Source organism: Lycium barbarum, chromosome 2 (genome assembly GCF_019175385.1).
Source record: "Lycium barbarum isolate Lr01 chromosome 2, ASM1917538v2, whole genome shotgun sequence".
Taxonomy (NCBI): domain Eukaryota; kingdom Viridiplantae; phylum Streptophyta; class Magnoliopsida; order Solanales; family Solanaceae; genus Lycium; species Lycium barbarum.
The window spans coordinates 140,853,140-141,064,134 of record NC_083338.1 but is presented as its reverse complement, the minus strand read 5'-3'; the positions used below and the strand labels follow the sequence as shown (position 1 = coordinate 141,064,134).

General features: G+C 36.5%; 14 protein-coding genes, 1 long non-coding RNA gene and 2 pseudogenes across 23 annotated transcripts; 9 read left to right on the top strand and 8 right to left on the bottom strand.

The window, feature by feature from the left end:
• The first annotated feature begins 2,492 nt into the window (after positions 1–2,492).
• LOC132623075 (transcription initiation factor IIA subunit 2-like) lies at positions 2,493–6,699 on the top strand. The gene is made up of 4 exons (XM_060337781.1): positions 2,493–2,612; positions 3,106–3,253; positions 3,563–3,613; positions 5,940–6,699. Exons 2-4 carry the CDS (start codon positions 3,125–3,127, stop codon positions 6,078–6,080), a joined length of 321 nt encoding a protein of 106 aa, XP_060193764.1. The 5' UTR covers positions 2,493–2,612; positions 3,106–3,124; the 3' UTR covers positions 6,081–6,699.
• A 4,465-nt stretch (positions 6,700–11,164) lies between these two features.
• On the top strand, positions 11,165–28,792 carry LOC132627653 (E3 ubiquitin-protein ligase UPL2-like). The gene is made up of 17 exons (XM_060343116.1): positions 11,165–11,395; positions 11,986–12,118; positions 15,624–15,719; positions 15,793–15,999; positions 16,106–22,640; positions 22,752–23,821; positions 24,000–24,284; positions 24,362–24,566; positions 24,694–24,965; positions 25,050–25,327; positions 25,817–26,936; positions 27,016–27,162; positions 27,244–27,324; positions 27,399–27,624; positions 27,742–27,881; positions 27,965–28,071; positions 28,508–28,792. The coding sequence occupies exons 2-17, from the start codon at positions 12,023–12,025 to the stop codon at positions 28,608–28,610; spliced, it is 10,968 nt and encodes a 3,655-aa protein (XP_060199099.1). The 5' UTR covers positions 11,165–11,395; positions 11,986–12,022; the 3' UTR covers positions 28,611–28,792.
• A 2,756-nt stretch (positions 28,793–31,548) lies between these two features.
• On the top strand, positions 31,549–35,617 carry LOC132627652 (uncharacterized). Its single transcript, XM_060343115.1, has 5 exons — positions 31,549–31,847; positions 32,229–32,276; positions 32,401–32,523; positions 33,753–33,996; positions 34,456–35,617. Exons 1-5 carry the CDS (start codon positions 31,798–31,800, stop codon positions 35,269–35,271), a joined length of 1,281 nt encoding a protein of 426 aa, XP_060199098.1. The 5' UTR covers positions 31,549–31,797; the 3' UTR covers positions 35,272–35,617.
• Positions 35,618–36,105: 488 nt separating this feature from the next.
• Positions 36,106–38,505, bottom strand: LOC132623067 (uncharacterized). The gene is made up of 3 exons (XR_009576088.1): positions 37,346–38,505; positions 36,966–37,129; positions 36,106–36,545 (listed from the first exon to the last, which is right to left on the bottom strand). It is a non-coding gene; the product is annotated as an uncharacterized LOC132623067 (long non-coding RNA).
• A 3,249-nt stretch (positions 38,506–41,754) lies between these two features.
• LOC132627651 (transcription initiation factor TFIID subunit 7) lies at positions 41,755–45,658 on the bottom strand. Its single transcript, XM_060343114.1, has 6 exons — positions 45,501–45,658; positions 45,165–45,278; positions 43,356–43,489; positions 43,129–43,248; positions 42,713–42,782; positions 41,755–42,304 (listed from the first exon to the last, which is right to left on the bottom strand). The coding sequence occupies exons 2-6, from the start codon at positions 45,274–45,276 to the stop codon at positions 42,144–42,146; spliced, it is 597 nt and encodes a 198-aa protein (XP_060199097.1). The 5' UTR covers positions 45,277–45,278; positions 45,501–45,658; the 3' UTR covers positions 41,755–42,143.
• Positions 45,659–48,548: 2,890 nt separating this feature from the next.
• Positions 48,549–57,654, top strand: LOC132627649 (protein CLT2, chloroplastic-like). 2 transcript variants are annotated; one of them, XM_060343111.1, is made up of 11 exons: positions 48,549–49,072; positions 51,132–51,277; positions 51,566–51,603; positions 53,321–53,436; positions 54,561–54,660; positions 54,736–54,771; positions 54,914–54,964; positions 55,711–55,834; positions 56,682–56,807; positions 56,925–56,975; positions 57,053–57,654. In XM_060343111.1, exons 1-11 carry the CDS (start codon positions 48,633–48,635, stop codon positions 57,100–57,102), a joined length of 1,278 nt encoding a protein of 425 aa, XP_060199094.1. In that variant the 5' UTR covers positions 48,549–48,632; the 3' UTR covers positions 57,103–57,654. The 2 variants fall into 2 exon arrangements, with proteins under 2 accessions (XP_060199094.1, XP_060199093.1); XM_060343110.1 differs by having other exon boundaries at positions 48,554–49,072; positions 56,925–57,654.
• An 851-nt stretch (positions 57,655–58,505) lies between these two features.
• Positions 58,506–63,212, bottom strand: LOC132627650 (uncharacterized). Its single transcript, XM_060343113.1, has 8 exons — positions 62,987–63,212; positions 62,801–62,888; positions 60,692–60,871; positions 60,413–60,586; positions 60,065–60,232; positions 59,827–59,981; positions 59,496–59,622; positions 58,506–59,012 (listed from the first exon to the last, which is right to left on the bottom strand). Exons 1-8 carry the CDS (start codon positions 63,031–63,033, stop codon positions 59,001–59,003), a joined length of 951 nt encoding a protein of 316 aa, XP_060199096.1. The 5' UTR covers positions 63,034–63,212; the 3' UTR covers positions 58,506–59,000.
• Positions 63,213–68,741: 5,529 nt separating this feature from the next.
• On the top strand, positions 68,742–108,524 carry LOC132627648 (protein SABRE). 2 transcript variants are annotated; one of them, XM_060343108.1, is made up of 23 exons: positions 68,742–69,130; positions 78,420–78,531; positions 79,280–79,540; positions 81,188–81,447; positions 83,418–83,622; positions 86,220–86,390; positions 86,506–86,583; positions 87,501–87,752; positions 88,504–90,594; positions 93,311–95,153; positions 95,709–95,809; positions 96,676–97,032; positions 97,216–97,334; positions 97,769–98,018; positions 100,163–100,387; positions 101,254–101,393; positions 105,532–105,604; positions 105,854–105,955; positions 106,062–106,244; positions 106,439–106,780; positions 106,861–107,028; positions 107,210–107,591; positions 107,905–108,524. In XM_060343108.1, exons 1-23 carry the CDS (start codon positions 69,060–69,062, stop codon positions 108,012–108,014), a joined length of 7,896 nt encoding a protein of 2,631 aa, XP_060199091.1. In that variant the 5' UTR covers positions 68,742–69,059; the 3' UTR covers positions 108,015–108,524. The 2 variants fall into 2 exon arrangements, with proteins under 2 accessions (XP_060199091.1, XP_060199092.1); XM_060343109.1 differs by lacking the exons at positions 68,742–69,130; positions 78,420–78,531; positions 79,280–79,540; positions 81,188–81,447 and having other exon boundaries at positions 83,464–83,622; positions 86,225–86,390.
• A 1,061-nt stretch (positions 108,525–109,585) lies between these two features.
• On the bottom strand, positions 109,586–112,461 carry LOC132623062 (F-box/kelch-repeat protein At3g23880-like; annotated as a pseudogene).
• A 1,966-nt stretch (positions 112,462–114,427) lies between these two features.
• LOC132627646 (GATA transcription factor 19-like) lies at positions 114,428–120,302 on the bottom strand. Of its 2 annotated transcripts, XM_060343105.1 has the most exons (10): positions 119,537–120,264; positions 117,785–117,865; positions 117,579–117,709; positions 116,699–116,812; positions 116,467–116,581; positions 116,104–116,163; positions 115,691–115,759; positions 115,046–115,126; positions 114,829–114,890; positions 114,428–114,752 (listed from the first exon to the last, which is right to left on the bottom strand). In XM_060343105.1, coding segments are annotated over exons 1-10 (930 nt in total). In that variant the 5' UTR covers positions 119,753–120,264; the 3' UTR covers positions 114,428–114,751. The 2 variants fall into 2 exon arrangements, 1 of the variants encoding a protein (XP_060199088.1); XR_009577933.1 differs by lacking the exon at positions 114,428–114,752 and having other exon boundaries at positions 115,691–115,949; positions 116,067–116,163; positions 119,537–120,302.
• A 16,340-nt stretch (positions 120,303–136,642) lies between these two features.
• Positions 136,643–140,861, bottom strand: LOC132627647 (GATA transcription factor 25-like). The gene is made up of 7 exons (XM_060343107.1): positions 140,503–140,861; positions 139,416–139,499; positions 139,206–139,339; positions 138,043–138,123; positions 137,645–137,750; positions 137,356–137,415; positions 136,643–137,256 (listed from the first exon to the last, which is right to left on the bottom strand). Exons 1-7 carry the CDS (start codon positions 140,731–140,733, stop codon positions 137,188–137,190), a joined length of 765 nt encoding a protein of 254 aa, XP_060199090.1. The 5' UTR covers positions 140,734–140,861; the 3' UTR covers positions 136,643–137,187.
• Positions 140,862–142,560: 1,699 nt separating this feature from the next.
• Positions 142,561–144,247, top strand: LOC132623039 (uncharacterized). Of its 3 annotated transcripts, none has more exons than XM_060337755.1 (2): positions 142,561–142,720; positions 143,285–144,247. In XM_060337755.1, exon 2 carries the CDS (start codon positions 143,333–143,335, stop codon positions 143,897–143,899), a length of 567 nt encoding a protein of 188 aa, XP_060193738.1. In that variant the 5' UTR covers positions 142,561–142,720; positions 143,285–143,332; the 3' UTR covers positions 143,900–144,247. The 3 variants fall into 3 exon arrangements, with proteins under 3 accessions (XP_060193738.1, XP_060193721.1, XP_060193729.1); XM_060337738.1 differs by having other exon boundaries at positions 143,259–144,247; XM_060337746.1 differs by having other exon boundaries at positions 142,562–142,720; positions 143,266–144,247.
• A 2,665-nt stretch (positions 144,248–146,912) lies between these two features.
• On the top strand, positions 146,913–148,560 carry LOC132627644 (uncharacterized; annotated as a pseudogene).
• A 211-nt stretch (positions 148,561–148,771) lies between these two features.
• Positions 148,772–150,952, top strand: LOC132627645 (uncharacterized). Its single transcript, XM_060343104.1, has one exon. The coding sequence runs from the start codon at positions 149,620–149,622 to the stop codon at positions 150,238–150,240; it is 621 nt and encodes a 206-aa protein (XP_060199087.1). The 5' UTR covers positions 148,772–149,619; the 3' UTR covers positions 150,241–150,952.
• A 6,054-nt stretch (positions 150,953–157,006) lies between these two features.
• Positions 157,007–159,629, top strand: LOC132627642 (F-box protein At5g39450-like). Of its 3 annotated transcripts, none has more exons than XM_060343103.1 (2): positions 157,007–158,880; positions 159,032–159,208. In XM_060343103.1, exons 1-2 carry the CDS (start codon positions 157,569–157,571, stop codon positions 159,064–159,066), a joined length of 1,347 nt encoding a protein of 448 aa, XP_060199086.1. In that variant the 5' UTR covers positions 157,007–157,568; the 3' UTR covers positions 159,067–159,208. The 3 variants fall into 3 exon arrangements, with proteins under 3 accessions (XP_060199086.1, XP_060199084.1, XP_060199085.1); XM_060343102.1 differs by having other exon boundaries at positions 157,013–157,280; positions 157,703–159,629; XM_060343101.1 differs by having other exon boundaries at positions 157,010–159,629.
• Positions 159,630–162,216: 2,587 nt separating this feature from the next.
• On the bottom strand, positions 162,217–198,357 carry LOC132627641 (BEACH domain-containing protein B). 2 transcript variants are annotated; one of them, XM_060343100.1, is made up of 41 exons: positions 198,338–198,357; positions 197,316–197,546; positions 195,749–195,812; positions 192,818–193,046; positions 192,428–192,568; positions 190,889–191,212; positions 189,222–189,444; positions 188,092–188,160; positions 187,410–187,865; positions 186,842–187,169; positions 183,905–184,357; positions 183,635–183,790; positions 183,380–183,529; positions 182,092–182,247; positions 181,882–181,923; positions 181,387–181,731; positions 181,072–181,248; positions 180,741–180,901; positions 180,318–180,633; positions 179,793–180,225; positions 179,345–179,681; positions 178,965–179,153; positions 176,080–176,341; positions 175,711–175,902; positions 175,392–175,610; positions 175,125–175,301; positions 174,338–174,453; positions 173,739–174,200; positions 173,415–173,628; positions 171,973–172,194; positions 171,403–171,876; positions 170,987–171,328; positions 170,456–170,905; positions 170,324–170,370; positions 170,143–170,236; positions 169,755–169,961; positions 167,641–167,766; positions 167,181–167,552; positions 166,874–167,105; positions 164,285–165,050; positions 162,217–162,690 (listed from the first exon to the last, which is right to left on the bottom strand). In XM_060343100.1, exons 2-40 carry the CDS (start codon positions 197,435–197,437, stop codon positions 164,353–164,355), a joined length of 9,777 nt encoding a protein of 3,258 aa, XP_060199083.1. In that variant the 5' UTR covers positions 197,438–197,546; positions 198,338–198,357; the 3' UTR covers positions 162,217–162,690; positions 164,285–164,352. The 2 variants fall into 2 exon arrangements, with proteins under 2 accessions (XP_060199083.1, XP_060199082.1); XM_060343099.1 differs by lacking the exon at positions 198,338–198,357 and adding an exon at positions 198,198–198,331.
• An 860-nt stretch (positions 198,358–199,217) lies between these two features.
• On the bottom strand, positions 199,218–200,962 carry LOC132629037 (uncharacterized). Its single transcript, XM_060344783.1, has 4 exons — positions 200,818–200,962; positions 200,425–200,475; positions 199,696–200,118; positions 199,218–199,597 (listed from the first exon to the last, which is right to left on the bottom strand). Exons 1-4 carry the CDS (start codon positions 200,960–200,962, stop codon positions 199,218–199,220), a joined length of 999 nt encoding a protein of 332 aa, XP_060200766.1.
• Between the last annotated feature and the right edge of the window lie 10,033 nt (positions 200,963–210,995).

The following is a 210,995-nucleotide window of genomic DNA, read 5'->3' as shown; positions in this document are numbered from 1 at the left end:
GTTAGCATTTTAATCTATTTGGCCAAAAATTGTATTTATATTTTTTTTTTTAAATTACTTAATTCTATAAAATAGAATCAAAAATACTTTTCTAAAATTCAAAATTAATCTATCTATATTATTTTAAAAGCATGAATACAATTGTTCGTTGACCGAAATATTCTTCAAATATTGAACGACTTTTATACCCTTTAAAGATAAATTGAGTCTTAATAAAATAATTCTATAATGAATAAAATTGTAAATTTAATAACTTCTCCTAATATGAGTTCGCATAAACTTCTAACCTTAATCAAACACTGCCTATAGGATCCTTCAAATTCTACTTCCAACGTGCATGATGGCTATAATCCTATTTGTTTATGGACATCAAAGACGATAGTAAACTGAAAATTTGATTTCCCGCTCTTTTTCAATTTGAACGGTGCTTTTTAATTTGATATGAGCCTATTATATGAATTGATTTAAAAAATGAAGGAGCCAAACAATTTTATTATTTTCTACAAATTTTCAAAGCTGGAAATTAAGGACTAATTACACTATTAAACACCAATGTAATATGACTCGGTTCCATATCCCCTGTATTCTAAAATTAAACACTTACACATTCTATATTGTGGAATTCCAATTACACCCCTATGATGTATATATTCAAAACTGGGTACTGCTACTGCTACTACTTCTACTTTGATTGAGTAAAACGAACAACAATGTTGGTTGATCTTTATACTCTTTATTAATTAAATTATCTTTATAACGTTAATGAACAAAAAAGTAAAAGTATTTCATTTATAGAGTCCAAGTTAGAATATAAAGATAGGGTCAGAGACCAACATGTTGAGAATGGGTAGCAAATAAAAATGCTAGAACCTAATAGGTAGGATAGTAATCCTATACTCATGTGACTACTATTAAAGACGACACAGTGTATTAAATAAGTGAAGAAATCGACTTTAGGAGAGTCTTTTCTTTCCTTTCTTTATTCTTTTCTGTCATGATTAAGAACTTTAATATATCTTATGTCCTAGATATTCCCAGGTTAAAAGAAAATGTAAGATTAGAAATATTTTGATTTAGTTTTTTATGGCAAATATTATCAGAATGTTTAACCCAGTGTTTTAAAAGGCGTTTTTGAGGCGAGCCTCGGGGCGAGCCCCGGGGCGGGGCGTACCAAAAATGCCTCGGGGCGATGGGTCGGGGCGCAAGTCCCCAAAGGCGTACGCCCAACAATTTGGGGCGTACGCCCAGGCGTTTGGGGCGAGTTTTTTTTTTGTTGGGGCGTAAGCCTAGGCGTTTGGGGCGAGTTTTTTTTTGTTGGGGCGTAAGTCCAGAAAACTTCTTCAAACTAAAACGAAATTTGTTAAATAAGTCCTTAGTATAATGCCCAAATTTTCAAAAGTCAACATGTAATTACTCAAATATTTTTAAAAGGAACTGAAACATTAAATTTAAAAGTCAAGACCTTTTTTTATTGCTAGAATGCCTAATATATGTTCTTTTCCAATTATTTATCTTGTTTTCTACTATCTCAAAAAAGTAACGAGCAGTTACTTATACTTGTAAGTACGTATAATAGATTGTTCTAATTAGTTTTTTTGTGGGGGTGGAGTATGTATATGTGTGTGTGTATATATATATATATATATATATCACTTATTTATTGTTTTCTTCAATTTTTTACGTTATTTAACCAATTTAAAAGTATTTATTATAATTATATCATTTTATAAAATACTAAAAATTAAAGTCCCATGAGGCTTACGCCTCGTGCCTCGGGGCTTACGCCTCGCTGAGGCAGACATAAAACGCCTCGCCTTACGCCCCCGCCTTTTAAAACACTGGTTTAACCTAAAATCTAGATTGAAGATTAAAAATTGAATTTATAAAATAAGGTCACAAACAAGCGAATTATCTAATTTTAATTAATCTCTAGGTTGTCACGTATCGGCTTTTTGGTTACTTAATCACTAAGATTGAATTATTTTAGTTGTAACATGTTTTCTATATGGGTAAAAAGAAGAAAAAAGTAAATACAGGTCACATCAATTTCAAAGAAGTATTAAGTAGATACAATCCTATGCTATAGTAATATTTTTGTAACTCATTAAATAAATATATATATAATTACAAAAAATATTATCTGATATCTTTTATTATGGTTGAGATTAACTCGAAATAACGTGTAACTGCACGCTTATAGAGACTAGTAAACTTAAAATTCTACATCTTTCAAAAGAAGGAATCCTAATTAACTCAGGACTTGCTTAATTCTCGCTTACATCGTAACTCTTCCATGTATAACTTTATTCCGTCTTAAAAGTCCAAGACATAAAATTTTCACAACCACGTGGAACGTGAAAATCCACATAAGAATTTAGACAAATTTCCATTCGAAAAAAGTAAAATGATTTAAAATAAATTGAAATAAACAATAGCAAACAAAGGGTAATACTGTTATACCACCGCCTCTGGCCTCCCTATATAATGGGTCCAATATGAATATTGAGGTATAAAAAGCCTCAATTCTTTTCCCCCTCTTCAAAGCCAAAGCTCTCTATATCTCCTCTCTGCTTCAACTCTAAACTGAATTTGTGCTCGATCAATCAATTCTTGTATGCTATTTAACTGCATGCATTAAATTTTAGATTAAAAACTTCAAAGTCTTGAATCGATCAATGAATATACATGAAGTTTATTTATTTGTTTTATAACCCTGGTAATCGATCAATGGACATACATGGAGTTTATGTATTTATTTTGTAACCCCTAGTATACATATCAGTTTGCGCCCATCTTGATTAATTCTGCTAGATACCTCGGCTATGGTAACGGCTAACTCTATCCACCAAGGTTAGAATCGATGGAAAAAAATGACCTAGTATTTTTATTTTAGCTGGAATTTGAACATGAGACTTTAGGTTCTCAAACCCATTTCATTGACCATTAGGCCACACCCTTAGTGCTTCCTTGGTGTGCGCGTTTGTGTGTTGGGGGGGGGGGGGGGGAGGTTGGATCTTTTAGTGTTTCAGGTAATCAGTATTTTTCGTTTTTAATCATTGCTTGAAAGTTTGTAACTTTTTGAGTTAAAAATAAATTTTATGGCAGGTCTTGAGGAGGTCGAAAAATGGTTACTTTTGAGCTTTACCGGATGTCAACTATCGGAATTTTCTTGATGGAAGCACTAGATCAGATGGTCGATGATGGTATGCTTCGGCCAAAGGATGCCATTCAAGTTCTTGCTCAGTTTGACAAGGTCAATTTACTTGTATTTAGCAGCAAAATATTACTCGTTCGTTTTGTTGTGAGCTTCTTTTCCAAATTTAATTTTTTTAACTAGTGCTCCTTTTGATACTTTTTTCAACTATAGTAGTATTAATATACAAGTCAAACTGATATTTTAGACCCACAATCAAATGGTAACCAATTAATTGAGATGACAGGAGTACATGTGTATGTGTTTACATTCTCATCAGTACATATAATTGGATTTTTTTATGTTAAAGTTCTTTATTTTTTTTGAGCTGTTACCTTCTACCTACTTTCTGATGTTGTCTCTTTGCAGTCAATGACTGAAGCTCTGGAGACTCCAGTAAAGAGCAAGGTTTCCATTAAGGTACTTTTTATTGCATCTGATATCTGCTTATACTTTTATGTGATCGCTTTCAGGACTCACGTTTACGGACTGTTATGATGATTTTTCCTGCTTTCTTGGCTCTTCTTTGTTTATTGAAAGATACCAAGTTTGCTTATGTTTTAAATTCTTTAATCTGCCAAATGACATGATTTGATTTACTAGATGTAATGGCTATGTCTCTTCGTCTAAGGGCTTTATGTAGAAGAACGAAAAAAATTATTATGTGACTCACACAATTGACACTAGTTGTGTGAGGCACCTTTTTGCCCCACAAAAAAAATGGACCCTAAAGTGTAAAATTTGGGTCTACTTTTTTGTGAGATAAAAGGTTGTCTCACACAACTAGTGTCAATTGTGTGAGGCGCATAATAAAGTTTTTCAACATTTTAGGACATTCTAAAATGGAAAAGAATGTCATATAAAATGGAATGGAGGGAGTAACATTGGACGAAGCTGGATCTCATATGTTTCGCATAAATGGCTTTGCGTTAAACCCTGAGGTCCTCCGCTTGAATCTTGCTTTCCAAATCCCTTTGACTGAAGCTTGTTATGTTCTTTTAAACAAAATCAGAAGAGAGAAGGAGGTGTTCCTCCTCGTCCCCTATGATATGACTGACATCTTAAACATTGGGGAGAAGGGCTAGCTGTATTATCTAGAGCAGCAGGAGTTTTTTTTTTTTTTTTTTTTGCCAAGTGGTAGCAGTCACGGTAAGGACAGTGTTTTTCATAACAGGTTTATTCTAAGAGGACTGCATTTAGGTGCATTATCTAGGTAATGGAGTCCAACTCAAAGAGGTCTTGACAGGTGTGTAAGCCCTGATTGAGGACATAAGTTTCTGTTGGTGACTTTGGAAGTAGTAAGTCTCAGTGTATTCTTTAGTACTTGCTACTGAGTTGTACTTAAGAATTAGAAGAAACACTAACTGTACCTGGGAGTGATTTAGAGGAGGAGGAAGAAGTTTTATATATAAAGAGGTGACTGAGGCAAGTCACCGATAGTTCAAATTTTTGTACTTCAAATGCAATAAAGTTTTCAAGAGGCGTAGTCTCCGTGATAACAAAGATGAAATGGCACAATCTGCAATTCTTGGTCAATATATATGGAAACTCAATGCCCAAATCTCAACAGCCTTCGCATTGATTTAACTAAAATTAAGCTAAAGGACATAACAATTGTTGATTTCTGCTGATATCACAAATAGTTAAGCATGCTAGATGCCCAAAACATAAGAAAGACTAAATAACCACAAATATTTTTAGTGATCCTAAATGGTAAACTGTGTCCAACTGGTTGCCCCAGGGGTAATTTGTGTTTTGCTCGTAGTCTTGATTCTTGTAGGTTTCCAATGTTTTGTCTTGTTTATCCTGTCATCCTTCTGAACTGGCATGCCTTTCAAATTCCATGGGGTCCTATATGCTAGCTTTTGATTACATATGTCACCCCTAACTCAAGGACTAGCAATCAGTCTAGGTTTTCTCTCAGACTCGGCTGACGTCTTGCATTTCTGCTCAGTAGCTCTTTTTGTTCTCTTCAGTTTATAATACTTAATTATTTAACGGCATTTCTTTACCAGTGCTACAGACATTGTTCTTCATGTACTATCTTCTTTGAATTAACTTCCACTCAATAAGTAATTTATCATACTACTTATTATGAGGAAAATGTGATAACACACTTTCTTTTGATTCCCTTAAATGCTAAAACATCTCAAATCAGCCAGATATCAAAGTCTTAGTTCATCAACATAGTTATTGGCTATATCAGCTTTTTGCTTGGCCCTTTGGCTCATTGACTGAAATGAGTGATGTTACTAAATGCTTAAAAAAAAATCTGGTGTCCGCCATCTGTTCTTTTTACCTCTTCTTGTTAGGTTTATCCTCTCTTTGTGCTATTCTAGGGATCCCACACTTCATGCTGGAGAGCAAAGCTACTTTCTTGTATTCTAGAAACAGTAGCTTCCTTTATCTTCCTGTCTAGACCCTGCCCTGCTGGTCCTCCGTTCCGATTTCCTGGTTCCTCAAGTTTTCAGTTTAAATTTTTGGCCCTATGACTATATTTTCTACGGAGTTTGGCCTCGTGACCTTGGTTGATGGACCCCATTTGAATTAGAGGTGGAGCTAGACTATCGGGTTCGACAGAACCCAATAGCTTTGGTCAAAATCATGTATTGAGTTATGAAATCCACGTAATATGTGCAAATGATTTATTCAGAATTCAATAAGTTGTCTTTTCTAGAATCTAGAATCCATAAACTCAAAATTTTGGTCCGCCGCCTCCGATTTGAATGTCATACTATCCTTGCAGGGACATCTTCACAACTACAGATTCTGTGATAATGTCTGGACTTTCATCTTGAAAGATGCTCTTATCAAGAGTGAGGATCGTCAGGAGACTGTTAGTATTGTTAAGATTGTCGCATGCGACTCAAAGCTGCTCAAACAATGAGCAGACTCAGATGGAGAAAAATTTCAGTAGTCATATGCATTTTTTTTCACTAATGTACAAATTTGATCCAAGAGAAGCAGTTACAACTTATAAGTGTATTTCCATTTTCCAGGCAGCAAATTAGCTCATCTTTTTGTATAAACACAGCTATATCAGTTGGATAGGTGTTCTCTGTGCTCTTGTACCATGATTTGCCTTTTTTTTATTTTTTATTTTTTTTATTTTAAGAACAGGCGTCAGCTATAATGTTTAAATTTAAGTTCTATGTACTTAACGGTATGAACTATTCAAACACACAGGTGGCTCAAGAGGAGGCTAGTATAGCCTCCGTCCCTTTGCTTTTGGCCATAAAGTTTTGAGGCTCCGAAAAAATTCAATAAAGGATTTTAAGATTTTATTTTTGCTTAGACAATATTGAAGTTTGTTGAAATAAAAATACAAAAATTTTATAAAAGAAGATTGCTTACTTTGTAACTGATGTTAAAAAAAAAAAGTAAGAACGAACATTCAGAGGGGAGAAAAAGAAAAAAGAAACCTCACTATGGTAACTCATATTTCATAAATTCAAAGAGTAGAGAAAAAGATACTCCACTAAAATTTCCTCCTATAAAAATAAATACCATTATGGAACAAAGGACATGACTAGAACATCACATCTTCTTAATAGATGATTCATCAATTTTGTGGAAAGTCGGTGTTAAGAAAAGTATGATAGTTGGGATTATTCTAAATAGCATTTAATATTAATAGCAAAGTCCAACTATATGACCATTGTCAAATTAGAATTTCAAATATACATTAATGAGACACAAGAAAAGTGAACATCCAGTACAAATATGCTATCGAATTAGACGAAACAGGTCGGGTAATAATGCTTAAACTCACCTTGAATATTTTGAATTTTTTTAGGCATATAAACTTGTACTTTTCGGCGAAGAGAATTACTTTTCCAAACGTTGATTATTTTGTTACATTTTCATATCTTTATAGTTTTAAATAATAATTGAAGGTTTTCCGACTTCTTTTCTCTAGTCATTTTATGCTCAAGAAATTACATGAATATATAAGATGATAGAATTACTAGATCCATTACAATCAATAAATAGGTCGGGTAATAATGGTTAAACTCACTTTGAATATTGTGAATTATTTTAGGCATATAAATTTGTACTTTTCGGCGAAGAAATTTACTTATCCAAACGTTGATTATTTTGTCACATTTTCATATCTTTATATTTTTAAATAATAATTGAAGGTTTTCCGACTTCTTATTTTTCTAGTGGTCTTATGCTCAAGAAATTACATGAATATACAAGATGATAGAATTACTAGATCCATTACAATCAATTAATGAAATAGAATATGATTTCAACGGATGAAGGATTTTTCAAAGAACATTCTTTTCAATTTGTGGTAAAGAGATAGGTTTTACTGTGGTCTATGGGCACTTAATTACCAAATACTATCATATCGATGAATGATACGAAAAAGTTGAACAATTAAACATTTTTACATCAATAACAATAAAAATTGTTAAACATTTGTTAAATCGTTAAAAAATAAAAATATGTAATGGTCAAATACTACATTCATTTTATGAGTACTGTGTATATTAAAACATGATATAATTAAGTAAATGTTTTTTTAATGTCATACATTTACCTAATTTCTCAATGATCGGAAACGATATGTGTGTGTATACGTACAAACACATATATAGTTGTCATGAAGATCCATCAACTTTACACGTGTATTAGTGTAAGTGCATATGCAAATTGAATAGCTTTATATTATTGTAGGTGATACAAAAATAAATCAGTTATTGTATGTTATTACAATTTATACAAATATAAAGTAGAAGAAACTTGTGATTTACATATTTTCCTTGTAAAAACGAAATTAACGTGATGTTGAGTGGAAACACTATAAATTCTCCTAAAATGGGAGGGGAAAAAAAAAAAAAAAAAAAAAAAAAAAAACGTGATGTTGAAATTACTATTTGAATTTTGTTATTTATCCGTAGCCCATTGAGAACCAAACGACGGTTCATACATGTATAAATTATTTAAATCAACAACATATAGGTCCTAATAATACATACTAGTGTAAAAGGTATTGGAAGGGTAGTTAGAGAAAATCAAATAAAAAGTATCATATAATTTATACGGAAGAGGGTTAAAAATGCCTTCAATATATTGCCATTGACTTAAATTTGCTCTCATTCTACCTATTGGATCCAAATTTTTCGTAATGTTAATTTTTGGGTTAAAATATCGCTTCTTCCATGTATTGAATCCCAGTTGGCCTTAACATTAATATTTGGGTTAAAAATGCTCTTCCTTTTAACGAAATTAAGAGATAACACATGTGGGTCTTTATTTAAATAGGTGACACCGATTATTGGTCCTCAAGCCCCAAGAATAAATAGTCCAACCCATCCGGGTTTACCACAAAAACAAGAAACCATTTGCTCGTGCCCGGTCCATTAGATGCTTCGTGTTTTGCGACTGAATGAATTCAAAAAACAGCAATGTCTTCTCATATGAAGATGCAATTTTTGTTCAAAACCGGTGCAAATAAGTCTCAGTCGATTCCATATCTAGGTTTAACTCAACTTACTTCATCCTTTAACAATGGTGGATTCTTAAAAATCCAACCCCACAATTACGTAACAAACAAATTCACTTGGGTCACGTTATTTTTTGGTTGGTCTAATATTCACATGAACAATGGATCAATACCACCTATTTAATCAGAAATGTCACATATGTCATTTCATAATTTAGTTAAAAGAATGAACATCTTTAACTCGTAAATGACAATGGGAGGGGTGGGGTTCAATAGGTAAAAGGAGGGATACTTTTAACCCAAAATTAATGTTAAGGTCAATAGGTGAAAAGAAGACAAACTTAAGTCATTGACCCCTTTTCATAATTTATATATATTTAATTGTTGAATTTGACACTAAGATATGTGGGACAAGTTCGACATAACTTATTAGTTTAAATCAAGACCTTATATTTGTCTTAAAAAATTATTTAATATATACAACTTATAAATTTAGTATCCAATCACTCCAAAGAATTAGAATTAGCGTGCTATTTTCAAATCGATTGATAGATAGCCTCTTGGTCTGTTCTGATAGATCGAAAGAGATAGAGAGGGAATCTCTCAAGAATAAGGGGAAATTTCCTAGTATAGGTCGGATGTTTGCGTGAGCAGTAAGCAGCAGATCTCCCCTTATTTTGGGAAAGCTGGTGGCCGCGTGTGAATTCTTTCAAGGCAAAGGACGGCCTAATTCGACATTGTTATTTACTCTGATCAGATCGAAATTCATAACCCATAAATTTCAAACCCAGAGTATGCATTACAATTATAGATGAAGAGCTTACCAAGTAAAAAAAATCGAATTCACACTCTTAATTAAGAAGGTAAGTAACGAGATCTCAAAATATTATTTGAATTTTGTTATTCACATCACAAGTGTCTGGTAAATATATGACCATACTGTTAGATTTTATTTTGCAATGAACATCTATAATCACTTGAGAACCTAATTGTTGTTATTACATAACTAAATTGTTTTTTTTATAAACAAATAATCTATGTAATAGGAATTATTTGTCATTCATCTTTTGGTGTTGCACTTATTTTATATTTAAACAAGTAACTTAAGCGAAAATTTGCGCAATGAACAACAATCAACACTTTGAAATTAAAAAATCATTATATAAATAATTTGTGAAATATATTTTAATTTATATATTTTCTTTATTGAGACGGAAATTCAATATTGTAAAATATTTGAGGTTTGAAAAAATCACATTATCTTCTAAGTACAAAAAGGATTAACACGACATTAAAAATATTATTTGAATTTTTTTATATTTACGTCTCAAGCAAATTGCTATAAGATCATCTTATATAGCTTCGTTTAACAAACATCCATGATCACCTGAAAACTCAGTTACATAACTAAATTATAACCACCAATTTAAAATAGATATAATACTTAAGAATTAATCATCATCGATTTTCTAGTTTTGCACTCACTTTATACTTAGACATGTAATGTGACAAAATACCGCATTGCGAACACCAACCTCTACTTTGGTAAAGAGAATAACTACGCCAAAGGAAATTTAGAAATATATTTTAATTCACATATTATCGTTATTAGAACAAAATTAACCAAAATTGGAAATAATAATTAAATTTTGTTATATAAGTCACCAGTCATTTAGCAAACATATAATTATTCTACTAATTTTATATCTTAGCGAAAATTCATAAAAACATAAAAAGTTCCTATAACTTATTTTTTTTCATCATCCTTACAGTATGTTTCTTTTGATAATCGTGGTGTCCGGAATCCTAGTTCAATAATTGTCAAACACTTAAAGTCAATATTCATATATTTAAGGGCTATATCAACTTTTATTACTGTTATGGTTACAAATTAATTTTTTCCTTCATGAATGTTTTAAATTTTAAATTAAACACAAATAACTCTTGATTTTTTTAGTTTCCATTTTTTCATGATTATGAAAATCTTATCTCTACATTTCTTCAATAAAAGAACAAAAAAATAATAAGGTAAGAACTAAGAAAAGGTGTTGTTACCAAAAAAAAAAAAAAACCTAAGTAGGCGTTTGGCCATAAAAATCAGATATTTTTAAATTTGTTTAGATTTTTTGAAGTTGGAGTTGAAAATGGAATTATGTTTGGTTATAGTTTTTTGTAAAGAAAATTTGATTGTTTAAGGTTTTATACACATATCTGAAATTTTCATAGCCAAACGCTGATTTCCAAATAAAGTGAATAATTAACCTCTGCATTATTAATACGTGCATAACTTTAACTAGAGCTCTTGTGTTTGAGCCTTGAATATAGAAAAACGTTGGCAGAGCGGCTTGAATCTGGATATAATCGGTCTCCAGCGTAAAAAAACAAACCAAACGAGCCCTAAAAAAGAAATGGGAAAAAGAAGAGGATGAAAAAGCAAACCGACTTAAGTAGAAGACCCGGCCTTAAGAGTCTCCAAATTGTGTATATATAAGCTTCTCTCCCCTGTCATCGTTCCCAGGGTTAAAGAGTATACTTCTACTTGTTATACCAATTCCAATTTCACACACAAAAGCCAAACACCAAAAGGAACTACCCCTACCCCCCTTTCACCCCCCCCTACCCATCATTCTATATATTTCTTCCCTTTGGGGTTTTCCTTAGTATAAACCCTATATTCTATTATCTGTACAGTCTCTCCACACAAAACTCTCTGGATGAGTCGCCCTAACGTGATTTTATTAATCCAGGTAACAAAAGTCACTGTCGATTCTTTTATTTGATCGATTTAATGTTCTATGCTTTTATTTTTCATGTATATGAATGATTTTGTTGTTTTATTTTGGATTTGACGGGATTTTCTTCGTGTTTATAGTTAAATCTAACAGACAGAGTTTGATAAATGTTTCAAGGAGACTAAATGTGTTATTTTTTGGCAAAACATAAAGGACCAAAACCCTTAAGGGGCTATTTTGACAAAGATAAGTGTTCTCGTGTGTTTATTTTTGTTTTTTTGATGTATATGAATTGTGTGAAAAGATTTTATTGTTTTATTTTGGATTTGATGGGACTTTCTTGGTGTTTATAGTTAACTTTGTTTCATAGTTACTGTGAAATCTAACTGAATAGTTGAAGGAGACATTTTTGGCAAACATAAAGGACCAAAACTGTTAAGTGCATACTTAAGGGACTATTTTTGAAACAGCCATCAAACATAAGTGTTCTATGTGTTTATTTTATGTATATGAATGTAGTGAATAGATTTTGTTGTTTGATTTTGGATTTTTTTTTTGGTTATTATGTGCTCTGATTTGTGTGTTGGTGATTTATGTTTGGTCAGTGAATATTACAAGGAGAGAAAGTAGAGGTTGTTGATTATGACGACCTTAAGATCGAGTTTGCCATCGAGGTTACGGCAACTTCTCTCCAGTGAAGGAGCCATTGGTCCATCTATTAAACTCGACTCTGAGCCTGTATGCACTCCTTTTACTCCTTCCTTTGTTCGTATTTTTATCTTACTTCTATTTTATATTTGGTTGCTGCTGTGTGTTGGTTAGGGTTTTGTTATCGTAATAGTTTTGTTTCGGAGAGGACTTCTTTTTTCCATAGGGTTTTTGGAATTATTTCACAATGTGTGTTGTTTCGTAGTATTGTTTTAGTCGAGACGTGGAATGTGTATTGTTAGGGTTTTTATCTTGCTGTGGAGTTTAGAACTAGTAGTTAATTATTGTAGTCCTTTTGTTAATTCAGGTACCAATTGACTCTGAGCCTGTATTTACTCGTTTTATTCATTCCTTTAAAGTATTTTGTTTTGCATTTGGTTGCTGGTGTGTGTTGTTTTAGGGTTTTGTATTGATAACAGCTTGTCTCGGGAAGGAACGGTTTCTTTTTCATAGGGTTTTTGGAATTATTTCACAATTTGTATTTTCTCATAGTGTTGTTTCATTCAAGACATGGAGTGTGTTTTAGGAACAGATTGTTTCAGGGAGGAACTCTTTTTTTTTTTCCATAGGATTTTTGTAATTATTTCACAGTGTGTATTTTTTCATAGTGTTGTTTTATTCGAGAGGTGGAATGTGCGTTGTTAGGGTTTTTATCTTGCTGTGGAGTTGAGAATTAGAAGTTAAGTATTGTATGTTCATTTGTTTCCTAGGGTTTATTTTTGATTGGAAATCGTATTTCACAGTGTACCTTTTCTCTATGTGGTTTATTGTTTTTAATTGTTTATGCAATCTATACTTTTTTTATGGGTCATCTCTGCTAGCTCTGTTTCTTCACACTTTCGGCTTTCTTATGATTGGCACGTGGAAATTTTATGTCACAAGTGTACTAATGCCGCTGGGTTTAGTTTTGCATTTGGTATTTGGTTACAAGATACTAAAAATATCTATTTGATTTTATAATGTTGTTTACTTCTGTTTGCCACTGGAATCACATGATGGTCCTTTGTGCTGCTAAATTTGTTGTTGGTTTACTTGTTCGCTTCTTTTTGTGGTCGCGAAGAACTGGAAATTTCAGCAATTTGCTTTTATGGTTTTATGATTCCTTTGGGTTCTTTGGTGAAATTTCTATTACAAATACTCAGTCGTGGTAATGGTTACCACAGTGGAATTCTAGCTATGTGTTACTGATATATACCTATTTCTTCTTTACCAAGCTGTAAACCTGTCCTTTCAACCAATCTTTACCTGTCAAAAGCGCAGCTTTGCGACCACATATTAGGGAGATGCTTAGCTCTAGATCCTAGGGTTTGAGATTGGTTCCTGTCAGGGTTGATGAGAGTTGAAGTTGCAAGCTAATGTAGAAGGGATTTTGTGGATTGGCTATAGTGTTGCATAAAGTAGCAACTACTTGTGTGATGAACGGATCTTTTTATTCTGATCACATCGGACTTTTATGTGTCAAGACTAATTCAATCAAGTATCTGCCACTGCTCAAAGAGATCCTTGGTTGTAGCTGGCATTATAAAAGATGAATTAAAAAAAAGAAAAAGAGAACAAGTTGGTACATTATCTAAATGAAGTGGAAAATATAAAAGATATTCAAAGCATAAATTTCAAGATTAATGAAGTTCCCTAACCACTGTTGCTGTAAGAAGAATGTTTTTCTGCTTCCATCGGGAGCTGAACCAACTTGTTTGGGACTAAGGTGTTGTATTTGTAGCATGAATGCCTTCCACCTATAAGCCTGCTAGTGTACATTTAAGGAAATTAAAATTGAAAATCTGATTTTACACTTTGGTTTTTGGCATAAAAAAGAAATAAATTATGGTAGACGGCGCCTCCCTTCCATGCAAAGCGAACCTTGATTTATTTGTAGTAACACATAGATGGTACTCAATGCTGTTGGAATCCTGAAGTAAAACTTTGTATCTGTTCTATTCATCAACAACAAAAAAAGCTTGGTGTCTTTTCTATGAATCAGGAGAAGGATAGCGTTTGAAAATGAGTTGTTTGTAGTATCTCCCAGTCATTTCTAGTCATGGGATCTAGAATTTAGACGCACTCTATGCGTATTCACTACTCTTTTTTGTGGAAGACATTATTTAGACATGTTGAATTTAGATTGTGAAAGATGTTAAGTGAGAAAATGTCTTTGAGAAATTACATTTATGCACATAAATTTAGGAGATTCCGAGGGTCTATCGGAAACAGCCACCTTACCCCACAAAGGTAGGGGTAAGGTCTGCGTACATCCTACCCTCCCCACCCTCCCCAGACCCCACTTGTGGGAATATACTGGGTATGCTGTTGTAATAGTGGGGATGATGCTTCAAACTATGGGAGTGAAATGTAGCGTAGCTACCAAGTTCTGTACTGCTATTCAAACTGGTAATAGGAACATTGGGGATAGTTAGGAGCTAGGACCCATGAAGTATGGGTTTAAGCAATTCTGTTTATACATGTGATAGAGGCGGATCCAAGATTTAAATTTTATGGTTTTGAGATTTTACCACAATTGTTTGATTTACTGGGTTCAAAATCTATTATTTTGTACTTATTTAGTGACTAGTATGAGTCAAATGTACTGGATTCAGGTGAGCCAGTACCATTAACACTACACTACATCCACCTCTGACCTGAAATGAGCAAAATAATATCAAAAACATCTTATGGAGGCCTCTGTCCTCGTTCTTTATCTTTTTTTATACCACATTACTTGCAATATGGTATCATCAAGCTTGCTGGTTGGATATTACTAAAATTGAGTCTTATTTTGTAATCATTAGCATGTGATCATTAAAACCTCATAGTGAAGTTAATGGCAATGAATACCTAACAAGAGGACTACATAGAATATGTGCAAACAATCACAGGCAAACTTCTCATTTGTCCTCTGTATATGCTTCTTGTACCATCTTGTTTTATGTGCACCTCTCTTCTCTTAAGTCCAATCTTGTATCAATGCACAGTTGCATTTCTACGACAATCATTGAATACTATAATGATTCTCTTCCTTATTACTTTTCAATGAGTGCTTTTTATGTAGCTGAAGATGCTGGTGTAGTTTAAGGATTGCAATTGTTTATCATGGTAGAAAATGTTGTGCTGTGGCTCTAATGTTTTCTCGGCATTTTATGTTTCTCGCACTACCATGTTCCTTAATATCAGACGACACCGTTCCTATGAAAAAAAAGCAAAAATAAAATAAAATCAGGCAATACCATAGTTATCACCTTTCTACATTTTATTTGGATGAACTGTGGTTATTGTCATAGGAGTAATTCTTAAGTGTGTGGAAGCCATCTCATCATCTTTTCATGTATCTAGTAATATACACTTATTTAATCACATGTAAGGAAGTAATGAAGCATTAAATCATCTGATTAGTGTCTTGACTTTTGCTGCTTGAAAGAATTGCATTGACTTCTTTTCACTACGGTTCTCTCTTGAAGTAGATGCCATTTCTATCTTTCGTGCTTGTATCTTTGTCTCTATTAACTGGTATGATCTTATTGTGCATTTATCTGCATGTCAGCCACCCAGAGTAAAGGCCTTCATTGACAAGGTCATCCAGTGTCCATTACAAGATATAGCAATACCTCTTTCCGGTTTCCGCTGGGAGTATGGCAAGGTGAATACATACTTACCTCTGATTATCCTGCCTATAGACTTAGACTTTTACTTACTTGGCCTTCTCTTTTCAGGGAAATTTTCATCACTGGAGGCCATTGTTTCTACATTTCGATACATATTTGAAGACATACTTATGTAGTAGGAAAGATCTTGTCTTGTCTGATAACATATTAGGAGATGATAGCCCTTTTCCCAAGCAAGCAGTTCTGCAGATCCTACGTGTGATGCAGGTCATACTAGAAAATTGCCATAACAAGGGTTCATTTAGTGGCTTGGAGGTAAGCTAAAGATGCTAAAACTTTTCTCTAGTTTCTGAATGAATGTCTGTAACAAGAATTCACTTGTGCTGATGATGTCTGTATTTATTTACTTTGGACCTGGCAGCATTTCAAGCTTTTGTTGGCTTCAACAGATCCTGAGATTCTCATTGCAACTTTAGAGACTCTTGCTGTACTAGTAAAAATAAATCCATCGAAGCTACATGCAAGTGGTAAATTGGTTGGCTGTGGTTCTATAAATAGCTGTCTCCTGTCACTAGCGCAGGGGTGGGGAAGCAAGGAAGAAGGTTTGGGCTTGTATTATTGTGTTACTGTAAACGAAAGAAGTCAGGATGAAGGCCTTTCTTTGTTTCCATCCAATGTGGAAAATGATGGTGACAAGTCACTTTATCACTTGGGCTCCACCCTTTATTTTGAGTTGCATAGTGCCAGTGCCCAAAGCAATGCTGAAGCTGGGGATGGTGCAGTATCAACGAGCACGAGTTTAATTCACATACCTGATCTCCATGTACGGAAAGAGGAAGATCTGTCGCTAATGAAGTTCTGCATTGAGCAGTACAATGTTCCTCCTGAGCAAAGGTTTGCGTTGCTGACGAGAATCAGATATGCACACGCGTTCCGTTCCCCCAGAGTGTGCAGGCTTTACAGCAAAATCTGTCTTCTTGCTTTCATTGTGCTTGTCCAGGCTAGTGATTCCCATGATGAACTTGCGTCCTTTTTTGCTAATGAACCTGAATACACAAATGAGTTGATCAGGATTGTCAGATCTGAAGAAACCATCTCTGGAAATGTTAGAACGCTAGCTATGAATGCCTTGGGTGCACAGTTAGCTGCTTATGCATCATCACATGAGCGTGCGAGGATTTTGAGTGGGTCAAGCATCAGTTTTGCTGGTGGTAATCGCATGATCCTCCTGAATGTTTTACAGAGAGCAATTTTGTCACTAAGCAGCTCAAATGACTTGTCATCAGTATCCTTTGTTGAAGCTGTTCTGCAGTTTTACCTGCTACATGTCATATCCTCTTCAAGCTCTGGGAGTGTTATTCGAGGATCTGGAATGGTGCCAACTTTCTTGCCTCTAGTAGAGGACGCTGATCCTGCACATATACATCTTGTTTGCCTCGCTGTGAAAACTCTGCAAAAGCTTCTGGATTATAGTAATGCAGCAGTAACCCTCTTTAAAGATCTGGGTGGAGTTGAGCTTTTGGCTAATAGGTTACAGATAGAAGTGCACAGAGTGATTGACATTGCTGGAGATGATGACAATTCTATGGTCATTGGTGAGCATTTTAAATCTAGCGAAGAACAAATATATTGTCAAAAGAGACTTATTAGGGTCTTATTGAAGGCACTTGGGTCTGCTACCTATGCTCCTGCAAATTCGGCAAGATCACAGAGTTCTAACGATGCATCTTTACCTGCCACCTTGTGTCTGATATTTAGTAATGTGGAAAAATTTGGAGGTGATATTTATTCCTCGGCCGTGACTGTTATGAGTGAAATAATTCACAAAGACCCGACATGTTTTCCTTCTCTGCATGAGTTGGGTCTTCCTAATGCTTTTTTATCCTCAGTGGCATCTGGGATACTACCGTCTCCAAAAGCTCTTACTTGTGTACCTAATGGTCTCGGTGCAATTTGCCTTAACGCGAAGGGACTGGAGTCTGTGAAAGAAACTTCAGCATTGCATTTCCTTGTTGACATATTTACCAACAAGAAGTACGTGGTTGCTATGAATGAAGGTATTGTCCCTTTGGCAAATGCTGTGGAAGAGCTGTTGCGCCATGTATCTTCGCTGAGAGGTACTGGAGTGGATTTAATAATTGAGATTGTTAACAGTATTGCTTCACGTGGTGATGGTGAACATGCTGAGTCATCAGGGAAATCAAGTGAGACTACTGAAATGGACACGGACACAGATAACAGAGAGAGTGTGGCATCCAGCTCATTGGTTGAATCAACTTGTACAAATGGGGAAAATATCAGTGATGAGCAGTTCATTCAGTTGGCTGTCTTTCATGTGATGGTACTTGTTCACCGTACAATGGAGAACTCTGAAACTTGTCGGCTATTTGTGGAGAAGTCAGGCATTGAAGCTTTGTTGAAACTACTCCTACGGCCGAGTGTTGCGCAGTCATCTGAAGGGATGTCCATAGCATTACATAGCACCATGGTCTTCAAGACTTTCACCCAACACCACTCGGCTGCGCTGGCTCGTGCTTTCTGTTCCTTTCTCAAGGATCATTTGAAAAAAGCTCTGTCTGGATTTGATGCTGTTTCTGGTTCTTTTATGTTGGATCCTAAAAATACTCCAGATAGGACATTTTCTTCACTTTTTCTAGTTGAGTTTCTGTTATTTCTGGCTGCCTCCAAAGACAATCGATGGGTAACTGCTCTGTTAACCGAGTTTGGAAATGGCAGCAATGATGTCTTGGAAGATATTGGTCGTATTCATCGTGAAATTCTTTGGCAGATCGCGTTGCTTGAAGAATCTAAGGTTGATGTGGAGGAAGGTGGTGCTGGGGCAACTGATGAGGCACAACAGTCAGAATTGGGTGCAACTGATACTGAAGAACAAAGATTAAATTCCTTCAGGCAGTTCCTTGACCCCTTACTCCGCAGGAGGATGTCAGGGTGGAGTTTTGAATCACAGTTTTTTGATCTGATCAATCTATATCGAGATCTGACTAGAGCTTCTAGTATTCAGCAACGTCAGACCACTGATGGTCCTTCAAACGTACGGATAGAAGCTAGTCATCAATCACAACAAGCAGGTTCTCTTGATGACGCTAGTGCCAGTAATCAGAAAGAGGACAGACAGAGGTCCTATTATCATTCTTGCCGTGATATGGTGAAATCCCTGTCAATCCATATCACCCATTTGTTTCAAGAGATGGGCAAGGTAATGCTACTTCCATCACGTAGGCGGGATGATACACTCAATGTGTCAGCTCCGTCAAAATCTGTTGCTTCAACTTTTGCTTCAATTGCCATTGATCACATGAATTTTGGAGGTCATGTAAGTACTTCTGGATCGGAGGCATCTGTGTCAACCAAATGTCGTTATTTTGGGAAGGTTATTGAATTTATTGATGGAATTCTACTGGACAAGCCTGATTCTTGCAATGCTGTTATATTAAATTGCCTTTATGGGCGTGGGGTCATTCAGTCAGTGTTAACCACATTTGAAGCTACTAGTCAGTTACTCTTTGCCGTCAATCGAGCTCCTACTTCTCCTATGGAGACTGATGAGACACATTCCAGGCAGGATGGAGTTGAGGATGTGGACCGTTCATGGATATATGGTCCCCTAGGTAGTTATGGTAAGCTGATGGATCATCTGGTGACTTCATCTTTAATTCTATCTCCTTTCACAAAGCATTTACTGACTCAACCTTTGATAAGTGGTGATATCCCATTTCCACGGGATGAGGAGACATTTGTAAAGGTTCTTCAATCCATGGTATTGAAGACTGTTCTTCCTGTTTGGACTCATCCACAATTCACAGAATGCAATTATGATTTCATTGCAGCTGTTCTCAACATCATTAGACACATCTACTCTGGAGTAGAAGTCAAGAACGCGAGCAGTACTGCTGCTCGTGTGTCTGGCCCTCCCCCAAATGAAACTACTATTTCTACCATTGTTGAAATGGGGTTCTCCAGGAATAGGGCGGAAGAGGCTTTGAGGCAGGTTGGTTCAAATAGTGTTGAGCTGGCAATGGAATGGTTGTTCTCGCATCCAGAGGAGGTACAAGAAGATGATGAACTTGCACGTGCCCTTGCCATGTCACTTGGGAACTCTGGATCGGAGGCAAAGGAAGATGTTCCCAAAGAAAGTAGCCTGACCATTGAAGAAGAAATGGTTCAGCCTCCTCCTATTGATGAGTTGTTGTCTACATGCCGAAAGCTTCTACAGATGAAAGACTCTCTTGCTTTTCCCGTCAGGGATCTTCTTGTGATGATATGCTCCCAAAATGATGGGGAACATCGGTCAGCTGTGGTTTCATTTATTGTTGAACAAGTGAAGCTTTCTAGTAATGTCTCTGAGGATGGAAACAGCAGCATTGTTTCTAATCTCTTTCATGTTCTTGCTCTGATTCTTAATGAAGATACTGATGCCAGAGAGATAGCTGCAAAGAATGGTTTGGTCAAAGTTTCATCTGATCTTCTTTCACAATGGATTTCCAGTACATTTGATAGGGAGAAAGTTCCCAAATGGGTGACAGCAGCTTTTGTTGCTATTGATCGGCTTGCTCAAGTGGATCAGAAATTGAATGCTGATATTGTGGAACAGCTGAAGGGAGATGATGCTACTCCGAAACCAGTTTCGATCAACGAGGATAAATATAGTAAGTTGCAGTCTTCTTTGTCCCCAAAATATCTGGATGTACAAGAGCAGAAGCAGCTTGTTGAAATAGCTTGTGGTTGTATGAGGAACCAGCTTCCCTCGGAAACAATGCATGCTGTGTTGCAGCTGTGTGCAACACTTACAAGAACTCACTCTGTTGCTGTTAACTTTCTGGATGCGGGTGGATTGCAGTTGCTGCTTTCCTTGCCAACGAGCAGCTTGTTTATTGGGTTTGACAATATCGCGGCTACTATAATACGACATATTCTTGAGGATCCCCAGACTCTACAGCAAGCCATGGAAGCAGAGATACGGCATAATGTTGTATCTGCTTCTAATAGACAGTCAAGTGGAAGGCTCACACCTCGTAATTTCCTCTTAAATATGACTTCTGTTATTCAACGGGATCCAGTGATTTTCATGCGGGCTGCTCGTTCTGTGTGCCAAGTGGAGATGGTTGGTGAACGACCTTATGTAGTCTTGTTGAGGGACCGTGAGAAGGACAAAAAGGACAAAGACAGGGAGAAAGAGAAACCAGAAGACAAAGATAAAGTGCAGAATGCAGATCAGAAGTCTGGTGTTGGTAATGTGAGCCATGGGATTCATGGCAAGAGTCTTGATGCGAGTTCCAAGAATGCCAAAGTTCATCGAAAGCCACCTCATAGCTTTGTAAACGTAATTGAGCTTCTTTTGGATCCAGTTGTCAAGTTTGTTCCTCCATTGAAAGATGAACCAGCAACAAAGGAGAGCTTTAGTTCAACGGATATGGATATTGATGTTTCTGCAAACAAGGGTAAAGGGAAAGCTGTCGCCTTTGCTTCTGAAGCAAGTGAAGCTGATAGCCATGAATTGTCTGCATCTATGGCTAAGATTGTATTCATTTTGAAGCTTCTGACTGAGATTCTTTTGATGTATACTGCTTCAGTTCATATTTTGCTTCGAAAAGATTCTGAAGTTAGCAGTTGCATTGCTGTTCCTCAACGGACAGGGCACCTTGCTGGTGGAATTTTCCATCATATTCTTCACAAGTTTTTACCGTATACCAAGAGTTCTAGGAAAGAGAGAAAAACTGATGTGGACTGGAGGCAAAAACTTTCGAGCAGAGCTAGCCAGTTTCTCGTGGCATCTTGTGTTCGTTCGACAGAGGCAAGGAAAAGAATCTTCACAGAGATTAACAATGTCTTTAGTGATTTTGTGGAGTTTGGAAGCGGTTTTAGGGCACCAGGAATCAAAATTCAAGCATTTATTGATCTTCTCAATGATGTACTGACTGCTCGCGCACCTACAGGTTCTTCCATCTCAGCAGAAGCTTCAGCTACTTTCATAGATGTCGGTTTGGTTCAATCTCTGACCCGAGGTCTTCATGTCTTGGACCTGGATCATGCTGATTCTTCCAAGGTTGTTACTGGTGTTGTAAAAGTTCTGGAGTTGGTAACAAAGGAGCATGTTCATGCGGCTGAGTCCAACGCTGGGAGGGGAGAACAGTCAACAAAAACTCAGGAAAATCAATCTGGAGCCACTAATGATGCCTTTGCAGTCCAGACTAATGAAACTGCGTCACAGCCTAATGTGAACTCAGTGCCAACAGATCTCATTGAGCCCTTTGGTGCATCTCAGAACTTTGGTGGGTCCGAAGCTGTCACTGATGATATGGAACATGACCAAGATATTGATGGAGGTTTTGGTCCATCTAATGAAGATGATTACATGCATGAAAGTAACGAGGACACCAGAAATCTGGAAAATGGCCTTGAGATAAGATTTGAAATCCAGCCTGATGTTCAACAGAATCTTGATGAAGATGAAGATGACGATGATGAGGATGATGATGATGAGATGTCAGGCGATGAAGGAGATGAGGTCGATGAAGATGAAGAGGGGGACGAAGAAGAACAGCATGATCTCGAGGAAGATGAAGCTCATCACTTACAACATCCTGATACTGATCAAGAGGACCAAGAAATAGATGAAGATGACTTTGATGAGGAGGTAATGGATGAAGAAGATGAAGACGATGAGGATGAGGAGGATGGTGTAATACTTCGGCTGGGTGATGGAATGAATGGAATAAATGTATTTGACCATATTGAAGTTTTTGGTCGAGAGCACAGTCTCTCCAGTGAAACTTTACATGTTATGCCTGTTGAAGTTTTTGGCTCTAGGCGCCAGGGGCGTACAACGTCCATCTACAATCTTTTGGGAAGAGGTGGTGACAGTGTTGCTCCTTCACAACATCCCCTTCTGGTGGAACCCTCTTCCTCGCTGCAATTGGGTCAACAACGGCAATCAGGTATCTGGCTACTTCTGGCTAATATTGTAATTTTTCTCTGATGTGAAATGTCATTGCTTTTGTTTATTGGTTTCAAAAGAAATCTCATTGCTCCCTTCCTTCTTGTCACAGAGAGTATTCGTGATGCTTATTCCGATAGGAGCTCAGAAGGAACGTCATCACGCCTGGATTCTGTTTTCCGTTCTCTCCGGAGCAGCAGCAGCAGCCGTCACGGCCAACGGTTCAATTTTTGGACCAATGATAACCAACAAAGTGGTGGATCAGCCTCTGCTCTTCCACAGGGTTTTGAGGATTTGCTTGTTTCCCATTTGAGGCGGCCAAGCTCTGAGAAATCAGCTGATCAAGATGCTATAGAGGGCTCTCAAAATAGAGGTGAGGCCACCCAGTTTGCTGGAGCAGGTGAAATGGCAGCTGAAAGTGCTTTGGAGAACACTAGCAACAATGAAGCCAGAGATGCCACTGTCCCCTCAACAGTTTTGGATGAATCTGGTGGTGCTAATGTGACACCTGTAGCAAATGTGTCTACTCAGGGAACAGATGCACCAAGTAGACAATCTCAACCTGTCGAAATGCAGTTTGAACAGAATGATGTTGCCATAAGGGACGTTGAGGCAGTTAGCCAAGAAAGTAGTGGAAGTGGTGCAACTCTGGGTGAAAGTCTTCGAAGTCTTGATGTTGAAATTGGAAGTGCAGATGGGCATGATGATGGGGGCGATAGGCAAGGTTCAGCAGATGCTCGAACTAGGAGGACAAATGTCTCTTTTGGAAATTCTACTCAGGTAAGCGTGAGGGATGTTGCCCTTCACAGTGTATCTGAAGCTTCAGAACATCCAAGTCAAGAAGCAGAACGAAGTGGTCCCACTGAGGAACAGCAACGTAATGTAGATGCTGATTCTGGATCAATTGATCCTGCATTTCTGGAGGCGCTTCCTGAGGAGTTGCGAGCCGAGGTTCTCTCAGCTCAACAGGGTCAAGCAACTCAACCACAAAATTCGGAGCCTCAAAATGGTGGAGATATTGATCCAGAATTTCTGGCTGCCCTCCCCGCTGACATCAGAGAGGAAGTGTTGGCACAACAAAGGGCACAACGGCTGCAGCAGTCACAAGAATTAGAAGGCCAACCTGTTGAGATGGACACCGTGTCAATCATTGCTACATTCCCTTCAGAACTACGGGAAGAGGTACTTCTTTTGATGAATAAGTGTAATCTAATTTTATGTGAGTTTTAATTTCATTTATTCTATAACCAGTAACGACCTTGTTTCCCTGTTTCTTTTTTATTTTTTCAAGTTGTGATTTAAATTTGGTTTTCATGAATCCTTTTATGGCAATCATTGTGTCTTATATTTCATCTCTCAGGTCCTTCTGACATCTTCTGATGCCATTCTTAATAATTTGACACCTGCTCTTGTGGCGGAAGCAAACATGTTGCGCGAGAGGTTCGCACGGAGGTATAACCGAACACTTTTTGGTATGTACCCTAGAAGTCGTAGAGGCGACTCTAGGCGGAGTGAACAATTGGACAGGGCTGGTGGAACCCTTTCACGTAGATCTGCTGGAAGTAAGCCTCTGGAGGCAGATGGGTCTCCATTAGTTGACACTGAGGGCTTAAGAGCGTTGGTGCGGTTGCTTCGCGTATTCCAGGTATAAACTTGGTGAGGTTGAATTATTGATTTCTTGCCTCTATGATTTGAATGTTGACACCTGTGGTTTTTTTGCAGCCAATTTACAAAGTCCCTCTACAGAGGCTGCTGTTGAATCTCAGTGCACATGCTGAAACAAGAGCTGCTTTAGTGAAAATATTTATGGACTTATTGATGCTTGATGTCGGACAGCCTGCTAATGATCTGAATACAGCTGAACCCCCATATCGACTATATGGTTGCCAAAATAACGTGATGTATTCGCGTCCTCAACATCTTGATGGTGAGGCCTTATGATCGTGCTTAACATTTGATCATGTATTACATATTTCTATTGTTACTACTACTACTGTTGTATTTCATGATGTTATTCGCCTGGACTGAAGTTGATTCATCTTATTGCCTTGTAGGAATTCCTCCATTACTATCTCGTCGTGTTCTTGAGACACTTACATACTTGGCAAAAAACCATTCTTTAGTCGCAAAGACTCTACTTGAATTCAGGCTCCCTCGACCAGTGCCAGAAGGGTCAGTAATTCCGGATCAGAGGCCTGGAAAAGCTGTTATGGTTGAGGCTGATGGACCAGATAGGTGGCAGCTTGAAGGACAAGTATCTCTTGCATTGCTTTTGGGCCTCTTGAATCATCCCCTTTATTTGAGAAGTGTTGCGCATCTAGAGCAGGTAGTTTGCACAAGTAGGACGTCTCTTTTTGTAGTCATTATCCGGTGTTTCTTGCTGTCTAACTATTTTCCTTTTTGTATCTAGCTGTTAAATCTACTAGATGTTGTAGTCCAGAACACCGAAAGCAAATCAAATGCACGTGAAGAACCTGGTACATCCTCTGCAGAGCAACCGACTGATCCTCCAGTTCAATCTGCTGCTGAAATGAATACTGAATCTCATGCAGCGGCTTCATCTGAGGCTGAGGACAAATCCGGAGCCTCATCATCTGTTGCAGGCACAGACCAAAGTACTGAAAGTATTCTACTTGGTCTACCGCAATTAGAACTTCGACTCCTGTGCTCATTGCTTGCCAGAGAAGGGTAAGCTAGTTCCTAATCCTGTAGTGTAATTACTCAAATCATTTACCTTTCATGGTTCTACATGCCAATTCCTCTGGCGTTAACAGGTTCTTTAATTTGTATTTTAAAATGTTACATACTATGGTTTGATGTGACAAGTTCTGTTGATATTACTTCTACGAGACACACTTAATTTGTAGACTTGTGTGGTGTCCAGCAAGGTGATATACTTTACTAATTTTGTGCTTGCTGTGTATTGGGATCCGTGAATTGACTGCTTAGTGTGACGGTCTTGTCAAAATTTATGTGCTTATGGCTTTTATTTCAGGCACTAAATTATCTGTTTGGTTGCACATGCACTTATTTGATATTGTAAAAAATTTGCTATCGTTTTGACATGACCAAGTACATTTGTGAACCTTCAGTGGGTTATTTTTACTCTGGGCCTTGCTGAATAATGTATTATTTTATTCGTTATTGAAGCTGTTTAATGTTTTCTTCTTTTATTAGTCTTTCAGACAATGCTTACTCATTGGTAGCTGAGGTTCTGAAAAAGTTGGTGGCCATAGCTCCTGCACTTTGTCATTTATTTATGACTGAGCTAGCTGGCTCTGTGCAAAGTCTGACCAGATCTGCAATGGATGAGTTAAACAAGTTCAGGGAAGTAGAAAAAGCACTGCTCAGTACCACTTCAACTGATGGCGCTGTGATACTCAGGGTTTTACAAGCATTAAGCACTCTTGTTGCTTCAATTGGTGACAAGAACAAGGATAATCAAATTATTTCTGAGAAGGAACATGGTGCTACTATCTCCCTGGTTTGGGACATTAACACAGCTTTAGAACCTCTATGGCAGGAGCTGAGCACTTGCATTAGCACAATAGAGAGTTTTTCTGAAACAGCACCCAACCTGTCACGCTCATCCATTGTTACCACATCTAAACCTTCTGGAGCAATGCCTCCACTTCCAGCAGGGACACAAAACATTTTACCGTACATAGAGTCCTTTTTTGTGATGTGTGAGAAGTTGCATCCTGGGCATTTGGGTGCTGGGCAGGAGTTTAGTATTGCTACAGTTCCTGATCCAGAAGAAGCTACTGCATCTGCTACGCTGCCGAAAACACCTACATCTGCAACGAAAGTTGATGAGAAGCACATTGCTTTTGTAAAATTTGCGGAGAGGCACAGGAAACTTCTTAATGCTTTTGTTCGGCAGAATCCTGGACTACTGGAGAAGTCTTTCTCCATCATGCTGAAGGTTCCTCGTTTTGTTGATTTTGACAATAAAAGGTCCCACTTTAGATCCAAGATAAAGCATCAACACGACCATCATCACAATCCTCTGAGAATTTCTGTGAGAAGAGCTTATATACTTGAAGATTCATATAATCAGCTGCGCATGAGGACAACTCTAGAATTGAAAGGGAGATTGACTGTACATTTCCAAGGGGAAGAAGGGATTGATGCTGGTGGACTTACTAGGGAATGGTATCAGTTACTGTCCAGAGTAATTTTTGATAAGGGAGCACTATTGTTTACAACAGTTGGCAATGAAGCAACATTTCAGCCAAATCCCAACTCTGTTTACCAAACTGAGCACCTCTCATACTTCAAGTTTGTTGGGCGAGTTGTGAGTATCATCCTTCTTGGTTCTGTTTGCTTGAGTGATTCAATTTAACAATCTCTAATGTGCTTTATAAATATCCCAGGTTGGGAAGGCGCTGTTTGATGGTCAACTTCTTGATGTTCATTTTACACGGTCCTTCTACAAGCATATACTTGGTGCTAAAGTGACATATCATGATATCGAAGCTATTGATCCTGACTACTTCAAAAATTTGAAATGGCTGCTTGAGGTGCGGTATTTTCTGTTTTCTTTGTGATTATGGAAATTATGGTTAAATATTTGCTCTGCTAACGTTTCTTGCTTTGTGTAGAATGACATAAGTGATATTTTAGACCTTACATTCAGCATCGATGCTGATGAAGAGAAGTTGATACTTTATGAACGCAATGAGGTATGAGTTCTTCATTGGCAATTGAAGTTTCAGCATTTTTGTCAGAGGTTCTGAGTGCAATTTGTGTAATGCAGGTGACTGACTATGAACTAATCCCGGGTGGACGAAATATCAGAGTCACTGAGGAAAATAAGCAACAGTATGTTGACTTGGTTGCTGAGCATCGCTTGACGACTGCTATCCGCCCTCAGATAAATGCATTTTTGGATGGATTCGGTGAATTGATTCCGCGGGAACTGATCTCTATTTTTCACGACAAGGAACTTGAGTTGTTAATTAGCGGCCTTCCAGACATCGACCGTATGTTTCACTATTTCCTTTATTTGTTAATTCATGTGACAATCCTGTTTTAGATAGTTATTTGTCCATATCAATAATGACCTCCCTCTTACGTTTAATTTGCCCCTTGCTTTGCAGTTGATGACTTGAGGGCAAATACAGAATATTCTGGATACAGCCCAGCATCACCTGTTATTCAGTGGTTTTGGGAAGTCGTTCAAGCTTTTAGCAAGGAAGACAAAGCCCGCCTTCTTCAATTTGTCACTGGGACCTCAAAGGTAGTTTCTTGCTTTCATTTTATTACAGTTGCATGTTATATATCACCTGCAATCATCTAACAAATCTTTGTCAACTTCTCCAGGTGCCATTGGAAGGGTTTAGTGCACTGCAAGGAATTTCAGGTTCCCAGAAGTTTCAGATCCACAAAGCTTATGGCAGTCCTGATCACTTGCCTTCAGCACATACATGGTAATTATTTAATCATCAGAAACTAAACTATGATTGCCCTCCTGATGCTGAAGATTTCTGCCAGTAAAAATATCTGTGTTGCTTCTCTCCGAGTTACTTAACCTTCTTTCATTTTTGTTACCATCGTAATTTACTTGTATTTGCTGAAGATACAGTAGTCCATTTTGCTTCCTTTGTCCAAATTCTCGCATTCCTATTTATGTTTATTCTAATTTACTGCGGATGAATTGGCAGCTTTTCTGTATGAGATTATCCAATGTTGACTAATATTATGTGATATTATCCTGATAATGTATTACATTTCAACTACTGATAGCAATTTGTTTACATGAAGTAAAAACTACTTTCTTTGAGATTGGATGGAGAGTTGTGAATTCGACTTCTATCTTCACTTATTTACTGCGAACACACACTAACTATTATTTGTTGGGTGCAGTTTCAACCAGTTGGATCTACCAGAGTATCCCTCTAAAGAGCATCTAGAGGAGAGACTGCTGCTTGCTATTCATGAAGCCAACGAAGGATTCGGATTTGGTTAAGACGCCAATGGTCTCTGAATTATATTCTGTAGATAATTTCCGTGTTAAGAAAGAGATTCTTTTCTTACAGGAGAACAGTCTTAAGGGCATATTGAGTCTGTGAGATACCTGTCTATAATGCTGTACAGTCTATTTGCTATATGCCAAATGATCGTGGCAGTTCTTTTTTTGCCATTCGTTTACTCTTCTTTCCCCTTAGCATATAAGTTCCTATTCTCTGCTTGCCCCTTTGTAACTGTTGTAGCATGTAGGAGAAGCATAGGGAGCTGCAAATTCGCTACTCCTTTACCCGGCTCATGCTTGCAATTCTGCGCGTGTTTTCTTAATTTTTTCATTATTGCCGCTCATCAAATATGTTAAAAGGCCAATTAGACACAGATCATGGCTTCTATTTGTATTTAATAATAATAATAATGGTCGATCCGTATTGTCAGGAGACGAAATTTGGTTCAATGTTAATGCTTTTACCACTAATGTTACACCATTAGAATTGCTTGCAAACTTGAGCGACTGTGCTTTAAAACTAGGTATGGAGTTGATGCTGTTGCTGTGATGATATTGCTACGTTTTTAAGTAAAAGAATAACAATTACATCCCAAATATAGTACTTGAAAAAGAATTTAATCTTCAGGAGGGAATGGGGAAAACATGAAGTTTCAGTACATGACCAAATCACCCCTCCCTTATACCACTTCTACTTAAATAAAAGTTAAAAACATATTCATTCTTGAGAAAATATTAGGAGTTCAATCAATATGGCAAATTTTACACTTAGCTATAGCATTTGGCCATAGATTCCCGGAGAAAAAATAATTGAAAAACTTGATTTGGGTGGAGTTTTTCAAGTTTTGAAAATGTGTTTGGCCATAGATTTTCAAAACATATTTCACTTTTTGTTTTGAAAAATATGAAATATTACTTATACACATAAGTTCTAAAACCCATCAAGAATACCCAACCATAAAAAACATACTATATACTTGCTAATATCAAATTATGCAGAACATTATATTTTAATAACAACTGATAACGCACTTACTAGCTAAAAAAGGTTAGCTGATAGGAGTGTTCACAAAGTCATTTTACCTTAAACCAAAGCCAAAAGCGACTGTTGTATCGAATATTTGGATGTACACCAATCATAGTTTTTGGATATACATGTGTTGGTCCCATCTGACAAACATGGTAGATAGAATTAGTTGGGTCATAAATAGATGAGGCTTTTTTTATAAAATACAAAGGTTTGGGGTAGTTTTAAAATTTTTTGTAAAGGCCAAAACATAAATTTTGGCCCAAAAACAAATTTGAGCCAGAATTTGAGATTTGAAGATTTGTTTTCAAAATCTGTCAAAATTTTTTGGTCAGACAAAGATTTGAGAATAATTCTTCAAAATATGCTCCCAAAATCTATGACCAAAGGGGAGCTGAATCTCCCGCTCTTGCTTCTTGTTCTTAAGACCTCTAGGTTTATAGTTGGACTCCACTAAAGCTTAACTTCATATTCAAAATTTTGAAGTTTGAATAGTCATAAATTCAAAACTTCTGGTGTGATGTTAGATTCTATCGATCTGAATTATCTAATGCGGAGCGACTATTAAGCAACACACATAGTTAGAGGGATGGTGTTTTAAATGAGTTGAGGTAATGAATGAAATCTTGTGAAGTATAAGATTTTTTTTTTTTTTTTTTTTTTTTAGAAAAAGTCCGTCATCGGTGGATATCGGGATTTAGGCATGATCCTAGACCTGTATATTAGCAAAAACAATGAGCGCACGGAGGACGACATATACCTTATTGTCCAGAATAATGTGAAGAGTGATGAAGATCACTTTAGTGTTCAAGAGTTGGGTTAGAGGCAGTTGGAAGTGCCTTTCATCACCAAGTAAGGAGAGTTGATAGGCTATACAAAAATATACGATTACTATACAGTTATCTAGAGTTAGAATCATTAAATACAAATATACAAATTGGTACAAATATGAACGTCTATTTGACTATTCAGACAATTATGAATGAAGGTCATCAATAATGTCTTCAATCTTAAATATTTCTAGTGACTACCACAATAGTTAGACAAAGTTAAATGACTTTTCGTAATAAAGAGTAATTTAATAATTTTTGATGCAATAAATTTAAAATTGAGTGACTATTGGTGAAATTATTAACCTTGGTACCAATGGAGATATTTCCTACAAAGGCAAGAAGCCTACAATAGATCCTTCTCTCTCCTCCTCTCCCCTATGTAATAGGAGTAGAAAAAAATGTAAGGAAACAACAAATATTTGGCAGAAAATTGACGTTGTGCCTTAACTTGATACACCTAACAAATGAGATAATTGCTACTCCCTCCGTTATGCGACAACGTTTGATTTGACATAAAATTTAAGAAAGAAAAGAAAATTATTTTCATTTATGAACTAAAATAAATTTTAAATATTTATATGACTATAAATTACTCCCTCCGTCCCATAATAAGTGTTACCTTAGCCAAAAACACGCATATTAAGAAGTCAATAATGCAATGTGAGGTTTACTAAATTACCCCTATATAATAAAAATTAATTACTTTTACCTTTTAATTAGAGTATGCACAAGAAGTAAACCTTTTGATATTGAGAATCCAACAATACCAAGTTACTATGTAGCTTTTCCAATCATCATTTAGATACTTTATTGTCTAAGGGTAAAATTGGAAAAAATTAGCTAATTTATATCTTGGTTTTCTAAGATGACACTTATTATAAGATAATTTTTTTTAGCTCAAGTAAGACTTATTATGGAACGGAGGGAGTATTTCATTAAGGCTAAAAGAGAAATTTTAAAATTATCAAAAAAGATAACATTTTCTATGAGACAACTAAATAAGAAAGTGTATGAAGGGGTATTGATTTTTACAGATTAACATTTTTTTTTTTTTTTTTATCTCAACTGTAGTGTCGGCTTGATATGAAGTTTTTTACTTCCTGTTTTTGGTTTTTTCCTTTTTTCTTATTGGTCAACTGACCAAACATTGACCCTTAGCCTGAAAGTCTCTTTGTTTTCCCACTGTGATGTACTGCCCTTTGCTTTCCCAAAAACCACCAATCAAATCTAAGACATGCATGAATTATTATAAAATAAAATAAAATAAAAAGTTCAAATTTTGTTTAATAAGTAAGCAAGAATTTGGAGACATCAATTAGTGACAATGGGTCTGATCAACATTCTTTTGGTTTCAGCCAAAATTTTGCTCTCTTGGTAAGTCTTCCTGTTTCTTGTTTTTGACCAAAAAAGACAAAATCTTGTTTTTTGTTTTGTTAAGATTTTCATCCTTAAAGACATCATGGGCTTAAATAATCATAGGATCATTGTTGAATGTTGAGTGTAGTGTAGTGGGTCAGATATTACAGGATTTTAGAGTTAGTTAGTAATTGTGGCACATTGTGCTCTTGTGGGTTGTTAAATATTCCTCCTATTTTTCAGTATAACTTGTTAAGCCCTTTCTATATACACACATGTAGAAAGAGGGAAAAAAAAAATTACTCCTGCTCCTGTTAATTTTGTCTTTGTTCAGCTGCTCCTGTTTTCCATAAAGTTTGATTTTTTTTTTTAATTATTATTATTGTTTTTTTGCTACAGTTCTTTCTGGATATTTTGCAGACCATCAGTAACATTGCTGTGTCCTTTGTAAGTTACCAAAAGAATTAATTTTCTATTTTTTTTTTTTTTTTTTTTTTTTTTTGAGTTTTTGCTGGATATGTGAACTGGGATATTTAAGCTTTTCAGTTTTGTGACATTCTTGATAAAACAGATATGCATCAATTCGGGCGATAGAGAGTGATAAAACATCCAGCTACCAAAATTGTCTTCAATATTGGGTAATATTTGGATTAACCACTGTCTTGGAATTGACTCTTGCAAAGCCTTTGACAGGGTAATTTTTCATTTGCTTTCATTCACATACATGTCTTTAGACTTCTTATATTGGTGGTTAAGTGGTTAAACTTTAGGAACATCTCAAATGCTTGGTCTTATGAATGCAAGTCAGGTTGTGGATTACTATAACAGATGGAATTGCAGTCTTTGTTAATCTAGTGAGGCATTATTTGAAAAAAAACTATGGTGCTTTATACTAAGAATCTTAATTCTACTATATTGTAGCAAGTTTTGTAGCAGCTTATGTTGGACTAATATATATTTTCTCGAGTTGTGCAAGCCAACAGTAATTGATGGTTGAAACTAAGGATGTGTTTGTTATGAAGGAAAATGTTTTCGAAAAATAAGTGGTTTTCTTTTTTATTTTCTATGTATGGTATGTCCCAAAAGCATTTATACATAATCTAGGCAAACAATAGGGGCTGGGGTAGGGGTGTGGGGGTGGTGGAGGTGGGGGCTATAGGGGTTGGGGTTTCGGGTATGTTGGAAGATGAGAGGAGTAGAATGCTATTTATGGAACTTGTTTTCCCGACTTCCACCAAGGAGGTCATTTTTAAGGAACTTGTTTTCGTGGAGAAGCTGTTGTTCAAAACTTTTAACCAACCAAACATGGAAAAATTGGAAAACATTTTCCTCTATACCAAACACACCCTAAATGGATGGTCATAGATGTATACTATATGGGCATAAGAACTACTAAAGTGCAGCCAAGGCTCATTTCAGGACTGCCATTTCATTCGTTCCCCTGATGAATGAGAGAAAATTTTCAGCGTCTGCAATTGCAGCTTAATATTCACCCTCCACATCAGTTAATCTGTAAGTGATATGAAGAGCTTAAATGCATCATCTTTGTATTAGTTGATCTATGCATTACCTGTTGGGTGGGGCCGCTAACAACAGCCCTCCTTGAGGCACTAAGGTATATTTAAGCTTCCTTAGAAAGTAAAAAAATCGATGATTATTGTGCATGAAAATGAAAGATAGATTGTTCTAGCTAGAGCTTCGCGAAATCTTAAAGCAAAATGGACATACAATAAATCTTTTATGCTATAGGAAAATGTATGGAGTGAGCTTTCTTCAGATTCAGAACCTCTATAGCAAGCTGTAGTTGAGCTTTTGTCTGTTCTTATCGTTCTCAGTTCATGAGTCTCAACAATCAGTTTCTGTAACCCGAAGAACATATCTCAACAATAATTGTGTCCGACCTATATGTGCTGATTTCTTCAGGTTCTCGTTTTGGCATTATGCAAAAGGACTAGCATCCCTCTTGCTCGTACTGCCTCAGTTTGGTGCTGCTTCTTATGTGTATAAGAACTTTGTTAAGCCATGTCTTTCCCCAAATCCACCCATAGAAAAGATCACAGAAAAGGACGAGTGCATGGCCATGGAGTGCAGCAATTATATTGATGCAGCACCCGGACATGTTGAACAGGATGAAAAGGACAACCTGCAAAGTTTCGTCGTTTATGAGGTAATCCTAGTTTTCCCCTACAAAAGCCTCTCCTATTCTCTAGACACATGTTCCTGAACCTCTTTTTTATAAGGGCTTTTTTCAGTTTTGGCCCAGAGGCTGAAATTAATTACATGCGCTAGTCAAAATATACAAAACACATACATTGGCTGGCTATTGCTCCCTCGGTCCCAATTTATGTTACACTCTTTCCTTTTCAGTCAGTCCCAACAAAATGATACCTTTCTATATTTAGTAACAATTTAACTCAAACTTTCCATTTCACCCTTAATGAGATGATTTATAGCCACACAACTCTCTATGACTTATTTTAGACCACAAGTTTCTAAAGTCTTTCGTTCATTCTTAAACTTCGTGCATAATTAAACACCTTCACATAAATTGAGATTTGGGACGGAGGGATTAGTTTTTAGAGTAGTCCAAAAATGTAATTATCCCTTTTTTATAATTCTGTTTCAGGCTGCATCTTCTCTTACTTGTGCTCGGACAATTTATCCTAAGAAAGTTCAAATGGACTGGAGCTGCGCTCTCTGTCTGGTGTGCACTTCCAGTGAAAAATGTCTAAAGCAACACATTCAAGGCAGGAGGCACCAATTGAAGGAAGAAGAAGAAGAAAGGAAACATGAAATGATGGCAAGTAAAGTATCTAGATTTGCCTCAACATTAGAGGGAAATTATTTCACAGATTTATTTGAGAGTTTGAACCGGTTAAAGCCTGTGAAGTTTGTGGAATTAAGAGGCTTTAATTTGCCAATCAGAAAACCAGTTAGGTGCTGCACGTGGAAAAAGCCCCAGATTGGATGGATAAAACTAAATACGGATGGATCTAAAAACCGAAAAAGAGCTAGTCTTGGTGGTTTGCTTCGTGACGATGAAGGTGTTCCTATATGTGCTTGCATCTCTAAGGTTTCATGTGATGATATTTACTTGGTAGAATTACTGGCTATATGGAGAGGTCTTAAACTTGCTCTCAATTTCGGGATCAAAATGATATGGGTAGAATCTGACTCGATGAGTGCTGTGAAAGCTATTAACAAAGAGCAGCCATATAATCAGAAGGCTAGTAGCTGCCTCCAACACATTTGGAAAATGTTGAGGAAGTTTCAGAAGTACCAAGTCACTCATTCATGGCGTGAAACGAACCGAGCTGCTGATTATTTATCAAAGATGGATATATCAGGAAGTGACATCGTTATGTGGCCTACAGATTTTCATAATTCCCTTTGCAAAATTATTACAGAAGATGCTCAAGGAAGCTGTTACTTTAGACGTTAATCGATAAGCCCATCAAACGTGGCTGGGGAAAACCATATTTAAGACGGGATTTAGAATTACAACGTACAAGAGGTATATATGCCTGGAAAGTTGCAGGCTTGCTGTACATTATAAGGTAAGTAATTTTTGTTTCCAAAACATCGGTGGTGCCTAGGCCAACTTGTACACACGCGGACTAATACACTGGGTACCTGCTACCTTCTACTAGTACCAGGTAAAGTAGATATGTTTTATCTCTGAAGGAGGACTCGAAGGTCCCAGTTGCAAATATGTTCACTAATGCATCTTAATCTTATGATGTGCTTCTTGTTAATAAGTTTCTAATCAAATTTTTCATTGATAGCCTTGGATATGTACATTTAAAACTCATAATTTAGATTGCAGCCAGGCTTAGGAGTCATAGTGGCAGAAAAAGAAAACACAACGTAACCAAGCATCTCAAACACTGACAAATGAACAGACTATATTTCATATAACCAAAATAGGCCAAGTCTCAGGCATGAAGATATACTATTTGTGATAAAAGTCTAATGATTGCCACCGCCGTTATTGTTATATATCCTTGAACTGATACAAAACTTATACAAAACTTAAGCAAGTGTAAATAAAGCTTAGAATATCTTGTAGGTGTTGCACCCTGTAGCTAGTTTTCACCCTGCTATTTAAGCAATGTCCAATTTTTTAAAATTATTTAGCTTGTAACAAGTATTGACAAACTTTAGACATGAGGTATATAACCTAAAAACTCGAAAATTAAAACGGTGTATAATCTTTTTTGCAATAAGGATCTACATTGAGATGTACATACCGAATGCACTACATCATGAACTTGAACCCTGTCACTAACACGAAGATTAGTACTTAAATGTGGGTGAAGTAACAGTGTAGGTTCATGCTCTTGATTGAGTTTAGAACCTGAGGGTCAATTGTGATTGAAGTTATTGGAGGATGCATAAAGATTCTGAGGTGTACTCAAGTAGCAGCAGGAGTAAGAGCAATTTCATAAATTTATTGCGGTGCCAACCATAAATAAGAATCATCAAAACCCTTCACAAGTGAACAGCTAGTAGATTCTTACAGAATTAAATGGCAGTAACAACTACCAACCATAAATGAACCTAGTGATAACTAAAGAAAGAGGCCCTCATCCAACAAAACTAGTCGTCATCATAACATTAAGCAATCAAGCCAGTGGCAAAACTTCTGCGACATTCACAGAGCATGTCCATGTAAAACTGGCACTTGCTTAGGTCACTACCATTGACGTTGAGACACTGCAAAACCAAACACCTTATTAATACTTTTTAGGCAATGTGTAAAACCATTCGTAGACAAAATCAATGTTGCACAGAGGCGGATCTAGGAGTTAAATTCTAGGGGTTCAATCTTAAGATTTTTAGTATTGAATCCACTATATATTTAAAGTTATGGGTTCATACCTACTACTGTTTATTACAGTTTTAATAATTTTTTACACATAAATTTATGCTCTGCGTCAAAAGTTAAGGATTGAATTGGTATGCTAGATACCCCACTAATGCTACACCGGCACCAATGTTACTCAGCATTTCAAAGGAGCATAATAAATGATACATTTAATAATCTCAAGCAAACATAACAGAGGTAGTGCTGGTTTAATTCATATTCATATCATACACAAGCAAATGCAACAGAGAAGTAATAAGGAAACATACCTCTTGGAAAGCATTCATTTGGCCAGCACATGAAGTAGGATTAACAGTTGTTGAACCAGCTGAGGGGGCAGGATCAGCTACCGCAACCTCATGTCTAACCCGCGGGCCTAACACGGCATCCACTGTCCTATGGCCGACCGCATTTCCACCACCAAAGGCCATTCCTGTTGTTTACCATCATAATTTATGAGCCTCATATTGAGCATATACAGATAAAAGCTAAACATAGATTCAAAGTTGATTTCTTTTTTATTCCAATTTCCTTCAACAAAGAGACTTTCTGAGATGATAACTATTAGCTGAATGACCATATGAGAAATCAATCCCATAGATTCATATTTTCAAAATCTGCCTATGGTCTATTTGAAGCAACCACTAACCATCAGCAAACGAAGAGCCAAGACCTCCTGCTGCAGGTTGACTCTGTACGGGGGCTGGAGGAGGAGCAGGAGAAGCTGCAACGTATAGGAATCACATTCTAAGTCATAAAATAGTAATTTGTGGCGCAGCCAAAATTGTACAAGGAATTAATGAGACGATCACTTGCCAGGCTTCGGTGGGTTCTTCAGTGGCTTGTCCTTGGCAGCAGGACGAGAAGATGAGCTAGATGTCGAACGAGATGACGAATCATGGTAACCAACTTCCTGCAAAAGAAGCTGTGTCACCTTTCGTATGAAAGTTGTTTGACAGAACTGCAAAGTCTGCCGTAGTGCCAATATTACATCGAAATATGGAACAAGATACCAAATCTTTTCAACTTCAAACAATCTCTCTCAAATCAAGTCTTCCCTACGTGGCAATTTGTGACTAATCCTTAGCTAATTACACTTGAATGAATCATCCATAATTACAGGCTACACATACTCTCTAGTGCAATTCCTTAGTTAAATTACACTAGGAAAATAGTTGTAACACCTTCGAATTGTCCCTGGCGCTAAGTATTCTACATCAAGAATGTGTATCAAGTATAATGTATACAATGTTCTCCACTACAATTAGTTTAATTAGACGATTTTCTAGCGTAAATATGATAATCCACAAGGTGCATGAGCATGAGCATATACGAGATTAACATTTTAACAATATATTTTTAAGTATTAAAGAAGGCTAAAAGAAGCAAGTGTACAGAAACTAATCTTATAACAAAAGGTTCAAAGAGATCAACCTCACTAATAACCTCCCGCTTAAACTCATTCTAGCTAAAGGATTCATCCCATCAACATCCAAACAAATGAAAGATGATACATGGTAAAAGTGATATTTTCCCTTAGCCAAAAAAAAAAAAAAAAGCAAAGCAACACTACAGAAGACTCTGTACGACATACACAAAAAGACGCCATTTTACAGTACATGGCATCCATACACAATGACACAACTAGCCCTACAACATGGCATTTCAATCTTTTTGCATCTCGTGAAATAGAAAACATAGATGTACACATGAAAACGTATGGAATTCATGAGACAGATAGCACATCCGCTTGTTTGGATGGTTTTTACTTATGGTACATAGGTCTATCAGCTTAATTCGGTTTTTCCATTTACCAAACCAAACCAACTATGTCGGTTTTTTGAAATCTATAAACCAAATCAAACCATTTTTCAATCTCGTTTTTTTTTTTTCCGGTTTGGTTTGGTTTGGTTTTTTTGAGGTTTTTTCCCTGTAAAATTTCTGCAACACAAAACATGTAACTAATGCTTCCAAATATTTCTTTTATCCTAGTAAGATACAATAATTATATGATGCCTTTGAAGAAAATAAAAAAATGTTAAATAAGTCATGTCATTATGCTAAAATATGGTGACAACAATAAACATAATGACAATCCATAAAATAATACTATCTATAATATATAATGAAAATGAACCTGGTTTGATTTGTGCTTTATTTGAGTTACCAGATGGTTATGGGCTATAATTCTATAAAGGGACTTATTGTACCATTAAATATTATCAATTCAAACTTGAAATAATATGTTAAAAAACATGAATTATGAAAAAGTGTAATAAATACTTACAAATTACATTTACTAATAAATATTGTAAAGTATAAAATATTATAAAATTTGTATAAATATAATGTTGACTTGATTTTGTTTCAGTTTGACCTTTTTTAGTTAAAATCAAACTAAATCAATTATGATTTTTTTCAGACACCAAACCAAGTCAAACTAAACTACTAGTTATTTTTTTTCTCGGTTTGATTGGTATATCGGTCTTGGTGCGATTTGTCCGTACTTTGAAGTTTGAACACCATACCATTGTTGTTACCAATTGCATTGTATGTATTGTGAGTTCAACTACAATATATGTTTTGACAGTTACTTAAATTTTATAATATTATAATATCGAAAAGTATCACTTTGGAGTTCACTCAAAAAATAAAGAATATACACATACATTTCTCCATATAGTAACAAATAAGAAAAGCAAAAATATGAACCAAGAAAAAGATAGGAAAATTTAATAATTACAGATCTCCACCACCAGATCTCAGACCACCACCACTTCGTCGACCCATTGTTTTCAGAACGACAAAAGCTGACAAAAAAGAAATTAATTGCAGTGAAAATAATAGCAGTGAAAGTGTTATATAAGGGAGTGGGGCAGCTTGGGGAACAAGTTGGCTTTTGATTGGCCTACACATGGAAATGTTTTCTTTTACAACACTCTATCGAACAACTCATTATTTTCTTTGAAAAAATATTAGTGGTATTTTTTGACTCGTTCAAAATTTGGTTTCATTCTATTTCTTGTTACTCAGTCCCAATCAAATGGGAGTTACGTGAATCACTATTTCTTCATTTAAGCTCATATTATATCATCAAACAAAAAATGTGTGGTAGGCTGACAACCAACATAAAACTTGTCAATTCATGATGAATTCTCGTAATACATAATTGAATTTCTAATTATTATTATTATTTTTAAAACAAAAACCCTAAAAAGGGCCAAATTTAGAGTGTATATAATTTGATGGATTGATTCTATTTATTGTCTTTTAATACCAATTGAATAGATATAGAGATCCGTATATTAATTATCAATTGCGAGAATATTAGACTTTTTGATTTGTCAATTTATTGTATCATATCATCAAAACTATGCAGAGTGATCCCCGCCTATGTTTCCAGTACAGGTAGGTTAAAAAAAAAGTTACTAGAACCATAAGGAAATTTTTTCTTTGCTCCTTTTGAGTAAAAAATAGAAAAGTGCGTCAGGAGAGCGAGGATTAATTAATCTCGAAACATATATAAGAGGAGTCTCCAAACTTGAGAATTCCGCTATGTTTCTCACTTTGATTTATATTACCTGGAGTTAATTCCTTGTATGGTCACCCAAGTTTAGAAAATTTCCCACAAAGTCACTTTTGTTTCATTTAAGACAATAAGACCATTCAAGTATCACTATTTTCCTCAAAAAGTACATAAACACCTCAAAAACTTCTTTCTCTCCTAGTTAGCATGTCATGTCATTAAAGTCCCATTTTTTTATTTTAATAATAGACATGTTTAACTCATCAAACTCATTTAATCAAATTCATATTTTATATCTAATCAAATATGACCCGGTTAAAAAGCGGCAAAGGAGTCAAACCATACTTTTTATTAAGCCACTTTTTCAAATCTAAATTCTTTTTAATCTCGATTCAAATATATTATCTTTCAATTTAAATTAAAGTTCAAGTAATTTAATCTTTCTATTCAAATAAAAGTTTTATTAAATAGCATATTTTTTTCCACATTAAACAACGTATTCTTTCCACATTAAAATATAATTACACAGATAACACAAAAATTATATTTGTATTGGTTTAACTTTTAAAAAATCTAATAAAATCGTATATTTAAAAAATAAAGTTAGTGCAAATTTTTTCTCTTTATTTTTAGTTATCCATTCTTATATATGTAGTGTGAAATTTTTGGCATTTCCATTTTCATACCATCGAGGTCTTTTTATTTCTCATGCAAAAGGTATAGAATTTTCATTACTATAATACTTATTTTAAAATATTATATTATAACTCTTATTTTTTTATTTTGAAATATTATATTATTAGTCTTATATGAAATATAATATATTCTTAATTTATTTCATGTTATGATATAGATATTCCAACTTGTCGTGTTAATCATGTTAATACCTAGCAATATATTAAACTAAAGGTCTAAACATTTTTTTTATATTTTAATTTTAAATTTTAATACTATAGAATTAAAAAAAAAATCTCTTATAATTCTAATTCATTAGATTACGTGCTAGTTTGTTCCTTTGCCGCTTTTTAACCGGGTCATATTTGATTAGATATAAAATATGAATTTGATTAAATGAGTTTGATGAGTTAAATAAGTCTATTATTAAAAAAATATGAGGCTCTAATGTCGTGGCATGCCAAGTAGGAGCGAATGAGGCTTTTGAGGTGTGTAGTATTTTTTGCAGAAAATAATAGTACTTGAATGACTTTATTGTCCTTAATGAAACAAAAGTGACTTTTGTAAAAAATACTCTAAACTTGAGTGATCATCCAAGGAATTAACTCTATTACCTGAAGTCAAAGAAGTTCTAATGGGAAAAAATAGGGAGCAAAGTGAGAAATTTTGCGAAACAATCTAAACCTAGACCATTATCAAGCGGATCCAAAATTTTAAGCTTATAGCTTCCTACAACGACTTCAAGTTAACATACAATAATAATTGGGTTCATAGTTAAATATTTAATGAATTTTTAGTACATATACAGATTCTGAGCAAAAATTACTGGATTCACGTGAACCAAAATCACATTCTAGATCCACCCCTGATCCGTATTGATAATTCAAATTGATTGCCTTGTAAGTAATCTACTGTTGAAAAAATAACAACTCTGTCAACACAGCTCAAATTCTAACAGAAGTTGGGTCATCACTACTAGGCATACGCATTTTTACCTACCGCATTCGACTCAAAATGTAACTGTCTCACGTCTCTGAAGTAGACAATGCAAACTCTTATATTACAGTGATTGTCAAGCTTAGAATCGATAAGCAAACTGTATTGAAATGCAGGAGCTAAAATTTCTATCAAGTTCCAAAGGCCGTTAACCATGAAGTGGACTACACCAAAGGCAGAGACTTGGTAACCACTTGCCAACCGACAGCTTTTGTAGCTAATAATCTTTGTTTGCTGGAAATGTCCTCGGCTATATTGAATCATCAGAATCCTCAGATTCAGTTCTATCAGGATCCTCACCAGCTGTCCCAGGCTCGGTAATGTCAGGCTTTGTTGCAGGTTGCGCCACTTTCTTATTCACATGGCGTGCACTTGCTTCACCTCCTTCCTCTTGCTCAGCAACTTCTATATGTAATCAATTAGTTAAGGAGTAATAGAAATGAGAAAGATGAAGCTTAGAAAGTCCTCTGCAACGGTAATGAAGTTCTAATATATGCTTTCAGCACGCAAACTCAGAAAATTTTCTGAAAGCTCAAAGCACTAAAGTGTCCCTAACATTACCCAAACCTCTTCTTGGTAAATGGTCAGACAGAAATTTTCACAAGTTTTTTCACTGGCAATAGTTGTCCAACTGATTGTGGTCTACAAGTCAATTTACCAACAGCATATCTTGGATTTGTTAGAACTCGGGGTTCTACTTTTTCGGAATATAGCCTATTTAAACCTTAAATAAGTTTATTTAGCGACTTTCATTTGCGTATAATGACCAAGTGTCATTCTTTTTAAAGCTAGTGGATAAAACCAAATATGAAAGGATATCAATATTCTCAGCTGTTCCACCAGCCATTATGTTCTGCAAGTCTTTCTCAACGCGCCGAACAAGCTCAGGCTGCCAAAAATATAACAGGCACATTGTAAGTACAATGATTCTACCAGGAAAAAAAGGGTGATATATAGAACTAGAAAAGGGCAGATCAAGGGACAGGGAGAGCTCCACTATATTTACTAACAGATTTTATTCCAATTCTACTTCTCAGCAGAGAAGCAGATAAACTGAGAAGCTTCAGGGAGAATAAGCCCCATATTTGCTTTCACACAGACATATCCCCAACCATTCCATAAAAAGACCCCCATTCCACATGGTAGAAACAACCCACCCCTGACATTCTCTCTGCCGGGACAAATCAGAAAGTAAATAAATGAGGGGTCTTTTCAGAAAAGTAGGATATAGTTACATTAAGATCTGGTTCTCTTCGAAATCTTCGCCTTCGAGCATCTCTCATTGGAGGTGTGAGGCCATGTCTATATTCCACCACATCCGGAGCAGCATCACCTTCTTCTCTCACCATAATCATCTGTCAGAACAACAAAGTTTACATTTTAGGAAAGGGATGACGATTGGAAAACCACATTCATATATAACTGAAGGAAAAAAAAAAAGAAAAATCAACCCCAACCCTACTTGACCAACGTCTGCTGTTTTAATGAGCACGTTGTCATCATAAGTTTTGTATGACTCCACTATGCAAGGAAGATTCAAAAGTGATGCAGGAAAGTGCTCGTCGCCTATGACAAAAGTGCCAGTCTTTCCATCCTCTGAAAAGCACAAGACTTTTTTAAAAAAGCACTTGCATGAACTATAATAAGATGCTTAAAAGAGCTTAGAAAATATATACAGATTACAGCCTTCATAAAAGAATGGTGAAGTTGCAAACGTATAAGAATCCAAGCCTCTTTTTTTTTTTTAATGGATAAGGTAAGGCATAAGAAACCAAGCAATCTAGGTATAATTCTAGGACAATGGCAAGAAGATATCATGAAAAGTTTAGTGCGGCTTCAATCTCATAAACTTGAGTTCATTGATGCTTATACTAACATTTATGCATATTTTGTCCCGGTCAAACATAACGACAGTGATTAATCTCTACTACATCAATAATGCATTAGTATTGCTTGCTTCAAGCATATGAAGGTGAAACCTCTGACATTCAAGGGCAGGTAAAAAGTAATCCTACCCCAATATCCATCAAACAATTTCTCATGTACTGAGTATATTAACTTCGCAGGGAAACCAAGCAAAGAAGTTGGTCGATCCTTGTTTATATTAATAAACTTTTGTTAATAAAGGAAGGGATATACATGAATGTGCATCTTGATCGAAATGAAATAAAAGTATGCTTCTCTATGATTTAATTGAATGAATACCACTGCACAGTGATCAAAATATTGTTAGTGCTTTTTGAATAATTAGATGATATATCCTTATACATCAGCAAGAGTATATCTTAGTATAATCTGTTACTGCAGAGAAAATGAATAAAAGAGCTCAGCTAGCATGAAATGCTGCTGTTGTTAAAGTACCCAAGTCTTACACTCACTAACACAATCACACAAATACTTACACGACCAGCATTTGCTATAGATTAAAACAAAATTAATCAGACGGTACAAGATACACACAAACACACACACACAGAGAAACCGTTTGTGCTTAATATCAATGACTCGGTCACTCGAACACAATGTTTGCACTTATCAGCATGTGAAGAAAGGGAACAAAATCCATGCATTAGAAATCAGATTATGCTATGTAACTTGTGGACACCAAAGGCTCTGAACTTACAAATCAATCAAAACGAAAGTACAGTAAATTCTGCTCTATTGACAGCTTCACACCCCCAATCTGGAACTTCATTATAGGTATCCCCGATAACCCCAGATAATAAAAGTTGTTCTAAAAACCATCACCTTTTTGAGACAGATCACAGATTCTCTAAAACTTAAAGGTCCCCTAAATCCAAAGCAGTATAAGGAAACAAAAGGATTTGGGGGGAAACACATTGGGTGTGGCCTAATGGTCAATGAAGTGAGTTGAGAACCATGAGAGTCGAAAAATTAGGTAATGTCTTCTCATTTTCCCAAGCCTTGGTTGAAGGCAGCAGGTAACCAGTGGAATTATTCGAGATGCGTGCCCCGGACACTACGGTTATAAAAAGTAAAAATAAAAAGGTTAAAAAAATGACCAATCCGAACCCATAGAAAGTGAAAATATGGAAAGACTATAATTTTATAGGTGATGTAAGAGTATTATAGAAGTGCAACAACAGAAAGGGAATACTGGTGAGAGGTAGGACTAATATAAATGTGAAAGAGTAAATGCCCACATGTCAAATTCATGGCAAGGTTCTAAAACTATCACCGAGGCACAAATAATTGTAACAAAAATTATAAGGGAAATAATACTTAGGAACTCCAAAAGAGAAAAATTTACCAGAAAAAGATAAGTCTAATTTGTCTTCTGAAGAAGAAGAATTTTCACTTAAAAGGCGGTCAATTCGCTCAGCAACAGAGGGTGGAACCCTCAAAATAAATTGTTCTTCCATGGCTGCAAAAAAAAAAAAATAGAAACATTTGTCAAACAAATTAACTTCAGAGGCAGCCTTCGATTTCGAGCTCAAATTAATAGTTCTATTTTGGATAAAGAATCAAAATTTAGAGAAATAGGTCAAATCAATTCTTTTAGAAAAGGCGAGTCTCTCTTCTTTAGTAAATCAAAATACCACCAATTATGTTCGTTGTGAAACAGTTAATTGAATTAGGAACGTACCTGGTACTTCGTTGTAACAGAGTAAAAGAGAATTCTCACCCCAAAATAATGCCAAGGAGAATGTGATTATTTTTTATGGAAATAGGTGGGGGTTTCCAGAAAAGTGAGGGAATGAAGAGAGCTTTTAACCGAAAATACTTTGCATAGGCGTTTGGCGATGAAAATTAAATATTTTTCCCTTTATTTGAAATTTTGAAGTTGGAGGTGAGGATAGAGTTGTGTTTGGTTATAGCCACAATGAATATTTGATTGTTTGAATATATTGAAAGTGAAAATAAGATTTTAGATGTTTTTTAAATTTCAATACAACTTCAAATTGTAATTTGAAATTTTTATGATCAAATATTAATTTTCAAATAAAGTGAAATAATTTTTCGAAATAAAATGAACAATTCTCGTGGACAAACGGGTCCTTAGATTAAAGAATCCAACCCTTCTGGCTTTACTTTTCTCTTTTTTAAATGTGATATATACTCAGTAGCATTTTATGCAAATTGAGTTACTTTTCTAAAAATATTGTTGTATTTGGTCTGTAAGTGAGAAATATTTTTATCAAATAACATAATTAAAAGATTAAAAATAACATTAATTTTTTATTTCTTCATCCGGTGTTCAAGCTCCCTGACAAAAGCGACTCTATACTCATGGAGCCAACTCGAGATCTCTAACTTTAAAAAAAAAAAAAAAAGTATTTACAGTTTAACCACTTATAACATTTGATATAACTTTAATCTAAATGTTAGTTGAAATAGTGACACAAAATTAAGAATTGAGATAGTTGAGAATGAAAATAACTTCTATCACAAGCGAGTGAAATCATTTTTCTCCATTTGTCTCTGTTCTTTATGAAATGTTTTTTGTCAACCAAATGCTATAGACATAAGCGGATTTACAATTTGAACTCTATGAGTTTAATCTTAAAGTTATGGGTTCATATCTACTATTTATTATAATATTAGTAATTGTTTACACATATATTTATGTTTCGCGTCGAAAGTTAGGGATTGAACCCCTTCCAACAAGGCTAGATATGCCAAAGGCTATCGATGACTTATTTTTTGCAAGTCATACCACCCAAGGCCTTATTTGTTTCCACTTAATAAAGGTCTTAATTTTAATCATTCAGATATTAGTCATTAAACTTGTTTGCTTTTTAGTTTTGAATCTTAATCATCAAATTCGTTTGGTTTTTAAATATATATATATATATAAGGATGATCAAATAAAGTCTTATGAAGATATCTATTCAAGGATTTCTTCAAAGATGTAGTCCATCACTACTCCATCTACTTTCACCGGTAATCGTTATGAGTACCATTATCGACTATCATCCCTTACCATCCACAGGCGCCATCCTCGGTTACAACTACCACCATCGTCAATCACCACGATTAGTCGTCACCACATTAGCCATCATTTACAATCGTCACCACCAACTACTGTTACGACCATCAATCACTATACGAACAATCGCCACCAGTATATATCAAGAACCACAGGCATCATTAGCTATCACTATCGCCCATCACAATTATTAGCTGCCACCACCAACTACCATAATCAACCACAAGAGTTAATTACTAATGTTTGTCACCATCATAACTAACTACAACCCACAGCCATAATCATCACTCAACATAATCCCAATCGGCACCCACAATCACCATTGCTAGCCTAATCCATCACTTATTGTCATAAAATATTTGATTGATATAATATTTAATTAATATAGTATTTATATTTTATATTTTTAAATAAAGATAAATTTTATATATTCAGATATTGAGAAAACAATTCTAATTATTTAGTATATTGGATCTTAATTAATATTCAGATATGTCTTTAGATTTAGACTTCTAAATCTTAATAAATAATTTAATTTTCGAATATGCATTTAGATTCATACATCTTAATTTTAATAAATACAAATAAGATCTAAGAAAGTACTCATTAAAACCACGCAGAATATCAAATACATTTGACTACTATTATGCTGGAACCTAAAAGGGATAATCAAAGACAAAAAGTAATCAAATCTGCACCAAGAATAACCCTCGAGTTCCATATTGAGGTACTATGAAAATATCTGGATATATACAATGCTATTGTTATTTGGAAAAAAAAAAAAAACGAATACGACAATTTTTAATTAGAATTTCACAAAATTTTTATGTTTTTTGGTTGACTTGAAAAATAAACAAACATTACAAGCCACATAAGAATAAGAAGAAGAAGAAGAAAAAAAGAGGGGTAGAAGATGACTTGAGGAAGAAAAATGAAATACGCGTGCACATTTTTCATATGTTTCTAAATTTACTTGATCCATTTGTATTTTTTTGTGCTCTTCTTCATGTGGTCCTTGGTCAACTGAGATTTTTGTTTATTATTAGATTAGATGAGGGGAAAATAGGTAGCAGCTTATTTTTCCCCAAAATAGTGTTAGTGGTCATTAGCCTATGTTTGGTAGCTATAAAATATATATTTTTTCATCAAAAATGAAAAAAAAAAATATATTGACTTCTTTTACTTTTAGACAGAAGTCATTTTGAAAAAGTTATCTCACTTCTTAATTTTTATGTCTTTATTTTCGTAACAAATACTTAAACATCAGTATTACTTCTAATACTCAAAAATTTCAGTATAATATCATTTTGTTTGCTAATATGATTATTAACCAAAGGATTTTGTGCAACAGATGCTGATGCTCCTCCCTAACTAGTGGTGTCAGGTTTAAGTCTTAGGTAGAGAGCGCTTCCCCCTGAATGGCTCTACGCGACACGAATTCGAATTTAGTCGGATTCCAATGTAGGTATGTAGGTACCGACAATTAAAAAACCAAAAAATATTATTTAACTATTTAAGAAATATCTTCTAAAAAAAACTACTACAGAATCAAATACCAAAAGATAATTTTAAGAGAAATATTTTGGCAAAATAGTTATTACTCCATAAGATTTTATTTTTTTTAAAAAAAGTAGTACTAACTTTTATCACACCTAACACACAATTCCGTCAAAACAAATGGGAGCCAACAGTTTACAGGTTTGAATTTTTTTATATTATAGTAGCTCATGTAAGGGTGAGTTTTCGTCAATACTCACCTAACCAAAGAAGCAAAGCAAAGCAATATTCATGGAGTCTCTTTATTCCCAAACCATTCGCGCCAAATTCCCAAACAATTCCCAGACGCAACAATCTCTTCTTCTTCGTCCCATCATAAATGTACCACTAAACCCTAATAAATCTCTCTTCCCTTTTTCTCCTACAATGCCTCTTCTCACGTCTTCTTCAAGGCAACCACTCCAAATCATCCACCGTAGAAATAATAATAATAATAATAATAATAATAATAATTCCTGGTTTTCTCGGGATTCGAGCTCGAAATTCAGGGCACGCGCTTTAGGAAATGATTCTTCTGGGAGACGATCAGATGTGAGAGTGAATAGAGAGCTAATTGTGTTGAATTCTGCTTTGACTTTGGTGCTCGGTGTTGCCAATCGTGTGCTTTATAAACTTGCTCTTGTTCCTATGAAGGAGTATCCCTTTTTTCTAGCTCAGCTTACTACCTTTGGGTGAGTTTTCGTTTTTTCTCTGAAAATTATACTAGTATGATCATTTTACTTTTTTTTTTTGTTTGGCACGCTCCTGATAATTTGACTAAATTAACCTTATTTATTGTTTGATCACAATTTATTACTCTCTCGGTCCATTTTTACTTATCCTGTATTGACCTGGCATAAATAGAATGACAATTTTACTATATAGCCCATTATTGTTAGTAAGTCAATCAATCATATATGCTTTAAAAGTTATGCAGCTACTAATATTTCCTCGTAGTTTTCAACCCAATAATTAATAATAAGGGTAAAATAGGTATGAAATGGTTAATTATCTCGTGGTTCTCTAATCTGGACAAGTAAAAATGGACAACTGCTTTTAGTATACGGGACAAGTAAAAATGGACGGAAGGAGTAATACTTTTCATTCACCATATTAATCTCTAGAGTAAGTGTAAAGCGGAAAACTAATTAGTTTTATCTTGATATCTTAAAGACAAATATTTTGAATCAGTTATTTTTAGTAACCATGACAAGGAAAATGGACTGGAGGGAGTACTTTCTCCATTTCAAAAAGAGTGGCGCGTACTATTTGAAGAGTATGATTGTTTCTGTTTTCCTTCGACTATGATTTTTTTCATGCACTTTTAAATATATTTGATGACAAAAACTCATGACATATAGTAGTACTTTTTTTATTTTCTGAACTTGTAATGATAAAAACTCATGACTCTCCGTACTTTGTACCTGATTCTTTTAGAGTATGTCATAGAGTCACATAGAGATAATTGTTAGCCCAGACTTCAATGTGGCGGCGAGTATTGTGAAGAAAATGCAGGAAATTTTAGTTGTATATGTCTCCTGGTCTGCCTGTTGTGAGTATAGACTTCCATATAATACAGTAACTTGTTTGAACTGTTTCAAAGTTATATGCTAGTTACCTTAGGCTAAATGGAATTGCAGTTACATGGTAGATAAAAATCTTTTGAATGTAGAAAGCTCATAATAACTGTAGCATAGTTGGCTATGGTAGCAAGTCAGAAATATAACCGGTAAATTTGCAATTACTACACATGTTGTCCCTTAATGACCTTGCAGGGATCTGCATAATTAGCTCCCTCAACAATGAAAACAACATCTTTAGGGTGTTCCTTAAGGATAGTAGAAAATACTCCGTTTGTCACTATTTGTAGGAAGATATTTGAATGGATGCGGAGTTTAAGATGTTAATTTGATTTGTGTATATCATATTAGTGATAGCAGAAGAAAAAACATTATATTTGAAAGATAGGTTTATAAAGTCAGCATCACATCAAAATTTAAAATTTGATTGGATCAAAGAACTTTCGAGACAATTGCATAGAAGTGGAATCGCGACAAACATTTTGGAAGTTTATAAATTGAGAAGAGTATCATATAAATTTGAAATAAGGGAGTAACACTAACATCTTTAGTCGTGAAGTTTCACTTTAAATCTGTTTATGACCAAAGGAGGAGGAGGGGAGACATGCAATAAGTTTGTTACCTTCTATATGTAAAATCCTGGTCCAATCTTAGGTTGTGAGTAGCGACACTATATTCTTGACCTATTCGATTTAGCAATTGATCACCTTTTGTATTTATGAAGCCCAAAGTGACAATTGGTCCTAGTAAATTTCTTTTGCATTGAAGATGCTGGACGTGGAATATAGAATAACTACTTTAATAGTTTTATCACTCTAGATCATTGATTGCTTGTCAAAATATAAATCATCTACTATTATTACTTACTCAAGAATGCAAATTTCAACAGATTTGCCTATCTTAGATGGGTAGGAAAATGAGTGACGAATGAATTTTTGAGTCTTAGGGGGCAACATTTGCCTACACTAAGTCAATGACAAGCTGAGAGCCTGAGATGATGATCTAAATCAAAAAATCAAATATGTTGGTTAAAGCAGGTTGTGGAAAAACATGTCCATAACTTTGATTTTAGTAGGAAATGCCATTATCTAATAAGGTTTTTGATCCTAGTTTATTAATATTTGTTTTACTATGTAGTGGCTGATATTTAACATGGTTCAATCAACTTCAGGTACTTGGCTATTTACTTATCTATATTGTATGCGAGATATCGTGCTGGTATTGTAACTAAGGAGATGGTAGCCTATCCAAAATCACGCTTTTTTCTCATTGGTTTCCTCGAAGCCCTTGGGGTCCTATGTGGAATGTATGCTGGAGGTATTACCTTGTACTTAGGAAAGATCTAGGATAGTAAATTGAATGTTTCCTCTCCCTCTCTAGATATATATTTCTGTCTGCGTTGGGAAAAAAACATTTAGTTCAGATCCTTTATGCTCTACTTTCTTACTCTTCACTCTTGCCTTCCAACAAATATAAGGCTTTTCTCAGCCATTTGCTGCTTTATCTAAACCTGAAAAACAATAGTCAGCTCCACAGAGAAATGAATATGAATGATTCTTTGAGTTATAAAGTAATTTCTGATCGCTTTCTTTTGGTATTTTACAGCCATGCTTCCTGGACCTGCCATACCAATACTTAGTCAGGTAATGTTAACAACATTAAGTAGTTTCCCTTTATCGCCAAAAGAAAAACATGAATAGTCCCAATTTATCTTTGCCTTTGTAATAGATTTCCATGAGCATAGACAGTGGGACACCCTTTTCTGGTGGAATAACACATTTAATGCGTCCTTGCTTTTCCTTTAGTATCCACAAAGTGCTACTCCCTCCGTCCCAATTTAAGGGTCTTAATTTCCTTTTTGGTCTGTCCCAAAAAGAGCATCTTTTTCTATATTTAGTAAGTTGACAATTCAAACATTCTACATGGCAAGTTTAAAACCACAAGATTCAAATGTCATTTTAGTACATTACATACATCTTTAATTTAGGACCACAAGATTCAAAAGTCTCTTTTTATTCCTTAAACTTCCTTAAACTTTGTGCCCAGTCAAACTAAGACACTTAAATTTGGACGGAGGGAGTATTGTAATTCCATACTCCATGTCAGTAGTTGTTGATGAATTAAATGTATTCTTGGTGACTCGAATTAAATATATAGATAGGTGATAATTAGCATTTGACTTGAATATAGCATTCTTATGTTGTTTTGAATATATATTAGTCTCCTCACTTCAAGAGCTTATATTGAAAAATACCAGAATTCTTGATGGAATATGAGTCAATATATATATTTTTTTTTATGAAAAGGGAACCCGCAACCGCTACCGTTTGGGTGCGCACAGGGTGAACCCCGCTCCTGTGTAATAGCCCGCAACTACACAAGAGAGATAACCCGCACTAGGCAAGCCCTGTGCGACGAGCTCGACCCAAAAGGCAAATCCCCCTGCTGTCGTAGGCTGGGGGTTTCGAACCTGAGACCTCCATTATGGAAGCCCCATGCTCAACCAACTGAACCACCCTTGCGGGTTATGAGTCAATATTTCATATGCACTGTATCAATTAATCAATTAACTACAGTACAACTCAATGCCAAACAAAGTTGCGGTATACCTTAAAACAAAATTTCCCAAAGAAAAAGGAGAAGTTGTAACTCATATAAACATAACGGTCTATCTTTATGGGTCATTATTCGGGAGCATTCTTTTAGAGGTAAGAAACTGTTTATGCGTGAAAATTTTCAGACGAGTTACGAGTCATTTATCAGCATTCATTGTTCAATGGAGCAAGCTATTGTCTTGGTAAACTGAGGATGTTGTATTACCCAAAAGATGACCCAGTACTTTGAAATCTTTTTCTTTGTTTCCCTGTAACTTGCATCCATATATGCACTTTAAAATCCCGCCAACCCTCCCAAAAGAAATAAAAAAAATAAAAAAGGAAAAGAAACGGGAGGGAGAGAGTAAATAGGATTTCTTATGTTTTAGGGAAACAGGGTATGTGTGAAAGTATATACTTTATCAGTCCATGAAACTGGATATCTGGAGGGATCAACAAAATTTTAAATAAATTGATGTTGGGTTGTGACTTTGGAGTCCTAGGATTTGGCGGCACAGTGTCAGTAGTAGTTTACTCATTTGTTAAGTTGCATTTTTTGTAGCCTTACTGGAAGCACTTTCTTTTTAAATCTTGATAATTGAATCATGAATTGGGAATAGGCTCTATAATTTGCTGAAAATTCATGTCCTAACCAACTTCAAAGAAGACGAGTTATAATTGTATCCTTGAGATTGCTTAAGAAAGATCTCGCTCGTCTATAGAAGAAGCAAAACAAAATTGCTTAGCAAAGACCTTTTTATTGCAGACCTTCTTGGTGTGGCAGTTGACTCTCTCTGTTTTCATTCTTGGACGAGCATACACTTTGAATCAAATTGCCGGATGCTTACTGGTAGCTGCTGGAGTGGTACTAGCCGTAACAAGGTCCAACACTCTTCTCCTTTAGGGTTCTCAGAATTGTTTCTCTTATTAGGTAGCAAGTCAAATTAGAATTTAGTTGAAAACCTAAAATAAATAATGAATTTGTCCATTCTCACAAGTTAATCTTTACGATGAGGTGGTCATATAAACAACAACATACCCAGTGTAGTCTCATTATTACCTATCAACAAAATATTTTCACGTGCTTGACCCAAAGAAAAAAGAATCAGGTCTGCACAGGAGGAGGCTTGTTGAAGACTTGAAACATCCTTTGTTTAACAATTCAAGCTTTTAAATGAGGTGGTCACATATTTTGATATGGAGTCAAAGCAGAGAGATATCCTGAGTTTTGTTGACATTGATGGGAAGACCCCACACACTACGTATATTATAAAAAAGAGCATCTCAAGCAAAAAATGTCAGTTTCTACAAAGATGTAACCAATAATCTATACTAATCAAAATCTCATACTAGTTCCAAAAATTTGCAAAAATACAAATAAAACAAAATTCCTCTAGTATGTGCTGGAGTGATTTCAACCCCTTTAAATGGTGTGCGGTTTCTTTCCTGCCATGTTGTCCATATGAGTGCCAGAGGAACACCTCCCTTACTCTACTTTTTGTTTACAATAAGACTTGATCTACTTCTTTTTAATTACATTATGTCAGTGCTTAGTTGCCTATGTTCCTATTGATTGTATAATATCCTAAATTCCACACTACTAGCCTTGGTATGAGCCACACTGGTACTTCAGGTGTGTAACTGAGGCTTTGCCAATTCGCTAGCTGCCAGAATCCTCTCCAACTTTTCACCCTTCCAAGATCAATAACTGAATTACAGTTCTTAGGTCTATTGAACTCCAATCTCCCATTCTTATTCATAAAGCTACAAGGAAACCTACAATATTTTACTTCTATTGACAAAGTAGTTTAGGAACAGGCAGAGCTTGTAATATATTTCTTTTTCTTTTTTTCCCTTTACTTAGCTACTTCCTATGGCTGGACCTTTTGGCAGATAAACTGTTATAGATAGGGCTAGGAAGTTGCTTCTGCGTGATCAAGCAGCTCATAGTTTCTGTCTGTTATTCTGCTTTTATTTACCTTGGCTCTTGTGATTGTGGAATGCAGTGGATCAGACTCCAATCAGATGCTGGCAGGAATTGCATTTGTTTGGCCAGTGTTGATGGTAGCTTCGAGCGCATTCCAAGCCGCTGCTTCTGTTATTAAGGTATTCAATAAATCAAGGTATACCAATAGCAGCCTGGATGCTTAAATAATCATTTTAAGGACTTTGAATGTGTAGGAGTTCGTTTTTATTGATGCTGCTAGCCGACTCAAGGTACATATCTCTTTTACAGAGCTTTTACTATGCCTTCACTTAGCTTTGAGTATGGAGTGCATTAAAGATACTCTACCGATATCTTCTCAATTCTGTTGGTAATGTGTTATGCATAATCCTGATAAATCTTCAATTTATACAGGGGAAGGCGCTTGATATTTTTGTCGTCAATTCTTTTGGATCTGGATTCCAGGTATATGGAATGAGCAAGAGAAATTTTGATACACTTACTTTTGGTTCCTAAAACTCTGTTCTTCAGGGTTATTCAGAGTTGAATGCTTACATAGTACTGATTTAATTAGCCTGAGTCAAATGCTAATTACTGACTCTTCTGTTGACGTAGTAGTATTCATATCCGGCACCATTTATTCAATTCCATTAGTCGAGTGGAATTAAATACCAACTGCTGGCTTTTGTATGGACTTAATTGTAATCACGCTCAGCACCATTTCTTCTATTCCAGCCGTCAAGTGGAAGATAAAAAATACTTTTTGCCGTGAAATCTCGTTCTCTCGCTGAAGTTTCATTTGCAGCTATTCAGAGCTCACGCCCAATGGTTTTACTGATAGAGAGAAGAAATGTTCAAAAGATTGCAGTACAGTATGCAAAATCTCTTTCTAATTTTGATTGGTCCTGAGATGTTTTTCATGGATTTGCAAGCCACTCTAACCCTTTATGCTCTTCTATTTGCAATTTATGCTATTGCTGAAGTGTAATTGCAGAATCAATAGTAGTTGTTAGAATGACCTTGCACTCTATTGACTATGGATACTTTGGTAGAGAATTGGTTTTTATATACATGTATGTTACACACACAAATATATATATATATATATATATTATATATATATATATATTCAGAGAGTGAGTTGATCTGTTGACTGTTCAGCAATGCTGTATTCTGAATGTTGCTTTTTGTAATATCTGTTTTATTTGTAGGCTCTTTTTGTTCTCCTTTTTCTGCCTTTTCTTTCAAACCTGAAAGGCATACCATTTTCTGAGCTCCCTTCATTTCTTAAGAGCGGTGCTGGTTGCTTCTTCAACATAGGGAACAATATTTCAGGTGCAATCTCTATTCTCTTGACTTCTGTGTGGCTTGCAGAAACGAAAAATATGCATCATTTCAGCTTTTACAAAGTGAGCTGGTGAAGGTCTTGATCTTCTATAGTTAACATATTTTCGTGGCGTCTGCAATCCATCTGAGGACCTTAATTTTAATTTTTAAGGGAGCTGGCGGGGGGGGGGGGGAGAAAAAGATTCGAACATAGAATATTTTGGCAGTAAAGTGTTGCTTACAAGTTAAAATAGGCACCGCTTTCCTTAGTTAATCACATAGAGGTTTCAAGGGTATATATGCACCCATCAGAAAAAAGGGTGGAAATTTTTTGGATAGCATGAATTTATGTACTTGTTAGTTGTTACTATATTGCTCTTTCATTGTTAAAATATCTGTAGAACTGGGAGGTACCGGAATAATAAAAACCAAGCACAGAAGCTGGTTTTAAAAATTTACTGTTGGTTGCGACTCAAAAATCTTGTTCATTAGGTAATCTGGAAATATAAGCTAGTAGCGTGCGTAGTTGTCTGCCATATTAGTACATGTCTCTTAAGAATGAACAGAAATCTCAACAAGAATGACAGCACAATTTTCTGGCAATTTGATCTAATTGGCCATTTACTGCTGTCATATGTTCATGTCACGAGTATATATTAGTTTCAGCAGTTAAGATGCAATCATCGCAGAAGCTAGTAGCTGAACAAAATTTTAATGTCTTTTCTTATAATAGATGTGAAGACATGTTTTTTTTTCCTCTCAATAAATGAATTATCAAGTTAGAAGCATTTTTTTTGCCTAAGTTATGGATTGATGAGTTTTACTAACTGTCCTTTTGGCACCTTCTATTTGTCAGGTTGTGAAGGAGCGCCGTTGCTACCCCTTCTTTACATATTTACAAATATTGCTTTCAACATATCAATACTCAATCTTGTGAAGATTTCAACTGCTGTGGTTTCATCCCTTCTTGTGATATCATCAGGTTCGCTCTTCCCTCTCTCAGAGACAGTCTCAACACTATACTTAGAGGTGTTGGTTACATTTGAATTTTATGCAGTCCTATGACCAACCAGATTCTTTTTCCTTTTTTCTTATGTAGTGCCTTTATCGATGTATCTTCTCTCCATGCCACTGCCATATCTCCCGGAAGGTTCAAGTCTGAGCCCTTTTTTCCTTCTCGGCAGTGCTGTCCTTCTCATTGGTCTTATCATGTATAACATTCCACAGACTCAGAAGCGGGACACAGAACTGTGACTCATTTAAATCATTGCAACTGATGTTCTTCTACGGAGATTCTGGATATAATAGTCATCATCTTGGAAAGGCATTGGTCCAGAAGAGTCTATAATCTCCATTTACCAAGATACACTCTTCCCTGATCATACGGTGTAGCCTACCGCGAAATGGCTTTGACAATATCACGGTGACTTTGACTAATCCTTCCACTGGTTGTCATCATAGGCTAAGATATTGTTAATCACCACAAGCACGTATTCTGGAGTGTACTTGTAATGTTAAGACTGTCTTGGCATTACTAGTGGATTACAATACCAAAGGGGTCTTACTATGACATGCCTTAGGTGGGTTAAAGAAATTAAATTGGTGGATATGTTACTGAGGTTTGCATGCAGAAGAACAGTTGTTCGTTCTTTTTTGGGTAGGCAGAATATTCAAAAATATAACTTCTGCATAGTCATTTGTGAAAAAGCCTTTAGGTAGGCTTATCAAGTGGCGAAATAAGTTGTGTAATTCCAGTTCTCCTATTCTGTTCTTTCAGTGAATGCTTCACTGGACTGAAACAAGTTATACAAGGCAAACATCTCTAATTCTATTTTTCTGCCGAATGGCAAGAATGTCGATCTGTCATAATCTTAAATTCAAGCATGATAAATATCGAACAGTTTACTAAGCAGGAACTTTGATAGAGGTTTCTAGCTATTCTGTTGGAGAGTTACACTTGAAAGACAGTAATTACTCACGCCCAACGTTTATAGCAAGCCAATGAATGCTACATAATTTATTACGCAAAAAAGGAACCTAAATTCTCCTCAATTCATGCTATCGAATTATTCAAACTCACTTTTGTCATATGTTCCAAAGAAGCTCCTTTCTCAACGGAAAAGTAAAATATAGATATGTCACAAGGATAGAAGAGTAGATCTAACGTCTTGATAATCATCCTTAACCTGTAGATTTTGGTTGTTTTATGAAAAAGAGCAAGTATTTTACAGCTTTCCGTTGAAAACTTCATATACTAACAAGATTCATGACTTTGATCAAAGATATAGAACCTCAATAGGTTGATTCTGAACATCCATCTGGAGATATTGAGATTAGTTCATGCTCTTGTATTGGCATTTGTAGCTTTCCATCTCCAAGCACTTTTAAAAACCATACAAAATTTGCTGATTATTACAAAAAAAAAAAAAAAACACTGGTTCTTGAATTTAAGCAGTACTAGTCTTTCTATCCTTTTGAAATGTTTTCAGTAACCAAAACACTTGTTGCAATCATATGAGCACAGAAAACACTGACATCTCCAAATTACTTCTGAAAATAATCGCAGGAAGATAAAGGTTCAGACCTCGACAATGCACAGAACTTCGGCCTTGAATCTCATTGTAATGGAGTTAAATACTCATTCTCGTGTAAAAGAAAGAAATTCATGACATGACCTCTATCAATAAACTTAGTTTTTCACTTAGATGAAACGTGCATCATTAACAGCTTACACCGCAAATGAAGCCCAAAATTGGTTTGCACCCTGAATATAATATGCTATGACCGTCCAAAAAGAGTTGGTTCCCCTACCGGTGAGAATTGCTTAGAAAGAGGTACAATTTCCTTTTGATTTCGTGAAGATGATTATACAACTAACCATAAGAGGCTTCATTGTATTTGTACCTATCAACTGCCCCATACTTTTCAAAAGATAAGATACTTGTGAACCAAATTCAGCCTTGCAGCAAGAAACTTTCAAATGATGCATCTCGGCTTCAATCATCACTGCTGACTACAAAAACAAATATGGTCCAAGATTTTGGAGCGATAAAAGACACAAAAATTCAACATCATGACAAAGTTGTACATCTTCCATGAGCCCATGGAACCTCTAACCATTCCTACTTTAAAGTCTCTATATTGATGGGTAAAATGTACTCACGCCAGCAGTCATTCAATTCCTCCTCTGCAATACAAACATATATTAGAAGTTATTTCCAGCAAGTTTCCCCACACAAAATAAAACGCATGTCCATGTACAAAAGATATAGATCAAAATATGAACCACTACTACAAATAAGCTCAATTTTAACTGCGACTAAAATTGTGTTGTTCATTATACACACTATACTCGGGAGGAGCAGAGGTTGTGAAGCCTTGAAAATAACCAGAGAACTCACAAGCCAACAATTTCCTTCCAATTAAATCATTGAGCTGAGTAACAAACAAGATAATAAGTGCCCATACCAGAATATCAACATTTCATGCATTCCCTAGACTAGATTGCTCATCAACTACACGGGAATGCACAAGCTTTATATATGTTTAAGGCAATCACTACATCATAGCAGAGGCAAGAGTTCATATATAATTCTCTGAAGCAGACCTGAACATCAGATTTTGAAAGAAAAACAAACTGAAGATACATGCGATCTCCCTAAGCAATTACCTTACGCTTCTTCTGTTGTTTGATTCCGGCGGTGCCGTTCTCAAAGTTCACTGATTGTTCAGGAACAGATTCGCCTAAAGGCAAACTTTTTATCTCATCATAGAAACTATCTGTTAGACCAAGCAACCTAGAACGGCCAAAGAAAGGAGATCAGCATCCAGTTAGTCCATTTTATAAAAATAAAAATAAAAAATCAGAGCTCCAGCTAATCTGCCGGTACTTTCCAAACTACTCATAAATTAAGTTCCTATGTGAAATGATCAAAAGACTGACCATAAGTTGCCTTTTTAGAAATTAGTAAGACCGACCTCACAGTTTCTAATGAACTTACCCATTTCTTGACTTCTTCAGATGTTTCATTTTCTTTTTCTCCAATTTTGTAAGCGGGGCACGAGTAAACTCATCCTCTTCTATTCGTGCACGTTCTTCCATTTGACCCATGTACCTTGTGAGTTCTCTACTTTCAGTTCCAACAGCTTCTCTTACCTGTATTTTTCACCGTAAGCAATAGTCAAATACAGGAGAGCTCATTGAAATATGTTAGTATTAATAGTCAGATAGTGAATTACCTCTTCGGGTTTTCCTTCAAGATCATTCAACAAATCTCTCATATAGGGGCTTTGTTCAGCATTTCGCATTTTCTCTTTCTCCCTCCTCAAAGAATTTCTCTCCTGCTTCGACATCTTTTCCTCGGCGATAATAGCAGGTGCAAATTTGGGGGGTCTATATACATTATCCTGTAGCTCAAGACGAAAACATTTTCAACCATCTCTTTACTTTAGGAAATCATATGGGAGATTGAGCGAGTTAAATCATAACTTCAACTTTTTAAATTGCTAAAGATCGAGCCAACTCTTTAAACAGGAAGAGAAAGGAACTAAAGTGGTCATTTTCATTGTCAAGTACCAATCACCCACCTCTGCGGGGGGCCTTTTACCAACAAGCATATCAGGTTTTGGACGATACTTCAATAGGTCCTCCTTCTGAGTATCTGTTCCCTTCTCACTTATAACTGACTTCTCAGAAGCAGTGTCAGTATCTCTTGTGAGCTTCTGAATTTGATACTGTAGTTTCTTGTCAATGGGACGAATCTGCACAGAGCATGATGGTAAGGACACTGCAACTAAGGGAAGAAAAGTACCCAAGAGGGGCTGGAGAGACAGGATTACCCAAGTGCACTAAGAGCTTCAACATACCTTCTCCAAAAACAATCTTATCTCCACCAGACTCCGAACAACTGGATGCCCTTCAATTGAGAGTCCTTTTGCCTTGCGGAGCAAATAATAGACAAGTGATTGGCAATAATTCAGAAGTAGGAGATGCTTCGTTTCGAGGTAACTTATTCCATCTGCTGTTGGAAAGTGATCTGCTTTCACCTGCAGAGAAATTACATGGGGATTTGATAGAAGAAACAGGCATATCAAGTCGATGTAGTTTCATTTTTATTCTTTCCTACACACAGAACATGTAATAAATCCAGGGCACAAGCTACTGAAATGGATCCAGCAATTCACAATTATCTGTGGCCTAGTTACAGGAGTGTGTTTGCAATATAGCATAGACTTGGACTTACTGATACTGGCAGCTTGGGATGATTAGACATCAACAAAAAGTAACATAAAGCCAACATGGACACTAGCTGGGAAGATCATGTATTAGTGGTGCTAACATCTATCATGTGGCAAACACATATAGTTAAAACATCCAACAAATACAGTTCAAATATAATTGCTTAAACGGGAGAAGATTGGATAACAGGCATCCAAAAGACAATTGTTTCGAAAATGTATTACCAAATGAAATCATTTACTAAATGTTTCTCAATGTTTGATTGCACATAAGGTAAAGTTTAACCTCCTACATTTCTTAAAAAGAGAAAAATTGAGGTGATGGGCCGGTGGCATTGGAGTGGTGATCTGGGGTGATTATAGCCAGGAAACATAAGTTATGGTTTCTCTTCTTTCTTTTATAAGTTGGACAAAAAGTTAAAGATATTGATAGAAGAAAGTGATCAATCAATTGTCATAAAAAAAAAAAAAAAAGTGATCAATCAATCAACTGTGCCTTGATCCTAAACTAGTTATAGTCGACTCAATGAATCCTCTGCATCCATTCCATGATTTAGAAGTACATTTGAATCAAATAATAAGGTAAACTAACAAGAAGTTCTCTAAAATTTCACACTTTTCCTAACGATATATAAGTCTTTATAGCAAGAATAAGAAGAATCTAGATAAACACTAACCCAAATGTAAATGTATCAGCTGATTTTGAAGATAATACTAAGAAGGTGTTTTGAAGACGACGGATTTTTAAGATAAAAGTTGATTGTCTACTACAGATTATTTTTTGGTGTAATTTAGAGCTAGTAAATGATGTTGAAACCTTGGTAGACTTTATTGGTTTCTTTGCACAATTAGAAGGGAGCTACGTTTTGGTTTCTTCCTTTTTGGATGTAATCTTACAGAACCGATTTCGTGCTGGTTTCATCAATAAAACTTACCATCTGCTAAACGAATGCAAACGTAGTGGCAATAACTAATTAAACATGACTATTTGGTAACCCATATAGATTAATTTTTTTTTGCTAATGATGGTGTCGGGCCAACTTGCTAGCACCTCCTGTGCCAATCACTTCCATTTCTCTCGCTAGAGTGTCTTTGGCACTCATAGCTACCGCCCTAACTCGATTATTTCCTAATAATTGTTGTTACCTCACAAGCCACATTAATTGGTTGAGCAACACTATCTCGACCTTGAACTATGATGATTCAATCGGACAAAATAAGCATGAGCGGCTTGGTATCTTCTACCTCCCACCAACACATGTATTGGATAACTCCGTTAGCCGACACTTAAATTAATGGGAAAGAATCAACATTTTTTTTTTTTTAATTTCACATGGTTTCACCACATCCCAAAAACAAGCCTGTATCCTTACTTCTTCTTCTTTTTTAACTCTATAAATTGTTATTTTCCGCTGAATTATCGAGTATCAATATTTAATCAACTATATCCATGAACAATCATAGACTTTTTTTCAAAAAAAGAAAAAAAAAACTGAACTTTGCAGTTAATGCTTGCAATTTTAAACTCACTGTATCCAAAAACACAGCCTTTAATCCTTACATGCTTTTTTTGAACTCTATAAATTGTTATTTATAGCTGAATTATCGACTATCAACATTTAATCAACTATATCCATAAACAATCAACATATCCAGTGAAATCCCACAAAGTGGGGTCTCTAAATATATCCATAAACAATCATAGAATTCAAAAAAAAAAAAAAAAAAAAGACAGACCTTTGCAGTTAAAGCTTGGATTTTTGAACTAACAGTATCCAATCCTTGTTTCATCTCCTTTAATACAGTAACTAACTGAGGAGCTTGCCTGTATATTCATTCACATTCAAAAAAGAAAAAAAAATCAACATTATGTGCTCCATGATAATAATTAGAACCCTAAAAATACCAAAAAAGAGAATTTACCTGCTTATTCTTTCACTGGTTGCTAATGATGTATTAGGCTCTGCCATATTTCAATCTCACTGTATGAATAGTGGTTCTTAATGCCTTATGTGAAGAGTATTGAGTGTTGTTGGTTACTTTTTGAGGGTTTAACGCTGGTTTGCTTCAAGAAAGCACAAGGAAAAGACAAAAAAAACAACGATTGGGTTTGGGGTTAGGGATTGTTTTCTTTTTATTAGGTTTTGTTACTACACCTATTATTTAGTGCTTGCACAATTTAATGATAAATAAATAAATTTACTGCACGATTTAAACGTTTATGAGATAAAAAAAAAAATTGTACTTGCTCAAAAAAAGAAATTGTTGTGGAATGAGTAGCACTTCGATTCTTAATTAAAGGTCTCGAATTCGAGCTGTGGATATAGATAAAAATTTAAAAAGATAGAGGTCTTCCTCCTTAACGGGCCTTATCAAACGTGAATCTGAGTTAGTCGGGCCCTAATACACATATTGAATAGGAAAATCTACATGGTATAGAGAACATTAAGACTTATTTATATTTAATAGTTATACTTTGCTTAATTTACATCTCATAGCAAAATCATGTATGTCAATTACACAAGATAACTAGTACACTAATATTATGTTGTATTAAATATTAAAAACTATTTTCTCTCAATTCTCCCACAATCTCCTCTCATTTTCCTCCATTTTCTCTCACCCCTCTCGCCTTTCTCTCCCGTTTTCCTACAATGCGGCTTTGAACCTACAAAACAATGGGCACATCCTCCATGAATTCCGTGTATTAGTAATAGAACATGTGATGTTCCTTTGCCTTATCTTCTCAGCATTATCAATTTCCCTGACTTGCGTCTTCTTCGCTGCTTCGGCGAGAAGCTTCTAGCTCTGGTGAACCGGAGCAATCACCACAAAAATAGAGTGCATCTCAGATTTGAGCGAATTAAGTATATCTCAGATCTGAACCGGAGCAGTCACCACAAAATAGAGTGTATCTCAGAATTACACTTATAAATACACTCTCCTCCACCGCTGTCGTCTTCTATGGTCGGAATTCATGGCCAATCGACCGAATTTTTCTTAGATCTGAGTGTATTTTATTTGTTGTATCTCAAATCTTAGTGTCTATGAGTGCATTCGTTATTTTTTTAGTGTAAAATAGAGTGTTTCTTTATGTATTTTTCGCTTGTATATTGAACGAGATTTTTTTTTTGTATACAGTGAATTTTGAATACAACTGAATATTCGTGTATTTTTTTGCATTTATGTTGTTTGATAATAGTTACGAATGAATACAGACGAATTGAATACATCGAAATATAGTCGAATTTAAATACAACTGAATTTTACTCGCAACGCACCATAGTGAATACAATAAGAAACAAGCACTAAGTTTAGCTATATGTTTGCTACAAGATGTAAATAGGTAAAATGTAGCTACGCAACAAAAATAACCCTTAAAAGTTAGTCATTTATGAAATTTTCCCTATTGAATAACGAGAGAGAAATAAAAAGGCCAAACCCATCAACAAACACCTGTGGTCGTCTATTTCTTTCACTTGAGCACCTAAAGTGGCCTTTGTTCCATTTAGACACTTCAGGTGGGTCATTCCTATTCCACTTAGACACTTTTTGCACCGTTATCGGAGCAAAACCAACACCAGTAGTCTCCTACGTGGATTCAGTAGTCAATTAAATTGTGCCAGCTCATTTAAATTGTGCCAACTCAATTAGATTGTGCCAACTCATTTTAATTGTAAATTCGTGGAGTTTTGACCATTAAAAACTCGGGCTTTTGGGCTTGTTGGATGTGCAATGAGGTGGCGCCCCCTTTGGTGTTGGTTTTGCTCCGATAACAGTGCAAAAAGTGTCTAAGTGGAATGGGAATGACCCACCTGAAGTGTCTAAATGGAACAAGGGTCACTTTAGGTGCGCAAGTAAAAGAAGTGGACGACCACAGGTGTCTGTCGATGAGTTTGGCCAAATAAATAATAATTGTCACTTACTCATTGATACGCTCAAATTACACCTATTAATGGCGTAAAGCGGACGTTGTCAAATATAGTAACCCAAACAAGGTTGGGGTCGAATCCCACAGGGAATATGGAGAGAAAAAAGTACTAATTATTTATGTAATTAATCTCTAGAAACTTTAATTTTATTCTGAATAGTATAGAGGAGAGATTTGGTTTGTATTCACTATTTTGAAGTATTTGGAATTTGTTTGGATTGGGAGAACCAAAGTTGTGTCCCCGCGGTGATTAGATGTTATGCTATGGGTATCAATATGATATATTTCTAATGGGTCGGGGTTTTGTATGCACTTAATCTCTAATGCACTTTCTAATATTTTCCAATAGTTAGAAAGTATTTTTTTTTCATGATTTTCCCAAATGTAGAAAAGTTGTAAGTAAGATCGATTAAATCTGTCAAGTAGAACTCATCTTATCCCTAAGTGAGTTCATTAAACGAGGGTTAGCGCCCGAGTCTTTGTTATATTATTTCAAATCACACCTTAGTTCATCTTTCCAAATAAACTAGGGTTTGTGCATAAGCAAGTGTTTGCAACCACTAACTAACAATGAATGTGAGAAATAATAAAACACATCACAACCCATTATATATATATACAATGTTAGACACCCATTACATAACACCCATCATTTGGGTCTACAACTTTGATTAAAAAAACTACTCACACATGATGGTCTCAAAAGTAGTAAGCAATATATGAGACATAAAGCTTACAAAGTGTGATAAAGATGATGGAAAATGGAATCTTATTGTCTTCACTAAGCTCCAAAAGTGGAGTAATCAATGCTCACCCACCAATGGAACTTTGTTCACGTGCATAAAAATGAAAACTGGCCCCTAAAAATAACCTAAAATGTTCTTTAAATAGGCTCTAAAAACGCACAGCAGCGACTGACAAAATTGTCCCTGATAGCAAGATCGACAGACCGTCGATCGTTCGACGATCCATCGATTCCTCCGTCCTTTGTATCTTCAGCGATGTGATCCATTCGACGGTGCCGTCGACCAGTTCGACGCTCCGTCGAGTATTCCGTCTTTCTCTCTTCTTGTTGACAGATCTTGATTGACGACACAAACGACGAAGCGTCGATCAGTTCGAATATGTGATCATTATCAGCACACCATTTAATGCCAAATAACATTAATTCTACTTTTGCCATGTTATTTGTTCCTGGTCCTGTGGGTATGGAGTAGGCAAAAATAACTTTTCCTTAAATATTTCTAATAATTTCTCCATCTCCACATATACCAAGAAGACAAGTTCCATCACTGTTAGTCTTAACTGTTTGGGGAGTTGGTTCGATCCATTTGCCAATTCTTGAGGTTATGTGTTCAATAACTGCTTCACAAGCTCTGCAAATTGGAGCTCTAGTCTTTTCCTAGATTAGCTCTTCCAAATTTGCTTTGTAGAATCTGTAAAATAATACAAAAAATATAAGTTTTGGTTCTATAAAATGATATTCTCAAGTTTTCAAACTTATTCCTACATCTCGACTTCCATATCTCCCAGACTATGATAAGAGGGAGTATTTTGGTCATAAATATGGCAATGCTGTTTTGAGCTTTGTAGTTCCACCAACTGAACATCATTATCTTGAAGTTCTTGGCGGTGTGATCTATTCCTAGAAGCCCTGCAAAAAACCTCCAAATCCTTCTAGCATGATCTCCCTGGCAGAATCAATGATTTGTGTCTTCAATGACATTAGTCAAACTGCTATTATTACAACAGTGACAAATGGGATCAACTTCAAATCCAAATCTGAAAACTTTTTCTTCGGTAGAGAGCTTATCTCCAGTGGCCCGCCAATTGAGAAAAGATATCTTCAATGAAACATCTTTATGCCAAATGTTGTTGATGATACTATTAGTGCTCCTTCTCTATCTAAAAGTGTCTCAAGAGGAACTAACTGTGAATTGTCCAGTAGTGTTAGGGATACAAATGGCCTCATCCCTCTTGTTATTATCCAATTTGATACTGAGTTCTTTGATCCTCTTCTTAGTGTCCTCCTCTGGTTGAGTTTGAAGTTTTTTCTAGTCCCAAATTCCATAAATGTAGACCTCTTTAATCTTGATTTATTGTTGTAAGGTTATTTCAAGTTGTATCAGATATAAGGGGCCAAATTTGATTTGTTGTCATACAAAAAATCCACATACCTTAACTAATATTTCACCTTTTACGTTGTTATCCACATATTCTTTTATTGAGCAAAAAGTTTTTTTAGTTTTGAGACTGCCCAGTACTCCATCGAGCCATAAAATGATGAATGTAGTTAAAGAACTTGGCTTCCATTACCTTTTTCCATATGTAATTGGTAGTTCTTATGACCCACCATTGTTTAGTTTGAAAGGCATGGCAAGTATCTGAGAGACTTCTGAAATTAGACCACATTCAGTGTAAGGATACCATAGGTTATTCCAAATTCAATTAAATATGGGATAGTTTTTTTTTCCGTATTTTATCATGAGACTGACATTTGTAATCCACAAACTAAATGACCCTCAATGGCCTATTTGGTTGTCTTGTAAGAAAAAATCATGGTATCGAATTTACAAATTGTTCATAGAAAAAACTACGGAGGGTAAGGGTAAGTGCTCAAACTGCATGTACTATGGGAGAGATGGGGGGAGTCGATGTTGTTTCTATTAAAAAAATGGGTATTAGAAACAGGACTAGCTACACTACTACTAATTCTTACAAGTCAAAGATAGAAGCTCGCGGAGTGTCTATCGCCATAACTGCTGCTAAAAAAGGCGGTGTAACGTCAAAAATCAAAACATGCAAGTGATCTGTCGCCAAAGTCTTTCCAAATGTTGCTTAGGTATTTGCAACCGTGTTTTTCCCCCCTGAGCGTGTAAGCTAGTAGCCGCTCATATATCTATCTGCTCGAGCAGGTAAAATAAGAAGGTGACAAAATTTAGCATAATTTTAAATATTGTGTTGTTTTGATTTTCCCTCGCAAAATAAACATGAATAAGTTGTATGGAAATTAAATATTATTTTATACGAGATAAAAATAAAATAAAATGATACCGCTATTAGCACTACACTCATTAAAACAAATAAATGATAAAACACCCTCATGCATGTTTCCAAATACTTTTGTTTTACAATGATCAACACTTATATTAAAGAGTATATATAAACAATCACAACTTACATTTCTTTTTAATAGTACATTTCTTTCAACCTCATAATATTTAAAATTAATTTCTTCAATACAACAAACTTAATATTTAATAAGAAATAATCTCTCACCATAATTCCTGTAAATTCTTATCTAACCTTTTTGGAAATGCCTTTTCTTGAACCAAAGGAATAGTGGAAACAACCTCCCTATCTTATGAGATGGGGGTAAGGTATGATTACACTCTACTCTTCCCAAACCCCATTTTGTGAGAATATACTCCGTATGTTGTTGTTGTATAATCCATGCCTTACTGATCTACAAAACTTAATTTGAACAAAAAACAACCCCTAAGGTTTAGTCAATTATTGAATTAATTAAGGAGCTCAAATCCCAAAACGGACAAGTTAGTCAATTAACATACTCCTATAACAAAGACATTTGATGCACGTCCATCAAAGAAACCAATTAAATAAAAAAAAAAGAAAAAAAGAAAATCAGAATAGTTCCCCGTACATCCAACCGCACCAGATCCTCTCCAACTCAATAGTCTCCTCCATTTCTCAAAGTAAAACAACACTTTCTCCCCAATTTCTTCTTTAAAATCCTTACACCATAAATATCTTATTATTCCTAGATCCAACTCTTTTTATTTTATTTTTTCTCTATAAATATATAATAGTAACTTATTTTATTAATCACTTCGTTTCCACTTCCCCCATTCCCTTTTCTAAATCTTCTCTTCCAAAATTGACCCATTTGATCTTCGTTTGCACACCATATACAACATGTAAAACTCAAATTCCCTAATTTTCTCTTCAGTTTAATTCAGTTATTATTTATTCACTCAAAAATGAAGGCAATGATCTAACAGTGTTTAAGAGGCGATATTTGTTAAGAGGATCGGACGGTCCACAATGGATGCTTCACCGGCGAAGTTTCTATTTGGATTCCTATTTGCTTCAATAATACTATGGACTATTTTCGTGTAAGTCAAATTTAAGTCAAACTACTACTCATTTATCAATTTGACTTTATTGATTGATCTGATATGTGTGCTCGTATGTTGTTTGTTGAATTGTATAACAGAAATTAGTTGGCATAATTTGTCTTAATAGCACTATATATGTCCCCGATTGAACTACTCCCTCGAGATTCAAACAACATGTACTTCAACCAACATTTTAAGATGTATTTTTTTCACCAGATTGATATGAGAAAAGTTTCAACTTGTAGTACTTTTCTATGTAGTTTTTCAAATATATAAATTTTAATCTTAGAAGATTGACTTGATCTAATCCAATTTAGCTTCAAAAGTTCTAAGTCAATTTGACACTCGAAAACCGAAAAGTGTAACATAATTTGGGACGGAGGGAGTAGCATTTTGTGGTTTTAATAGATTAGTATCAGTACCTACCTCACAAGGTAGGGGTAAGGTCTGCGTACAATCTACCCTTCCCAGACCCCACATATGGGACTACACTGGGTATGTTGTTGATGTTGTTACAGATTAGTATTAGCAATTTCCCCTTTTTTTTTTTTTTTGGTAGGAGGGGTTTGGCGGTGGGATTTGAACCAAGTAGAAGAACATCTCTGTCACTCTCTGCATAAGGAAAAATAAAGAATATTTCATGTGAAAGCATGATAATTGTAGTTGGACAATTATCTCTTTGCTTCTCTAGCTTAACTCTATTTTCTTTGTATTTGTCCGGTAAGATATCTTCTGTAGGGAACTTATTGATATGCTATGTGCCATGTTGCAAAAGTATAGCTTTAATTTTGCATAGCTTCAGCAATAAGTGGATAAGCACGGCTGGGGATAGCTCCACCGAATGTCTTCTGAATTGGTCTCGCAAAACTAAGGTTTAAGGCCTAGGATGACAAGGTGCACTTGCTGCGCTGCAGCATCTTAATCATGATGCATTCCGTGTTATGTTGTCTGAATAATCCTTTAAAGCATCATTACTAGATAAGTTATTTATGTGAACGAATTTGAGCATCTAGAGCACGTTTGGATTGGCTGAATAAAAACAGCTTTTGAGCGTCAAGTATTGAAAAGCACTTTTAAGCGTTGGAGCTGGTTTTTTGAACAAGCAGTTACGTGTTTGGATAAAGGTGCTGAAGGTGAAAAGAAGCAGTGATGTGTTTGGCAAAAAAGTGCTTATAAACACATTGTGCTATAAAATTACTGAAATGTCCTTAAATTTGCTAACATTGAATATGTTGTTTTTGGAGAATTTTCTAGAAATTGTAGAAAAAATTATCTTTGTTTAGATAATTGTTTTTTAGTTACTATATTTAGTGCTAAATATTAGTTTGAATTTTCAAAATATTTGGTGTTTGTTTTTTCGTGGGACAAACAGGTTTGTTGCTTATTTAATAAACGAAGATGAGACTCTAAAAATAAAAAGATAGATTACAAAGAAAAATAAAAAGAAAACTATTGTGAACATAAATAAAGGAGGACTGAAGTTAAAAATAAAAGTATTAAATTCTGTAGCTAACAATCTTGAATCCTTGAGGGCTGTAGGAAGGCAACAAGTGATATGTACCGATCATCCGAAATGGAGAGAAGGAAGGAAGATAGCAATGGAGAAGAAACGCCGAAAATGGAGGCATCAATTGAGGACCTACAAGAAATAAGAAATGAAAATAATAGGCTAAGCTTTTGTTTTTGGGTATTGTTGGAATTAGAATTAGAAAAACTTATAAAGGATAAAATGGTAAAATTATTGGTCAACCCAAAATAACTTTTAAGCCAAAAAACCATGAGTTGGGTTGCCCAACTTATGATTTGACTTGTTTTAAGCACATTTTAGTAACTTATTTAAACACTTTTCAAAATTGCCAAACACTGCAAAAATCTAAAAAGAGCTTAAAAGATGGTTTGACCAGCTTAAAATCTAGATACCGTCATAATGCAAAACCTTAAGGCCATAGGTGCAGTAGCTTTAGGACAATTTGAACTTCTTTGGAGATCCTATACAATTGTTGGGGGAGAAATGTAGCATTCTTTGACACCCTCCGCACATGTGACCTTGGTCTAGGGTTTACACGTTGATTTGATTTTTTTTTTTTGTTTTTCTGAAGTCGATAGAATGCTCAACGAAATTTTGGGCGTTGAGAAGAGGGAGACAAAGTAGGCCCAACAAGCTAATGAGTGGGTCTAGAGCAATGTTAGTGGCTCGATTGGGCTGAATTTAGAGCTACAGAGAAGCCCAGAGCAACTCCATGCGCTTAGTTGAGAGGGAAACCTAGAGTAGTAGAATAGGAAGAGAAAACAATTATGCAAATAGCTGGAACTTCACTTTTAGACGCAATATAAATGACTGGGAGTTTGATAGTGTGTCTTAATTTCTACACCTTACTGGTTGTATCATAATTCTAATATAAGAAAACTAACAACAAATATGAGTGTTTGAATCCTCATTGGAGAAGCACAAGATAAAAGATTTGCAACTTCAGTCGAGTTCCAAAGTGATCATGAATCAAAGAAATTTGTTGTTTCAAGGTCTGAAATTCGGTGGATAGTCGGTCTAATCCTCCACCCTTGAAGTACAAAACTTGGTTCACACAAAATTCAAACTCGTGACACACGTCTACATCCTACGCGTAATAGCTCAACTGAAGAACCAAAATTCTGGGGGCACCGAATGCTGTAATATGGAACCAACATCATCAAATCCAAATGACGTTGTTGCCTTGTTGGAGTAAAGGGAGTTCAACAATAAATATACGAGTTGGAATTATCCTTAAGAAATAGACGAGATAAACTAATCAGATACATTTTATCCCAAGAGACTGTAGAAAAGCCGTTAGAAAACGGCTGAAAAATACTGTTGTTCGGAAAAATGGTATAAAGAAAATAGCCCTTGATCGCCCAAGAAATGCAGCAACAATATTTTTTTTTCTTCTGGACTTCATTAGTGGCTGAACAACATTTATTTTTTTCACCAATTCTCTGTTATCTTGTGAGGAAAAAGAAACACAAGAACACCACAAACTTGGTTCATTTTATAGGCGCATTGTACAAAGTGCATGTCCGTACATTTTCAGTATGGGGCACTTAAACTAAGGGGTCATTTGGTTTAGGTTTTCAACAAAGCGATGTTAGGGAAGTGGTTAGGGAGGTTTGGAGTGAAGGTGAATACGCTTTGGACGGGTGTGGTAGCGGGAAGTATGACATTACGGAAGGTGGATGGAGGAATAAAAACATCACAACACCGTTTGGTTGTGGGTTATGGAGGAACATTATGAAGGGGTGGGAAGATTTTAGTAGACATACTTCTTACAGGGTTGAACTCCGCCTGTGTGAGCTCGCTCACATTGCCGGTCCCAAGCCCGGATAAAGGAGGAGGGTTGCCGAGGGTCAATCGGAAACAGCCTCCCTACCCAGGTAGGGGTAAGGCTGCGTACATCTTACCCTCCCCAGACCCCACTATTGTGGGATTACACTGGGTAGTGACCATGACCACTTCTTACAGGGTTGGGGGTGGTAGTAGGGTGAGTTTCTGGGCGCATAAGTGGTGTGGGTAGAATGAGCTGAGGGAAGTTTTTCCTATCATTTATAGAATGTCATATTTCATGTCGATTATGCAGGCTCCAGGTAAGGGGACAGAAAAGTTGGAGTGACTTCAACGAAATTTTCTATGGGGTACAACGGAAGGAATTAAAAGGTTTCACTTAGTGAATTGGAGAGTTCACATCTCAGAAGGAGTGAGGAGGACTCGACGTGAAAGATCTTTGTTTTTCAACAAAGCCTTGTTACGGAAGTGGTTATGGAGGTCTCGGGTGGAGGTGAATGCGCCTTGGCGAGGTGTGGTAGTGGAAAAGTATGGCATAACGGAAGGTGGATGGAGGGTTAAAAACATCACAACACTGTTTGGTTGTGGATTATGGAGGAACAGTATCAAGGGGGAAGATTTTAGTAGACATACTTCCTTCAGGGTTAGGGATGGTAGCAGGGTGAGTTTCTGACGCATAAGTGGTGTGGGGAGAATGAGCTAAGGAAGTTTTTCCTAACATTTATAGAGTGTCTTGCCAAAAGGAGATGACAGTCCAATGCATCTTTATAGGTCTCATGAGGGGTGGTACATTGGGATTTGAGGTTCAGGAGGAATCTACAGGATTGGGAGTTGGAAAAATTTCATAATTTGGTTGAGTTACTGTATGGGCAGGATATACTGATAGATAGATCAGATGTTTGGACATGGCGGGAGAGTAGAATTGGATGGGGAGAATGAGCTAAGGAAGTTTTTCCTAACATTTATAGAGTGTCTTGCTAAAAGGAGATGACAGTCCAATGCATCTTTATAGGTCTCATGAGGGGTGGTACATTGGGATTTGAGGTTCAGGAGGAATCTACAGGATTGGGAGTTGGAAAAATTTCATAATTTGGTTGAGTTACTGTATGGGCAGGATATACTGATAGATAAATCAGATGTTTGGACATGGCGGGAGAGTACAACAACAACAACAACCCAGTGAAATCCCACAACGTGAGGTCTGGGGAGGGTAGAGTGTACGCAGACCTTACTCCTACCAAGGTAGGATGGCTGTTTCCGAGAGACCCTCGACTCAATAAAAACATAAAAAGAGGTCAGATACGGCTAAGAGATTCAAAGCAATATGGAAATGAAGTAACGCAAGCGACACAGATAACATAGAATAATCAAAGCACAGGAAATAACAGATAATAGCATAATAGCATAAATTAGAGCACAAGAAATTATACTACGATAATGCGACTATTAATAAGGCAGGGTAATGAGACTATCTACTAGCCTTCTACCCTAATATGGGTCCTCCAAACCCTCCTATCTAAGGTCATGTCCTCGGTAAGCTGTAACTGCGCCATGTCGTGTCTAATTACCTCTCCCCAATACTTCTTTGGCCTACCCCTACCTCGTCTGAAACCATCCATGGCCAACCTCTCACACCTCCGCACTGGGGCATCCGTGTCTCTCCTCTTCACATGCCCAAACCATCTCAATCTCGCTTCTCGCATCTTGTCTTCCACCGAGGCCACTCCCACCTTGTCCCGAATATCCTCATTCCTAATCCTGTCACTCCTGGTGTGGCCACACATCCATCTCAACATTCTCATCTCAGCAACTTTCATCTTTTGAACGTGAGAAACCTTAACTGGCCAACACTCCGCCCCATACAACATAGTCGGTCTAACCACCACTTTGTAGAACTTTCCCTTAAGTTGTGGTGGCACCTTCTTGTCACATAGCACTCCGGAAGCAAGCCTCCATTTCATCCACCCTGCCCCAATACGATGTGTGACATCATCGTCAATCTCCCCGCTGCCTTGCATAATAGACCCAAGATACTTGAAACTACTTTTCTTCTGGATGACTTGGGTACCAAGCCTCACTTCCAAGCCGGCCTCCTGAGGTGCTTCACTAAACTTACACTCTAAGTACTCTGTCTTGGTCCTACTCAGCTTAAACCCTTTAGACTCCAGAGTTTGTCTCCAATCCTCCAGCTTAGCGTTAACTCCGCTACGAGTCTCATCGATCAGGACTATGTCATCCGCGAAAAGCATACACCATGGCACCTCACCTTGAATTTGCCGCGTCAATCCATCCATCACCAAGGCAAATAAGAACGGACTAAGAGCTGATCCTTGATGCAACCCCATCCCAACTGGAAAGTGCTCTGAGTCTCCTCCTACTGTCCTTACCCTGGTTTTGGCTCCCTCATACATGTCCTTGATCACCCTAATGTACGCCACAGGTACACCTTTAGCCTCCAAGCATCTCCATAGGATTTCTCTTGGGACTTTGTCGTAAGCCTTTTCTAGGTCAATGAATACCATGTGTAAGTCCCTTTTCCTCTCCCTATACTGCTCCACCAGTCTCCTCACAAGATGGATGGCTTCTGTAGTTGAGCGTCCCGGCATGAATCCGAACTGATTCTCTGAAATAGACACGCCTTTCCTCACCCTCATCTCCACCACCCTTTCCCACACTTTCATAGTATGGCTTAGTAGCTTGATACCTCTATAGTTGTTGCAACTCTGGATATCTCCCTTGTTCTTGTATAGAGGGACCATTACACTCGACCTCCATTCTTCAGGCATCATTGCCGTCTTAAAGATGACATTAAACAACCTAGTCAGCCACTCCAAACCTGTCGGGCCCGCACTCTTCCAAAATTCCCCAGGAATCTTGTCAGGTCCGGTCGCTCTTCCCCTGCGCATCCTACGAACAGCACCCTTAACCTCCTCAACCTTAATACTCCTGCAATACCCAAAATCTTGACGCCTTCCAGTATGTTCTAGATCTCCCAACACAATGTCTCTGTCCCCTTCTTCATTTAAGAGTTTGGAGAAGTATGACTGCCATCTCCGTCTAATGAGAGTCTCCTCTACCAATACTTTGCCATGCTCGTCCTTGATGCACTTCACTTGAACCACATCACGTGCCTTTCTCTCCCTCGCCTTGGCTAGCTTGAACAATTTTTGATCCCCTCCTTTCTCTTCTAGTTCAGCATAAAGGCGTTCAAAAGCTGCCGTTTTTGCCGTCGAAACCGCCAACTTCGCCTCCTTCCTCGCCATCTTATAAAGTTCCCTATTCGTCCACTGCTCCACCTCATCCTTGCTTTCTATCAACTTCGCATACGCCACCTTCTTTGCTTCCACCTTCCCTTGAACTTCTCCATTCCACCACCAGTCCCCTCGATGCTGGCCACGACTACCTGTCGAGACCCCCAACACTTCCCTTGCTACCGCCCTAATGCAACTAGCCGTCCTATCCCACATACTTGTCGCATCCCCACTGCTATCCCAGGCGCCCATAACCTTCAATTTCTCTCCCATCTCCACGGCACTAGTCGTGGTCAAACTCCCCCATCTGATCCTAGGTCGGTCATCCACGACCCTCTTCTTCCTCGGCATCTTGATCCCTAGATCCATCACCAAGAGCTTATGTCGGGTTGTAAGATAGTCGCTCGGAATGACCTTACAGTCTTTGCACAGACCTTTATCGTCCTTCCTAAGGAGTAAAAAGTCAATTTGGGTCTTAGCCACTGAACTACGGAAGGTTACCAAGTGCTCCTCCTTCTTTGGGAAACTCGAATTGGCTATCACCAACCCGAAAGCTCTTGCAAAATCCAAAAGTGAGACTCCTCCTCCATTCCTGTCCCCGAAGCCAAAGCCTCCATGCACATCATCATAACCTCCCGAAATAGGCCCGATGTGCCCATTGAAATCACCTCCCACGAATAACTTCTCAGTAGGCGGTATGCCTCCCACTAATTCGTCCAAATCCTCCCAAAAGCGCCTCTTCTCCTCCTCGCCTAAGCCCGCTTGCGGCGCATAAGCACTAATAATGTTCAAAGTGAGTCCTTCAACGACCACTTTAATCGACATCATCCTATCAGTGGCTCTCCTAACCTCTACCACCTGGTCTCTTAAATCACTATCTACTAAAATGCCCACCCCATTTCTATACTTCGACCTACCAGAGAACCACAGCTTATACCCGTCTACCTCTTTAGCTTTAGGACCTACCCATTTAGTCTCTTGGACACAAGCTATATTAATCTTCCTCTTCTTAAGAATCTTAACTAGCTCTATGGACTTTCCCGTTAACGTCCCAATGTTCCAAGACCCTACTCTCAACCTAGAGACTCCTTTAACCCACTTACCCCTCCTAACCCTCGCCCCCGTCCCCTCCTAACATGGCGGGAGAGTAGAATTGGATTATTCTCTGTTAAGTCTTTTTACGAGAAGTTCAATTTAAAAAAAAAAAAAAGGTCTTTTTACGAGAAGTTATTAAGCAGAGATGTATGTGTTTTCCCTCATTGTGCTATTTGGGTACCCTGGGCTCCGAGGAAAGTATGTTTCTTTGTGTGGTTGGCTGCGAGGGGGGGTGATATTGGCAGTGGAAAATCTGAGAAAGAAGAAGATCACTTATGTTAGTTGGTGTTTCATGTGCAAAAGTTCGGTTGAAGATGTAGATCATCTCCTACGACATTGTCAAGTGGCTAACCGGTTGTGGAGGATGATTCTTAATTGGTTTGGGGTGATGGGTGATGCCAGTACAGTGAAAGAGGCATTGCATAGCTAGGGTGTCAGGAGGGGGAATAAAAGTCCTAGGGCATGGAATGTTGCACCTTTAGCAATTATGTGGGTTATTTGGAGAGAGAGGAATAGGAGAGCATTTGAAAAGGTTGAACAAGATGTTGTTAAGTTGCAAAATAGTCTTTTATTTCTATTTTCCTTTTGGTGTTCCCATGAGACCCCAACTTGTATAGAAGATCGGGCATCTTCTTTAGAGAGTCTTATTTTGATGTAGGTTCTCTATTCTGGTATACGGCTTGTGTACGGGGTTGTTCCCCTAATTGTCAATAAATATTTTTACCTTATCAAAAAAAATAAACATAAAAATGAAATGAGCAAGTTATGTAGGGATAATGCATGAATTATAGTGCATAGATTGAAATGTAGGGATTGTAATGTAGGTAATATAATATATAGATTGTGTTTAGAATTATTCTATAGTGTATTTTAAAGTATGTTTTTTTTTTTAAACAAATTATTGGTTACTGCATGTAGGGTTATGTTTGTCATGTTGTAACTTTAATTCTTGTATTGCTAATTCCTGCATTCTTATTCCACACACTCTCTCCAGCATAAAGTTATACATAAATTCCTATATAAGTTATGCGGAAATTGTCTTTTAGGACAATAAAAGTAGTAACCAAAGAATGCATAACTAATTCAAAGTTTATGGGGACAACAAAAAAGAGTGACCAAACAATGTATAGCTAATACATAGTTTATACTGTATTATACTATCTTATGCTGCAAACCAAATGGGCCCAAGTATAACTTCATATACTTAGTTATTTACTTTTACCTAATGTATGTGATATGCTTTTTTCACTCCACCAGGATAATTGAGGAGAGAAGCATCTTTATTGTACTGATACCTGTTGTACTAACAACGAAGGTAGTAATAAATATCAAGGACTTCAAACTTACAAGTGAAGCTTATAAAAAGGGACCTAATAAATAATGGAACCTATAAGATTTTTGCAAAGGTGTTTTTTCAGCATAATATTGCATCTTTTGAAGTCTAGTTCTATAATTCTATTAAGCTTGCTAAGATAAAAAAAATTGTCTAGTTCTATATAATAGAGTTGGTACTTAAAGTTGAGAATTTACATATAATCTCAATTTCATGATGTTGAATGATTACTTTACTTTTTTTTTTCTTGTCAAATTTACTGAACTTTCACGGTCTGCCGCTTTCCTGTCTCAGGTTTGCTTCCAGCATGTTGGCTTGGATTCTAAGCCGAGTCATGGGAGCATCTGTTTCATTCCGTGTTGGAGGATGGAAATGTATGAGAGATGTGAGCGTGAAGTTCAACAAGGTCGTTCTTTCTTATTCACTTTGAGCTAAATTTAGATGTGGGTTTATCTGTTTTATGCTGTGTGGTTTGAGGGTTTTGTTCAATGGTCCATCATATTTACTTTTCTCTTTTCTTTTTATTGTATATTATCTTCTGGTCAACTGTGCCGAGGGTCTACTGGAAACAGCCTCTCTACCTCCCAAGGTAGGGGTAAGGTCTGCGTACTCTTTACCCTCCCCAGACCCCACGGGATTTCACTGGGTGTGTTGTCTGGGTGGCCATTTTCAGAGTTTAATGCCATTCTTCGAGTGATATCATCTCTTCTGGTTTCCTTAATGTGAACTGACCTGAAAAGGAGTCCCTGTTTCGAGAGATTCTGCAAAATAATGGCAGCAAGCTTTTTTCTTTTAGAAATTTTTTGTGGTCCGAGATTTCAAAGATTCGTTTTGGCATCTTGTCTTCGGGCTCCAGCATAGAAGTTTTCGTGCATGTGGATCATTCTATTTTTTTTCCTCTCTTCTTTTGCGTCTTTTCAAAAGAAAAGCTGCCACTGTAATTACATCAAGCACAGGAGTGCACAGTGACTTGGGAGGTCCCCATTTAGTGAATTCACTGAAGGGAGTGACTTAGCTGCTTTCAGTTTATCTTTGATTCAACTTTTGACTACTGACTTTTAAGGCGACAATTTTAGATGCAAGATTTTCTCTTTGTTCTGGTTCATTAATTATTTTAATCTTTGTTCTCATGTCACTATGAAAAAAATTTACAGGGTGCAGTTGAAATTGTATCCATTGGCGAAATTAGACTCAGTATTCGGCAATCCTTGGTCAAGCTGGGGGTTGGTTTTTTATCCAGGGATCCAAAACTACAGGTGTTAATATGTGATTTAGAAGTTGTAATGAGGGCTTCCAGTAAAATCTCAAAAAAGGCGAGTTCTCGTAAATCTCGCAAGTCAGGTAGAGGAAAGTGGATGGTTGTAGCTAATATGGCCAGATTTTTGTCGGTTTCAGTGACTGAGTTGGTTGTCAAGGTAACCATTGTTCTAATCAATAAACTTAGTCTTAGGAGTGCTCATGATTGGTTGAATTCCTCGCATCCACTTTACTCATGTACCCGGAAACACTTCTGTCAATCGTTTCAGCTCTTTAGTTTATTACATTTTGACTGTTTGGATGCTGAAGATTTTGCTTACTAGTGTAGCTTTAAATCATCTTTGATTCGTGGACATAATATTTCTTCGCATGCAAGTTCATATGATGAATCATGGAATTGCATTGCTTTTGCTTGTGGTTGGCAGCGGTCTAAGTTTATTTTAACTCATACATGTCAGAATTGCAGTGGAGGTTGATGTTATAAGATATCCGTCAAAGTATGCATTGACTTGTGGTAAAATATGCATATCCATGTTAACTGATAATGACTAAATATGCCAAACTAGTGATCTACTCTATACTAATGCTAATAATGTAATCTGCAACTTACAGACAAGATCTAAATAGCTGTAAGATTCAGATTCTCAGATATTAGTGTGTTCTTGTTTGTTATTTCTCTCTTTCTCTTAAATAATTTCATATGGATAAAAATGCAAGGAGACTCTTTTACACTTCCCTTATAGTGTTTTGACTTTTGGGCATTGAATATTAGGAAGAACCAACAACTGGATATTTGGGAGATACTTCTGACTGGCGGTGTTGGCAAAAATGGTCATCAATGCTTATTGTGTTGGGTGCATGTATATTATTAGACATTGACTGGATGAATGCTTTATCAAGTTAGGTGTCACGGACTTGATGGAGGAATTAATGTCCTGCAATTACTTGTTGTTTTTGTGTAGCATCTCACTGTAATGATGGGCTAAGAGCCTGTTTGGCCTAGCTGGTAAAAAATGCTTGTTTTGAGAAGTGCTTTTTTTTTAAAGTGCTTTCCAAAAAAATACTTTTGGTGAGAAGCAGTTTGTGTTTGGCTAATTCATTTGAAAAGTGCTTTTGACTGCTTTTAATAAGCAGATTGTGTTATTATTTTACAGAGAGAGATTATTTTAAATATCTATTATGAAAGATTTTAATTAAGTTTTTACTTTTATTTAATTAAAATTTTAAAGTACATATTAAAATTTTCAATAAATATAATACATATATAAATTAAAAAAAATAATAATTAAATATTGATATAATATCAACACGATGATTTAAATATACAAAAAATCTACAACCAAAATAAAATTCAAAATCATTCCACAAATTATAAAAGTCTATTACAAACGTGAAATCTAACTTTATACTACGTAAAATTTTAAAAAGAATTATTAATTAAAAATTAATGGATTAATGAGGGATATACTTGGTAATATCTATTTATGGTAGGGATATTTTTGTCTTGAAAAAAATAATTTTCTGCTTCTGCTTCTCCCCAACCGCAGAAAAACTGCCTCTACTTCTACTTAAAAACAATTTTACTAATTGGCCAAACACTTGAAATATCCCCAAAAAGTGCGTTTTCTCCAAAAAAAAAAGCGCTTTTCGCCTCAAACCCGCTAGGCCAAACAGGCTCTGAATGAAGTTGTTCTTTAGTGGACATTATGTTACAGTCCTATTGCTTTCTGGTGCATTTGTTTAACTTGTTTAGTTGTCTCTCATGGATTTCACATACATGCTGATTGTATGTATAAACTATGTAGACACCAAAAGCTACTGTTGAGGTCAAAGAGTTGACGCTTGATTTATCTAAAGATGGTGGATCCAAGCCAGAATTGTTTGTCAAGTTGCTACTTGCTCCTATTGTTGTTCACTTTGGTGAATCACGAGTCAGTTCTGATCAATCATCAAAGCATGCTGGATCTTTTCCCTCCAGCGATAGATTACTAGCCATGACAGAAAAGGTCTCTGCTCCTTTCAGCTGTGAAGAATTTTCGCTCATGTGTGAATTTGGCCATGATAGGTATACCCTCTTTCAACTGTTCATTTTTGTTTCAGCTTTTATGTAATTGGATCAACTGCTTCGGTAATTGACAATTCACGGGAGCTCTGTAGCTTTTTAAATTTGACTTCTGCTTAGTCTATATACGGTGTTTCTGTTGGTATGTATTTGCTGGTCGAATATGTCCCTTGATTCTAGCTTTTGAAATACATGTACATATTCCACGTCCAAACATTAACAGCATGAATCTCATTAGCATTTTGATGTTCTAAAACATCAGCGCTTTTACATTATGGAATGATCAGATGGAACATCTCTGCATCTACATGTTCTTTTCACCATAGCTTACCTTTAAAGACTACAATATTATATGCACATCTGAACATTCAGCACTAGGTTTGGTTATGCGCTATTACAGAATCTGTTCCTACTCATGTATCTGATTTTGTAATGGAAGTAGTATGAATTTTGTTTTCAGTATCTTGATCAAGATTCTGAAGTAAATATAGTACAAAAAGAAAGAAGAAGCTTATGTGCAAAGACCAGTAACGAGCTAATAAATATATGTCCTCAAATCATCAGCAGTTATTTAACGCAAATCTATATCAGCCTTTAGGAATGCTTAAACAACCACTCTATCCCATATGCTGCAACTAATAGCGTGGTTATGAACTTATAACAATGCTTGCATACTTATTGTTGTTGTTGTTGTTGTTGTTGATTATTCTTATTATTATTCTCTTTTCCACATGCACTAAGCTATAGCTAATAATGTATAAACAAGTAGAATCTCCTTTATTAAAGTTTTCATAGCCCCAAAAAATTTAAAGGGAAATTCCAATAGCATCCTTTATCTCAAAAAATTGCCTAAGAGGGGTAATGGGCAGGTGCCTTAATGCACGTAAGATGAGTCTTGACACTGACATACTGTGAATGAATGACAAAAACCTCTTAAAATCTTTTTCCACCTCATGTAAAACACATCATTTTTGGTCAATCGTAAGAAAGAATCTCGTAAAATTCCTTATTTGTAAAAGAGCAGCAGTTGGACTCACAATGTCCATTGGAGTACTGGGTTTCCAGCTTCCTGTCCATATTAAAATGGGATAGAAAGTGAAAGACCATCTGAAGCTTAAGAAGACAGAGTGAGTGAGGAAATAATTTCCTAAACCTTACCTTATCAAAAAAAAAAAAAAGTGAGTCAGGAAATAATTTCCCGTTTATCATGTCAAGGTTTAGTTTCTAGGAAATATTGAGAGAACCTTAGAAGTGTCTTGACTTTAGCAATCCTGAAAGTTCTTTGGGAAAACATTAAAGTTAGTGGCAAGCTTCATCGATGATCAGAAGGTCTTTATAAGAAGGAAGATGGACTCGATAGATTTATTTAGGAAAAGGATGCTCTAAACATCCCAATGTTTAGCAACTAACATTTAGTCTTGTCAATAAAGAAATTACTTGTAAGGAAGGAATGGCTTCAATTGGACATTGCACATGGATGTGACTTAGCCATCCATTGTGGTTCTTTTGGCTTAAGTCCTCCAGTATCAATGGAATGGGCATTTGTTTGTCTTTGCTGGACAAAGAGCAGGTTATGGTTATAACAACCATATTATTTCCTTTTAAGCTTTATAGGAAAAAAATCTTTAATCCATCGAAAATATAGCCTCCATTGTACAAACTATCACAAACAACCTCTCTACCCGACAAAGGTAGGGGTAAAGCTGCGTACATCGTACCTTCTCAGACCCCACTTGTGGGATTACACTGGGTATATTGTTGTTGCTTGTGCTATGTACAGTTAGTATGTGCCTGTTGCAGATCTTTTGTTCTAAACTAGAATTGTCGCTTGCTTAGTTCTCCCAATAATGGAAAAGAGAACTAGTTCTTTGCAATTGTGACATTCACATGAAAAAAGCAGATTTTGATATTTTATCTGATCTTGGCTGTGTGCATTGTTACTAGTCTGCTGTGTTGTATTCCTTTTTATTTAGGGAAGCAGGAGTGGTTGTTAGGAATGTGGATATTGCCACCGGTGACGTTTTCATTGATCTGAATGAGGAGCTGTTACTTAAAAGGAAAGGTGAAGATGCCTCTTCTTCTACAGATGTAGCTGTAAAGTCAGTCAATGAATCTGGTACTGCTGAAAAGCCAGCTAATTTGGCTCTTATGAAATATGCGTCAATGTTCCCTGAAAAGGTTAGTTATTTCTCTATCCCCACCCTCTGCAACAAGCTTGACAATATATTTTGTCGTTTATTGCTACCTTATCAAAATTTTTTTTTTTGGTCCTCTATTGCTTTGTGCTTGTCAAATTCACAGTTGACTTGTCTATTATTAAATGTTTATTTGTTATAGGATATAGGTTTATAATAATTGCATTTTAAGCTTTTCTCTAGAATGATCAAGGAGAAAGAAGCTGGAAGTACAAGGATATGAAAGGAAGGAGGATCTTAGATTATATAAAGGGTCTAACAATAAACAAAAAAGATTATAGAAATGGTCTCCCTTTTTCGGGAATAATTAATGAAATGCAGTGAAATAGTGCATAATGAAGGAGAGAGGAAATAGCCATTGTAGCTGGCTCTGTTATATAATGCATAGATGGTTTTTCCTTCTAATAAATTTAAGTTTACCAAACCAACATTGGTTCCATGTCTTTGAGTTATGTAATAGATTGTTCTTTATTAAATTCCTTGAGCTTATTGCTTGTTTCAGAGGAACTAGGATTTTTTTTGATCAAGTAAAAGTATTTTCATTCATAAACATGGCCAAAAAATAGCCATATACAAGGGATATACCAAAAGGTAAAGAACCTACAAAATATGATTCTCTACAAACTCTACCCTATCCTCTATACAACAAGGAACTTTCTCTTTACACCAAAAGAAAATAAGGGAGCGGAGATTCGTTCTCAACTGAGAAAAACTCAGACTCCATCAATGCAAGCGGAACCACGTCCCAAGCCCTTCGTCTTCTCCTCCTCCTCCCACTTTTCAACTGACCATCAACGCTTTCACAGTTCTTGGCATAGCCCAAGGAGTGCGGAACCACCTAAACATATCGCACCACAATCTTACCGGAAGAAGATGGTCCACGTCCTCCCCCACCTCCTTGCACATGTAACACCACCTGACACAGACAACCTTCCGTTTTCTAAGATTTTCTGCCATCAAAATCACCCTCTTGTGGCTAGCCAAGTGAAAAAACACACTTTCCTCGGCACACTTGGAACCCATATTGTATTACATGGAAATCACCCTCCTTCTAACCAAAGTTTCTCATAAAAATACTTCACACAGATCACTCGCTTATTTCCCAGGCCCCACCACCACACATCGGGATTATCCACCGGATTGACTTGCCTATGAAGCAAATCTATCAAACTTTGAAACTCGTTCACTTCCCAATCTTGAAAATTCCTTCTAAATCTTGAATCCCAAAAAGTCTCTCCACCTTCAGGGGAACTAGGAATACACTTCAACTTTTACAATTTTCCAAAAAGATAATGGCTAAACCATGTGTTCAAATACTGTTTAAAGTCGTGATATACTAGTATTCTCGATGCTTTGATTTGTTTTTGTAATCTGGATGTGAAGAAATTGACCTTGGGCCTAACTCAACCCCAAAAACTAGCTCAAGACCATATAAGAAGACAACAATCCATCTCTCCACCAATGTGGGACACATCACAACATTCGCATGACCATACCTGCCAATTGGAGCGTCGACGATATACAATTTCTTTTGATACGGTAAACAGTTTTATAAATAATAGGGAAACCCCGTATACAGTATACCAAAACCTTCACTGTACTGTTGGCATCACCCATTGTATTCCAAACCAATTTAGGACCTTCGACAACAGGCGGTGCCCGCCTATTGGCAATGCAACAAAAGATGATCTACATCTTTTCCTGAACATCTACCATGAAGCACCAATTAACATAGGCGATCCTCCACTTCCTTAGGTTCTTCGCTGTTAGTATCACTCCACTCGCTGCTAATGGTACGAATGCTCAAGGAATCCAAAATAGAGCTACCCTTTAGGTTATAATAATTCACTATTTTCCTTTTTTTGTTTTTGTTTTTGTTTTGGATCATTCCTTTCTACCTTAACTATAAGTTAAGATATTAAAAGATTTGGATTCAAATGCTATTCACTTATAAATATTTGTCCATCTAGTAATGTCTCCCTAGTTGGTGCGTGTTTGTGTATATAAACATGTATATAAGTATTAGTTACTGTACTGGAAGTAAGTAGTCACCTTTATGGCGAACAGAATAAACCAAGAAAAAAAAAGTTCATAAAGAAAGAATAAGCAAAAACACTGATAAACAGAAAACATGGATTTGTTAATTTAGTATCCAAGTGCCGAGAGTGGGAAACAAACAAGAGAAAAATAGTTTAGAGTATTGGGGCCGTCAACGCTAGGCAAACCAACTCCCTCTTTCTCGTTGATGAAACACAGGGTTGTTATGCTACTTCACGGGTTGATTAGCTGACCTGTTCAGCAGCCCAAGTTGACCCATTCAAAAGATCGGTCAGCTTGTGGTACAGGCCAAATTGACCCGGTAAGAAATATTATGACCCAACCTGTTAAATTCTGGGAGATTTACACATCTATGGATCAAATTTGACATCTCTATCTATATCTAATTTGTTTATCTTCTCCAGTTTTGTTTGCGCTTATTGCATAACTTAGTGATTGGAAGTTAGTTTTTTTTTTTTTCCACAAGAATGCTGGGAAGATATGTAGAGTCTGATCGACATAATTATTGTATTTGTTTGATAGCTTAGCTTTGTGCTACCCAAACTGGATATGAAGTTTGTGCACGGTGAAGTGGGCCTTATGGTTGAGAATAACATTATGGGCATCCAACTGAGAGGCACAAAATCCCGATCCTTTGAAGATATTGGAGAAAGTACGCGGGTTGATATTCAGATGGAGTTCAGTGAGATTCATGTATGTTTGTATTCATCAGTGGTTTCCAACTTTTTATGTTAAAATTTCTATTTTCTCCTAGCCTTAAAGTGGTGCTCGATTCTAAGAAATAAAAGTGGCTCTTTTTATACTGCAGCTACTGAAAGATGGTGGCATATCAGTTTTGGAGATATTAAAACTTGATGTTGTCTCTTCTGTATATATTCCACTTCAGGTATGTGATAATAATCTTTGGCAGCATCATTTTCCAATCTCTCTCTCTTACTTGTGCTCTTTTCTAGTAACTGCTGCACAGAACAAAATACAAAGTGGTACATTTGCTTCATTCACTGTTTTAGAAGGCAAATTTGGATAGACTCTAGTCATCTGAACCAATATTCTTGACTTTTAGATACTACAATTACCATGATTGGAGAATTAGACCCCTCCCCCAACTTAATAGATGATACCTACGGTTGGGTCGTGGTCGTTTGTATGTGCCTTTTCCTACAATAAGCATTATTTGACTTTCTCCATTTATATATTATGTCTTCCTGTGCTTTAACATATATTTTTTATTTAAATTAGATAAAAATAAAAAAACTTATTATAAATGTTTAAACTACTTCTCTTTTTAGTTAATATAATTGTGAGACAAATCTTGAGATTCTTTATTCGGAAACCTTGATTCTGTCTTTTTTCGTAATTTTACACTCAAAAGTGTGTTTTGAAAAGATTGGCTAAACACAATCTGTTTATCAAATTCTTCAAAAACCACCTACTCTCCAGAAGTACTACTCTGAAAAGCCATTCTGGAAAAAAATGCTTCTCATAATAACTAGTTCTTTGGAAATTCGGCCATACAGGGTTTTAGCCATTATAAAAGAAAATTGCTTATTATAAAAGAAAATATCTCACGAACAATAATAAATAAAAGAATGTACAAGTTAGGACATCTAAGTATATCTAATTACACATGACTAAATCTATTAGGTTTGCAGACTGCTATTTGAACTGGTCTCTTTCATGACATGTTCTCATTTGATTCTGTATCATTTTTGATGCTTTCCCCACGGCGTTAATGTTTTTTCAAGTCTTATGTTTTACTTTCTCCATTATCTATTTAATTGCTTCAGATGCTTTACTTTACAGCCTGCTTCACCCATTAGATCAGAAGTTGATGTCAAGCTTGGAGGTACTCAGTGCAACCTGGTGATAACTAGATTACATCCGTGGATGCGCCTTCATGCTTTGAGAAAAAAGAAAATGGTTCTTCAAGGAGAAAGAACTACTACTGAAAAATCACACTCATCTGATCATAAAGCATTCATGTGGACCTCCACTATTTCAGCCCCAGAAATGACTATAGTGCTCTATGATTTGAATGGCTCACCACTCTATCATGTAAGACCCTTTGACATCATATCCACACCTTTTACCCATGTTAAAGGCATTAGTTTTTTGGTTCCCCACTTAAAAGACTTCTCTTTTCTTTTCAAAAACCATCTGTATCTTAGCGTACACAGGAGGAAAGTTTTCTGGCTCTGATTTAACTTTTTTGCATGCTATCTATGTTTCATACTTGTTTCCTTAAGCCCGAGAGCAATGCTGGGTATCTGAATAGTACATTATGCCGAATGGGTGGGGTGAGTTTGTTTTTTGTTTCTGTGTTGTCTAAAGCTATCTTCTTTTGTGTCCGAGCTCAGCTAAAGAAAGAAAAAGCTTTTCATGAGCTTTCTAATTGGCTATTTGGATAGTTAACTTGAGAGCAGTGTAGGATATCTGAAACAGTATATTACCTCTGAATATGTGTGGGGTATCGTGTTTTTGACTTCACCATTGTGTGAAACTGGTTGTCTTTTAACTCTTTTTAACAACTTATGTCCTCAACTTACAAGTGAGCTGCTGGCCTTTGCTTGAGTTGATTCTTTTTGGGCCTTTTCTATGTAATTGAGGGCATGTTAATCTTAAATTTCATTCTATCCTTTTAACGATGAATTTCTATTTCCATGCAAACTGGTAAAAGTTAGACAGCAGAATAAGCACAGATAGTTAACTGTTCGGCTTGTGTCTGTAAAATCCTTGTCTATCAGAACCATGTCACTTCATCTTTTTGTTTTAAATAGTGATATCATGTTCCTTTTGTACATTGCAGGGTTGTTCACAGTCATCACATGTCTTTGCCAATAATATATCAAGTACAGGCACAGGGGTTCACATGGAACTTGGTGAATTTAATCTGAATATGTCAGATGAGTATCGGGAATGCTTAAAGGAGAGCCTCTTTGGGGTTGAAACGAACATGGGTTCACTTATTTATATTGCAAAAATCAGTGCTGACTGGGGCAAGAAAGATATGGATTCACCTGAAGATGGCCTCAAGTATAAAACAGTTCTCTCTGTTGATGTTACTGGGATGGGTGTTCACTTAACCTTCAGGCGCATTGGGTCTCTGATGTCTACAGCTTTGTCTTTCAAGCGTTTACTGAAGAGTCTTTCTGGTTCTGGGAAGAAACCACACAACCGGGTGACAAAATCATCCAAGCCATCAGGGAAAGGGATTCAACTCATCAAATTCAATCTAGAAAGATGTTCTTTAAATGTTTGTGGAGAAGTGGGTTTGGAAAATTCTGTTGTTCCTGATCCCAAACGTGCCAACTATGGATCTCAGGGAGGTCGAATTGTAATTAGTGTTTCAGCTGATGGTACACCCCGCACTGCAACTATAACACCTACAGCTCCAGTTGAACTTAAAAAACTCAAGTATTCTCTGTCCCTTGATATTTTCCACCTAAATCTATCCATTAACAAGGAGAAACAATCTACACAAATGGAGCTTGAAAGAGCGAGATCAATCTATCAAGAACATTTGGAAGACAGTAACCTCCCTGGAGCAAGAGTTACATTGCTTGACATGCAGAACGCAAAAATTGTGAGGCGATCTGGTGGTCTTAAGGAGATTGCGGTGTGCTCACTCTTTAGTGCCACTGATATATCAGTCAGATGGGAGCCTGACGTACATATAGCTTTGGTTGAACTCGGGCTGCACTTGAAATTACTTCTGCACAATCAGAAGCTTCAGGAGCTTACTAAAGGCGACCTTAGAGATAATGGGCAGGGCAATGAGACTTCAATGGAGTCAGTACCACTGGATAAACGCAAGAAAAGAGAATCCATCTTTGCTATTGATGTGGAAATGCTTAATATATCTGCTGAAGTTGGAGATGGTGTTGAGACAACTGTCCAGGTGCAGTCAATCTTTTCTGAAAATGCTCGGATTGGTGTGCTTCTTGAAGGGTTAATGCTCAGCTTTAATAATGCAAGAATATTTAGAAGCAGCAGATTGCAAGTCTCTCGCATTCCAAATGCTTCTAGAAGTGCATCAACTGCAAAACACGAGATAGGCACAACATGGGATTGGGTTATTCAAGCACATGATGTCCACATATGCATGCCATACAAGTTGGAATTACGGGCCATCGATGATTCTGTTGAGGAAATGCTTCGAGCTTTAAAGCTTGTTACTGCTGCAAAAACTAAACTTTTGTTTCCAAATAAGGAAGTGAAATCAAAAGCTAAAGAGACTAGTTCATCAAAAATTGGACGAGTTAGATTTTGCATAAAGAAGCTCACTGCTGATATAGAAGAACAACCAATGCAGGGATGGCTTGATGAACATTATCAGCTGTTGAAGAAGGAGGCTTGTGAATTAGCTGTCAGATTAAACTTTATTGATGAGCTCATTTCTAAAGGTGGCAAATCTCTTGGCGTTGCAGAAAAAAGGGATTCTCTTGAAGATGGTAAGATCCATTTCAATGGGGAAGAGATTGACGTGGATGACACTTTAGCCATTAAGAAATTGCAAGAGGAGATTTATAAGCAGTCATTTAGGTCGTATTACCAGGCATGCCAAAATCTTGTGCAATCGCAAGGATCTGGAGCCTGTAGGGAAGGGTTTCAAAGGGGTTTCAAGCCTAGCACAGCCAGGAGTTCTCTCTTTTCAGTTTCTGCTACAGAATTGGATGTAACCTTGACAAGAATTGAAGGAGGTGATGCTGGGATGATAGAGATTCTGCAAAAGCTTGATCCAGTATGTCGTGCGCATAGCATCCCATTTTCACGATTATATGGTAGTAATATCAATCTGCATACGGGTTCCCTGGTTGTTCGGATAAGAAATTACACGTGCCCGCTGTTTGCTGCAACTTCTGGCAGATGTGAAGGACGTGTTATACTGGCTCAGCAGGTCTAATCATTGTTCTTCCTATTTTCTTCATCTCCAAACTGTTAAAAAAATGTTTTGGTGAAAATATGTTAACAAGAACTACTTGCGTTTCACTTTAACCTATACAAATGATTTCTCTCTGAAGGATGTGACAACCCAATTGGCGCTCATTATGAAAAAAGCAGGCAAACCATCCAATATGTTTTAATAGGACCTATTGAATCACCATTGCTAAGATGTGGATCAATTCAAACAGTTGCGTTTTAATGTTTAATTTTACTCCTAACTTTAAAAGCTAGTTACATATTTTGGACTTGTGTAAATTTTCTTTGCTCCTTCGCATATTTGAACTTTCAGACTTCTGGAAACTCCAAAGCATACTTGTAATATTTTCTTTTGTATATTTAGCACCATCTTCTAATATGATTTAATAAGACTCACTGAATCTATTACCATTGTTAAGATTTGGATAAATTCAAACAGTTCTTTTTTTTTTTTTTTATTTTAATCCAAACCTTAAAGCTAATTACATATTGTAGGGCTTGTGTAGATTTTCTTTGCTATTTCGCATATTTGAACTGCCAGAATTTTGGGAAGTCTGTAGCATACTTGTAATATTTTCTTTTATATATTCAGCACCATATTGGCGGACTTGGTAAAATTTAGCGTTATTACTTTCTTTTGCAGAGAATAGTATGGGTCTTCTTGTTTGTTTATTCCTTGAAATGATTACTGCGATAGATGAGTAATGTTTTCAGGAAAATTCTTGCAATTCAATTACCTTTTTCAATTTAATGCTGTGAAAATATAATATCTGAAATAGACTGATCTTGCGGTCTTAGCTGCACTTTCTTGATTGTTGATGCACTCATATTAATGTCACTTTGTATGATATTTTTATACCATGACAAATATCTCTGCATCTTCTCAAACCGTGTTACTCTTTATTTTATTTTTTTAATTTTTTTTTGTTTTTTTTGCGTTTTTATACCTGGTGTTCTCAATGTTGGGCCTGGCCCCCATATTACTTTGTCCACGCTCTAGGTATTTAGTCCTGGATGTGCGGGGGAGTGTTAAGTGTCCCATATTGGTGGAGGAAATGGGCTGTTGTCCCCTTGTGAGCTAGTTTTGGGGCTTGAGTTCGGCCTAAATTCCAAGTTTTATTAGATATATATATATATATTTTTTTGGTAAAGTAATCGAACCATTTTAGAAAAGCATCAAGAAGATGCAAGGTTACAAGAGAGCAAAAGAGCTGCTTCAAACAAAACATGAAGCAAACATAGGCTAAAATCTGTGAAACAGCCAATAGGATTCCCTGAATATTCTACTAAGCTAGAGACAGGGACCTAACAAAATCCAGAAAGTTATCCACAATGTTTCTGGGGAAAGAAAGTGCCAACTGAATAAACATTCTAAATATCTATCCTTGAGGATGCTAGTAGGAGTTGAGATTCCAAAATGTCGATTGTTACGTGTCAGATTCTTTAAAAGTAGTGTTTTTCTTGAGAATCCGACACAGGTGAGGCATCGAAAGTAAAGAGTCCGTGCAACTGCCTTTTTTTGCCGGGATGTCGCACTGCATTTGCTCTAACTCGGGATACACTTTGCTAATCTGGCTTCTAACGCTATTTTTAGGCGCATTCTCGACCTTTCCACTGATGTTCTAATATAACCATCCAATTCAATGGCTCTCCCTAGCTACGAGGCCTCACATGGGTAGAGTTCGATATTCCTTTATCGATGGCTGACCCAACTCTTTCCTTTTTTTTGATGAAGTAATGTGTATCATTAACAAAACGAATCATGAAAATGCGACTTACATTAATTGTTTGTTAAAAGAATAAGTACTAATAACTCTTTCCTTTCACCGGTCGGTAAGTGCATCCTATTTCTAGGTTCATGCTAAATCTTAGAGGCCTTTGAACCGTATACATGTCTCACACTCTTGACATGAATATACCAACTTGAGTGTGTTATGTCCCACATCGGTGTCTTATATAGCACTGGGCTCTTCCAAGTTAATAGCTAGCTTTCGGGGTGTGGTTCTCCCTGGGTTATTACAATTGGTATTAGAGCCAACCCCTTTGTGCTGTCGTGCCTTGGATGGTGACACCTGTATGGCAGTGTTCGTCCGGGGCTAGTAATGTCTAGCGCACAGCCGTCGAGGATGATACATACGGAGGGTGGTGGTCTGTTATATTCACATCGGTGGCTTATGTAACCTTGGGCTCTCACACCTTAATAGCTAGCTTTTGGGGTGTGGTTCTCCCTGGGTTATAATAGATTGAAAGCCCTGGGATTAGTTTGAGTTGATTTATACTGATTAGGTATGGTTTGATCGTTCGATTTGACTGTTGTAATTTTGTACATTTTTTTTCTAGAATCAATAGCTTACAAAATTGTAACATATAAAATCATTATAAATTCCTATCCAAACTCCATACTTGGGTGAACGATCAAGCTTTTCCATATGTAATCACTGAAATGCTACCTTGTGAAAGTTAGCGTTGGAAATTTGTCTATGCGGTAAGCCTTCATTTGAGATGGCATTACCAATTTGAATATCTATGTTTAACTTTGCTTCTTTGTGTTGGAGTTAAAGTGCAAGATATATTATATTCCTCATTTTACTGTATTTGACTCTTGAGAAGCAATCTTAGTTTGCTTTAGAATGTTCTGAATTTTGACAACAGTCTCGTTGACACAAACTCAGCCTTTTTTTTATTGGGTGTAGGCAACTTGCTTTCAGCCCCAAATCCACCAAAATGTGTACATTGGGAGATGGAGGAAGGTCCGTTTGCTCCGTTCTGCTAGTGGGACAACACCACCAATGAAAACATACTCCGATTTGCCTTTACATTTCCAGAAAGCAGAAATTTCCTATGGAGTGGGTTTTGAACCAGCTCTTGCTGATATTAGCTATGCTTTTACAGTGGCCCTGCGCAGGGCAAATTTGAGCATCAGGAATCCAAGTCCAGATCCTCCACTGCTGAAAAAAGAAAAGAGCTTGCCTTGGTGGGATGAAATGAGGAACTACATTCATGGAAACACCTCCTTATATTTTTCTGAGTCCCAATGGAATATTCTTGCCAGTACTGATCCTTATGAGAAGTCTGACAAGCTTCAGATAAGATCTGGGCGTATGGAACTCCAGCAGTCAGATGGTCGTGTTTATTGTTCTGCGAAGAACTTCAAGATTCTACTGAGCAGCTTGTTGAAGAACTCCAACTTAAAGTTTCCACCTGGTTTCATAGAGGCCCCAGCCTTTAGCCTTGAAGTAATAATGGAGTGGGAATGTGATTCTGGGAACCCTCTAAACCATTATTTATTTGCATTTCCTAGTGAAGGAGTGCCTCGTGAAAAAGTTTATGACCCGTTTAGATCAACTTCTCTGTCACTAAGGTGGAATCTGTTGCTTAGGCCATCTCTTCCTACTCATGATAATCAGTCAAGCTTTTGTTCCATGGGTGATCAACGTGTCCTGGGTGCAGCTGGCAGTGGTGCAACAAAGCCTGATAGCTTGTCAGTTTTTCCAACACTAAAACTTGGTCCTCATGATTTGGCATGGATACTGAAATTCTGGAGCTTAAATTATAATCCGCCTCACAAATTGCGGTCTTTCTCTAGGTGGCCGCGTTTTGGAATTCCGAGAGTTCCTAGATCTGGCAATCTGTCATTAGACAAGGTGATGACGGAATTTATGTTCAGAGTTGATGCGACACCAGCATGCATAAAGCATATGCCTTTAGACGATGATGACCCAGCTAAGGGGCTGACATTTTCTATGAACAAGTTAAAGTATGAACTTTATTATGGCCGGGGGAAGCAAAAATACACATTTGAGACCAAACGTGACACTCTTGATCTTGTGTACCAGGGTCTTGACCTGCACATGCCTAAGGCATTTATAAATAGAGATGATAATAGCAGTGTTGCAAAGGTTGTTAAAATGACTAGGAAAACATCACAATCTGCATCAACAGAAAGGTCTTCTAATGATAAAACTAGCAGTATGAGCAGCAGCATGGAGAGACAGCATGATGATGGTTTTCTTTTATCATCTGATTACTTTACAATCAGAAGGCAAGCCCCAAAAGCTGAACCAGATAGGTTGTTGGCGTGGCAAGAAGCTGGTAGGAGAAATGTCGAGATGACATATGTGAGATCTGAGTTTGAAAATGGGAGTGAAAGTGATGACCATACAAGATCTGACCCTAGTGATGATGATGGATATAATGTAGTGATCGCTGATAATTGTCAGCGTATCTTTGTCTATGGTCTTAAGCTTTTGTGGACACTTGAGAATAGGGATGCAGTTTGGTCTTGGGTTGGTGGAATATCTAAAGCTTTTGAAACTCCAAAACCTTCTCCTTCTAGGCAGTATGCCCAAAGAAAGATGCTGCAGGATAGTGAGGCAATTGATAGAACTGAATTACCTCAAGATGATAACCAGAAGTCTCCAGTCAGTCATGGTGCAAGTTCCTCTTCTCCACAGCGCGTGAGGCCATCAAAAGCACAAGCAGAATCACCTCCATCAAGTGAAGTTAAAGTAGAAACTCTTCCATCTAGTTCCTTTGGTAAGCTCTAACTCGACCTTGACTCTCTATCTTGACTTTAGAGCATTAGAGGTGTGCATTCTTCTTTGAGAATTAGTGAAACTTAACACGGTTCTAAAATGCTTGCAGTCTGTTGTATAGTTGGTAGTTATTATACATCAGGAGTTTTAGTTTCTGATCTAATATTATACTGCCTAATCTGTACAACAACAACAACAACAACAACATACCCAGTGTAATCCCACAAGCGGGGTTTGGGGAGGGTGGTGTGTATGCAGACCTTGCCGTTACCGCTACCTTGTAAAGGTAGAGAGGCTGTTTCTGATAGACAGCATGATGATGTCACATATTTCGAGTTCAGATGTTTGGCACATCCAATCTCCCTTCTACATTAGCTCTTTTTTTGTCAATTGATTAATTATAGCAGCTTGACATAGCTGCATTTGCATGATACAAAAGCTTATATAATATTTGAGATATCAGTCATAATCTTTTGTTCTCCTTCTCACTGTTTGAACTCCTCGCTGCAAAATGTTTATTGTTGCATACTATCCATTTTCTTTTTTCTATTACCAGCACAGTTTGCCAACATTGAAGACACCGAGGGGGAGGGCACTCGCCATTTCATGGTCAATGTAATTGAACCACAGTTCAATCTTCACTCAGAAGATGCAAATGTAAGTTAGTCATCTGTTAATTTTTTAGAGCAGTATTAAATAATTGGATTGGTTCTGGAACATAGCTTCCTAGTTTACTGTATATAATTCACTGTCATGTCATTGGTGATTTGCTGCTGCAAAATTGCCGTAAGCAATTTAGTTTCAATAATAGTAGAGTAGTTGTAGGTGTTACTTGTAGTCATTTCCATTTGAATCCACCTCAACGCCCAAGGTCAAAATTTTAACGTTTCATTATTTTTGACTTAATGTTCATACAATATAATATACATTTTATACAATATAATTTATTCCGTTCGGTTCGGTTCAGTTTTTTGTCGGTTTCTTTTATAAAATTTAAAACCTGCCCTAACTATTCGGTACTGTTATAGATTTATATCAAAACCTGCGATTTTATTTAAAAAACTTAATAATCAATTCGGTAAGGTTGGTTTGGTTGGTTTTGAAAGAACCATTCATATAGGCCGAGTTCAACTTGCTTTGGATTGAGGCATAGTAGTATTTGATATATTCAGCTGTTTACTATCAGATTAGAAGTCATCTCCCTTTATTGCATTGTAATTTGTTTTGTTTAGGCATCCTCATTCGCTACTCTGTTTATTTTTTGGAGTAATAATTTCCTCGTTCTCTACTCTTCTATTGAACAATCTGGACCAGTCTTGATCCATTTACTTATTTCTGCAATGTGAGATTCTAAGGATTTTGGCTTTACTATCTTAGCCATGTTCAATCGAAAGTTGTAAGCAAAATCATGACTATCAGTAATCCTAAATACAAAAGAAAGGGGAAACTAATATCTAAACTTTATCGCAATGCTCTAATTTTTCATTGATGCTAATGCTATTGGAACCTTTTTGTTTTGACAGGGTAGATTTCTGTTAGCTGCTGTGAGTGGTCGTGTTTTGGCTCGTTCTTTCCACTCAGTTCTTTCCATTGGCTATGATGTGATTAAACAAGCTCTAGGTGGAGGAAATGTTCAAATTCGTGAATCTCAACCTGAAATGACATGGAATCGCATGGAGTATTCTGTGATGTTAGAACATGTGCAGGCACATGTTGCTCCAACTGATGTAGATCCAGGGGCTGGACTGCAGTGGCTTCCTAAAATTCGAAGAAGCTCTCCGAAAGTGAAGCGCACTGGAGCTTTACTGGAGAGGGTCTTTATGCCTTGTGATATGTATTTCCGCTATACTAGGCATAAAGGTGGAACCGCAGACTTGAAGGTATCCGTGCTTCCAAATTCTGTGATAACCTAATCATGTTGGTTTATGTTGTGAGAATTCTATCCGACTTATCGACCAATTCTTTGTTACATCATATGTTTTCATCCCTTTATTTTTATTTTTTTATTTTGATAACGATGTTATCATCATTCGATTTTCAATCATGATTATGTATTATCATAGGTGAAGCCTTTGAAGGAGCTTTCATTCAATTCAGATAATATAACAGCAACAATGACATCCCGCCAGTTCCAAGTTATGCTAGATGTGTTGACCAATCTTCTATTTGCCCGGCTTCCAAAGTAAGGACAGTTATTTAGATCTCTAATTATTACTCCCTCCGTCCCAATTTATGTGACACTCTTTCCTTTTTAGTCAATCCCAAAAAGAATGGCACCATTCTATGTTTAGTAACACTTTAACTTTAAACTTCCCATTTTACCTCTACTGAAATGATTTATAGCCACACAAATATCTATGACTTGTTTTAGACACAAGTTTCAAAAGTCTTCTTATCATTGTTAAACTCCGTGCCCAGTCAAACACCTTCACATAAATTGGGATGGATGGAGTAACATTACTAAACCTATTATTGTGTTTAACGTGCTTTTGGAGAGCTGCAATCTAACCCTCATTTTGTTCCTTAGAAGCCTCTATTATACTTGGATGTGATGAGTTGCATCTCCATATATATATCCTAAATCTTTGAGAGAATTAATTGAAAATCCTAAAACAGGCCTCGAAAAGTTAGTCTGTCATATCCGGCAGGTGACGATGAAGATGTTGAAGAGGAGGCTGATGAAGTTGTTCCTGATGGTGTTGAAGAGGTAGAACTGGCAAGAGTGAACCTTGAACAGAAAGAGAGAGTGCAGAAGTTGATCCAGGATGATATTAGGAAATTATCTCTTTATAATGATGCACCTGCCGACAGGAACCCGGTAAAAGAAGGTGATCATTGGATTATTACTGGTGGAAGGTCCATATTGGTAAGACAAGAACTTTCTGAAGCACTTTAATATTGTTTAGATGTGAAATATGACAGAATTCATTTCCTGTTTAACAAGTTGATTCTGAAATGATTGCATAAGTCTAAGCCTATCATACGCACTCTTTACTCGTTGTTTCTAAGAGGCACAGTTGCCACTATGGCCTAGAATATCATTCAAGGCCGTCACCTGGTAAAATGGCATTGGACTTCTGTACGAAAAGCTAAGTTTTTGAATTTGGGAAGATTTTGAGATCCATGCCAACGGTTTAGTCAAAAATGAAAACCTGAGGTCCTTTGACATGGAATATATTGGTTATTATGGCCCATAAAGGGCTTAGTAATTGTCCTCCTTTACATATCTTGGTTCTCACATCATGTCCTTTTTGTTGGGCCTGGACACTTGTCAATCGGATGATCCCGAAGGAGAGTTCAGATTCCCAATTTCCAATGTTCTTCCAGTTGAATTAAGAGTTTCTGCATTTTGCTCTTTTCCCAAGCACTATCATTTTTCACACACTTAAATAAGTAAAATGGGGGGCGACTAATGAGCACAATCATGACCCAGTCCAACCACATGCCTTGACTGGTCCAACTTCCTATAAAATACAGACGGCCAATCTGTGCATATAGGCTACCTTGAGTTGGATATCAATAGTGATGGGTCGTGACAACCTGCCAAAAAGTGAAAGAAGCAAAAAAGGGCTTTTCAATTTTCATGGTCCTCTGCTTGACTTACTTTTCTTATCCATAGTTTCTCCACATATCATGAGCAATTCAACTTCAATTTACTAATTTTTGTGAATAGTATGCCATGAGATGAGCTTGCTGCACCTCTCTCTTTCAAGTTTCAGGTTGCTTTGAGATTCTCTTCTCCCAGTGGAGGTTTTTAAGGCAATCTGTTCCAGTGCACTATAGTGATGCAAATGTGGTTTCAAGGCTTTTCTTCTCTTGATTTTAGTTTTACTGTTACAATCGTTGAAAGTTATAGCTGTGTTTTTTTTTTTTTTTGGATGACAAGGGAACCCGCAGCCCCTACCCTTTAGGTGCGCATAGGGTAAACCCTGCTTCTGTGCAATAGCTCGCAAACCACACAGAAGAGATTTACGTGCCTATTATTTTCTTTTTTTATTTCTTGATAATTCTCGTGGATTATTTCCAGGTGAAAAGTGACTGGATGTAGCCTTTTGTTTGCTTTGGATGGCTGTCATTCTCATACTCTTATGTTTTAAATTACAGACAATGAGTGTGTCAAGTAATTTCTTGAAATGGTGTATAGAAAGCCTCTATTATAGATATTTGCCCTTATTTTCCTTTTGTTTTTCGAGAGTGCAGTTACAGTGTAATTTAAACAGAAAGTAATTATGAAAGTATGGTAAATAATTTTGACAGTTTAACTGACTATTTTTGGTGAAATAGAAGTCTTGGTGGCAAAGGTAAGATATTCTTCAAAATGATTCAATGCTTATTTTATTTATACCCACTTGAACCTAACCTGTTTAAGCCGGAATAAAAGTGGGTATGTCTGCTTAGACTCCGTGTTCTTAAACACCTATATGCCCCAATATGCAGTGTTCACTTATTTTGACGAACATACCCTGCTTCTTATAGTTTGCATGTGGTAACTTGTGTCCTTTGGTAGTGAAGACTATGAAGTTCACAGATTTCTAGGAATTTTGCTTGAAATGAGGCTATGGTGGGATAAGCTTGGATGGTTTTGGCACTCCATGGGTAATGCCAAAAACTGTGAAAGATTTGACGTTTAGTTGGAAGAGCGGGAGAAGAAGGAGAAGACAAGTGCTTTTAACTTGGTTCCACTTGCTTTAATGTGGGTAGTTTGGAGAGAGAGAAACAAGAGAGCTTTTGAAGGTGTAGAGTCAAGTTTCTCTCAAAGTAGATTCCATTCCCTTATTTTCTTTTGGTGTGAACAGAGAGTTCCTTGTTGTATAGATGATTGAACGGAGTTTGTAGAGAATCATATCCTTTTGTCGATTCTTTACCTTTTGTATACCCCTTGTATACGGCCACTTTGGACACGTTTATGAATGAAACTATATTTACTTGATAAAAAAAATGTATATTCATTATATTAATAGGAAGAAAAGGTGTATTAGATGAAGGCTTATAAAAATCAACTTTTTGTAGGTGCAAAGACTGAAGAAAGAACTAGTACATGCTCAAAAATCTAGAAAAGCGGCATCTGCTTCTCTCAGGATGGCTCTACAGAAAGCTGCACAACTCCGATTGATGGAAAAAGAAAAGAACAAAAGTCCTTCTTGTGCTATGCGCATCTCTTTGCAAATAAAGAAAGTGGTTTGGAGCATGCTCGTGGATGGTAAATCATTTGCCGAAGCAGAGATCAATGACATGGTGAGTCTCTACATGGCTTCAGTGTTTTGGGTTTTATCCGTGCTTGGCTAAATTCCTGTAGAGAGTTCTTGATCAGGGTAAATACCAGTTGAAAGGTCTGGCAGAGTTTATTGTTTTATGTTTTTTTGTCTAACCTGTCCCGTTCTGATCTCATATTGGTTCTAATACCACCTAATTTGCTCCAACAAAAAGAAAGAGAGATGAAAAAGAAAAACAAGAATCTGAATTCTTAGCACTTAAAGGTCTACGTAATTACACAATTATACTGGAATAAACTGCAGCTGAAGTTTCATTTATTTAGAGGGGTTAAAAGTTGAGAACAATAAGGTGATAATTCCTTGAATTGGAGAACTTTTGTTGCAAGGTAAACTAAGTCGGTGTCATCATTCAAAGCGTTTTATTTAGTGTCAGATACTTAGGGTTTGATCAGATAATGCATTCTGGTCCTAGTCATTTTAGATGGAAATAGATTCCAATGAACAGTGTTTCAACTTTATTCTACAGTTTTATCTAGACAATTACATAATAAAACTGAAGTGTTTGTAAAATCCAATACAGGACACTGTCACTTGAACTTTAAAGTACTGCATTCTTTTATGCGATCCCTGGGGTGTTTAAACAGCTCTCTTGCAACCAGAAACTGTTTCATTGTTTAGGAACTGTAAAGTATCATGTCTTTGTTCATGCTATCCCGGAGGTGTTTAATAATTTATCTAATGACCAGAAAAAAACTGTTTCATTGTTTAAGAACTTCCACTATCCTCCTTAATGCTCTTGCAGTCTTTTTTTTTTTTTTTTTGTCCCTTTAAAATCGGAAGCGCTTGAATCAGAAGGAAAGGAATATAATCTGCTATTTCTCTATACAGATATATGATTTTCACCGTGACTACAAAGATGTCGGGGTTGCTAAATTCACGACGAAGTACTTTGTTGTGAGAAACTGCTTACCAAATGCCAAGTCTGATATGCTTCTGTCAGCATGGAATGCTCCTGGTGAATGGGGAAAGTATGCATCAATTTCAGTTATTTCTGCTCTGTATGTTGCTCTTTGTTGCACGATACTGTAGTGTTTATGCTTCTATTTTCTATGGGTTGGTGGGGTGGAGTCCTACTTTTTTTTTTCCCCTTTGTATCCATGTTTGTGTTTTAATCTTTTGTATTAGGATTTTCTCTTAACTGGCGATAGTGATGATTATTACCCTACATGTCTTGGACAGCCACATGTATTGAGACAACCTCTAATTTACATTTACGAAGTACCATAGATGATTGTGATTGTGTTTGAGGCAACCTCACATCTACGACCATTTTTGAGTACCTTGACACAGCTTGCTATCGCTGACTCTCTTTCTCTCATCCACTTAGCTAGCTCTGTTCCTAATTATCACGTGATCTCGTCAAGTACTTAATACTGCATATTTAGGCTTTGGTTGAAGTATACACATAATAATAATGTATCTCTGTTGATAATTGCCTAGTCATGCTACATACTTGAGTATTAGAACTTCCCTTCGAATAGTTCTGTACAAGGAACCCAACTGAAACTTCCAACCTGAGTAAAACATAGTAGCTGGTATTCCTAATCCAGTGAGTTAGGGTATGGGAGAGGTAATAAGAGAATGATAGAACCAGATCCTTGGAGTCTTACTCACGATTAGATCTTGGAGATCTGTGGCTGAATTAATGACTCTTGGGGGAGGAAATGATGAGAATTGAGGAGGACTAAACTAGAACTGGTAAACTATCAGTGGTGGCTAGAATCAATACAAGGTTGGAAGAGTTTATGTTGGAAATCCAGATAACTACTGCAAAAGCAAGACTTAGTCACTGCTTCCATAGTTTAAGTACTGTTATGACAAATACTTTTCTGTTACCTACCCAAATCACATAAAACAGGCAGCTGTGATTTAAGATTTATTCTTTCTCATTTACCAAACAAGTGGTCCATAGTGTTTGGCTCTGCTGTTATTCCATAGAGCACACTGATAAAGCCAGAGCTGAAATCTATTGTTCTGTAAGAGAAGTGCGTCCAAAAAACTGATAGAATATATTTGTTTGGAGAATTTTAGCTTTAGCGAATATCAAACTGGGTGTAAGAAGTAAGTTTCTCTTTGGTAAAGGGACAGTGTTGAAGTCATCAATGTCAAAATAGATAAAGTTGTAAATACATTTTCACCCTCGTCCTCAAATTTATCACCTAGAATGCTTCCCATGCAGGAGGGCAGACTTTGTTTGGGCTCTGATTTCTGTATCCACTTTGAGGGCTATCTTGCCTCTGAAGGGTCAATTGTATTAGCTGAAATATAATTTAACAGTGATCTGCTCAATTCTAATTAGTCTCTAGGCTATCCTACATCAGCTCTGAATTTAGAACACGTAGAAAGGAGTGACTACTCCTGCACCTCCTCATCTTGGGAAGACCGTTAGCTTTCCCCAGCAATGTTTAATTTGCCCATATCATATGTTATGGAGACGCCTGTATGCAGAACTAGAGGACAAAGGCGGGGATAAGAAGTTGTACAGACTAGCCAAGGCGAGGGAGAGGAGGGCGCGTGACTCGGATCAGGTGAAGTGCATCAAGGACGAGGATGGCAGGGTACTAGTGGAGGACGCTCTTATTAGACGGAGATGGCAGTCATACTTCCACAAACTCTTGAACGATGGTGGGGACAGAAATATTGTGTTGGGAGATTTGGAGTACTATGAGAGGTGTCGTGATTTTGGATATTGTAGGAGTATAAAGGTTGAGGAAGTTAAGGGTGCTGTCCGTAGGATGAGTAGGGGTCGAGCGACCGGGCCCGATGAGATTCCTAGGGAATTTTGGAAGACTGCAGGCAGGGCAGGTTTAGAGTGGTTGACCCGACTCTTTAATGTCATCTTTAAGACGGCTAAGATGCCCGAAGAATGGCGATGCAGTACAATGATTCCATTGTACAAGAACAAGGGCGACATTTAAAGTTGCAACAACTACAGAGGGATCAAGCTGCTAAGCCACACTATGAAAGTGTGGGAAAGGGTGGTGGAGATGAGGGTGAGGAGAGGCGTGTCTATCTCAGAGAACCAGTTCGGATTCTTGCCGGGGCGCTCAACTACAGAAGCTATTCATCTTGTACGGAGACTGGTGGAGCAGTATAGGGAGAGGAAGAGGGACCTACACATGGTATTCATCGACCTAGAAAAGGCATACGACAAAGTGCCGAGAGAGGTTCTATGGAGATGCTTGGAGGCTAGAGGTGTACCTGTGGCGTACATTAGGGCGATCAAGGACATGTATGATGGGGCCAAGACCAGGGTAAGGACTATGGGAGGAGACTCAGAGCACTTCCCAGTGATGATGGGGTTACACCAGGGATCAGCTCTTAGCCCATTTTTATTCTCCTTGGTGATGGATGGATTGACGCGGCAAATTCAAGGTGAGGTGTCATGGTGTATGTTATTTGCGGATGACATAGTCCTGATTGACGAGTCTCGCAGCGGGGTTAACGCTAAGCTGGAGGTTTGGAGACAAACTCTGAAGTCTAAAGGGTTCAAGTTGAGTAGGACCAAGACAGAGTACTTGGAGTGCAAGTTCAGTGAGATAGTGCATGAGGCTGATGTGGAAGTGAAGCTTGGCACCCAGGTCATACAGAAGAAAGATAGTTTCAAGTATCTTGGGTCTATTATACAAGGAAATGGGGAGATTGATGATGACGTCACACACCGTATTGGTACAGGGTGGATGAAATGGAGGCTTGCCTCTGGAGTGTTATGTGACAAGAAGGTGTCACCGAAACTTAAAGGCAAGTTCTACAAAGTAGTGGTTAGACCGACTATGTTGTATGGGGCGGAGTGTTGGCCAGTCAAGAAATCTCATGTTCAGAAGATGAAAGTGGCGGAGATGAGAATGCTGCGATGGATGTGTGGGCACACTAGGAGCGATAGGATTAGGAATGAAGTCATCCGAGACAAGGTTGGGGTAGCCTCAGTGGAAGACAAGTTGCGGGAAGCGAGGCTGAGATAGTTTGGGCATGTGATGCGGAGAGATGCAAATGCCCCAGTGCGGAGGTGCGAGAGGTTGGCCAGTGACGGTTTCAGAAGAAGTAGAGGTAGGCCGAAGAAATATTGGAGGGAAGTGATTAGACAGGACATGGCGCATTTTCTGCTTATCGAAGACATGACCTTAGATAGGAGGGTATGAAGGACTCATATTAGGGTAGAAGGCTAGTAAGTAGTCGCGTTTATCCTTTCTTAGGAGTAGCTACGTTGCTCTATAGTTTCTTGTCTCTTCATTTTTGCGAGTATCTGTTGGTTTATAATGGCTTATTTACTTTCATTGTTTTCATTTACATAACTGCTTTGATTTGTTTGCCCGTATCTGACCTTTCTTATGCTTCTTTCTCTTGAGCCGAGGGTCTTCCGGAAACAGCCTCCCTACCTAAGGTGGGGGTAAGGTCAGCGTACACTCTACCCTCCCCAGACCCCACGTTGTGGGATTCACTGGGTATGTTGTTGTATCATATGTTATGGAGAAGAAAGCTGAGATGCTGAAAGATCTTTCCTAGCGTGGCATATCATTTATAAAAAACATAGTTCAACATAAGCCTTTATTCAATACAAGGAAATCAATTTTTCAGGGAAGACCCATAAGAAGGTGGCTCATGGTTCCTAGGGCTTTGGTCTTGTGGATTAGGCGCACATCACAGGTTGGAACCTTGTCGCAGACAAAAGCATGGTATTTAAGCGGATAAGGGTAGATGGGCAAGCTCATTATCCACCCAGTTTCAAACTGTGCCTCACCCTTAGAGATTTCTCGATTTTTAAAAAACAAATAGGTAGCAACTCATGGGACTAATACATCATGTAGTCAGGGGATTGAAAATGTTCTACAGTGTAGCATTTCGCCTCTACCTCCAAGATTACCTACTTAGCATGATCATTGAATATTTGGAATTGTCAGTTTGCTATTCACTTCTTAAACCACTTCAGTGGCTAGTTGTTAGTAATATTTGGTGCCGTATCTTACAATATGTGCCTCATACGGAGTATATGTTCTTAGGAATGCTAATCTATGGCCTTCAGGTTTTGCAACTACTCTTGAAACCATAATTTGCGTGATTTTGCACTGTTGAATCCTGACCATATAGTTTCACTTTTCATGTTTACAGAAAAGTGATGCTTCGAGTAGATGCTAAGCAGGGGGCTCCAAAAGATGGAAACTATCCTCTTGAACTATTCCAGGTAGTAATGTTTCTTTTGATAAGGATTTTGAACCTTAGTTTTTTTTGATAAGTTGATAAGGAATATCAACTTGATGACAGAGTCTGGAACTTTACACTTCTGAGCACTGTGTTGGTCATTACATTATTCACACTGAATAACTTGCCAAGCTTATTTCCTGAGTTGACTCGAAGATTAACCCTTTCTCAGATTTTGGCTTCTTTAATGTGAGAATACTTTATAACCTGTTTAGATTCCTCCGTTGCGCAGGTGGAGATTTACCCCTTAAAGATACATTTGACTGAGATGATGTACAGAATGATGTGGGAGTACTTTTTCCCAGAAGAAGAACAAGACTCACAGCGCAGGCAGGTGTGTCTAATGTCCATGTATCAGAAATACGTGCTAATAAGTTTTTCCTCAGATGAAGATTAACCAACTGACAAGATGTCGTTGCTAAATGTTTTGGTGCTTACAGGAAGTTTGGAAGTTTTCCACTACTGCTGGTTCCAAGCGTGCAAGGAAAGGCTCATCAATGCAGGAAGCACCAATGTCAATTAGCCATATAGCAAAAGATCCCCAGGTCTTAGCTAAGTCAAGCAACTCTGCTTTACCAGTTATCTCAACCAGTCAGGTTTCCTCTTCTGCTGATTCCTCCCAAGTGAGTCCCTGAGCCTTTGTTGATTGTTGGTTGTGTCTTAGCTAGATAGGTGAAGAGTGGCTTTAAATCCCTTTGGTGGACAGTTATCTCAGCAATTTCTTCATCATTCAAGCTTAATCTGATTTTTCTATATCAATATTTTCACATATATCTTTTTTTAATAAGCATGAATTTCACGTTCCTGAATATTGCAGGTGTCAAAGTTGCAGAACTTAAAAGCTAATATCGTTTGTGGTTCAATCCCTGAACTAAGACGAACATCATCCTTTGATAGAACTTGGGAAGAAAATGTTGCTGAATCTGTTACTGATGAACTTATGCTGCAAATGAACTCCTCAAGTGTTACTTCTTCAACAAGTGGGCCCTTTGGCGCTATTGAGCAGCCAGATGAAGGTAACAGAAACAAATCCAAAGAACCAAAACTAATCAAATCTGGCCGCTCCTCTCATGAAGAAAAAAAGGTGGGCAAGGCACAGGATGAGAAAAAATCTAGGCCTCGTAGATTGAGAGAGTTCCACAATATCAAGATTAGTCAGGTCAGTCTATTATCTGTGCTAATAACTTTCGTCAGTTTTGTGTTTCGGAATTAATACATGTTTAATATGCATGGGGCTAGGTTGAGTTACTTGTTACATATGAAGGATCAAGATTTGCTGTGAGTGATTTAAGATTGCTGATGGATACATTCCATCGTGTTGAATTTACTGGAACCTGGCGGAGGCTATTCTCTAGAGTTAAGAAGCACATCATCTGGGGAGTCCTAAAATCAGTAACGGGAATGCAGGTTAGCTCCTTTGAAATTATCTTTATCTGAGGTTCATGATCTGTAATTTATTCAATATTTCACCACGTTAAAACCTTTTTTCCATTGCTTATGATAATCAGTAGTATGTATCTGCAGATTCATAGTTTACATTTAACAGAATCTGATACTTCAATGATCATGTCCGTATATACTAATGCAGGGCAAGAAGTTTAAAGATAAAGCACATAATCAAAAGGAAGCTTGTGCCGCTGGTGTCCCCGATATTGATCTTAATCTCAGTGATAGTGATGGTGGTTCAGCTGGAAAATCTGAGCAGAACCCTTTATCCTGGCCTAAGCGTCCCGCTGACGGTGCAGGTGATGGTTTTGTCACCTCTATAAAAGGCCTTTTCAATTCACAGCGTCGGAAGGCCAAGGCCTTCGTGCTTCGGACAATGAGGGGTGAAGCAGAAAATGAGATACCTGGTGACTGGAGTGAAAGTGAGGCAGAGTTCTCTCCCTTTGCCAGACAACTAACCATAACAAAAGCCAAGAAGCTTATTAGACGGCATACAAAGAAGTTCCGTTCAAGAGGACCAAAAGGTTGGTGGAGCTTTTTCCATGTGGAAACTGGACAGTATCTTGTTCTCTCTTTTAGGCTCCTATCGTTTTCCTCTTAAGAAGAACTAATTTAAGATGCTGTCTGCCCTCTCTGCTGTGCTAAAGCTAGCAGAAGCCTGCATTAATGCTTTGTTTAATAAGACCAGCACTTTATGATGTCTGGGTTGCTTAGTCACAGTTGATATTACAGTCTTGGTTTTGGGTCCATTCGGGCTGACAGTTTAGTCTATTACTTTTTAAGCTATGCTATGAAGTATCAGTACATATTGTTACTGACACAAGTCTTTCTTTCCAGGTTTATCTTCTCAACAAAGAGAATCACTTCCTTCGTCCCCAAGAGAGACCACCCCATTTGAAAGTGATTCATCAAGTGAATCTTCGCCTTATGAGGATTTCCACGAGTAAATGAGCTTGAAGACATTGAAAGGGCATGTGCTATGGGAGCCAAAGTGGACTGGAACAAACCTTGGTTATATATAGCAGTCCGCTATGCTAGCAATTCCAATTGATTAAGATTTGTGGCATCCTTGTTTCCTGCATAGACGGTGTGAGATGCTCACATGTTCCAAAATAAGGACAGGCGAGAATTGTGAGAACATGCGGAAAGAAGTCTATAATTAATAACATTTCATTGCCTTCTTATAGCAAAGGTGAGTCCCTTTTGTTGCAGCCATTCTTTTCTTCTTTAACCTTGTATTTATTGTAACACCCAACACAAACGACATTAGGAATTGTAAGAAGAGTCCATAATTTTTGTAATCACATACCTATCTTTAGCGAGAGACCAAAGGTTTATAGTTGCTACTACATGTACAGTAGGCACACAATAGAGTTAGAATATGTTCCCTGAGGAAAGTTTTCTGCATTGTAACAGTGGAGATTAAATGGAAATGAAATTTCAACTCTTCAGTCTCATCAGCAAAGCAAAGAAATAGTGCATGATTTCTACTCTGGCTGCTTTGCTTCTATTAGTAAAAGACTTCTGATGTTCTGTTTCAAGTTCTTTGTACGAAAGGTTTCCCTTGCATGAGTAATGTTAACACAAGCTGTCAATTATTATTAGACAAAAATTATGCTAAACACCACTTTGATGTTAGAGAGAATTAGATCGAACCTTGTTGTTACAGCTTCTACGATACATTACCTCAACAACAACAATAATAATAATAATTTGGTCGGTGCAAAATCGTGTGATAAAGGTACATTCTTGATGTGAACTTCCCATGTTTCCCCAATTTGATTACGATGTTACTATCTTCAAATAGGAGCTTATCAATTGTGATTTTTCACTGTCAAGTGAAATAAAAAAATGAAGTTCCCGTTACGCCCTTACAACCTGCTTCTGTTTTGTTTGTTAAACAAATTCTGGCTCTATGCTGTATGTTTATAATCATTTCTTTATCTGTGTTAGATACTTTCTTTATGTTATATATTACAGTTACGATAAAACAAATATTTGGTTGCTTTGCAATTGTGCGGGCTGATATTCTTCTTTTTTAAGTTTCTATCAGTTTGCCCTGGCATGAATAATCCAGTGATCAAAAGGTCGCAGTTCTAACTGGTGTCGCTAGTTGTGTTCTTTGTTCTGTGGGATTTTATAGTTACTTGTTTCCCAACGAGTGGTGATGTTTGCCTTTTCAAATCATAAGCCCATTATAGCTGCCTATTTCGTGTTACTTGTTGATTATGGCTGGTTAAAAATTGGCCGTTCAATTGGAATTTTAGCGTTTCTTTGAGCTGTTACAATATCTAGAACAAGCTAATTCTTGCGACAGATGCAAAAAATTACCTAGTCTATTCTATGGGATAATAGTGTGGCATATGGTAGACAAATGGTTGTCTACTTAAATTCATTCGTAAGGGATACACAAGTTAGATCTACATGGTAAAAGTTTGTCCTCGTCTGAGAAGGTTTCTATAATTTATCATTAATTTCTTATGTCTCTCGTTTGGGTACACAAGGGTAAGATGCCACTGCAATATTTTGGTAATATATGATTCTGTGAAATATAAAGTTGAAGGTACATTGACTGAGAAAAATGGTGTACAAAGTAAACTTGTAACGCAAAGAATGACCCATAAATCACCTCCTGTCAAAGTTATCCATCTTCATCTTCTGGAATGATACATTCAAATGTATTGCAATCTTTAAAAAATTCTTGAATGAGATCCAAGATATCGGCGTGCCCGTGACACACACTTTTGCTTTTGGTGACTCCATGCTGAACTTAAGGTTCTAAAAAGCCAATTTTGTTGGTGTCACCAACTTTTGTAAACGATGAAATCTTGAAAGAACCAACTTCCCCCATAAGTGCTATACTAACATCCATAGGAAATCTTTTCCCTGTTTCTTCTTTTTGCTAAATCCAGAATCATCGAGTAAGCATTCTGTTAGTTTATCATTATGCACAAGACCGCATAAGGAAGACCATATAGCACAAATTTCCATAATTCACTCATTGATCCATAGCTAATCAAACTTCCTCCACAAAATGTGGCGAAACAAGACTTTCAATGTACAGACTAAAATCATGAATGCCATGATGGATCTGATTCGTCTGAATCTTAGGATAATTGCAAGTGTTATTTGTTGAATTATACAACAATAAACGTGAGCGAAGTTCCATTAAAATTTCATCATTCTGGGAGATAAAAATTGGTGAAATCGAATGCTTATTAGATAGGGGCAGAATTGCCCTTCTTTTTTGGGGTGGTCTTTAAATTTTGCCCCTCATATTTGCGGTCTTTAAATTTTGCCCCTCATATTTGTGGCCTTTAAGTTTTGCTCTTAGCTTGGATACCTGAGGTTCTGGGTTCGAACCCCCGCACAGGCAAAAAATAAAAAAATAATTTCGCAAGGCAGGGCTGGAGGGAGTGTATGCTGGATCCGGCATAAAGTCCTTAAGGAAAAACTAAAGTTATGCCGGAGGGGGCATAACTTTTCCTCAAGGCATAGTTTAGTTATGCCTTATGGGGCAAAACTTTTCCTTAAGGAACTATGCCTTATGGGGTAGACTTTTAATTAAGGCATAACCAAAAGTATGTCTAAGTTATGCCTTAAGGAAAAGTTCCGCCTTATGAGACATACTTTTAGTTATATTTTATGGGGCACACTTTTAGTTAAGGCATAACTAAAAGTATGCTTCATGAGACGGAACTTTTCCTTAAGGCATAATTAAAAGTTTGCCTTGAAAAGTAAAAAAAAAATATATATATATGTCTCAAGGCAAAGTCTGCCCCCTCCAGCATAACTTTAGTTTTTCCTTAAGGATTGTATGCCGGATCCAGCATAAAGTCCTTAAGGAAAAACTAAAGTTATGCCGGAGGGGGCATAACTTTTCCTCAAGGCATAGTTTAGTTATGCCTTATGGGGCAAAACTTTTCCTTAAGGAACTATGCCTTATGGGGCAGACTTTTAATTAAGGCATAACCAAAAGTATGTCCCATAAGGCGGAATTTTTCCTTTAAGGCATAACTAAAAAAGGCAAACTTTTAGTTATGTCTTGAGGAAAAATTTCGCCTTATGGGACATACTTTTAGTTATATTTTATGGGGCACACTTTTAGTTAAGGCATTCCTAAAAGTATGCCCCATAAGGCGGAATTTTTCTTTAAGGCATAATTAAAAGTTTGCCTTGAAAAGCAAAAAAATATATATATATATGTCTCAAGGCAAAGTCTTCCCCCTCCGGCATAACTTTAGTTTTTCCTCAAGGATTGTATGCCGGATCCAGCATACACTCCCCCCAGCCCTGCCTTGCGAAATTATTTTTTTATTTTATGCCTAAGCGAGGGTTCGAATCCAGAACCTCAGGTATTCAAGCGAAGGGCAAAACTTAAAGAACATAAATCTGAGGGGCAAAATTTAAAGACCACACCAAAAGAAGGGCAATCCGTGCAAAAAAATGTTTTAGATATAATATAAGGGATCGAAGCCACCTTAGTCCATGACTCCACAAGTCCATACATCGTCATTACCCACACATCCATCTGGATATAACGGTCGCAAAATACACACAGGTTACCACCTAATACCCTATCAAAATTACGAACGACGACATCAGGCAATGCTATATTTTCGTATGTCTCGTCTACGAGGTTTAATGAAGAAACAAACCATGATTTATGCTCATCAATAAGACAAGCCATCCAATGAAGTCTTCCATTTACAAATTTAGGAAGACCTTCGCAAGCTATATCAGTTCGGTACTCTTGAATCCTTTTCCAAGAGTTAGTTCTTAGACTATAAACCCTAAACTCATTCTGAAACCCATGGTTACTGTATGGACTTTCCATAACTAGTTCTACAACTTTGTAGTCATCTTGACACTCATTGTAACCAAAACCATAAGTATAACTAGAATTCTATTACTTCCTGAAAATGGCAGTTTTTTCAACTTTCTTATAGACGGATTCCATAAAAATAGATGGCCAAAACCACGAGAAATACAGATCAACCCATCACACGTACCCACAATATTATAGGCAATAAATGGCTCTTTGCAAGGAAAATCAAGCTCATCAGGTATATGGGGAGATTCTTGATACATAATTGCATTAAGAGAGCAAGTGAAAAAATTCAGGGTATATTCATTAGAGGTACTACTAAAAAGTAGATTTTGCTTGGTGGTTGAAAATTTTAGATGTGTTTTGACGAATTGGGGACTTGACATGAGAGAAAGCCAAGATTTAGAAACACACCTCATCCTCAACACGGATTTTACGGGTAGTCTTAGCAGTATTTCAAATATTATTTCTGGGGGAAGAACTGGCCATGATTCTGGTTCATTGGTCATTGAGACTTATGGCAGTAAGAAAGAAAGGGTTTTGGCTGAGCCTGAGCTTAAACAGACCCTTTACAACAACAACAACAACAACAACCCAGTGAAATCCCACATCGTAGGGTCTGGGGAGGGTAGAGTGTACGCAGACCTGACTCCTACCAAGGTAGGACGGCTGTTTCCGAAAGACCCCCGGCTCAATAAACAGACCCTTTAGAGAATGTAAAATTTGGTCACAGACTCACAAGGTGACAAGGATAAGGAAAAGAGTTAATACTGCGGAAAACTCTCTTAAGTTATCCACGGTGCCAAATTATGGAATATAATTGTTACCTTTTTGAACTATGATACTACCTATCTAAAATCTCTTGTAGTAACCATATAATTGTTACCTTTTTGAACTCTAATACTTCCTATCTAAAACCTCTTGTAGTAACAGGTGCATACCACGTTATTCCCAATCAATCATCACGAAAGATATTAGGTAATTTAATTGTTTCGTTTGTGTCATATTTTTTTAAAAATAATAAAATAATCACACAAACTAAGATGTATTTTAAATAAAATTGAGTCCTCTAATTTAATGTTCCTCACTTCACGGTCGTCTGTTTTCACAATGAAGATTGTATACGTGCTAGAAATAATTTCAACTATATAATTTATGAACGCTGAGTTCAGCTATATTGCTTCAGACGAAATTAGTAACTTATACGAGTAAATTCTCAGATGATCTCAAAATATTAAACTACAACTTTATCCAACATAGAATTATATGTATACAAGAATGCTTATTTTTGCAAGTTCTGTGAATAAAAGTTTTAGTCGGAAAGGTTTTGTTTATTTTCCCTCCATGTCAGTTGAAACTGTCAGCAGCCTGGGAAAAAAAGAAGAAAACAGATTAGGGTACTATTAATCAATTACAAATATGTTAATGCCTTCATACTGGGGCAAAGTGTTCCTAGCCAAAAATTGTGGCAATAGTACTATACATAGCGTCCACGTAAACATTGTATTCTCGTAGGACATTGTATGTATTCTCGTTGAATAATATAAAGAGTTGGTATTAGAATTACATACAATTTCTTTGTCCGGTGTTCTTGTCCAAGAGAAGTTAATATCACATAGTAACTAATATTACAATTTTATTTAATAGGAATTTAAGTCCCTTGTTGAAAAGAGGGGCTTGCTCAGATGGTAAGCGCCCTCCCCTTTCAACCCGAAGGTTGCGAGTTTGAGTCACCAAGGGAGCAAAGGGGAAAAAAAGTCCCCTGTTAAACTCGTTAAGACGCGAGGAGAAGTTGTATGAGACACTAGGATAAGTGACCTTAATATTAAATTAATTACATTAGGTGAGAATTTTATCTAAACAATGAGCTACCCATTAATAACCTTTCTATCATAGGGCTTGTCTGGGTTTTATGACTTAGGTATGATAATTGATAATACATGCATAAAATTCGACATTAGTAATTCAGTGTTTAGTTAACTAATAGTTCTACAAAATTCAGCATTAATTGTAAGTAGTTTGTTAGCCATTTTCTACCCTTACGCAAATAAGTAGACCCATTTTCTTCTCGGGTGGACGAAACAGGTAAACCTGGGTTAAATTGGTCTCTTACCTGGGATTTTAGTATGGCGTGGCAATGCCAAATGGATGTCTTTTATTTTCTGAACCAGGGGCAATAGCTGAGTTACTTTACAGAAGACAGAGATCAAAGAGTTGTAGAGAAAAAAGTCTTCTATTTTCAAAGTATGTGTTCCCGTAGGAGCTAAAAACGTTCAATGAAAAATAGAGCGAGGCCAACTTCATTTTATTTTCATGTACACCTTATTTTCCTTTTTATCGGGAAGAGAGTAGGGGGAAGTATACTCTAGTGGTATGTAGAAAGAATGTAAAGATTTGTTGGATAATCAAGTCTGGATGATATAAAAAGAAATTCTCAGCTCCAGCATTACTTGTCACTGAATCCTTTTAGTTTCATAGTAAAGCCATAAGCAAACAAAATGGATTTTGAGAGGAACATGATTATTTACACAATTGGAAAATCAAAGACACCTTATCAGTATTAGCCAGCTGTTAAAATATACACATAAGTCAAATTAAACTATCTATTTACAACCAAAAAGTGTAAAATTATGACTAGCTTATGATGTACAGGAAGCAATTATCACACTTTGTACGGATCGATTAGGCAGCCAATAACCTTTACTCATTTACAGGCATCAAAGCTTACACTAGCATCAACATCAACCATTCTGTTCTGAATTTAATAGGGGTCAATTCGAAATAGTAATGTCTCTCCACAAAAGGAGATGTTCACTTCAATTGGATATGTTACGACGACGATTTACAGGCAGTCAACCTGCGCAGGGTTTAAATTATTAGCAAGCCAGAGGTACTCGATTCAGCTAATAGCGTCTTTAAGAATCAAAACTTACTAATCAAAGTTTGCAGGAATGACAAGCTCAGTTTTGGAATCATTTCCAAAATCAAGAGTTTCCTGCAGATCGACAACATCAGTGACAAAATGCATTATACAGATGTACAGACATCTTTTGGACTAAACAGATTCAAATAGTCTATCATGAATAATATTAAGGAGAATAAAGATAATAAAGCTGTGTAATAGTGAAAAAACACACGAACTACTCTTACCTGCTCAACAAGATTACTAGAAGAACTAATGATACCCACAGGTATCTCATTTGCAAGATTGCTTCCGGAGCTGAATAGATTCTGAACCAAAACAGTAAAAGTTTCCGTAAGGTAAAAGCTTTAAGAATAAATTTCCTATTGCAATTCAAAGTATTCATTCTGGGATCTGCATCCAGTGTCAAGATAGAATACTCCCATGTGACACTGAGACGGGGAGCATCATCACAACAAGACGATTAAATAGACAAAGAGATTTAAAAAGAGCATTTGGTTAAATAGAGATTTAAACCAAATGATGATTAACTTCAAATTAGTTGGACAAATTGGTGAAAACAGATTATAACAATGAAAATACACTGCTACAGTGTCCTGTTTTTATTGCATTTGGCTCAATGGAATTAGGACTAAACAAACTTGTTAAGTGCTTGTTACTGCAACTCTGAAGTGAGTTTGTTATTCTTTCTCGTTCACACTGTCTTTTAATCATTATATTTTGGTGTTTTTTTCAATTTGAATTTAGTGTGTACTGCAATATAACCTATGAGGAAGCACTTCAATCATTGCTATCAAAAAGTACATGATACAATATAACATATGAGGAAATATTTGTTCATCGAATACATAGCCTTACAAAATCAAGCATACCTTTTCCCCTTCAGCACAATGGTCAAGAGATCCTTCAGCAAATGCCTTCACGGGATTGTCAGGAGTTCCCTGCATGCAGCATAAGATGCCTGAGAGATGATTAAGCTCATATTGGGTGGAGTATTTTGTACAAAGTTGTTCCATATATGTTCATCCTGGCAACTGGAGAAGTTTCCACCTTCAAAATTGGACGTGTGACATCCATGGATGTCTCCCCCATGAAAATGCAAGACTTTAATCTTCCCATGTATCAAGAACACTAAGGTGGACGGGTAAGTTAAAAAATTTCAGGTGATTCCGAGTGAAGGAGAAATAGCATGTATGCAGACAAATAACAGGATACTATATAAAGCATAGAGGAATCAGTTCTTCAGACCAATAAAATATTTCTCATTCTTGCTGATGAAACATACAAGTTCAGTCGGTTCAACAGAAATTTTCCTCCCTCCCTTGCTTAGATCTCTCAACGTTCCCTATACATCCAACAAGACAGGGTCATTAAAAGCTTGAAAGAATTTTAAATCCAAGAAAATAGAATGTACAAATATTGATTAAAAGAAATAGAATGTACAAATCAGCTGACATGATTAGGCGACTTCGTGCAATTTTAAAGAGCAGACCCAGAATATAGGTTATTGCAGGTTTATCAAGAAGAGGTGGGGGATGGGGGGAAAAAGATGAACAGAGTGCAGAATGCTGTGTCACGTGAAGAACCAAAAGCTCAGGAAACTTCATGCCCATTAACACACAGAAAGAGAAAAGGATGTCTTGCATACCTTGTTTGCCCACTTTAGTCCACATGCATTGCAGAGTGTCCTTGGTCCATCTGGCCCACGACGCATCGCTGGCGTACAATTTTCACTCACGCCACAATGGTGACACTTTCCAGGACTAATAATCCAAAAAGAAATCAAGCAGGAAAAAGCATTGGTCTTCAGCAGTAATAGCGGAGGCAATTGCAGTTACTAGAGGCTGAAGAATCAAACGTGAGAAAAGACGTAAACTCACACAGTTTCAGAATGTTGTGTGCCGTCTCCTTCAAGGCTACTCTTGGTTGAGTCGCAGCTAGAAGATCCAGAAGTTGATTTCAAAGATGCAAACTGACCATTCTTCCTATGCATCCTAATATACATCGTCAAGTAAGTTCATTACTCAAAACCTCGATATCTGTACCAGAATTGCTTCTTGTTAAATTTAGAAAATAAGTTGCTCTAAATTTTGCCAGAAGCTTTTTTCTTTCTTTTTTGATGAGAAAAACAGGCGTCGTGTTTCAGTCCTTCAGAACATGATGAAACAGAAATCAGACTCTGGTTTTCACATAGACAGACACTTCAACGGATAAATTCTTTAAATTCTACTTTTACGAAACAAATCGACCAAGTCCATATTTCTTATTTCATAAAAGACTAACTACCAGTTCCGATCAAAATTATTGTCCTTTTCATTTTCAGTTTGGATGAATACTACACCATCTAATATATGCAAAATCTTTGCATGAGAAACCAATGACACAGGCAGGATCCTTATCAAAAACGTAACAGAAGAGACGAGCATAGCTGATGGCATGACACCATAAGGACCGATCTTGCAAATACACTATTAGATGAGTTCTATCAAAGAAGTAGTCTAAAAAAATCAAAGATGAAGCAAAATTGAGGACAAACAAACATCATGTTCAAATTGGTCAGTAAATGACATTGATACCAACACTTGTACAGGAAGAGTGTGTTAAATAAAATATCAAAAGTAAAAGCAATTTATATTACCAATGTCATCTTTTATTTATTTGTTTATATAAGTGACAATTTCACATTATCAAACATCATTGCCAAGTTAAAATCTCAAGGTCAAGAAAAACCAAAAACGGAAACAAGGCATATCATTTTACCTTTGAGCAACCTCTTTCCTGACACTATATCTAATTTTCTTGTCAAAACATCTCTCCTTTCGCTTCTCTCGGAACCTAACCAAGGAGGCAAATCTTCTCGAATGATTAGCTTGCTTTGGCAAATCTTCAACCTAAAAATTTATACTGGTCATCCAAGAGTTTCGTCAACTATGAAGTGCAGGTTATAGTATTAGCATAGAAAATACCTTGTTGTCGAATGGAAGTTCAACAGTGGGAACAGCAGTAGGAATGTCACATCCCCCCAATAGTAAGAGCACTGCTTGCACCTGTTTTCACCAAAGCTAAGTCAGAGTCAATTTCCAGAGCTTTGCCAGTCATAATGCAACATCAACACATGATTAACAACAACAGTATCAGCTCTGTCCAAATACAGAAAAAGAACCATCATTTACATGGACAACTGAAGCAAAACACCATATCATGTAAGATGGAGACACCGTCATATTTCACTAAACATGCCTCCCCGATAAGAAGCACCATTTATGAAAAATAAAACCCCAAGATTTCTCGGCTATTTATGATTCTTTCTACAGCATCTGAGAATCTGAGTATAGGCGTATCACAGTTAAGCAGCTGTTTATAACTTTATATAGCAGGAAAGAAGGTGCAATGACACAGAAATCTCCCTACTATATTCTCAAGGAATATTTTTGGAGTAATATAGAGTAAATGGGTGCACTAGAAGGACATCCAAATTTATTCTAGGATGTAGTGTAGAGTTACCTAGACACCATTTCCTTAATTGGACTGGCAAGGGCCAATGGACTACAAGGAGGATGGAGAACTTAGAGAATCACACAATTCCATCAGAAATATGATCTGAATACCTTAAAGAAAAATAACCTACAGCTTACAAGATAAAAATGACTTCTTCCGCTAGCAAGCCGCTTTTAAGAGACGGTTCGAACAAAAAAGACTCTTGCGGCAGAGAATCAGAACTGAAAGAGCGAAAAATGACCAAGTAACAATTAACTTAGATGCCTCATCAAGAAGCCCTTCTCTTTGGATGCTTTGCATGTGCCAAAATTTTTTACAAGACTAAAGTAGAGATTAAAGACAAATAATGTTCTTGACAGAAAACAAGTTATAAAGATGTCCTGAAGGGGTGGCTGAGGTTGAGGCATGCAAGATCCAAGGTTTGAATCCAGCTACAACAAGTGAGCCCACCCCCACCAATCTGCTCTATACTTTGTGAGTCCACAAGCAAAAGTTGTGCTCGCGGGCTGTGGTAGGTTGTTCCGTGGGTTAGTCGGAGGTATGTGCAAGCTAGTCAGATTCAGACACCACAATCATCCAAAAATAATAAATAAGACATGATAAAGATAAAAATTATGTCCCAAAACATTCTTTAATCCGCGTTCCAAATTAGTTGTCATGCTTCGCTTGTTGAGAGTCGAACTATGTGAACTTTGACCAGCATTTTATAATTTTTATTTTAATCAAATTGACATAATAAAAGTTTCAACTTGTACTACTTTCTGTATAGTTTTTGCATATCTAAATTTCAATTGTAAAATAGAGTTTGATCTAATTACTGCTATACTTTTTGTATCTGCTTCAAAGTACTTTTGTGTTCCTTTCACTTTCTTTTCTCTTCTTTCCTTTCTTTGAGTCGAGAGTCTATCGGAAACAACCCCTCTGCCCTACAAAGGCAGAGGTAAGATTTGCGAACGCTTTACCCTCCCAGGACCCCACCTGGGATCACACTGGGTATATTGTTGTTGTATCTTATTTAAGTAGCTTGAAGATTAGTCAAATTGACTTTCGCGAAGCAAAACATGATAGCTAATTTGGGACGGAGGGAGTACTTACCACGAATATTGATGCATTAATAATAGCACTGAATCTATGACTTGACAGAAAATTCCAAAAATAGAAAATAAAAATTAAAAAAAGCAATAAAACATCTGTTCTAAAAATAGAAAGTAGAGTAGTACCTTATCTGGAGTGACTGCAGGAAAAACATAAACTTCTCCTTCAAAAGCAAGAGTAAGCTCACTACTTCTACATACTTCCACTACTCCTCCATTCAAAACCTCCGTCATGCTTACGTCATCACCCATAGTCTCTTCATCATCCTCCTCCTCCATCAGCGGCGCGTGATCCTCGTACGGACGACGCGCCTGCAGTGGCCCTGGATTCGCCCCCATCATGATGATACTCTATCTATATATATATATATATACACCAAGAAATCGAAAACCTAGCTAATCCTTCAATTATCACGCTAATTTTTTTTATTATACAAAAGAGATAAATTTGAACTTTTTAAGTTGATTAGTGATAAATTTTTCGTTCGAATTTCATGATCAAATTCAGGTACAGTTTTTTTTTTTTTTTAAATGTATTGGAGAGAGAAAAGATTTTGGTGACAACAACGGTGAGGAAGAAAGTGTGAAGGAGACAAAGGTTCCCTGTTTAACAAAAAGCACCCTGAAAGTGGTAAAATTTGCAGCTTCTGCCATTGGTGTTTCCTCGAAAACACTCTATTTGGCAATTTCCAATGAGGATTGTTTAAAAAAGGTGTGATCCCATACAGCAAGGTGTAGGATAAGTTCAATCTTCACTTCATTTTTAGCTGTCCGTTTATTTGACTAAATTTTAGGAGGACTTGCTCTAGGGGAGTGTGTAGTTGTTGATCAATGTTGTAGTGGATAAGTATATTAATTAATAGGATTATTATATCCGGAGAAAATCTTGGATTAGATTTGGAAGCATATGTTGCTATTTGATTAAATTTAGTACATACGGGGAAAGTGGTCTTGTCTCATGATTTTTCTGGAAATTATGAAGTAATATTCTATGTTATCCAAGCCTATGCTAAACTATAATATCTCTTCTAAAGGCAAGGGGTGAGGACTCCATTGCGGCATTAAGTAAGGAGTTGGAGGAAATCGCTCTCGCCCTCCTTTCATCCGCGAAGCTGAGGCGGGAGAAAAAGCGTAATTATAATTTAAGGTCGTATATGTTTTTCTGTGTGGATAAACACGTAAACAATTTTTATTTTTATTTTTGGAAAAAAAATAATAAAAAATCAAACATATTAGTGATCTTTGGTGGAATTTGAACTCAACAAGCTCTATTATATATAAGAAAAAAAGATATGTTCATATTCGATCTTTATATTAAAGTAATAAAATTACTGACGATAGTCACGAATTGCGATCTTTCACTTAACTGATATATGATAAGTATATGCAATGGTAATCATAAGCTATGTTTTCTAATCCTTACTTGTGAGTTGTGATGAATTCGAGTACATTTGATAAAGGGCAAAAAAAACGTATATATACATAATAAGCACCAAATATTACGAAACGTAACGACAGTTTTCAGTTTTCAAAACATAACAGTAGAAATCTTACAAAACATATACAAGGCATAGAAAATTAAAAAGGCAGATTTTTAGCCCTAATAAGATTGCACTAATCACGCAATCAGCGTGATATTCGTCCCCGATTCTCTCCTCCTTCACAAAGTATCTGATTTTCTTTCCTTATCTTTTCCATGTTCTGTTCACATATTCAGTGGCAGTGCCAATTCATCCATGTTTTTCTCCATTCCCAACTAAGAAAATCCAAATTTTCTTGCCCATTTTCCCTTTTTTTTTTTTTTTTTTTTTTTTTTCCGCATCCAATCTCATCAAGATGTTGTCTCATCGTCGTTGTCGTCGCCGGAGAACAAAGGATAATATGGTTGAGATTCATAAGAAAAAAGAGAGGAGAACTTGCAAGAGAGACTGCATCTTTTCTCTCTTCTTCTTCTTCGGGGAATTCACTAAGGAGTTTCATTGAAGCTTTGTTTGGAAATTCGGGATTTCTAAAACTATTACTTTTTTTACTTGGGTATTGTTGCAAACAATTAAGAATATCTTTAGGAGCTTATATCTCATTTTGAGGGTGTTTGGTGAAGATTAGAGTTGATTTTGCTGAATTTTCATATTAGAAGACTATATTTTTGAAATTATAATAATGTTGTATGAAAATTCTATTTTAATTGTGCTATATTCAAGCAGTTCATATTTTTATCCTAAATGCTTGATAAATTTTTTTAAAAAAGGAACGTGATGCTTCTCCTGCTTTCTACTAAACTTTTATGTCTACAGAAAGGATGCCCAACTCGCTTAAAATGTAAGAAAATGAAAATTCATGTCACCTATCCTGAATAGGGGTGACTCTCCTATTCAAACCTGCAAACCAGCATAGAAGCATAAGGTCTTGGCAATCTTTTAGTTTCAAGTTACTAATGAGAAAGTTAGCGTAAGATTGGTTCCGTTGTTTGGATAAAAGTTGTGATTGGATCTTGACCTCCTATATTAAGATTAGACCGTTATATTCTCAAATATGTTGTTGTAGTTGTGAACTTTATGGTGTAAATTCAATGTTGAAATGTAAATCTCTGTCAGTTTGAATGTTTCTTTCCTGGTTTGGATAGTTTCAATACGAAATACAGTTTGAATATGATTTTGATACAATATTTAACTCGACATATTATATCGATATGAGAATTGTATAAAGTCGGTATAAAATGTGTATATAACTTTATAAATTTTATATAAAGCCTCATGTTAGGTTTCTGGGAAAAAACAAATTTCATGTATAAAAATTGTGTAAAATCGGTATGAAATATGTATATGATTGCATAAATTTTGTATAAAGCTCATGTTAGCTTTCTAGAAAAAATCAAATTTCGTGTATAAAAATTGTATAAAATCGGTATGAAATATTTATATGGATGAATAAATTTTGTATAAAGTTCATGTTAGGTTTCTAGAAAAATCATGTTTCGAATCTCGCTCACAATTTCGTGTACAGCATCTGTATAAATTATGTATGAAATATGTTAAATTTTGTATAATGATCATGTTGATTTCTGGAAAGTTAATACAACTGCAACAACATTGTATACAACTTTCATACAATATTCATACAACTTTAATACAACTACAACGACATACAAAGTTAAAATACAATTTTCATACAATTATAATACAGCTTTGATAGAATATTTACCTCAATCCACCTTTATATTATACACATTATATACATATTACATATAAATATAATATATTTGGTGAGTTCTTTTACCAGTATTGTTACGCCAGTAAACAGTTGATTTGAATACATAAGGAATACACTTATAATACAGTGTTATGGAATCTGAATGAAAGTAGTATATTGCTATGGCGTAAATATGTGATCTTGAATATCCATGTCTTCTTCAGCAGCTTTTTGAGTGATCTTGGCAATCTCTTCTTCTCCTTTATCTTCTTGATTATATAGCCAGTAAACAGTTGATTTGAATACATAAGGAATACACTTATAATACAGTGTTATGGAATCTGAATGAAAGTAGTATATTGCTGTGGCGTAAACATGTGATCTTGAATATCCATGTCTTCTTCAGCAGCTTTTTGAGTGATCTTGGCAATCTCTTCTTCTCCTTTATCTTCTTGATTATATAATCCAAATCTTCAAAATTTGTCACAAGTAAATCTCCATATCCTAATTCTAGTATCATTATAACCAACAATCAAATATCAGATTTTGGTCTATTGGTATCGTTATCGCTCTCAAATACCTACAATCAACAATATTATACACAGAACAATGCATGTGGATGAGTAATTCATAAATTATACACAGTAACATATAATATATATACATATAACATACAATTTTCATACATTTGACAGAAAGGGGGAGGAAGTGTATAGACAGACATCTTATACTCATACACAATACATACAATTTATATATATTTGACAGATATTATACAAATTCACATGTTATAAAAATTCACATGTTATAAAAATATTATACATTCAGGTTAAAACTTTAAAAATAAGGCACAATTTCTTGTTAAAGATTTTAGGTGACCTGTATATATGATATATACACAATATCCATACATATTTCATGCACATTTAAAATTAACTAAACAATTATCACAATTTACTACACAAGAACTAGGACTGAAAATCAGTCAAAACTAGTTCAAATCTTACCCAACTAGCCCCAAAATTTAGATTCAAACTCTCCTTGACGTTCCAGTTCTTTTGAGATATTACTCACTCAAAACGAAGTTCATTTGCGGAAAATCAATTTTTCAAATTTGAGCTTCGATCTCCTTTAATGCCTGATAATGAAGTTTTTTTTTAACTTGATTCTTCTATTTTCAACTTATTCAAAAAAGCTCAAAATAAGAAATGAATGAAATCATGGGTGAAGTTGAGAGAGAATTTTTTTAGTCATTTTTTTGCACAATAAATGAAACCCATAACACAAATAAACTAGACCATTGTTGAAAGTTGACTCTTACTAAACTGAAAACGGGAGATACCCTTAACAATAGGAATTTCGTGGGTTGATGAAGATGAATTCGTCATTGAAGTTGAGTGAAGGATAAAAATTTGAATGAAATTGCACCTTGAAACAGTGGTGTAGAGAGAGAAACTTTTGAAATTAAAAAGGAATTTTGATGAAGAAGGAAACTGAAATCAGGTTCCAAAAATCGTGGGCCTCAAATCAGATTTTCTCTTTCTTAAACTAAGCCCAAAATCGTGGGTATCTTGAAAGCTCAAATTCGTTATGTTTTGTAAATTTGTTGATAAATTTTGTAAATAAGGAAACGTATTCTTATGTTTTGTAATAAAGGATCTTAACTAGTATTAGTAGGTCATTTTCACTTTGATAAAATACTAGTTTGGCTATAGTCACTGAAATTAGGACTGTCAAATGGGTAGATTGGCCTGAAATTGACCCAATCGAAATGAGCTGTGATAATAAATGAGTTGGGCTAACATGGACCCAAAGTAACTTGAGTTGAAATCATTTTTTTTCGCAGATTGTCCTTCTTTTGGGGTGGTCTTTAAGTTTTGTCCCTCAAATTGGTGGTCTTTAATATTTGTCATTCGCTTAACTCCCAGAGGCCATGGGTTCGAACCCAAGCTCAATAAAAAAAAAAAAAAAAATCGCAAGCCATAAGTTGAGATTCGTAGGGCAGAAGTTGAGATTCACAAGGCATAAGCTTCTGCCTTAAGACAGAAGTGGGACTTAAGACAAACTTTTATCCAAAATTAGACCTTAAAACAGAGGTTTGCAAAATTCTAGCAATTTTTTTTTTTTTGACCTTAGGGCAGAGTTTGAAACCCAACTTATGTCTTAAGGCATAAATTGGGGGTCCAACTTATGCCCTGCGAATCCCAACTGATGCCTTGCGAATTTTCTTTTAATTTTTAACTGAGAAGGGATTCGAATCTGGAACCAAAAGGATCGTAGTGAAGGACAAAAATTAAAAACCACCCCAGCGAAGGATAATTTTGCAAATTGCCCGCCGAAATGGGCTAAAAATGGATTGGGCTATAACCCCCTCAACTTTGACCCAATTTTTTATGGGCAATTCGCGTGAATGCCCTTCAAATGCGTTGGTCTTTAATTTTTGCCCCCGTAATGCGTGGTCTTTAATATTTGCCCTTCTAAGCTAAAAAATACTAAGAAAAGAAGTTACTACCCCTACCCATCACATATAAAAACCTGAAAGTCTGTAACGAACCCCAAACATCCAATTAAACCTATCCATCATTCCAACAACAAACCTTTCAATCGTTCCATCGTTCCAACATTTCACCAGAGAAATCTCCATTGATTTTGCTGCTACAACATCGGAAAAGATAAATACATAATATATAGCATTTCAATTGAACGTAATTCAACTCAATTTGATGTTTTATTAAGTTTAGATTTGTTAATATTTGAAAATAACAACAAATCATCTTCTATGAACTAAACAACTGATTTTCAGTTGAGATTCAACATTGCGAATCATAATTTTACTCAACAACATAGAATTGATCAAATTTATTGCTTTGTTCTGATTTTGATTAGTTTATACGTTCCATTTGATTAGTATACAATGCTCAATGACTTAGACTTGAAATTATAGTAACTTCAGTTGACAAAAAATAATCAGGCAAAGTTCTGAACAAGTATGCCGGAGGAGGCAGAAGTTCACCTTGCAAAAGAACAAAGTATGCGGCTAGAGTCAAACTTTCATTTTCATAAGCAAAACATCAAGTATACAAGTGTTAAGAACTAGAAAAGTATGCTGGAGGAGGCATAAGTTTACTTTACAAAAGAACAAAGTATGCTGTTAGAGGCAACTTTTATTTTCATGAGCAAAACAAAAATTTACGCAAGTGTTAAGAACTAGAAAAGTATGCCGGAGGAGGCAGAAGTTTACTTTACAAAAGAACAAAGTATGCTGTTAGAGGCAACTTTCATTTTCATAAGCAAAATAAAAAAGTACACAAGTGTTAAGAATTAGACAAGTCTGCCGGAGGAGGCAGAAGTTCACTTTACAAAAGAACAAATTATGCTGTTAGAGGCAACTTTCATTTTCATAAGCAAAACATCAAGTATACAAGTGTTAAGAACTAGAAAAGTATGCCGGATGAGGCAGAAGTTTACTTTACAAAAGAACAAAGTATGCTGTTAGAGGCAACTTTCATTTTCATAAGCAAAATAAAAAAGTACACAAGTGTTAAGAATTAGACAAGTCTGCCGGAGGGGGCAGAAGTTCACGTTACAAAAGAACAAAGTATGCTGTTAGTGACAAACTTTTATTTTCATGGCAAAACAAAAATTTACGCAAGTGTTAAGAACTAGAAAAGTATGACGGAGGAGGCAGAAGTTCACTTTACAAAAGAATAAAGTATGCCATTAGAGGCAACTTTCATTTTCATAAGCAAAACAAAAACATTATTTACAAAACAACACCAAAAACACATAAGATTGCATAAAAATCAAAATTATTAACAAGACAACACCAAAAAACTAAGCACACATAAATTAACTTAATTCATGAAGTTATGCCGGAACAAGCATAACTTTATGCCGGAACTGGCATAACTTCAGTTTCAAAACCAAGAACTCTGCCGGACCTGACATATGTTGCCTCAGACAAACACATTCTTCACAAAAACCAGATTATTAAATAAAAACAGCAGCAACAACATAAAACAGTTGTTCACAGGCAAAACTTCAACGATTCAACAAAGAGAAAACCAAAACGCATATCAAAATCAACTAAAACATATTACGACATTCAAAAAACCAAAATATATACATGGGGAATGAAACTAAAGTTCAAAAAATCATACAGACACTATAACAAAACACTATAATTTTAAATAAAAAAAGATCAATTAAATATAAAAAACGATGAAGACAAGGATATCAATTCAACAAATAACAATTTAACATAAAAACAAATATTGAAACGAGCAAAAGATCCAAATTCGTACCTAAGTTTTAGAAGAGATGAGACAAACACAAAACAGAGGAGGAAAGAAGAAGCAAAAAAAGAAAAGAAAAGGGCAAATGACGAAATAAAAAGAATTTTAATGGGGTAAGGGTAATTTTGTCAAAAAACTTTCATTAAACAGGCGGCAAGGGCAAAATTTAAAGAAGACATAAATGAGGGGCAAAATATAAAGACCAGCCCAAAAGAAGGGCACTCCGCGCAAAAAAAATGATTTTTTATGCTGATTCCTTTCTTCTAAAATTAATCAGTTTCAATTGTTTTTTTTTTTTTTAAATTTGAAAAACAGCACTCTGCAGCAATAAAAATTCTTTATCAAAATCATAAAACAATATTCTTTATTTCATAAGAACTCCTACAGAGAAGCAGAAACACAGAGAGGAAAGCAACAGAGAAAGACAAAGCACAGTTAAACAAAGTTTAAATTTTGTTTGTTTGTTTGTATAGTCTTTATTTTGTTTTATGTACATGAATCAACATAAAAAAAGAAACTTTGACACAGAAAATAAAGGAGAAGAGTAATAAGTTTTCTAATTTACTTCACCTCTTGTTACGATTTTGGTAAAAATATCCTCACCTAATTGAGAAATTAAGCTCAGAAAACGGAAGACAAAATGAATGAGTAACAGGTTCGACAACTTAGTGAAGAGAGAGAGAGAGAGAGAGAGCGTGGAACGGTCCCCATGCAAAATGATTTGGGGATTCCAGGGGTTAGAATTGAGCCATTTTTTGGCGTCATTTGCACGATTGTGCATCAAAGGTACTGGTCTTTAATTTTTGGCCCTCAAATTGTTAGTCTTTAATTTCTGTCCTTCCCCTAATACCTTGAGGTTCTGGGTTCGAATCTCGGCTCAGTAAAAAAAATATTCGCAACACAGAGGTTTGTAGCAAAATTAGGCCTATTCGGGTAGAGATTTGCCTTAACACAAACTTTTACCCAAAATTAGGCCTTAAGGCAAACCTCTACGTGAATAGGCCTAACTTAGAGGTTTGCCTTAAGGCCTAATTTTGGGTAAAAGTTTGTGTTAAGGCAAACCTTTGCCCGAATAGGCCTAATTTTGCTACAAACATCTGCCTTCTGATTTTTTTTTAATATTTAACTAAGCGGGAGTTCGAACATGAAATCCATGAATTTTTAGGCGAAGGACAAAATTAGAGATTTCAAATTTGAGGGCCAAAAATTAAAGACCAGTGTCTTTTATAAAAATACTCTAGAAATGGGTTCTGTATGATGCGCTAAAAGTTAGTCCATTGTTAAGTATCTTGAGCCCAACCCATAATTTTTTGGGCGTGATGGTCGGGCCATCACTTGTTGGGCCACACTTGACGCCCTTCTTTTGGGGTGATCTTTAAATTTTGCTCCTCATATTTGCGGTCTTTAAATTTTGCCCCTCATATTTGTGGTCTTTAAGTTTTGCCCTTAGCTTGGATACTTGAGGTTTTGGGTTCGAACCCCCGCTCAGGCATAAAATAAAAAAATAATTTCGCAAGGCAGGGCTGGAGGGAGTGTATGCCGGATCCGGCATAAAGTCCTTAAGGAAAAACTAAAATTATGCCGGAGGGGGCATAACTTTTCCAAAAGGCATAGTTTTAGTTATGCCTTATGGGGCAAAACTTTTCCATAATGAACTATGCCTTATGAGGCAGACTTTTAATTAAGGCATAACCAAAAGTATGCCTCATAAGGTAGAATTTTTCCTTAAGGCAAACTTTTAGTGCTGCCTTAATGAAAAGTTTCGCCTTATGGGGCATACTTTTAGTTATATTTTATGGGGCACACTTTTAATTAAGGCATAACTAAAAGTATGCCCCATAAGGCGGAACTTTTCCTTAAGGCATAATTAAAAGTTTGCCTTGAAAAGTAAAAAAAATAAAATATATGTCTCAAAGCAAAGTCTGCCCCCTCCGGCATAACTTTAGTTTTTCCTTAAGGATTGTATGCCGGATCCGGCATACACTCCCCCCTAGCCCTGCCTTGCGAAATTATTTTTTTATTTTATGCCTGAGCGGGGGTTCGAACCCAGAACCTCAGGTATCCAAGCGAAGGGCAAAACTTAAAGAACACAAATATGAGGGGCAAAATTTAAAGACCACCCCAAAAGAAGGGCAATCCGTGCAAAAAAATGAAATTTATGCATCATCTCTGGCAATTCGCAGAATTGCCCTTTTTTTGGGGTGGTATTTAAATTTTGCCCCTCATATTTGTGGTCTTTAAATTTTGCCCTTCGGCTAAAACCCATAGGTTCCGGGTTCAAACCCCCGCTAAGTAAAAAAATTTTAAAAAAAATTGCAAAGCAGAGTTTAAATTTCGCTATGCCCCCTCCGACAGACTTTTAGTCATGTTTAACTAAAAGTCTGCCGGAGGGGGCAGACTTTGCCTTGAAGCATATATGCGTATTTTTTTTTTAACTTTTCAAGGTAAACTTTTAGTAATGTCTTAACTAAAAGTGTGCCCCATAAAACATAACTAAAAGTATGCCCCATAAGCGTAAGTTTTCCTTAAGGCATAACTAAAAGTTTGTCTTATAAGACAAAGTTTAAATTTTGCTATGCCCCCTCCGGCAGACTTTTAGTTGTGTTTAACTAGAAGTCTGCCGGAGGGAGCAGACTTTTAGTTGTGTTTAACTAGAAGTCTGTCGGAGGGGGCAGACTTTTTGTTGTGTTTAACTAGAAGTCTGCCGAAGGGGGCAGACTTTTAGTTGTGTTTAACTAGAAGTCTGCCGGAGGGGGCAGACTTTTCGTTGTGTTTAACTAAAAGTCTGCCGGAGGGGGCAGACTTTTAGTTGTGTTTAACTAAAAGTCTGCCCCTCCGGCAGACTTTGCCTTGAAGCATATATATATATATATATATATTTTTATTTTTTTTTACTTTTCAAGGTAAACTTTTAGTTATGCCTTAACTAAAAAGTGTGCCCCAAAGACATAACTAAAAGTATGCCCATAAGGCGGAACTTTTCCTTAAGGCATAACTTAAACTTTGCCTTATAAGGCAAAGTCTATGCCTTAAGAAAAGTTCTTGCCTTATGGAGCATAATTTTGTTATGCCTTAACTAAAATTCTGCCCCATAAGGCATAACTAAACTATGTCTTAGGAAAAATTCTGTCTTATGGGGCAGACTTTTAGTTATGTCGGATCCGGCATAACTTTAGCTTTTCCTTAAAGATTGTATGCTGGATCCGGCATACACTCCCCAGTCCTGCCTTGCGAAATTATTTTTTTATTTTATGCCTGAGCGGGGGTTCGAACCCAGAACTTCATGTATTCGCCCATCTTTCCAAGCAAAGGGCAAAACTTAAAGACCACAAATATGAGGGGCAAAATTTAAAGACCACAAATTTGAAGGGCAAAATTTAAAGACCACCCCAAAAGAAGGGCAATCCGCTCAAAAAAATGAAGTGAAATGCTTAATAACTTGTTTGAACATTATTCAAGTTGTTATAAATATCCCAAGTAATGGATATCCATTAAGTTATAAATATCCCAAAATATCCCAAAATATCTCAAAATATCCCATGTCCTGTTGCTCCTATAAATAGGATGCACAGATGCAATGTTGAAAGAGCAGAAGTAAAATAATCTGATATCTCTCTACATATTCTCTCTACATATTTCTTCTGTGTATTTACTTCATAGTTTTATTTTATAATACGTTATCAGCACGAGCCTCAGCCATCTTGAGCAAATACTTTGAAAGCCTCGAAGGTGCAATTCTTGGAATTACACTGAGTACAAGTTGTTGCCTCCCGGAGATAAAGTAAAGGACTTGCAGTACTTATTTAGTCTAAACAGTTCAGGTAACATGTTCCAAGTATTTTTCTATCTTTGTTTTGATGGTTGATTGTTGTTGACTTTAACAACTATGAAAATTTTTAACTGATTTTTGAGAGAAGCTCACCATCAACGTAGTAAGAAACATGGCCTTTCTTTTTTTAAATATTAATATGGAATATAGCACTTCGGCCTCTTTTTGCCAAAATATCTTGAAACCAAAGTTGCTGAAGGCCTTATGCCAATATTCTACTGGAAGGTTAGTTCGCAAATATGAATTGATTAAATGAGTTTATATCCGTGAACACCAGAAGTGGTAATATTTTTACGGGCTTATTGTGTTTATGATTGAAGATGTGTTAAAGAAAAATTCTCCACATTATATGTATGCCTCGATTTGCTCCTGAAGTAGCGATATCTTAAAAGAGGCTATAAGCTATCACGATTTGATATGCTTAAGGCGCGTTCAGATAATTATGTTTTATTCATGAAGAATTAAAACTTTTGATAAATGTTATAAATATAGATCCATTCCCTGAAGTGAATGTGATAATATGTAGTAAAGCCTATAAATATAAACATGCATTTGATTGTGAAAATATCATGATCCATCTCCAGAAGAGGTAGAATAATTGAGAAGAAATATTCTGAATATTATATGCTTTTCTCCCGAAGTACTAAACTCATAATTTTGCTCCACGAGTAGCAAGCTTTGAATTCTACTCTAGAAGTAGTAAGCCTATGTATTTTACTCCTGAAGTAGTAAGGTTTTTAATTCTACTCCTGAAACAACCCTGAAATCTACTCCCGAAGTAGTAGAATTCAGAAATTTACTCCTGAATTAGTCAACCTTTAAACTTTACTCCCGAAGAGGTAAAACTTGAAACTTTACTCCCGAAGCAGTAAAACACTGAAACTTTACTCCTGAAGCAGAAAGAATTACCAAAATATCTGAGAAATACTTTGAAGCAATATTTTCTTGTGTTTGAGCAAAATAACGAGCTATTGATGAGCATCGTATTTCAAGCACATTTAAATAATCAGGTTTCATTCCCCGAAGTGAATGAATAAATACCACAACTTATCTCCTGGAGGGATAAAATACAAGGAATGTAGATGTTATATTCTGGTGGTATGAAATTCAGACATTGCTACATGTACCTATCGTACGTCGAAACATATTTCTAAGGCAAAAGGAAGAAGAGTAGAATGCTTTCTCCTATAACCACATTAATACATTATGGTTAGTTGTTATTGATTTCCTTGAAGGAAATAACAATTAATGTATTTCTTTATGAAGGATTTGATTATTATGTGTTTGAGCTTAGATACAAAATTCTCAGTTAATGATGAATCTCCCTGAAGGAGATGTTTGAAATATTGAAGTTTAGAATTCAATGTTTATTTCGTGACACCAGTAGTGTCGAAATTTGCTTTAATGGTACCAGAAGTATTTAAGAAATATTTGGTAATAGAAATTAATGATCAAAGGCTCCAGAAGAGCTAATTATTTATTTACAAGTATCATGACACTAGCAGTGTCCAAATAATATATGATTATGGTGAACAAATTGATGTCTCTCGAAGAGCTTATATATGATAGTACCATTCATCTCAGATCATAATTATTTCGATCGGAAAATAAATTATAGTAAACCTGAAGTTTACTAGCGAGAAAAATGGTCATCATATTGAGACTACAGATGATTGGAAGATTGAATATCTCCAACTTATTACGGGTAGGGTCACGTGTGTAAAGCGTTACCCGAGCATGATGAGATCGCATGTCACAATAAACCAGAAGTTTTGACATAAAATTTCATGCAATAGTAAACCAGAAGTTTAGTAAAAGAAATAGCACTCGTCATAGTAAACTTGAAGTTTACGGGTACATATAATTTTATCAGTTGACAAGACCATTTTGATCGTCCTGATTTAAATCTGATGTGCTAATTGAGTATTAAAAACATATTGAAGAACTAGAAGATTCTTCAAGAATTTGTTTGTGTTGCTTGTTCTCATGATAAGTTGATTACACCAGCTAATGTTGGGACTGAATCCCCAAAATTCTGAAAAATATAAAAGGTGAATGTGGGCCCCTTCACCTGCAATGTGATGTCTTAAATAGATGCATCTATTTAAGACAGTCACATGTATGTTTATTGTCAACTGGCAGTTTGACATTTACAAAGTTGCTTGCTCAAAATAATTGAGTTGGAAGCACAATTTTCAGAATATGTAATCAAGACAATCATCTTGATAATGCTGATTTATATCTAAGTTGGTTTGGCATTGGATGCCTCCATAATACAACTAAACCATTGCTTATGAGAACAGAGTTTCAGATGTTGGTCTGAGATATGATATATTACATACAACAGCACTTGTATGCTTCAGATCAATAAATTTTGATAAATTCTCCCCTCATATTTGGTTCAGGGTCAGGAACTAGATATTTCCATCTTTTAGCATTTGATGTGCGGTACATGATTAATGGATATACCATGATGCACACAGATGGATTTTCCCAAAGAAAATGGGGACATATGTCACTAAAATAAGGGGGAGAGGATAAGCAGCTAAGAAATATGTTGTGAATTATCATCAGTATGATCCTCAGATAATTCAAGTCAAATGCTGGAAGCATTTGCTGACCCAACTATTTCATATTTCATCTGCAAAATGCTCTTAATGTCCCTGAAGGACAAAGTCTACAGCGTGCATGGAGCATGGTAGACCAATCGGTTCCAAATATAATAATCCTTGAAAAAAGGAGAAGCAAATGATCATAATAAGGAGGCAATGTGCTCTTGAAGAGCTACGACATAACACTTCATAAACCTTATAGGAGGTTCAGGTTCCTGAAAATAATGAAGTGATGAGATCTCAGTAAGTTATGTCGAATTGCAACATGATATCTTATCGACAATATACAATATAGCGCGCAATATTGTATAAGGTTGTGAGGATTTGATTTCTACGTCTCTTAAAGCATGTTGACGTAGAATAATTACCAAGTAAAATGATCCATCTTGGTAAACGTAATGTTTATTGGACCAGCAGTCCAAACAACAGAAGATGTCACATTATTTATACTAATGGATGCTGTCACGGCCTATGTGGCTTACTTGATGAAATTTATATGAAAATTCTGAAGGATATAAAATGCCTGAAGCATTTGGTTTAAAGTCTCGGGAAATGTATTCAATCAGATTACAAAGATCATTAAATGGTTTAAAACAATTAGGGCGTATGTGGTATAATCGCCTAAGTGAGTACTTGATAAATGAAGGATATATAAATGATGCCATTTGTCCATGTGTTTTTATTAAGAAAACAAAATCAGGGTTCATTATACTTGCTGTTTATGTTGATGACATAAACCTCATTGGAACTCCAGAAGAGCTCCAAAAGGCGATTGAATATTTGAAGAAAGAATTTGAGATGAAAGATCTCGGAAAGACAAAACTCTGTCTTGGTCTGCAAATTGAACATTTCGCAAAAGGGATCTTTATACATCAATCTGCCTATACTGAGAAAGTTTTAAATCGGTTTTACATGGACAATGCGCATCCTTTAAGTACTCCTATGGTTGTTCGCTCACTTGAAGTGAGCAAAGATCCGTTCCGACCTTAGGAAGAGAACGAAGAGCTACTTGGTCCTGAAGTACCATATCTTAGTGCAATAGGTGCACTTATGTATCTTGTTAATGCTACAAGACCTGACATAGCATTTTCTGTTAATTTGCTAGCAAGATATAGCTCTTCTCCTACACGGAGGCATTGGAACGGGATTAAGCATATATTGCGATATCTGAAGGGAACTAGCGATATGGGTCTGTTTTATACTAACAAAGGTAGTACAAATCTTGTTGGTTATGCAGATGCAGATTATTTATCTGATCCACATAAAGCTCGATCTCAAACGGGCTATCTGTTTACATGCGGAGGTACTGCTATATCATGGCGATCGACCAAGCAGTCCATTGTTGCTACTTCTTCAAATCATGCTGAGATAATCGCTATTCATGAAGCAAGTAGAGAATGTGTGTGGTTGAGATCAGTGATACATTTCATCAGAGAAAGATGTGGCTTGAAGTGTGATACAAAAATACCCACAGTATTATATGAAGATAATGCTGCATGCATAACTCAATTAAAAGGAGGTTTCATAAAAGGAGATAGAACAAAGCACATTTCACCAAAGTTATTTTTCACACATGATCTCCAGAAGAATGGTGATATTGATGTGCAACAAATCCGTTCAAGTGACAATCCTGCAGATTTGTTCACTAAATCTTTGCCAACTTCAACTCTTGAGAAGATGATATTCAAGATTGGAATGCGAAGACTCCGACATCTGAATCTTGGTCTTCGTCAGGGGGAGTGAAATACGCGTTGTACTCTTTTTTCCTTAACCAAGTTTTGTCCCATTGGGTTTTCTTGGTAAGGTTTTTAATGAGACAGCTCTCAAAGCGTATTTCTAGATATGTACACTCTTTTTCCTTCATTAGGACTTTTTCCCACAGGTTTTTTTTTTAATAAGGTTTTAAGGAGGTACATCATCTATTAATGGATATCCAAGGGGGAGTGTTATAAATATCCCAAGTAGTGGATATCCATTAAGTTATAAATATCCCAAAATATCTCAAAATATCCCATGTCCTGTTGCTCCTATAAATAGGATGCACAGATGCAATGTTGAAAGAGCAGAAGTAAAATAATCTGATATCTCTCTACATATTCTCTCTACATATTTCTTCTGTGTATTTACTTCATAGTTTTATTTTATAATACAAGTGAATTAATTGATTTTCATTTACAAGTCTCGAACTTAATAGTATTTCTTTTAGAGGAAATTCATGTCTAAAAACACAACTTGATTTCCAGAAAAATTCAACTTCACCATATATATATATATATTTTCAATTTCAACCAAATATTAGCCAAACACCTCCTAAAATTGTAACGAACCAACACCACATAAGGTTCTTCCAATTAGAGATAGTTACTGCAAATATATGTAATTGTTTGACTTGAACATTTGGTCTTTATTTGGGCAGATTATGCAGCCGCTTGTATATGGTTCAATATTATGAAATTTGAGGACCTACACTATGGTAAATACTTATTCGCATCGGGTGTTTACACTAAACTAATGATATATGTCATGTGTATGATTATACAAAACAATCACTTAACCATAGTTAAATAATGTATATATTCACTTCATTAAATCACTTAACTATAGTAAGTTGCATTGATTTAGTCTAAACACTCGGTGTGGGTAAATTTTTACCCCTACACTAAATCCAATTATAATATTGTTTTTAACTAGCTTTCATCGAGCAAATAAAATATGCATGCGTTCATCCAATGGTGTGTCAGTTTCAGCGGACTCGACATTACTCCCTCTGGATCAAAAAAAGAGTCTACTTAGCCATTTGCACACCCCTTAAGAAAATATTAACTCCTAGATAAAAATAGGTAATTTGACTAAATTACCCCAAATTAAATAGGCATTGGAATTTGATCATATAACACTTAATAGGGGCAAATATGGAAAAACAAGGTTAATTCTTTCTTGATTTGTTAAGTGGACTCTTTTTTTGATCTAAGAAAAAAAGGCTAAGTGAACTCTTTTTTTTTATCCGGAGGGAGTATAAGGTAAGGTTGACTTACATTTATAAGACAAAAAATTAGTACTAATACACAAGTCAAATAAATATAATAAATCAGTGTCAAGTGAAACTGAAAAAAATTGGTCATACTTGTCTAGGCATCATGATATCTGAAGATGATAATATTCCTTAAAAATCTGACTAAAGGTCCTCACCATCCTTTTCATCATTCTCACTTTACCAGCCCAAAAATAAATATGAAAAGGAAATAAACAAGCAAAGTTATCTGATGAAGAGATACAGTTGAAAATAAAAATAGACAGATTGTTTCATTTCCAAAGTACAGATAATACGATCATTACATATAATATGATCATTCTTAACTAGTTAGCAACTACATAATAAGTTATGATTATCCAAAGAGGCAAAGTTCGACATACTAAAGGTTAAAACAGATTTTGGTAAAAGCTAATAAGAAGCTTAATCTGGATGCTGCATATGTAACAAGATCTAATCTAAGATGAAAAGTCTGCTTAATACTGCTTAATATAGCAGGTCTTGATGCGAGAACTGCAAGTCAGTATTGAACTTCAAGTAACACTAGTAATTACAAGTGCATGAGAGATGATTTGCTTTCACCAACGAATTCTAGCTAAGCTGTTAATCTGTCAATATAAACTTCAAAGAAAAAAACAAAATCTGTGAAAGTTCTCAACTGTATTACCAAGCTGTTTAGGAAGTTTTAATTTAGTGATGAAATGTACCTGTAATAAGTATATGAAATCTTTCAGTGGGATAAGCAGAAGACATGTTGATATGCTATGACTCTCTTTCTAAAGCATCAGAGTCTCAGTCGAGCTGCCAGAACTTCTGAGGAATCACTGGCAGGCTGACGAAGAAACTACATAAGCAGGAGCTCCATTGTCGGAGTTTTTATGTTCTTCATCCTATATGAATTAACAAGTAGGCAATGCAAAACAGCTTTAAAAGATTCAATTCTTAAACCAACATAAGACCGCTTTTCAGCAACAAAACAAACAAATTACCTCTAGTTCTGTGAGCAGAGAATTGTCATAGGATGCCCTGTAGAGATTCCTCATTATCCCCTGCAGAGTGATATAGTAAGAAGTAAGGAACCAATGGTTGCAACAATATTCTGCTTAACAAGAAAATTGTTCCGAAGAATGCTAGAGGAACCGTGTATCAAAGACATGAAAGGCTGGTGAAAGCAAACTCAAACAGGACATATGCATGCATTGCAGTATCTGATAAATTAGACTTTCAGACTTGGTGTTTGGAAGACAAGTCACTTTGTAGTTCCTAGTCCATGCCAACCTTATTTGCCCAAGTGAGGCCACATGCATTGCAAAGAGTTCTCGGGCCAGCAGGACCACGCCTCATCATAGGGGTGTTCTTTGAACTAGTTCCGCAATGGATGCACCTAAGAAATGAGAGAGAGGGACGATTAGCATTTGCAGAGACAATGTCAAAATTAAGAAGAGAAGAGTAGTGCAAGAAAAGTGAAAGTTAAAGGATAAATAGAAGCCAGAACATCGCTTAAGAGCAGACTTATGACTTGCAAAATAATGCACCCAACACCAGCCAATTATTTCTTGCATACAGAAGTGGTTAAACACTAACCAAACCATACACATAAATTATTTTTTTAGAGGAGATTATTCTTCAAGGAAAAAAAGAAGAAGCAGAACTCTTGTTCATATTCAAAAACATACCAAGTTTCTTCTGGCGGTTTGTCGTCCTGTTTTGGTCCAGTCGAACCTTTTAGAGCAAATCGTCCATTCTTGCGCTTCATCCTGTTTATTTATAAATGTGAATAATAAGCAGAAGAAAATAAAAAACTTAAACGGTAGAACAGCTGTTAAACCTTCCATGCATTTTGTTGACATTCCAGAACCAGCTAAAACAAAGACAAGAAACTGCAGAAGATGGTAGATATGTGTGCGTGTGCAAGAGCTATTGTCACTTAGGAAATGCTTTACCTCGTAAGCATTTCACTTCTTAGGAAAATGAAATTCTTGCACATCGTTTTATACTAAAAACACATGTAATGAATGAAATGTCATAATCATCAGGAGTGTTATTTGTCAGAATCAACTTTCTAAAGCAATTTTTCTTTGATGAATCCAGTCTTGCTGCAGAATGCCATATGACTGTTATTGACAATAGTACATCTACACAATCAATACACTCTGTTTACCTACAGAAGCAAACCAGTTGCATTTTTTCCAGCCTACTAAATGGCCAGTTCAAATAGTTTTGGCTCGAGATGGACATCCCCACTCAATTGAATCAGACAAAACTATCTTCATTGTTTTATTTTCCTAATTCAAAATCAAAAGAGAAATATTCTGGAATGAAGAAGTTTCCAAGCATCAGATTTTGGCAATAATCAAATAGTTGTGTGATACAGGAAACTGAATGAAAAGTACATTACTAATTATTTCTCAGTCCATATTGGAGCAAAAGACATAATCATGGTTTCCCATAAGAAATTATGAGAAATAAGGAAGATAGCCGCAAATTCATATCTAAACACAAGGAAAAGGGAGACGGATTTAGTAATAATGGTTTCATCAAGTCATGGAGGTGAACAGAACAAACTTATCCAGTTCAAGCCAGGTAAAATTCATATGCAAAGCTTTGAATTGTAAATGTGATTGCAATACATTTTAAATTTGACCTCACTTATCATCATTCATCAGTGGTAAAAACTTTTGGTTTTGCTGATAAAATTTGACCAGTCCAGATAGGGCTTGATGTCATAGAGCAAGCTTGTGCATAAGTTCATTGGACTATAAAAATTTCTGCTCTAGTGAAACGAAAAAAAAAAAAAGGAGACATAAATTCCATTTAGGCAGTAAATCAGTCTATTTACCTGAACGCAACTTCTTGGCGAACATCATATCTGATTTTCTTTCCATAGCACCTCTTTTCCCTCTTTTCAAAAAATCGAATGAGGGATTCACGTCTTTTTGGATCTGCACAGCGCACTGGATAGTCCACAGAGTCCTAAAGCAAAAGGCAGCCAAATATTACAAGCATGCAGATGCAAACAAAAAGAAGAAACTTGCATAGAAAAGGATACCTGCTGGTTGGCACTCAATGAACCTACAGCTTGCGTGCCCGGAGAATACTCATATCCACCCAAAAGTTGAAAAACCGATTGGACCTATGACAATGAACCATTGTTAGCAAAATACTTCACGGTCAAATTAAATAAATATCCAGCCAAATGCAACAAGTGAGTTTTCCAATTTCCATTAGAGGGTAAATCCAAGAAACAATCCCATAGAGAAACAATTAGCTATAGGTATGACTGTTGCAGGCTCATCAAGAAGTTTATTGTTCATCCAATACCCCCCCCCCCCCCTCTCCGCCCTGTCCAACACAGAGGCGGAACGATGATTTAAAGCTTATGGGTTCCTATAATGACCTCGAATTATATACAATAATAACTAGGTTCACAGTCAAATATTTACACACATATAGTGGAATTTTTAACACATGCAATGCAAAGTTTGGGCAAAAGCTATTGAGTTTCTGTGAATCCGTAAGTTTCACTTTGGATCCGCCAGTGGTCCGACAACAACTACTAATACTACTTAATCCAACAAAACTACTAATAGTACTACAGCTTAATCCAAACTAATTGAAGTTGTCTATATGATCCTCAATGTCACTCGCTAAACCCCTAAAAATATTCCCTTTATTGCATCAAAGAATATCAAAGCCCTGAGACAATCATGCTACAACTTTAAGGATAATCTGTAAACACTGATTAGCTCAACATCTATGGAAAAAAAGAAGAATAGAAAAGATCCCCAAACAATTACGGAGAAAATAAAACTAATAAAATCAATCACTATCAATCTAACTGCACCTCAATTACAAATTAGTTGGTGTCATATATAGACACTCAGTTCATGTAAACCTGGTACTTTCGATACAGAGCATAAATTTATGTGTAAAGATATAGTACTAAACTTGCAACAAATAGTAGGTCTGAACCCATATTTTAAAAATGCAAAGAGTTCAACGCTAAGAACCATAAAGGCTAAACTCGTAAAACTGAAATCTTGAATTGGTCTCTGCCCTCCACTTATACATACACTTCAAAAATTACATGTAGAAGAGAGTAATTAAAGGACAGTAAAATAATTAATATTCCTCACCTTCTGATTAGTAACACCATCAAAAACATAAATTTTGCCACGAAATGATAAAGTAAGCTGGTCAAGATTAGCCTCTCCATTTTGCAGAGTAACATCAGAAGCACTATAAACTGTATAATGAGGCATTGTGACATTAACATTAACACCATTCACCCCACCATCATACCCAACCGGTAAATTATCAAAAGCCAAGTTGTTCCCCACATTCATTTCTTGCATTTCAGAGTTCATTTTTTTTGCACTTTAGAGTAACCCAATAATATTAAATTTTGGAAGCAAAAAAAAAAAAAAACAAGAATAACAAAACCCTTTATTATATAGAAATTTTAGAAATCGTACAGACATTTTATTGCTCTGTGTTTTTGTGTCTCGGTTGATGTATGGGAAACAGAGGAATGGAAGAAGAGATGGGTGTGAGGAGCGAGAGAAGACAAATTGACCCTCTAGTTTGGAGATAATTACGTGATTGACAGGCTATTAAGAGCGGGAAAGTGGGGGTATTTTTGGAAATTCACAGAGAATACGTGAATGGAAAATTCTCGTCCGTACTGCAAAGAGCAGTGTGCCTTTTCGCGCTTCTCGTTTTCAATTCAATAGAATGCTTTTTAGAGTATTAATTATTGTAATTTTTTAAAAGTTTCTTTTTACAACATTTTGTTTGAGAAGTTAATTAACTGAAACTTGGGCAAAACTTTAGTTTATATCAAGTCAGAAGATGTATGACACGCAACATATATTTGTTCATAAAATTTAACACTTAATCATAATTAATTAACATACATTTTTACTTCATTAGATCATTTAACGATGATAAATTTATATGATTTGTGTAAATACCAAGTACGAGTAAATATCTACCTAAAACAAAATATGCACCAAAGCCGAAGGGGTCGTTAACTTATAAATTGATAATTGCACTAAGTAAAAGTATATTAGTGATATAGTTAAGTAATGTTAGTGATTGATTAGCCTATATTTTGATAATTATACCAAATTGAAGTTTATTAGTGGTGTCTTTAAAAAATATTATTGATTGATTAGCCTATACGTCAGTAATTACAGTAAGTAGAAGTGTGTTCGTAATAATAATCACGCTAAATGAAGTGTATTAGTGGCATTCTTAGGAAATATTATCGACTGACGTTATAAATTGATAATTACACTAAGTAAAGTGTATTTAGTAGCACTCTTAAGAAATATTATCGACCGGCTAACTTATAAATTAATAATTACACAAAGTAAAAACGTATTAGTGATATCTTTAAGTAAAAATGGTCGTTTGGTAGCTGGTTTTGAGGTGAGTTATGTAGGTACGAAATTCCGTATAAGTAATATTACGTTTGATAGTTGGTTAGGAGGTGAGTTATTCATATATAAAATTATTGTTCGGTTTGCAACTTAGAACCCGCGTAAGCATTATTTTATGCAGGATGGAAGGTGAAATAACTATGAATAACTAATCTTTTTATAAAATAATGTAAAGATTTCTTCATAACTAATCTCTCTATTACTAATACCTGCATAACTCTAACCTGCTACCAAACAACCACTTAATTATTGATCACTAGTTAAGGTTATACAATTATGCAGCAGATTCTGATTTAATTGTTACTTCATCCGTCTCAAATATCTATCTTTTTTTTTTTTTGTTTTACACGCCTCTTAAGAAATATTAATTAAGAGGAATAAAAATTTACTACTCCTTTCGTCTCAAATTATCTTTCTGAATATTAAACATAGTTGTCACAAATTATTTATTGTTTTAAAAGTTCAAGACACAATTAATGATTTCTCCCAATTTTATCCATAATAGAATTTTGTCATTAATCAAAATGAAATATAAATAGAATAAAGATTTAATAGAAAGAGATTATAACTTCGACATAAATAAGGATAAAATTAATCAAATATTCCTCTTAATTAATATTTTTTAAGAGGCGTGTAAAATAAAAATAAAAAGGATAGATATTTGAGACGAATGAAGTAACAATTAAATCAGAATCTGCCACATAATTGTATAACCTTAACTAGTGATCAATAATTAAGTGGTAATTTGGTAATAATTATGGAGGTATTAGTAATACATGATTAGTTACGAAGAACTCCATATATTTTACTATAGAATTTATTATAGACTATACTCTTGCAGCCTTCCACCACAGGTATTCCAGCCATCTCCCTACCGTGATTCCACTTTGCGATTGACAGCCTTTTCAAGGTATTTTTTTCCCCCCAATTTAGGGTTTGTGCAATTTGTTTCCCTCAATTCGTACATGACCTTTGTTCATAATGCTGCACAATATTTACAGCTTCAATTTAGGTTTTTTTTTTCTTTTTCTGGTGTTGCTTGTCTGTTTGCAATTTGATTTCTAAGTGTTGCTATTTTTGCCATTGATCTCCTTGTTCAGGTACCTAACTCTGAAACTTAAATTCGATTTTCGTCCCAAAAAAATTGTCATAGTTACTGTAAAAGGCTTTGATCATAATTATTTCAAATATTTTGAATTGTCAACTACTGTGACTTATACTGAAGTATTTTTGTGTAGTTTCTAAATATGTAATTTATATTTCAAAAAAATTAAAGATTCTATGTCCGAATTCACACGGAACATTATTCAGTTTAACCCTCGTAGTCCAAAACAAGACAATCTTTTTGGAATAGATGGAGAAAGAGTTTAAAAAAAAGCGGCTTTAAGTGAAGTCTATAAATAGAGTATGTTCAGTTCCCCCACTTATTATTATTATTACATACAAAGTTTACAGGCCTGCCACTGCTCTCCAGAAACTAGGGTTCTTCAACAACTCGTCGAATTGCTCGTTGGTGTAGAAAATGGATATTGAAGTTGATCATTATGCTGTGTTGGATTTGCCCTCTAGTGAGGAAGGGGCCAAGCTTTCTGAGAAAGACATATGTAAAGCCTATAAAAAGAAAGCATTAGAGTTGCATCCAGACAAGAGGCGCGGTGATCCAAATGCTGACTTGAACTTTCAAAAGCTGAAGACTTCATACGAGATTCTCAAGGACGAGAATGCGAGGAAGTTATTTGATGGTCTACTTCGCGTGAAGCGTGAGAAGATACAACGCCAATCACAACAAGATTCAAAACGCAGAAAGATGATGTCAAATCTCGAGGCAAGAGAGCGTGCTGCCTCTCAAGAAGAGGAGGAACGAATTGCTAGAAAACTTAAAGAAGAAATTGCTCGAATTCGTGCAATGCATTCAAGGAAAGTGTCTACTTCACAGAAAGAGGCACAGACAAGGGCTAAGGAGATTTTGACTACCGTAGACAAGGAAAAGGTGGTTAAAGTATGGGACAAAAATTTTGAAGACTCAGTATTAGAAAAAATGAGAAAGACTGCTCAAAGGAAAAAAAAAAACAATGCGGAAGCTCCTTAAGGATTTCTACTCTTGAAAATAACACAAATTACCTGCTACAACAGGTAGAGTACAAAATTTCTTACATCGGCGGTACATATAACTTAAACTCTTCTTGAAATACAGCTTGATACAATCCAAATTCGTAGAAACTCATACAGAACAGGGACATATTGCTATTTGGAAAAACCATGAACAAGTGATGGGTTCATCATTTTATGTTTATGCATATTTTACTACTGAAATTTCCTTTCTGTTATTCTTTTTTCATTTTTTTTTTTGCCACAATTCTCTTCTAGCTGTTCTGTTTTTCCTCTGCATCAATGTTTCTTCCTTTTCCCCTTTAATGTCCAATATTTATTGCTACTACATTTTATCTTGATAATTATTAGGTGTAATTATTTATAATGTTCTGTGATACTATTCAGATTCCTTACTGTCTTCTCTAATTAGTCTGTTCATTTCATATTCCTATTTGGATCACAGGAATGAGTTTAAATTTACGTCTCGCGTGATAAAATTGTAAGTTTGGCACCAACGAAATAAAAAGGGGGGCTTCAGCAAGTATGATACCTATAGAATGCCCCTGCAAGTTCTGGAATCTAACACGTGTACTGATTAAATGGACTACTTCGTATTTAACCTGGATTTTTTTCTCACAATTCTTTTTATATACTACAAGATATTAAAAGAACCATAAAAAAGGTGGTAGAATCGTGAAAAGATTCTTGTTTGATTTGTAAAGATTAATTCTCTTTTATGAAACGTGACACAAAATTCAACTATTTTGATCCTTCTTATGAATGCGCCAAGAACAGGCAAGTACACTAGTGAAAGTAGGACTAGCAAGTAGCGACATAACCAAGAAGTTGCACGTAAACAGGGAAACCTTTGTACTTGGTGTCCTGGTGAGTGTTCATCCTGGTAATTCCATTAGAACTCATGCTAATATTTTTTTTCAATTAGAACTTGCAATTCGTCCTCCTTTTAAGGAGCAATATATACTTGCAACTTTCTCTAGTCTACCCCTAGTTTCTTGAACCAGTCAGATGATCGCGACTTTTTAAATTATTCTTATGTTAAATTTTTGTGTTGTGTTTACTTACTATATTAATTCTGTGCTATGCGCACTTACTAACAGGAACCATAATCATGCTAAATGTGTTAATTTTCAAGGTGATGCATTCTTTTGAGCGCAGAGTTATTCTAGTGAAACCAATAATTGAGGTATGAGGAAGTCGTTTTGACTTCAGATAATTTTTGAACCAGTTCCAGGTTTGGATTTCACTGAAATCTTGAAGATATTGTCATACACGCAGCAAATATCTTTTAATTATTTGACATATGTTGTGGATCTGGATACTATGGATGCTGAATTGCAAAGGTCGTCCATTGAATATCAAATTACCAACTTAGACCAAACATCAATACAACCTCTGATTCCAATTGCTCATCCTCCATGATTGGCTCCTCTATGATAGTATAGCTTACGGGTTTGGCTGAACCTAGTAGCTTTGGTCCAAACTCTCTATTCATCTTAACAAATTCATTGAATATGTACAAAATATTAAATTAGAACCTGCAACTTAAAAAAACTAGAATCTCGAACCATAAGCTTCAAATTCTGGCTCTGCCTGAGACACTAATTGCTTATGCACAAGTAGTTCTCGATCAACTACTCTGTATGATAATGTGATGACATCCTTTTTTCGGGATTGGGTCCGATATCCTTCCTCTTCGGGAAATTGGGAGTCCTCTAGCTGAAAATATTTAAGTTGGAGCACAACTGCTGAAGATATTGAACTTTGGAACATTATCAACATTGATCTGATTTTTTTTTTTCAACACAATCTGTGGCCTGCGAAAATAGTCTTCAGGTTATATCGCTAACTGACGACAGAATGGTACAGAGCGTTAGACAACATAGAGATGTTAGCTGCATTGCGGGTAATTTTCATGACTGAAAGATGTGGCAGTTTATGGTTGAAGCTTTTCACCAACAAATTAGAATGCTTTAGTAATCTTATTGAAAAATGAACCAAGGCTGAGCCTATACGAGAGCTAGAAGCACTAAAATACTAATGACTTTTGTGACGGTAAATTGTATGGAATGAACATCCTTAAAATCTTGTACTTAACATCTTCTCTGAACCAGCTATTAGTTCAGACTTTCCTGGCATTGCATAACTTGTCCATTTACAACACATTTGGTTGCCATGGTGACACCGTATGAGATGCTTCACCAAGGTAACCCTATTGAGAGAGAATAGGGTTAATTTGGGTTATGGGTTTGGATCGGGTCGGGTCGTAGTTTATTGTCATGTTGACTGAGAAAAAAAGAAAAGAAAAAGTCCATGTGGACTAAATAAAATGTCATGTCATATTTTGTTGGCCAAATATTTATAGGGTGAATTTTGAAGTGATACCGGTAGGGGTGGGCATTCGTTATTCGGTTTTGGTATTTATGAAGTTCAGGTTTGGTAATTCGGTAATTGGTAGTTGCAAGTAGATACCAGACACCAAACCCTAAGAGTTCAGTTCGGTAATTCGGTAATCGGTAAATAAAACGTCGGTTCGGTATGGTATTCGGTAATACCGTATTGAAGTTGGAATCGATTATATTATAAATTCAATACCGTTCCATCAATTATTTTTGTTTATTCGATGTGGAGGCCCGATATAATGTAAGATCAACAACTAAGAAGACATCAAGATTAGCTAATTGAGACAACCAAAAGACATCTAGGAATTTAAATCAGAAACGGCTAGAAGATAATCCAAATGCTGCTACTAAATGGATTATCCAAGAACTGCAGATAGCAGTAGCACTAGTTACATGCCCCTATTTTGCTACTCTGTTTTGAGTCACTTAGATACTCAGAGTCAGATACGATCGGTTGTAGCTCATATGGATTAAGGATTCTTTCAGCTGATTATTAATGGTCATGTTAGATATATGCGTTATAAGTAGGAGTAAACCTTTATTCAATAGATAATTCGGTATTCGGTAAATACCAAATACCGCGTGGTATTAATGTCTCATGTCAAACCCGAACCCGAATGCCCAGCCCTAGATATAGGCAAAATTAGGTGACCATGTTGTTAAAATAAAAATAAAAATAAAAACACGACTTTGGTAGATAATTACCACCTTCTAAGTTACTCATCTCTGAAATCAAGACGCGGTTTCCCTTGCATCTGTTCATTCCGAAACCTAACTGCTTTAGGATTCTAAATATAGTTCGACTTCAACTCTGGAACTAATACGAGTCCTTGTAGGACTAAAAAATAAATAAAAAATAAGCCGCCTTAGTGAAGTCTATTTATATAGAGTATGTTCGGTTCCCCCATATATAAAAACTACTGCTGTTTGTCTAACTTATCACTATCACATACAAAGTTTACACGCCTGCCACTCCTCTCCAGAAACTAGGGTTCTTATGGATATTGAAGTTGACCATTATGCTGTGTTGGGTTTACCCTCGGGTGAGGAAGGGGCCAAACTTTCTGAGAAAGACATATCTAAAGCCTATAAAAAGAAAGCATTAGAGTTGCATCCAGACAAGAGGCCCCATGATCCAAATTCTCACTTGAACTTTCAAAAGCTGAAGACTTCGCACGACATTCTCAAGGATAAGAAAGACAGGAAAATATTTGATGATCTACTTCGCGTGAGGCGTGAAGAGATCCAACGCCAGTCACAACAAGATTCAAACCGCAGAAAGATGAAGTCAGATCTCGATGCTGCAAGAGAGCGTGCTGCCTCTCGAGAAGAGAGGAAGGAATTGCTAAAAAACTTAAAGAAGAAATTGCTCGTGCAAAGAAACAGACAAGGGCTAAGGAGATTTTGAGTAGTGTAGACAAGCATCTTGGAAGGAGATGGGTGAAGGTTATACTTCCCAAAGATTGAGAGAGATCTTTAGCAAGTTTGGTGTGGTTGAACATGTAATCATCAAGAGTTCGAACAAAGGCTCCGCTCTTGTTGTCATGTCATCTTATAAGGGCGCAGCTAAAGCCTCTTGTGGAAATGTCTTGGGCGATCTATCAAATATTCTCTTAGTTGTGCCTCTTCAGCCATTCCAACATCCAATGCCAGCGCCATCTCCATTTTTCAAACCTAAGGGGAAGTTTGAAGACTCGGTATTAGGAAAAATGAGAAAGGCTGCTCAAAAGAAGGGGCTTTTTACAATCATTAGTTAGTCTTGGTGACACCGTATAAGATGCTTCACCAAGGCAACCTAATAATTTTCATATCAACTCAAAATCCCTTGAGCAAAAGTGTGGAATTTGGATTTGTTTCATGAAACAAATTTACGACATGTTTATTCATTAAGAAGACTTCAACAATTGCGCGTTGAATCTTGAAGGGTTCTTTAATTGGGAAAGATGAATTGCACTTTACTTGATGAGAACTTTCTTAGTTTCCTGCAGCTACTTGTTGTAAGTATAGATAGTTGCTAATTCTATCCTGAGATTTTGGTTTACCAAGAAAAAATAGATTCTGTTCTCTAAGATTTTGACCATGTTAGTTTTACCATGACTATTAGCAGAGGTGTAGGTCAAGTTTGTTTGGCTTACAAAAAAGATTTGTTTACTAGATTTTAACTGAAGCAAACATGAAAAGTAAGCAGTAACTGGCTCATGTAATTACTTCCTACTACTAATTCTATCCCCTCAAATGCACAGCAACTACAATTACTATTACTACGTCTTTGTCCCAAACAAGTTGGAGTCAGCTACATGAATTCTCAATAGAAGTACCATATGAAGACATTTATTAAACTATTTTACCTGAATTGAACAGTTTGGTCATTTATTTCCAATTTACCTGCGACTGCAAGGGCTCGGATTGTATAGTTACTAGTATCTGAACACGCATGTCTATTACGAATAGTACAAATGGTATAAATCATAATAAAATTGCAGTATGAGTAACAGAAAATTTGAAGTGGAAAAGTACAAAGTGAAAGATGAATAGTTAGCGGATGACTTGATTGTTTAACTGCAAGCGTTTGTAAATTGAATAACTAAATTTACATCTGAAAGTTGTAGATAAATCTTGCTACTCCCTCCATTCCAATTTATGTGACACTTTTTAGATTTTGAGAGTCAAATGAGTTTTTCTTTGATTACGATATTTTCATATGTTCTTAAAATATTTTAAATTATCAATTATTATGATCTATAGTACTTTTTTACGCTGTGTCTAATATGTAAATTTTATTTAAAGATTTCCTGCTCGAATTCAACGACTTTCGAAATCCGAACGGCACCACATAAATTGGGACAGAAGGAGTATATTTCAAAGGAATTATAGAGAAATCAAGACATGGTTTGATTCCCTTGCATGTGTTCACTCTGAAATTATAGGAGTATATTTGCAGGAGTCTAATTCGACTTCAACTCTGGAAATTTTAATTCGAGTTCTTATAGGAGTAAAACCAATTAAGCCGCCAAAAAATTAGTGAAGTTTATAAATAGAGTATATTCAGTTCCCCCCATATACAAATAGAGAAATCAAGATGGTTTCCCTTGTATCTTATTCACTCCGAAACCTAACTGCTTTAGGATTCTAATTTGACAGAAACTAATATTAAACATGACCTACTTCTAAGCCTTGTAGGAGTAGAAAAAAACAAAATATGCCGCCTTCGTGAGGTCTTATAAATAGAGTATGTTCAGTTAATTCCACATACAAAGTTTTACACGCCTGCCACTACTCTCCAGAAACTAGAGTTCTTATGGATATTGGAGCTGATCATTATGCTGTTTTGAGTTTACCCTCGGGTGAAGAAGGGGCCAGGCTTTCTCAGAAAGATATAGCTAAGGCCTATCGAAAGAAAGCATTAGAGTTGCATCCAGACAAGAGGCCCCATGATCCAAATGCTCACTTCAACTTTCAAAAGCTGACAACTTCATACGAAATTCTCAAGGATGAGAAACATAGAAATTTATTTGATGATCTACTGCGCGTGAAGCGTGAGAACATCCAACGCCAATCACAACAAGATTCAAAACGTAGAAAGATGATGGCAGATCACGAGGCAAGAGAGCGTGCTGCCTCTCGAGAAGAGGAGGAACGAATTGCTAGAAAAAATCGTCAATCACAACGAGATTCAAAGCGTAGAAAGATGATGTCAAATCTCAATGCAAGAGAGCGCGCTTTTGCTCGAGAAGAGGGGGAACGAATTGCTAGAAAACTTAAAAAGGAATTTGCTAGAATTCGTGCCACACATTCAAATAAAGTGTCTACTTCACAGAAAGAGGAACAGACGCCAAGGGTTGATGAAATTTTGAGTAGTGTAGACAAGGAAAAGGTGCTTAAGGTATCTTGGGACAACTTTACTCATTTTTTCTATTAAAACTTGCAATTTGTCCTGCTTTAAGGAGCAACACAAACTTGTAACTTTCTCTAGTGCTCTTCCCCTTGTTTTTTAAACCAGTCAGATGATCAAGACTTTTTAAATTATTCTTCATCTTAATTTTGTGTTGTGTTTACTTACTAACACAAACCATATTCATGGTAAATGTGTTATTTTTCAAGGTGAGGCATTCTTTTGAGCGCGGAATTATTCTAGAAACCAGCAGTTGCAGGTTTTGGATTTCACTGAAATTTTGAAGACAGTCATACAGGCAGCAAATATCCTTGTACTCTTTGACATATGAAGGTGTAGCCGATCGAACTCCGATTCCAATGTCTCATCCTCTATGATGTGCTCCTGGTTCAATTAACCTAAAGTCAACACGGGCGGAGCTACAAGCCTGTCTACGGGTTAGGCAGAACTCAGCAGGACTCTATATATTTGCATTTAAAAATCTCAGAACTCAATAAGCTAGCTTTTGTAGAATCCATAACCCATAAACTCAAAATCCTAACTCCGTCTTCATGCACGAGCTCCATCAACTATTCTGTATGTTAGGCCATGAACTTGGTCCATTAGGCCTTGAAGACGGGTCAATGTTGTCGTCGCCTGTATTTGAAGTTGTTTCTGATTTCGAGGGCTCTGCTGCATTTTTCCTTCATGGTAGGGAGAGCGGCACTGACTATGGGCCATATGATCGTGGCATTCTCTTTTTTTCCGGGAAATTGATCCAGCAACTCAGCTGAAATTCAAGCTCTGCTTATTGGATCTTTTTTTTATTAAAATAAAGCTACGCGTTTTGGTGGCGCGATCCTTCCATTCAACCAAAAATCAATTACAGCAAAAGGGAGATGGACTGAACATCCTTGTCTCCAGTTTAAACGATCGGACACACCCAATCAAACTAACATAAAGAACTTTACTAATGTACAAAAAAGACCAAAATTGATTTACACAAAAAAAGATTTGCTTCTTGTCAAGCAGAAGAATTCTTTTGTGTTTATGCCTGAGGTTAGCCATCTGTATGAAGTTTAACCTGTAAGGTCCTTTAGCCTCTTGAGAGATGTTCTTGTCATTGAGGAAGACATGTTCAACATTTTCAGTTCTCCATTTTGCCAAAACATTTGCAACTTGATGGCTCTCTGAAGGAATGTTGAATTCTACAATTGGCCATATTGATGTATTTTTTGTCTTCACAATGGTGTCTATCAGATGCCAATGAGGTTTATTATTACCACTTAGGATGTTAACGATTAGAAGAGTCTCGTTATTGGATTGAGATGGTGTTCGAATAATGGCTTTCCCTAGGATCATTGTGGAATCAGACTCAGCGTTTAATCCTTCAAATGATTAAGAGGGAGATCAACACCACCTCTTGGAATCTCGTCTCAAGGTCATCTGCAGTTTCTTCATACTTTCAGGGAATTCAATATTCGTGCAGATCTTCTCGCTAATTCGTACCAAAAGGACCATATTCTTCAAACCTTCTCAGATTATACCCATCTGAAGAGTGATGAACTTCGTAGACCAAATTTCAATTAGGATTAATAAAGGCAATTTTGTTTTCGATCCTGGTTGATTAGTCCCTTTGGATAAGCTAAGTTGTCCTTGTTACTTAGCTTCTTTCGAGAGCTCAACTGTATAGGAGAGCTCCTTAATTCTTATTTAGTATTCTTTTTTGGCTTGTTAGGATGTTCTTTCCTTACCAAAATTGTACTGAAGTCCCCTCTATGTACTATTGACTCTATGTCCATTTTCTACGTTCTTGTAGAAAATGGATATTGAAGTTGATTATTATGCTGTTTTGGATTTACCCTCTGGTGAGGAAGGGGACAGAAAGACATATCTAAAGCCTATAAAAAGAAAGCATCAGAGTTGCATCCAGACAAGAGGCCAGGTGATCCAAATGCTCACTTCAACTTTCAAAAGCTGACGACTTCATACGATATTCTCAAGGATGAGAAACACATGGAGTTATTTGATGATGATCTACTTCGCGTGAAGCTTGAGAAGATCCAATGAGATTCAAAGCGTAGAAAGATGATGTCAGATATCGATGCAAGAGGGCGTGGTGCTGATGCCAGTCTTCTAGCTCGAGAAGAGGAGGAACAAATTGCTGAATCGAGCAATGCATTAGAAGAAAGTGTCTACTGGTACAGATCCTTCACAGAAAGAGGCATAGACAAGGGCTATTCAAAACCGTACCGTAATTGCTAACCGAACCACAAAATTGACTTATTGGCTCCTTTGGTATTGGGTTATCGGCAGAGGCGGACCCAGGATTTTGAGTTCGGGGGTGCTGGACCCAGGAATTTTGAGTTCGGGGGTGCTCTATTAACTATTTATATTTGTTTCCTTTATATTTTCTATACAATTATACACTCCGTGATTAAGTTTAATGGGTGCCGGAGCACCCAAACTTTACACATGGGTCCGCCCCTGGTTATCGGAATAACGGATGAACGGGTTAAAATTTTATAGTTAAAAGCTTATCGGTGTGGGGGTGAATTGCTCAATTTCCTTACCGGATAAGCCATTAACCCCTTACGAATTATCAAATTTACGGTTTTACCCTAAGTATATAAAGTATCTATTGTAAACGCTAAAGCTAAAGGCCTATTCAGATTCTATATCCTATTCACTTCTTAGGAATTGTGGCATTTACCAAATTGCAAGACACACATTGGACAGGAAGAGTTTTTAATTAATAGAATAGGGTCAAAATAATACCTCATGATGATTTGCTCTTTAAGCATTGAGTTTTATCTAACATGCGGAACCATCTATTAGTCCCGAGTAAGGGATGGATCATTTTCTATCTTATCGTTCATGGCATGAAATATACAATTAAACACAGAGAGCTAATATATGTGTATATTATATTGAACCGGCCCCTATCTTATCGGTTGGTTAGCGGATTAGTACATTTAAAAATTAATAATCGATAAGCCAAACCGTTAAGCGTAACTATCCGTCTGATCCACCCAATGAGCTGAGGAGAGCAGTGTACACAAGAAAGGTGCTTAGGTATCTTGGGGGAAGATCGGAGGAAGATTATACTTCCCAAAGACCAGAGAGAGTTATTTAGCAAGTTTGGTAAGGTTGAACATGCATGTTATACCCCGTACATTTATACGACAAATTACCCGCAAGCAAATCGACTCAAGTTAAAGACGGGATCATTTTCGGGCACGAAGTAGAAATCTTTAATTTCCGATTTCTATTAGAACATGAATTGCTTATAAATTTTACTTAGTGTATAAATATTAATGGATATTAGGGATTAATTAACAATGATTAGATTATTAAGTGGGGATTAAAAATTAATTATTCACTAATTAGGCACTAGTGGTCGTGTGGGCCCCACCAAGACATGTGGCCAAATTTGATGGGCTCAAGCCATGAGTGGGACATGTGTCCAACTAGTAGGCATGATATTTAAGTCAAATTGATGACTAAGGAACTCATTTATCATCTTTCAAACTTGAGAAAACTTAGAGTTAGAGAGAGGGGCTCTCAAGCTTAGAGAGAGAGAGAAGTTCCCGGAGCCACTATTCACGGCGGCGCCACTATTCATGGTGGGGCACTGTTCACGCGCACTGTTCATGCAGCCACTGTTCACGGCCAAGAGGAGAAAAATCCAACCCCATTTCTAGCCTTCCCAAAAATAATTCCTTGGTGTTAACCCACTATTTGGAGGTCCCTAAGTAGCGTGGAAGCATTATTGGAGCGATCAAACCATCCATTTTTGTAAATCGCAAACCCTAACTTGCTTGTGTAGTAAAGAACAAAGGTAAGAATTTCTATTGTTTTATGGGCTATAAATGTTTTATGCATATTGTGGTATGTTAATATGGATGAAATTGGTGAAATATTGTATGTTGGAAGTGGGTTGTGTGCTTGGGGAGCTAGCCGTGTAAATGGGTGTGTGATTGGGTTAATGAATAAAAATTTTGGAGCATGTTTGATTGTTGTAGAGTGGAGAAGAGAATAAAAATCATCAATATATGTGTATGTGTGTAGTGTGGCCGTGTATAGCCCCAATGTTTGGCAAAGGATGAACCAATATCGCTTAGTGTTTTAGTTGTCGTCGTTATGAATTATAGTTTGGAAATGAGAGTTTAATGTCCCAAATTAATATGGTGAATGTTGCGGACTGATTTGGAGAATTTTGTGAAATTAATGCAATCTTTATATTTATGATAATTATATCGTTATAGTGTGGATTGTTGATACAAATCATGACTTAAAAATGAGGAATGTGGTAAAGAGGCTGCTCTCGGTTTTTGGGGCTGTTTTCGGCCCAATTTGGAGAAATTGTTGGATCGTTGGAAATATTATGTGAATTGCTTAGAATGTTCTTGAATGTTGTTAGTATGGGTTTGGGTTAGTATTTGAATGTATAGGCGTTGATGTTGGCTTGAAGGTAAGCCGTTGAATTGAATATTTGGAAAGTTGTCGAATGATGAAAAAGAGAGTATTAATGTAATATTGTCTTTCGGATTGGTTATTGGAGTTGCTAGGTTGGTTATTGTGGTTGTTGTTGTTGATTTTGAGCGAGTTAAATTCTCGGATTGGCCTATTTACAGGGGAAATGCTGCCGAATTTTCTGTAGAATTTAATGTTAGTTTGGAATGAATGGCTTAAGTGCCTATGTTTAATATTGGATATTCGTTGGCATATTTGTAGACCTTGGGGAGCCCGAGGCGTAGATTGGGATTTACTTTAGATTGGCTATCTTGGAGTGCGTACGAGGTATGTAAAGCGCAACCCTTCTTTCTTTTGGCATGCCTTAGTTTTCAAAAGGCTAGATTATAAGCCTTGAGGAAAATTCTAAGATTCGAAATCCGAGCATGTTATGACCCTTATGTATCCCTTGGCACTCTTATGTATGATTTGATGAAATATGAACCATTATGTCTTTGAAATAATCGTTTTCCGAACTTTGCATAAAAAGATTCACTTTAAGGAATTTCGAAATTTTTTTGAACGCCATATCTTTCACAGAAAGGCTCGGATTGCTTTGATATGTTCGTAGAAGTTTGTATGGCGTATGATAAGTATGTTTTCCATAGGCGGGCCCGGCTCGGGTCAATACCCGTCTGTGGGTCCCGTGACTTTCCTTTATGTAATTCGGACGACTTTTGAAAGAATTTGGTATGATTATCATTTCGAATTTCAAGTATGGTCATTTACTTATATTTGAGTCTATGATAATGATTTTATGCATATGGTTACTCATGACTCTGCTCGTGCGTTCTGTTATATCTTTCGCCGGTTCCCGGGCCGGTTCTGTTATCGTGCGCACTTTGATATACTCCGGAGTTATGCTGTGTTTATGGTTCACCGAGCTACTCGCAAAAGAGGGTCGGGTTCCACCTATATTTGGTGTTATGCTGTGTATGGCGTTATGTTGTGATATGTGACGGGGATACGGAGATTTGAAACATTCTGGTGTTATGGCGCCATCGACGGGCGGGCGACCATATTCTTCTGTACCCTACGCATGACTTACATATTTTTGAAAGTAAACAAATTTTGATATGTTGGATTTATACTTATGTTCTGTACTACTATTTCGTTTATGCCTCAGATTTGTTTCTGTATTTTCTGCTTTGCATACTCAGTACATATTTCGTACTGACCCCCTTTCTTCGGGGGGGGGGGGGGGGGGCTGCGTTTCATGCCCGTAGGTACAGACGCACAGTTTGGTGATCTACCCATTTAGGACACCCTCTTCTGCTGTTTGGAGTGCTCTTCTCATTTCAGAGCACACATTTTGGTATATATATTCGTTCGCTATGTATATATGTATTTGTTCAGGGGCACGGCGGGGCCCTGTCCCGCCATATGATTCGGTTTGTCTGTTTAGAGGTCTGTAGACGTATTTGTGGGTGTGTGTGCCTACTTCTGTACGGATGTGTTTGCATGACTCTATTCGTTATGGCAGCCTTGTCGGCTCGCACATGTATATGTTGTTCTGTTGGCCCTGTGTGGCCTTTGTTGGTATTTGCTGTGTATAGGGTTATTTTGGATAGTCCGAAAAACAAAGGAAACTCTGCCGAAATTTTCTTTGAAAATCTCATAAATATGAAACACCGCCTTGTCGGCTTCTGTTATATGCCTGGATGGGTTTGATATAATCTGAGGCAGTGTTTGATATTTGTGTCGGTATAAGTTATCTGTTTGCCACTCGGATTTGTGATTGTGTTCGGGTGCCCAATTCGGGCACTAGTCACGGCCCACGGGGTTGGGTCGTGACAATGCAATCAAGAGTTCTAAGAAGAAAGGCTCCGCTCTAATTTGCTTCCCTCGCGTGAGTGGCTGGTTAAATCTAACTGATTTTCTTAATTGCATCCTTACTTTTAAGATTTAGGACTAAAATGATCAGTTACATGGTATATATGAAAGACTAAAGTGATCATTTTTTCATACATTAAGGACTATATTGGTTACGTGGTATATATTGAAGAACTCAAATAATCACTTTATCATACATTAAGGACTATTTCGATTACGTGGTAAATATGAAGGACTATTAAAGACTATTTCAATTACGTGGTAAATATGAAGTACTGAAATGATTATTCTTTTCATACCTTAAGGACTATTTGGATTACGTAGTATATATGAAGTACTAAAATGACCACTATTTTCATACATTAAGGACCATTTTGACTACGTTGTATATTTAAAAGATTAAAATAATCCAATCCCATACATTAAGGACCATTTTGATCATTTTGGCCGTCAATTTGTTAATGGAAAGAGAACCCCAAAGATACTTTCATTTGTCTCTTTCAAGAAACCTCACATTTCTTCTCTTCTTCATCATCATTTATGTTCTTTTCGAAAGAGAACAAAAAAAAAAAAGACCAGTTATTCTTTCAGTTTTGGATGGTGATGACTTACTGATAAATGGATGACTTGTAAAAAATCTCAAAACCAGTTCAAGATTCACATCAATCTAAATAGTTCTATGACTAGTAAAGTCAATTGAGTCTTTGCCAATCTTGCATCTGATTAAAATCCTCTACAAAGTAAGATTTTTTCTGTTTCAGTTTTGAGTTTCAATGGGTTGTTAGATCTTGCTTTGCTTTATAGCCCTTTTCTTGTGTTTTTAGCCAATTTCTATATATCTTTAAATTGATTAAGTTGTTGCTGCAAAATCTTGAATCCCAATTTAAGAAAGTTGGGTTCTTTGTGAATGATTACCCTTCTTGAGTAATTGACTTTTGATGGGCTGTTGTTGGTCGTTGGGAAAGATCATTCTGTAGTTTGTTTTTTGTGTTCTTTTTATAAATTTGGAATCTTGAATCCCAATTGAGATGGACGAAAGTGGTACTATGTTGACCGACTTTTGTGGATCTAGATTGCTTTTAACACTTCCTGATGATGTGTTGGCTTTAGTAAGTAAATCACTTTCACCAAGGGATCTATGTAATCTTGGTTTATGCTGTAGAAATTTGCATGATTCAGCTGCATGTGACAAGGTTTGGCTTTCACAATGTGATACGCTCAGGGTTGTTCCTTATAAGGACCTTATCGAATGGCGAAAAGGAGTTTGTTCCTACAAGGCGCTTTGTCGCTTCCTTGTGGGGATAAAGCCTTTGCTTGGTATTTGGGTTCACCAAAATCCTGAACTCGGCAACGTTGTTTATGTTATGCCTGGTTTTATCTCCGCGGTTGCTTGTCGGATAATTCCACAAGAACTCGGCCCATTAGGCATCGAAGACGGGCCGATTTTGTGGTCCCCTGTGTTTGAAGTTGTTTCTGATTTCGAGGGCTCTGCGAAATTTTTCCTTCATGGTGGGGAGAGTGGAAATGACTATGTTTATCCCGGTTTGCTCAAGAAAGTAGACCGGACTTGCAATGTGCTTCTGTTAGAGGTTGAGCCTCAACAACACACAAGTGGTGCCCACAGCATAGTGCCCTTTGGTCGGCTTGCATTTGTTGATAGGAGAAAGTTGCTCGACACAGTTACTAACCAAGTTCGTCAAATGCTGCCAGATGCTAAAGATGACATATTATTTCCTCGTACGAGAGGAGAGGAGGCTGATTTACGAGAGGATATGGAACTCTTATATGAAAGGAGATTGCTACTTCTGAAACTGTACGATGATGATGGTGGTTTTACTGTCTGGAAGGGGGCTGGTTCCGAGTTTCCTTTGAGTGAGTTCACACAGAATCTTGATCTGATAAGTGCTGATAATGAGAGTCGGAGTCGGAAGACACTTGCTGAATATGTTAGATACAGTCTTAAATACATACTCAAGAAGTCAAACTCTAAGCGTGATCTTCTTAGAAAGAATTCGTCTGGCCACGGAAGTAAGCATGCACAGCTTAATGAGTTCCTTCAACCAGGTGATTCGATAGGGCTGACATTACATGCTTCGACTATGAAGTTATCTTCTTATCGTGCTTGGCCAAATATGCACGACAGTAAATTTGCCCTGTACAAGTTGCCTATGCGGGCCCCAGAAGTGGATGAAGAATATGCTGGTGTATGGGGAGGGACTTTTGGTTGGCCCCCGGGGAAGCTTTCTGATGATAAGCCTGGAAAGGCGTTGTTCCTTCTTTTGCTCTCTTATGAGGAGTCCCAAGGGCAGAAGCTACTTATCGCGACCAAGATATTAGAAGGTACACATTATGTTTTGCATCCTAATGGCTCAGCTATGTTTATAGTGAATATTGAAGAGCCTTCAAATGATCTGTTCCCTTGGTGCACTGATGAACACGACTCTAAGCATGCTTTTACGGGTGAAGGTATTGCTAACGGGTATGGTTTCAGGTATCCTGGTTCGAAACCTGGTTCGCTCTTTGTAATCGACGATAAAATGCTTGCTTTTATATGGAAGGAGTCCAAGGCTGTGTTGACCTTACAGAGGCTTGATTTGCAAGAGGTTTTGAGCAAGGGGGAAAGAATTCATGCTCTATCTCCGGTGTCCAATTTCGCATACCTTACTAGGTCCTATTCAAATGTGTTTGCCAATGGTCTAACAAAGGCATAACAAATCTTTTGCTAGAAATGGCGGAACACCACAAAATAGGTGGAAAACCCGGCGCTTGGTTGTACTTTTAAGTTCGTCTCAATTCACACTTGCAGGGTGATTTGAGGTGCGTGCTTCGCAAGTTTCTTTTAGTTTCTTCACAAACAAAACAAAGGCATGATAGTATTGTACTCAACTGCTCGTGCCGTATGGCTAGATTCTTCTACATTCTATTCTGTAGTATTATAATGAGGTACCATTTTCATATTTCTTGAACAATCTTTGTGCTGTTGGTAATTATGAAAAGTCACAGTTCTCTTGAAGCAGGAATGAGGCTGCACCTTCTCTTGATATTATTTGTTGTAAACTTATCTTCTATGAAAAATTTGATTGAGTTAATATTTTCCATTAGGAATTAAGATGTGCAAATGTATAGGTTGATAAGATTACCTTTTTAAAATAATTTGGCATAATGCATTTTTTTAAAAAGAGCACTCATGAATCATGCTTATCTTTATGAAGTTAATTTCTTTGTAAATCAGTTGGAAAAGAATTTGAAAGCTGCTAGTCGTAAGCTTTAGTAAAATCCTGGCTCCGCCACTGTATATAATGTACTAAAGCTTCCAACTTTGTTTTTCCTTATCAAAAAAGTTGGAAGCTTTAGTACATTATAATTTATATATACGTATATATATATCGATTTTTATTACTCCCTCCAACCTAATTGTTTGAAAGTATTTGACAAGGAGATTAGAAAAAAAGAGAATTTTTGACAAATACATAAGCAAAAGTTTTGCTGCAAAAGTCATGAATTACGTACAAAATATCGTTGGTACCAAAATCTAAAATTTTCAAGCCAATGAGGCATTCAGTATTTAATATAAGAACTTAAAGCTTAATATATGAAGGTATTAATCTTTTCTTCAGGACGAAAAAAAGAACAAAGTACTAAACAAATTGTGATGGAGTTCGGAGTAATATATTAGTAAATTATTATGGGTGGATATGGTACCAATTATGGATGACATTATATTAGGATTCTTTAATTGTTAAATGGCAAAGCTATGTTGCTTTGGTGGGATAATAATAGTAAATAATTGGAGCTATTTTGTTAAGCTTAAATGTTGATGAGCGATGAAGTTTAACGTGGGGGTTCTTTTATGTTAAGAAAAAGAAAAAATCTGTTCGAAAGTGACCTGATCACGTAAATATATATTTTTTACACCGTGTATATATAGAACTTAATATTATGGAAAAGAGCCGGTCGAATTTGCTTCCCCTAAAATTGAGAAAACAAAGAAGGCAAAAACTATTATAGTAGTCAGTTAAAAACTTTGGTGGGGGGGGGGGGGGGGGGGGGGGGGTGGTTGAAGACACAAACAATATTTTTCACAGTCCAACTTGTTCACATCAAACAGATGAGCCCTCCTTCCGTGTATATAGCAAAGAAAATGCAAACGGTATTTCTATTAGAAAAAAAATGGTTCAGCTAAACACATTTGAGTTAGTTTGAACATGAAGAATGTGTGATTTATACAAGAAAAAAAAAAGGGACTGAATTACCTCTATATATATCAGTTTTCCTGTAAATCTCAATGAATATTCCTTCCCTCACCCTTGTACACTATTTTTTTGGCACACGTTATTTACACACACACAAAACACTCACTCACAAAATTAATTGGACCAAAATTTGACTTCAAATTCTCCGGATCAACATTCATCAGGGACCAAAAAATTTCAGATACCAAAATCTGTACTGTCAAACATGACAACCTTGTTATTTATGGAGATGTTGCATGTGCATAATTAACAAGGTTGTCATCTTCGACTGTACGATTTCGGAATCTGAGATTCTTTCCCTTCCAAGGCAAATGCAAGTACGGTTGATTTGATCATGTGACATGTCGTCTCATCTAAAAACTTGACAAGGTGTTTGGACAAACATGAGTATATCGAGTCAAGATACACATGGGCTGTAACACTAAATTAATTATCTGCCCTTATAACTTTTTAATACATTATTAGTATAGATATTCAGGGTTTCAAAACTTTGGTTGTTGGATATTACCTTGTAGTGATCACCTTTATATACTTTTAATACAAACATGTCTTTCGCCTTTATTCTCTTTGCTTCCGTTCAGGGGCGGAACTACAGGTGTGCAAGGAGAGTCAACTGAACCCACCATTAGTTGAAAAATTACATTGTATATATAAGGTCAATGTGTTTATTTATCATAAATATCGACCCCTGAAAACATTCTTTTTACCTTTTTAAATCTCATTGTCAAATGTCCTAGCTACGCCCCTGCGTTCATTCATGCCCTCAATTACACCATGCATTCAATACATACCCATGCCTTTTATGAAAACGACTATTTCAATTTTAATTAGGAGTCATGCATTAAACGTAACTCTAATTTCTTCCGTCGAAAAATTACATTGTATATATAAGGTCAACTGAACCCATCTTTCGTTGGAAAATTAATTGTATATATAAGGTCAATGTGTTTATTTATCATAACTATAGAGTCCTGGAAACATTCTTTATACTACCTTTTTAAATCCCATTGTCAAACGTCCTGGCTCCGCCCCAGCGTTCATTCATGCCCTCAATTACACCATGCATCCAATATATACCCATGCCTTGTACGACTGTTTCAATTTTAATTAGGAGTAGCATGCATATAACGTAACTCTAATTTGTTTCAAAGTACTTGACAGTGAGATTTAAAAAGTGCTGGAATCATGGGAGTTACTAACTGGGTCTCAGTTCACAAATTCTTACATCATTTCACCGTTCAAAAGTACGATTGTAAACATTTCACGAATAATGAGGTAAGCTTTCACTAATAGTAACGTAAGTTTTTTCCCTCTTTCCCCGTAAGAGAAATTTAAGCATCCAAAAAGGATGAAAAGGAAATACAGGCAAAAAATCACGATCACAAATGAATGAAAAAGCTTAACCAAAATGGAAAGAACAGGGAAATCGCAATGAAATTTTCATTTAATAGTATATGGTTTTCCTTATAAGGGTGTGAAGCCCATCTATACAAAAAACACTTCGGGGCTACACACCCAATGATCACAACCACAAGGTGCTAATGTCAACGCCATTTACTTTCTGTTATTGTTTAATACAACATGTGAGGCCAATCATATAAAGAAAAATGTGCACGAAATGCTGTACACTAGGTGGTGGCAACTGCTTCCACAAGTAGCTGAATATCAAAAGCACATCATGTTTAGATGGTGCTATATTCTGCCATTCTTAATCTTTCTACAGGTTGATGCTCAATGAATCCTTCCGCGGATGCAGCAATTTGAGGGCGCTGCTACAATAGCTATTGAAGAAAGATCCAATATACATTTTTTTCCTCTTGAAAAATGAAACACCAGTCACGTACTCCGATAATATAGATCGTGTCTTTCTCGATGACATAATAAGCTTCAATTCAGCCTGAACGGCAATACAAATGAACCAAGAAGGTAATTAAAAGAGAACAAAACCAAAAATCTGCAAAAATAATGTCTAGGAAAACAAAAACCTACCATCTTAGATTAGCCAACAAGAGTAAAATAACAAACAGTGCTCAGTAGTCAGTACCAAATTTAAGAAGTGGGATACAAAAAGGGAAGGTACTTCACTTGGCATAACTCAGGATCTTGGGTACAAAAGCAACAATTGCTTAACGAGTGGAAATAATCCGACTCTTTCCATGCCCTTATCTCAGGTAACTGCACCTAGACTGGGATTCATCAGTTTGATTATTTGGTCTGGTCCACAATAAGATGCACTGTGCCCTAGTTTGGCTCTAGAATAAGATGTGACTGCACGAGATCCATATGAGATTCACACTCAAAACCTCCTACAAAAAATGCCTTGTCCTTGCTATATATGATCTTGCTGTATATTTCTGCCATTCATGTCCCTGACTTGCAGCAACACTGCTTCTCTTTGCTAAGCACACTAACACACTAATAATGAGAACTTACACTATGTACAAAAAATTGGAACGATGACATCCAGCATGTAATCTAGCACCTCTATGTTACCAGTCCCAGTACAACTAAGAGTACAGCAATTATTTTGCTATTCACAGATTAAAAAAAATGATGGCAATAAAAAGGGACATGTCCATTTTCTATCCAACAAACTGACATCTTAAACCTGTTCCACCATACTTCCTTCCATTAGGACTGTTTAGGCACTGATTAACATCCCAACACCATCAAATCAAAAAGTAGCAAAACATAGCAGGAAGTAACACATGAGACCAGCTAAATGCTGAAAATTGAACTCTACTACTAGTGTTTACTTTTCCTGTCAGCTTCAGTTGAAATCTACTAAACAATTTTTTTTGTAAACCAAACAGACTGAACTCTACTACTAGTGTTTACTTTTCCTGTCAGCTTCAGTTGAAATCTACTAAACAATTTTTTTTGTAAACCAAACAGACTGGATAGACCCCTTTGCTAACATTTGTGCTAAAAGTCAAAAACTAACATGGTCAAAATCTTGGAACAGAACCTATTTTTCTTGGTGAACCAAAATTTTAGTTCAGAATTAGAAACTATCAATAATTACAATTAGAAACAGTAGGAAACAACGTAGTTCTCATCAGAAATGGTGTAATTCTTCTTTCCCAATTAAAGAACCCTTCTAGATTCAACGCATTTTGAAGTCTTCTCGAGGAATTAATAATCTAACATGTCGTTAAGTTGTTCGCGAAACAATTTCAAATTCACAATGTTATGTTCATCGATAGAGGTATTTGGGTTGATACATAAATCATTAGGTTCCATAGGTGCATCATCCTATATGGCTTCTTGGTTGAGATATTTGCTCAAGCTTGCATCTAGTGCAGCTTCTTGAGGGCAGAGCATGGAACATAAAGATCAGTACAGGTAAATATCCTTAGTAGTGCAGCAGCAATAAAAAGGAAAGAATCAGGTATGTATTCATACTTCACAGTTCACTGCCAGGAAGCTAAGACTGTAATGACACATCAAACCATATGAACTTTTTCTTCATGAAAGACCTAGAAGCATACCTCAATTCGGCATCACTTTCAGTGATGATATTTTTAACGTTACACAGCAGTCCTGAACTGCAAATTCACTACGTCATAGAAGCTTTGGATTTTGAATTCCTCGGAAAGCTAGTTTTACGAAGTTGAGGATTTTCGATTGAATAAACAAGAAGCCTTCCATCCTTGGACCCAGCTATAAAGCATTCTTCCGGTGTCACAGTTAGTGAAGTTACCATTTTCCCTATTCCATTGTACTTCCCCACAATCTCAAGAGAGTTCATAGAACGTACAATGATCAGCCCTTGATCTCCAGCACAAACCAAGAACTCTCCGCAGCTACTGAGTTCAAGACAGTTCAGGCGGCCATTGGATTCCGAAGACGAGATGTGTTTCCCATTTATAGAGTAGAGGTGCAAACTAAGATCATCATCAGAATAAAAAACAATCCTTCCATGACGTGATGCAACAAGCTTTGACAGTGGACTCCCAGATGGATGTCGTAGGGATCTAACATATCTCCCATCCCGCAGCGTATGGAAAACACAAGTTCCATCTTTTGATCCACTTATAACTATATCAAGCTCAATACTTGCATACAAGCACGTAATAATGTCATCATGACCACACAAAATATGGAAAGGGGTTTCAGCAATGATACAATCCTTTCGAGGAACCTCTGCTTGGGTATGCTTTACTCGCTTTTCAGGGGTTCTAATGCGAACAATCTCCCAGATCATTACTGTTGTGTCGTAACTTCCAGTAGCCAGGATGCTTCCATCGGATGTAACTGAAACAATTAAAAATGGCTTGAAATTTAGCGTTACTGAAAAATATAGAATAACTAAGAAATATGTATTTGCACTGATGTAACTGGACTGTATATTTTTCATAAAGTAAATAATTTTATTGATGGTAGGGGAAGAAAACTCTTGTATATAAGAAGTATACCAAAAACTTAGAGAACCCATACCAAAATGTGGCTCTCTACAAAAGACAAGCTATTTAAAGAAGAAAAGAAAGAAACAAAACAAAAGAGGATTGCTTATTGAGAAGTTTCCTTTTCTTTATGAAGTAAATCGCATTAGTTAAGGCATCCAGAAGATGCAGAATTACACAAGGGTCCAAGAGGCTAGCTCCAGTACAATTCCTACAAGGAGCTAAAAGTCAAAAAAACAACAGCAAAAGGCTAGCTCAAAAACAATATATACACTAACAAAATCCAAAAAATTATCAACACTGTTTTCCCTTTTTCTTTTTAGATGGGTAGGATGCTTATTGAAAATCTGAAGACTTGCATCAAGTACCGCAGCTAGTACATGGTTATTCTCCGATGGTATTCATCCTAGGCAGTCGGTAAAGATCTAAAAGTAAACAAAGAGAGAACTTTTTTTTATTAAGATAAAAACAAAGAGATACCAAGTTGACATTCAGAAGGTTTCTTGGTATAGGAAGTCAAGGAAAGACCAAAAACAAAAAAAAGTTTCAGAATTGTGCCCAATCCGATCACAGTAATGAATATTGTCCCTCATCTGAGACTGTTCTACTGCCTCTTAAGAGGGAATAAACATTTACAGATAAATACACTGCCTTCAATTGTTAAGGAGCTCTACTCCACATTGATTGTCCCTCCTTGCCAAGGTTGAACCACAAGCGTGCAATGTCAAAAAAATTTCAACTAACTGTACTGACATGATAGGAAACACACCCCTCAAATTTGGCATGATAACTTGGCCTGTTCTCATATAAATGCTCAATTTCCATGTATTTAATGTTACTATCCAGTTAGACAAATTCTTAATTCTCAGTCCCTAACTGATTCACTGCACTATTAGCATATAAGGATTGTAGTATCTGTTATCAGGTGTGATGAAAGATTTGCCTTCTTAATTTAAAGTCCTAGTTCCCTAAATATTAAATTTCACTTTTTAGAAAGCTCATGAGTCTACTCCTTTTTCTGTGGATCAATATAATTTATTAAGTGCAGGGGTGGGCTAACATTAGATGGTTTGTTGCATTGTGAAACAAAAGATTAAGTGGGGCATAGATGACAAATGTGATGATAAAACTTCGGAAACAGCTTTCAGTTGTTTCGTGCAGTTTCCCCAGAATTCAAAATAATTTTCAACTATTGAATGAGAAGCCCCTACTTTCTGTTTTTGCTTCTTTTCTATGAAACAAAAAATAGAAAAAACTAAGCAAGATTATCAAGAATCAGGACTACTAAGCAAATTACTTGCCGTGTCATAATTTATTTATTTACCATTTTTTGACATGTTGCGTTGCACCAATATTCAACAGAAAGATACTACAAGCACCCAATTAGACAAGTCAGAGGTCTGGTGTTTGCAAACAATTTTAAATGGACAAGTAATCTAATGCCAGGAAGGTCTGGCTATTAGTTTGTACTTTACATCCTTGAACAACGAAGGATTCTCTGAAGTGCACAAGTCAGTTTGATGTCAATGCTTTCAGTTCCATTAATTTCATTACTATCCCATCACGAGAATCATCAAGATTCAGCCTTCATTTTTCCAGACAATAAAGTGTGTACATTTGTTAGCTAGAAGCTCCAAACAAAAGCTGCCACATCTTTCAGTCAATGAAAATTACCTGAAATGCAGCTCACGACATCTCTATGTTGTCTAACGCTCTGTACCATTCTGCCATCAGTTAGCGATATAACCTGAAAGCTGTTTTCGCAGGTACCACATGTTATCAAAAAGTTTTCAGCTGGTGTTGATAATGTTCCAAAGCATTGTGCTCCAAGCTCAATATTTTCAGCCAGAGGACTCCCAATTTTCCGAGGAGGAAGGATATCGGAACCAATCCCGAAAAACGGATCCTGCAAGAAAGTTAAAAATGACTTCACCGACTAGCTAATCATAATACCTGACCTTATTATTGCTCTAAAACTAACCTGTGAGCCAGAGAAGGTGAAGTTTCCACCGGATTGCAACTGGGTGGTCACCCATGTCTTTACGGACATGGTGAGGCCCTGGTTCACAAGGACAATGGTTGAATCCAGCACATTAACATACAGAGTAGTTGAAGGGCAACTGCTTGAACATGAAGCCATTGATGTTAGGTTAATAGAACCAGGGGCAAATCGTAGAGGATGAGCAATTGGAATCGGAGGTCCTCTTCTAGGATGTTTCTTTCGGAAAAGTTGAATCGGTGTTTGACCAAAGTTGGCAATTTGATCTTCTATGGCCGACCTTTGCAATTCATCATCCATGGTATCCAGATCCACAGCACCTTCATATGTCAAATAATAGAAAATATTTGCTGCCTGTATGACAACATCTTCAAAATTCAGCGAAATTCAAATCCTGCAACTGGTTCAAGAATTATCTGAAGTCAAAGCTATTTCCCTATACCTCAACTGCTGGTTTTCCCCGCTGCTTGTAACCAAATACCAGATCAATCCAGTGGTGGAGATTTGAGCTCACATATTCGCTTTCAAGGGCCTCTCTGTTCTTACTAATAAATTCCTCAGGACAACCCTGTACATGCATTTGAAAATTAGCTCTCTAAAAATTGTCTACATTAAACAGTAAAGAAATAAACAGAACTTCAGCACAAAGGTTAGCTCCACAAAAACAGCACTAAGAGGGTGCCCACTTATATACAGGTGAAAAACGAGCCAATCAATTTGTGGCACAAGGGAACGGGAAATTCCAAGTAACATGTCTATCCAAGTGCTGTGAGCATTTGCATTATGCACTGGAACAGCCTTTCAAGACATCAACAATTCTTTTCTTCCCATACTCACAGAATGCATGCCAATAGTAACAACAACAACATCCCCAGTATATTCCCACAAAGTGGGGTCTGGGGAGGGTAGAGTGTACGCAGACCTTACCCCTACCTTGGGAGGTAGAGAGGCTGTTTCCGATAGACCCTCGGCTCAAGAAAAGACATTTCAAAAAAGGTTAGATTAACAGAACTAAAGAAATCAATGCAAAATAAAGAACGCATGCTAATAGAGTGTTCCAATAAAAGTCTATTGCTTATCTATCTTACTATCAGTGTTATTTTATAATTGCTCCGTCGCTTCAGGTGATGAAGCGATGCAATGCGAGGGACTATTGCCTCATAGGAGAAGCCATGCACTTCAGAGAAATAAAACACAACCATTGTAGATTCTTTCTAACAGAGACTTTTCATTCCTCATTGCCCAATCAACAACAGATTCAATCCCACCAGTCCCACAATTGAATCTCCCATCAAAGCAGGTATCTAAGAGACAGTATTGGCCATCTATTTTACTGCTCAAAGGAATCTTGAAAAAGATGGCTATGTTTTTATTTTTTTTAATGAAGTAATGTGTTTCATTGAAGGGCATCAAGAAGATGCAAAGCTACAGCAGGCAAATTACAAAAGAGCAAAAGTGTAGGAAAACATTGTTTGCCCCAAAACAATGTCTCAATCAAGAACTAAAGTGCTAATAAAATCCAAAAACTGTACTGGACTAATTACTGGGGGCAACATTGTCAAACAAAAGTGATGCACTAAACCATTTAGCTTTAAGAGAATAACTTGGCGTTGTGATGCCATCAAAACACCTTCTGTTTCTCTCATTCCACAACAAACAGCAGCAGGGGTCATCAACCAGGTCTTTTTGATGCTCGTATCAACTTCCCAGAGGCTCCAACTCACAAATGCCTCTCTCGGATTCTGAGGCATCACCCAACTTAATCCAAAAATATTGAAAACCATGGTCCAAAGATTAAAAGCTACTGGACAGTGAAGAAATAAATGGTTGACTGTTTCCAGCTGACACTTGCAAAAAAAGATGGGTATTTAATTGGTGATCTTCATTGTTCATGGATTCTAGAGAGAAGGAGGACTTTCTCTCTCCGGTTGGCAACTGAAAATCCTTCGGAAGAAGTGGTGGAAGGTTGTTCCAGCTTGCATATGGCAGACTGTATTGAATGAAAGCAATGCTAGGTGCTTTTAACTTTGAAGACAACTCATGCTCTATAGAGAAAATCAAGATGAAGTGTTTTTTTGTCCTCTCTTCTGGTGTAAAGAATAATTATGTAGAGGATACAGATAGTATCTTTGAATTTTTTGAATCCTTGTGAGAAAACAAGGCCTTTCGTAATTGAAAATATTGGATACCAGTATCACCTTGATGCTGATTTTTTTTTTTTTGGGGGGGGGGGGGGGGGGGGGGGGGGACATACACCATGCCACTCATTGCTTTAAGATTTTATTCTTCAAATAAAGTTGTCTTAAGTTATTCCCATCCCTTCATATATGGAGAGCTTGTTGTATATGATAGCCCACACAAACATGCTACAGAAATCATCTGTTTAGGCTGGATTCCATTTATAGGTAAAAAGAACCTCTAATAATTTGCTTCTGGTTCCCTTTCTTAGGCCTTTTTCATATTTTTCCCACTCAACTGGGATGCAAATACACATCATATGGCGATGAAGGAAAACTTAAACCACATTTTCAGTTGAAATAAGCAGTGAGACCATACCTTGGCCCATGGAGGTAGGCAAATATCACCTATTGGTTCTCCATCTTGTTTGACACCAAAATAATATGAGTTTGAATTGATCAGAAATTCTGGCAAGTAAAAGAATTCAGGAATCAACTCTTTCACATCACTTGTATTAGAAAGGCAATTCCGATATGTTCCTCCAATGCTATGAAAAAGCCGGTCAGCATGATCAAATTTTCCACCCTAAGAAAACAAAGAAGACAATATTTTATAAGTTGTTAAAAACTTTGGTCTAGGTAGAAGACAAAAAATCACACACAATCAATCTCGACCCTGCGAGCTAGATGAATCAGTACAGAATTAGATGACTTCAGCTATAAACTAGTGAAACCAGTGGACAATAATATGAGCAATCTCCAAGTACCTGAAGATTACGGTGGAGGCCTGTAAAAGGTTCCAACCTCAGGAGGTAAAATAGCACAATTCCCATGCTCGAGTAATGAGAACCATAATAGAAACTGTTGAAAACAAGAACGATTGCACATCATGTAACGTATCAAAGGTTAAGTTCTGGAGGACAACCAAAATGTAAATTCAAATTTTACCTGGGAATATCAGGGTCACAGAAGTTGCGATATCTATCCTCAAAGACCTGCAGAGGTAAACTGGGATTGCATCACAAATAAAGAGAGCTATAAACTATATGTGAAATTAGTCACAAAGAAGTATTGACTAACCTCAAACCTTTTAGCATCCAGTGCTCCAACAGGTTTTGATAGATCCCTAAAGGTAGAAGATTTGTTAAAATCAAGAGTCTCTGAGGAATAATCAGCCAGAATCCAAGGGAACACGGGATACTGGGTCAAATCATTGTAAGATCTCCCAGCTAAAGTGTTCAGAACCATTAAATACTCAAAGTTCGTTATCTCCCTCCTCTTCCAGCGTTCTCTAGCATTTTCTGCCATCTCCAACGCCACACGTCTGTCCACAAAGGAAATAACTCCAGTCTTGTCCCTGTAACCCTTTGGGAACATACTTTCATTTCTGTTTAGAACTATTAAGCTTCCAACGTCTTTGGCATCCTTTTGCGAAGCAAAGTTAAAAAATACAGGAGCAGTGGAATCACTGAAGAAAATTTCAATCGCTGTATATCTTAGCAAATATCTAGTCCAGTGTACAGCCTTTACCTACATTAAGAAATGTCGGAGAGGATAAGATTTTGGACAAAGAATATGAGACTACATCATACAGAACAGCAGCTCCAGTACCTTGAAGATTGTCCATCTCCTGTGCCGATTTATATTGTTAGGATGCTTTTGATGCTCATCATTATTGACAGCACCAATGCTATTAATGGCTCTTCCCCTCTCACAATCTAAATCATAACTGATGGGCCACTTGAGAAATTTGTGATTTTGGAGTCCCCCTAACTGATCCGACTTGTTGACATCAAACTTCCCAGAAGAGTCAAAGTTTCTGAAAACAGATGACCCTCCTGTACCTTCGACCAGAAACTCACCAAAGAAATGCAAAAATTTCTTTTTCACCGCTAAATGTCCAGCTAACTTTCTCTTAGGTGTAACAAGGACACAAGGGACTGACATGAGAACCTGAAAATAAATCCAAGCTTGAGAAATGCTGAATTAGTTGTTTGCTCTGTTAAGATATAGAGGTAAATTTGTACCTCACTGTCTTCTGATTCAATCTGGGTGGAGGAGCAATCTATGTCTTCCTTAGCGATGTCCTTCAGATCACTACTCTCTTTTACAACCTCTAAATACTGTCTATCTGACAAGTCGTCGGAACCAGGCTTTTGCCCACTAAGTTCGCTCTCACTTTCATTCAATTCAGATGAACCCTCATCGGTAATCCTCCGAATCCCTTTCAGCAAGAACCTCTTCATTTGCTCAGGAATATGTGCTGCAAAACCAGGTTTGGCATCATTGGAAGGATTAAGAGCCTCAATGCTAGGTGTCGTAGAGGTAGGACGACAAAGCTTTTCATCAAAATGATAATCCCGTCTCAACTTTTGCCGGCGACGCCATGCGTCCTCTGTTTTATCAAGTTTCCAGTGTGTTAATGTGCTGTTTGGGAAAGGATCAGCTGACCAAGGACCCCTTTCATCAATGAGAGAGCGAAAAGTGTGAATCCACTTTCCCTGTAAGAGCAAAAAAAAAAAAAAAAAGTGGTGAAAAGCTCAATGCGGGGAACACGAGAGAAACAACAAACCAGTGACAATATTTTGTATACTTACAGCAACAATTTGCTGTTGTTCATCATATGCTAGTTGGAAAGAACTCCTTCTGTTGTCATCAGAGGCAAGAATGACATTTAAACTACTCTGTATTTCATCTTCAAAAGACTTCTTTTGGTTGGAATCTGCGATTGCCATTTCATCCAACCTCGCACGAAGCTCATGCAACTGCATGGTCCTATCTGCTGTTGAACTCTTGACATATTTTACTTCATCGGCAAACTGGACAGGATGGAATTAAATTTCACTGGGCATAAGGTATAAGTGAACAAATATAAATTGGAATAGACAAAACGAGGAGCAAAAACTCCGGAAACAAGCTCATGAAAGACAAAAGTCTAACCACATGCTATCCTTCCAATGTCACTAACATAGATGGGCAACTTCCTGTTTCATTAAGCCCCAACATTAAGTGCTAGAAAAGAAGTCGTCAACAGATTAGTTTTAAAGAAACATAATAACTGTTCATTTTGGTCACTGAGGCACTCAACTAAACGAAGGATAGAGCAGTTAAGTTCTTTCAGGGGGGTTTTCAGCCAACATTCAGGTGTCTCGTTTATTATTTGCACAGAACACACTCAGTATATCAGGCTGACAAGGATCAGCTCCTTTGTCCCAGGAACACATTGTAAGTTTCTCAACTAGTCTCAGACTGGAGAATAATCCTAAAAATATGTGAAAAGTGGATATCCCTCTTCAATCACCTATTTAGACTTACCTTTGGGGGTTTCTCATAAAGACCAAGTAATAAGGTAAACAGCGACTGAGAGACTTGAGAAGAGGTAAGTAGGACGACAAAGAGGTAACTTGTCAAAAGGTGGTAAAGAGAAATCAACTAGGAGTACTTTATCCAGCATTCCGACTTCTCAAAATCCAGTATCCCAACTTATTATATCTTATTATTGCTCATTCCTCTGACCTTGTTTTCTCTGCATTTTTGGAGAATACATGAGATTCCTGTTAGTGTTGATGATTTGCTCTCTGTAGAGAACCAAACTCATTTGTAAGTGTCCAAACTTTAATAATGTACAGACTTTGGATATAGGGATTTTTTCCCCGTTTTTCCAATAACTTATTAAGTTTTCATTTGACAAAAGGTTAGACAACAGTCCATTGGTAACAAACCAGCAAGCAAGGCAACTCCCTGAAACAGAAGTACATAAATGGAATCCTAAAACATCAATAAAAGCCAATCCAAGGAATTAGAAATACCAAACAAAAAAAAAAAAAAGTCAGGGAGACTACAGAAGAAAGGGACAAAAGAGATTTCTTAGACTATGAAGTGGTCATGGTGGGAGAATAACAGAAATTCAAAATTTCCATGCATGTACTCACAAGAATCCCCTAATTTCAAGGGGAAAACATGCATATACTCAAATTATTTTTTGAAAAGTACAAAATATTAAGTGATATAGCACAGGGTTAACTATTCCAAGACGCACCGCAGAAAGCACACGGTCCTTTTGAATCAGATTGTGAATGGTGCTTCCCTCTTTAGTATTGCTCCCTGACTCTGAAGAATCATCTCTGCTCACAATACTTGTAGCTAGCATCAGTTTCCCGCAATTGACAGTTTCCCGAATTATGTGAGCTATAACATGAAATCTAGCCCCATCATCCAGCGCCCCATAATGAGACCTAACTGCGAGTAATGCCCTAAACATGTGTTGAATTGAATATTATATCTTGTCAATACAAATGAGAAGTCAAACGATGCCACGTAATTTAACAGCCAGAGGAAGGATCATTAAATTATGAAACATTACCAAATGAAAAGCTGCAAACGGCTCTTGCTTTGCTCATCATCAGCAGTCAGAAGGCAAGGCAGAAGAGGGATAACCTGTTGTACACATCGAGATGCTCGTTCAAGCGATGATTTACAAAGATATAGGATAATCAACCGAAATACAATTCTTGGACACTTTTCCCCTCTTAAAAGCATAGCCTTATCAACAGGCTTGTTGGGTTTTCCAGCCAAAGCATTGCTAATTCCCCCTGAGACAACAACAGCAGCCATTTCTGCAGCTGGTATATTCAGTGATTCTACCAAGCCACGGGCTCTTTGGCTAAGTGATGGTGCTACTGACTGTGAGGACCTGGGTAACATCTTGTTTGGACCCTTGCCATTCATCTCACTTATAGCATTCCAAAGATTGTCACATAAAGTCCACCACTCATCGTCAATTTTCTCAACTTCATTAATGTCAGGCCGCTTGAAAACATGACTCCTGGAAAGAAAGCAAGAGGCTTTTACAGAAATGAAAGCAGCGGAACACTGCAGTAACTTCATTAATTTGGTAAGGCCAGCCAATAAACTGCTGCAACATCAGGTACTTATAAAAAAGCCAAACTATATCTGCAGTACCTCGATAGCTTCTCATCAGGTTCTCCTTGGAGGGCATCAAGTAGAGCAGATCCAAGGTCTTTCAGCTGTTCTAGTTCTAAGAACTCTGAAGAAAATTCTGTGTTGCTGGCTGGATACTGTGACCAGTAGAACAAAATAAAGTTAAATACACTTTCAACAAGAAATGAAACAACAAAAACCACATTCAAATCCTATTAAACAAATTTATAAAGCCTCCATTTTATTAAAATGATCCTATGTTCTCTACCAACGACCGCCATCTTATAGTGTGCCAACAGTGATGTTGGGTTATAAACAGAAATATGGTCCAATTTCCTTACTATGGGCAAAAGAGATTAGTCTTTATCACTTGTTGGGAAAGTAATTGGGTTCCAAGGTACAAATAATAACTGTTTGCCACTAGAAAGACTTGAGACCAGAAAAAGTTCAAGAAAGCTGGAAAAGAGTACAAGGGAGATGAGGAGATGGAAAATAACAGTGCTAGATAGAGGAGCTCACAGCATATATACTTCTTCTAAAGTTTAAAGCTACTACGTCTTTTGAAATTTAAGCCTACAAACTGAGCTACAAACTACTTGCATCAACTTACTATGATATTTATGATCTGAGAATAATACCAAAAAGCTTTGCAAGTAGCTTGTGGACCAAGCAGTATATGGGGTGGAGGAAAATAAAAAAAATAACAATAATCACTTACGCATATAGCAAAAATAGCAGTTAATTTCAGGTGACCAAGAAAAGAGAAATAAATGGGTAGAGGAGCTAGTATATAAAGCAAGACATGTACCGGAAGATTAAACTTCATTTCAGAAAGAAGCATCTCATCAACAAGTTTTAAAAGATACAGCATGTTGTCTCGACAAGGCTGAGTGACAAGAACATTCTCCACTGCAGATAAGTCTAACAACTTGCGGACTAAGTCCTCGTACAGATCACGAAGGAAGTACCTATAAGCAATGCCACCCTAGTAACAAAAGCTTGCAGTAGTCAAATAGTTGACAACAAAACTCAAGTTGTAAAAGAACTGTGTCACAAAGTAGAGGTAAGGACACACTTGTTCAAATTGTACAAGGAGAAAGTTCACAGTCTCCTCCAAGTGTTGCCAGCCACCTTTTATAGAATGCATATAATGGCAAAGAACAACACAGTAGAAACTCCTCAAATGATTTTGCTCACTCGTTTCAGTGTCATCGTTAATTTTCGACTCCAATTTGTAGTTTTTCAACGCATTAAGCTTCACGGAGGCATCCAGCCATGCATTCCAACCGTTTTCCTAAACAACAACGTTCAAGCAATGAGAAGATAGTCATTATGCCTCATCAAACAAAGTTAAAGAAGGGAGCAATTCTATAGCAGCAAGAACAGATTTCTACCATTAGAGCTTCAATGTTTGTAGCAGTCGAATCAAGAAGATCAAGTAGATCGCTAATAATTTTTATTCTTGTAGGAGCATCCTTACAACCTGACAAGAATCTGAAAATAAGGGCTAAAATCTGAGGAAGGAAAAACTGAGAGCTATTTCTGCTACTTTTTTGACGGTCAAGTTGACTATGCTTCTGTAGAACCTGAAACAAAAGATCCAAATAGTTCAATGAGCTTCTGTACGTACACTGACTATTGAATAACTAATTAAAAGCAAACTACAACGCAACCAGCAACTAGTACATGGTATAGCAGCATGACTTGCTAAGTGAGACTGTAATCTGGAAAAGGAAAACAAGAGCACCAATTTACATGCACACCTGTTTAGGGCTGGCACCTCCAAGCAGAACATCATACAATGTCGCACACAAGAGATCTGTCTGAGGAAATTTAAACAGTCTATCGGATATAACTGAGAAAATGGGTTGCGTCCTTGAACCAATTTTCCTAAGGCCCTCTGAAAGAGATTTAGATCTTCCAACAGCAATACTGAAGAATTTTGATCCTTTCTTCTCCAACGGAAGACCAACCAGCAGTCGTCCAAGGAACTGCAGACCTAGTAGCCTGATGGGCTCGAAGTCTCTGCAACAAATATAGCACATGACAATCAAACGAAACAGACTTTGGTTTTGAATAACTTCAACGAATTACTTCAGGAGGCACATTCACTACAGCGGTTTATAGACATGGGAACATAAATATAATGTAAAGAATTACTAAGTAATTACAAACGATACAGATTATTATGTTGTCACCAATAAAGGTAGTTCGAGAGGATCTGGAACAATGCTAGTAAGAAGGAAGCTAGTTTGCTAGGTTCTAGATCTTCTCTCTTATTCTTTATAGAAGAATCCCCTATATTCAAATAAGATCTTTCTCCACGCCGTCAAAAGCCTAATTGAGACAAATCAGCTCTTATTGTTCTCCGAGGCGCATAATAGATCGATATGAACATCATGAGTTGTCCCGTAATAAAACCTAAAATAGTAACACATACAGATCTCATGCACCTACGCGCATTGACCAAATCCTAGTATTTCCGGTGACAGATTCTTCACGACCCGAGTGCGTGAGCCATTTCTAGGCATTATCCGGCGAGAGGGCTTGGCTATGAGGTATTAGTTCCTCGTTAACAATCAATCCACCTTGTTTTGAGATGACACTGTAGCGCCCATAAAGCAAGGTGAAGCGCTCAACATGTTTTGAGTCTCGCTTCAGGGCTTAAGCGTGCCTTTGACAACACTAAATACTACAAACCCTTATATTCGGTTCCCCCCGTGTTTCTGGAAGCACGTGTTTCGACCATAACTTCACTCTTGAAAAATGACAAGTTAGTCCCTCGTGCTCTCAAGTGTGTATTCCCAAGTTATTCAAGGGTGTAGCAGGGATTCAGTGCTACTCACCTGACCTCCAACAGTACCTAGTGAGATGTTACCTTTTTTTAGACTCAATCCTACATCACACTCTCGACTTTTGAACATCTACACATTTTTGAGGTTTTACCAATTCCATCTTTCAGTATTTTGCCATTATCGCTCATCCACCTTCTCCCATTGATACAGACACATACAACTTCACAACCTACAATTCCACCACCTAGAACTCCACTTTATACAGCTCCACCATTCCTGACTTGTAATCATTGATTGCAGTCTTCATCTGGTCCAGATTATTCAAACCCGGAACAAGATTCTTTGTCTGTTGCGGACTTGTCTCTCTCGCACCGTTCTATTACTACTCAAAAAGTATTTGTCTACTCGTAATCCTAATAACAGCCTCTCACCTTTACAAGGTGAGGGTAAGGTATGCGTACACTCTACCCTCCCAAACCCCACCTGGTGGGATTATAATGGGTATATTGTTGTTGTTACTCGTAATCCTAAGCCCTAATTATTCTTGTTTTGAGTTATCAACGCATGTCACAATCTCATTATGTTTCTGTGTCATCAGTTTCTATTCTCTCATCCCGATTGGCAACAAGCAGCTATTGTTGAATAGATGTTTCTTTTACCCTCACTCTAGTAATAATTGGAAGCTTGTTCCTCTACTTCCAAGAAAATCTACCGTGGTTGTGGTTGGCACTGTTGGTCGGATTGATCAGCCCAAGGCACCATTTAGTTGCCAAAGGCTATACTCAAGTCTTTTGGGTCTGACTGTGGTGATACATTTCCCGTGGCAAAACTTGTGTATGTCCATTTTTTCTGTCTACGGCCACTATTCATCATTTGCCTCTTTAATAATCAGACATTAAGAACACATCAATACGATTAATTATAAAATGAAATAACTATGGAGCAACCACAAAGCTTTGCTGCTCAAGGGCAGTGCAACTGTCTGGTATTCCGGCTAGGTTGATCATTATATGGTTTAGAAGAATCCCTTGAAGACAGGTTTAGTAAATTAGCTCAGTTGTTCAGGATTAAGGCATGACTTGCAATGAAGCAGATGATTTTGTGTTCTATCATCATTCTGCTCCAAATATGTAAACGTATTTGGTTATATTTATGATCTAGTTATCACAAGAATGATCAGGAAGGCATTACTAAGATGAAACATTATCTCTTTCAGCATTTTCAGACCACGGATCTTGGTCAGTTGAGATATTTATCGAGTCCTGAGGCTGCTCAATCCAGATGAGTTATTGACAAAATGTAAATTGTGTGCGACAATCAAGTTGCATCTTCATATTGCATCAAATCCGTTGTTTTACGAGATGACCAACCAAGCACATAAAATGTAATTGCCGAGAGAGAAATACTCCTATGAGATACTGTCACAAAGTTCATAAAGTCAAATGATCAGCTTGCATATATATTCACAGGACAAGTTATATATGCAGCAAGCTTTTGTACACTTTTTATGGAGACAGCAAGCTTGGTAGATACGATTTGTACCAGTTTGACGGGGAATGTCAAGGATACTGAAAATATAGTATATCAATTAGGGTCAGATAGAGTCAATTAGTTTGATTGATTTCAAGTAGTTGTGGAATTCTTGATTTTCCTTCTAATTTGGAGCATGAATACTTCACCATATAAAGACGAGCTTCAGGAAATAATCAAACTGAGTTTCTCGGAATTCCTTTTTTTTGTCTCATTTCTCATAATGGTGTCCCCTCTAACAATTTAAGCTTTTACATAGGGTGGTCGCACAATTCAACATTTACGATAATCAAAATATGTGTTTCAACTATTTGAGGTCATACCTTTCAAGAAGATTTACAAATATGTGACAGCCACCAATCAAATTGACTTGTTCAAGGAAAGAAGCAAGCAGTTGTTTCTGGGAAACAGCTCGAATAACCATATGTAGAACATCTTCAATGCATGCCATGTCCTGGCTACTCTCAAAAAAGGCAATGAGAGATTTTATATCTGATGCTGAAATATGCTGCCTGCATAAACAAAAAGGTAAGAGAACATCTTCAAAAGGTGGTGCACAATAGGAAATAGCTTTATTTCTGGAAAAGCTGAAATAGGAAAGCTAAACAGAAGCTAGAAAGCTTACATGGTAAAGAAGAAAATTCAGTCACTACAACAGTCAAAAGAAGAAAAGTTTTATCCTATCCAAGAAAAAGAATACTACCTGAGACTCATCTCACCAAGACTCAATAGAAGGAGACGAATTTTATGTATTTCATCTTTGCTAGGTCTCTCCCCTATAACTTGTTTTGTCACAGGATGTAAAAGAGGCTTGCTTCCAATAGCAGAACGAGTTTTGACATCATCCCAGTAAAATTGCCGAATTATGTCAAGAACACGCGGGAGCCTACATAAACTTCTCAGCAACCTTGGATCATTATCAAATTGCTGGATGAGAAACATATACAGTTCACGTTGAACCCTGTAACCTGAGTAGACCCATATAACAGGGCTAAGAAATATATGGGATATAGCATCCTTGACTAGCGTTTCTGACAGACCTGGCAATAAATTAAAGGAAGTTACACAACAGAAGATTTGGCAAAATGTGTCGAACAGAGAGTTACTCAAAGATAACAAAAAAGAACAAACAAGTAGCTTGTGTGACTTACCACCATTTGCAACCACATTAAACAAATGTTTCAAAGCAGACAGTGTATCCATATTTAATTGCTCAGGGGGAACTGACTGCAGCAAAAAACCCAGTATTGGAAATCCGGCAAGAAGGAGCATCTGTTGTTGATTGGCTAAATTCTCATCCAGAACAGAAGCTATAAGTTCAATAACTTCAGCAGTTAAACGCTCCTTTGTAATTGGGGTAAGTAAAGCTTGGCCAGCTTGCTTAGCTTCTTCTATTTCATACAAATCAGTCTTAGTGAAAAGAGGGAAAAACACAGAGACACCCCCAACACAATATATGATCTGTTGAAGCAGTCGTCTAGAGCACAGCTGTGTCCCAACCAAGACAGTTGCTTCAAATGAACTTTTATCTAATCCAGGATCCACCACTGGTGAAACATTAAATAAACGCCTCCCATTACGTGCCTGATACAGAAATTTCAATATTTCAGTTCCATACGAACATGCAAGAAAACACAAAATTTTCAGGTAAACAATTCAAGGGGAAAGAAAAGAACCTGTGAATTAAGTCCAAATATGATTTTGGATGCAAGACCATCTTTAACATCAAGCACTCCACTGGGCAATGGGCTATCCAAATGAACTGCAGTTTCATTATCCAGGAAGGAATACATGTAGCTAGGTCCTAAAGAATAGATGCCTAGCACATGTTCTGAAGCAATGGAATCGTTGAACAAGTAAACTGGACCAATCTGACCATAGAAAGCAGATGGATCTTTCGAATAAAGTGCAGGACTCTCTTCCTCATAGGAAGGTAAACTGATTTTCGTGCCAATAGTGCAACAAGTCAGAGGCTCATTTACTTTTGCATATCTGCAACCAAATTATGAAAATTCACGGAGCTATCTTCAATTGAGAATAGATCGAACAAACTCTTCTCTAACCAAATCAAACATCAGCAGGGAGAGAGAGAGAGATACCTGCATTTTTCAGAGGATACAAGAGTTCCATCCAAATAACACTTCAATTGGCTACCTCCAGAAAATGTCCTACCGATTGTGTGTGTTAAACACAAAAAATGCCACTTCTTTCTAACAAGATTGACTTGCAGCACAACAGATTGCCTTTTCTGATTAATTGACTGTAAAAGTAACAGAGAGCTATTAATAGCAAAGACATCAGCCTAACGTGGCTTAACAAAGAAGGCTGGTGTAACCAATGCAAATATTGTAATGCACTGCAAACTCAAGACTCACAGAAATGTAAACAAGCCCCAAGTCAAACTGAAGCAAATAACAACTTTTTTATCACCTCATATATAAGCTTATCTTTTCCAAGAACACCAATGCATCCTCTTCCACTTTCAGTAAGAAAACTGAAAAGTCCCATTGTTCCACCACCTCTGGGAAAGCTTTCTACCCTTAGCCAACAAGTAAACGAAAACCCCTTATTCAATGGCCACTGAACTGGAGTCTTTATCAAAATTCCCTGCATGAGGGAAGGGGAAGCCTCACATAATTTGCAACGAGAAGTTACTCGAAGCAAGTAGAGAAAGGAAAAAGAAGAGACAACATGCATTCAGTAAAACAAATTTCAGATTGCTAGAAAGGTCATTGTTTCAGTTACCGATTCCACCCCACTGAGATCAAAGAAGGCAGTTGGCCCCTTCTCGTTGAGCATTGACAGCATGCTGGTCAAAAGCAATGAGCTGTACTGCTGATGTGACCCTACTTTCTCACTCCGGAGTAGAGCAAAGATTTTTCGTATATCTTTTCCAGAAATGCTATGCCCGCCAACGACCTGGATTAATTGGGCAATTTTCAAGACTACAGTGTCCTTGCCCTCTTGGGGAAACCAATCAAGAAGAAAGTTTAGCATCCCTGCTTTGACACAAGAAGCTTGATTGGACATTGAATCTCTTATAAGCTGAAGAAAAACATCAAGCCCCTGATTCCGCAATGAATCACTGCTCTGCCCAGTTAGCAAACAGAAATATCATTATTCATAATACTGTATTTTTACAAAAATAAAAAGGAGATAATTGAAGAAGAGTAACAGTGAAAGCACAACAGCCAAAATCATGATAGGGAAAGCATTAATCAAAGTGGGACTGATACCAACCTTTTGCAGGACACTGAGATATAGCAAGATGACATCTTCATTCTGAAGTATGAAGGCCAAAAGGAAAAGATGACATGAGTAGCACATTTAACATGTTATTAATTTACTAAAACCATGAGGAAACAAAAGCTGTTATTGTGTTTTTTTTCCTAACAAGTACAGAAGGATGCTGTAACTGTTGGTGCACATACAAGAATTAGGACAACTAACCTTTATCATAGGGCTTGCCTTGAGATCAAACTTCCCATCAACCAACATATCAAGCAGAGCATCTAAAAGCGCCTCACTTGGTTTCCATTGGCAGAAGTCCAACAGCAAGCTACGCAAAGTCTGATAACCCGTCCCCACAAGATCTCGAAACGCAGCCTTTGAAACCAAAAGAATAAAGAATGAATGAGTACACAATTCAGACATGCAAAAACATATGCTGTTTCAGAGGCAGGACCAATAATCATGGTAAAAGAAAGACATGATTGGGATAGGAAACACTTTGATGGATTGAGAAACTGAGCCTGATCACATCTATTAGAAATACTGGAATACTATAGTAAGACTGGGTTCAATCTACTTTTCGTACTCGATAACGCAAGACATTGTCTGTTTTGATTAGACACAGAATTGGTTCGAAAGAATAAAGTGGATCCATAGGATTAAGCTTTTAAGTGGGAGTAATGTTGCTGCTGCCTGTCAACCGACATTTGTTTTTCTGTCTTCCCCAAGATTAGTGAAAACATGGCCCTAATTCCCTTCAAGATGGAGCTCAATATTCAATTGCAAATAAAAGGCATCCCCAAGCGCCATGCAGCACTTGGTCTGAGTAGCTTGGCACCTACTCCGGTTCATCCAGAGTAAACAATTTCCTGCTTGTTTTATGTACCAATTTTAAGTATACTAATGCATAAATCCAGAATTTTATTTTACTTGTTGTATGCAGAAATTTATGCCTAACCAGAAGGAAGTGCCAAAGCACCCTGCTAACCAGGAATAGAGTATGAAAGGTTCTTCTAGAGCAGTTAACAGAAGCTTTCACACAGAGTCAATTTAATACAGTAATAGGCAAAGACAAAGACCTAAGATACGGATCCCCTTACCATAAGGAAAATGCATAGTCTCCCTTCAAGAATTCTTAGATAAACACGAGATGACAAAATACTACAGTGATACACATGCTCTTTGTTACAGAAATATGACAAGGTCCTACGGAAAATAAATTGCAACGGAAATGATAAACAACTTCGAGACATCGAGTTGGCACTACAGCGGAAATGAGGCCAAAGCTAGGCAACAATGGAGAAGAAATGCTGCACCATACAAGATGATCCCAAGTGATCAGAAAGGAAGAAAAGATGTGAAACCATAATTAGACAGCCTGTTCATTTAGGAAGAAGTTAAAAGTACACCATTTTTCGTGTTCTCAATAATTTTGCAACCATCACAAACAAATTATGCAACTAATTGCACAAAAGAGAAAAATTTTAACTGGCAGAAACAAACGCACCTTTGAGACATCATTCCCTGAAAGCAAGCAGGTTAGTGTTTGGAGGACATTCAGAACCAGCTCTTCACCTTTGGGCACGTCAAGGTTCCCATTTAGCAAGGATACAACATGTATAAAACACTCGCCATCCCGAAATAAAGCCTGATAATACTGCCAACATAGAAACCACTCTCTGTCAACATGTAAACAGAATATGAATAGCAGATAACACATAGCTATAGAACAGTAGAAAAACATAGATTTATCAGAGCATACCTCTATATCTGTCAAAAGTAAATCAATCATCCCAACCAATAGATCGATAGACAATTCAACAAAGTTCTCCCGGTCCTTAACATGAGTAAATGTTTCCAGATACTTAGAACATATATATAATTTAGCTTTCTGGTCCTCCTCAGAAGATGGAACAATCTGTTCCCCCAGCAAAAGATTTCACATGAAAGAGGTAAATAAATGAAAGATTAGTAGTAGGGCATAGCAAGAACACCAAAAATAATACAAAATAAATTCATTACAGATTATTACCTTCATCAAATCAAGAATAAGAGGAAGCATGCGATTTCTCAATTTTTCTTCCCAAAACAAATCAAACAATCTATCAACGCAGGTAGCACTGTGCAAAGTAGAGCTTTTGGCATCTTTCGTAAGAGAGAAATACTCTGCGACGAGTTCAATAAAAGTTTCCATGCTGTTCTGCCAACTATGAATCATCTCGAGAGAATTCACCATGTCTTGGTTTAGAGAAGGAACAGGACCACTCTCCGTGTGAGGACTAGCAATCCCGTGCCTTTTAGACTCTTGGGCCTGAACGCAGGCAACTTTGAGGACACGAAGAACTGCATCGAGTGTTTTAAAAGAAGAAAGAGTTTTCTCTGATGAAGACCGCATTATTTGAAGTAGGCTCTTCGCAAGAAGATTTGCAACCCAAGGATTACAAGCAGATTGTTCAAGAGCCTCTAGCAAAATGGAGCACTCAGGCTGCCACCATAAGAAAATAAGTTTCAGGACAAGAGGGAAACTGAATTGCATAAGCTCACATCTCATGCAAAAAAAAAAAAAAAAAAAAGAGAGAGAGATTGCAAAACTAGCACAGTCAAGCATTATATGTTCTTTATTTACCAAACCTTTTAATCTGAACAAAAGCGCATGGAAGGAAGCTCACTAAACAACTGGGAAGGTGAAGCATAAAAGGAGACCCCAATACATAATTCACACTGTCGTTAAGGCTGAAAATGCCAACCAGGACAGTAGCCTAACATGAAACAGAGGAAGAATTCTATCCAGTCACATAAATAGACAAATTTCACCCAATATGCAAACTGAAGAGGAAAAATGTGACACTTGGAAGATAAAAAGTCTAAGCAAAGTACCAATAAAGCCCTCAAGGCTTAGTTCAAGTGGCTAGATTGAGGGACTTGTGAACTAAGCTTGGTAATCAAGTGGAGAAGGATAGAAGGCGAACCCATTATCCCTGAGTTTTGAAGGCTGCATTTGGTCCTAAGGGTTGTCTCCAGAAGGATATCTCAGTCATTAAAAAACCATTTTGTATCTTCTAAAGAAGCACTGACGAAGAAGAATTAATCATGAATAAGCCATTGAAACCCAAGTAAGGATGCAACATTATGCTAAAGGCTAATAATATTATACCCGAAAATCCCACTCATGCACAACTAAGAGCAAGCTAGAGTTGAAATAGTTATGACATTAGACAAAATTGTCATTTTTCCTGATATTTACGATTTTGAGTCATTTGTTTTTCCAACGTGAATCAAGTCAAATTTTGTTTAGTAAATCTTTCCCTAGTTGAACTATGATGGAAGTCCTAATATTTAGGACTTTAAAATCAATAAAAAAAAAATTAACCCTTATATATATACTAATCATGATCAGTTTAAGTTAGATATACAGAAAGTGCAGCGAATTTTAAAACCATCAGGTCACTTTTACCTGTTGTAGCGGGTAACTTGTCTTATTCTCAAGATTACAAATATCACATTTTAAGGAGGCTTACTTGTAGATATCCTTTGAGTGACCTGATAGTGAAAAATTCTTTACAGTGACGTTGTTTATAAATTAAATAAACTCGTAAGAATAATAGAACTAAAGAGATCAGCGCTTCGGTTTATGGTAAGAACTTTAGAAGAAAATCCTAGGGGAGTGCGTACAGGACTGGAGTCACTGAACCCGCCTATACAATTTTGTATTTCTATGACCTATGTGCATATCTCATTTCCAGGCATCATTGTTTTTCCTTTATATATACTGCAGTTATTTTTTAATTTTGAGTTTCTTTTATAACTTTGTTTCATTTATTTAAGTAATAGCCAACTCAACGCAAGGATTAAAAAATACTATATTCTTAAAATCAGAAAAAGTGTTTGACATGCTTTACAAATACTAAGATCATTCTTTCTTGCTACTTATTGTTGAGTGTCCCACATCGGCTAGGGATGGGAGATTTGGTCTCCTTATATGGACTTGGGCAATCCTCACCCTACAAGCCAGCTTTTGGGGTTGAGCAAGGCCCAAGATCCATTATGTACACTTATATAGAAACTAACTGCAATTTCTTCGATGTCAATTCAAGCGTAATTTTAGATTCAAGATTTACATGACCTTACAACCAAGTTTTTAGAACTTCTTCAAGTACAACATCATACATATTTTTTCGAAATTCATTAACTTCCAAAAAAACTAAAAAGTAATTTAATAGATTTTGTATTGTCTATAGAACAACTTCAGCCAGAACTTTTCATTCTTTTTTTCCTTAAGTCATACCATTTTTAGATTCTAAACCATAAGCATTCCTAGCTATAGAAAATTCATATATACACGTGTCATCAATCTAAGCCACTATTGATAATTATTGGAGCAGCGCCGCAACTAATCCCACTTGTAAGCATCGTAAGCATGTATGTATGTTGATGAGAGGCATCAAGGATTTAATTAAAGGAAAATATTAACAATTTAATCAGAAGTTTAGCAAAGGAAAGGTTTGACGTATGGTAACACTGCTCATAATTTTGGTAGCCGAAAATAAATAGTCGGCAAGAGTTGTTTCCTCACTTATCTCTCTGTCAATTTATGCTAATTACATGGTTACACCTATCCTCCCTTTTCATTGGCTTCATTTTCTTTTATGCTTCTTCAATTTTCTCCTTGCACATTCTCTCTTCTGTCTCTTACCATAAAGAACATGCATTTGGTTAGATGTATTAAACTAATTACAGTTTTGGCTATTAAATATTTTCTTATTTAAGCTATGTAGGAACTCCTAAAAAAAATTTAAAAAAATTGATGACAACGGAACCTGTAACCGCTAACCTTCGGGTGCGCACAGGGTAAACCCCGCTCCAGTGTAATAGAGAAAGGACACTTACCATTATGACAAAAAGAAGTCCAAAACACATAGCAACAATGTTAATAAATGTATCTGAAAGAGTGAAAGATCGAATGACTAACCAAGTTATGAGAACTTCCAGTTAAAGTCGCAGCAAACTCCAAAAATGAAACCACTTCTGTTTGAAGAGCTTCAAGTTCATGAATACTTAGACTAGTGCTTCTGTCATTTGAATCACAACAATGTTCAGTACAATCATCAGAAGAACCTTTTTTTGATAAGGAATCATCTGAAGAACCTAGCGATGCTAGGCCAAAATAAAAAAAATTCTCCGAGAAGATAAAGTCCCAAGCTCCTTCTGCCCGGAATACATGTAGCAAAGATGGCAACAACACCAGAATTTTCCTGAATGCAGACAGAACATGATGCTGAAGGGTGTAGATAAAGGTCCTGTAGAAATGAGAAGAACAAATCAGAAACAGGAGATTCAAGGAGAACCTCAAAAAAATAACGAGTGCAGTGGAACAACAGCTAAAAAGATAGGCACTTCAGTAATTCCAAAAATCGAATACAGCACCCAAATACATCTTCACATATGCACCCAAATACATCTCCACAAATGCAAAAATAAGATTGCGGAAGAAATGGGAAATAAAAAGAACAGAAAGATTTAAATACTTGCTGATTTACCTTAAGTGACCAGGCAGCTCCTTCTGATTTGAGCATGCTTTTATGCATGGAAAGACTGTGAGGAGAACCCTAATGATCCACTTTACAGAAAGTTCTCCATATGCTGAAGAGACTGGCAAACTACTTTTGACAGTGGATGCTTGGCTTTTATCTGAATTTGCATCTTCTGGTGAAAGAAGGAAAGAGAAAAGAACAGCACTAAGCTTGGCAACATAATCGTGCCAATTCTTTAAATAAGGTATACTAGGTAGGTTAGAAAGTTTTGTTCCCAGAACTTCTCTCGCAGTTGTATCTTTATCACTAGAAACAGTTATTTCCATGTCATCCTGGGCTACCAAGTTGTCACTTTTCTCCTTGTATTCTTGAAGCATGAATGCAAGTGAACAAAAGCTATTTGCAAACTTCTGCACTCGTCCATTTTCTGATAAAAATTGCAAGTTATTCAAATTCCCAAAGCTGAAACCAGGTTAAGGAGACCAACAATCATTTGAAAGAAAAATTATTCCCCACGATTGAGCAGTAAGATAGAAGTCAACATTCTTCTACTCAACTATCAGTAGCTTAACTGAAGGGGACTGTATAATGTATAATTGCTCAAAATGAACCAATCATTTCTAACGAAGCAATCAAGTTTACAAGGATGAAACTAGTGGGAACATGCAAGTAGTGATAGAAAGGATACACCGCCTCTCTAAGAACCTCCAATGAGAGAACATGGAGCTGGAACATAAACGCTAAAACATTGGCATTCCTGCAAGGAGAGATGTAAATGTACCGACATCTTAGAAAAGAAATTAACTAATATTTCTTCTTTTAATGGACTAAGTATCAGAAGCATGGTTATAAACTTTTTTCAATTGCTTTACAAAAGTTTCCGAACCATTTCAATTTATGTTCGTCAAATAAAACAAGGCTAGAGAGCCCATACTGCAAACATAATATAGCATAAATATGATCCTAGCAATGGCGGGGAAGGACAAACACCTATTTAGAGAAACTAGCTTTAAACGACAGAAAGAAAACGAAAAACAAGATATCATGATGCAGCTAGGCATTACTGAATTTGCTGAATTTAGGATCAGATACAAGTCCAAACTCAAATTCTACAGATCAGAAACTAAAGCGGTTGAGACAATAGGATTCAAATTGAACTTTAAGGCAATTGACGTTTGTAAATTGATTTACAAAATGTAAAGTTCACCCCCATTTGACACGTGTCAAACCTAAACCTCTAACTATCCTTCCACGCAAGAAATGTGCAAATAGCAAGGGAAACTATCCACTGCATATCAACTTGTCCCAATTTCTCTTCATAACATTAGAAGTACATATATTCACCCGTGGTTAACTAGTTTTGAATCTTATTTCGACATGCGTCAACCATTATTTATTAGATCTTAGCATTCAAAATGACAATAATAGGATAAAATTTTATTTTATTTTTTATCATGAATAACAGTATAATATATTAGATTAACATTTAATTTGGTTCAAACAGAAGGTCATTTGAGCTTAATTGATTTGCCTTTGTGATATTTTAAGAAAAAGTTTAGATATACTTATATCTTTTAGCCGCACATGGATTGTGAAAAGAAAAGGACATGACACTTAATTTTAGACAAACTAGAACTAAATAATCTGGTCCAGAATAAAAAACATAATCTGCCATCACACATAATAGCAGGATCAAACCTGTTATACTAACAGACTTCAAGATAAGCAACCACCGTCTAGGGACTTCTTTGATTCATTTGTATGGCTTGAAAGAATAAAGATTAAATTTTATCAAAGGCATGCAGTTAAGTCAGTTACCTTGCTGTATCTGAAGTTGAGACGTCTCTCAATCTCAAAGCACTGTTAGATGCAACTCCCAGTCCATCCAACAGAACTTCCAGTCCTCCAATACTTCGAAAATGATTCTGACCACGAGGGTTTTCAACTAGTGCTAATTGAAGAGCTCTAAGAGTTAGATAATGAAGTGAAATATCTGTATCCTGTTCCTTCATATTCAACCTCTTCATAACACGCAACAGCTCTGGAAAAAAATAACTGTGTGAAATGACCATAGTAAAATGAGAGAAAATCAGAAGATCCAACCTGACAGGATCAAAAGCCAATCTTAATATTTTTGTGCCGCGGGGAGAGGTGTGAAATATGCATTTCAAAGTTATTTGGCTCTACCTACGGGAAATTCTACTTAGAAAGATTATTTACTTCTAGTCGATGTACTGATACTAAATATAATTAGTTTTTTATTACGTTTTTTTCCTTTTATGACGGTGGCGTCTGGGCCAGCTGTCCACTGTCTTTTGCCTCACAAAAGATCACTGGTTGCATCCCCATTGGATGCTCTTATCGAATTAATTATCTACCTATCAAATTATATCATACATCACCTAACCAAGTATAAGGCTATTGGTTCTCAACTAGCTTAACAATACAAGAAAATGGTGAAGTCACTAATCAGAGGGTCCCTTAGGAAAGCAGGATGAATACCCTTCACTTAACTTCTTTGTGTAAAGAATAAGTACAAAGTGAGCTTTTCTACACCTTATCAACAAGTACAGAGTGAGCTTTTCTACACCTTATCAACAACCCATGCCAAAGCTGGCAACAGTTTTAAGGCTGGCAACAGTTTTAAGGGAGTTGCATACTAATATATGGATAACAGCTGAGCTCTGACCGACCAAACAGAGCAGTTCTACATAGAATTCAATGATTGACCAAGGAAATCAGGGAAGTTTGGCATAAATATTTCCAACTTCCATCTATAATTAAATAGTTGGTACTTTTAGCATATCCAAATTTGGAAACAAATTGTTCAAGTAAGAGGCTTTAACATCAACTAGCTTTCGCACATGGTGCTAAGTGATAACTTATAACTGATTTGAAGCAGAAGATTTTGACAATCCATGGAAATATTAGAAGATTATCTGAATCAGAAGCATGGGAAGCCAACAAAAAGGTAGCTAGCCAAGAGGTAGAAACTAGAAGCCAGAAAGCTAGTAAGTATTATGTGTGAGAAATCTTTATCAGGCAATGCTACAGTTTTTTTTTTGGACACTGATACAAGAAGGTAGCTAAGAGGTAGAAACTAGAAGCTAGAAAGATTGTAAGTATTATGTGTGAGAATTCTTTATCAAGCAATGTTACATTTTTTAAACTGGCGCTTGCTACCAGGTTAAGTATCACTTCTTTTTGGTATATCTAGTTAAGTGATGATGGCTACTCTAGTTCAGAATATACAGAAGAAATGTTAAGACCCCTAATTAAAAAACAATTCTTTTAGTGCCTTCATCATACACTGTGCTATAGCCGACCCCAACTGTGGGGGCTGAAGCATACTTGTTCTTGTATCATACAGCATGCTATGGAGAATATGATTCTGAAAGAATCTATGACCATAAATATAGCCACTGTATCAAAATAACTACACATTTACAGAGGAAAAAAAAAAACAAAGAGACTGCCTACCTTACCTACTAACCAGTTGAGACCACCAGCTTCCATTACAGAGACAATGGCCTTTTGACGCCACCGTATCATTGTTTCAGAATCAGACACATCGACACCAGTAACGACATCACGTGTTTCAACACTTCTAGGCCCAAAAATCTCCATGTGACCACTATTGAACCAAGCCTTTCCGGATGTGCTGAAATGCAAGTTAATAAAGCTACCAATTATAGACACCACATATAAAAGAATGTTCTGGAGAATTGCAGTCTTCTCTGGAACAGAGTTCGTCAAAGCTTCATCTGCTGAAAGAGCACTAGCAATAGCCTTCAGTTGGACAACAGCAGCTGAAATAAATAAACCTCATCATTAAAAGTGCTAAACAACAAAATAATGATTCTAACGGCTGGGAAGACTTAACAGGATGACGCATTGCAAGTGTAGAAGTCAATGTATATCAGGAATGAGTGACTGAGTGGTAACTAGTCTCAGAAATGATCTTAAAACCGACTAAGAAAGTATAACAAGCTAGTGCAGAATATGAAATACAATTTATTAAGAAGGTACCAAATTCATTCGAGTTTCCTGCTTCAAAAGATGCCTACACTTCTTCTATAGCAATGTAAGATCTTAAAGCAAGCAAAGGTGCAAAGAACAGATGACAAGTTATGGTCAAGACACGATAAAATGAGAAAAATAAACGAACAGAGCCTTCCATCAGACTGAATCCATCACGTGATGATCTTGGAACAAAATATTCCCCTAAAAATCTTCTTACTAAATGCACCTATGATAGTAAAACAAAATTAAAGAGGTCCCGATCTCTCCCAGAAGCATCAACTATCTCATATTTGCCTTTCTTATACTTGAAGCCCCTGAAAGTCTATTTCCTTTTTCATTTATTTCTATTCAAATCACCCAAAGCTTCCTTCATACTTATGCTCTATTCTCTTCCACTAGGGATTTCTCTGATCTGTTTCTATTCTTTTTCCCTATTGAAACCCCAACAGATTGCAAATCTGAGTCGAAAAAGTGCTAGCACAAGTGCATTATTACCAAGTGAGCTGTATTACCATTTAACAGAAGAACAGGTATGAACCACCAGACACGAACAGGAATATCACTAACAAGTTGACAACACAACCACCATATGCTCCTCGCTGACTTTTTACCCCAATTCCCATAAAAATAGCCTTACGCGAAAAATTGACTAGGTACTAAACAAATGTTATTAACAAGGAAGTAACTATATTGCCAATTAATGGAGGACCAATATTCAAACTGAAAGACAGAGAATGAAATACATGACTCCAGCATAAGTAGGACCAATATGCTTCACCAAACTATACCGACAGACTAACAAATACCTAGTGTAATCCCACAAGTGGCGTCTGGGGATGGTAAGATGTACCCAGACCTTACCCCTACCCTTGTGGGGTAGAGAGGCTGTACAGACAGAATGCAACAAATAAATAAATTTGCACTTATAGAGGCAGATATAAAAGTAAATCACCCAAAACACACAAAAGAATGAGTTCAACATAGATTGACGGAAATAATACCCTTCTTTAATGCTGTAAGCTTCTGAATACCACCATAGTAGCCAAGAACTCTGCAATTGTGCATTGACCGAGTAATAACAGTCAAAGCATCCAGGACAGGCAGCCCTTCAGATGTTATTGTAGATGAATTTCTTGATAGGTCTGCAAATTCATTGCATTGTTACGGCATTACTTGAATTATCATCAGTAGAAACAAATGTATACTTCATGATATAGTATAAAAATATCTAATGTCGGGACCAAGTACTTGCACTTTAATCCCTATACAGCAGTCACAATACAAGTTAGCAAACAAGAGAACTTCGGGAAGAGAACAAAGCATATCTTATTAAAGTTAGATAAAGACAAATGCGCTATTCACCAACAAGAGGGGGCGAAGAACCAACTTACGTTCATTAACAAGCGCTATCATTTGTGCAACTTCCTCAACGAGGATGACTATAATTTCAGTAGGATGGCCAAAAGAACAGCCAACCACAACATCTCCAAAATGCTGTGAATCCACCGGCTGCACAGAGGCATGATCCTCGGCAGATTGAAGAGGGCTAATTGGTTGCCAATCACGGTATACAATTAGGAATTGCTTCAAAAAGATATGAAATAACCTTCTCTTTTCAACCTGACAAAACACACAAAGGCACAAAGGATTATGATGCTTAAAACACACAAAGATGGGAAAGAATTAGAGAGACTGCCAGTACTCTTCCCACCCACCTACCTACCTAAAGGCTAAAGCTGATGCACATATTATAGGATCATAACTTTCTCATAGGAGAAAAAGGTATTGAGAAACAAAAATCAACTTAAGTAACATTTGCATGTACCAAAAGCCAGCGGTGACCCTTGATATGAGCATATTCCCCCCAGATCAATTCCAGAAAGTTAGCCAGCACCTCAACGAGATAAAGCTTTCTATATAGATTCGGCCATGCAACATCACTAACGAGATAAAGCTTTCTATATAGATTCGGCCATTGTGTCTCACCATTGACAGGCCAATACAACACGACCATTTTGGGAGGGAAACAGCACTGAGCACAAATTTCATCTAGTTAATTGGGATACTGTGATGCTGCCAAAACACCAAGGAGGATTAGGCATCAGGGACCTCGCAAAGCACAATAAATGCCTACTAATGAAGTGGTTGTGGAGATACACACAAGAGGACCAGAGTCTATGGAAAGAAGTGGTCAGGGCTAAACATGGATTCCAAAATCATTGGTGTACTAAACAGGTAACTGGCACACATGGAGTAGGAGTGTGGAAGAGCATAAGCAGACTTTGGGGTGAATTCTCACAGAATCATCATCTGGTTGTAGGGCATGGCCAACGTGTCAAGTTTTGGAAGGACAGGTGGCTGGGAAACACCCCTCTAAAGAGTGAGTTCCCTGCCTTGTTCCAAATAGCTAGGGAGCCAAATGCAACAGTACAGCAATATAGAGATGGAAATTTCTGGAATCTAACCTTCAGAAGAAACTTGCAAGACTAGGAATTAGAGGATTTGTTCACACTCTTACAAACTCTCAATGGATTCACAAGCAATGACAATGCAACAGATCAGCTTTGGTGGGGTCACCCAGAGGGGGGCAAGTTCACAGTGAAGGCAGCTTACAAGTTGGAAATGATGCAGAAGGCCATCACTGACAACTGGCCTTGGAAACTAATCTGGAAGGTCAAACTCCCACTCAAAGTTGTTTGCTTCAGTTGGACAGCAGTATATGAAGCCTGCCTAACACAGGACAATCTGGCAAGGAGGACATTTCAGATGGTGAACAGGTGCTACATGTGTAATAGAGAATCAGAAACCCACAGCCATCTTTTCCTGCAGTGCTCAGCTGCAGCAGATCTATGGCATATGTTCCTCACCTTTTTTGGACTCAAATGGGTAATGCCAAACACTATCAGGGAAGTTTTTGAAAGCTGGAGCCAATGGAAAGTTGACAGCACCATCAAGAAGATTTGGAAGATGATACCAGCTGCCATCTTTTGGACTGTATGGAATGAAAGGAATAGTAGATGTTTTGATGGACTTTCAACTAGTCAAACTATGCTCAAAGCTAAATGTCTTTTTTATTTACATAGTTGGGCCTTTTTATCCCCAATAGATTCCCCTGATAGCCTTTTAGATTTTGTTTGCTCTTTAGTTATGTACTAGAGCTGACATTCTTGTGCTCAATCTTTTGAAACTACTTTGCATCTTCTGGATGCCTTGAATAGAATCAATTACTTCATCAAAAAAAAAAATACAACACGACCATTTTGGCTTAGGTATCAATGAATTTATTCAATCACCATTCAGTATCTAAAATGGTCAATTCTAAAGAAATTACGAAAACGGAAGGCAAAACTCTGAAGTTAATAAGAATTGCTCAATTAGCACTACACTTTGACAAAATGACCAAAGCTTAAATATCAAAGAGATTGTGTTTATAGAAAAAAGAGTGCAGAGCAAAAGAACAGAGATTTAACTTCAAGATCGCTGATGAACCAGTAATCTTCCATCTATTTAAGAAAGAGAGAAAATAAATTGCATGGTTATCTTTTCACCAGTAATGAGCAACACAATTCTGAGGCGTTTATGCCAGGGTGTAGTTTACTTGCATTCCGAAAAGATGAATAGAACACACAGAAACTTATAAGTGAGTATATCCACAACAGATCACTGAGTACAGGCATGCACAAACAAGCATAGAAGAAATGCATCAGATTCTGCCAGCCCCACGAACTGATTGAGAGGCTTGTTTTGGAAGCTGAAAGATAGTTGTAGAGTACAAAGGTAAATATTAAAGAATGCTTTAGACCATTAATAATTCCGAACAAGGTTGGTGCAAAATGCTGTAACAGGAGAATAAAGAAGGAAATCACATACTGCTGCCTCAAACAGAGACAAAGAAAAGTTTTAACTTAATCATCTCATAAGCAACCCTAATAATAGTGATCCTTTGATCCTTGTTGCTTTACTAATAACTAACGAGGCATTACAAAGACGTATTACGAACAATGAAATCTAAATAATTGACCTAACTAGGAACCCTGTTTCTTGTTATCCTGATCTATCCTCCATCACATAAGCTAGCCTCGAAAACAACAAATAAAAAAGGGCAGCCCGGTGCACTAAGCTCCCGCTATCTTATCACATCTAAAAGCATCTTATCACCAATGTGGACACAAACTACAAGTTGCAACAACTCAACAAGTGAAGTTCACTGTTTCACAATTGTAACTACCTTAAGAACACATAAAAGAACTTGATCAAAAAAAAGAAAGAACACATAAAAGAAAATGGCATCCACGGAGATTTGTGGAATATTTAAGACATACCTTATCAGGGGCTTTCTCGTATCTTGACCAGAGTGTATTCAGAATTGCCTCATCCCCAACCTCACTGAAAAGCAAAAAATGTCATATCTGACCATGGCCTAGAAAATAACAACTGACAAGAAATCACTTAACATCTAATTGTATATTCATAGGCTTGACATTCATAAGAAGGAGAATAAAAGGATTTTAATGGAGAATGGTCATGCGCGTATCATGTTGATGCCAGGCTTTACAAGTCAAAAATCAAATGTCTCTAGAAGTGACTCAACATTAAGCATAAACTTAAGTCGAACTTTAATAAGAATATGAGCTGTTCAAGATAGATCCTGAGCTACCCCAGCCATCATAGCCTATCAGGTAGGTTTCTCTTAGGTGGTCAACATGCAGATTTTTTATCATGTTATTACATGCCAGCTTTTTGGTACCATTGAAGCAGCTAACATGTGTTATCATCCTCATGTACCAAGTCTGTCATAAGTCCATCACAATATGAGACCTAAGTCATGCTAATCCCCAAAGACATGTGAAGAAGATCCAAACAGGTTCACGATAAAAAAAGTAAGATGAGGCAAGTACTTTTTTTATAAGGTAAATAATTTAATTGATATTGTCAAAAGTCACTGAATCATCTAAGCAAATAGTTTTTTATAAGGTAAATAATTTAATTGATGTTGTCGAAAGTCACTGAATCATCTAAGCGAATAGCGGCATCATGGGTGCACCAAAAAGAAATATGGACAACTGGATATCCCAAGACTGTACAAAGTCAGTCTCAGCAACCCTCAAACATTCTCCTGTTTCTCTCCATCCATATAACCCACATAAGTGCTATAGAACCAACTTCTCATATGATGGGTCTTCTCTTCTCAACTAAACAGAATCTCCTTTAGTGTGTTCAATACTTCGAATAATTCAAAGCCATCCATTACAAACGTGCTGCTATTTGATAGTGTGACAGGAGGTGATTCGCATTTTTTCAAGCCTCTACGAATGTGGCACCTGCTACCTATATGATCCTCCTCTTCCTAAAACTTTCAGCTTGGAGAGGATGTTGACTTCCTAGAAGCCACTACAAATGTAGCACCGGCTACCTATATGATCCTCCTCTCCCTATATCCACCTGCTCCTCTTACTATATGATCCTCCTCCTAGTATTTACTGATTGATAGTCTTTTCAAATCTCCTTCTAACTCATCTTCCCTGGTGGATTTAAGTTTATGTCTAAGGTCCTGGGAAGGTTGGACTCGTAGCACTCTGTTGGACGCCAGAATTGATATTACTAGCACTCAAAAGTTTTGAGTAATATCACCGCTCTTTTGAGCAATGAATGGAAGTGAAAAAGAACTAACACCAAAATGGAACCCGATAGAGTTCTACGAAGCGGTGTTTTGGGAAGAAGCGATGAATTAACTTTTGTCTGCCTGATGTTTCTCATTTTTTCCCATTATGTAGTTATATTTGTTGTCTAACATTTTCCTTCAAATTTCTCTCCTAAAGTAAGTATTTATTTTAAATGCCAAAACAAAAGAACACTGGAGATATAATAGCTACCACAGACTCTTGTTACCTGAAGTGGATGAGGGGAGTAGGAGGGGAGAACCTCTCGAGTGGTGACCCTGAACTGGATTCTCCACCATGACTACCCGAACTCCTTCGGATAAGGCCCGCAACACCCTTTACAATGTTCATGCTTCCCCCCGAAGTATTGAAAAGCACAATCAATACTTGAAAAGCCAACAATCAATGCAAGAAAGACTGTTCCAGCTCACCATCACTTCATCAAACTCAATACTTGTACCTATTTTCACACCCAAATAAAGAGCTTAGAATACTACAACAACAACATATCCAGTGTAATCCCACAATTGGGGTCTGAGGAGGGTAGTGCGTACGCAGACCTTTCCCTTACCTTGGGAGGAGGTAGAGAGGTTGTTTCCGATAGACCCTCGGCTCAAAAAAAGTATATCAAAGCAGTATGGAAAAGAAATAACGAAAGTGAAGAAGCCATGGCAAAATACTAAAGATAGCATGACAAAGCATTCCGAAAAACGGAACAGTAACTACAACAAATTAATAATATAATCCAGGTACAAGACACAGCAGGTAGTAACAGAAATCGAGGAACAATAAGAAACTCCAAAAATAATACTACGACTACTATTATGGAAGGATAACTCTGAGTTTAATACTGGGGTAAAGATAACAGCTTAATATACAAGAACTTTGAGCAAACTTTCAATGTAACTTTTTACTCAATAGCATCAAAGGTACAGTAACAAAAACAATACATTCAGCATTTATACATTAGTTTGAAGCTATTGAAAATCAAGAAGCTTTTTGATAACAAATTGGTATAACAATTAAAAAAGATCAATGATGAAAATAATTTGTTAAATTAATAAGGAATAAGTCAATACAGGTCAATTGATGCAAGTGAAATGAAATTTACCTTATCGAAATCAATTGGAAGAATCGATTGGGGGAATTTTTCTAGGGTTTTACGAATCAAGAATCAAGATCTATGATTGAGTTTCAAAGAGTTATAATAAAAAAAAACTAAAAGCTATGTAGATTATATATTAAACTCACTAGTATATTGATTATATGGAAATCGCATGTAGGGAATTTTTCTTAATGGCGAAGTTACCCTTGAGACAGTGAGATGACTGATTTACGGCTTTAGGAAAGTTTGGCAAATTTATAACGTCGTTAATTGTTGTTATATTTAACCGTTAAGCTGGTCGGTGCTGTATGCTCTTTGTAAGCCAACTTTTTTTATATATTCTTTTTTGACAAAAAAAAAAAAAAAAAAAAACGAAATACTACCTATGGATATGTTTCGACTATCAACATGAATAGCACTTTAATTGTCTCAATAAAATATATACTTAATTAACCTAAAATTCGAGTCTTATATTAACGGTTAAATTTATATTTGAGATCAAGGGCATATATAGATTATAATGACCAAATATCAACCTATAGTCTGTTTGGTCAAACTTCTAAAATCTACTTTTTTTGAAATTTTTTCAAAAAGTATTTTTAGTAAGAAATAGTTTGCGTTTGGCCAATCAATTTAAAAATCACTTTTCTACCGCAATTTATGTTTGGCCAAGCTTTTCAAAAAGTGTTTTTAAATGTCAAATTACGAATCAGGACATGGATAGATTTACTTAATAATTAATAGTATTATTAAGTAGATAAATAATTTAAATATTTATTATGAAAGACTATGATTAAGCTTTCATTGTATTTAAGTAAAATATGAAAATAAAATTGAAAAATTACTCGATTCTTTTAGCGTCGTTAAAATATATCAAATGTCAGTCCACAAATATAAAAAGAATCACATATTGGAAATCTACTCTAAAATAAGAAGAAATACTTATACATGAGAAGAGCTGCTAATGATATCATCCCTAATTTTATTACGCAACAACTCCATCGCATTAGTAGACATGTCTTGTGTTTATAAATGACTACCTGAATGTCCATCTTCTTCCTCAAGCTTTGGCATAATGTCTTCATTTGCATAATGATCAAATTCAGCTTCAGTGGAAGAATTTCTTCGTATGAAATTATGTATAGCCATTGTAGTTGTAACAAGATGAACCTGAGTGTGAAACTTGAATGATGGCATTGAACGTAAAATAGAAAACCTATTTTTCCAGACCCCGAATGTTCTTTCAATTGTACATCTCAAACTAGAGTGAAAAAAATTGAAAATCTCATTTGGATTTCTGAAACTTGAATTACGTCCAAAATCAGAAAGATGATAACATTCACCCTTATATGGTCCTAAGTAGCCCAACATTGTTGGATATCCTGAATCAACTAAATAATAGTTACCTAATTCAAGTAAAAAAAAATATTAGCAATTAATTAATATAAAAATAATTTCTATACAATAGGAATTTACAAGATATAATATTTTTAGGTTCACTTACCTGCTAGAGGATGTGGAAAGTTAAGGTCTTGCCTTCCGAGTGCTTGATCAAATATTCTAGCATCAAATGCAATACCTTCCCACCCAGGCCATACAAATGTAAAGCACGTGTCCCGATCACATACAGTCATTACGTTTTGGGAAGTGAAGCCTTTCCTGCAGATGTATTTTATTTGATCCTTCGAAGGAACAATACAAGCTACATGCGTGCCATTTATAGCTCCGATGCAATTTCTAAAATATGGCCAATACGTTTTATCATCTCTTAATTTAGTGTGAACATCTGAAAGAGCTGGATCTTTTGGCTTAATAATGTCCATAGCCAATTTCAAACATGCTAGTAAAACTTTATGGAAATGTATGCTAACGGTCTCTCCAGAGTGTTGAAATCGTTCTTGAATCATTCGATTTCCAACCCCATGTCCTACCATCATTGAGAACATAGCAATCATCTTCTATACAGTCATGTTTCTTGTTGGTTGTAAACCATATTGTTCCTTTAATGTTTTGCATAAAATAAGGAAAATATGTTTTTCCATTCTAAACATCTCATAACAACGCTTATCATGCCCTTCAAGCACGTCTTTAATAAAATGAAAACCTGTATGAAGAGAATTTCTGCATGGAGCCTTCAAACAAAATATCAAGAAGTACTTTATCGTATGAGATATACTATTAATTTCCAAATCAACCACATCATCAAACACATCATCATCATCATAATCATCACCTATAAGAACTTCTTCAACATCGTCACTATTATTTTTAGTCAACGACATATCTGTAACAAAATATCAAAACAAAATTACTTAACTAATAATAAGATATAAAGTTTAAATTCGTAATTCACTTAACTGAAAACGAACATACTTCCACAAACAAATAATATTCTAGAATGTAGCACAAACAAAAGTTCCAACAACTAAAACAATATTCTAAAGAACGAATAAGAGTTCAAATTATAAATTGCAAAAAATATAAAATTCAAATGCAGCAATAAATGACATCTTTTATTTCTAGTCCTTGTGAAGTTAAGACATCTTCTACAATCACTCCAATTGTGACTGTGGGTCTATTTGTGCCAAAAACCTTTCTCTCATTGGTTGCTTGATCAATAACGCACTCGCTTTCCACCATAGGTCACTTCGAACAACCATACCAGGCAAGTTACGAACAATATCCATAACACTTTGAATATTGAGTGGAGTGTTTTTTGACCCCACACTCATTCCAGCGCGAAATGCTACAGCTTCTGCAATTTTTTCCATTGATGTCACGATCTTTAAACCTGTACTAATTTGTTTTTTTCCTTTTCAGTTGTAATTGATTATGCTTTTCTTTTTTTCGTTTTATTGCCACTCTCATTGATGTTTCCTTTTTCAGTTAATTATGGTTCTTCTAGGTTAATCTGATCCAAGCCTTCTCTCGCGTTATTTCTTAAGTAATCATCCACCCCTTCATTATTCGTTGGACTTTCAAACTCGAATTCTTTCTCATCTTGAAACCAACGACTTCTAAGTATGCTATCTGGTAAAGTTCCAGAGGATAGCGTCGATGCATGTTCACTGGTAGAAACATCTTTAAAGCACATTTCCATCAACTTTCGACATTGTAAACCTTTTTCTCTGAATTTTCCTATAATCATGAAAGAACAATAAAAATTTAGTATTGAAACAAATTAATGCCAATTTATTATATTTAATTATTAAGTGAATATAAATTTAAGAATTATTAATACCTTTATCTTCCTAATCCACCATTCAGAACTCGCTTGAATTGTCTTTTTCTCGCAATCCCATATTAAGCCTAGTCTCCTTTCCAACAAGAGTATCCCAGTCTTTCCGGATAAGTTTCAAATTATCTATTTGTTCTTCAATTTGACATTATCATAGTTTTGCCTAGTCTTATCATTGAATTTCTGCACCAAATTAGACCATCCTACTCTGTTGAAGTGAGGGTTAGGACGATTTCCAACCCTAATTTCTTCCACACATAAATTTGAAAACAATCATGTTGTCTCTGCATCCCTCTAAGCAGGAAAGATAATCCCTAGGATCTATTCCTATTATTCTCTCCGATCTTGTAATCTTTTAGATCTTCCATATATTGTTAATATAACTTATTTTATGTAATCTTTTGATTCTTTTGATTTACTTTCCTTTATGTTATTGAGCAATATCTGCTCATCCTTATGTATTTAAAGATGATCAATGTAATACACAAATAGTAGCCTTTTGCAAAATCCTTCTGCTTCTTTGTGGTATCGGAGCTCCTTACGCTCTAATGAGTTTTTGACCTATTCTTTTTTGTTAGCCCATCATGTCCAACAACTTGAACGACAACACTATAGCAGTGCAAACTCCAGCCAATCCTGCCACCAGTAATAAAAATTCAGGTACCTCTCTCTCTCAAACAGTCATGAATCTGTTAAGTCAATGAGGCCAACTTGTTTCGATCAATCAACCCACCCAGCTACCTATACGGCTTGCTGGTAGCACCAATTACGTTACATGGAAGGCTCAATTAGATGTTCTCTGCCTTGGCTATGATCTTTTCTCCTATATTGATGGTACCCTTCCCTGTCCATCTCCAACTGATCCAAACTATCAAACATAGAGGCGACAAGACGACCTTCTTCGTCATGCTCTTATGAAGTCTGTTGATCCTACCATAGCCCCTCTGATTGCCTCTATAGCTTCTGCGAACATTGCTTGAACAAAACTAGCGCAGTAGTATGCCAACAAAAGTCATTCGTATTTACAGTCTTCGTGACTCTCTCAGCCGCCTTATGAAGGGCACGAAGTCCATTGCTCAATATCTCAGTCAGATTCGTGCTATCTCTGAAGAACTTTCCATTGCTGGCTCTCCCATTAACAATGATGAACTCAGTAGCCTAAACCCGAATATGATGTCATTAGCTATGTCATCTGTGCTCGTGAAAACCCCATCACCTATGAAGAACTTTTTGAAAAACTCAGCAACCGAGAATTGTTCCTTCTTCACACACCTAAGCCTGAGCTGCCACCTCTTACTGCTCAGTTCAATTAACGTTCGACACAAGTTATTCGGCAGCACCAGAACAATTATCGAAACAACCAATCTAGTGGTAATTGGACAGGTCCTCAAAACGACCCCAATTCGGGCAGAAACAACAATACCAACCGAAATTCTAACAACAATTGGCGCTCTCGAAACTCCAAAAATAGAACTCGTGTTCAGTGCCAATTGTGTGACAAGTATGGACATATTTATCGTATTTGCCGCTCTCGGGGTCACAATAAGGATGAACCACATGCTAATTTCTCATCCACTACTGCATCTATCAATCCAAATTGGGTCGTGGATACTAGTGCATCACATCACATTACCTCAAATACTCAGAATTTGCAGGCTTACTCTGAGTACACAGGGACGGATGATGTCATAGTTGGTGATGGTAACGGTATTAAAATAACCGACACAGGCCATACTACTCTCCCCACTCCCTCTCGTACTTTTTTTTCTAAAAGATGTTTTATGCGCTCTAAATATTCATCACAATCTTATTTCTGTTCCTCAGTTTTGTGAGCAAAACAAAACATCTATTGAATTTTTTTCACTTTATTTGTTGTGAAGGATTTGAGAACGGGAGCACCTCTGGCTCAAGGCCCGAATAGGACACGTATTTATGAGTAGACTGCTCTTCTCCAACTCCAGCTATCTACTTCACCACTGCTGCAAATCGTGCATCTCGTACACTTTGGCATCGTCTTCTTGGTCACCCACATCTTAAAGTTCTTAATTCCATTGTTTCCAGATATAAGTTACCTGTTACTTCCTCCTCTCAAGAGAATTGTAATTCTTGTCTTTGCAATAAAAGTCATTGTTTACCATTTTCTACATCCACCTTGACTAGCTCTCGTCCATGGAACGTTTATATTTGTTGATCATTTTACAAAGTATATATGGCTTTTCCCACTCAAGCACAATTCTGATGTCACTGCCATATTTATTAATTTCAAACTCTTGGTCGAGAAGTATTTTAACTCCACAATTCTCATTCTATATTCAGATAGCGGTGGTGAGTATGAAGGTCTAACTAAGAGGCTGACTAACACAGGCATTCAACATATGTTTTCACCCCCTTATACACCCCAAAGAGTTAGTATTGTTGAACGTCGTCACCGACATATAATGGAAACAACTTTAACTTTATTCCATCAAGCCTCTATGCCTCTTCAATACTGGTCTTATGCCTGTTAAACTGTCGTTTACCTAATCAACTGTATGCCCACACCTATCCTTCAAGGAAAGTCTCTATTTGAAGCCCTCTTTCATGTTAACCCCAATTATTCCTCTCTTTGTACCTTTGGTTGCTTATGTTATCCATGGTTAAAACCCTATAATAACCATAAATTGAAACCCAAGTCTCGCCCTTGTGTCTTTCTTGGTTACTCTGTCACCCATCACTGTTATCAATGCCTTGATCCATCTACTTCCAAAATATTTCTATCTCGTCGTGTAATATTCCTGGAAAACAGTTTTCCTTTTGCTTCTATTCCTCATGGGTTATCTTAGATTACACCACAAGAAATGCATTCCTGGCTTGATAACTCAACCACTAATCAGTCATGTCACCCTGAGACCGTTTCTCCTCATGTGCCTCTAACAGATGTTCCATCAGTGCCCATGCCAGCTCATGTTTTATCGATAGAAAACACACCGTCATCATCTCCTTCATCCCCATTGAAACCACCTTCGCATTCCATATATCCTTTTGGTTCCCATAATGAAGAGACAAGTCCCTCGTCCTCTACGGTCGTTCCTGCCTTGAGTGAAGATGCTCCTACCTCTCCTTTGCAACAAGTAAGTTCTACCCCCTCCCCCTCAACCAGTAACTCGTGCTGCTACTCGCTCGCAGCATAATATTTTTAAACCCAAAAAGCCTATAGTCTACTCTGCTTTAGTTGTTTCTATATACATATCAGTGGTTCCCCGAACTTATAAACAAAAAATTCAACATGCTTCTTGGCGTAATGCAATGTGTGAGGAGAAGCACATAATGTAATTGGGTGCAAGTGGGTTTTTCGAATTAAGCACAAACAAGATGGTTCGATAGATAGATACAAAGGAAGATTGGTAGCCAAGGGGTTTTCATCAGCGACCAGGTGTTGATTTTACTTCTATTTTCATCCCAGTGGTCAAGCCAACTACAATTCTTCTATTATTGACGTTTGCTATGTACTTCAACTGGCCGCTCTATCATCTCAATGTTAATAATGCCTTTTTTCAAGGAACTCTAGCCGAAGTGGTTTATATGGATCAACCGCTTGGGTTTATTGATAAAAGCCATCCTGATCATGTGTGCAAACTACATAAAGCAATTTATGGACTCCGTCAAGCTCCCCGTGCATGGTACACAGAGTTCACGAACTTTATTGCTTCTATTGGTTTTGTATTCTCACAATCAGATCCTTCTCCGTTCATTCTCCATGGCATAGACCTTGTGGTATTTCTTCTCCTATATGTGGATGATATCATACTCACAGGATCTTCAAAATCCAAGATTTTCCATGTTAATGATGCATTGGCTTGTCATTTTTCACTCAAGGACTTATCACATTTGACATACTTTCTCGGTGTTGAGGTTTGCCGTTGATCCATAAGTTTGTATCTATCTCAGAAAAAAATATATCACCGATCTTCTCCAGCGTTTCAACATGATAGAGGCCAAAGGAGTCTGTACTCCCCTTGCTTCCTCGACCATTTTGAAATTAGATAATGGATCTCCGCCTACAGATTGTAAAATCTATAGGATGCTCATTGGTTCTCTTCAATATCTGTCTATCACACGGCCCGACATTGCTTTTGCTATTAACCGTTTATCTCAGTTCATGCACAAGCCCTCCTATCAGCATTTGCAAGCTGCAAAAAGTGTGTTGCGGTATCTGAAAGCTACCAATCACTTTTGCTTACTCATTTGACTAGTTGCACCATTGAATCTAATCACTTATTTAGATTCTGATTGGGGTGGAAATCCTGATGATCGATGCTCTACTGGTGCATATGTAGTCTTGCTTGGTGGCTCTCCTATCAGCTGGTAGTCTAAGAAGCAATGCGCAGTGGCTCGCTCTTCCACTGAAGCCGAGTACAAAGCCATTGCTAATGCTGCTGCTGAAACAATCTGGATTATCAATCTCCTCAAAGAACTCTGCTTCTCCATTCCAAACACTCCAACAATTTGTTGTGACTACCTTGTTGCCACTTTCCTCTGCTAAAACCCAGCTTTCCACACACGTATGAAGCATCTTATCTTGGATTATCACTTTGTTCAAGAGCGGGTTCAAGATAAGTCTCTCGATGTCCGTCATGTTCCATCTACTCTGCAGCCAGCTGACTCTCTTACAAAGATTGTACTCGCTGCCACTTTCCTATCCCATCGATCCAAGATAGGTGTTGTTGAACCGCCATCTATCTTGCGGGGCCACAAGAAGGAAAGATAACCCCTGAGATGTCTTCCTATTATTCTCTCCGATCTTGTAATATTTCAGATCTTCCATATCTTGTTAATATCCCTTATATTATGTAATCTTCTGATTCTTTTGATTTAGTTCTTTATGTTATTGAGCAATTGCTCATCCTTCTGTATTTAAAGATGATCAATGTAACACACATACAGTAGCCTTTTGCAAAATCCTTCTGCCTCTTTACCCTCTAGACTTTTCAATATTGATATCTTGTGTCGCTTTCTTACCCGTTATCTTGTCAATAGTCATTGAAAAACATGTAAGGTATAATAAGAGATGTAAAAAGATTATTTCTATACACCATCAAAAAATTTAGATGGAGAAAAAAAGATAATATAACTAGTGATAGATTTGTTCATAGTCAGAGAACCAGCAATTTCTAATCTAGAATATTATAATTCACAAAGTATGTTGTACAAGGTAAAAGAACAAGAAAAGTACATAACTGAAATGTAACCCAACGGACATGCACTGCAACTTATGTTGCCATTTATTTCTTTTGTTTTCTAATCTACTTTTAGTTTCTTTACTTTTTATTTCATATTTATTTTATTTAAAAATTTAGGAAAACAAGAGTTTTACTATTTAAAGAAAGAAATTCAAAATAACCGCGCGGACAAGTTTCCTATATAATAACAACAATTTACTAGTTTGTAAAATCTTGACTGTGGCATCCACCTAAAATGGGTTATTTTAAGCGGAATTTGCTAAATTTGTTTATGGTGGGGACCGAGAGTTATTTGCTAAATTTGCTTGGCTTACACTACATATCAGGGATGATTGTTGCTTTGTTTATATAGTACTAGTAGCAGTGGTATGAACTTTAGGATTTTGTATGTAGTAATTGATATTTGTGTTGGAACTGGTAAGTATTTTTGGTTCATTTTTGGGTAAAAGTGTTGGGAGTGTAGGTGTAGACATGTAGCCAGCTATGTGTATTCCTAATGAAAATAACAGAATGTTGATTTTTTGGTTCTTTCAAGCAAAGTATCTTTGCTTTGAAATATTTCCAACTCTTAATTAACGTTTTCATGTGTATTCAGCTGTCCATAATGGTCATTATCAGCTTATGTATGTGGATGTGTGACAGTCCAGATTTTTCGGGACCAACTAATCTGGAAAGCTTATCGTGACCGCCCACTTCTAACTTATTGGAGACTAGACTCCAGAATAAAACCACTGGATGTTGTCAGTGATAAACTATCCAGGCATTCTCTTGGCACTGGATCAAAGTCGTCTTTATTGACCTAGATTGGACTCGCCACGCGTCATCCTTTGAGTTGTCCACATGCTAAATTCATATTCTGACTAACACGATATGTCCTTTTTTAACTATACACCTTAATTTTGAGGGAGTCATGTGACCTCCTTGAATTTATTTCGACGTGGAATAAATTCTTCCCTTCCTATGACACAACCAGATTTTGTGATAAGCGGTGAAATACGCACGCTTGACACGTGTGTTACTACTTTTTAAAATAGAAAGTTGTAATTCTTTCTTTCTATCTCTATTTTTTTAGTTAATCCATTATCCGCCTTCATCGGAAACTCAACACGGGGGCCTCATTTCTCTCTCTTCCGCTGAACCATCACTCCACCACATAAAATCTTACCATGACAGTCTTTTTTTTTTTCTATCTTGGTCCTAACCACCCTTGACCCTTCCACCATCGAATAAAGCACTATGGCAACCTCCTTTCTCTATTTTTCTCACAACCATCATTCCACAATTGAAAAAAAAAAAAGAAGGGAGAGACGCTATGAGAAAGTTGTTAATTTTCTATGGAAGTTGTTAAAAATCGGCTCATTTATTTTGGGCGATTTTTTACCAATATACATAGTATCTAGCTGCCTTTTATTAATAATAAAAAGATTCTCAATAGAGAGAAGTACAAGAAGGGGGCTATGCCTTATCTTAGCGGGTCCTAATGAGGTAACAAACCTCAACTAATTAACAAGCATGAAGAAAATAAGAGCTAGAGAGAACTAAGTATTCTATGATCATCACAGAGTTTGTAATGTACTCTATGATGATATTACAAATAAAGATGCTTAGATAATGCAAAAATATAAAAGTCAAGAAGAAAGTTGAGTTATCAACCTCAAACTTTCTTTTCCAAATATATGAATTAAAAATGATAGATTGCCCGTTTAAAGTAACTTGAAGTGTTTTCCTATTGTCTTCTTCAAATCTGTCCAAAAACACTTGATAGTTCATCACTTCTTATTGAATATATGGGATCTTGTTGAAGCTATTGACACTGTCACGTGATTTTGCTTTGTCAGTCGCATTAGTAGGTGCCTTCGAACAATCTCCCCAATCACTTTACCATCCCAATTATGATGTCTTCCATGTAGACTCTTTGTGCTTTTGTTACTTCCACTTTTTTGTTGCCTAGGTGTGATATCCCCACTCTAGCAACTTTATCAAAAGCATATATCCAACATATTATCTTCTTCATCCTCATCAAAAGAATCATCACCCAAATCAATAGCTTAAGCATTAGTTGGACTAAGTCCTAACGCTAAAGCCCCTGGCTCAATCATCTCTGCAATCACACTTTTAGGCACAAATACTAAAGCTTCAAGATTTAATTTGCTATTCAAAGGAGGAGGTGAAATCTGCTCTTCTTCATCAAGAAGAGCAGATTTCATAAGGCATTTTCGTCAAAAATCTCTTACCAGCAAGCTAAATTACGACGAGATATTCATTACAAATTAGCGATTTTCTAGTCATATGATCAGATGGATTAGAAACAAATAAACACATAAAGGGGTTTGTATGTCGGCATTAGGTTATGAGTAGAAAATGATTTGTTGAAAGGCTTGTTATTTTCAATTGAGTTATGGCATTTTGGTTGGAAAAGTTTGCAAATTACCAAGAAATTCAAAAAATATATTGGGTGAAAGCACTTTAAGGAGGAATCTAATTTCGTTCGTAGTGACCCAAAATTGCACATGGTGAAAGGAAACAAAATTGTTACAAAAGAATTAGTTCATTATGAGATTGGAACGATTTAGGAATTTAGATTTTCAAAAAGATTCGACAAAAATTTGTAACTTCTTGTGAACAAGGAACTTTGAGTAAAATCGAACTATGAAGAGGTTATCTGTTTTTAGTATCATGGAGTTTGATGAAGCTTTATTAAAACCATGAAAGATCGATTATGGTGATATAGGGAAAGTTTAAGACGGTTTGGTGTAAATTATCGCTAGCATGTATGTCAATATTTAACGTACTTTTCTAATTTAAAATATTTATAGCTAAAAAGATAGGAAATTAATGATTAATTGGAACTGCTCCTGGTATTAATGTTTATTTTCAGGGATTTTTCATCTAGCTAATTTTGATAATTTGGTTTGTCAATACTGTAGCTTAGGTCCTTAGCCATTGAAATTCTGAAAAAACGTATAATGGATCAAATCTCTCACTTTCATTGGCTCAAGTCCATAAAGAGATTTTGGGCCAGTGAAATAGGTGTAATCATTTTCATTTTTCAGTTTAGACCAAAGTCAAATTAGAGCTGAGAATTTCACAATCTTTACAAATGCAAGAAGAAAATAAAAGAGAAAAATACTTTTACCTATATATAGATTATTTAATTTATTGTTTTACTTGTATGTTAAATTAACAAGAAAAGAAATGCTTATCGAATATTGCTTGTGGCCAACAAAGAAAAGTAGCCAAATAAGTAAACTTTGGGCAGAGTTACTCGATATTTGTGCTTATAGAAGGTAGCAAGTATTTAGTGGTCTTCAAAAAGACATTTTGCTTCTTTCTTGATACAAATCTGATCCGCATTGTTAAACTTTTAAAGTGAAAAAATTGACTATTAATCAAGTTGACAATCCTACCAAAGCCCAAATTATCTCCATCCATTCTCAATCAAATTGTTAGTCCAATTCTAATGGTAAAAATGACACGGTTAACTACTTTTTGGTCGCTTATTAATGTTCAATAACGTTTCAAAATTATTCAATATTTAGCCAGTTTGTATTTACAAATACCCGTTTGTCTTTATCTTCTCTGTTTGAAAGTGGCAGAGAGCCGCTTCTTCATCTTTTGCTTTTTTTCCATGAGTTTTGAACTGTAGCAGTTCAATCTCTAGCACCTTTTTTTTTTTTTTGGTGAAATTTGAGCTACACATTTGAAATTTCAGGAATTCTATATAGTACCACCACCTATGAAACTACCTCATTATTTTCTCAGGTGTCATCTATGAAATTACCCTATTATTATATTCTTTGTACATTTCAGACTGGATTATCTTCTCAGGTACCGCCTATTTTAACAAATTTTGAGTTATGAAAAATTAACTGCAATCACAAAGAAAATATGAAGAACATAATTTTATTAGTTAATGAATCTTTGTAAGTACAATTCTATGTATTTTCTTAATTTCTCCATAGTTCTCCATGATTCGAGGGCTAGATCACCGTCTTTTTCAAATTTATGTGAATATTTATAAATTTGTATGTAATATTTTTTGACTTCGGAATGATTTGGAGTGGGTTAGAAGCCAGAAAGGGTTGACTTCTTATTCATGTTACAACTAATGATTTTGCATTTCTATTATGAAAGCAGTTCAAGATTTGGTCATCCAAACAATTAGGTGCAGACTTTCCATAAGAAGGGATAACGATTTGGCCAAAGAAAACCTCAAACTATTGTCAACTTGCCTAAAAAACTAATGTACCGCATATTATAAATTATAATACACATATAACCTATTATCTTCATATTTACGTCTACTTATTAAATTTTCAGACACCATGCTGCCAATATATATTATAT

What these genes read in the sequence shown, in the direction of transcription:
- LOC132627641 (XM_060343100.1), bottom strand. Translation starts at nt 197,437, where the DNA reads ATGAACATTGTAAAGGGTGTTGCGGGCCTTATCCGAAGGAGTTCGGGT. An exon ending in TCCTTGTACAATTTGAACAA is followed by an intron (nt 175,302 to 175,391) that starts GTGTGTCCTTAC and finishes TTTTGTTACTAG; the next exon opens with GGTGGCATTGCTTATAGGTA. An exon ending in CGTTTGCAGCTTTTCATTTG is followed by an intron (nt 173,629 to 173,738) that starts GTAATGTTTCAT and finishes ACACATGTTTAG; the next exon opens with GGCATTACTCGCAGTTAGGT.
- LOC132627646 (XM_060343105.1), bottom strand. Translation starts at nt 119,752, where the DNA reads ATGATGGGGGCGAATCCAGGGCCACTGCAGGCGCGTCGTCCGTACGAG. An exon ending in CTGTTGAACCGACTGAACTT is followed by an intron (nt 115,760 to 116,103) that starts GTATGTTTCATC and finishes TGCTGCATGCAG; the next exon opens with GGAACTCCTGACAATCCCGT. An exon ending in ATTGTGCTGAAGGGGAAAAG is followed by an intron (nt 115,127 to 115,690) that starts GTATGCTTGATT and finishes GTTTTGGTTCAG; the next exon opens with AATCTATTCAGCTCCGGAAG.
- LOC132627645 (XM_060343104.1), top strand. Translation starts at nt 149,620, where the DNA reads ATGGATATTGGAGCTGATCATTATGCTGTTTTGAGTTTACCCTCGGGT.
- LOC132627642 (XM_060343101.1), top strand. Translation starts at nt 157,569, where the DNA reads ATGGACGAAAGTGGTACTATGTTGACCGACTTTTGTGGATCTAGATTG.
- LOC132623039 (XM_060337755.1), top strand. Translation starts at nt 143,333, where the DNA reads ATGGATATTGAAGTTGATCATTATGCTGTGTTGGATTTGCCCTCTAGT.
- LOC132627650 (XM_060343113.1), bottom strand. Translation starts at nt 63,033, where the DNA reads ATGGCAGAGCCTAATACATCATTAGCAACCAGTGAAAGAATAAGCAG. An exon ending in ACCAGTGAAAGAATAAGCAG is followed by an intron (nt 62,889 to 62,986) that starts GTAAATTCTCTT and finishes ATGAATATACAG; the next exon opens with GCAAGCTCCTCAGTTAGTTA. An exon ending in TAAGATTGTTTTTGGAGAAG is followed by an intron (nt 60,587 to 60,691) that starts GTATGTTGAAGC and finishes TGCTCTGTGCAG; the next exon opens with ATTCGTCCCATTGACAAGAA.
- LOC132629037 (XM_060344783.1), bottom strand. Translation starts at nt 200,962, where the DNA reads ATGGAAAAAATTGCAGAAGCTGTAGCATTTCGCGCTGGAATGAGTGTG. An exon ending in TGACCTATGGTGGAAAGCGA is followed by an intron (nt 200,476 to 200,817) that starts GTGCGTTATTGA and finishes ATTTTGTTACAG; the next exon opens with ATATGTCGTTGACTAAAAAT. An exon ending in TGTTGAAGAAGTTCTTATAG is followed by an intron (nt 200,119 to 200,424) that starts GTGATGATTATG and finishes CAATGATGGTAG; the next exon opens with GACATGGGGTTGGAAATCGA.
- LOC132627653 (XM_060343116.1), top strand. Translation starts at nt 12,023, where the DNA reads ATGACGACCTTAAGATCGAGTTTGCCATCGAGGTTACGGCAACTTCTC. An exon ending in GTGTTGCGCATCTAGAGCAG is followed by an intron (nt 24,966 to 25,049) that starts GTAGTTTGCACA and finishes TTTTGTATCTAG; the next exon opens with CTGTTAAATCTACTAGATGT. An exon ending in TTGCCTTCAGCACATACATG is followed by an intron (nt 28,072 to 28,507) that starts GTAATTATTTAA and finishes TGTTGGGTGCAG; the next exon opens with TTTCAACCAGTTGGATCTAC.
- LOC132627648 (XM_060343108.1), top strand. Translation starts at nt 69,060, where the DNA reads ATGGATGCTTCACCGGCGAAGTTTCTATTTGGATTCCTATTTGCTTCA. An exon ending in CGTCAATGTTCCCTGAAAAG is followed by an intron (nt 83,623 to 86,219) that starts GTTAGTTATTTC and finishes TTTGTTTGATAG; the next exon opens with CTTAGCTTTGTGCTACCCAA. An exon ending in AATCAGTAACGGGAATGCAG is followed by an intron (nt 107,029 to 107,209) that starts GTTAGCTCCTTT and finishes ATACTAATGCAG; the next exon opens with GGCAAGAAGTTTAAAGATAA.
- LOC132623075 (XM_060337781.1), top strand. Translation starts at nt 3,125, where the DNA reads ATGGTTACTTTTGAGCTTTACCGGATGTCAACTATCGGAATTTTCTTG. An exon ending in TTCTTGCTCAGTTTGACAAG is followed by an intron (nt 3,254 to 3,562) that starts GTCAATTTACTT and finishes GTCTCTTTGCAG; the next exon opens with TCAATGACTGAAGCTCTGGA. An exon ending in AGAGCAAGGTTTCCATTAAG is followed by an intron (nt 3,614 to 5,939) that starts GTACTTTTTATT and finishes CTATCCTTGCAG; the next exon opens with GGACATCTTCACAACTACAG.
- LOC132627652 (XM_060343115.1), top strand. Translation starts at nt 31,798, where the DNA reads ATGGGTCTGATCAACATTCTTTTGGTTTCAGCCAAAATTTTGCTCTCT. An exon ending in GCCAAAATTTTGCTCTCTTG is followed by an intron (nt 31,848 to 32,228) that starts GTAAGTCTTCCT and finishes TTTTTGCTACAG; the next exon opens with TTCTTTCTGGATATTTTGCA. An exon ending in AAAGTTTCGTCGTTTATGAG is followed by an intron (nt 33,997 to 34,455) that starts GTAATCCTAGTT and finishes ATTCTGTTTCAG; the next exon opens with GCTGCATCTTCTCTTACTTG.
- LOC132627649 (XM_060343110.1), top strand. Translation starts at nt 48,633, where the DNA reads ATGGAGTCTCTTTATTCCCAAACCATTCGCGCCAAATTCCCAAACAAT. An exon ending in CCATACCAATACTTAGTCAG is followed by an intron (nt 51,604 to 53,320) that starts GTAATGTTAACA and finishes TTTTTATTGCAG; the next exon opens with ACCTTCTTGGTGTGGCAGTT. An exon ending in CCTTCTTGTGATATCATCAG is followed by an intron (nt 56,808 to 56,924) that starts GTTCGCTCTTCC and finishes TTTCTTATGTAG; the next exon opens with TGCCTTTATCGATGTATCTT.
- LOC132627651 (XM_060343114.1), bottom strand. Translation starts at nt 45,276, where the DNA reads ATGGAAGAACAATTTATTTTGAGGGTTCCACCCTCTGTTGCTGAGCGA. An exon ending in ATTAGACTTATCTTTTTCTG is followed by an intron (nt 43,490 to 45,164) that starts GTAAATTTTTCT and finishes TGTGCTTTTCAG; the next exon opens with AGGATGGAAAGACTGGCACT. An exon ending in GAAGAGAACCAGATCTTAAT is followed by an intron (nt 42,783 to 43,128) that starts GTAACTATATCC and finishes TATTTTTGGCAG; the next exon opens with CCTGAGCTTGTTCGGCGCGT.
- LOC132627647 (XM_060343107.1), bottom strand. Translation starts at nt 140,733, where the DNA reads ATGAACTCTGAAATGCAAGAAATGAATGTGGGGAACAACTTGGCTTTT. An exon ending in ATGGTGTTACTAATCAGAAG is followed by an intron (nt 139,500 to 140,502) that starts GTGAGGAATATT and finishes TCATTGTCATAG; the next exon opens with GTCCAATCGGTTTTTCAACT. An exon ending in GCCTCACTTGGGCAAATAAG is followed by an intron (nt 137,416 to 137,644) that starts GTTGGCATGGAC and finishes ATCACTCTGCAG; the next exon opens with GGGATAATGAGGAATCTCTA.